The 249,478-nt window shown below is 35.4% G+C and overlaps 7 protein-coding genes across 40 annotated transcripts; 3 read left to right on the forward strand and 4 right to left on the reverse strand.

Annotated features, from left to right (window-relative positions):
- The first annotated feature begins 7,918 nt into the window (after positions 1–7,918).
- Positions 7,919–74,943, forward strand: LOC106668557 (brain tumor protein-like). 4 transcript variants are annotated; one of them, XM_014397424.2, is made up of 3 exons: positions 7,919–8,136; positions 46,194–46,269; positions 71,593–74,943. In XM_014397424.2, exon 3 carries the CDS (start codon positions 71,615–71,617, stop codon positions 74,129–74,131), a length of 2,517 nt encoding a protein of 838 aa, XP_014252910.1. In that variant the 5' UTR covers positions 7,919–8,136; positions 46,194–46,269; positions 71,593–71,614; the 3' UTR covers positions 74,132–74,943. The 4 variants fall into 4 exon arrangements, with proteins under 4 accessions (XP_014252910.1, XP_014252911.1, XP_014252912.1 ...); XM_014397423.2 differs by lacking the exon at positions 7,919–8,136 and adding an exon at positions 41,420–41,545; XM_014397425.2 differs by lacking the exon at positions 46,194–46,269.
- A 7,247-nt stretch (positions 74,944–82,190) lies between these two features.
- On the reverse strand, positions 82,191–108,478 carry LOC106668564 (CCR4-NOT transcription complex subunit 10). Of its 5 annotated transcripts, XM_024230173.1 has the most exons (17): positions 108,362–108,478; positions 104,985–105,032; positions 103,415–103,480; positions 97,362–97,441; positions 91,705–91,918; positions 91,464–91,614; positions 90,649–90,812; positions 90,449–90,577; positions 88,451–88,557; positions 88,231–88,382; positions 86,976–87,172; positions 86,792–86,913; positions 86,337–86,555; positions 86,033–86,267; positions 84,163–84,241; positions 83,748–83,863; positions 82,191–82,921 (listed from the first exon to the last, which is right to left on the reverse strand). In XM_024230173.1, exons 1-16 carry the CDS (start codon positions 108,473–108,475, stop codon positions 83,799–83,801), a joined length of 2,142 nt encoding a protein of 713 aa, XP_024085941.1. In that variant the 5' UTR covers positions 108,476–108,478; the 3' UTR covers positions 82,191–82,921; positions 83,748–83,798. The 5 variants fall into 5 exon arrangements, with proteins under 5 accessions (XP_024085941.1, XP_024085942.1, XP_024085943.1 ...); XM_024230174.1 differs by lacking the exons at positions 104,985–105,032; positions 108,362–108,478 and adding an exon at positions 104,095–104,118; XM_024230175.1 differs by lacking the exons at positions 97,362–97,441; positions 103,415–103,480; positions 104,985–105,032; positions 108,362–108,478 and adding an exon at positions 95,600–95,729.
- A 3,285-nt stretch (positions 108,479–111,763) lies between these two features.
- On the forward strand, positions 111,764–148,031 carry LOC106668551 (AN1-type zinc finger protein 2A-like). 4 transcript variants are annotated; one of them, XR_002910913.1, is made up of 8 exons: positions 111,764–111,927; positions 117,937–117,979; positions 118,048–118,231; positions 118,322–118,455; positions 119,805–119,883; positions 122,360–122,590; positions 146,057–147,124; positions 147,199–148,031. XR_002910913.1 is itself a non-coding variant. In XM_014397408.2 (7 exons), the coding sequence occupies exons 1-6, from the start codon at positions 111,873–111,875 to the stop codon at positions 122,543–122,545; spliced, it is 681 nt and encodes a 226-aa protein (XP_014252894.1). In that variant the 5' UTR covers positions 111,764–111,872; the 3' UTR covers positions 122,546–122,590; positions 146,057–148,031. The 4 variants fall into 4 exon arrangements, 3 of the variants coding, with proteins under 3 accessions (XP_014252894.1, XP_014252893.1, XP_014252892.1); XM_014397408.2 differs by having other exon boundaries at positions 146,057–148,031; XM_014397407.2 differs by lacking the exons at positions 146,057–147,124; positions 147,199–148,031 and adding an exon at positions 123,822–124,389.
- Positions 130,823–166,164, reverse strand: LOC106668550 (interferon-inducible double-stranded RNA-dependent protein kinase activator A-like). Of its 4 annotated transcripts, none has more exons than XM_024230177.1 (15): positions 166,078–166,164; positions 162,193–162,279; positions 161,444–161,500; positions 161,314–161,373; positions 161,109–161,171; positions 156,877–156,939; positions 156,674–156,736; positions 142,709–142,848; positions 142,473–142,596; positions 141,411–141,580; positions 141,127–141,233; positions 135,411–135,578; positions 135,174–135,286; positions 131,967–131,971; positions 130,823–131,328 (listed from the first exon to the last, which is right to left on the reverse strand). In XM_024230177.1, exons 2-15 carry the CDS (start codon positions 162,249–162,251, stop codon positions 131,192–131,194), a joined length of 1,329 nt encoding a protein of 442 aa, XP_024085945.1. In that variant the 5' UTR covers positions 162,252–162,279; positions 166,078–166,164; the 3' UTR covers positions 130,823–131,191. The 4 variants fall into 4 exon arrangements, 3 of the variants coding, with proteins under 3 accessions (XP_024085945.1, XP_024085947.1, XP_024085946.1); XM_024230179.1 differs by lacking the exon at positions 166,078–166,164 and adding an exon at positions 162,844–162,928; XR_002910912.1 differs by lacking the exons at positions 130,823–131,328; positions 131,967–131,971; positions 135,174–135,286; positions 166,078–166,164 and adding exons at positions 135,987–136,038; positions 137,293–137,399 and having other exon boundaries at positions 135,491–135,578.
- Positions 166,165–168,314: 2,150 nt separating this feature from the next.
- LOC106668554 (zinc finger protein 330 homolog) lies at positions 168,315–180,008 on the forward strand. 2 transcript variants are annotated; one of them, XM_014397414.2, is made up of 8 exons: positions 168,315–168,582; positions 170,873–170,892; positions 171,339–171,489; positions 173,993–174,224; positions 174,287–174,451; positions 177,533–177,616; positions 177,676–177,833; positions 179,833–180,008. In XM_014397414.2, the coding sequence occupies exons 1-7, from the start codon at positions 168,463–168,465 to the stop codon at positions 177,792–177,794; spliced, it is 891 nt and encodes a 296-aa protein (XP_014252900.1). In that variant the 5' UTR covers positions 168,315–168,462; the 3' UTR covers positions 177,795–177,833; positions 179,833–180,008. The 2 variants fall into 2 exon arrangements, with proteins under 2 accessions (XP_014252900.1, XP_014252901.1); XM_014397415.2 differs by having other exon boundaries at positions 177,676–177,808.
- Positions 180,009–190,678: 10,670 nt separating this feature from the next.
- On the reverse strand, positions 190,679–207,364 carry LOC106668562. Of its 20 annotated transcripts, none has more exons than XM_014397439.2 (10): positions 207,256–207,364; positions 205,040–205,242; positions 200,069–200,308; positions 199,908–199,967; positions 194,869–195,003; positions 192,584–192,790; positions 192,381–192,503; positions 192,264–192,317; positions 192,136–192,204; positions 190,679–191,953 (listed from the first exon to the last, which is right to left on the reverse strand). In XM_014397439.2, the coding sequence occupies exons 4-10, from the start codon at positions 199,956–199,958 to the stop codon at positions 191,936–191,938; spliced, it is 657 nt and encodes a 218-aa protein (XP_014252925.1). In that variant the 5' UTR covers positions 199,959–199,967; positions 200,069–200,308; positions 205,040–205,242; positions 207,256–207,364; the 3' UTR covers positions 190,679–191,935. The 20 variants fall into 20 exon arrangements, with proteins under 20 accessions (XP_014252925.1, XP_014252923.1, XP_014252924.1 ...); XM_014397437.2 differs by having other exon boundaries at positions 200,069–200,311; XM_014397438.2 differs by having other exon boundaries at positions 200,069–200,318.
- A 5,313-nt stretch (positions 207,365–212,677) lies between these two features.
- On the reverse strand, positions 212,678–215,565 carry LOC106668546 (phospholipase A2-like). Its single transcript, XM_014397402.2, has 4 exons — positions 215,450–215,565; positions 215,138–215,297; positions 213,071–213,223; positions 212,678–212,983 (listed from the first exon to the last, which is right to left on the reverse strand). The coding sequence occupies exons 1-4, from the start codon at positions 215,556–215,558 to the stop codon at positions 212,902–212,904; spliced, it is 504 nt and encodes a 167-aa protein (XP_014252888.1). The 5' UTR covers positions 215,559–215,565; the 3' UTR covers positions 212,678–212,901.
- Positions 215,566–249,478: the final 33,913 nt, after the last annotated feature.

Consider the following 249,478-nt stretch of genomic DNA (forward strand, 5'->3'; position numbering starts at 1 on the left):
TATGGGACAGGGTCAGAGCACTCCCTGGCCGATCCAGACCTCCGTCGGTAACGATATTGACCACCGATCGCAGGAGTGTGACGGAAGCCTAGAAGGTTGCCGAAGAACTGGCGCGGCATTTCGCCGCGGTGTCCAGTTCCGAAGCATATTCCGATACCTTCCGACAAAGGAAAACAGAGACGGAGGCGATCGATTACTGAGATCGATTTCGGCGGCGGCACCGGTGAAGCGTACAACATGCCTCTGACGATGGGAGAGTTCGAGTCCGCGTTGGGGCGCGCCCGAAATTCATGCCCCGGGTGTGACGGTATCCCAACCACGGCGACGACGGGTGGTATAGTGCGGTTGAGACTCGAGACCCCGAAACGGCTCACCTCGTGTTCTCTTCCGCGGCCCTGTTTCTCAATCCGAATTCCTTCATACTATCCTGTGACCCCTCCTAACCCTTGGTTACAAGGGGGGTATCCAGGCACAAAATAATGGTGTAGCCTTGAGGGCGTGGCAACCTCTCTAAAGCACAAGCTGTCTTATGTCGGTCTCAGGGTCGGCAGGGACGTCGGGTGCCTTAGCAGAGTCACACGAGGGCCAGTGCACCAGATCCTGTCTGCAAAGATGGGGGAGGGTTGTATGGCCATCTGTACCACGGGGTGACAGAAATGTTCCAGAATCCGGCCCTCTGTCACATCGGGAACGGATTCGTGGTGCCTTGTGGTGATGCCCCTGGCGGGAACTTAGACAGAGGCTGTCTTCTACCTGGGACCTTTCGTGAAGCTTGCGCATGGCCAATGTATTAAACCTGGTCCTCACGGGAGACGTTGCGACTGGACGACAGCATGTAAGCGTTGAGGACGTCATGATCATGCTACAGTCCCTCGAATGCGTGAGTAAGCGATTGGAAAAGGGTAGTGATATCGGCGGTTTCTGACGAGTATGCTTTGCATTGTTGTGCGTATGACCGGCGTGGTACCCTTGGGGAAGCGAAGGAACGGACCACCTAGGCTAGACCTATGGCGTCCCTCGATTACGTGCAGCAGGTGTAGGCTGAGCTCGGTAAGAGACCTTTGTCCGTAGGCAGTGCTCATCTAGGGGGTGGGTAGCAATCCCACTTTATAATCCGAAACCGCTGTCGGGGAGTTCCCGAAAGTTTCTACGCTAGGGGAGCCTCTACACTCAGAGAGATAGAGTCGCCTTCTCTATCTAGGGAGTACGCGAGGGGGGGACGGGCTGATGTATGTCGGCCCGTTAGCCCCTCGCGTGCGGCGTACGACCTGACGCATAATGCGGGCCCGACCATTCGGAGTGGACAAGCGGAGAGCGTGGCTACTGACCCTTAGGGGCCGGGACACCACTACACCAATGCTGCGGCGGTAACACTTTTCCGTCGTATGCAGAAGTGCGTCAGCTCTCATCTTGAGAATCAAAGCGTCCGATAAGGCCGAATAGACCAGGTGCGGACGTTAAAGATCCTCTTGTCTTGTTGACGATGAGTAAATCGGGAACGCATGTGACGGTATCCCATATGAGAGGCTTCGCCACCTTCCCCAGGGTGCGAAGCGTCGCTTGTTGGACTTGTTCAACAACATATGGGATTCGGGCTCTTACCCCCGATCGTTGGCGAGAAGCGCTTATCATACCTATCCTTAAAGAGGGTAGGGATCCAAGCCTGACTACGAGTTACAGACCGATTTCGTTGACAACCTGCTTGAGCAAAGTCCTGGAGTCTATGGTGAACCCTTGAACAAAGGGATTTTACAGCCAGTATCAGGCGGGATTCCGTAGGAATCGCTTTGCGGTGGATCATGCATGTCATCTCGAGGGCGACCTTCAGGACACGTTCTTGAACAGAGAGCACGCCCTGGCCGTGTTCTTCGACCTCGAGAAGGCGTATGATACGACGTGGAGATACGCGATACTACGGAAATGTCACGATTTCGGTCTAAGAGGCAAATTGCCACGGTTCATCTAGGGTTTCCTGGAGAACCGTAGGTTCCGAGTCAGGCTGGGAACCGTGCTCTCTAGGGAGCATGTTCAGGAGAACGGTATCCCTCAGGGTTCGGTGATGAGCGTTGAGCTTTTCTTGGTGTCGGTGAACGGTATCGCTGACGGTGTCCCCCCAGTCGGTCCTCTTATACGCAGCCCCCGCTTGGGTGCGAGGACTGAGGGCAGTTGACTGGGCCACACTCTTGAGTGCACAAAGAACAGCGTTGCTCGCCATAACTCAAGCATACCGAACGACCTCAACAGACGCCTTACAGATCATTGCAGGGAGGCCACCGCTGGACCTACAGGCAAGGGCAACAGCAGCTGCTTGGGACGTTGAAAACGGGCGACGACCTAAAATCCCCATAACGAATTCGTGTGAGGCATATAGATGGATGCATGAAGAATGGCAGCGCCGATGGGACGCATCACCCAAAGGGAGATACACATACCAAATCTTTCCTAGCGTGGACAACAGGATCGCAGCAAAGCATGTACAGGTGGATCACTATATGGCGCAGCTTCTGACGGGACATGGAGACTTCATGGCCAAGCTGCACAAATTCGGCCTGAGTACCACACCATTATGCTCATGCGGAGAGCAGGAAACGGTGGAGCATGTCGCTCTATCTTGTGAAATATATTGCACTCACCGGACGAGATGGTCATATGAAATAAATAAAGAAGTAGGAACAATGAGATCATTGCGAGCCATCATCGCTAGTCCAACTGATTATAAGGCAACTCAAAAGTACTGGAAGGCAGTAATGAAACAAAAAGGCTGGCCTGCCTAAAAAGAAGCAGCACCAAATAACCAGCATTGCCTAATAATAATGTTTATAGCTACATATTAGACACACATGCTCTTCCCCCACATCCCAGCCGGACGCCTCCGCGCGGCCCATCCCGGGGGCGCTATCATAGCGCCGCAAAGCTCCGGTGGGGGAATTTGAGCAACGACCACTAGGCAGAGGAAAGCAAAATGTCACCTGCAAAGCTCTTAAAGGGCCTAGAAGCGGGACAAGTAAAGGAAAGTCCTAGTGGTGTCCGCAGATAAAGAAAATGCTCTTTGTCGACGACCTCTGCTTCTACCATTCGGGTAAGGATCTGGCGGAGTTCGGCAGTAGTATGCAGTCGGCGATAAACGATGTGGCTGCGATAGCCGAGGAAACCGGGTTTACCTTTTCCACTTCGAAAACGGTGTGTGTTCACTTTTGCAGATTGAGGAGGGCCCATAACCCCCTTCAACTCTGCCTGAGGGGCACACCTGTGAGGTACGTGGAGAAGGTGCGGTTCCTCAGCCTCCTGTTCGATGAAAAGTTGAGATAGCAGGCACACATCGACGCCGTCGAGGTCCAAAGCAGGAAAACCCTCTCACTGTTGAGATTTGTTGGTCACTATAAGTGGAAAGCGGACAGGGAGACTCTGCTAAAAAATTTTGACTCGCTGCTTTGTTCGAGGATCTTTTATGGATGTATGGCTTATTCCTCGGCCCGAAAAACGCGCCTGAGAAAGCTCGATAGGCTCTATTACCCGGGTCTCAGAGCTACTCGGGGGCGTTCAGGACCAGCCCCTTGGCCAGTGTGCTGCGAGCTGGGGGTCTTGCCTCCCAAACTTCGGAGAGAGCAACTCACCCTCGGTTACGCGGCCGGGCGAAGACCTTGTTGACGCAGCGGTGGTGAAGAATTGCTGCGCCGTCGTGACCCCATACATCCACCAGCTCATGGCCGACTGCTTGCAATTGGGCTATTTCCCTGACGGGTGGAAGACAGCACGAGTCTGCGCCTTCCTAAAGCCGGGTAAACCAGCGGACCAGCCCTCATCCTATAGGCTTATCTCCCTCCTATCGGTACTCGGGAAGACGCTGGAGCAACTGATGTTAAACAGATTGCGTGCAGCAATTGACACGCGTCTTCACCCGGGACAATACGGCGGAATGCCCGGGCGTAGCACCACACATGCCATACGAAGCATCACGGAACTGACGGCGGCATCGCGGTACAAATACGTTGCCGGCGTCTTCTTTGATGTGAAAAAGGCGTTCGACCGCATGTGGTGGCCGGCCGTGCTCAGCTGCCTGACCCGTCGAGGGGTCGAGAATGACCTCTGCACCATGGTGGCTAGCTACCTGAGCGGACGCACGGTGACGCTTAGCGACTACAGCAGAGACTGCCAAAGATCGGTTCAAAAAGGAATCCCTCAAGGATCAGTGCTTGGCCCGTACCTGTGGGCGGTGCTATTCGACGACGCACTTGCTGACCTGAGTGGAGTAGGACTCACACCCGTTGCTTACGTTGACGACCTGGCAGTCATCATCCAGGCGGATACCAAGGCACAGCTAGAACAAATGGGCGCGCTCGCCGTGAACGTGCTCGAAAACTGGTGCAAGAAAAATAAATTGCACCTGGCCTCGGAGAAAACAGAGCTCATGCTACTGAAAGGCAAGCTCAATACACGGTCCCCGCCAGTGATTCGCATAGGTGGCGTGACCATAAAGAGCCCTCGGGCCCTGTCCTACCTCGGAGTGAGTATGACACCCGGCCTAAGGTTCAGCTCGAACGCCTTGAACACCAAAACTAGGGTGCCAACGAGGATAGCGGCTATCCGCTCCTTATCTGGCGCCACGTGGGGAGCCTCGTACAAAACGAGACAAGTGTACTACACGGCGCTGTGTGAGTCTGTTATACTGTACGCAGCGCCGGCGTGGACACGCGCACTTCGGGCGAACGATTGGGCCGTGCTAGAACAAGCCCAACGCGCAGCCCTGCTTTCCGTTACCCAGGCGTACAGGACGGTATCCACAATGGCCCTACAAGTCATCGCTGGACGACCGCCCATCGACCTAAAAGCAAAAGCCATCTGCGCCAAATGGGAGATAAAGAACGGACGCCCACCCTGCATACCAGTCGCGAGTACGGAAGAAGCCGAAGATTGGATGTTGAGGGAATGGCAGCTGAGATGGGACGGCTCTCCCAAGGGTCGTCACACGTACGAGCTATTCCCCAACATTAAAAGCCGACTGAAGATGAAACATCTCCAAATCGACCACTACACGTCGCAGCTATTAACGGGACATGGAGACTTCGCCGCAAAGCTCCATTCCTTCGGACTTAAACCTAGTCCGTTGTGCGACTGTGGCGAAGAAGAAACGGTAGAACATGTCCTCCTCAGTTGTCCAAAACACGTCGTTCCACGTGTACGCTGGCTCTTCGAAATAAATGAGCAGACGGCGACTATGGGTGCCATAGCAGCAGCGATCACCACACGAGCGAAATGTAACGCAACACAAAAGATGTGGAAAAGCGTTATGAGACAGAAAGGATGGCCGACATAAAGACAGCCGAATAACACAGCTACAGATAAAACATCAGAAAAGCCTATACCTCCTCCACCTGAATATCCCGAGCGAGCCGCCTCCGCGAGGCCCATCCCGGACGCAGTAAACTAAACTGTGACAAAGAGCTCGCCAGGTGGAGTAGAGATGCGATCGTCTAACAGACAAAGAAAGAACATAGCTTCCGTCTATAATTCAAAAAGCTATATAGCAGCGCAAGCCAAGAAGCTGCAAAGAGCCAGATATGGCTTAGGAGCGGCAAAACGCAAAGGCACAGACGGTTACGCGGCCGGGTTCTTAGCCAAGCCGGAGCACCCCCTCGCTATGATAATCCTCCACTGCCCGTACAGAGTAGTTTACGACAGGCTTCGCTCGCGGACGCGACCCCTCGGGATCCGCTTCGGTGAGTCCTTAGGGAGGGCCGGATTGGCGCTGGGGACGGTGCTTCGGGTGGGGCACCAGCCGACAACCCCCCCGACCCTTCCGGCCGTATTCGTCCGCGACGATCTGGCGAAATGCCTAAATCGTGTACACCTCTACAAGGCTAAGTTCCTTTACCTTAGAAATAGATACGCCGGTTTTCGTCTGATTTTTACAGACGGGTCCAAGACCGGCGATGGTGTGGCGTGTGCTGTGTATAGCGAGGGAGTAGCCATCTTCTGGTCGTTGCCCCCGCACTGCAGCGGATACACGGCAGAGCTGTATGCGATTTGGCACGCTCTCGAGGCGGTGCGAACCGGGGAGGGATCAGCCTTCCTCGTATGTACCGACTCTCTGAGCGCGGTCTGGGCTATACGCGACAGGTTCTCTGTGGACCCTCTCGTCGTGCTCTTGTTAGAGAAATACGCGGAGCTGGAGCCTCTCGGAANAAAAAAAAAAAAAAAAAAAAAAAAAAAAAAAAGATTGTTTAAAAAATGGAAAAACACAAGAAACACAAATTTATGTAAGTTTAATTTAAAAATATAGGGGGTGGTTAGGGATGGATACTTGTAGAAATTTACAAGTAAAAATTGAAAGTTTTAAACAATTAAAAAAAATAATCTAAAAATTTTCCTCTTCCTATTACCAAAATTTAACATCTATGTCCTTAAAATTAATTTGTTAGTCAGGTCTCATTTCAACCGGTTCCTCTGCTCCCTCAGGAGCAAACCTGCCTCAGAGAAATCCTTTCCGAAGGAATTGATGCTGTATGCACATACTGGAAAGCTATTTTGGAAACTGTTGGAAATGTTGCCTGCGTATGTTTCCAATATAGTATAACGTTCTGCTGGATCTTGCATGTGGTGCCCTTGGGCATAAGCTGAATTCCTCAGGGATGGTACTTGTGGCAGCGTCTGAACTGCAGCATTTCGGCCAAGCTTTCTGTATTTTTTATTGTGAATTTGGAATAGTGATGAAGGGCCATCCGGTGAGTCAGAGTCTGATAACGTTTCATTGAATGTAGGAGAAAAAGCTCGTTTTTTAAGTACTTTCGAAGCGGTGCTAATGACCTTAGCTGCACAGTTTGAATCTTCAAAATACATTTTCTTAAACCTGGGATCCAGGAGAGAAGATAATGTGTGAAGAGGAATTTGCTCTATCGTGCCAAAACTTTTCTTGTGCTAAGTTAACAGCGTGTGTCGCAAGCACTTTCCAATTTGTCGTCTGGGCTTCTGTTTCTCAATAGAATCCTTCAGAATGGCTGCAACCGGGACCGCCATACTGCTAGTCACATGTTTAGCGGAGCCGATGTCATTAGTATGTATACAGTGTTGCTGGTGCAGTGTTGTCAGATTCTCTCCACACCACATATTTTCCCAAATTTCCCTTTAAATATGCTAACTTTTGCCTTAAATTTTAATTTCTTTATTATAACTTAGTCTTTTTAAGAAAAGAACAGTGGAATCACTTATTCCAATCAAACTTTTCAAAATGCGATAAATCGTGACACAAACATCGATATTAGATTAATCGTAGCTCGTTGACATCAATAAAAAAAAGCGAAGTTTCCGATTATCAGTTAATAAATACCCATCTCTGCCCTCCGCACCTGCGTCCAGGTACGCAGACAACAACCACCGTTTATTTTTTCTTGTTTTTAAAGATAGAATTTTTATTTGTTTGTGGTTTTGAAATATTTAATATTTAAAATAAATTTAAGTCTATTAAAACTGACAGTTTTTCGCAATTCTTCCTTTTATTCACTGTTTCTTAAAATGTTTACAGTCAAGTTTAATATTCTTTTAATACTGTTACAGGCAGTTGTTTCTTATGTGTGGAGAAAGAGCAAGTTCGGCTCAAACTTAATAAACAAAGGGCGGGGACTTTCAACGTACAAGATTTTTTGTAATTACAATCGGTACCAAAATATTCCATCTTTTCCGACTATTCAAGTCTTGGTAGGAGCGCGCGGCGAAAAAGCAACGCGTACCCCTTGGGCAGAATTTCCTACTTCTTAAGTTCTTTCTTGACAGACAAAGCCGCATGACAAAGCGAACTGCACCCACGGATGGAAGGGGAGAAAAAGCGAAGCTTGGCTTGGGCTTCTCCCCCTTTCGAAAGCCACCCTTTTCGTCCCCACCACCGCGGACGAGTGGTGGGGTTCGTGGCCAAGCATCAGTTCGCTTTCAGTTTAGTCCCTGTCTAGAGTACGAAGGTAGCACAAGTTCTATACCGAACACCTTGGATCGTACAACTACCACCCCCCCCCTTTTCAAGAAAAACTAGCATCGATAGTGCACCTAATTTTTGTATGAGACCATAATTTTTATTTGAAGGGATTTCTTATTGCAGGATGGACTTGCACAATGTTGACCGCATCGTGTTGAAGACATCCTCTCTTGGTGAGTACTGTTTTTTTGTTGAAACGAATTTTAGTTTGTGTCATAAAACACGTTTTTTAAATTATTTTATTATTATTCAAAATTTTATTAATCGTTTTGCAGAAATACTGTACTGTTTTCTATATGAATTAAGTACTACTTGTCTTATTATATAAAGTTTCTTTGTCTTGAGTGTAGTGTTTGTGTTGAAGATGAAATATATTATGTATTTTGAGTGGGTCTGCGAGTGAAACTGTGTTGGTGATTTTTGTACGTACCTGTGGGCTCTTCTTCGGAACGTCCATCCTTGTCTTCGGGACTTAAGTTTGATGAGGGTCGACGTCGCAGGTCTAAAGGGGATCATCCCTCCGAACACCCGTTTAACCGTTTACAACTGGAATATTTTCCTGGCACGTGGCTTTTTGTCGCCGTGACGACGGTGAAGCCGCGGAATTGTTTTTATTTATTTTATTTTAATTCAGGTCGAACCGATCCCTTTGTGTTCGTCGGCCATAAAGGGAGAGTTCTTTTAAAAGCGGCATCGTTTGAACTCTTCAAAAAAATCGTATTAGCCGCCAATATTTCGCACGGTCGCCCTCCCTCATTTGGATATATTGGATTTACTAACTTATGTAAGTACAAAAAATATTTTTTATTATCCTTTCTGGCCCTTGATGTACATATCAAATTTGAAAACGCCCTCGAGCGTCATACGCTCGGCCTGCCGAGTCATTTCTAACAAAAGCTGCATGGCGTGGAAATTGAAAAATTATTTAGACCTCGCCATTAAGCATTCACGTCACATAAAAAGTTTTACGAGAATGCTTTTCCCCGGAGAAAAATTTGAAAAAATTAACCTCGACTGTAAATTAAAAAAAAAATAGGCCCATTAAAATTTGTAAAAAAAGTTTACAACTAAAAACCTTGCGTAATTTTCTTAAAATTCAACTTCGTCAATCGGCGGTCCGTTTCCATCCAATTCCAAAAATAATGATTCACGTTGTTACCATAAAACTCATTGTTTTCCTGCTTCCGATCAACGCATTAATTTTTTAAAGAGTTCAATTATGCCCCACGTATCTGTTCAAAATCCAACAGAACCGGAAAAACAAAAAATTTAATTTCTATACATTTTAATTAAATTGACTTAACACCTCTCCCCCATGTTTTGAAATAATTTATGGTAAAATTTCAATTAATTAATATTTATTAAAGGTATTGGTTGAGATATAAAAGTCAGCTTCAGGAGCGGGATTCGAACCCACGACGGCTAAATACGCCGCTACTCTACCACTTGAGCTATCGCGACTTCGATCCGCTCGGACGCTGAATTCCCACCTCAAACTGAAGTATATCTTCACGAAAGCTCTCCGTGGCCATTTCATTTGTCGCCAAGAATCAAATGGATTACACGACATTTGAAAAATGGCAAAAAGGAGGGAAAATTTTAGAGGTGAAGTTGAGGTGGGAAGTTAGCGTCCCAGCGGATCGAAATTTCGATAGCTGAAGTGGTAGAGTAGCGGCGTATTTAGCCGAAGGTCGTGGGTTCGAATCCCGCTCGTGACAATGACTTTTTTTATCTCGACCAATACCTTTCAAATATTAATCAATTGAAAAATGTTAATTGGTCAATCGGACCACGAACTGTAATGGATTTAATAACTTACATTAATAACTTGGTTCTTTTTTTTGTACGGTTTATACTATTCTACTTATTCCTAAAGTTCGTTTTAATAAATAAAAAAGAAGTTATTTTTAGACTTCTAGGGATGGTAAACTCCTTTAAAATATCCTTAAGAAACGCATATTTAATGCCGTATTTTTAACACTGCCCTGTTAGCTTACAAGGTATTAAAAGTTACCTTTTTCACAATCGTTCTATACGAAAAATGAGTTTTCGAATGATTTTAAAAACAATATTTTGCTACTTTGCCGTTGTTGTTAGGGTATTTTCAAACCTTTGATACGGTAGCATAGTTATGTGAATTCGGCATAATTTACGCCCACTAAATTCAAATTATTTATTAATTCAGGCTTGGATTTTATGGAACGTTGAAAATTGAAACTATGAACGGCACTTATACAAAGGTTGATGATTAGAACCCGGAGAATTTGTAATCATTTTTTCTACTTTAATTTTGTATTTTCTGTATTAAGCCGTCATATTTTACAAAGTTGCTTCTTAATATTAACTTGTGTCCTAGATAAAACGCATTTTAAAAAAATGCGACAAAAGTAGAAAAATTCCAGAAGGCGCAAAATAAACTTAAGTTCTAAAAAAATTTCTACTTTAGACTAGTATTTTCTGTATAAAAAGTCCTCTTGTAAAAGGTTACTTGTTAATTTTCAACTCAAGCCCTAAGATAAAAAGCATTAAAAAAGTGAGACACCAACTGAAAAATGCCAGGGGCGAAGGCGCAAAATAAAAACGCTCGGCCGTACGCTGTAACAATTTTTTTCTGCATTAGTCTTGTATTTTCTGCATCAAGTCATCGTTGAAAAAGGGCGCTTGTTAATTTTCAACTTAAGTCCTAGATAAAACGCATTTAAAAAATAAAAAAAAACGAAATGCGACAAAAGCCGAAAAAATGTTGATCAGGCATGAAGGCGCAAAGTCAAAACTTGCAGTCGTGCACACAAATCATTTCCCAGAAATCTTCTGATTCAATAGCCCGGCCACCGTGACAAATACCCATCCAACAGATCCCATTACCATTGTTTCCAATAAGCATTTTTCATTTTCATGTGTTCCAGTAGCACGCGAACGAACCGTGCAGGACGTATAAATAGTCCCGAGTCCACTTTCGGTTTTCCACTGGAATCCCGAGACAACAGACTCCAGGAAATCTTTTTTAGGCGGTTCCCTCGTTCCATTTAGGCGTTCTCATGAAAATTCAACCCGAATAGGGGGGGGGGGGTTCCTCTGTTTATTATTTACTTCCATGTCTCTCAATGTTTTGTCCTTCCTCGGTTCTAGACCTTCGGCCGGTTTTTATTATTTGAAGAAAGTTGCTTAGATATTTTTTGGACTTTATGGAATAACATCCCATAAAAAACGTAAGACTAAGTCTGAAAGCCAGCATAAACAGGATCACAGTTGGTACTTTTTATTGGAATCGAGCCATTAAGTTTTAAGACACAATATGTTTATTTATTTTTAAAATACTTACTAGATCGATAGAATAATTGCAATTAAATCTTATCCAATAATAATAATAATTATAAGTTTTAAAAAAGAGTCAGTTAATACTTTATTTTTACTTCTTGTGATATTTCCTCATGTGGTCTGTTGGATGATAAACCTATTGTTTGATAGTTACCTATCCTTGTCAGCCTATTTATTTATTTATTTATTTAAACGGGCTGATATCTAAATAACAATACATTTTGCAGTTAACACAAAAATACAAATTTTTCCATATGAAAAATTTAAAATTGAAATTATACGTTTGTAAAAGATTGAACAAAAATTTATTATTAAAAACCTATTTATAAAGTATAAACATTAATTTATTCTAATTATATACTAAAAAAGACAAAAGTATCAATCTAATTATTTTGAATAACTTGGAGATATTGGGTTGTCCGGAAAATAATGCAGGATTTTGGTATTAAACAAAAAAAAAGAAACTAGTTACTTTAAAGCAATGTTCTTTAATCAAAATAATTTCCCATACTCTCAATACATTTCTCCCAACGTGTTGGTAACTTATTAATTCCGTCTGAGTAGAATTCAGAATTTTTAGAATTGATAAAGTCAATAAATGCATTTTCCAGTTCCGTTTGATTTTTGAATATTATGTGTTGTAAGTAGTGGTCCAGGTGTCTAAAAAAATGGTAGTCAGTAGGCGAGAGGTCCGGAGAGTAGGGTGGGTGAGGCAAAGTTTCATAGCCAAGCTCCAATAATTTTTGTGACGTTACACGTGACACATGTGGTCGAGCGTTGTCATGCAACAAAATGGGCCCTTTCCGATTGACCAAAGAGGGCTTCATTACTGCCAATTTCTGATGCATGGTATTAATTTGGTTACAGTATGATTCAGCATTGATGGTTTCGCCAGGATTTAAGAAGCTGTAGTGTATTAAACCAAATGAAGCCCACCATACCGTAACCATTACCTTTTTTTGATGAGTTGGGGGCTTTGGAGCTTCTCCTTTGTCGAGCCACTGTCCAGAACGTCTAGTGTTATCGTAGAGAATCCACTTTTCGTCACATGTAACAATTCTGGCCAGAAATGGGTCATTTTTGTTTCGACAAAGAAGTGATGCACAAACATCAAAGCGCTGATTTTTTTGGCGATCGTTTAATGAGTGTGGAACCCAATTTTCGAGTTTTTTCACTTTTCCAATCGCCTTGAGGTGGTCAGCGACGGTCGTTTTACTGACTTTGAGTTGCTCTGCAAGTTCTCGAACAGTTGTTTTGGGGTTTTCTTCCACCACTGATCGCAGAACATCATCATTAAGAGAGGAAGGCCTTCCACGACCTTCTTCATCTTCAAGGCTGAAATCTCCCTCCCGAAATTTTTTAAACCACCTTTGCACAGTGCACTCATTAACACAACCCTCGCCCCAGACTTGGTTAATGTTTCTAGCCGTTTGGGCTCCGCTTCGGCCGAGTTTAAACTCGTAAAAGAAAATCGTACGAAATTCTCGCTTTGACATTATAAGGATGACTGAATTATTTCCAAGTAGCGGAATGCTACAGAGGTAAACAAACAATATCATTTGGAAGAGGATTAATAAGTGTTGACATTCATACAAATGAGTAATCCTGTAAACGTAAACAGAATATTTTATATAGATTTTTTTTAATGAAAACTTAAAATCCTGCATTATTTTCCGGACAACCCAATATAATTGTTAAGAAATACTGAATATATCTCTTTTAACCTTCTCTCGCTTATTTTTGCTGATTAAGGCGCGTTTCGGAATTTCGCCATCTTCTGAGTTTGGGTGCTTACTCCAGAAAACACATAAAATGGCTATATGCCAAAACGCGTCTGAACCAACAAAAATCAGCAAAGACAGTCAGACCGGGATGAGAGTATGTAACTATCAATCTATAACTTCGTCTCTTATTTTATGTTTTTTCACAACCTTCTAAATTCAGAAAACATCTAAAGCTATATTGACAAATCTTCCAGATAAGCGTAAAAATGGTATTACAGGAAATTTATAAAAATGAGTTCAAATTATATCGTTGTATTCAGTCTTTTGTTTGGAAAGATAGGTAAATATTAAATTTTCTAAAGGGAGGGCTGTAAGAAGAAGAAAAAAAATTGGCATTAGCATTTGGTTTTCTGTATGAAATAAAAACGTGAACGTCATAAAATATATAACATGAACTCTGGAGCTTTCTCTTGTGTAATCCCAACGTTGTTGAAATTACGAGGTGAAAGGTTGCAGTGTTGTAGGTGGAGTGTGGTGACCTTGCGGCAAAAGGAGCCTGGCCTGGGTTTCTTCACGGCCTTCCTCGAAACGCCCACTCCGGCGGGGTTAGGCCCCGGAGTCCTTTGTTCGGAATTATTACCCATTCTGCCCCCGCCACCACTACTCCTCGTGGTCTGGAACTGGAAGTTCCATCTTTTCCTTTCTGTATAGAGGTACGGATTCAGTGGGAAAAGGTCGGGGTTGTCCAGGAATTGCGTAGGAAAGCGAAACGTAACGATTTTTGTGAACGTTTGTACAAGCGAAACGAGAAATTGCGTCGTATCGTTGTCAACGCCTTTAATACTCTGTCCATTTTATGACTCAAAAATATACCTTAGAAACTTGGAAAAACAGTTTTACATAGTTTGTGTACTATATAAAGTTAAAAATATGTTGCCACCCTTTCCTAATTATCATAACTATTTTTTTTTATACCTTTCTAGAAACATTAAAAACATCCTATATGAAAATATGTAATTTAGTTTTAAACAAAAATACTCAATGTTGTACACAATTATTCAACCAAATAGTTGACCAAGAATTGGACGGAGTATCTATCAGAAATGTTCGAAACACGTACATGTTCAGTGAGGGAATTATAAATAAAATCTCAGGGTCGTTGGCCAAACGTCGCAACGGTTTAGGCGTTGACACGGCACTCTTCACTGTAAGGTAAAGGTCCCGGGTTCGAATCCAGGGGCTCTTTATTTGATCCCGACATCCTTGCAAATGGTTTTTTTTTTCAAAAACACCGGCACCCCCGAGGGAGTTCATATTTTAACCTCGTGGTTGAAATATCCTCGTTTAAAAAACAATAAATTTGTAAATATATTTTGTTTATTTATAATTTTGCTCTTATTTTATTTATTTTTTTTTTTTTGGGGGGGAGCTTTTTAACGTGTGATCACTTCTTCCTGATTAATCTTTTTACTAATTTCCTTCTTCTGGTCCAAATTAACTTAAACCATCCAATTAAGATTTATTAAGTTCAAAAATACACCGGGTACATAATTATCCAACCGCAAGATAGGCCAGAATTTCTATCAGAAAATATTCGATACGTGTTCAGTGAGGGAATTATAAAGAAAAACGTCTCATTTATCAATCAAAGCATAAAAAGTAAAATAATTTCTGTCATACAGGTGGGCATAATGTCCAACTACTCGTTGGGTGTCGGGGACTAGGGTCAAACCACTTTACTACATTTTTCATGCAATGATCAATAAAAAGCCATATGATCTGTTGGGATTCGAACCCAGAATCGCTAGTGTAGCGAAGAAGAGTCGGACACCCTAACCACCGCGGCCGCTAAAATCAAAATATACTTATATAATGAAAACACTCATTATGTTGATGATGATGATAGAGATGGATGCTAGGAAGCGGCGTTTGTGCTCTCCATGCACTGCAGCCTTATGGCTTTTTGTCCCTTTCTAGTTCTTCCCTAATTCAGTGCGATGACTCATTCTTCTTCTTCTTCTTCTCAGAAGTATTAGCTCATTGAAAGCCACTGCGACAATTGCATTTTTTTTCCTAAGTTATGTTTACATAGAGACGTTGTTTCTCATTCTAAGATATGGGTGGCTGTTTTTCCTCTTCATTGCATAATCTGCAGACGGTGGGATCATTAGTCTGGCCCTCTCCAATTGCAGCAGTCTTGGTGAGGGTTGTTTTAGCATACGTTTACGCTACCTAGCGCCCCTCGAGTTTATACACTTTTTTTAATCTTATCCACTTCTTCTTTTGTCTTTTTTGGATCCTGTGATGGAAGATACTGTTTGTTTTGCTATTGCAAGAATAGGTTCAGAGTCTATATTATATGGTCTTGCAGATCCTCCGCTGGCTAGTATGTATGCTTTTTCGTTACTCAAATCCTTTGTGTCCTGGTTGTTGTGTTTCACCAGGTTTTGGATGCATTCAATGATTCGTTTTGATGTGATTTTTTTACACGCTCTCCTATTCCTTTATGATGTTTATGACTAAAGGATGTTGTAAAGAATGCTTCCGGGATCGTGTAGTCAGTCCACATTTCTAAGAATTTCTTCATTGTTCAGTGAATCCTCTATTTGTATCGTTATTTGGTATAGTGCTGAATTACAGGAATTTCCTGTCTAGCAGACATGTTAATATTTATGAAGGGGTTTTCCTTTTAGAGAGCTGTTTTTCAAATAGCCTTTCAGGTGTTTTAAGTAGAAAGGATATCAGACTGATCGGTCTGTATGATTTTGCATCTGTGAAGTTTTTCCGTGCGGCCTTCAGAATGAAGACTACTTATACAGTTTTCCATGTGCTTGGGATGTATCCCATTTACAGGCAGCTTCTGCATATTTTTACAAATAGAGGGATTAGTTTTATTTTTCCGTATTGTAGGAGTAATGGTATTACCCGTCTGTATCTGGAGATTGAAGGGCTGAAGTTGTCAATGGCCCATTCATTTTTTCATAGGTGATTACTGTTTTGACAATTTGCCAATTTTCTCTGCTGGCTTTGTGGTTTTCGATGCGTTCTGTATTTCTTCCTTATGTTATTCCATCTGGTTATTTTCGAGTTTCAATTGGGTTTATAGCGTCTTTGGCAAAGATATGGTGTCTTAAGACTTCATTCAGTTGTTTCATTTTTCGTCTCAACAGCACACAATATTTAGTACTGTTCCTCTCACCCCTCTCACTCACTCACTCCCTTCCACTCACTCTCTCTCTCCTCTCTCACTCTCTCTCTCACACACACACACTCTCACACTCTCTCTCTCTCTCTCTCTCTCTCTCTCTCTCTCTCTCACTCTCACTCCCTCTTTCAACTAGTTTCATTGATAGCACTTTTGAAGGTTTTGGAAATATGGACAAATGGACAATCTCCAAGTTGTTATACAAATGTATTTACACGTGAAATACCATTCAAATTTACAATGTTCGGGAACCATTTTATGGTCGGCTGGGTTATTGTGTAAGTGCAGAAGAAAATTTGTTCGAACACCTCATAGTTCACCCTCACTTAAGTAACAGTTTAAGGGACTTAAAAGTATATTAACTCTCAGTTTAAAACCGTAAATTAACATTATTTTTGTTTTAATTTTCGTTATACGTGACTTTATATTAGTCTTTAATACACCATTGGCCTATTCTCTATGAATAATGGCAAAATAAAAATAATATAACAGGTTTCTCTTTTTTACGTTGCATTGAGCAATGAAACCTCTACATACATTGCTTGGTCGTATCAATAATCAACGCAACAGGTATATTTTGCTGTTGCGATGAAAAATGAAACACGTATATTTTATTTATTTATTTTTAATTTTGCATATTGGGGGATAGCTTTTTGACGTACGGTCACCTCTTCCAGAATAATGTTAATTTTAATTATATATTTTTTACTCTTCTTTTCCGGTTGGTGACTTGCTATATTTCTTAGGCTTCTTTAAGGGAAGTAGACAACAATCGTACTCATTTTCCTTTTGTTGATATTGATTTCAGGGGCATCAGTCTCGTTCTCTTTGGAAAAGAAAAGATTGTTTCCTGCAAAGAAACCCAAGAAATATTAATTTGAATTATTTGACAACTAAACATCCAATGAATGGTTTATTAAGTTATGATATTATATGTTGTAAGGATAGTAGACACTCTTCTGTTTATCCTATTGCTTGCCTCTCTGTACCACCTCAGCCTCGTCAATGGTGGATAAAATAGCACAAATAACAACACATACACAAAATATAATAGTCCAGTTAGCATTCTCACTTAACCACAGATTACTCGATATTCCGGGGGTAGTTGGGGTTATAAGCCCCCACGATTTACACTAATAACTTACTACAATTAATTAAGGTTTTCAGTTGAGATAAAAAGGTCAATGGCACGAGCGGGATTCGAACCCACGATCTTCGGCTTGATACGCTGCTGCTCTACCACTTCAGCTATCGTGACCTCGATCCACTCGGACATAAACTTCCCATCTCAACCACACCTTTTGAATTCCCTCCTTTTTGCCATTTTTCATTTTTTATCTCAACTGAAAACCTTAATTAATTGTAATATATTAATTGGTCAAGCGGACCACGAAACTTGAATTGAATAAGTTTAAAATGAAGTATCACTTCACTAAAGCTCTCCGTGGCTCATCTTCACTAAATCTCTCCGTGGCCATTTCATTTGCCGCCGAGAATCAAATTGATTACACGAAATTTGAAAAATGCCAAAAAGGAGGGAAAATTCAAAAGCTGTGGTTGAGATGGGAAGTTTATGTCCGAGTGGATCGAGGTCACGATAGCTGAAGTGGTAGAGCAGCAGCGTATCAAGCCGAAGATCGTGGGTTCGAATCCCGCTCGTGCCATTGACTTTTTATCTCAACTGAAAACCTTAATTAATTGTAATATATTAATTGGTCAAGCGGACCACAAAACTAGTGAACTAATAAATTACAATCGCACATTCATTCACTCTACTCCAAAGTACTTGATATTCCTTGGGATAAGCCCCTTCATTCACGCCCATAAAAACTTTCGTTCCAATATACAACATAAAAATATTTACGGCCATGAATTATTGGATCAGTAAGGGAATTAAACATAAAAACATGTCCCAATTATTAAATGAAAATATATTTCTGCATGTAGAAAACTTAAAAAACAACTGATTCTGTTGCATACATATTTTTTATTTATTTTCTGTTTGAGGGAGGTCCTTTTTTTATTAACTGACTGCTGTGTCATGCCGAGCCTTCAGATTCCTAGCTATCACGTAATTTTTTTAATTAACGTAACACAATTATATAATTGAAAAATTCAGGGCATTCCTGATGGTATATCGCTATAAGGGAGTAGGGCTTGTGTTCCATTTAAAATCGTATCTGCATTATTATCTATGATTATTTGGAGATGTGTTATGCGGTATTGAGTGATGTAGGTTTAGAAAAACCGTTTTGATCGTTAATTAACGGTCACTAAATACTACACATTATTATGTATGTTGACATTTTTCTCTTCGGGTCATCTTGACTCTTGAAATCTCAAAATTAAACAAATAATCCAAGTCAGATTGATTTATTTTAGGAGAGAAACATCAATTTTTGTACAGACCAACGTATTTTGTTCCCAATGTTTGTACTTTCTCTCCCGGCTAAGTTTTTCCATTTGATATTTTCTCACGAGGCAAACTCAACTGTAAACGGGGCTTTAAAGGAAAGAGAGAATAGATTTTTTCCCTCAATGCATCGTTCTTGTTTCGAGTCGAACTAAGAACTTTATCCTTTGAAACTTGAACTTTGAAAACTGGTGTTTTATCAATTGTCCTTGTTGAATCAAGACTCTATCTTTGACATTTCGCTCCGTTTAATATTAAAATTTTACAAATCAGATTAGATTCGTTGAATTGTGACAAATTCCCGTTAGCTACTTTTTGACGTGACAACGTCTTATAAATCGTAATTTTATTTCTTTAGTGTTCTTTGATAGAAATTTCAATTTTATTCGAGAGCAGATGAAAAATTAGTCCATTCGTTTAAATTCAATATATAGTAAAGAAATAATTTGTACGAACCGATTCAAGTATGGTATGGCATTATTGATCTAAAGCTCATATTGTCCTCAAAACCATATGTTCCTTGCGAAATTTCTTCCTCTTTTTGCAATGGTTAAATTACATGTTGGAAGTGAGTGAAAACGAAAGTGTGATTGTCAAATGACTGGGTTCTGTTCCAAGTTGGAATTTATCAGACGGCCGGCACAACTAATGCCCTTATCTAAAGCAATTTCCGCCTGGCATTATCCGGGTAGAGTTTTTCCCGGTATGTTTTGTTTAACAGTCTGTACCGTTTGTGGAATTTTATGTATTTCTTTCAATTTCAAGATTTTCACCAGCCTCATTGATCATAAGTGGGTAGCGGGACAGGAGTCACGTAGATCTAGGAAAGCTGGAGCTTTATTTATTTTATAACTTTTTGGGTCCGTTCTGGATGGTTTCTTGGATAATTTTTTTTCAATACATTTCGTATTCAAATAGATTTCAACTGTTTTATTATTTTTTATATGAGGTTATTTGCTAGTTCGAAACCCCGATATTTTAATAAGAGAGTGCCAAATTTGTAATTATACTTTAGGCCTAAGGAATATATTTTCATTGTACTTGTAATTTAATTTTTTTAATGCTCTGCTATATTAAACTGATTAAAAATTTTTCTTCTAAAAACGGCTCATCGAATGCAATGAAACAGAAATTTCTTCCATTTAAAAAAATCGATTATTTACATGTACGATAATCTGCTAATCCCTGGATTAATTCCAAGGGTGAATACTTCTCGAGCTTTTCCAAAGAAAACAGGATGTGGGTGTTGTTACGTCTTTCGAAAATGAGTTTTAATTGCGAATGAAGAATATGAACATAAATAAACAGTTATTCAGATATCGTGAGATGCGGTCGGGAGTGATGTAGGTTTCAGAAAAACATTTTCTTTATCGTGCCAACGTTTCGATCTTTTATTGAGATCATCTTCAGGGCCTGGGATTTACAAACAATGTTTACATTTAACAAATACATTTAGGATGTGGATAAGTGAATTTATACAATGCAAAATATATTTTATATTCAAACAAAGTATTTCTCAACACGACACGCAAGGATGGCACAATTACACAGAAGACAAACACTTTGAGTGAGTAGAAATACTTTGTTTGAATATAAAATATATTTTGCATTGTATAAATTCACTTTTCCACATCCTAAATGTATTTGTTAAATGTAAACATTGTTTGCAAATCCCAGGCCCTGAAGATGATCTCAATAAAAGATCGAAACGTTGGCACGATAAAGAAAATGTTTTTCTGAAACCTACATCACTCCCGACCGCATCTCACGATATCTGAATAACTATCGATTAACGGTCACTAATCTCTACATATAAATAAACAATTTTCCCCTCGGTCCAAAATGTAATGTAATGTAATTTTGCATTTTTCTTATTTTATTTAAATTTAATTGTTGTATTTATTTGTGCAAATGATAAAAGAAAGTTAATAAGTTAAGTCTGGGACAAGTAGCCGAGTGGTCGGGCGTCAAGACTCAGCGCGGGGACCCCGCGGTCTTGGGTTCGATTCCCGCCGTCGACCCAAATTCTTTTATTTATTTCTTAACCTCTCAGGTCAAAACTGGATCTTTTTTTTTTTTTGCAACATCAACCTATGATACCTACAACGCATAGAGCAAAGATATTTATAGCAACAATATTTATAGAGTAAACTGAATGGAACTTCTACACAACAAAAAACTTTGTACGTAAACAACCCCTGAAGCTAGCTTTACAGTAAAAAACCTGGCTACAGAATGCTGGAATACCACAGGTTTAAAAAGGTTACAGCACATCTAAAATAGTGAAATAGAGTTAATACTTTTACAGCCATATAGTCCTAATCTGAAACATCGAACGATTTGTGCATTCTATTGTTACTAATAACAGATTATACCCTGATTTAGCTTTCAGCGATAGATCTGCATACTAAAATCTTAAAGCTTGACAGACTGTATAGATGATTGAAGTCGAAACCCTTGTGTATTGTAACACCCCTTGTGGCCTAATGATTTCTTAGAACTTAGCTAATTTTATTAAAACCTTAGTGTGAAGTTCTGTGAGTTTAATGACAGAGAATTTAGATTGGCGCCAAATAAATCATTGTTGCCAATTCATGGGCAGAAACAGAGCAGGAACCAACACTTCGTCCTCCCTTAACACACAGGATTTCCTCTGCTAAAAAATTGCTAGTTGGCATTGCTCTATGCAACTTTGGGCAAGAAAGAGTTAAATTATAAACTAAATATGAAAATTTTTATATTTAATAAATATAACAATCGATACAAAATGCAGTGGTGGGGTGAAGAGCCGTGTTTGAGATTTTATCGGGTTGTCCGGAAAATAATGCAGGATTTTAAGTTTTCATTAAAAAAAATCTATATAAAATATTCTGTTTACGTTTACAGGATTACTCATTTGTATGAATGTCAACACTTATTAATCCTCTTCCAAATGATATTGTTTGTTTACCTCTGTAGCATTCCGCTACTTGGAAATAATTCAGTCATCCTTATAATGTCAAAGCGAGAATTTTCTTTTACGAGTTTAAACTCGGCCGAAGCGGAGCCCAAACGGCTAGAAACATTAACCAAGTCTGGGGCGAGGGTTGTGTTAATGAGTGCACTGTGCAAAGGTGGTTTAAAAAATTTCGGGAGGGAGATTTCAGCCTTGAAGATGAAGAAGGTCGTGGAAGGCCTTCCTCTCTTAATGATGATGTTCTGCGATCAGTGGTGGAAGAAAACCCCAAAACAACTGTTCGAGAACTTGCAGAGCAACTCAAAGTCAGTAAAACGACCGTCGCTGACCACCTCAAGGCGATTGGAAAAGTGAAAAAACTCGAAAATTGGGTTCCACACTCATTAAACGATCGCCAAAAAAATCAGCGCTTTGATGTTTGTGCATCACTTCTTTGTCGAAACAAAAATGACCCATTTCTGGCCAGAATTGTTACATGTGACGAAAAGTGGATTCTCTACGATAACACTAGACGTTCTGGACAGTGGCTCGACAAAGGAGAAGCTCCAATACATTTTCCAAAGCCCCCAACTCATCAAAAAAAGGTAATGGTTACGGTATGGTGGGCTTCATTTGGTTTAATACACTACAGCTTCTTAAATCCTGGCGAAACCATCAATGCTGAATCATACTGTAACCAAATTAATACCATGCATCAGAAATTGGCAGTAATGAAGCCCTCTTTGGTCAATCGGAAAGGGCCCATTTTGTTGCATGACAACGCTCGACCACATGTGTCACGTGTAACGTCACAAAAATTATTGGAGCTTGGCTATGAAACTTTGCCTCACCCACCCTACTCTCCGGACCTCTCGCCTACTGACTACCATTTTTTTAGACACCTGGACCACTACTTACAACACATAATATTCAAAAATCAAACGGAACTGGAAAATGCATTTATTGACTTTATCAATTCTAAAAATTCTGAATTCTACTTAGACGGAATTAATAAGTTACCAACACGTTGGGAGAAATGTATTGAGAGAATGGGAAATTATTTTGATTAAAGAACATTGCTTTAAAGTAACTAGTTTCTTTTTTTTTGTTTAATACCAAAATCCTGCATTATTTTCCGGACAACCCAATAGATTGGCGCAAAAAAAAAAAAAAAAATCAGTATTGCCAATACACGGGAGGAAGAAGGAAAAATCGCCATAAACTCATGGTATTAGCTAAGCTTTAACAAATTTGCTAAATTTGGGGCAAAAAGGGGGGGCAAGAAGGGTTAAACGTAATGTGCCTTTTTTGAGAACTCGAAAAATTTTGATTATTCTGCTTGTATCGAAAGTCTAAACTTTAAAATCGCTATCCTGGAAAGTTCGTTTTTATTTATCCCGCGTTTTATTTGAAGGGTAATCGACAACAAATAAGTAAAAGCATATGCTTTGTTTTAACAAAGGGATTTTCTGTTTTGTTTTTAACCCGCGTTACATTCAATTATTTCCATAGCCACGTGAACAGTTTCAAAAGGCTAATTCAATAAACCGTATTGGATTGTAAAAAAAATACCTTTTAATTTTTTTACAAGTGAATCTAATTAATTTCCTTATTATATAAAATCTTTTCCTTTGCTTTTAAAACTTTTGGTACTTGATGAGTCAACGGTTTTTGTTATATAGAACGCTTTTGTAGGTTATGACTCATCGCCTTATTAAAAAAAATGAATCACCCCCCCCAACCCCTTGATTGTTGGGGGAGGGTGAATCAAATGTTCAGCTAATTTTTATCCCATTTAGTTTTCAAATAGTACACGCGTATTTGGACGAACGTAAACAGGTATTTAACTCTTTGTATTTGTGTTAGACAAATAATTATTTATAAGAGCCCTTGTCTATTCGAGAGTAGTCTCGAGGTATTAAAGATGTGTAAACAATTACAAGAATTTGTAAAATATGATGGCGCCAAGGGTGAAAAAACGAATTTACCTCTATTGGCCCCGGCTTGTGCTGCGCATTGCTGGTCGTTCTAGTGCCCCCGAGTTTTTTTTTTTTTTTATTTATTCAGGTTTGCTGATTCTCCGTAGGTCCGACAGGTTGCACTACGCCGCAAGCACGTTTTATCCCCCCTTCCTTTCTTTAAATCCGAGGTGAGAAGCCAGAAATCTGTGATCGATTTTTTTTATTGTACCAAAATAACACAGGGGTAAACCCAGAGGACGGTAAAACGGTAGTTGTGATTTGATACTGTTCAATATCGCGATATTATCATAGGCGGGCACAGTGTTCCAATACTAAATCTCCCCACCGGTGTTTACTCAGTTGATATATTAATGATGGCATTGGATACAACAATGAATATAACTTATGTTAGTTGGCCTTGTCATTATAAACCATTTGTATCTTTATTAAATTTAACATGATATACTTGTTTTCTAGTCACCTGTAGGTTAAATTTTTGTCCAAAACAAGCAATTTCAGTATTTTGAGATACCTTGTCTTCTGGGTGACGGAAGTTATTCACTCTTAATCAGCCTATCCTCGCTGTGTTGGTCTGTCAGTCGCGTTTCGACTTTTCGCCATATTCAGTGTAGAGTCTGGATGATTTTATACCAGAACGGTGAATGGGCCAAAGGATCACGGCTAAAGGCAAACTCCTACTGGCGGCACACTGACGGCTCCAAAGCCACGGGGGCTCGAGTCATCTGGATGAACCCAAAAACTGAAATGGTGGTAAATACGTTACGGTTCTCCAGTATCGGATCATTAGCGATTGAACAATGCGTCAGGGCTTTATTATTGCTTTATTAACATCTTCAGGACTTGGGATTTATAAACATTCTTTAAAGTTAATCTTTAGGTAAGGGATTGGTTGAAATGAAAAAGTTAGTATCACGAGCGGGATTCGAACCCACGACCTTCGGCTAAATACGCCTCTGATCTACCACTTGAGCTATCGTGACTTCGATCCACTCGGACACTAACTTCCAATTTCAACCTACCTACCGAGTGGATCGAAGTCACGATAGCTCAACTGGTAGAGCAGCGGCGTATTTAGCCGAAGGTCGTGGGTTCGAATCCCGCTCGTGATACTAACTTTTTCATTTCAACCAATCCCTTACCTAAAGGTAAATTAATTGAAAGAAGTTATTTGGTCAATCGGACCATGAAATATAATGGATAAAAATACATATAACATATGAGTATTTGTATAATTTAAACAATGTTTATAAATCCCAGGCCCTGAAGATGATCTCAATAAAGATCGAAACATTGACACGATAAAGAAAGTGTTTTTCTAACCTACATTACAACAGACCGCATCTGACGATATTTAAATAATCAATAATTAAAGGTCACTAAATATTACACATAAATAAATCTCAATACAGTTTTAGTTTTAACTGTCCGTTTTCATTTTGACGTAAATTCTGAACGATTAATTGAAGTAACTGCACATTTCTTCCTCTCCGAGCACTCCCATCCATCCGGTTAACTGACAATTATCCCGTCAGTTCGATGTAAAATTTCCCGATTCCAAAATGGTTTCATTTAGCTGGGCAATTCTCAAAGCATGAAAAACCATTCTAATTTCATTCTGCTTTACATTTTTCTCCCTGCTGCTACCAAACGGGAAAATGCTTGTTTTCTTCATCACTCATCTAGCTTACGTTTGGTGACACCAACCAGTTAATAAACAATAAAAAAAACTGAAAGTAAAACCGGAGAAACTGACATCTGACTCGTATTTGCCACGCTCTCGGTTTGTTGGAAACCTTCCACTTGGAATTTTATTTGGGATTAAGTTGGAAAAAGTATTGATAATTGGTTCTGACACCTCGTCCCACAGAACGGTCAGTTGGACGTGACGTCTGATGACATGAATTATTATTATTATTATTATGATAAAAAGGATGCTAAGAAGAGTGGGTTCAATATTCTCCAACCACTACTGCTTCTGGTTTATTGTACTTTTCCTAATTATTCCTTAGTTTTAAGTAATAGGTCATATCACTGTCAATGCTCTTTCCCGGTTCTTCTTAGTACTTTGGTTATGTCTCAATTCAAGTAATCTTCGCATTCGATGATGATGTGGCTGTTTTTTTTCCTTCGCATCATTACCTACAAACGAGGTCATTGAATATTAGCCGTGTCACTCCCCTGAGTTTACCCTAGCTGTAGCAATTTTGCCTGTTTTGGTGAGGGTTATTGTCTGACATCTGAGTTCGTCCAGTTTTCACATTATTTTGTGTGGACCTATTCCGAGTCGGAGGAGTCGTTTTGATCTTATTATACCAAGGTTCTTAGCCTATAGTCTTTCTGATCTGGTTCCCAAGATATCTCGGGTTGCTTTTTTCATGGCAGGCTGTGGTTAATAGACACGGTTAGTTTTCAGTTAGTCCAACTGTCAGATGTATAGGCATGCATAGATGCGCATAGACTTATCGCTATCTTCTGTGACCAGGCATTTTCACAGAAAAATCATAGTTTGGGTACTGAAAATATTATGGCCCAATACTGAAAATGACGAGAGGCCGAAATATGACTGACAGACCAAATAAAAAATCTTATGGCGTGCATTTTTTAAATTTATTAACAGACATTGTAGTTAATTTAGATTTCCTTTTTCCTAACAGTTTTTATTCGTTTATTTAACATTTTATGAACTTAATATGAATGTTTGTTTATAAGAACAGGAGAAAAGGCAATGAATCCAATGAAGTGTGAACGTAAAAGTGGTTCAGTGACTGTAAAATATACCACGTATATATCTCGCCTTTGCAATGGTTTTAGCCGTAAATAAAACTTAAATTCACTAATTTCGTGGTCCGCTTGACCAATTGTTAAATTAAATTAATTAAGGTTTTTAGTTGAGATAAAAAAGTCAATGACGCGAGCGGGATTCGAACCCACGATCTTCGGCTAGATACGCCGCTGCTCTACCACATGAGCTATCGTGACCTCGATCCACGCGGGCACTAACTTCCCATTTCAACCCCACCTTTTTTTTAATTTTCCCTCCTTTTTGCCATTTTTCAAATGTGTAATCGGATTGGATTCTCGTCGACAAAGGAAATGGCCACGGAGAGATTTAGTGAAGTATACTTCATTTTAAATCATTAAATTCACTAATTTCGTGGTCCGCTTGACCAATTAATATATTACAATTAATTAAGGTTTTTAGTTGACATAAAAAAGGAGGGAAAATTCAGAAAAGGTGGGGTTGAAATGGGAAGTTAGTGTCCGAGTGGATCGTGGTCACGATAGCTCAAGTGGTAGAGCAGCGTCGTATCTAGCCGAAGATAGTGGGTTCGAATCCCGCTCGTGCCATTGACTTTTTTTATCTCAACTAAAAACCTTAATTAATCGTAAATAAAACTACGTTGTCAGAATGGTCAATAATTTTATTTTTTCCATATTATTTTATTGGAAATTTATTACATTTAAAAAAAATTCAATTGAAAGCGTTAGAATCCGGAATTCCCTTTTTATCCAAGAAGAAGCCTTTCATTGAGACACTAATCGGTCACACATCTTCAACATGGTGCCCATCTTCGCCTTGGCCTCCTTTCATTTTCCCCTCTTGCGTTATTCAGCAAGGGCGCGTTTTTCACTGGTCAATTTCAATTTTAATGTGTCCTTTAGACACAGCTCCGCGGGTCGCAACCTAAAACACATACATTATAGGAGAAAATAAGCTCCTTCTGACCTTTTTCACGTTATCGTGAATCATCAGATTATACTGCTGAAAACATCAGTGAGATGCGACGGTCCAAACGCGCATCAAAGCCAGCAGTATTTCAAGATTTTTCCATTGACTCATACCACCTCAAAATTTTCCTGTTTTGCTACACCACCAGATGATATTGTTCAAAACAATAAATAATGAAAACGGAATAAACTAGTTTACCGCTCGGGTCGTGGCAAATGTTGTACCTGTCGGTCTTAGGTTTTCCAACAAAAAAAAAAAAATTCAGTTGGGAAAATAAGCCAACACGAGGCACGATTATCGTATGACATCAGTTTGTGAAGAAACAATTGTTATATTAAAAAGGTCGCCCACACATACTTTGCATTTGTAAATTCATAAAATGAAGGGATTTTTTTTTAAAATAAAAAATATAATAATAAATGTGTGGTGATTAAATAAATAAATTGGTGGTGTGACCTTCTTCTGAAGTATTTAGCCGATTTTTTAGGGCCTGAATCGGTTTTTTATGTTGTCTGTTTTTATGATGACACATGAAACAAAGTTTTCTTTTATGGGCAGCTCGTTCGTAAATGTTATTAATAAAGGGCCAAGCACTGAGCTCTGAGGTAGACCCGCAGTCCTTTTTTCAGACGATGTATTTTCCACCTGGACCAGAAATGTTCGGTTTGTCATGTCTGGCCAACAGATTTTTAAATAACCTTTTCCTTTTTTAACTCCAAATTAACTTTTTTAGTTTTGATTACCCTTTTTTAATTTCAAATTAACCTTTACCTTCGCGATTTTTTTTTTAAATTTGATAATTGAATATATTAATTATTATTTTATAATCATTATAATTTTCATGTTAACCCTTCTGTACTAAAGCATTAAAAAGCTAAAAAGTTGGAATAAAATATGTAAAAATAATTAGTAAAAAAAATAATTGATATTTTCAAAGATTGCAATTAAAATTTAAAATTATATGAAATTAAATATATAAGCAAACGAATCTTTTTTTTTATTTTAGAATTTAAAAAAATATATGAAATTGGTTCTTACCTAAAATACCAATTCAATTATTCAAAATTAATTATAATTAAAATTGAAAGTTTAAAAATTAAATATACAAACAAATGCTTGTTTAATTAATTCAAGATTTTTTTGAAATATAAATGGGTACCTGTTGGTTGGCGGGAGTCGACCTAAGTGTCCAGCATGCCAAGTTGACAGACTCACGGTGTCGCAAGTGTTGGAGGGGTGTCGCAGCTTGGCCCCGTATAGGGACCGCAAATGGAATACCGCCGGATTATAGGAGAATGGTCCAGCATGGCAGCGAGTTTAAGAAAAAACTTTTTAGGTTTTTAAGAGATATTGGGATAATGGGTTGTATATAGTGAGGTATTTATTTCTTACGTTAAAGTTTAGATTTAGTTTATGTTAGAATAGGAGTATGCTGGGCGGCGGTGCAGCATATTATTTCAAGACTCCGCTGCTAATTTTGTATAATTAAAGTGGTATTTTAGATAAGAACCAATTTCATTTTTTTTTAAATTTTATATCACTATCTCAAATTAAAAGACGAATCCTTTATTTTTATTTTTTTTATTACATAATTTTCAATTTTAATCTAAATAATTTTCATATCTTAAAAGAGTCTTATTATTGTATATTTTAAAAAAGTCTTATTATTGTATATTTTAAAAAAACTCGTAAATATACAGGAATTTCACTTTACGTACATGCTTATATTTCATACCATCGTCTAAATTTTTTTAATGTTTTAAAAAAAGGGTTAATTTGAAATTTGAAATTAAAAAAGTTAATTTGAAGATAAAAAGGGTTAGTTTAAAGGTAAAATTGGTTAATTTGAAATTTAAAAAAAAAGTTCATTTCAAGTTAAAAAGGATTAATTTAAAGGTAAAAATGGTTAATTTAAAAAAATTTAAAATTAATTTGAAGTTAAAAAGGGTTAATTTAAAGATAAAAATGGTTAATTTGACTTTTTAAAAAAACGAAGTTGATAGTTTGACGGCAAAACGTCGCCATGTTCAAAAACAAAACGTTTTACCAAAATGTTTTTAGTCACTAAGTGTGAACTTATACGATTTAAAATTACTTTTTCCTAGGCTTAAAATAATAGTGCTTAGATGGCTTAGGAATAACTGAAATGTTAGGATTTTATTAATAGCCTACGTTAAAAATATACTAAGGCTTTTTAAAGAAAAATAAAGAAATTTTAAAGTAAATGTAATAGTTTTGCGACTTGTTTTTTTAGGCTGGTTTTTTTGAACAAAAATATAGAATATGATTTGTCGTCTATTTCGTAAAGTAGAGTAATAAAGCGTGGTAAGGTACCAAAACTGTAAGCTATTACTAAACTCTAGACGGTTTTTATTTATCATCTTGTGTGATATAGAAATTACTCGTCAAAACGATTTCTTATCCGATTAAACCACTGTACGAAAAAGTGTTTAAGATTAAGATATGTTTATTGTCCATCATTTGTTCAGTGTTTTAAATTCTAGATATGTTTTATTTTTTAATTTATTATATGTGTGTAGTGTATTGCGTAGTGATCTATCTGCCCCTCTCTGCCGTGCGGTTCCAATCGTTTCTCAAGTCAAGGAAGATACACCAATTAAGGAAGCAATTATCGTTTTTACGATTGTCTTATCTGCAATATTATTAGACACCTGCGCTCCGAGAATCCGGAAGGGAAAAGCCTCGGGCGTTTACCAATTCCTTGTAACCTTGCCACGGTGATAGTGGAAAAATCCAACTCAACAAGTAGGTCTGCGACGTCTTTGTCGAATAAACCCTTTTACACGCCGAAAGCCCCTAGGTTTTCTCCCATATGAAACTAGACTCCAAGGCGCAGAATGTAGAAACAGGAAGTGAATCGGTTACTGTTGAGAAGAGTAGTGAGGGGGGCCGATTTTCCTTCTTGAGTTATCCAAGTCCTTTTCTCCTACTCTTCGGTTTACACGGATTAATCCGGCTCTCTCAAAACAGTTGTTCTAAGTTCTTTCGGACACTCTTTAGTAAAAAAATTGCTCTATTTTGCAATTCTTCAATAATTATTCAAATTAAGAGTCAAAACGTTCGCCCTTCGCCTCACGCACATCACTTTCGCTCCCACCAGCACGATGGTGAGTCATCAGTTTGCAAGTCGATTAAAACCCAGTCGTTAAATGTGAATCATATCTCCACACATCGAGTTAACGAAACACTGATACTTTTTTCCCACAAATTAATATAACTTTCCGACCGGCTTGAAAGAGTTAGCACATTGTTGAAATAGGGTAACTTATGTAATATTGACCATAAAAGGATACCTCCCTATTTTATTACTATCTTTATATCTTTCCTTGTGTCATACAGCAAATAAAATATGTTCAATTTAATGATTATTATTTAGATACGATTTATATCCTAGTTTATTTATTGTTATGCCCGATTTTGTGTCCAACATATCGTATCCCGTCTGTGTACGATTGTGGGAGTTTATTCTGAAATTGGCCAGACCCCTCTAAAGAACGAACATATTCTGTATTTTTTAGTCTTAATTAGTGGTTTATGTAAACTAGGCTTGGGTTAATAAACTTACTTCGGGAGATTCTTGCCCTCCTTCAAACATAGAAATTCAAATATTTTCTTACTGTGTTGACAAATTGGATAAATTTCAACACGATTCCATCAATCCATATTTCCATTCTTACAAACTGTCCGGATATACTGGAGGGGAAAAAATGGGGGGGGGGTCGCGATAACAGAACTATCCACACAAATGAAAATGACTGAAATGAAAAAAGTAAATAATTTTTTCAGATAAAATAGTTGGTATTAACCTATGAACGATAAAAACAGGCATTCCCGTATTGAAGAAAGTGCGAAGAAATACACTGTATGAGCGGAGAAAACTTTTTTCATAATTTTATCTTATGATATATATTAATTTATTATTCATAATTTAACAGAAACATGTTTTAAAAGGCAGGTGGTAGCCCTAAAATAAATCGTTCCTGAAGTGTACTTATAGCAACGATAATAATGATGTACAGTTATTATAGTTCTATTAATACAGGGTGGCCCCAATCGATTCAGCCACACTTCCAGATCTTATAGGAAATTGAACGCTGAGTAAAAAAGGTCCTAATGAACCTGTGTCCGCAAACCCTTCAGTTCCGAGCTACAGTCAAAAAACCATTTTTTTTTACCTGATTCATGAAATTATTAATAAACCGTTAGCCTGACCGTAAAACATCTCTAAACAACATCTGTAGAGGATTAATTTCTGTATCAAATAAGATAAAACCAGCCTGTACGGCTGAAAATTTCATTTTTGGCGATTTATCGAAGTTAAGAGGTGAAGGGGTACACAAAATTCTCCATTTCTGACATTTTTATCGAAAATTCACAACTTGAACACCCTATCAAAAAATTCTCCGTTACAAAACTCCAAACTCCGCTCACTATCCCACTGGCAATGCAGAAAATTGTCGCTATTTTTCGCTCAAGCTGTTGTAATGGTTTTTTACAATAAATAAAATGTAATGTTCATTAAAAGATGCGTACACTTGTTCTATCCAAAATTGTTAGTAAGCCGTTCAGATTTTTCGTACATTATTTCATTCAGTAGGGGGTACCCATCAGAAAACAGTAACATTCCATTTGGGTGAAAAGCAGTAAATTAGCCAAAATTCGAATGTTTCATGAATCGGACTGGGGTTGTTCTAATGTGACAGAGAATTCGATCACCAAAAAACGAGGTTTGTAATGGAGAATTTTTTGATGGGTGTTCAAGTTGCGAATTTTGATAAAAATGTCAGAAATGGTGAATTTTGTGTACCCCTTCACCTCAAGCTAACGGTTTACTAACAATTTCACGAATAAGGTAAAAAAAACGTGGCTTTTCATGGTTTTTTGCCAGTAGCTCGGAACTGAAGGTTTTGCGGACACAGGTTCATAGGACCTTTTTTACTCAGCGTTCAATTTCCTATAAGATCTGGAAGTGTGGCTGAATCGATTGGGGCCACCCTGTATAGTATAATATTATGATATAATCTAACAATAAATAAAAGTTGGCAAAAACATCGCTCGGCTTCTTCAAACCGTGAATTTGTTGTAATGTGATTTCTTAATAAAACTCAAAACAAATAAAATTTACACTATTTTTTTTCTCCTTAGGACTTAGGACAGCTAGGTCATTTCAGCTTCCAACCCATGCAAAATGTGTAAAGGTGCCTAAAACTAACATCTACAATACAATAGCACAAAGAAATACATTCACACCTGTGTACATTGCACTCATTCTGACTAGTCAGTGGATATACATGTTCACACGATATCCTCCATCGACCGATACACACTAGTGATAAGCTAATTTAAATTAGTGTCGATGGAGTACTTTCATAAATATTCCGCTATCTATCCTAAATACACTACTGGAGGGGCGGTGGTGTCGCTATACCGTCAGCCCCTCACCACCAACACTAATAAACACACGCAAGTAGACAAAACACATGAAATATATTTATATAAAATAAAAAAACACGTTCTCTAAAAAGCGAAATAGGGAAGAAACTCGCTACTGTGCCCGAAAACAATTCTTAAATCCGCAGCATGCCTACACCCTCTCTGTAGAGAGCCAAGGCATGACAAGCTTCTATTGTGTGGGACTATTCTCTTCTTGCTCATTGTTTTGAATTGTTTACAATATAAGAATAATCGAAAAATTATTTCAATTGAGTGATTCATATAAAATCAATTTTTCTTTATAAGGAATAATCACGCGCCTTTTTGGATGAAATCGAGTTGACCATGAAAGAAGCATTGAAAATTCATTGCATCCGGGCGCGATAGTGATATAGAAAAAGCATTTAATGATTTCTTCGTAGGACGAACATTTGGCCGATTGTTTCCTTCTGATCAATAAATCTGTGCCTTTTATCTTGCCTTTTATCTCGCCTTTTTTTTTTATTTGTAAATGAACTCATCGATATATTGGGCTAGTTTTTTCCGTCTTATTTAACTGTATAATAAATTTAACACTTTCCTTAAAAAATTTTATCTACTTACTATATTTCAAAGAATTTTGATTGGCTTATAATAGTAAAAATATATAGTTCCTACATTTCTAGGACAATTCACTTAATAGTGGTAACTTAAAAAGTGTCATTAGGGGAAAAGTTTAGGGTATAAAGCATACACTTTTATGTATTTCATTGCTCGGAATGTTTGAACTGGGACTGAGTGGACAATATCTCTTTTCGGAGTTGTTGGATGGATGATATGAAAGGAAGTGTTTCCGTAGATTACGACGTTCCCAATCTCAGCGCGTTTCGTCTCTTTTCTCAATCTCCAGAGATTTTTTTCACGACCGAACCTCTGGAGATTTATTTTATTTTCCACTAGAGAAGAAAAAATGGGCAAACCGAAAGCTGGGATTTGGAGGAATCTATTGAGAAGATTTTCTTTTTCTTACAAGCAAGGGTCCTACAAAAGGAGCCAAATTTTAGGATATTCCTTCTTTTTTTATATACATTTATTCTACATGCTTCATACAAAATATTACATGTAATAGAATAACCATAAATATAAAATATATAAAAGGTATATGTATATATTGGGATATAAGATTCATATTATGGCGAAAAGACAATTACTGAAACTGTTAAATAATAATAAATAACGTTAATAAGTAGAAACTAATTAAAAACTAAATAAACAAATAACTTAACATTTAACTAAATTACATTTAAAGATATTCCATTTAAATTATATTTAGTTATTCTCGGACGGTTTCAAGAAAAAATAGTTTTGAAATGTCAGTCAGTCTTTGCTCTGCATTTTGAGAAAGTCTTACGATGAAATTCAAGTTGAATTTAAAATTTCTTTTTTTCCTTTGTAAGTAATAGTTTCAATTTTTGACAGAACTAGTGTCGTACGAAGTAAATGTCCATCGGTCGATGAGTGTGCAGAAATCTTTAAAAGAATTCATTTAAAAAACCAAGGTCACCGATTCGGATAGACACTTGAGGGCGTTTTCACCGCCTATGTCCATATTCAGGCGCCAATTGCCCCCCTTTCGTGCCACATAACGTCAAGTTTCAAGGAATAAATCAGAAACTCCCGGTTTTTAAATACAATTATTGTTTGTATTCCTCCGGGCGGACGAGGCCAGGCGCCCCTCGTCTTGCCATCCACCTCAGAAGGAAGGCAGACAGTCCAAAGGATAAAAAGGGAAGGGGAGAGGATCTCAAGGTCTCCTGGCTATCTGTTGTTGCCTAGCAGACTCCGACGTACACAATAAGAAGAAAGCACTGCCCATGGGAAAATCAGACCCGACGAGAATACAACCCCCACGCAACCAACGTGGCCTTAGGATTATATACAAAAGTTTCCTGACCAGGCTCTTTCTTGGGAATGGAGCCAATTAAAAAAGACGGTCGGCTCACTATGCTCGCCTTTCCATTCTAATTACTCCATTCTTCAAATTTGGTTAATTTGAAATGTAAAAGTATCAAATTTACCTCCTCCATAAGTGCACAAGTACGTAACACCTGTGGACATAGAAATGAAAATCATTTGTAAGATTTAAAGAGAAACAAAAACTGATCCTTCTAGAGAATGGCTAGACGACCAAGATCGACAAACTGCAAGAAATAAAACCGTCGGTTGAATCGAGACCTTGTAAGAATCAGGAAAAAAGAAAGAAACACATTGACAAGTCTGCGGATAGGCCACACCAGGCTGATACATGCTCACCTCCTCGCCAAAGAAAGACCACCGAGTTTCTCTTTCTGCGGCGCACAAGTATCTGTCTTAAAGTACATATTAATAGAATGCGATGAATTAACCCCGCAAAGAATAAGATATTGCCTGCCTGCAGATTTTCGACAACTTCTAAGGCACAAGAGTGATAAAATTAATATTGGGCGTCGGTGGCAACAACGGTTTAGGCGTTGACACGGCGCTCATGACTGTCAGGTCCCGGGTTCGAATGCAACGACATATTTACAAATGGGCTGTTTTTCAAAAACAGCAAAAAAAAACCCAGATGGTTGATAAGTCCTCTTCGTTGGAAACCCTCGTAAAAAAAGAAGAAATTTGATACCTGAAGCGGATAAATGTATATATTATCGCATACAGTGAGCCCTTTCAATGAGTGCCTGCATTTATTAACCGTGAAAGTTACAGTATGTTTGGGTGTGTTGGTGATGAAGTATCGAATACCCACAAACACACCAAAAGTAGTATAGGTCGTTATTCTATAAAAATTATCACTTCTATGAACTAGCAATCCTGTTGATATCTTCTGTATTTGTATATTTAAAGAAAGGGATTTTGATTATTTATATTCAGTGTGTTTCTTCAATAAAGCCATTGATAAATTAATATTTTACTTCAAATAAAAAAACTCAGCCCGTAATTTTACCTTACAAATTTCATCTGAAATTCACAAGATCGTATGTGAATGTTATTTTTATTTTTCGAGAAGGGAAGTACTTGAGAGAGAGGGAGAGGGAGAGATGTAATTTGAACGGAACTTGCTGCACGTTTATAGAATTTATACGACGAATTCGTAATAGGAAAGATGTGCTATATAGGGCCATAGTTTAAATACTTTTTCTGTATATATTAACAACGATAAAGCCTTTTATCAAATGGCTGCGTAAAATTTGATACATGTATATCTTTATGTTAAGCGCGATTGGAAACTGATTTTTTATACAAAAAAAAAACCTACCTTGAATCAAAATATATTGTGGTGATGAATCAATCAATGAAGAATTATAATTTATAATTAACGTTGACGTTTTTATGTTCCTTGGCATTTGTCACGCTAGTTAAACCTAGTTAAAGAAATTTAAAAAAAAAAAAAAAAAAAAAAAAAAAAAACAATCAACGGATGTGAGATTTTTTAAATCTAATACTCTATATTTTTGTCTGCTCATAAAAAAACTTAAAAGTGTACAACGATTATCTATTGATTAAGTTTTCTTATGCTCTATTTGCCCTCTTTGTGCGTCCGGTATTAATTAGATTTCAAGTTTTGTAAAAATTTCCCCCCGGCATGACTAAATAATGATAAATATATATGGAAACAGATCTTTCAATTGAACCCCCCCCCCCACATAAAATAAAAATTCTATTTGGTACTAGCTAAAAGGTAAATTATTATGCCTAGTATTATTTACTGCAGGCATATTTTAATTTTGAAATAATGCTTGAAATGGATAAATTTAATACCTTTTTTACTTCATTTATTTTCATCTACAACTGTATATTTACTTTATACAACTCGGTGACAACAATGACCTGACCTTGGATAAATTTAATACTTTTTTTTTACATCCTTTATTTTCATCTACAACTGTATATGTATTTTATACTTATTATAACTCGGTGACATGTGTCCGTGGGCATTCGGACATAGGAATGAGAAAGTGGACATGTTAGCCGAAAAAAAAAGAGCCCATATAAATGCCCGATTGTAGCCTTGCATCTTGCCACAAAAAATCATACATCCAAAAATGGATCCTTAATGAGTCCAAAACCTGGTGGAACAATACACCAGGCACGCTAAGTTTTTCATGGAAGGGCCATCCGCAAGTCTTACAAAGGAACTACTGGAGGGTAACAGCAGCAGAACCAGGATTCTGGGTGCACATGCAGTGGATAGGTGTAGCAACACTGTTCAGATAGATATTGATTGCTAGGAAGAAGAGGAGACAGCAGAACACGTTCTATGTTTCTGTGAGGCAAGACCCAACACTAAGGAGCTGCTGACAAGGCTGTAAGGTTGATTAACGACCTAAAGCTGGTCAAGGAGTTAGTAAAATAGAGGAGCTCAACAGATCTACTCAGGTCGAGGTGCAGAGAACGCCTTGTTAATTTGTGAGTGTTACATTACTGGTGTTATAGAGAAAGTGTATGCCCTGTATTGGCAGGAATTCTGGAATGACATAAATTCTTCAAGAGGTCTCAGATCCATATTCTTTTCAATCGTCTACAGGATAATTGTGGTGAATGGAGTAATCACAATAGTGATTTACTGTGAAAACTTCTGCAATAGGTTTTGATGGATGAAAAAATGTTAGGCATGTGTAGATCTCTGTGAAGTTTGTAGTTGTTTTGGATTGTTGATTGTTATGAAGGGGCAGAAACAATAAGTGGTAAAATCTTTGATTGAAAACTTTATAATATTTGAATATTATAAAGGTATGTGGGAAGTTGTGTATTATTGGTAATTTTGATCGTCGTTTCAGTGAGCAGTGAATCGTTTGTTGTCTTTTTTTTTAATCGTGTGTGTGAATTCCAAGTTAGACTTCTGTCAAATGTATGCTCTAAATAAGTCAAAATTTGTCAGATTGAGGAACGGGTTCGTCATATAAGCATATACTTGTTGTATATACGACAACTCAGAGTCAGTTAAGGTGTGTATAGTTAGGTATGGTTAAGATGATAACTTTGAGGGGTTACATTTTCCAAAGATTGCTCTATTTTCCAATTGTTGACATGTGGTTTTGTAACATAAGGGGAGCCTGTGTAGAAGAGAGGGACTTGTTAATTAGCGAGTCACCTACGTGGTCGTAAGTGCATTCTCATTAGGGTACAGAAGTAAACATTTTGTCTAGCAGCCGAATATTGACTCCTTGTGGCACACCTGCAAAATATTTATTTCATCTCAGAAGTCTCCCCTATTATTGCGAAAATTCTCACTCAAGTTATGTATGGAGGTATATCAGGCCTATCAGATAATAGGCCTGGGGTAATAATAGTTTTAATTTGTATAACAGTCCCTCATAATTTGTCAGAACCCTGATCAACATGACCAAGTGATTTTTTTTATTGTTTGTATTGTTGAGTTATGAGTCAGATTACGGAGTTATAGATTTAGGTAGCAGATATGAGGTATAGGTGCCTAAGTAAATCCGATATAAATTTACCGTGTTGAACATGTTAACCTTTGTTGTTTAGGTTATGTATGTTATAGAGTTATGTATACAGCTTGCAAAATACATATGTATTTTTTAACTTAGGTCATAAAGGATTTTCGTTAATTTATTTCTAATTATTAAGTAATGAATATATATGTTTAAATAAACGCCATCGCTCATCTTATTTTACAATAATAATAAAATGTCAATATTGCCTCCAGGTATGAATGATACGCTCGATGTTGACTTTAATGGTTGAAATAGTTTGGTTACACGTTGACTGAATGATTCGAGAGAAATAATTTTCGGTAGAGCCAAAAGGACAGGAAAACCAGATGCGTTGCTCGTGGAACGTTTGGGGGAGGGGCGAGGGACCCTTCCTTCTGCATCTCCACCCCTAGATTTTCAATGGCAGACACCCTCCTTGAACAGAACTTTCCCTCTCGTTCACTCACCCTTCTCGCGCTTACGCCGGCTGCTGGTGAGGGTTTATCCAAAACCCCATTCTCTACTTTAAAATAAATATAAAAAAAAGAAGGAAATTCCTCAAAATATCTACGGTCCAGGCTACATCGTTTTTCTTCGCCATCGCGAAGATACCTGTGTAATTTTCCTATATAAATTCCGGCCCGATGGTGGACGGTCGACTCCTAATGGTTGGGGTAAAGCGGGGGTTGTCGGAGAAACAGGGGTCGATAATATGCCTACCCTGTCTGTTTCATCCTTAAGCTCCAAAATGTTGATCCTTCTCAATATATTCCTCATCCTTCTAATTACATACTTTGTTGAAAATTTGTTTCCTTCCTCAAGAAATTTTTTATTTATCAGTTTTATTGCTCAACACAACAATGGTGGTTTTATTTATTTGTTTTAACTATATCCTTGCTCATTAGCTACGATTGTATCATCTTTGAGGCCTTTCTAAGTCCCTTGAAAGAAATGCTCCGCCAACACGAAAACCATTTAACAGAATAATTTTATTTATACAGGCAACTGGTTTATTTTAAAAAATTGATCTTGATCCAGCCAATGACGTTGTTAAAATTTCCTTTCTCACTTTTATAAAGTAAATACGTCATTTGTTTAATAATTATATTAATTTCTGTTGAAGTTAAAAGGGAAATTACCGACGTTCTTATCGTCTTTCTCGAAATTAATAAGATAAAATACTGTAGGAAAACTTTTGAACACTTTTCAACGGGATTTCTAAAACCGGCCACCCAATTGGTTATCCGTTCATAAATTCATTTGAGTTAAGGGCGTAGATAATCATCAAGGACTTATCTTTAAACTAACTTTAAACATACTACTTACAAGAATAAAGTGAGTTAACGATTAAATATAATCTTGTCATTTTTCAATCATAGGGCAACCAATATCGTCGAACCCAGTCGCCATGTTAAGTTTAAGTAATAAAGTTTTTTTTAAATATATTTCAAGCCTTCCTGGAAGTCTTTATTTCGCGCTTCTAATAAATATATTTTAACAGCAATAATTGAATAATATTTGGTAGGAAAATGCGAGAGGCTGTATGGCGGATAAAAGCGATGGCCGCAGGGGTGGCAGTATCCCCCAAAGACAAGTTCAAGGGTTGGGCGAAACGGCTTCTCTAAGCCGGACGAAAAGTTCTCAAATTTTAAGCTTAATGTTTTATTTTCAAGGAGTAATACCTCTTTTAAAGAGGGAACGGCTGTAATGTAGTCGTTAAACTAACTTTAGCGACTCAGGAAAAGAGAAGTATAAACACATTCGTACCCGTGGGCTTTAATTGAAACACCTCGTTTCGAAAATAGTCTTGACCACATGCATGGAATTGAATTACGGCCAGAACAAATTTTTCAACATGGTTTGGGGATTCGAAATGTTGAACATAGGTATCCACCCCAGCTGGCGTATTATTTATAAAATATTCCAAAACCGAATAGTGAACTGATGAACGTATTCAGACGAGAAAACTCAAAAAAACGATCAAACACCAATAATTTTCGTTTACCCTAATTTCCACAAACTTCAGATCATTTTTATAACTTTGCCTCTGTTAAATTCTTTTGAATTTTATGTTCATTAAAATAATGACCTGTTTAATTTTTTTAAATCAAGAATTACACGAAAAATATTGTTTATTAAGAAAGAAAATAAATTATGTAATAATGTAAAATAAATTATGTAATATTTCATGTTTTTTGTTTTTCATATCTGCCCCTGCTGGGTGAGGCCCAGAGGACAAACCTTGGGTCTTAGGTGACAAGCCTTGATTTGCTTTACGGCGTTTACTTCTTCTCATATTTCTTCCCGTAGACTTTCATTTTTTTAAATTTTTTTCGGTGAAGTTTACGTATTCTTTTCAAGTTTTTCTTGCCGCTTAAATTTAGGCTTTCCATGAACCCAGCTTGTAATCTACGAAGCTATCTGCCATCTCCTCACTGTCTCGCTCAATTTAAGTCTTTTTTTCATTGTTTTTAAAAGATAGAAGTGTTTTTAGTTGTTTACCTTTGCTCTTAAAATAATTAAAAAAATATTTTGAAAAATTGTGGTGTAAAAGCTCTTCTATCAAAATAGTCAATATCTCATACTTATGGGGACGTCGGTGGCCGCAACGGTTTAGGCGTTGACACGGCGCTCATGACTGTAAGGTGAAGGTCCCGGGTTCGAATCCAGCAGCCTTGCATTCGAACCCGACATACTTACAAATGGGCTTTTTTTCAAAAACACCAGCAACCTGAGGATTTGAATGACCTCTGTTGTTGCGAACCCTCTTAAAAAAATAAAATAAAAATTTCTCATAATTCTTCAAATAGTAAAATTACGTCTTAATAAAAAATTGTTGTGCAAAAGCTCCTCTATTAAAAAAAGTCAAGGTCTCAAAATTCTCATATAATTTAATTAGATCATCATAAAAAATCCTGTCCAAAAGCTCCTCTAGTCAATTCCTCATAAGTCAAATTACGTCTTCATAAAAAAAATTGAAAGCTCCTGTATCAAAAGAGTCAAGTCCTCAAAATTCCTCATATAGTCAAATTATGCCTTGATAATCGCAAATGTCGTTTTGAAAATTGTCAAATCGACCGAGTATGTATAAATACTTATAACCATGTAAATCTAATTCCATTGAAAAACAAACACTTCTTCCTCCTCACAGCCCTTCATAAAACCATCGGATCCACCTTTGTTTACAAAATTCACCTGTCCGATTTGAAAACGTCGGTGTCGTAAATAATGTTATCGACACGGCAGTCGAAGCGTATTTACACCACTTGTACTATGGACCTTGATGCAAAATAATATTCCCAGATGGAAAGCAAAATGTCCGGGGCACTAACCGATTCCTTACAATGAACGTGAAGCTATGACGCGTGAGTTTTTTCTATTTATTTTAATTTATACTAAATAGATTACTTAAAAGGTGCAGGACTAGAAGAACATATTAGAACACAATCGTTCTATAAGAACGAAAAGTGTAACTTATTATTTGTAACGATCGCTCGTTTGGAATCCAGTCAGAAAATCCTAGCGAAAAGATCGATGATCTGCACTGCAGTTGAATTTTTTTCCCCATTTATGAATTGCCCAGAGAAGAGTTCGGATTTAATCTTTTGTGATCTATTGCCCATTCATTAAATAATAAAAATTCATTGGAATAGGGAAACATCCTTAATTTTTATTCAACAACCAAACTCTCAATTGTTATGCTTCACGGATAACATAAGAAAATAGCTGTATAACAGTTTTATTGATTTTTAAAACTATTTATTATTTAAAAAACCTAAATGCCTTTTATTTATTAGTGGGAAATTAATTCATGATGATAGAACGAAGGGGGATACTGAGGAGGAAAGCCCCCCCCCAACGAGAAAACAGTTTTCTCATTTTCAAACGATTTCTCTCAAATTCCCGGAGTCTTTCAATGAATAAATGTTGAATTTTTTCTCTCGAGAAAAATAACGAAATTAAAAACGAGATGTCTTCTTTAAGTCGGACCAGATTAATGTTTTTCCCTGTATTTCTGGGGTGGGGGAAGTATCAAAATGATGAAAAAGGTGAACATTTACGGTTTAATCAATCAAAAATTTATTTTTAAATAATGATAAAGCCAGTTTTCAAGAAACTATCACCCTAATTTTCCTGATGACCCTTGAATCAACTTACTAGTGTCACCCTTGGATGTCTCTAAAATTATTCAACTTAAAAAATGTATTTGTATTTTGTTTTAAGATAAAAAAGAGTTATCTCTAAAACTTTTCATCTTAAAAAAATCTATTTGTATCTTCCTTTGAGAAAAAAAGAGGAAACGAGAGAGAAAGAAGGATCAATAATTATTGTCAGCTTAGTAGTAGTATTCTCCAGTTTTCTCTATAACTATTCAACTTAAAAAATTCTCTTTCAATTTGATTTTGAATAAAAAAACAGTTATGAATAGGGGAGATGAGAGAGAGAGAGAGAGAGAGAGAGAGAGAGAGAGAGAGAGAGAGATAGAAAGAGAATATAGAGTATTAACTTACTAGTGTCATCCCTGGTATTCTGTAAAACTACTTGCCAAGAAAAAAAATTATATTTTTATTTTCCTTTCGAATCAAAAAAGTTATGAAAAGCGGTGTTTGAGAGAGAGAAAGGGAGAGAGACAGCGTGAATATGTGTGTGAGTGAGATACAATCAACTTAACAGTGTGACTCCTGCTTTTCATGTAACCAAATAAATATTTAAAACATAAATTATAAATCATTTACATTTTTTGCTGAAACAAAGCATGATTTATAATACCGAAACACCGAAAAAAAATTAAATACCCAATTGGGAAGTTTTATATTAAAAGTACAACCAGACACAGCCTATTGATAGGACAATGACATTTTTTTCATATGGGTATTTCAATACTAAACCAGATTTACTACTAGTACTTTGGATGTTGATAAGCGAATAGTAAGAAGAGGAGTTTGTATTCCCCAAAGAGCTGATTATTGAACTTTCCCTAGTTCCTTAGCTCAGTTCAGTTGACTCGATCTTAACTTTAAGAAGTACTAATTTTTTTCCCCGTCTCTTCTTGGTACCATAGGTTATGTCTGAACTGAGCGGTTGCTTGGTATGCGAAGAAAATATAGATTCCTTCTCGTTGCATAACCTACAAATGAGGTGAGGTCATTATTGAATATTCCCATAGTAGGTGCTTTCTCCTCCGATATTTAACCCTATTACTGACTTTTACCCTGTTTAACTGTAGCATTGAGTTTGTCGGTTTTGATGAGGGCCCTTTTTATCATGAGTTGAGGTCCTTGAGTTAACTATATCCGACAGCTCTTAATTTGGTTTTTGTGAACCCGTTCTGAGATGGAGGAGTCCATCTTTTGATGTTGTTATCCGAAGAGGTTTTGCAGTTCCACTGACTAGTTTGTCTGCTTGTTCATTATACAGAATTGCTTTGTGCCATTGCCCAAGGTAATAATTCCATAGATTGATTTCCCAGATTTTGTAATGGGTGGAGGCCATTATTAAGTTTCATCTGCACTGTACGATAGATGACGGATTTAAAATCATTCTCAGTTTCTTTCTCGTGTTGCTCTTGTCCATAGTGACCACGCGATGCGAACTATTATTGACTTAAACTTCTTTTTCTGTATATAATTAGTCAGGTACTCGTTGTACAGCATGTTGGTGGGATTGATTTTCCACTGATGGTTGGCAAAACATTGTACTTGTATAAGAGTGAGGCAGTTGTTGGTTGGTGTGTGTGTGTGTGTCTGTGTGTGTGTGTGTGTGTGTGTGTGTGTGTGTGTGTGTGNTTCACTAAAGCTCTCCGTGGCCATTTCATTTGTTGCCGAGAATGAAATTGATTACACGACATTTGAAAAATGGCAAAAAGGAGGGAAAATTCGAAAGGTGGGGTTGAGATGGGAAGTTCGTGTCCGAGTGGATAGAGGTCACGATAGCTCAAGTGGTAGAGTAGCGGCGTATCCAGCCGAAGGTCGTGGGTTCGAATCCCCCTCGTAATACTAGCTTTTTTATTTCAACCAATACCTTCCATAAAGATTAATTAATTGAATCCCTCTCGTGACTCTGACTTTTTTATCTCAACTAAAAACCTTAATTAATTGAAAGATATTAACTACACAAAAACATTATTAACATGCGGACCACGAAAACTAGTGAATTTATATAGGCAGTTAAATCATCCGAGTAAAGCACAATTATTGACTTTTTATGTTGCTATCAAGAAGAAAGACTTTGTTAGCTAAGTAAAATCATAAATCGGATTACTTTTGGTTTGTGTGTGTGTGTGTGTGTGTGTGTGTGTGTGTGTGTGTGTGTGTGTGTGTGTGCGCGCGTGTGTGTGTGTGTGCGCGCGTGCGTGCGTGTGGTTCCTGTGTGCTCATGCTTATTGTATTTTTTCGCCCTCCCCCTCATAAACCTGTATAAATATTGTTCCGCCTTTATATTCCACCAGTGGGTGTTAATTTAAATAATAATAATAATGATTTTTAGTATTGGGTCGTTGAAGTGAGCTCAGTGACTGAGCCGCACTTGTGAATAAAGGATATAACTTGAACTAACGAAATTCCATTGGCCGCATTCGAACTTCCGACCTTGGTGGCAGAACTCCAAGGACTCGTGACTCCCGCCAAAATCCTCAATAGCGTTCTTAACCGATCGTCTTCGTGGAATTAATATATCCTTTATAATTTTATTATTAAATGGCGAAACAGGGTGGTTTTTAGATATTTTTAAAAAAAATCTTTCTATTCGGCCCGAGATGATGGCTTACCGAGGTGGGGAAGGTATCGTTAAACGTTTATTTAATTTAGAACTTATTCTCTCGAATTGTCAAATAATTATCTAGCTAATAAAAAGCTACCGTTCAGTATTAATTTCCATTGCAAACTCGAAAGTTTAAAAAGTTGTAGGAGACAATAAATAGTGCCATTTTCAAGCTAGAAATTTTATTTTTTCGCCATCTTCAGTCTGTGAAGTTTTTTTATATAACAATTTATAAAAGTAGTCCGTAAAAAATAAAAATTTCGCAAATATTACCTCGTCCCAAAACTGAATCGAAATGATGAAACACTTCTGGCAGACCCGGCATTGGGCAGGCCAAAATGTTAGCCAAATTACAGTTCGTCATCCCGCTGCCACAGGAGGAAATCTCACAATGTATAGATTATAGATATTAAAAAATCACAAATCCTCTTGTAATAGCTTTCATTAAAATACAAAGTATGGTTGAGTTGAAAATTTTGTATCACAAGCGGGACTCGATCTCACTACCTCGTGGAGGTCGGTACCCCAGCGCTTCTACCAATTGAGCTGTCGTTACAAATGTCAACCGTAACGATTTAAGTAATTACTTTTGTTAATTGGACCAACTAAAAACATATAAATTAATCTTGTAATAGTTTAATGTTTGAAACGGCAATCTCTGATCTGGCTTTATTGTCCGTCTGTTCGCGCTGCTTCTATTACTCTTTCGGCATTTCAAAGATTTACGATTGTTGCATTGCGTTGATAAATATTTTAGCTTAACAAGACTTTATTATTATAATTTTCATAACAGCTCGCGGTTCTCGTATACTAGCGAGAATGATTTTTCTTGTCACTATTATTACATTTCTGCTGTTTTCTTTTAGAACACTAATTTTTTTCTCCCTCATTTCGTGTTACAGAATATCCTGGAAATGCTTAGAAAACTATTTTCAGTCTGTTTAAACAGCCTGTAAAAACAACATTCAGATATCCCACGTGCCATTATTTTATAAACAATGTTTACTTTATTTCAGTATTCTAGGCAAATATAAACATTAAATTGTGTATTTATGGTTTAATTAATTGTCCAATGTTTGTGCTGTACATTGGTTAATTTAGTAAAAAATTTATTTTTTAATTATAAGTCCAGTTAGGATAAAGAAACCAAGTTCGATTTTTTATTTTGTTTTATTGATTTTTATTTTCACAATTTTTTTTTGTGAAATTAATTTTCACTTTTTAATTTTTATTTTTGTTTCAACTTGGTTTCAGGTCTGAAAATATTATACACCGGCATCTATTAAACGAAAAATACCCAGGCTGTCCACAGATTCATATTTATACAAACGTAATTATCAATTATTATTTTATTTTATGCAACTAATAACTAAAAATTTAATGGGGGAAAATTAGTTGGTTTAATGATTTACATTAACGGTCGGGGGGTTTGTGGATATTTTTTATGTCTGATTAGATTGTATTACAATTTTCAATGGTGTTGGTTTGTTTTCCTCACTATAAAAAGATCGCATGGTACTTCGCATGATCCTGTAAAGCTCTACACAATTTACTGTACTAATAATGTATTAAAAAAGAGGTTAATTTGAAAAAAAAAAAAAAAAAAAAAGATTTCTTCGTCAAGCTTTGTAGTAATATATTTACTTCATCAGGACTTTAAAAACTATTCTTGATAATTCACCTTATTACCATATCTTGAAATCCGATTTAACTTACCGCTGTTTCGCTGCTAATACAAGCCGGCGTCCTACGAGGCAGCATTCTTGGTCCCATCCTTTCTATCATTTATACTGCTGACCTACCTATCTATATACGCTAATACCATCATCACCACCTACACGTATGATAGCTTATTGAAGACTGGTTTAAAAAGTGGAGGACAAGACTGAATGAATAGAAAGGTATTCAGTGAGGTGTTAAAAGTTGAGGACAAGACTATGAATAAAAAGGTACTCAGTATACGTTCACACTGTAAGGAAAAAACCTACACTTGTACATAACCAACAAAGAGATACCGGTTTTCATTAAAGTCAAATACTCGAAACTACACCTAGACGTGGAATACTCACTTAGACTTAAGAAACAGCAATTTAACAGAAGACTTTGACAACTACGAATACGACTTCTATGACATAAACCCGTTTTAACCGTCAACATTAAACTAACCTTATACTTTACTGCGACCCCTCTGGACATACGTGGTGGAACTATGTGGTTCTGCCAAGCCATCCAACATCCAGCGCCTTCAATGCTTCCAATCAAAAGTACTCAAATAGTCAAAACTCGCCACTAACCTCACTATCCACAACGACCTCAACATTCCTTTTGTCACCGATCTGATTCGTTCCCGATTCCAAAACACCAACCTCTCGATACATCATAATCCTACTGCCCGAGCCCTCTCTAATCATTCCCCATCCATGTGTGCTGGACCGTGTGAAAATGAATTGTGATCACATTTGTAATACATATGTGTCCTAAACGTATAGGGTACAAATAAAAGAATTAATTTTTTTGTTTTAAATAATTCACAAGTATGACAAATAACTGCTTACAGTACTGAAACTTTGACTTCATAATGAATTTCTGAGTTGATGGAACGTTCTGTATCGGAAAAGTAAGCTTGAAGGGAATTATTCTTTTCAAATTGGCCTTATCCCTTACTTTTTAATTGAAAAAAAAAAAAAAAAAAAAAAAAATACAGCTAAAAATAGTTTAGGGGCCCGACAAACAGCTGAGGTCATCGCCGGCCCTCTGCGCGTTTGTACTTCTTCCATGCGTATTTTTCGACCAGCAGCTATTTGAGCTTCTTGATCTGTTACAGACTCTCTATTTTGGGAGAAATTTAAGTCGACATCCTAACGTGCAAGCCTCTCATTTGTAACCGCAGGTTGTCGAGTGCAAAATAGAGTATACATACACATAAACATCATCACCCAATGCGAATATAGAAATTGGGTCGCATTCACTCCCCCAGAGTACAATATATTCCTCGAGGTGCTAAAACTGTAATAATCCATATTGATTAACAATTATTTTAATTGAGATTATTAGGCTTTCATTTTTTATTATTATTTTAGTTTAATTGCGTTTTTGAAATAGAAATATTTTATTCTGTAATTAAGTGCGGTGTAAAAAAATTTCCATGGTAGGTAGGGTGTTCGACTAATCAGCAAAACATGAATATTGGACAATTATTCTTAGAAGTATATTCATTCCGAGACATAAAATATTCCCATGGCGCAGTTATGTCAATCAACAAGTGCTGCCTAGAGGGAAACTTGCTCGTGGTTGTTTTCGTAAAAAAATGCAGGGCTACATTTTAAATAGGCCATTATACAAACGTTTCATTTATTCATCGTAATAACGATTGTTATATTGTGCTAAAGGTTTTTTTTTTTAATTTCTTCTTATGATAGTTGTTTAAACGGAATTTCCATGTTTCGCCAAAATTGGTGCAGAATTGGTCTTTTTTTCTTCATTTAAAAAATGTTTTCAGTTCACCGCAGTGGATAAAGTAAATCGATGAGAGTTCGGTTAGGGATCTGTTCTCTTCTCCCCTCGGTCTATTTTCGTATCTCTTGTTTATGTAACTTTTGTGGACGGTTCACAGTCCTCTTCGTAGATAGTCTCGTAAACTAATTCCCGTAGGGAATTATTATTGCTTTTCAACGTCATCTGACCCTATTTTGCCCTTTGAACGGTGGAATTCACTCTGAATAACCAATTTGACACGGTTATGATAAACATACTGTTAATGAGATTCGAAGGTTCTTAAAATAGAAAACTATGCATAGATTTTTTTTTCTTGTTTAAATTTGCAAAATCCCGCTTTGTTCAAGGGGAAATATCTTGTTTACTTACCTTTCAATTAATTATCTTCTTAACTTACCTTCCACAAAAGAGCCCTTATCCCAGGAAAAAAGAACCAGTAAACAACATTTGATTTACCAAAGAATATCTCTTCAAAACGATCTTCTAGAACATTTTTATTAAGCAAGACCGTTCATATTTCCAGCAAAATCTTTCAAATATGTATTTAAAAGTCCATCTTTGAAATTTAACTAAAACGAGAAGAGAAAATATTCATAAATAAAGTCTTAATCGATTATTTAAAAAAATTAAAAAAAAAAAAAGATTCCCTGCATTGACAACTACCTATCTCCTTTTATCCATTTGTTAAAAAACCTAAGGATGGATCGGCCTTGATAAATTCCTGGAAACCCCACATTTCCCAAATCTTGTATAAATAAATACCTAGGGATAATCTTGGATAAGAAATTAACCTGGAACTCTCACCTGCAAAACAATATAACAAAAAAATAATATATCACTTATGACCAAAAGGACTAAAGGCAAATCTTGGTGACTAAAACCGAAAATGACCCATTGGCTATGTACGGTAGTAGTAAGACCCATATTAACAATATGGCTCACTATTAAAGTAGACCAAAGCTCAACAAAACAAGCTAAGCTACCCACACATTTGGCAGCATACAAAGACTGGCAAACTTATGTATCACAGGGGCAACAAAAACAACCATGTAAATTACATTAAAAAAGTCTCTAATAAAGCTACTTTCATTTGAAATATGTATACAAGGAGAATTGAGGAAAAGCTCATTTAGACTCCAGAAACAATCAAATTGGGTGCAAACTCAACACTTTGGGGTCACAACAAGCAATCAAACTCATTAGGGAAGTTACACCTCGGTCTTTAAATTTAAGATACATGCCATAATGATGTGTTTCTGTGCCCCAGAAAATGTTAGAAGCGATCACTGGCAAAAGAAATCCTTGTAAGATCGAATAACCAAGCAGCTAAAAAAAATAACTCAAAGAAGTGTTTGGACTATTTACCGGTCGCTGGCGTCTTGAGAAAACTCTACCCAACAAGGGCATATTCAGTGTGGACCTCATTTGTAGATTATTTAATGAAGACGAAGAAACAGCCATTTACCTTCGAATGCGAAGCAATCGCTTAATGGAGACATAACCTGGGATCCAAAGAAAACCCAAGGAAAGGAAATGTAGCATCGACAGTCGTCCTTAAAAGAAGGATCGAATGGACAGACTGAACTAAAGAACTAGGAAAGTACAATAACCCAGATGCATTGCTTGGGGAACATAATAAACCCCCACTTCCTACTGTCCTTTCATCGTTATCATCCCAAATCTCCCGTCGCTGCTTCTCCACCCTCCGTCAATTATGGCCATTTGGTCTACGGTGTACACCCCAGCGAACTTATTAACTCAAGAGAATGACGAACTGTTTCTTCGGTTCATATTTAGCTCTCCAGAGAGATCTCATGTGTCTAATATATATGGTGGTTTGAAATGACTGTACAATCGCAGGCTTTATTTTCTTGGCTCTTTCCTCTATCAAACAGTGTCTTCCTATATTTATAAACTGTTAAATTTAAGTCATATATACTCGTCCCCGCCCTTTGATCTCTATATCCCTCGTACAAATCCACCGCTAATCGACCTTCCTACAATCTCTATAAGCTCACTCCATTCACCATGCCATCAACTCTTATAAGACCTTAAAAACGAGAAGAGAAAGAAAATATTCATAAGTAAAGTAAACAATTAATTTAAAAAAATCTGTGGACAATCAACACAGTAACCATGTTTTATTTAACCACGTTTTGCTTCAGTTGACCTATCCATAGGTTAATACGGAAATCCAATAGCAGGTTACAATCTGCTTTCCCTGGGATTTGTGTACAGGCTGACAAATTCACAAAGGGTGGATTTACGATTATCCACCCGTTCGGCCTCTTCGATGGACGAGCCAACGCGGGTTTTATTATTTTAATCGTTTCCGTCCCCACATTTGTTCTCCGGGGAGGGGGGTTATTTTAAAAAATGTAAAAAAAATAAAAATTGACCTTATAATGTTAATTTAATTTTCTGAACCATAATAAAATCGACTACAACTGCATAGTTCATACGGCTGGTGAAAAAATAAGCTAGATTTTTTTTTCATATTTTCCCTCTGTAAATATTAGGAAAGATCGACTTTTTAATCGGTTCATTTCGTGTCTGGGACTTGTTTAAATCTAAATCCCAACAATTAAACCGATCACAATAAGCCGCTTCCAAAAAGAAGAACAATTAATGTGAAATTATTCAAGTAAAAACAAATCACTTTTTGAAGGAGTGGAGTAATAAAAAGGAAAACTCTTTGTTGATGATTTTATCAATATGATAAGATGGTCAATTTTGTTGATGATTTTATCAATATGATAAGATGGTCAAGGATAAGGTAAAGGGGGCGTCGGTCGCCGCAACGGTTAGGCGTTGACACGGCGCTCATCACTGTAAGGTAGAGGTCCCGGGTTCGATTCCAACAACCCTGCACGCGAACCCGACATACTTACAAATACTTTTTTTTCCAGAAACAACATCCCGCGGGTTGATATGACGAAAAAGGAAACTGACTTTGAAACAATCAGCCTTGTAAATGATAGTCAATTTTCTTTCTATCCGGTTAGGGAATTTTTTTCGGCCGGATGGATGATCGTTCAGGAGGTTGTGGAGAGAGTCCTTGGAATAGCTGTTATTTCGCTCCTATTTACCAGTGTATCCATAATATTGTGGCCAGTTGGAGGCAGAGGAATAATTTAATTTTTTAATAATGGAATTTGAAAAAAAATAATTGGTTGTAGTTCTTTATTTTGTTTATTAATGATCCGTAGGTTGTAATAAGGAATCTTGGAAATCTGATGTATATAAATTTCACATGTATTTTTCTTTCTGTTCGAATTTCGTCCCTTGTGCCCTTTTTCACTTCTTATGGGGTATAACTTTCACGTTCCAGCTTGAAGCACGATTACGTTCGATTTTAACGACCCAAAGGCGATTCTTACTATTATTGTAACCGACCCTCTTATCTTGTTCTCCTTTATTTCTTCGGATTAATTATTAAACCGCATTTCCCATATCCTTATTTTGCCAGAGGAAGCTCAATTTATTTTTTATTTTCCACCCCGTTCTTTTATAATAGAAATAAAATTCTATTTGTCTAGGGCCGTTTTGGAGATGTTATTGGGTTGTCCGGAAAATAATGCAGGATTTTGGTATTAAACAAAAAAAAAGAAACTAGTTACTTTAAAGCAATGTTCTTTAATCAAAATAATTTCCCATACTCTCAATACATTTCTCCCAACGTGTTGGTAACTTATTAATTCCGTCTGAGTAGAATTCAGAATTTTTAGAATTGATAAAGTCAATAAATGCATTTTCCAGTTCCGTTTGATTTTTGAATATTATGTGTTGTAAGTAGTGGTCCAGGTGTCTAAAAAAATGGTAGTCAGTAGGCGAGAGGTCCGGAGAGTAGGGTGGGTGAGGCAAAGTTTCATAGCCAAGCTCCAATAATTTTTGTGACGTTACACGTGACACATGTGGTCGAGCGTTGTCATGCAACAAAATGGGCCCTTTCCGATTGACCAAAGAGGGCTTCATTACTGCCAATTTCTGATGCATGGTATTAATTTGGTTACAGTATGATTCAGCATTGATGGTTTCGCCAGGATTTAAGAAGCTGTAGTGTATTAAACCAAATGAAGCCCACCATACCGTAACCATTACCTTTTTTTGATGAGTTGGGGGCTTTGGAAAATGTATTGGAGCTTCTCCTTTGTCGAGCCACTGTCCAGAATCCACTTTTCGTCACATGTAACAATTCTGGCCAGAAATGGGTCATTTTTGTTTCGACAAAGAAGTGATGCACAAACATCAAAGCGCTGATTTTTTTGGCGATCGTTTAATGAGTGTGGAACCCAATTTTCGAGTTTTTTCACTTTTCCAATCGCCTTGAGGTGGTCAGCGACGGTCGTTTTACTGACTTTGAGTTGCTCTGCAAGTTCTCGAACAGTTGTTTTGGGGTTTTCTTCCACCACTGATCGCAGAACATCATCATTAAGAGAGGAAGGCCTTCCACGACCTTCTTCATCTTCAAGGCTGAAATCTCCCTCCCGAAATTTTTTAAACCACCTTTGCACAGTGCACTCATTAACACAACCCTCGCCCCAGACTTGGTTAATGTTTCTAGCCGTTTGGGCTCCGCTTCGGCCGAGTTTAAACTCGTAAAAGAAAATCGTACGAAATTCTCGCTTTGACATTATAAGGATGACTGAATTATTTCCAAGTAGCGGAATGCTACAGAGGTAAACAAACAATATCATTTGGAAGAGGATTAATAAGTGTTGACATTCATACAAATGAGTAATCCTGTAAACGTAAACAGAATATTTTATATAGATTTTTTTTAATGAAAACTTAAAATCCTGCATTATTTTCCGGACAACCCAATATTTGGTGAGATAGGTCAAATGCATTTGGAAAAGACACGATACAGAATTAATACAAATTCTTAAACAAAGAATAGGAAAACATCAAAACAATCAAACAAACAAAAGGAAAAATTGAACAAAGGAGACACGCTACAATGCAGTTACGGAAATGCCAAGCCGCTGATGTGGGGGTTATATATGATGTTACTGTAATACTGTTTCTAATTCACGATTAAGAAGGTTCATATACCTTCCAAGATCCTCGATACGTCCTACGTGTTCTTAATTACAACGGATGAATTTCATTGTCGGTTAACTAGACAAAAATATTACGTCAGCAAAATAAATAGCGATAGTGGATGGACTTTTTCAAAACAGAGTATGTACCAGTTCCTTCCAAGAAATCCAGAAATATCGCCTTAGTTAATTTGCGCGTAAATGCTTCAATTTACCGAGGGTAATTGTGTTTTTTCAAACCACAATTTCTAACTATAAAACAATTTTTAAAGGACATTTACCACTTCCTCTCAAGAGATCCAGAAATATCTCCTTAGATAACTGATAGATTATTCTCAACTTTAGATAACTTGATCATAACGTAATTTTTAGTATTATTTAGTAGTATTTTTTCAGACGAGGGTATATTTATTCCACATTTTCTGTCAATAAAACGATATTTAAATTTCCTTTCACCTATATCATCGAATTGTTTTTACTGATCCCATTGGTATTGTTCGGTCATCAACATGGGATTTAAGAACGATCGGTTGTATTCCTGGCAGTTGGCTTGGGATTCGTTCCTTTACAATTAAGTCGGGTTCACCTCTTAGAAGGAGTGAGTACGAAGTTAAAACGGGAGGGATAAAACCCCATCACACCACACATTGCCTCTCCCTTACAATTTCCAACCCTCCGCATCGAGCCCGGCCTTTGTGCTCGCCTCTTAACCTCCCCCTCATAGTTAATTACGGAGAAAAGCCAGCGGGGCCGTGGAGTAAACAAACTTAATCAATCACAAATTTATTAAATGGTGGCTCCCTTTTCAACACGTTAGATGTTGAGATCTTGAAAAGTGTAGAAAAAGGCGAAACTGTGCTGTCGACGTTTACTTGTCAACGTGTTTTACAGGGTAGTCGGAAGGAGCGCCTGCTGACATCACAGGGTAGTCGGAAGGAGCGCCTGCTGACATCAGTTGCTTATTGTTGCTTCTACTGTTTGCCATATTCAGTGAGCGGATTAAGGAATTTTCAATATAGAAACCAGAAAGAAACTTATCAACAAAAATCTCACGTTTGTTGATAGGACTCGGTTCTATTCGGGAAAAAATAACTACAAAGTAATGTCTGTCTTACAGGAGAGCTTAACGTCCAATTACATTTTTGTAACTATTTTCAATTAAGAAACCGTGACCTACGCCGGGATTCGCACCCATGACCACAAGCGTGGCAGATACAAGTCGGCCACCAAAACCACTCGGTAACCGCTGCCCCCGGTAAAAATAACTATTTCTTGTGCATCTTTTTGGGCACTTTTTAAAGAACATAACAAACTCCAAAAATTAATAATTCTGGGTCGAAAGGTTTTTTTAATTTTCAGCAACAAACACCACACGTTGGTCTTCCTCTGCAAGATCGATATAATTTCATGCCGTCGCAAACATCCTGTTTCTGGATGCACAATGCAATTAATCGCGGGGAGCTAGCTATAAACCTTTAAAAATAATTAATGGTCTATGCAAGCGTTCCCTCCGAAATTCAACGATGATTGGTTAAAGCTCATTTTTCAATTTCTAGTGATAGAAGTGAATAACAACTAATAGTTTTTCTTACATTTACTTTTTTCTTTTGTAATTCATATTGTTACATTTATTTTATCTTAAATTGACCTGCAGTGTTGATTTTCTGTATAACATAACTTAGTCCAGTAGGAATACACTTGCTCTCAAAAGGTTGTTTCAGGTTTCGGAAATCCTTTTGAGACCCGGTAGGAGGAAAAGGTGAACCCGGGGTGTAATATTGCACGGCTCTTATTTTCCTGCCTTTTTGCAAATCGGCTTTGTCTCGACGAGGGCTCAAACCTTTGTTTCCTATCAATTTGTATTCATTTTTTCCCGGATTATATTAAAAGAAAGAATTCCGATGTTCTGAAATGACCCCAGGAACATTGCTTTTTGCCCCAAACGAATCCCAAGAAATTAACTTTAATGTTAACATGATGTTTAAATTTTTCTATTTAAATTTTTACTTCAGGGCAGTTTACTCGGACCATTCCTGTGCCTCTTCTACACCTCACACATCTCAACCACACCCTCTACCATCCTAGCATCGTTTGCATACGACACAGTCGTGTTTCCCTCTGATCCCGATCCTGCAAGTGCCTGGGAGGAGCTGCAGGCACAGGTCCAACGAATAGCCGACTGGAGGGAGCTAACATTGGAGGAAAAAAATAAACTAAAACAAATGCCCGCACCAATGTTAGTTACATTTACCCTCCGAAGCAAAACCCCTCACATAATATTACTTAACAACATAGTTATCCCTCAAACCGACTGCTTAAGTCACCTTGGGTTCTATCTTCGCTCACGTTTAACCTGGATCCGACGCGGACAAATAAAAAGCCCGGAACTGAACAAACGCTTCGGACTTCTGTATAAACTCGGACACAAATCTAACATGTCGACAAAAAAAAAAAAAAAAAACTGACACTACTCAAACCGGACCATATGAATTAGAACTACGGGCACCGCCAAACCTTCCAACATCCAAATAAGTCAGTCTATCCAATCCAAAGTCCTCCGAATCATAGTCAATACCACCCTCCACAATGACCTCAAAAACCCTTTGTAAGTTAATCACCATCAAATTTTCTAAGTTCACAATAAACTCTACACTCACCCAAATCCATGTCCAACATAATCCATCCTTATCAGTCAAACGATCAAAACTAAAACTAAGATGCCCCCCTCCCAGGACCTCCTCCCCGAGGACCAGCCGTTGAGTAAATTGGGATAATAAAAATGGTTTCCGTCCCCCTTCAAGGCATAGTGTATTGTAAATAGGTATAAAATAAAATTTAAAAAAATTAAATTTTTGAAACAAATGTTCTTCTGAACTGTCTGCCCCTAAAACATGCCAAACAACACCGTTAATCATTTTAAAAAAATAACGTTAATTAAAAACCAAAATAACGGTTCTCTGTACAATTGTATCGTATATTTATTAGAATCTTTCATTCTTGGTTTTCATTTCAAAAATCTGAGCTCTGTGTGCACTTATTGTAATTTAATTGTTAAAAGACTTTTCATCCAAAAAATAATTTTACGTACCCAGAAAACATAGGTTATATATTTTATAACGAAGCGTTTTATTTCATACCAGCATATTGTAACTTAATTTGGAATAAGCAATATTAGTAGTGCGTTAATCTATATTTGTATATATGAGCATAGATGGATGGTTAGAATCTGATGAGAAACCAAATATTTTATAATATATATTATTATAACTAAATATTTATTGTTCGGTGGATTTTATAAGTTTCACCTTGATAGAGATTTGTCCTTGGTTGAAGATAGACAAAAAAATATACAAGGGAAGCAGGAAAAGTGTCTGCTAATTTACAACGCGTTTTTCCAGTGGTGGGAATATATTTAAATGTGGGAAGGCGTCCGTCCCCCCTTCTCTCGATTGTTCAATGGAGACATTGACCGTCGAAAAAAGACGAATATGCCCCGCGCACTTTATAGCCGACGTTTTAGTGTAGACGTGAGTCACCTCCGTTCTGGTCTTTGGGGTTAGGTTCGCATGGGTTTTCATACCTTCCCAGACTCCTCCACCATGCGAAGAAAAAGGTACGGGGTACGTATAAACGTCGTGTTGCGTGGAGTGAATGGCGTTTAGTAGGCTCTCGTGCTATGACACAACCGAGAATCGGAGCGGAACGCTCAGCCGGTGCTTCCTACAAGAACTCCTCAAGGTGAATCTTCCCATGTCCAATTCCCGGTGCATGTTTCGATTCGGTTTTTGAAAGCTTTATAATATTATTTACTTCAATGTAGAATCAGAGGCCTGGTGGGTTTGTTTTTCTCAGAATCCAACCCTTATACAATAACACCCTCATACCCTTACATAAACGATAATCGATTCCCTGTCGGACCTTAATTTGACAGGCAGCTCAGAATTACCGACAGTTTCATAATTCTGTTATAAAATTGTTAGAGTGATAAAAAAAAATCCTAATACTATCTGTAGCTATGGCGAATTTCTTATAATCTTAATTTTTTTCTAATTCTCGTCCCACATTTGTATATTCTTTTAAATTTTGTGCATTGGTTTAAATTATGTGCCCCTCCTCCAGCCAATTTGGTGCACCTATTAAGCTTTCCTCATCTCTAATCTGGGTCAGTAGTTACAGATACACTTCGAAGATTAATTTAGCATATTTTAACATCTCTACTTAAGGGGGAGGAGACCGTACCTGAAAAATTTAAAAAAATCTGACTCCTGGTCATTTTGATATAAATATTATATGGGTTATAATATAGGAATTGCTTTTTAAAAAATATTTTATGAAGACAAACCAATTACAAACTGCTCACATGTGAGACTAGTGCATATTAACAACTAACTTTTGGCCCAATAGGTATCACAAACGGGTATAATATAACAATAATATTAAAAATATAATTATATATATCCTAGAATGCACTCACACAATATATATGTAAATAATATTTACAATAAAGACTAATAACCCCTCCTTGAGTTTTCTCGAAGTGACTTCACAAAAAGCGATCTGAAAGGTAGGGCTTTTGCTCTTTTATGTACACTTATCTTCTATCCTGTTCACTCTATTCACATACTTTTTTTTTTAATTTTTCTTTATCAAAGAATGAACATATTTATGAAATATAAAAAGTGCGAGTATACTGCAACTCATGAAAAAAAATTGTGGGCTGTTTTAATGGCGGTTTAATGTTTTACCGAAATTTCACCGTTGTTAAAATTTTTCTGTTAGGCATTTTTTAATCAAATTTTTTCAAGATATTAAAACAGCTATTGGAAAAGAAACGAATAAATGATTTTTTTTTAAATATTTTATTTATAAACTCTTTGGAAAATGTACTTGAAAAGAGCCGTAATTTTAACTATCTTGAACCTAATTTTCGAAACTCCTAAAACTATAATTTTTATTTTTTCGAAATGGAAGTAAAAAATAAAACATCAGTAATAAATACGGAATAAAATTTTAAAAAATCAAATGAATATCTTGTATCATTGTTGAGAAAAAAAATTAATGAAACAAGTGATTTTCGCAAAACCCGGGGTAAGGTCTTCCCTTAATGGACAAGGGCTCTGTCCCATAGCCTCTAACAGTACAAGATTCCCCTCCGAGTAGAAAGCCAGTTTTCATTTTTCTTAGGTAGCATCTCAGTGTGTCAAAAGTCCTAATTATGTTTAAAATTATTGGATACCTCCCAGAAGAGGACAACCAACCCCGTGTCTGTCCCTTTGCAAGAGGTTTGAAGTATCCAACACGACATTTTCCTTAATATTTAATATATTGTTATTACTAAATGGAAAGGAACCTGCGATAAATTAAAGCGTCGATGTTCACTTTTGAAATTACCTTAATGGTTTAACAATTGGATTCGAGCGTACAACGCACGCGAGCAATGATTAATTAAAAAATACTTAAAATGGCCTCACAAGATCGTACCTTGATATTTTTTAATCCGAATATGTTTGTTTTCGTCGTAGTCATAAATTTTGGAGGCTTACTTTGTACTAATGAACCGAAATTAGTGGCCCACGATGGGAGAATATTTTGCGTTTTTGTCTTGTTGAATGCAATTTTACTTCCTGCTTCAATCTAAGCCCGATTAATTTTTTTAAAAGTTGTATGGAAAAATTGGCGCATATTCTAATTCTGGGGGGATAGAACCTGTTTGTCTCCTTTTATGTAAATTTAAAAAAGAAATATTGCTGGAAGGAAACAATAACCCTGATGGATCGGTTTTATCAGTAGTGCAATAAAGTGACATGGCGTTATATTGAACTAATTAATAATTGGCTTTATAACGCCCGATGTTACATAATAATTTGGACTTAGAAAGAGATTTGTGTCCAGATATTTAAAGGAGTGTTACGGATTTTAAAGGCAAATTAAAATTTATTGTGTTGTGCTTGATAGTCCTGAGGTTTTGTCACAAGGCCTAAATCTGTAGAGCATAACGACCTTGCTTTTTCTCTTGAGCCCCCTTGCATAACGTCCTCCTCCACCTTCTAACCACCGTATTGCAAACACTATATACACTTGCTTCACCTTTACCCAATACGCCGACGACCTTTCATTACGTTATTAAATTGTGCAACTGGATTATGGGCATAGCCTTGTTGCATCCCTGGATTCTTTCCCCTCTCTGACCGGCCCGTTTCCCGTTTTCAAAAACAATTCCCGTGGATCCGGTGACCTCACCGTGAATGACCTTGATTGATCAAATTGTGCTCGCTTTATCTAATTAGAAACAGACGTGTGAGCAGGAGGTAACTGACCGGCGTTTCCATGGAAATCAATAACCCCTGGACTCCTCCCCTTGCGGGACAATAATTTATTGCGGCGAATAAAAATCCCCTTGTTCAAGAGAGGACTCTCCTACACGTGCCGCATTGGCACTACAACAACGGCATGTCGTCTGTTATTACCCTCCAGTATTATTAAAAGCGAAAGCTCTATATTACTCGTATGAAGTAGGTAGTACAACCAGTCCACTCTGTTATGCACGTCCGAAATCATGGGAAGAGCCTTTTGGTCCGCTTTAAAAAGAAATTCGTAAAAAGTAAGGAATGGATTACAAATGGAATTGTTACTTCTATCAAAAAACGGACTCATTCCATCGAAAAATAGTGAAACACCCTAACAATAAAAACTAAACTTATTTTAATCGAAATATAGAAATACCTTAAATAAAATAATAAAAAAAGGCAAAGTTGAATCAAATAACCTTGATGTCTTAATCCTAAAAATGTCTGGGAATTAATTATAAAAGTAGCTAATGACAAAAGAAATTTGAATGAGCAAACTACTTTAATAATTTTTTGACTATCTTGTTCAACCTCTTCCATATTAAATTTTTCTTGGCTAAAACGAAAATACTATGAAGAACTTCGACCTATCTTAAATGGGCTAAATGATAAAAACACCTTTTTTGAGTACAATTTATCAAATTTTGTATTAAAAAATACCTTCTTACTGTCTTCCATCTTTTTAAAAAGATAGTTCCTACTCTTTAAAAACTTTATACTTTATTGGATCAGCATTATTAACAGTTTGCTCATTGAAATTTCTTTTGTCATTAGCTACTTTTCTAATTAATTCCCATACATTTTTAGGATTAAGGCTTTTGATTCAATTTTGCCTTTATAGTAGTTATAATTTGCCTTTCTTATTATTTTATTTAAAGTGTTTCTATATTTCGATTAAAATAAGTTTAGTTTTTATTGTTAGGCTGTTTCACTATTTTGACTTGACAACTCTTTAAAAAGTTTGAACAACATACTCCACCATTTATCGTTTCTGTTAATAAGTCTTCCTTTTATCTATATTTACAATTTATCTTTTAAACTTGGACTTATCCCCATTGAATTTTAAAAAAATCTATATTAATCCCGTTACATAAATCGGGCCCAAAAAAACAACAATTAGCAATTACAGGCCTATTTCTTTTACACTATTACTAAGTAAAATTTTGGAAAAATGTTTTAAAAAAAGAATTGTCACTCTGCAGAAGATTCACTATTTGAGGCTTCTGATTTTATATAAAATGCTCTTGACAATAATAAAATTGAATAATAAATTAACCTTTAAGTTTCATATTGATATAAAGGTAACTTTCATATTAGTAGCTTGGTTGCTTTGGTAGAAAGGTTTAGAAAGTTAGTTTATACATTTAAAATCTTAAGAACTATTCTTCTGCCAGATTTAATGAGGTCGGTTTATTTTGCTTTAGTCCAATCCTTGATAACATATGGGATCTTAGTTTGGAATAGTACCACAAAATCTACAATTTCTCCAATAATTATTGCTCAAAATTCTTTAATAAAAACATTGCTAAATAAACACGAAAGTACAACACAAAACAACTCTACATAGATTTTAAATGGTTATAAGTCAATAATTTCTTCGTATTTATAAGCATAAACTTTTACCCATTATGGACTTTGAACTGCCTGAACAAATGCGTTAATAAAATGTGTTGTTCCTAAAGTAAACACTTTCATGTATTATAACAATGTGTATAATGTAGGATTAAGATTCAAATATCTGAACAAATTTGGTATGAATTCCTTCCCCCCTCTTATGATCAATTTAATTTTTTAAACGTATGTAATTAAAAGAGAGAACGTTTTAAAAGTAGTATACTAATAAAATAATTATTAGTCAAATAAATTGAATGAGTACTGCGAACACTAATTTGTATAAATATGATTTTCGTTTATTTATTTATTTATTTATTTATTTTTTTGTAGTGTACGAAACTATTTGTGAGCTCACAACTCCTGCTCTCAAGCAAAAGTTAAACTTACTGTCAAAAGTTAAACTAATAATTATTAGTCAAATAAATTGAATGAGTACTGCGAACACTAATTTGTATAAATATGATTTTCGTTTATTTTTTTATTTTTTTTTTTTTTTTGTAATGTACGAAACTATTTGTGAGCTCACAACTCCTGCTCTCAAGCAAAAGTTAAACTTATTGTCAAAAGTTAAACTTAAGGTCTGAAAGCAGGCTGTTCATTTTACATTACTTTGTTCTATATTATCGTTAATATTTTTTCTCAGAATAATGTATTCAATGTATAGCAAATAAATTCAACTTTATCTTAGTCTTTGTTTTTAATTTCAAGACTCTTCTCATTAAATCCTACTGCAGACAGAGCAATATGCATTTAAACAGTCCCAGGTCTGAGAGGTTACGTTATGCTTGTTTTAATGATTCAGGCTCCCATCTTCGTAGATTAGCATAGAACGGTGGCGATATCTTTACGTGTTTCGAGTTTATGTTGTATTCACAGACTCTTCTACTTCCAAAGCAAAGAAAAACGTTAATGTTTTTCCGGGAGATAATCGACTGCTGTTGAGTCAGGTTACGCGTACGGTTTGTCAGGACGTTGGATGTTTTCCTCGTATCCGTGAAAAATTATGGCCATACGTGGATGTTTATTCGACCATTTCTACTAGGAAATATTATATTCATTAATGTTCCGAACCGGCGGCCTGCGTTTGAAGAAAAAGAGGAAGAACCTCTCGGGCCATATTCTCAAAGGGTTAATCCTCTTGTATGAAAGCCTTGAAAGGAGATTTCCTGTTATTGAGACCGTTCTCTCTTCCACTCTCGCATTAAATGTAGCAGAAAGTGAGACAGATCAAAGTGTATCAATGATAAGAGTCCCAGAATGTTTAAGCTTTAGATTTCTTACCGCACACGTAACATGTTTCAGAACAATGAATTGTTTCATAATGTGTAAATTACTTTTGGCAAGACGGAAGAGGCTTTCTAATTTTGCGTCTGCGAACGTGAGAAACTCGAGAAAGGAGGAATCATAAATAAACATTCCAGAAATTTGAATCTTCTTCTAGGAAAGTTCCCTGCTACAGAATACAATTTTGTAGTGACTTAATAGAATATACAATAATAATTGATTAAAAATCCTCCTAATACTTGAACTTGTAATATTTGAAATATTCCTTTGATATACTACTCAAATGGTTCATGACGTTCGTCCCCCCCATTCCCGACCCTTCAAGCAATAATTAGTGGCTCGTACGTTCTTACTTATTTGTACTTCTTCTTCACATTTTTCTTTTCCGTTTTAGATACACATCATCACAACTTTTTGTGCCTTAGACCCTTCTTAAGAATTTTTTTTCTGCTACTTCGAGTCGTTGCTCTCGGTGAACGGTGCCACACAGGGTTTGGAACCGTCCAATCTTTGTGGATACGTCATTGTCCTGCCCATAGGTTGCAGTAAGGGATGGTAAATGGGCACCCTCAAAGACTATATTTTAGTTTTGCTGGATATTTTAAAGTGCCCTTCCCAGATATGCAGGCAAAAAGAAACGAATTGAAAGTGGGTCTTGGATGCAGATGCCAGTTCACACTTCGGACCGATTCGCAGTAAATGTTCAAGAACAGGTGATAAATAACATCCTTGTCAGACAGATTTAATATCCATCGGCCTAATTCCTTCCCAGTATCGATGAAGTTGCATGCAAATTTTTATCATTCTTATGTGTATGGTCTCTCCATGATACTCCGAGGATTTAAGGTTAACCTGACTTTTTTCGATCACATTGCTCTTCAGCCAAAAGCGCTTCAGATGACTTAAGTCGATTGCTTATATGGACCTACAGCCAGCTCTCAAGACTTCTCCAGGCCCTGGGAATCTCCTCAGATTGTCTGGGACTGCCTAGATACCCTTTTAAAAAAAATTTCAATACTAACGCTAAAGGGTCCCAACTCATGAAACTATATTCAATCAACGAGGTAGCATGCTTACTTAAAAAATCAATTAACCTCGGAACAACATAAGTTTGTAATAAACTGAGACACATTAAAAACAGAAAATTTGACTAATTAAAGAACACAACAATGGAAACATAAACCAGGCAAGCAGAAAGACTCGATTACGATTATTACTAAGTTGAGCGAGTTCACTAGCTACTAGCCGGTGAGTCAGCTTGTGCGATACTGGTGATAACACCCCAAACTTTCCACTTACTCCGTAGGCATCTAGCTAACGAGTCAAACCATGTGTTTGAATACGTTGTTCTTGTTATTTCTTACATTTGCTGAACCTTTCTGGAGACACTGAAACCAGAACCTCCGGGATACTGGGCAGCAATGATGATGCCACACGGCTAGTTTACTATAAACATGCCCACACGCCAGCGAGTAGCGAATAAAGTATCCCGGCGTTCAACTTTCTCGCAGATTGTTTATAACCTGGTAGTTAGCTAAGCCGGGCGAGTTGACTAGCAGCTGGTGAATTCGCCGGATAGTAGCTACTAAACTCGCTCCAAGTAATCGAGCCTTAGGAAAAATTTATTCACAGGAGGACATGCTCCAGTTAAGTACCACCTTGAAAAACATGGGATATAATAATCATATGACCAATGTCGATTATGTCTGCAGACAGACATAGCTGGATCTTACCCTAGCTACTACCTTTACAATAGCTAGGAAAAGTATTGTATTATTATTATTATTACCTGGGAAGCCCATTTTGAACCGCAATATTACCCCCTGAGAAGAATTCTTGACTTCATTAATGAAAAAATCTTTCAGGAAACACTTATTTTAGAACCTGTGATATATTTGGTTACATTTAATCTATCGATGGCTTTTCGATTAGATTTGTCACTCAACTTAATGATGACACTTTCTTATTTCCATTCCGTCTTTTTTTTTTTTTTATGTATACATAATAAACTGGGTAGAAAATACTGAATCCGAGAGAAAACTTGTAAACGTAATTTTGTAGTCATCCGGTTTCAAAGATTATGTAAATCACCCCTCTTTCAATGGTTACTTTTACCCAGTGTGCCGCTGTATAGGGCAAACATGTTACGAGGATCCTTGCCGATGGCAGGCACGTGATATCACGGGGGTGTTGGAGGGAGGGAGGGAGAAAGATACAGAGAGAGAGAGAGAGAGAGAGAGAGAGTGTGTGAGAGAGAGAGAGAGAGAGAGAGAGAGAGAGAGAGGAGAGTATTGCCCCCGTAGAACGAGTTTCGAGTTAAGTATGTAATTGAGTTTAATTACCCCTTTACAAGGCCAGCAGTCGGACCTTCATCCCACAAAGGTCAGCAGACCGGCTCGTCCGCCGACCGTCGACCACAGAAAAACAAAAAAAGCACCCGGCGGAAACAGACGGCGACCGTCCTCTCCCTTCTCCGTCATAATTGCCTTCCTATTGTCAAAACAGTAGAGTATTTTTGTCAAAATTAATTGTCCTATCGGAACCATTAAAGCGGCACTACATCCTAATGACAGGAATGTTTGGTCGGATCGGTCTTGGAGTGGACGAACTTTTGTCAGCGGTTTAATCCATTAGTAATTGAACCGTGAGATCTGTTTGCTATTTGTCAAAATTGTTTCCATATTTCACGCTGTCATCACTCAAATTTTAGAGGTACCTAGTTGAAATTGTACTAATGAGTTAAGTTTATTTGTCGGTTTTTCAAAATTTTATCGTGCTCTTTCGATCTTATGGTTCCAAATCAATAACACAGAATGATTTTTAAAAAAAGAACGAAAGTGTTTAGGAATAAATAAAACAAAACATTTTCAAGAGAGGCCATTTGTCAGTTTTTACTTTTTACAAGGTGCAGTTGTTAGCAACTCTTTATCACCAAGAGTTATGACTCTTATGAAGATTTTACTTTTCATTTCCTCTTTGTACAGATGTTCTTTGTGTATATCATTTCCCTGAAACGACCATGACGTGCTAAACTGTGTGCATGCAAAATGCCACCGTGTAACTGGGCTCCGTTTGCACGTAATCGTGCCTACCTTCCTTAGGCATTCTCACGGCAACGCAAATTGCTGTAGGTCAAATATTGCAACAGCCCCCGACAACTCCTTTTTCAGATCATCGGCGTTATTAGCTGGAAGAGGGATTCGCCACAGACCAACTTCACCGAGAGAGGGAGATTATGAAAACGCTGATAGAGATAGATAGTAAGTGATAGGTTGTGGAAGAGAGGGAAGGCAGTGAAAGTGAAGCCAAGGTTAGAGCGAAGTAGGGGTACGGCAACCTCAAAAAAGCACGGGGCGTGGGAGTGGTGTAATATGTTGCACAACTGGCAATCTCTCTTCTTCCCGACTTTGATTCCAGCTATTAAATTTACATGTACTTACGTACACGGTCATGACAAAAATGTAGCATAATTTTTTAAAATATAATGGTCACCTTGTTTGTCCCACGATGGCCATAACCAGGTAACTAGTGCTTTTCCTCAAGAGGAAGAACAAATCAATCATGCACTTGATTTTTTTTATATTACTATAAAACATCTGCATTTTTCCTTAAATATACAAAAATTGCCCAATAAGAAATTGTGAAGAATGGCTAATAAGGTCAGACAGACCATCGGCCCATTGCATAAGCAAACCTTTCTCTTTCACATATAACCCAGTTCGAGCGAGTCCGGATAAGAAATTTTTGAACACATAAGACGTAATTTTACTCTTCTAGCAGAGTCAAGAAATCCCTACATATTATGAAATCAAGAATAAACAATGGATTTACTTAATAGTTCTAGCGAGTTCCATGGTTCTTTAAAGAAAGATTAACGTTTATAAATAGAGGTAGTTACTTAACCCTTCCAGTTATCCTCTGACTTACAATCTTACTTTTGAGGGTTTCGATGATATCCCAGCACCTTTTTGCTCGCATCTCTTATAATCTCTTAATATATTGTTTACTTTATCGCAGTGTTCATCGACATTCTCTTTTAGGTCCTGGTCCTGAAGAGCTTGAAAGCGGTTATGTAGCTCTTCTACTTCGAACTTTCCGTATGTTTCTTGGGACCTGACTTTATTTACATCGAAGCGTTTCGATTTGCATTATTAAGTTATAAACGTTTTGGAGTAAATGGTACTTCAAACTGGTTGGATTTTCAGGAGTTCTTCTCAACGGAATATACCGGGTAGATCCAAAAAGAAGGATCCAAAGCTACCTCCTGAGTAGAGTATCGATATTTACTTTCCCTCTTAGTGCGGTTTGGTAGTGTAGGGTAAGGTAAGGTAATGTAATGTAATGGAATGGAATGGAATGGAATGGGAGAATCTCAATGCCCAAAATGCGGCTCTGAGGCTTGTCCATTCCGTAGCATAGTGCCACGATTAAATACCCTTTCAGCCTCATAAAAAAAATAAATAAAGATTTCGATAATTCACTGAATTTCTCTTAGAAAGTAATAAATAGTAAATAAACTATCGTTTTGATTAGCATAATTGGTGGTGTTTTATTTTTCATCTGCCCCCTTCACCCAAATGAGATGTTCGTTTTAATTTTTTTATGTATTTATTTTTTAATTTAAATGCGTTTTCCTTGAGATCGGTCGGTATCATGGAATGATAATTACTCTAGAACGAATAGAAGCTTCGTGCCTTTAAAAATATCCTCTAGTATTCATTATTTTATTTATTCTTATAGATCTTGTATATTTTAGTAATCAATAATTTTGCGAGTAATTCTATCTATAAACTCTTTTTTTTTTGCCTTATGATCTTTGCATATTAGCCATGACGAATTCTTATATATGTTGTACAAATTTGGGGTTATCGGGAAAAAAGGGCCAGAGGCGACGGTGGGAATCGAACCCACGACCGCGGCGTGAGAGTCTCTCATGCTCTCTCAACCACTCGGCTACCGCGGTCTCCCAGTTCTAGTCGTTAGCATGCATTTTAAAAATTTATTTGACGGATTAGACTATAAGCTCTCACGTGAGCTTCCGGGTGGTTTGTACAAGCTTACGCCCCCCACAGATTCGTACACCGTTTCACCAATTTGACTTATTTTCAAGACGTTGATTATTTTGCTGGAAATTAACGTTCGATACTGAGGAAGTCGTAAAAAGCCTAGAAGTAGGAAATGTACTGATGAATCAAGGTAAATGCAATACTGACCCAGGAGGAAGTGCAGTCCGAGGTTACTTTGCCATTTCTGCACTATAACCTTGCATATTCTTTATTTCATTCACTTAGTCTTTTTTAATATTAATTTTCCAACTATTACCAGTAAGTTCATTCATGTAAAATGGTTAAAAATAAAATAGCTCGAACAGTTGGGTCAAGTTAAGGGTAAATAAAATTAGCAACAATCCTGAAGTACCGAAAGAAAAGGAATTAAACGATAAAGCTAAACGTAAAGTTTGATATCGTACAAGTTATTATTTGCCCGACTATTAAACCACAGATGCAGGCAGATAATAAATATTAAAATGAATATTTTGGAAGCACACTAAAAAACTAAAAATTCTTGAAAGATTTTTTATTGACTTTGTAAAAATAATAATAATAATAACCTGTAAATATAATAAAGTAAGTCTTTGCCTTTCATTGTTTAACTAATTTAATCTAAAAGGTATATTAGCGTTAAGGATTTATTAGTGTTATTTTTTGAGTTCTTACGATCAGTATGTACCTGAAATTTGGTCGTTACTGATCGTTTTGGTCTCCCTATCCTCTCTAGGTTGATCAAACAACATTTTTTTAAATTTCGATTCAGTGTTGGGTGTGGGTGATATTCGGCCGAGTCTAGTTTCTTTTATAAATAATTTGCAAGTCCAGATTCTTTTATATAGGCGACTTAATAAAAGAAATCTCATAAAAACCACCTAGAACAAAGAGATGACGTCTGTTATACCAACCAAGGACAAGCGGGCAAATATGCTCGGTAACGACCAAATTTCAGGTTCATCACCTTGCGGACAATAAAAATCTTAATTTGTAATGGTTGTTTAATAAAATAAACTTCAGCTAGAAGGTATCGGATTTTATGAACTTTCCTGGGCTTTTCCCCCTCACAAAGTAAGTAAAACCCGAACGGCACGAATAAAAATAAAAATTAAAAAAACACGTAATTTGTATTTGTCTGTATTTTCTATTTAATATATACATATATAATTTTAAATTTAAATTAAGTAGGATATTGGCCAAGAATTAAAGTACTATTACTTAAGGCGGCGACAACGAAATATATTCTTGAGGCTCAATCAAACATCCAATTTAAATATTTTCATAGTACCGAAACTCTTTTTTTGTTCCCTAAATTATTATTAGTGTACATCAAAACTCCGACTGTGTTTAAATTTTGAGATTTAAGCCCGGCTTATAGGAGGGGGATGCCGCGTTTGAAATTTTAGACGTTCGTACAGATTGGATCGTTCTGTTCCAAAGTTGAACTTTCTCCTTCATACATGTATTTTATAGAAATTAGTTTTATTTTTATTAACGTCGCTACTTATAATTGTATTGGGTAAATATTTTATCAACATTTTTGCCGCATTATTACAAGAATCTATAGTCCGTTTTGGGTTTTTTTCCCACAGAAAATTATGAAATGTCATCCTGCATCAGGAATTGTCCAATTTTGACCACTTATCCTCACGCAAATAAACCGTTTTAATTAACATCATCATATTAAATTTCGAAAGTTAACAGTTTTAGTTTTCATATACTAAAAAGATTGATATGACAGTTTAAAAAAAAAAAGAAAAGTTGACAGTAGATTGCCACGTACTATGTTCTTGAGGTTATAGGGCTTTCTTTTTAAAAATGGCGAATCTCGATCAATTTTTTTCTAATTTTTTCGTATATTTTCCATAATCTGATTTCAAATGTTCCTATTCAAATCAAAATATCGACGCTAATTTTCAAATAATCGTATTTTCTGTTCTCCTTAATCAGATATTCCTGTTTATTCAGAGAGTTAAGAAAAATTGACCATCCCTAAATACGTAAATTTAAATTGTGTGGTTTTTTCCTGAAATCTGCCTCTGACCTGAATTTTTTGGTCTGCCTTCTTCACGGGTTGGTCACTTAGACGTCATTTCTTCGTCTTCATGTTGGGTCTGGGCGATTTTTGTGAAATTAAATCTATTTTATAAAATTAATTTGACAAATATCATCCAGACCCATTTGATGATGGATCCTAGGAAGTCAGTTTTTTTGTTCCCCAAGTTATGGCAACAATGAGCGGTTGTTTCGCATTCTAAGATGATATGAGTGGCTGTTTCTTCCTCCTTCCTTAACCAACAAATGGAGTCATCATTGAATATGTTTTCTCAGATACCTGACCAGTATATATCCAATCCTGAGTTTAGCCCTCTCTAACTATAACAGTGTTTGCCAGTCTTGGTGAGGGTTGTTTTAGCATAAGCTTACTATGTCTAGCACCACTATAGTGTCTAGAGTACCACTTCCCCTTTTGTCTTTTTTGGATCCATTGTGTGTTGGAGGATTCTAGGTTTGTTTTTTGTTATCCCAAGAATAGGTTCAAGGCCTATATATGGTATTTCAGATATTTCTCTGGCCAGTGTGTCTGCCTTTTAGTTACCCAAAATTCCTTTGTCCTGATATCCAAGGTACAATCAATCAAGTTGTTTCCCAAGGTTTTGGAGATTTGGGATGCATTTTACTAATTTTGATGTGATTTTTTAAAATCCTAAAGCTTTAATAGCTGCTTGGCTATCCAATCTTACAAAAATATTTTTTTTAATTTTCTAAGGCACAAGTGTTGATGGCATGTATTTTACCTTGAAATACCGTCATGTTCTTCCTTAATGAGTTTGATTTCTCATATTTTTTGGCTTGTACAGAAAATGCCTGATCTGATTCCTTCACATGTTATGGAGCCATCTGTGTTCCATATCATTGTATCTGATTTCCTCCTGAATTTTTCTTCTCTGAATAGGATGTTGTAAAGGGGATCATGTAGTCAGTTCTCATTTCTAAGAATGAGCGTCTGATTTAATTATTGTTGTGACCCCAAAGTGTTGAGTTTCCATCCAATTTGATTGTTTCTGGAGTCTAAATGAGCTTTTCCTCATTTCTCCCGTATAAATATTTCAAATGGAGGTAGCTTTAGTAGAGTCTTTTCTAGTTAATTTACAGGGTTGTTTTTGTTGACCCTGTGATACATAAGTTTGCCAGTCTTGATACGCTGCCTTATGTGTGGGTAGCTTGTATTTGTTGAGTTTTGGTCTACTAGATTAGTGAGACATAGGAGATTGAGGTCTTATTACTGCCGAATATAGCCAGTGGGCCATTTTTGGCCACCCAGACCCATTACTGAGGCAAAATCCATACAATAGACCAACCCAGGGAGGATAGGCAGACCAAAATGATCAGTAATAGTCAACTTACAAAAAAATTATATTAATTAAAATAATTCATATTTGTTTAGTGGTCATAATTGACCATATTAATTATTCCAATTAAATTTTCTTTTTTATCTAAGATCCGGTTGAGATGAAAAATTAGTGACACATGCGGGATTCGAACCCACGACCTTCTACTCAATGTGCCGCTGCTCTAACCACTTGAGATATCATGACAAAGTGGTTAGAGCAGCAGCGTATTGAGCCGAAGGTCGTGGGTTCAAATCCCATTTATATCACTAATTTTTCATTGCAACCAAATACCTGAGATAAAAAGAATAATAAATTGGAATCATTAATTAAAATGTTTTTACTAATATGATGATTAGTATAATTTGATTTACATCATGTAAATGATATAATGATTTACATTAGTATAATTTGTATTTTTTATTTTGTTCCAGGTATTCTCCTTACGATGTGATCATGGAATCTCCTACTCCTTCCATAGATTCTTTAGCTGGAATCAACTGTGTTGGCTCACAACTAGATCAAGAATTCACATCGTCATCTTACACAACTAGTAGCGATTCTCCTGTCACAGTATCGCCTACAACATCAGTCATCAGTAGTAGCAGCATTGGAAGTAGCGTACAGTTCAACACTAGATGTGGTCTATGTCATGAGACATTTGTCAATCCCAAAGTATTACCTTGTCTCCATACATACTGCCAAGCCTGCCTTGAAAGAAATCAAGAACATCCAGATAAGCTTACGTGCCCTCGTTGCCAACAAGAGTGTCCCTTGACATCAAAAGGAATATCAGCATTACTGCCAGACTTTGCAATTCGAACTGTAATTGACTCGTCCGACGAACCTAAGGTATTTTGTACTAGTTGCAAAAGTAAAACTACTGACGCAGTTGCAAGGTGCTACGATTGTAAAAATTTTCTGTGTCCTAATTGCGTAATGGCTCATCAATTTATGCATTGCTTCGAAGGACATCGGGTGATGACTTTGTCAAATGACGCTGTCAAAGATGACTCTAAAAATGGCCTTATTTCACCATCGGAAAAAGTAATATCCTGCCCAAGACATAAAATGGAAGTTTTGAAATATTTTTGCAGATCATGCAACATACCTGTGTGCAAAGAGTGCACACTAATTGACCATCCTGCGGGGATTCATGAGTGTGAGCATTTGACTGATGTAGGAGCAAAGCATGTCGATCTCCTAAATCAGACAGTTCAAGAAAGCAAATCAAAAGCGACTGATATTCGAAATATGTTAAAAACTCTAGAGCATTCATCAGGGAGGCTACAAGTTCAATATCATAAGGCTCAGAATGAAATCAATGATACATTCCAGTTTTATAGGTCTATGCTAGAAGAAAGAAAGCAGGAACTACTTAAAGAATTAGAAAGTGTGTTCTCTGCTAAACAGATGTCTTTAAGTGTGTTTGGACAGAAGGCGCAAGACACAGTCGATAGAATTTATCAAGCTTGTGAATTTTATGACAGACTGACAAAACATGGAAGCATTGCTGAGTGTCTTATGTTCAAAAAGTTGATAGAATCAAAACTGCAGGGATTAACATCTTTCAATGTGGATGCAAATATTCAGACCGCTTATGATTTAGAATTTGTTTCCAATTATCAGGCTATTCAAGTAGGAGTAAGGAATACTTTTGGGTACGTTAGATCTAGTAGTGAAGTAAACCTTGGTCCGAGTAAACAGCCCCCAATAGCGAGACCTATTAATGGGATACACCTAAATGGAAACAGTTCATCGATAAATGGCACTGTAACATCGTCTTCGACAATTCACAATTCTGGTAATGGAAATATGAGCATTAATACTTTAAATGGAGTTCTTGACCGCCCTTATACCAACGGAATCACAAGTGGAAACACCCAATTTGAATCTAACATTATATCAAAAAGATTTAGTACAGCGAATTCATTGGGGCCTTTTTCGACTTCAGTTAGCGATTTGAATCTTAATGGTGTTAACTCTTATGAAAAGTGGTCAAATGGTGGTGCTGATATTTTCCAAAACGGCTCTTCTGACCATTATCCACTTTCACTATCAAGTCATGGAGATTCTGTTATTGATATTAGTTCCAAACTTCTATCAACATCTATATTTCCACCCAAATCACAGATTAAAAGACAAAAAATGATTTATCATTGCAAATTTGGTGAATTTGGCGTTTTGGAGGGGCAATTTACAGAGCCAAGTGGTGTTGCTGTCAATGCTCAAAATGATATAATTGTTGCAGACACTAATAATCACCGTATACAAATATTTGATAAGGAAGGACGATTCAAATTTCAGTTTGGTGAATGTGGAAAACGGGATGGACAGTTGCTTTACCCAAATAGAGTAGCAGTTGTAAAAACATCTGGAGATATAATTGTTACAGAAAGATCACCAACACACCAAATTCAGATATACAACCAATACGGACAGTTTGTCAGAAAATTTGGGGCCAATATTCTACAACATCCAAGAGGTGTAACTGTGGACAGCAAGGGAAGGATTGTCGTTGTCGAATGTAAAGTTATGAGAGTTATTATATTTGACCAATCAGGAAATGTGCTACAAAAATTTGGTTGTTCAAAACATCTTGAATTTCCAAATGGTGTTGTTGTAAATGACAAACAAGAAATATTCATAAGTGATAATAGAGCACATTGTGTAAAAGTATTCAATTATGAAGGGGTATTTTTGAGACAAATTGGAAGTGAAGGCGTCACAAACTACCCTATTGGGGTTGGGATCAACTCAGCGGGTGAAATTCTGATTGCTGACAATCACAATAACTTCAATTTAACAATATTCACTCAAGATGGACAGTTGGTATCTGCATTAGAAAGTAAGGTAAAGCATGCTCAATGCTTTGATGTCGCCTTGATGGATGATGGGTCTGTCGTACTTGCAAGTAAAGATTACAGGTTATACATTTACAGATACGTTCAGATTCCTCCGATAGGACTATAAAATCCTAAACATATCCATGGTATTTTTAAAATTAAGATTGTGTTAACAATATTAAAACCATTCCTGACACTTTGTTGGTGCATTTATTTAAAATTAGGAATGGTGTGTGTTCATTTCAGTTTTACTTCCTGGATAAAATATTTATTTTTACAAGTAATTGTCCAATTGTTAAAAGATAAACAAGTGTTGATAAACTGTCATTTTATTTATATAAATATCAAACAAATTAGAATTAGTATTTGTTTATATGTCAGACTTAGGATATAGGCACCTATCATTGAATTGGATTTTTTTATATATATTGTGACAAACATAAATGATTTATGTGTGACCACTTTTAAAATGTCACAAATTTGTTGTGCGAAAAAAGATTTATAAGATTTATGTGTGTTATTCATATACAGCTGGATGGTAGTCAAAAGACAACTATTTATGGAAAGGGCAGAAAAATCATTAGCTTACATCTCACTAATTGTTATTTGGATATCTCAGTCTAAACATAATTTTTAAAAGTTTCATTAGTGATCAGTCTAAGACTTTTAGCAACCTATGGACTGCACTTAAAATTCACTAAGTATTATGGTAGAATATAATTAGGGAATTTCAAGTAACAATCAATTATTACATCACACCTTATCTGGTTTGTGATTGGGATGACCCTAAAAATGGGGCAATATTTTTGTATTTTAGTAGTATTTACTATCCTTTGTTAAGATATCATAACTTTGTTACAAAAAATGAAATAAAATGAAAACTGGCGACACCAACATTGTTGAGCGATGTAAGAAATGCGCACCCTAGTCACAGTTAGTTGCGTTGTCTGCTGGTGCATTTCCTTTTAATGTAAAAGAGGATAAATTTTATATATGTTTAACTCTCTTGAATTATTTTATGTTTAGTTCATTTATTTCCTTTGTTGTTATTCTATTTATCTTTAGTTAGGACATTTATAAACAAAATCAGTTTTAGATGACAATAGATTGCTACAAGTAATTAAGTCTTGTGTTTTTATTATTATTATTATTATTACTTTTATTTGTTGTTAATTGCTGCATTATGTGGTATGTGTTCTGTGAATAAATTTAGTATCATAATCACATTACATTTCAGTATTTTAGAGCTGTAGTTTTGAGTTAGCATGTGTACTCCTAAATTATTTAATTTTGGGATGTATTTTGTTTTCTTCCGTTTTTCCACTTTATTTTTATTATTTTTTTACTTTTATTATTATTTGATTATTTTTATTTCATTTTACTCTTAGTAGTAAATCTTTTGGCTGTTCCTAAAACTGACTGTACATTTTTGTGTTTTCTGATAATTGAGGAGCAATGAGAACTAGTTTTTGATATGTGTATTGTTTTATGTGTTTAAACGCCTGTATTCCTTGACACCAACCATTTTAAAAAATTAGTTGTCATTTTGTATGAATATATATATATTTTTTTTTAATTAGAAGCAAAGAACTGTTCAGTGCAATAATATTAAGTAAATTTATTAAATTTAAAAATTCCCTTTTTAATCATTATTGTAAATCAAAATTTAGTTCTCTATACTCCTTAGTATTATAAACACATTTACCAAAACTTACAGATCAGTTTTAATTCTTTTGTTGGTTAGGTAATTTATACATTTTATAAAATACATCTTTTAGATAAAATTGTTAAAACCTGGATGAAGAAAAATTTATTTTACTGAAAATAATGGATTAAAATTCAACAATGATTGTTATCTAAACTTTAAAAAAATCTATAACACCAATAGTTGCATATACTTGGTAAATGTTGCATTTAACTAATTTAATATGTTTGACATTTTAAAATATGCGAGCATTTTAAATTATTTTAAGTTTATTATATTATTTCATAAATTTGTTTTCCTATTATTTTGTTGTAAATGTTCAGTTTTTTTAATATATGGAAGAAAAACGTTTTTTATTTATTTTATTTCATTTATTTTATTTCACTTTTTATGCATTGAAGGACTTGCATCACCTTGCTTATTCCTTATTTCCTACATTACATCTAGTCATAAATCTTTTACTTTTTAAATTATAACTAATATACAAATATATATTTTTACAAATCATTCCATTTAAACATTAATGATCTTTAAGATCACAGATAATACTGGGGTGCCTACTTAAATTGGAAAATTGTATATATAATTTTTTTAAATAAAAAAGTACCAGTAAATTTAAATGATACTAAATACGCATATGACATGTGTTTATATACATATGTTTATATTTATGAGGGTAAATACGACTAAGGGCCCAAAAAACCTTAACATGTTTATTTATTGGCAAGTTTTATACTTTTTTTTTTTTTGTGGTGTGTGCTTTTAGTAAATTTACAAAATTTTTATTCAATTTTACGTAAAATCATGAGTATGTCGTTTACAAGCAATTTTTATTTGAACTTCTTATATTTTAATAATTAGTATTTTAATTAATAGATTAAAATACATTTTATTAAGTTGTAAAACATTAAACCTGATTTGCCCTTTTCAGAAAAGGCAAAACATTGACTTAATGTGCATCTTCAATTTGCATGTGTTTTGATTTTGTTTTGAACTAGAGAAAATGCTCTTTCATGTCAATTAATATAGGGAACATTAGACTTTTTAGGAAGTTTTCTCCTGAAATTGTGTATTTTGTAGATATCTTACACTATTACATTAGCTTCGCTTTTAAAAATAGTTTTTGATGCCTAAATGCGACTTTGACTGTACTTTTCTGGTAAGAAATCCCTTGTCTTAAAAGCTGAGAATGGTCCAATAATATTATGGATATTTAAGTGGATATAAGTTAGCTAATCAGATTTTCATTTTCATTTCTGTACATATTAGCAGTTAAGTTGTGTTTAAATTAAGATATTTTTTAATAAGGTAAAGGAATCCTATATTTGTTGAGGTTATAAATGTGACATTGTTAGTATCATTATACTTACATTAACTTTAAAATGTATTTTTAAAAAAATTGTTTCATGTTTGCACTAAAACTTAAATATTAAGCTGTTGCAAGTGTTTCTCCATAAGGGATGATAATTTCAGTTTTCTCATCTTAACATTCAGTTATGCCTATATCGTACCATAGTTGTAAGAGCCCTTCTAGGGGAAATTGTCATGGTACTTTGCTACAACATGATGTTGTTCCCCCTAGTTAAAGACTGTTTTCAATTTGTTGAAGAATTCAATAAAAACATGTTGAAAACCTCAAATAATATAAGTTTGTTGGTAGTTTATAGTCCCAGTTTAAGGGGATTTAGAATTTTAATGTCAAAAAGTCTGAGATTGTGAAGTTTGAAAATTTATAATTTTAATTTTTTAACTGAATAAACTCTGTATAAGAGCTAAATTGAATGTATATATTTCCATACTGTCCATAGTTTATAGTAACTATTGTTTAAAAATATTTTCTGAACAACAATTAACAAATTATTGCAACCTACCCTATTATTAAGGATCAAAATTAGGATGATAAATGTTTTCTACTTAAAAAAGTAACATTATTATTAATTTGGAGAGAGTTGATTATTTACAAGTGTATTAAAGAGAATATTTTACCATTTTTGTACTATTTGACATCTCCCAATAATTGTGACCAACCACGAACAACGCGTTTGTCCCATATTTCTTAATTACAACTATTAGTGCTATATTACCCTATTTCTGAACTTTGATGATAACAAGTCTGTGATTATTGAAATTGCCTTCCCCAACTTTTTTCAATTCGAAAATGTTAATCTTCACTTGTTAGATAGCACTGATACCCTTAATTCTGAAAAAAATTCTGATCATAGCAAACTAATAGAACTATTACAATTCTGTGCATGTTCCTGCATTATTTCTCACAAGGTTACAAATTGTCTTAATATTGGTATAGTTCTCGTAGGGCTCAGAAAATCTGTCAAGCATTATAATAACAAATTAGTTTTTTTTTTTTTTAATTTTCTAGTGGGTTTGTTGATATAGTTATTTAAAGAGAATAATTTGCATTCATTGATTGCTAACAATCAGTACCCTTACGGATTGGATTGCTCCTAGTCTTATTTATGCAAAAGTAAAAATGTGAAACGTTAACGTTTTGTTATGCACTAATTGTTGTAATGTAATAAATGTCAGTTTTAAATTGATTACGTTCTTCAAATGCCAGTTTTATTCTTTTTATTACCCAAAGGATGTAAGCAGGGTAGCGAAAATTAATCTCAATTCTTAATATTCTTTAATGTGAACTCATTCTCATTGAAATGATTAAATAATGTGGTGACATTTTATCATTATTGAGAATGAATGACAGCTACGCGCTTGTGCCTAAGAGTAGTAGTGCGAGAGGAATAATAGATAATGAAAGGTTATATTTTTTAATTGTACCAATTTTTGTGTAGTTGTTGGACAGATTTTCATTTCTTAAGAGCTAAGTCTATGTGTTAAACAAATCTTCCATTCAGGCCTTTCTTTGGAAGTTATTATCCTACATAACGTCAATTGTCATTCTGAATCAGTTGACTTTGCTTTTAATTATAAATATTGTACTTAATATTACATTAATAATTATGCGGTTGTGCTATCAGGGGTGCTCAAATATGTTTGTGCTGTTTATTTTAATAAGTATTGGCACAAGCATTGTTGTAATTCAGCTGAAGTGCTCATATTGTAGACACAAAATTTTGTACCGTTATTGGTTGTAAAGAAGTTGGATTTTTGATAGTGATTTTTCTTTGTAATTAGGACTGTTTATATGGTTTAAACATTTGGATTCATTTGATTGATTCTATGTAGTTTGCTATTATGGTGATAAAACAACTTACCAAAAGAAGCAACTAGTCAGTTCAAAAATTGTTGATAACTTCCTTATAACANAAAGTAAAGCAAATGGGGACCATCAGAAGGAAGATGGTATTGATCCTTGCCTCAGTTGTGAGAAAGGATTATTGTTTCCAAATAATTGTTATTTAACGTTTGATCTCTGTGTATGTTTGTGAGTATGATCAAATATCAAAAGAATTGAAAAAAAGTTGAATTTGTCGACATTAATAATGTTATACCGTGTGACCAGCCAATAAATTGTACTGCAAGTTGCTGTCCTGCTGAATATTTTTGTCAAGTTATAGATTGTGTGGTGTAATGTTTAAGAATTGTTACTAAGTAGTTTGTAGTAAGTTGTCAGCGACATATCCTATACAAAGCATTTAATATTATATATTATTGAATGTGTTTTTTCTGGAAAATGTTTTTGGATGTTTGTAATTTCGTTAATGTGTCTGAATAATGTTGTACATGAAAAACAAATAAATATTGATAAGTTGATTATTCCTTTGTATTGATAATTATGCAATCAGTAAATCAGCTTATCATGGTGCACAAAGTCGCCTTACGATTAATACAAAAATACTTTTGTTAATTGACACCTAATTTCCTACAACAGTATTCAGGAACAACTTTTACATTGTTATAATTATATAATAAAGTTTAATATTTTTACATACCATTTTTTCTTCCTGATTAATTGAATTTGAGTAATAAATTGCCATAGAATATTGTTGTATATAAAATGTTTTCTATTTTTCAAAATATTTGTTTTAGAATTGGTTTATTCACTCAGTAAAATGTTAATATTTTGGCCTATATGTTCAATAACATCAAGACTGAGATTTGTATTGATATTATATTTTTCGGGCTAAAAATGATTACATTATTACATGATGTATATTATTTTTACTACTTTGTTAGTCAAATTATGGTTTAACGCAATGTTTGAAACCCTCGGAAAATTAAATTAAGTACTTTACTTTAGGTCCAAAGTTCAGTCATAACTTAAAGGCCTAAAAGAATTGAATGTTTGTGTTTTTCACTCAGAAAAAAGTAATAATAAATATTTTATCAATCTTTTATTATTTTAACTGGCACCTTTTTAATTTTTGTACTCAAATCTATTGTATTTTAGTGACAAGAAAAGCCTACGACATTCCGAATGCAAATATTTCAAACATATCAACACTAAATTTTTTATACTACTTTGAGTTTCCACATTTATATTTTTCAGAAATGTATTGAATTCAGTACAATAGGTTATATTTAATGTTGTTAGTATTTGGTAAAATTTATCCACTTTTTAACTTTTCAATGCGACCATTTTTGTATTAGTATGCAAATAATTATATGTATGATTAAACAATATGGATTACATTTCAAAATTACGTGATTGCTCATATATAATGTATGTATTTATTTAATAATAATAATTGTTTGTTGGAATAAAAGTAGCTGTTGTTAATAACAAAATTTTATTGATGGCTGTTAGTAACACAGTTTTGAATGCAGTTGTGCATCATTAAGTGTTATTATATATATTACATTTGTTAGAGGGTAAAATGTAATCTATATGTTTTACTAATATTATGAAAATATGTCGCTGATGTTTCTAGTAGTGATAAGGAATGACAAAATGTTTATAAATCGTTTCATTGCTTCAATTATACTGCGTTGACATAAATAAAATTAATATAAACATATTGGTTTTATTTAAAAGATAACCCAAACTGATGCCTTTGAAACACCTGCCTAATAAATATGATTTGCATATCATTAAAAAAAGGTTAAATATTTGTGACAAAAAAAATGACACTAAGTATGTTGTAAAGTAACAATCAACTTGGTTGAACTTATTCTCACTGGATTAGTCTTTCACACAGGCACACTGAAGATGTGGCAAAATGTGCCTGAAATACCAACACTGAGAATAGGCAAATCAAGATGATCGTTCTTTACCGCTGGAAAAAATCTCACAAAATAATTCCTTGCAAGTGGGCTGAACGTCCAACTACCCGTTGGGTATCACAGACGAGGGGTCAAACCACTTAACAATACTTTTTTCATACTATTCACAATAAAAACAGCTGGGATTTGAACCATAATTTCCAGTATGGCAGTATGGGTCTCATGCCCTAACCACTTGACTACTACATTATAATACATATTCTGTATGGATTTTAGAAAGAAATAAGATATTCATTCATTAATATAGTAGTAGATATTCATATATTATTCTCATAATCTTAATCTCACAATTTAATATTAGCCCTACAATTCTTATTAATTTAAGGGCTTTACATCCAACTGCCTTTCCTGTTCATTCCATGTTGCATGTGAAGTCAGAAAATTCTATAGCAATCACTTTGAAATAGAATCATTACAATCTACGTAACTCAAATTAAAGGAGTTAGAAATACAATTTATTTGCACTTTAGTGTGCTCTGAATTTGTTGAGTCACTGAAGAAGAATTAACTCAAGAAATTGATTATGACAATATTTTAATGTGAAAAGAAAAAGTAGGTATTTGTCTATTACGTACGAGTGGCAGACTGGTTGGTATGAAATGAATGAGAAATAAAAAATATATAAAGAAACTGAGCCTGTGTCCTGTTAATTCGGAGAAGCCAGATAAAATGATATTGACAAGTATTAATCCATATGGAAGTGATGGAGTGAGTGTGGTGTTCAATCCTTTTTAAAAAAAGGATTAATCCATATGTCTTGGCCTTCATTGTTACACTGTTCCTGAAGCCGTCACCGGCTCTTTACAGTAGATTAATCCATATGTGTTTAACATAATATATTATATTCATAATCAACCATATTAATTGAGATATTGACAATAGGTCAGACACGTCTCACACAAACCCCCAGGTGGTGGCAGTGAGACAAATGAAAAAAAAATGGAAACAAGTAATGATTATAAACTTATGTTTTATTGAACAATCTGCATGTTATCAGGACATCCAATGGAATTGGGAAAATGAAGAAATATCAACCTAAACAGCGAGAATGAAGATGAACATAAAGAGCCTTTAATTTCAATATTAATATTGAAATGAAAGATAAAGTGATATTTATTGATGTACTAATTTTTTTGTTATAGCTTCTATTTAATAATGTATTAAGTATATTTCACTATTATTGTATTGAGAAAGATGTGGTTGTGTTAAAAACATCAAATATTTTGTCACCCAGGTAGATAAAAACTAGTTTTTAGTTTGTTGAGGTAATAAATAATATAAAAACTTTATATATGTGTATATTCTCATCTTTCTTGTTTTAAGTTTTCATTTGCGCACACTGGGTTGAACTGTTTTTGAGAAACTAGGAAAGAGGTTAACAAAAGAAGGAAGAAAACAAAAAAAACTATTTTTAAGCAGACGAGGACGACACTTACAGAGGTGTCGAAACATATGAATAAAAAAAATACTCTGAGAGTAGTTTTAAATAAATAAAAATACAAATATCCCCCAATATTGATTTTCTCTGTGTGGTCTGCAGGGTGAATCTGTAAAATGGTGAATGTGTGACAAAGGGTGAAGAAAAAACATTAACCATTCAAAAGTATATAGTTACATTTGTTAAATTAAAACATGATTAGAAATTTCAAACAATGATTAAAAAAATATCAATCTTTGACTTACAGTTTAAACTATAGGTATTGACAGAAATGAAAGATTTTAAAATTTTCAATTTAAATAAAATTAATATTTACACAAAAATATGAAAAACCTCATTGTCCTGTTACTCTAGAACCATGTAGCATAACATTAAAATTTAAACGATTCAGTTAGTTATTGCTTAACATAGATTTTGATTTATGTTGTGAATTTATGCTTTTAATGATTGTTTTGAATAATATCATTATACTACAGGATCCTTTTAAAAAAATTACAATAATCAAAGTATAATAATCTCTTCTCAGCCTTCTTGTTCATACAAACATATAGAATTCATGGTTGTGAGAAAAAGTCCTGAAACAGAAAGTAAAACATTTGGATAATCAATACAAATGATGAAGAAGGTGAAGAAATGATTTAAATCTGTGAGCAGTACCATTATTTACGAAAAGTGAAAAAAAAATATTAAAATTTTTCCCCATAATAGTTTTTGATCATTGCAAAATGCATTTCTCTCGATGATAAATCTTTTTCTTTCTCTAAAATACTTTGAAGGTATAATCAAAGGCAGCACAACAAAAAAATTTCTTTTTGACCTTTCACTACTTCGCAGTTTTTGTTTGCTATATTTTTTATTAATCGTAAATAATTAGTAAATATGGAAATAATTAACCAAATTTGTAAATAATTATAATTTTTTAAGACACATTCTGATTTTATTTATTTCAATAATATGCTTTAAAAACGTATTTCATATATAAATATATATGAAATAATTGTTTTACAATTGTATTTAATTGTTTGTAATTATCACAAAAATAAATTTGATACGTAAGTAAAACATTTCAAGTAAATACAATGTAACTTTCATTTATATACTTCTCTAAAATATTTTTTTAAATTTATTAAGTTTATTAGGTAGAAATTAGATAATTTGGACAATTTAGAATTAGAAATTAGAAAAATTAGACAATTTTTTTCATAACATACAGACAAGCGTACGTAAATTTGAGTGCGTAAGCAGAGATATTGCTGTACCCAAAAATAAAAATAAAAAAGGCTATCTTTTAAGCAAAATTTTAATTAACGGTTATTTAAAACCACCTAAATAGATTTCCAAACCAGAAAAAAAATTGAAACAAATTTTTAACATAAATGTTCATAAAAATAGTTGACTTACCTAATAAAACACAATTTTAAATCCCATCTAGGTAATTTGATTTTTTTAAATTTACTTCATTAAAAAGGCATGTGGACAGTTCTGTTTAATCATCGTTTGAGCAACACCATTATGACCTGAAAGAATGGGCAAATTTCTTTGCAATAAGAGTGCAATATTGAAAATTTTAAAATATTTACACTATCCATATAAAACAACAAATCAAATCTTTATATCTTCTAAGTTAGAAAATCATTAACGTAATAGCAGGCAGAACGCAAGAACAAAAAAAACCTTTTTTAAGGATTGATGAGAATGAAAGTGATTTGCTGCCTGCGATTTTATAATAATGATAGCAAGTAAACCTAGACAGTATGGTCGTAAGTAGTACTAAGTATACAGCAGAGAATGAGACGGTGAAAAAATAAAAACTTACCTAAGACCAGTTCTATATATAATGCAAGTGCAATAACATGGATGGGAATTTCAGCCTTTTGTCCTTTATTAATCCATACCTACAATAATAGATATTATATAGGCATTTGATGAATATTCGCTGTTTCCGCACAAACTGGGTGGTTATAAAAACCTCTTGGAGCACACACACACACACACACGCACGCACGCACGCACGCACGCACGCGCGCACACACACACACACACACACACACACACACACACACACACACACACACACACACACACACACACACACAGAGTTTATATATACATAAACATTATCAAAAATACAAAAAATAAGAAAACTATATTAAAATAATTCAATCAACATATTTAATTAGAAAATAATTATGTAAAATGTTAAAAACCATTTGCATTCTAGTAAATTAGGTCTATTGTAGAACCCTTATGATTAAGACCATTCCTTGGAAAGTGCGCTTTTTCTTACAAAAATGAGCACTTTCTTTGGTGCTTCTTTGTGCACTTCACATGGTGCAAGAAATTACCTTATTGAGGTAGCTATACAGGCTAGTGCATATTTGCAAAGAATAAGTGATGATATCTCCAGTTTCTCTTGACAGTCAGCATGCTTCTGTCTCCATTCTGGTGTGGTTGGTAGAGGTCTACAATTTTCCTCAAATCTTGTCTGTCCAAAAGGTCTTCCTTTTGGGCAGATTCATGAATTTCTTGGCTTGCCTCGAACTGATTTGTCCAGTGCTTGGGTTTTTCTTACTTAAGCCACTTTTCTAATTAGAACTTTCAGCCCACTCTCCAGTGTGCCTAGTTCTCCTAGGACCATGAGGCAATTTATGCACTCCCAGACTAGTTTGGACCACACATATTTAGTGCTTTAATGGCTGCCTGACTCTCTGAAAGTATGTAGATCCACGCACCTTTCATTTTCTCTCTATCAACTCCTGTGCACAGTTGGATTGGCAACTCAGCTTGGAAGGTAGTTGGAACCAATCCAAGGGGTTCTGCTAGGGTTTAAGATGTCTTGCAATCTTACAAGAAGTCTTTGCAAGCTATTCAATTTATTTTGTGTCACCTTATGCAATTTTTTTTGGCCACAATACAAGTACTCCAAATGTGACGGCAGTTTGACCATTGTAACCATCATGGGGTTTATTTCCAAGTTTTTGCTCCCTCGGAATTATGCAATTCTTAGATCCTGGATTTTTAAGGATAATTACCCAGTTAAAGAATAATTTTGAGTAGATCCCATTAGGTTAGGTTAGGGTTAAGAACTGGTTGTGTTAGGTTAGGTTAGGTACGGTTCGGATTAGTGTTAGGAATAAATTAGATTACATATTCATTGTTGTGAGGAGAGGTTTCATAAAAAAAATTGAAATAACTAACCTCCTCACTCGTATTCTACTGATTCAAAGGTGGGTTTGATCATTTACCGGACACTCAATAAATGAAATATCAGAAGTATAAGTAGAAATATCTGACTTTCCAGAAAATTAACTCTCTTTTCTTTCCCTCCCTCTTTTCCCTTTATTAGCAAATCTCCTGTAGGGGATTAAGAAGCCCATATAAAAATAAAAACCATTTGCTACATCATAAATTGTAAACAAACTTATATTTGAATTTTGAGTATGAAGAGCATGCACATGTATGAGGTGAAAAAATGACCATTCAGTTTTTTTAAAGAAAAAGGGAGGGAGAGAGAGAGTGAGAGAAGGATAAAAAGATAGGAGGAGTTTATATGGAAAAAAGTCACCTTAACATCCATGTTTCAAAGTTTTTCTGAGAAGTGGAGAATTCACACAAGTATGAAGTGCAAGTTTTAAACGTATGTATATCTATCTGATAAAAATATGTATTTGAAATATATCACTTACATGCTTAAGGATTTCAGATGACTTTTTGAGATCTCCACGAATTGCAAGTACCACAGCTAAATTATATATAAGCACAGTCTGAGCAGTAGTTTGTGTCTTGGGTATCCATGAATACTTGTTTACCTCAGGAGCAAGATCTAAATCTTTATAATTCTTAGGATTCAGTATCTCAATAGCTTCAGGAAGGCGGTTCAACATAACTAAGGCTTCAGACAAATACAATCTTGACAAATATCTATAAAAAAATAAATAAATTATATACATATTAGATATTAATACATAAAATAGTTTAAAACTGCTTTACTTGTATATTACTGATATTGTCTGATCTTCAAATAACATCATTGAGTATTTATGAGCCTTTATAGGATCACCTATTGTTAAATGTATGTACGACAGGGCTGCAAGCACAGCATGTTTTAGCTTAGTGTCTGATTCTGACAGCAAGATAAAAGCATTGTTAGCACAAATGGTGGCAAATTCCATTGTTGGTAAAGGAACTGCATAAGACTGAGGCTCTGAACTGTAATTAAATTATTTTATTATTTTACTTTATTTAAGATTAGTTACTTGTACAAATAAAAGTGAGAAAACTTATATGTCTCAAAACTTAATAGATAAAAGAAAAGAAAGGATTTTCAATAAATTAAAGCTTCGAAGTTTGTGAATTAAGAAAAAGGAACAAGGAAAAATAGAACTCATAAAAGAAGAATAGACTTGAAATGTCTTTTTCATTAAATATCAATATTATATAATTACCTGTATGCAGAATCTTTATAAAGAGATGAATTAAGAACAATTCTCTTCAAATCACCTGCTGTTGCTATACTAGCAACAATATCTTTTCTTTTGTCCATGAAATTAAATATGTCCTCATTGCCCTTTAGACAAATAATGTGATAAATAAATTGTGTACAGTTATATAAACAAGTCAGTTGCTTACCGATTTATAAAGTGAAATACAACACTCTGCCAACCTCAACCAAACCAGAGGCGATTTATGCATGACTTGAACCGCTTCTGTTAAACAATCAAAAGCCTGGATTGGCTTTTTTGCAAAAAGTAAAGCCAGGCCGCTATTATACATTATCTTTGGGAAAACATTTGGCTGGAAGAGATCTCTTGGTCCAATTTTTTCTTCTATAAAAATATGTTTAAGTGAAAAGTGGAATATTAATAAAAAAAATCCACAAATTATTATTAATTAATTAAACATTTGCAATGGACAATAACTCCAATAGAGTTATGTTGAGTAAGGTTAGGTAGGGTTAGGAACGAGCTGAATTGCTGCCTCTTTGCCTGACATTCCTTCATGACCTGGACCTACCACAGCGTTAGGCTATTTGTACATTTTGGAGTTTTAAAGGTATTTAAGCAGTTCCAGAATAGGTTTCAGTTTGGTGGACCCTTGATATGTTTTAGATTTAAAATGGTTTTAGGGGAGCTGAGGGCCATGTGGTGCTCATAGTTGGTCTACTTTATGTCCATGCTATTTCCAATATTTGAGCTCATACCAATGCCACAGAAGTACTCTAGGTTTTTCTTTTAACATGGAAATATTTTTGGGATGGATAAATATTTTTTCCACAATTATTTTCTCAGAGGGTTCCCTTGGATTGAGTTATGTTAGGTTAGGTAGAGTCAGAGTTGGGTTATGTTAGGTTGGGTTGGGTTGAGCTGAGTTGAGTTGGGTTAGGTTAGGTAGGGTTAGGGTTTTCTGCTTCTCTTTTTGTAGTATATTTTTCATCTGGATTATAAAAACTTTGTAAGCTTTTGCAACATTTATAACCTAAAAATAAGAATTAAAATAAAATAAAAAAAATATGGGAAAAGCTTATTGTTTTTATAATCCAAGTTTTGGTTAGGCTAGATAGGGTTAAGGTTAGCGTTAGGGGCATGTTATGTTATGTATCCAAGATTCAATGTTTTCCATGAAGCAAAGAAAATATGCGTGCTTTAATTCACATAAACTGCTGTTTGAATAAAGAATACATGTGCTCCCTTCGATTACTCACACATACACACTTGAAATAATTTTTTAAACACATTTTACTATGACAATAAACATGCATGAGAGTTATATTTACTTATTAAATACTAGTGGACATGAACAAAAAGTCCATCTGCAAAGCTTGTCACAAAAACACAGTAAGCATCACATATTTTGTTTCATATTAAACCAGTTGTCTTCTACTTACTTTTAGTTGATTTCTGATTTTCTTCAATAGTTGTCTTAAACAGTCGAAATGCCTTCTGCATGAAAAAGCAAGAAAGGTAAGGTTTTCCCGAGTAGTGATATATCGAAGCTATATTGTTATAAAACACTAACGTCCGAGAGTTACCAAGTTTCCTAAATTTTTTGTACAGAAATATATTTTAATCATTACCTATAAAATTAGTACAAATGTGTATACTTACTGGAAATTATCAACATCCTCTTGGATTACAATGATCGTTTTCAAAGCATCTTCATATTCCAAATTTAAAAAATGTACTTGTGCCTTTGTCATTATTGTAAAGAAATTCTAAAAAAATATAACATGTTTTCATTTATCTATACTATTAAAGAGAAGATGTTCACTAATGTAAAATATCACCTTTCATTTTTATTATTTGTAAAAAAAAATTGTACCAAATGATTTTTGGCCTCTACTATTTTTACATTTGGTAATTATGATTTACATGTAAACACAAACTGTAAATGACCTTAGTTTATTTTTTCCCTAATATGTTCATCTCTTTTTCACAAACAGAAACATTTTGTAAAAATGTATTTTCATTTTTTTGTGGTAGTGTTTGTGCCATTTTACACTTAAACTGTCATATGTTGTGTCTAAATCCTGTTTCTTTAATAAAGTACAGTATTCTTTTCATGAGTATCATATTGAGGTCTATATATACATCTCAAGAATAACTTTACTAGGCACCATAGCATTTTCCTTGCTATTGCAGTATGGATCCATAGGATTCTGTTGTCTCTTTCTCTAGACATAGTCAACATTGGTCATCCATTAATTAATCCTTTTTTTTAAATACCCTTGTTGGCTAGGCTGACTGTCAAAAATAACAGTAATAGAGTTGTGTTGGGTTAGATTAGATTAGGTTAGTTAGGTAGAATTAGGTTTAGGTTAGGTAGGGTTAGGGACAAGCTGGGTTGCTGCCTTTTTGCCTGAAATTACTTCATGACCTGGAACCTACCACAGCATTAGGCTGTTTGTACATTTTGGAGTTTTAAAGGTATTTAAGCAGTTCCAGAATACTCAGGCTGGGTTTTTGTAGTCCAGTTTTCCAATATTTAAGTTTTAAAATTGTATATATTCTTTATTTATTTAAGTGGAGAGGTAAAGTATTATTACTGGTACTCTTGTTTCTAACTTCTAAATATGTATGTACATGTATGTGGACAGTAAATTATTAATAAATAATTAAATTCACTAATTTCATGGTCCGCTTGACCAATTAATATATTACAATTAAGGTTTTTAGTTGAGATAAAAAAGTCAATGGCACGAGCGGGATTCGAACCCACGATCTTCGGCTTGATATGCCGCTGCTCTACCAGTTGAGCTATCGTGACCTCGATCCACACGGACACTAACTTCCATGAAAAATGGCAAAAAGGAGGGAAAATTTAAAAGGTGGGGTTGAGATGGGAAATTAGTGTCCGAGTGGATCGTTATACGACGTTATACTTAAGTTGGCCATGGTCAAATTGGTATTTTAAGTCCGACAGTTATCCGTAAATATCGCATGTAACAAAAACCAGATATTTTTTAATTTTAGTTCTAAACATTATTATTATTATTATTATTAATTTTTAAGGGCGTTTTAACGGCTAAGGTCATTTCACGCCCTAACATCCAAACCTTCTATCTTAGGTTAGCTATATCTCTTCTGAGTGCTATAAAGCTCTGACTCCAAACATTCACTCGTAATCTTATTTATCCTATTGNTGGGAAATTATTTTGATTAAAGAACATTGCTTTAAAGTAACTAGTTTCTTTTTTTTTGTTTAATACCAAAATCCTGCATTATTTTCCGGACAACCCAATAGTTAATTGTCCCAATTGGTTTAAAGTGGTATTTTACTGTAACAAATGTAAATATACCTGTAAGGATTTTTAGTTTCTTTCTGTTGAGTTGAGACTGTATTAATCTAATTACAGTTGAACTTGAGTGCATAGTGTGGCCATCATACAAGTTCAGATTTGATTCTGATTTAACATGTTAGGGACTAACTTTAGCAACATATTGGACATCGAAACATGGGAAGAATTCACTAAAGATTTTTAGGTGGTGAGATAATTTTTTTAAAATAATATTTAGATTTTCAAGTCCACATTTTAAACAGTTTACCAATTCACTACTTAAACAGTAAGGAAATGTGTTCTAAAATATCTTAACTAGATTACTCACTTGGGCATTGCCTGCGTAAAGAATGTCAAGAGCTTTGTTACATTCTACATAGTTTTTTTCAACCAACAAACATTTTGCCTTGTAGTTGAGCAGCCTCGATTTGAATTCTTCTATTGAAATTACAGCACTCTAACAAAGAAAAATAAGAAAAAACAAATGATAAACTATTAGTTTAAATTTTATCAATAAGAAAAGCATACTTGAAAAGTAAAATCTGTATCGGGTTTCACCAATTTTCCCGAAAATCCAGTCGAAAGAAATTGGTTTTCGATATACGATAAATTGGTTAGGGCCTTTTCAATTTGTGCACAATATAGATTTAATTCCAATAATAATAAACAAACTTTAAAGGCTAATACTGAGTCTGAAAAAGTTTAATGTTACATAAAAAATATTATACAACATAAAAAGACAAAATTAAAACAATGAGTTCATATCCCAGGGGATTGAAGTGATGATATCTCAAATGATTGGGCAGTGGCGTATTGAGCCAAAGGTCGTGAGTTCAAGTCCCGCTCTAGACACTAATTTTTCATGTCAACCACAATTTACATAAAAATTAAAAATCAATTTGAATAAATTAGGTTTTTGGTTAAATAGGACCAACTAAAATACATATGGATTAATATAATAATTATTGAAGTAATTGCAATTCGCTAACAGCTCCCCATGGCCACTTCATGAGTCGCCGAGAATCGAATCTGATAACATGATGTTTGAATATACGGCAAATAGAAGGAAATTTCAAAAAGTTGTAAATTGAGATGAGTTGGTGTCCCGGGGGATTGAAGTCACGATAGCTCAATTGGTTAGAGCACCCGCTCATTGAACCGAAGGTCGTGGTTTTGAGTCCCACTAGTTACACTAATTTTTCATCTCCACCACACTTTCCATAAAAAGTATATTTATAATTAAATAATTACTTTGGTTAAATAGGACCAACTAAAATACATATGTATTAATAAAAAGGCAAAATTAAAACAAAACAAGATTACACTGATAAACTGAGACTTACCCATAGGCTGAATAAGCGAAAAGACTTTAGTAATGATTCCAAGTGCGATGTCATACTCTTTTTGATAGAAATACACCACAGCTTGATTGTAGTATAATACACAGTGATCCAGATCATCAGGAACTTCTGATTCGAGAGTGTTAATGTTCATCTATGGCAGAATAAAAACTATATTCATACAAGTTCATAATCTAATATTAAAATATAAATAAAATAAGAGTTAAAGTAAAGACATTCTTACATGAAAACATATCTGTTGCAGTGCTTGCTGATATTTGTCGATATTGCGATGATTTGAAATGAATAGTTCAAGGACAGCTTTGTTATGTACAACTTTGGCTTCATTAGGCTTTAATAACAGAAGATTGTTCAAAGATGACAGACTAGCAGCAAATTTCTTATTTATAAATTCATTGTACGCTGAGGATATTAGCTTCTGCTCATCAATCATTATTCTAAAAAAAATAAGTAAAAAATTGTGCATTTTGAATTAAATTTTTGTTAAACTTATTTGTACACACTCAATTTATTGTAAATTATATTATACATATGTTATAAAAATGGTAATGTTTGTTAATATAAATTAGTATGGATTAATATTTTTTAAACAAACAACTAATCTATTAAAATGTATATTCGCCTCTTTCTTGGTTTTCGCTGAGTCCTTATCAATCAATAAGTAGTATGTGTATTTTATTATTTGAAACTACTTTCAACTGTTTAGTTTTTATTTTTATGTTGGACTCTTCACCAAGTGTCCTCTTTAGCTCAAAAGCCTTGTATAAACTACCATATATAAGCTACAAGCTCAGTGAGTTTACATGCAAAGTTATTTATAGTTTTCATAAATAGTGCCAGTATTTTAAGTAGTTAAATGGCTAGTATTCTTAATATGGACAAACCAAACTTTTGTTTTTACCCTCAGGGTGTAAGTGTTTTTGGGAAAAAAAGCACATTTGTAACTATGTCGGGTTCGAATCCAGCGGTCCTGCATTCTCTCCCAGGACCTTTACCTTACAGTGATGAGCTCCGTGTCAATTAAGGTAACAGTTGCAACCACTGGCACCCCACTTGTTGGATAACCAAATGGTCAACATGACATTTAATTATACATATCACAGACAATCTCCCGATGCCAAACCCGGTTAATAGATATACGTGTTTGAACCTTTTATGCTTGAATTTCCAATAAATAAGGTTATCCCTAAGACAATTTAAAATATTACAAGTACTGGGTGTATGCATTTTTTTTTTTTTTAATTGACTTTCACTCTTATAAAGGCATTCCTTTCTTACCTGCTAGCCCGGTTAGCTGTAGGGAGGGAAAAGACCTATTGAAAAAGATTGTCAAGAAATAGGTAGTTGTTCCAAAAAGTCAGCCTAAAATTAACATTTATGGGTATGACAACGAAACATAAAATTCATTTAAAGCTTGCTATATGAGTTCGATCTCGGGCATAGAGCCATCAAAATTTACAGAGAATTTGTGGTGATAGCATAAGAACTGAACATGTGAGTAAACTGTTTCAGACTTTTCATAATGGAGTCTACATAAATCAGGTCTTTGTAATCACTAAGGACCCAGAATTAATATTTAAAAATGAAAAAAGTGAGACGTAGTAAGTGTAAGTTTCCTCATAGGGCTCAGTCATTCCTAGCAAGATTTGAAAATAAATTGCAGAATATTTAAGAAAATGTAGTAAAAAAACTGAATATTTTCCTGGCAAAGGGCATTCATAACAGAATCATTGCGCACTTTTACTAGCATATAGTGTTCCTACAATGTTTCACATGAGAAAATATCTCAACTTCGACCGAAACGAGAGACACCAGTTTATTGTAAGTACAGAATGTGAAATAAATGCAAAACTATTAGTTAAATATGTTGTTGTTTTTGTTTGTTTTTACTTTAAACTTATTAATAATTTTTCTATCTATAAGTCAAGGTTAAATATATTTTTTTACCCCTGTACATCCTAACCATTGTGAATTATCATGCTACAATCAAAAATAAAGAATGAAACACCTTTTACAGCAAGACTGGTTGTTATCAATTTGTTTAAGGTGATGAATTAGAAAGGTTGCAAACAAATGTGGTTATAGATTAAAAACCTATGTTGGAATTTCTTATTCGTTCAATCTGTGTCCTCTGATGTTGTGATGTTAACGTGACATCATTGGTGTAATGAATACAATTTTTTATAATTAACTAACTCGTTTTACAATTTGATAGCCTTAATTGATAATATTTTTTCAAATATCCAAAGAAGACATAATATTCTAACTTTTGTATAACTGTTTTGATGTTACATCATAGGTCACTAGTCGGTGCACTCAAACTGTTAAGTGTACTGTAGAAATAAAGTATAAACCTACCAACTGTGAACCACGTTTTACTCGTTTTTACCATTCCTAACCGTTTATAGAAAGCATACTCACTTGTGCTCTTTCTCTCCTCACTCATTCTCCCTTTTCTTTTTCTCTCTCATACACTCTCTCACAGGCACTTTCCCACTCTCTCTCTCTCTCTCTCTCTCTCTCTCTCTCTCTCTCTCTCTCTCTCTCTCTCTCTCTCTCTCTCTCTCTCTCTTATTTTTCTCTCACACACGACCACATAATAAGTTTTTCTTTCTTTCCCATCTTTTTCTCTCTCACTCACACACTCAACCACATGCACTCTCTCTTTTCTTTTTACCTCACACACACTCACCCCCACTAACTCATACTCTCCCTGTCTCTTTTCTTTTTCTCTCTCACACTCTTCCCCACCCATTCATACTATCTCTCTCTCTCTCTCTTTTCTTTTTCTCTCACACACTCTCCTACTCTCTCAATACTTTTTCTTCTTCACACAATCCCCCACATAATAAAGTTTTTCTTTCTCACATGTGCTCTCTCTCTTTTATTTCTCTCTCACCCACTCACACATTCTCTCTCTTTTATTTTTTCTCTCACACTCTCTCGCACATGCGTTCTCTCTCTTTTCTTTTTCTCTCCCACACTCTTTCCCACTCACTCATACTCACTTTCTCTCTCTTTTCTTTTTCTCTTTCACACACTCTCCCACTCACTCAATCCTTTGAGCAACGTTTCCCAATCTCACACAAGCTCCCACATAATAAACGCATAATAAAGTTTTTCTTTCTTTCCCACATGCTCTCTCTCTTTTATTTTTTCTCTCACACACTCTCCCACATGCGTTCTCTCTTTTCTTTTTTTCTCCTCCATCACTCATACTTTCTCTCTTTTGTTTTGTCTCTCACACTCTACCACATGCACATAGTCTCTCTTTTCTTTTTCTATGTCACACACTCCTACATGCATTCTCTCTCACACACTCTCCTACATGCACTCGTTTTTCTTTTCTATTTCTCTCTACTCTCTCTCTCTCTTTTCTTTTTACCTCTCACACTCTCAAATTTAACTTCTTTTGTTGTTTTTGTTTTTTGTTTATATTACTATTTAGTGAGTAAAGTTTTATTTGTAGATTTATATTGGTGATTTACAATTCATTATTTGTACTGCATTGTATTGAAAATTATGTTTGTTCACTTATTTTATTTTATTAGTAATTTCCTTTTGATTGCTCAATTATTATGTAAATTGGGATATCTATTTCAATGAGCAAATTTAAGTAAAGTTCAATGTAAAACAAATAGATGGAACATATTGACCGCTAAAATAAAGTTATTCGATGACACCCACATGTGCTCTCTCTTTCTCACTGTTTCTTTTTCTCTCTCACACTCTCCTACATTCACTCTCTTTCTCTCTCTTTTCTTTTTCTCTCCCACATTCTCTCTCACTCTCTCTCTCTCTCTCCCTCACACACACATACTTTTCCCCTTCTTCAGAATTTTCAGAGTACAGAAGTTCGCTTTATATAAAAATATATAAATTGCACTGTGGTTTTAATTATTTATTTCCAGGCAATTTTTCATTTTAAGCCAATTCTTAACTTCAGAACATTTAAAATTCCAATTTGAAATCACACTAATAACATTATTACTTGGCTTATACAGGGCAATTATCAAGCAGCCCTGACATGAAATAAATATTAGTTTATTTACATTAGGGATTTAGATTACTTGAAGGTTTAGTTTCTTGCTGTTAAAATAAAAATAAAAATTGTGTACCTTATTGAATAGTTTCCATGATGATCACTTTGCCATCTATCAAAAGAAGCAAATATCCCAAATTTATACAATTCCTTATACAGTGACAGGCAAAAAATTCCACACAACTTATTTTTTTCATTTTCTCGATAAAGGGAAATTCTGCCCTTAATTTGTCTCATTGTTTTTATCAATAAATATTTGTTTATGCTATGTTTTAAATTGGGAATATCACATTAGACGTAAACACACTTAATCCTTAAGCCAAAACAAGGATAAAGGATTTTTCAATATTTTCTTTGGTGATTGATCAGCCTTCTCAGTTTAAATATTTTTCTTTCAGTAGATTGGGGATGAGGCCAGGAAGACAGAAACAACATTTATTTTCTTGTCGAGCTATCGGCAGAATATATCGCCTTCATCAGGATTTTGAAAAAATCGTTATACTATATGAACAGGTACATGTGTGAATAATGGATAGTCGGTAGAAACATTCTCTTTGATGAGAAATATTAATTATCATCTCAACTTCACTTAACATAAAATAATTAATTAAAAGATATATAGATAGGATAAATAAGATTATTAAATTTACTCTCATCATCCATGATTCTCAATTGGCAGAGAATTTTGGGTGCTAATTTGAACCATAGTTTGAGCACCTACTAGTCAGAATTTTTTACTTATAATACCATACTAATTGAGTAATAACAGCTAAAATGTCCTGTGGCTCATTAATCTGCTGGACCAAAGCTCAACAAAAACAAGTTAGTCAAAAATTAGGATAGAATTAGCAAATCTATGCATCCAGTCCTGATCAGCTTCCTTAAAAACACCGTAAAATCTACCAAGGAGAGGCTACATTACATTCGACGACTTAGGACCTCCAAAAGAAGAGGCTAGGAAAAGCTCATACAGACTCCAAAAACAAATTAATTTGGGTGGGGGACTAAACAGTTCGGGCGTACATCAAAAACAAATAAAACCAGAACCCCATTACTGGAAATAGGGCTGATTATATGATCCTGGAAACATCCTATAAAGTTTTAACATACTGTAAATGGGGAAGAACAAATCAGGAGAAAAATAAGAATTATGCGGTATTCAGATGGCTCCAAAACCAGTGGAAGAACCAGGTCAAGTATATTCCTAAGGAAGCCCAAAACATGAGCATTCAAACTCATTAGAAAAATAGGCCTTGGCATTTCAAGCTGAAATAATGCTATTAGGGCATAAAAAATCGTAAAAGTGGTTACACTGATAAAAAAAATCGCCATCGAATCAGACAGCCAAGCCGAAGTAAAAGCAAGCAAATCACATTCAAAAGAGAAGGTGATTGCATCCAAAACCTGGGGAAACATTACATCCTGACAATATCTTGGGGGCCAGGTCACAAAGGAATTGTGGCAACAAGCAGACAAACTGGGCAGAGGTCTGCAAGACCACTTGAGTTACAAAAACAAAGGATATCTAAAAATTTATGAAAGCATCATAAAGTGCTAGGTGGATTGTTAGAAGTACCCAACTACATAGAGAATTAGAGATTAAAACAACAAGACATATTTTAACTAACTTGTGCAACTTAAAACCAGTGACAAACTACATGTTGGAAAACAAAAAACCAAGCACACAAGACTGTAGCCACAGGACATGCTTGAGAGCATTATGCTACCTATGATGATTAATTTAAAATAATAATAATGTCTCGTGTATTCAATTCCTACTAAATATATTATTCCTATTAAATATTCAATGTTTTAAATTGATGTAAATCAAGTCTTACCTCACACCATCTTTTATTGCAATCAGATAATTTTGTGGTTTGTTTTCCTCTTCTTTCTGTGGTTTTTGATTTGAAGATTTCTGAAATTTAAATATATATAAATAAGTATTGAAAAATTTTAATCCTAAAGTTTACAAATTTAGTAAAAGTAAAACGTTACAGCTCATAAAGAAAGTGGCTCTCAATATTTTACTTAGTCTTTAAAGACTGCTGACTGAACACAGCCTATGTCAGAGAGAAGAAGAAACAGTGGAACATATCCTCTTGGTGCAAAGGTGAGATTCCTACTTTTCTTTTGCACTACAGTCTTTGAAGGACCCCAGGTTAGTAATTTGCCTCCATTCATCCCTTTCACCTGTTTCATTCTCCATCTTCTTATCCCTACCTTCCTGAAATCTTCCACCATATCCTATAGCCATCTTCTCCTCAGTCCATATTCATTCTTCCAATATGACCCAACCAAACGAGCCTTTTCCCCTTATTTTTTTGCACAAAGTCTGGCGATGAGCACAACTCACTAACCTCCCTATTTGCATTTATTTTCCAGAACCCCGTTTTCCAGTTTAGGACCAAATATTCTTCTTAATACTTTTCTCTCCCAAATTTTAATCATGTCGCAGTCACAGTTGCTCTAGCTAAGTGACCATTTATTACAAATTGTTTAACATGGGAGTTTCTACAATAATGGTGGAATTAATTGAGCAATATTATAAGAACACAGAATCTGCAGTTTGGACAAAGGAAGGGACAATTTTTTTCTTGCCAACAAAAACGGTGTAAAACACGGATGCCCATTATCTTCTCTTCTCTTTGCATTTTTTTTTCTTTTTTCCATGAATATATAGGAGGTGGTACATGGATTAGCAATCTGAATATAAGATGCCTGCTTTATGCAGATGATATAGCCATTTATGCAAGTGATACAGTTATATTACAAAGGATGATAGATAGTGTTAACACCATAGCTGTCCTTATTTTTTTTTCGTTTACTTCCCTATTAATTTTAATCCTTTTTTTTTCTCTTTTTTAATTGAGAAAATCTTCGAAGTAAAAGAAGAAAGGATCCATAATTTAGTTTTAATGTTTTTTTGCAATAAGCATTGGAGAGTCTCTCAATTGTTATTGTTTTTACCTTGGGTACTGGCCCTGAGGGTCAAAGGGCCGCCGCCGGCTCAGTCCATGATCGTTCACGTTTGAAGATGATCATTTCTCTAGAATTTTGTCGATCGGGGATTTTCATCCCTCGCACAAAATGATCCATCAATTATCATCATCATCATCATTATCAACGGGATCGGGGTAGCGGATTTTTTCAACCGAAAAACGGTTGGCAGACTCTTCTGGAGACTGAATTTAGTCATCAGCTTCGTTCATCGTGCGCCCCTTCAGTTCTCATAGGAGACGGTGGTTGAGGAATTCACGACCGTCTCGTCAGGATATCGCAGTGAGTCGTTCCAGTCTGAGTAGTGAAAATCCGGCCAAAAAAGGACATTTCGCCTACCTCGTGGAAATTTCATCGTACTCAGGTGGATTCATATTTAACATGGATCTGATTTTCTAGGACATATATTATAATTTGATTTATTTCATAAAAGAAATCAAGTTATTTTAAGGAATTTAAGTTAACTTTAACCTGCAGGTACATATATTTGTTTGCATGCTAGAGAACACGAAAAAAATTTTTTATTATTTTTTTGTATTGTACAGGGAGAGATTTGTATGGTACAGAGTTTCTCCATTCAATTTCCCTTTTCTCTTTGTTGATTGCTTCTTGTCAAGATCATTTCTTCAATAAATTCGTAGTTTTTCCTAATATTTAAATTTACATCGTTTCTATAATCTTTACTGCTTTCCTTTCCCCCCTTTTCTCCAGCAACGGTGAACGGCATTGTTGAAACGGAGGGGTGGCTGTGTAAGAAAGAGCACCCCCTCTCCAACATAAAGTGGTCCTCCGGGCCGGATCTACTGTCATTTCTTGAGGAGGAGGAGGAGGTAAGAAAAAAATTTTTTTTTGTCGAATCCATTTCCTTTCTTTTTACCCATATTTGTTCGAACATGGATGCTGAATTTGAAGCCCAGGAGAAGATGGAGGGCGAGTTAGACGCCCTTAAGGATGAGCTGGCGGATCTGGCCGTCAATATTCTGGAGACAAACCTCTTGGGAGTTCAAACCCGATCGGATATCAGGCAATCCCCCTTGTTTATTGCCCGCTTATCTCGCTTGGATTCCACACAAGACAAATTTTTAGCGGTTTTTAATCGAATTCAGCGGTATTCCAAATCCTTGAATATGCTTTTATTGGATTCAGAATGGCTCAAGGCTAGGGTGAGATCTGCCTTTTATGAAGCCTTGTCATTGGGTAATACCACCCAGTTCTGACCAGGAGAGAAAGATTTCCAATGGAAATACCAATGAAAATCACAATAATTTACGACTCCCAATTATCAATATCCCCTCCTTCTCATGGCATATTTGCGATTGACCCTCGTTGTTCCGTGACACTTTTCTGTTGCTTTTCATGAGAATGAGAGTTTAAGCGATATAGAGCGATTCCACTACCTTAAGTCATCGTTGGAGGGGACCCGCCGTGCAAATTATTGCGACCATTGGACTGTCAGCTCAGAGTTATAGATAGACAAGCTTGGGAGGCACTCAATAAGAAATACGAGAATAAGAAGTTACAAGCGACATTTCACTTGATGAATATCTTTACTTTCACACCAGTCTCCAAAAATTCCCTCTCATCTCTTGAGTTATTTGCCTCTCAAGTGATGGAAAACGCAACCTCATTTTTTAAGCTCTATTTGACCGATCCTGCTGGTTTCATTTTATTTTTAACCACATTCACTATGAGATTATTGGATACTCAGACCCGTGAACGATTCGAATCAGAATTTGGGTCTCATTCTGAACCTCCCACTTGGGCTGACTTCTCCGACTTCGTTCATAAACAAATCATCCAACTCCAATCTTCTTCATTGACTACCACCGTTAAACCCCAATCGAGTTCATTAGATGCGAGATATAATAAAGGACCCAAACAGATTTCATTGTCAGTTAATGACTTGTCGGATGCTATGACGTGTCCTATATGTAAAAATCCTCTTCGAGTATTTGATTGTCCTAATTTTCGTCCCCTATCCCCATCTGCTAGATTTGAAAAAATTAAACTTCTGAAGCGCTTGAATTGCCTCGCTTCTGCTCATTCCGTGAAAGACATCATACCCTACTTCACTTTCCATTTAAATCAGACATTCCCAATACTTCCAGTCGAACAGAAAAACGGATTCTACAATACTGAACACACAGTCGAATTGCCCCCGGGATTCTTTTACTTCTCAAACCACTCAAGACATAACCAACCCATTCGAAGATCATTCCTCTAAATCAATTCAGCTGGATTTTGATTGGTCCCATTTCTCCGAAACCATTGCAAACTTGTTCCACTCCATCAGACAATCGGATCTAACACAATTAATATCCAAATTTTGGGAGATAGAAGAGATCTCACATGTATCACCACCCAATAGTCCCGCCCAATAGTCAATGCGAATCTTATTTTCATGAAACCCACTCCCGAGATTTGTTGGGTCGTTACTGCGTACAACTACCGTATAAAAAAGAACTCCTAGGTCTAGAAGATCTCAAGCCCGTAGCGTTACATCGCTTTCGAAAGTTAGAGCTACACCTAGCGAAGGAACCTGAATTGAAATCCAAATATTCCTAAGTTTTTCTTGATTATCTTGCAAAAGGTTATCTCTCTCCAGCAACCCAACCAGGGCATTGTTATTTGCCATATCATGGAGTAATCAAGGAGAGTTTTACCACTAGTTTACGTGTAGTGTTTGATGCTTCGGCTTCAGGAGGTCGAGGCTATTTAAATGATTATTTGCACACGGTCCCAAAACTGCAGCAGGATATCAGGGAGGTCTTGTTAAAGTTCAGGATCCCAAGAACTGCAATGACCGCTGGTATCCATCAAATGTATTTACAGATTTGGGTTGCCCCCAAACATCGGATTTACTAACATCTCTTCTCTTGATTTTAGGAAAACGATGCCGTCCAGGAATATCAATTTGATCGACTCCCCTTTGGTCTATCGTGCTCACCTTTCTTAGCCCTTCGAGTGATTCAACAGCTGGTTTCGGATGAAGGAAAAGATTTTCCACTCACACCGAAGGCCATCCTCCACCATATGTACATAGATGATACACTTACAGGGGCAGAGACTTTGGATGAAGCTCTGGAATTACAACGCGAGTTGATAGCTCTTGTATTAAAGGCAGGTTTTGAGCGGAAGAAATGGAATACTAATAGGAAAGAATTATTGGAAGATATCCCAGAGAACGCGATCTAAAGGGACCGTGTCCCTATCAAATTTGGAGGACCCTATAATTAAAATTCTCGGGATGGAATTGGATCCACAGAGAGACATCCTGTCATACCGGGTTCACACTAAACCAATAGTCAGCACGAAGAGAGGTATAATGTCTACCATAGCCCGAATGTATGATCCATTGGGATATCTAGCCCCAGTTATTTTCTGGGCAAAAACTATTTTGCAACGACTCTGGGAAAGTCATTTGGACTGGGACGAACCGATACCACCCTCCCTTTCTCAACAATGGGAAAATTATTTCTCCGCTCTTACAACACTACGGGAGATCAAAATACCTCGTTGTCCCTTTCTTAAGCCCCCTTCGGATGTCACAATCATAGGATTCGGTGGGATATGGGAGGCATGAAATCGCTAAAGTATCATTTGGTCCGAATATTAGAATCTCAACCACTAACGTTTGAAGAATTAACTACCATTGCCAGTCGAGTGAAAGCTATGTTAAATTCGCGACCCCTCTGCCCCATGTCTGATTCTGTAGAGGGTCATGACATCCTGATCACAGGCCATTTTCTAATTGGTGCCCCCTTAGCCACTGCTCCTGAACCCCCCCTCTCTCGATGGCAATTCCTACAGAAATGTAGCTCCTACGAGTTCTTTATACGGTAGTTGTACGCAGTAACGACTCAACGAATCTCGGGAGTGGGTTTCACGAAAATGAGATTCGCAATGACTATCAGAACTATTGGGTGGGGATACTTGTGAGATCTCTTCTATTTCCCAAAATTTGGATATTAATTGTGTTAGATCGCTGAACTTGAATAAATTAATGACAAAAAAAACACTTGTGACTGAAACTCTGATCAAGCCCCAACTAATAAAATTCAAGTATTTTTCATATTAAGAGGATAAATTCCCAAAAGTTTGTTGACAGAGGAACTAAAGTTTTTTTATTTATTCTAATTGCTCTAATCCCTGATTATATTTTAGTAAAAAATAATAACTTCAAAATATTGGATTATATGTTATTAGATGTTTTAAAGTAAACTACATCAATGCAAATAAATTTGTAGGTTGGTCGTTTCAAAAGAAGATGAAACAATGTATAAGATGAAACAATTCTGATTTCCTTCCCATCATACCTCCATTGTTCATGCTGAGACAATTTGAGGACCATAACATTTGATTTGTCTAAATTAACTGTGAGGTCCACAATTAGCAAAACTTGTATATTCTATCTGTTGGAGAGGGGGGTGCTCATCTTTCTCGCACTCCAACTCTAGACAATGATGGAGATTGAACAATAGACTGATATTGGTTGCTAGGTCATAAGAGGCAAGCCCTAGTAACCTAAACATAGTACAAAGACATGTTTTAAGCATACAATCTGAATATTAATAATCAATAATTATATAAATTAATAATATAAAACAGTTAATATTAAGCTCTGATGGCCCTAGTGTAGTATCAATAAAAAGTAGTAAGTTGGGTTATTATTCTGGATACTTGGACTATCTGTGTGTATATATATTGTATGACTTCAACTTTTTTCCTTTATCAATAAAATCCATCCTACTATTCAAATCATAGCATAAATTATAATTACAATTATGAAAAACCGAAGGCACAACACATTTGCTTTTGTAAGTGATTTTGTTGCAATGTACTAAAATTATCTATAGAATTCTACTAGTTACATAACAAAGTAATTATTTACCTTAGGCTTTTCAATTATCTGTTGTCGTGGCATGACTTTTGTGGTGGAATCATCAACAGGAGTTGTCTAAAAACAAATAAATAAATAAATAACTATAATAATTATTAAATAACTCTTCACATGTATACACTATACAACAGGGCAAAAGCATACCAATACATCAAAGCCAAACAAAGACAATATTCCCTATGTTAGTGATGACACCAATAAATCTACCAATAGCATAACTACTACATTTACTCCAAAACAAACCCCTAAGCCCACTGGAAGCAGATCCCAATCCCAATCAAAATGACAGCAAATCAAGCCTTCACACTTGTACAGTGGAACATAAATGTCTTCCATACGCGTCAAGATGATTTGAAGAAAAATTTTGCTTAGAGATTTTCAACCTAAAATTTTTTGCCTTCAAGAAACACATTTTAAAGAGAATCACAGAATCACCTTTAAAAATTTTGATGTATTTAGAAAAGATAACATTTCAAACTCTATGGCATTGGGGGGGGGGAGCAATATTTGTGGACTCGTCCCTCAACTATAAATGATTCAATTAAATACAAATTTACCGGCCGTTGCTATTTCACTTCAGACCCCATTCAAATGCACAATCTCCTCAATATATTTACCCCCTAATCAGCATTTAGCCTCACAAGATATTGAAGACTTATTTTCGCAATTACCACAGCCTGCAATAATTGTCGGAGATTTTAATGCCCGTAACATGGCATGAGGATCGTCAACAACTAACTCACTTGGAAAAAATACTCAAACGAATCAGAAGTGATTATAACCTAATTCTGATAAACGATTTAACCCCCACACATATATGTGGCGTGACCGGCACTTTTCAAATTTAGACAATTTTTTTTTTAATTTTTTTTTTTTTTATACCAGTGACTGGAGGAGTTCCCTCCTGAGCACTGCAGCTGAGCTGTACAGCTTATTGTACTTTATCCATGGCTCCATATTTTGGGGGAGGGCTTGCATCACAAATGTGAACTTGAGCCCCCATTGTACCGGTGTTCTTCCATCAAAGAAACTCATTTTTGAAGGGGGTTGGGACCAAATTCAGGGTCGCTGAGATCCAATCCCGCCCCTTCCATTGATGAGTGGTTGGGCGCGGGCGTTTTCTCCAGCCTGGGACGTGGTCTCGGGCCCTGGGCGTCCCTTGTCACGGAATGCACAAAAAGAAAAAATAAATAAAATAAAAAGCCTAAAGGGCGACGGCTCGGAGGATCTGGCTGGTGACAGTGCAGGCAGATCCTCGTCCCACGAGCTGTGTAAAATTCAAAACTGGAACTCGCCTCGCATGGCCCCTTTTCCCGGACCATTTTTGGGACTCCCCTGCGTACTGCTTCTTTGGGGTGCAGCACCACTCTCTCCATAACACGAATCTATGTATATTGATTAGGATGTTTAAAAAAAGGAAAAATAGAAATAAAAATAAATAAATAAATAAAATGAACTAAAAGTAAATAAAAATAAATATATTAATATATCTAACTTAACTTACAAATTAAGACATGCAATAAGTTTTTTTATTAACATATATATTTTTTTAATTACTTACATCTATTGGTTGTTTTCGCCTTGATCTTCTGCTACTACTCTGTCTTAGCTAATAATAATAGAAAATAAAACAAAATTAGACCATGATGATTGACAGTGTAAAAAACTAGATGTAAGATATTAGCAATTGTTGTTTTGTTGAAAAACATTAGTAAGTGTGAAAGCTTTGTACTTCCTCTTCATTGGTTCACTTTAGAGAGCACATAGGAATGCCACCTGATATGAGAATTGTGCTTGAGCTGGGTCCTCTGATCTGATTCTGGTTGGAAACAGTAGGTTTTATTGTGTACAGTACAGCAGCATGTATTGAGAGTGAATGCATTTATTGGCATAAATGTGTTGTGGAGAGGGCCAATGGCAGAATATTCAGTACCCCCATTGACCCTCAAGTTAAATATGTATAGAGGATGATGGAGTACTCCACCACCCTAACTGAGAGAATGATATTTGAATTTAAGAGTGAGTGAGAGTGTGAATGGGAGACTGATTATGTTGGGGGCTGAAATTACCTAGCTGTTGATAGCCCCTGAAGCCCAAGCTCGGTGGCTGAAAGGATGAGACAAGACTGAGGTCTGACCCCGGACTGCCAACACCCGAGGTGGGTGAGTCTTGTGGCCTGCCGGTAATTTACTTTAAATTACAAAAGCTGGAATTGCCAGTGAACTGGGAGAAGTGATAGGCTCAACTCTTACTTGCTTACATAAAACAGTAATCAGTAATATAAGATATTACATGTATGTACATGCATGTGTACAGAACTGAACTTACGACTTTTCTGGGTTTTGGCAGTCCACGGTCAAGCCTTGATCTTATCCATCCCACCACCCAAGTCATGCTTGAGGGGCTATCAAAAGTTAGGTCATTTCAGCCCCAACAAATCCAGTTTTTAAATTTAAACACACATTCTCACTTATTCTTACATACATTCTTTGTTATTTACACATAATTCCCTCAATAATGGTGGTGGAGTACTCAATATTCCTCCATTTACCATTTATAAATAATATCATATGGAATCATCACATAATCACCCGAACAAATACACTCTCATTCAACACTGACAAAAAATTAACACAAGTAAACTCTGTCAAATCAGTGGAAACTGCTTTGCATTCACTGATAGGCAGGATTGAGAAATCATTACTTAATAATGAATATACGCTAGGCTGCTTCTTCGATATCCAAGGGACGTTTGATAATGCTGATACTTCTTGCACTATATCAGCACTAGATAAATACAATGTTGACCATCACCTTACTAGATGGGTGAAGACCTACTTGGAGGGAAGAATGGTCAATATGTGCTTAGGTAGAAGTACTCTCAGAATTAATGTCCAAGGAGGCTGTCCACAGGGAGGTTGCTTGTCACCTCTTTTATGGTTAATTACAGTAAACAGTTTAATAGAACTTTGAATAATTCAGGTTTCTACAGTCAATTATTTTCAGATGATGGTACCATAATGATCACCGGTAAGGATTCCCTGGCTCTTTCACTACTGATGAAGGATGCCATGGGATTGCTAGCTGAGTGGTATTGTGATAAAGGTTTATCAATTAATCCAGCTAAACTGGAATTGATAATGTTTAGTAGGAGAAGAACATTAGATAATTTTAAAAACCCTAAATTTCAGGGCATAGAATTAAAATTAGTGGATTCAATCAAATTCCTTGGTGTGACGCTTGACAGGAAACTTGATTGGAAAGGTCATATTAATAATATATACAGGAAAGGCACAATATCTATGGTACAATGTAGGAGGATTGTTGGTAAAACATGGGGTCTCAAATCATGGATGACAGGAGCATTTTCAGCTACACCCACCCTAGCACTTGAAATCATAACCAATACCACACCACTTCACATTGAGGTTAAGGTCAGAGCACTAATCAGCTGCTACAGATTAATTAGCGAGGGCAGCTGGAATCATAAGTGCAATAACATAGGTCACTCGAAAATCTCTCAACTATTGAGTAAGGTTAACGGTCAATTATTAAGTGTTAGTGATAAAAAGATTAAATCCCCTTCGGGGAAAAAGCACTTTCAGGTAGTCACCCCTTGTGATTATAATTATAGTCTGGATGATGACCATCGTAACATAGACTGCTACACAGATGGATCACTTATCAAAGGTAGAGGGAGTGGTGCAGGAATATACATACCAAAATTAGGAATCAGCATCTCCTCCCATCTTGGCAATAACACCTCCGTTTTTCATGCGGAAATCTGGGCCATCAATGTGTGTTGTAGAACACTTATGGAAAATAAAATTATCGGAAAAGATATTAAAATCTTTTCTGACAGTCAGGCTAGTCTTAGAGCATTACAAAAAGATTTGTCAACCTCACGACTGGTGGAGGAAACTATAGATCTTATCAATAGGATCTCTTTCATCCCTTGTTTGTATCCCTTGTTTGGATACCAGCACATAAGGGACACCATGGCAATGAAAAGGCAGATGGCCTAGCCAAAGAAGGTTCTAATACTGCATTTGTCGGGCCACAACCGGTGTTACCTAACTCTATGAGCACAGCGAAAGAGAGTATCAGTAACTGGGGCATGAAACAATTCCTTAGGGAGTGGAATTTATCCCCCGGACACAGGCAATCGAAAGAGTTTGTTAAGGCGATCAAACCAGCTGAATCGGAATACTATATAATAAATCAGCCATATAGTGTACTCAATTACTTGCTGTTGCACTCAAGCACAATTCTCATATCAGGTGGCCTATACGCTCTCTATTTGGAGCCAAGAAATGACAACCTTCGATTATCACGCATGCACGCACGTTCTCACACGCGCGCGCCAAACAACCTTTCCCTACATTCCGGAGGTCAGATATTGATTTTGGTTGTTTCCTCTTGTAATTTTTATAAATAAGACAAGCAAATATTTCATTCAATTAGTGGATTGAGTGGTTAGAGCTTTCAACTCTTATTTGCCACACTATTTTAATTGCTTAGAGTATGAAAACTATATTGTAATGTGGTTTGGCCCCTCATCTGCAACACACCATGGGTAGTTAGACATTAAGCCCTCCTTTATCATAGGAATTATTTTACTTTATTGCATTTAATTTTTGAAATTTTAGATTTATTTAATGATTCTGAACTAAAATCGGATTGGAATTTGAAGATTTCGCTTTTTGTCGAGTCTTACTAGTTTCTTTGTTTGTTTATTGGGATATATATAAAAAAAACATAGATATATAAAAAAAAAAAAAAAAAAAAATAAAATAAAAAATAAAAAAATTAAAAAAAAAAAAAGCGCAAGAGCACATCATATTTTACTATAGTTTCTTTATTTTTGAAAAACAGCTTTATAAAGTAATAAAGGTTTACTATTAATGTACAGCAATGGAAATAAACGATTTTACTTACACGCTCATTTTCTGCAATTTTTTGTTCCGATTTCTCCTTTTTGCTCTGTTTGTTTTGTTGTTTTTTTGTCAGGGTTTCAAAGCCCATTGCCTTTGACCTCTTCTTCTTTGCCATGTTCTAAGAGTGAGAGAGAGAGAGAGAAAAAAAATCAACTGTTTAAAATATAGAATTATTGTATACTAGAATGAACTAATGGCCTGTAATATTTCGCTGAATAGATTTGATTTTACTAAAATATAATCAGGGATTAGAGCAATTAGAAATAAATAAAAAACTTTAGTTCCTCTGTCAACAAGCTTTTGGGGAATATACCTTTTAATATGAAAAATACTTGAATTTTATTAGTTGGGGCTTGATCAGAGTTTCAGTCACAAGTGTTTTTTTGTTTTGTCCTCAATTTATTTCGAGGAATATATAAGAAGGAAGCTCAGTGTAGGTACTGATCCTCATCCTGATCATTATTGAATTTAAAATAATTTTGAAGGCTGATTTTACATTGTTCCTATTAACCAAGCTTTTTTGCTTTTAAAGCGAGGCCCTATGCAATGGAGAAAAAGATGCTGCTTAATTTCTTAATGTGGGAAATTTGGCTTTTTTTTTTTAATTCCTGTTAGTTGAATTTATACAGGCTATTTTTGTTGAATTTTTTTGTTGAATTTGTTTAGAGGGAAGTAATATGTTTCTTGGGTATATAAAATCAAATCTAAAGGAAGATTTTCAACAGGGAAGTCGACCAGAAATAAAAGAAACACTCTGACCAAAATTAGGCCTAATAAAACGTAAGCAGAAAATTTGCATTTTACTGGTCTGGTCTTATTTCTGGTCGACTTCCTTGTCAGAAAATCTTCCTTTGCGTTTGATTTTATCTATCAAAAAATATAACTTCCCTTTAAACAAATTCAACAAAAATAAGCTGTGTGCAAGTTCAACTTAATTAGGAATCAAACACAAGATGTTCTGACAAGGAAGTCGACCAGAAATAAGCCCAGACCGGTAAAATGCAAATTTTCTGCTTGATTCCTAATTAGTTGAACTTGCACAGCTTATTTTTGTTGAATTTGTTTAAAGGGAAGTTATATTTTTTGATAGATAAAATTAAACGCAAAGGAAGATTTTCTGACAAGGAAGTCGACCAGAAATGAACAAAACGCTGACCAAAAGTAGGCCCAAACCAATAAAACGTATTTTCCACAGTGATTGACCAAAAAGAATCAATTATATTTTCAATTTTAATGAGGCAAATAAAAATTACGTTTTAAGTATGTAAGACCTTTGTTTAGTTATAGTTGTTAAGAAAAAGTAGCTAACTAAAATTAATCTTGACCTTTTAAGTAATTTTTTTTAAATATTGAATTAGTTTATGTAAAGATGTATAAAAACTTAATTATCTTAAATAAATTAAAATATACTTACGATTCAGTCAAAGATAAATGTTCTTCAGATCAAACGTCTGCAGCTTTTTTAGCTACTTTATAAAAATATTAAAGATAAAGCAGCGAATAGACTTTAAAATTTCAAAGTTTTTAAATTTGTTATTACTATTTCTTAATTTTTAAATTATAAGAATAAAGAACCTGAAGGTTAGAACGGACGCCATTGAACTTTTGAACGAGAATAGGCCGTTAAAAAGGACGCAAAAAAAAACACGGCAAAAGCAGCGACTCCTAGATATCTCTTTCCTGTTAATCTATTTAAGAAATGGTTATTATTTCTGAGGGTATAAAAAGTCAGAAAGAAAATAAATAAAATTTTCTAACCGATAATAATTGTATGAGATAATTTTTTATTTTTTAAAAAACTAACTTGACAGAGTCGTAACAGATCGATGAACCTCTTTGTAAAACACCAAGCATTACACGCGGGAGGCCTCCATTTTACAAAATTTATTCATATTTGTAATATTTTACCACTCCTAATTTTGTGAATATGGAAAGCTTTTCAAATTCTACTTGCATCAAGCTACCAGCTTAATTTTATAAAAATCTATAAAAATTATATGTTCAAACTATATTTGGAAAGACGTTAGATAAAAGTTTTGGTTGAAATGAAAAGATTAATTAATTGAAAGAAGTAATTTGGTCAATCAGACCACTAAATATAATCGGGTTAGATAAAAGATTATTCTTTTCGTCTCGTTGTCAAGATGTCCTTAAATTGTTGCAAATCAAATCATTTCCAAAATGTTAAGGACAGAGTTGTTTGTATAAGCGTATTAACTACTAAGGATACGGTTGTTTAAGAACGTGGCGACGTAGATGTATAATTATTCAGAAATCGTGAGTTAACAAATACTTGTACATTGATAAATGTAAACAATGTTTGTAAATCCTGAAGATGATCTCAATAAAGATCGAAAAGTTGGCACGATAAAGAAAATGTTTTTCTGAAACTTGAACACCAGACCGCATCTCACGATTTCTGAATAATTATCGATTAACGGTCACAATCACCACACATTTCTACACGTAGTTATATAAGTTTTGAGGATTAAAGCTTTTGAAATTCAAAGGTGTGTGAAGTGTCGAAGTAGATGGGCAAGGGAAGAAGTTGAAGTAAGACTTTCCCTCATCATCGTGGCTTAAGGACAGAGTTGTTTCCTTGACATAACACAAAACAAAGCTTTAACAATTCTTTTTTATCTTTTTGTTTTGTTCTTGTCCTTCATTTTCCTTTGTTTATTGTTTTTACATCCAATGTAATGTTCCAATAAATATACTGGACTTCCATACGCCAGAGAAAATGTCAGTTGGACAGTAGAAGATAGTGATTTATAAGATAAGTCAATATTTTATTCTTCAGATAGATGAGTCTGTCCGATATTGTGAAAAACAGAAAAATCGCCCTGGTTTAGTGGTTACAAAAAGCTGAACCAAGTGAATTCCAAGACCGGAAGAGGTAATCCGTTGGAGTAAGGTCTGGAGAAAATGGTGGAAGAGCACCTCCCATCCAAGGTGCAGAATTTTTTTGCCAAATAGGGCTTCTTTCCCAATAACCTCGAGGAAAATCAAGTATTCTGGGGCATATGTGGAATAGAAAAACGAGATAGTTGGTTAGCATAAATGCACATTTTAATAGAAGGAAAAGAGAATCATAGAAAATACTGAGAGTTTATTTAAACTATCCACAATAGCTTTAGCCCTAAAGCAATGCCCCAAAAGTGTGTCAACCGTGTATGGTCCATCTCCAATCGGTCATCTAGGAAAGTTCCTGATACTTATAAGCGCTGATAATGATTAATCAATAACTGAAATAACCACTTTATTGTCGTTTTGGTTGTGAAGTAAAGAGTGAAAACCAGCCGGTTATCCATTCGTGAATGAATCTTCACTCGTGTGACACGCGTTAGTGAGGGGGGGGGGTGCACGATTACAAGGTAGGATGACTGGTGGAAGGAGGTAGCATAGCTGTTCCTTGCTGGTTTCCTTTCAAGTCATGATTGAATTCCCCATTCTCATTCACTATCCGCAATCGGCCTACTTCTATTTGAGGAACCAGCCAATAACACCGTCTCATGGAATTTCCGGAGTTGGGCCAGCATTGCTCCGCAGCATATTGCCGCAAACTCGGTAATAAATTTCTTTGAAGATAAAATATTTTGTACACTTTATTTATTTATATATGTCAATTGACAAAAGGAACCTTAAAAAACAACTTTCTTTACACAGTAAGACAAAGTAAATTATTTATCTATAAAAAAATTAAATAAGATATAGTATAATGAGACAAAAACAAAACATTCAATGTTAACAAAAAGCCAATTATTGTTTAGTTATAAGCAACTTTGTTGGTCAATAAAAATTAAACAAAATTGGAAATCTCCAAATATAATAAATTATACAACAATATAAATACATTTAATCTGTTTAAATAGTGTAGCCTTGAATTGAACCTCTGTGAAATATGGTCAGACTATTTGTGCAGGAAAGTTTTTTTTCCTGAGAACTAGAGATCAAAGTCTCCCTTTCTGTTACTACACAACCAAAAGGACAATAAAGTAGTATTATCAGATATTGATTGATTATCATCAATACGTATATGAATCAGGAACAGTGCTAGAAACACGGTTGACACACTTTTGGGACAAAGTTTTAGGGCTGGCATTCTCATTCCTTGCTCGCTTGTATTTTCCTTCTCGCATTTTCTTTTTTTTCTAATTGATTTTTCTGACGGTGCAGAAAGTTCTCATGTCTATTAAGCTTTGCGTTTTGAGGGAAATGATTATCTCGTTTTCCTATCACACTCACTACACCAAAAAACTTGATATTCCTTGAGGTAATTGAGATAGAAGCCTCTCCATTTACATTAATAAATTGCATTTACATTACACAATTCGCTCACAGTTACTTGATATTCCTCCTAGTAATTGGGAAAAAAAGCCCCTCCATTCGTGCTAATAAATTACATTCACACTGTCCCTGAATACTCGATATTTCTCATGGTTATTGTGAAAAAGACTCTCCATTCACACTAAAACATTACATCCACACTGTCCCTAAGCACTCGATATATGTCGGTGTAATCAGGGAAGAAGCCTCGGTTCACGTTAATAAATTATATTCACACAACACTTCTTTTACACGAACACTCCATAAATTGCCACACGAACACTCCATAAATTGTCACTTGCCTTTTTTTTCTTGAGAACTTACCTTTTTTAAAATGTTTTTGCATTTAGAAAGTATGATTTTCTTCACTGTAAGAGCTTTTAGGTTTTAAACAGTTACTCCTGAAGACTAGTTACGGTTGTCATAGAACCCCATAATCCATGATAATTGGGAAGAGACCTCCATTTACACTAATAAATTACATTCACACTGTCCTAGAATATTAGGTATTCCTCATGGTAATTGGAAAAGAAGCCCCTCTGTTCCTCTGGATTATTTGGAGGAGGAGATAATAAATTACATTGACACTGTCCTAGAATATTAGGTATTCCTCATGGTAATTGGAAAAGAAGCCCCTCTGTTCCTCTGGATTATTTGGAGGAGGAGATAATAAATTACATTGACACTTCCCATAGTACACAATATTTATCGTGGTAATTGGGAGGAAGCCCCTTCTTTCATGCTAATAAATCACATTTACTCATCAGATTTCATTCACATTGACCCATATTATACAATATTCCTCCAGATAATTTGGAGGAGGAGGAGGTCCACTATGCTTGGTAATAATTTACATTGACACACCAGACGTCAGTCACACTGCCTTTGAGTACTCAATTTTTCATGGAGTGATTGGGGAAGAAGATCCTCCATTCACGCTAACGAATTACATTCACACTGTCCCAGAGTACTCAATATTCTTCGCATTAATTGTAAAGAAGCCCCTATATTTATGCTAATAAATTACATTCACGCACCAGACTGTATTCATACTGTCCAAGAGTACTCGATATTCCTCGAGTCCTAAAGTCTCCCTTTCCTCCACTGTGACCTAAAAGGTCTATTGTGGAATTTACCCTTCTTTATTTTCAAACCTCAAAAAGTGCACTACCCTTAAAGGTAGTTTTAGCACTTTCTGGGGTTCCTCTTCACTTATTTCTTTCAACTTCATCATCATCATCACCATCCTTAGTGCTTCAACCCATTTCTGGTCATGGCTACCTCTTTACTTAAAATTATGCCAGTTCCAAGGATATGTTGCTTTTTGTGACAACTAAAATAGAAAGTTTCTACATTTTTTATATCTGTTCTTAACCATTTCACTTCTTGAATAGCTGTTATTTCAGTCCGATATTTTCTAATTTGCTCAAGGAGCACATTCTTTGAGTTTGTATAGTGATAAAATTTTCTGAGTCTTAATCATTAGTCGGTAGACGTAGGTCATAACCGTTTAGACAGTCCAGCTTTCTTTAGTTCATCTTTGGGTTTTCTAATCAGATAGGATAGGGCTTTGAGCATCAGGATGTGCTCCTCTGGCTTCTTCAAGGGGAAATGTTAACACTCCTCTACTTCCTGAGACGTTGTAAGGTTGTAGCCAGGGATCCCTCCTCATTTATCTAAGTTGGGACCAACAACTGATAGACTCAAGGCTGAATTTACTTATTTCTTTAGACATTAATATTGCCTTTTGGAAGAGGCGGTACTATTTCCATGCTAATGATTTACATTCGCAAAGGACATGTTTTGATTTTTCAGACTCTTTATGACAGAGTTGGCAGGTTTCATCCTATGGATATATGCATGCAACAGTGGCAATCTCAGTACCACCTCTGTTATGTTAAGTTTTGCCTATGTTTGTAATTCTTTTTAATTGAAGTTCATTCTAATTAATTGAAGCTGAGTCTTCTTTTCTAAAGTTTTTTGCCACCAGAGTAGGACTACATGAGTCCAGAGATCAAATTGTTGTATATAGCCAGTAGGCTATTTTTGATTTATACCCCACGTTATATTACAAAATCATTGACCCACACATGTAACAACCTTTGCATTTTGTACAGTTTTGCCTATATATTTCTTCCTTCTATATGGTAAGGTATCCTAGCCTATATAGCTCAACAAGCATTAACACCAACAATCACAAGAGTTACAATAATACACTCCCTTGGGGGCATCTTTGTTCTGGTATTATTATCATTGATCGTTGACCCAATTTGGCTTATATTTTTGACTTTTTAACATTAATATTACCCAGTTAACACTCAATGTTTCGTTGAGTGGTCTGCTATTCATCATCACTAGTCTGTAAGTAAAGTAATGATAAATTATTGCACAAAAGACCAATATTGGTCATGGTGCATATGGTCATAAAGAGCTCCTTTTAACCTTTTCAATGGTAAAATTGTCAAACAAGGAGGGCTTAATAAAAAAAAATTGAGGTCAGGTGAGTATATCAATTCACTTTTTTGGAAAGGATGGTTCTATGCACATACTAGGTTTTTCCAGTTTGTGAGTAGAACCATCGTTTCTAAAAAGTGAGGAAGGCTTAATGTCCAATTACCCAATTGGGTTTAGTGAGCAAAGGTCCAGAACCACTTTACAATACTTTTTACAAAATTCTTCTCAAATATAAGTTCAAGGGCAATGCTGCAATTCGAACGCAGAGCCACTAGCATGGAAAATAGGAGTCAGACACCCAGAACATTGGCAGATCAAGCCACTGTAGCCTGCTACACTGTTCTACATTTTCACTGTCAGTTTTAATACAATCTATTTAAATATTACAAAATATTGTTTATTTGAAAAAGAAGTGAAAAAGTGTGAAAACTATGATGTTCAGGTGAGTGGTCTGCAAGGTGAATATTTCAATCACGTTTCATTGATTCTCATTATCTCCACATGTCAATTGTTGATATTAGTTTAGGTCAGATATATTTAATCACTAGCTTTATAACTCGAAATTGTCCAAGTGGATAATAAAAGAGTTATTTAACACATTGTTTTGAGTATACATATTGCTATTGCTAGGTAGAGCATATATATAAATGAAACGAACACAATTGAATGTTGGCTATCAATGATTGTATTTAGTTATGATATAGGATATGTACATATGCAATATTATTTTTGTTTCGGATTGCATTGCATTAAATTGTAATTACTGTGGTATTCAGCGTTAAATTTATTGCAATGCTCTTGGATGTACAATGTTTTTGGTGATTCCATTTGGCATATATACAAACATCAAATCCCTTGGTTTCTTGGAGCATGCAACATTGTTCATGAGAAAACCATGGATTATTCAAATTCAGTACACATAATAGCAATGATTGACCTTGTGATTTGTTTATCGTTACTGCAAAAGTCAGTTTAATTGGAAATTGCAATCGTTTGAATTGAAAAGGTACTTCCGTTAGTATCATTGGTATATGTTGAATTAGCACATCCTCTCCTTTGAATTTTAGTAAGAATATTAATATATATTGAACAATATGTTGTCACATTGGTGTCACTTAAAACAACAGTACAAAATGCGATTCTAAAACAAACCCCTTACAAAACTTCACTTCATAATACAAAATCATCTGTATTAATATTGAAAAGTAAGAAACTACCAAAACATTTAAAACTAAACATAGGGAACTTCACAATTTTTTACTTTATAAAAGTCAGAATATTAAAAAAATCTAATAGCCAAAACAATAGCACTATCGCATTTCATTTTAATTACTGAGTTCTGTAAAACAATGTTTATTATTATTTTACATAATTTATAATTGTTCATTGTTATAATTGTTTGAATTAAAATTATTGCTTCGATGACATTGTTTTATAAACTTACAATTTTTGTATCTTTTATAAATTCTGGAGATGCCCATGAAGTTTTACTGATGGTTTCCATGTTTCATCACCCCTAAACTCTTATCTTCTGTCTTTTTACTGACTTGATATACAGGGTGAATTGCTACTCGTGCTACAAACTTCTCCAGTAGATTCTTCACCCTAAAATGAACAAAAAAGTTCATATTGTCCATGGTCCGATTCTCAACCATTTCAGAGTAATTTCGCTTTTTATCGATTTTGAAAGATATCACGTCCTGGCGTCGGAAAATCGTGATATCTTTTAATCTAAACATTTCTCTGAAAATCTAATAGCACCGTTGAAATTCCCGTTAATTTTTCAATAAGAAGATGACGGTGGCAAAATGTTTGGGCTAATTTTTTGTGTTTTATTTCAGCCAGAACTACAAAAAGAGTGGAAAATTGTGTAAATCGGAAAGTGTATAAAGTAATCCAGAGTTTCTAATTTTAGTCTCAGAAGGCAGCAAATTTGAGGAAAACTACCTGATTTAATAACGCTTCCAACGCACTCGTCATTTTCTTATTTAGTGGTTGTGAGACCAAGATGTTGATGACAAAAAGAGAAAAAATGGTGGTTCAAGGATTGCTAATGTTTGAGAGTGACTTGCTACTCGTGCTACAAACTTCACCAGTAGATTCTTGACCCTAAAATGAACAAAAAAGTTCATATTGACCATGGTCCGATTCTCAACCATTTCAGAGTAATTTCGCTTTTTATCGATTTTGAAAGATATCACGTCCTGGCGTCGGAAAATCGTGATATCTTTTAATCTAAACATTTCTCTTAAAATCTATAAGCACCGTTGAAATCCCCGTTAATTTTTCAATAAGAAGATGAAGGTGGCAAAACGTTTGGGTCTTTCTTCCTTGACCTTCTAGCTGTTTGTAAACTTCTTAAGCATTACATACTAAATGGGCATTAAATTAAATTAAAAAATTTCAATGGAATTATGATTTTGATTCTCTCTAAAAATTAACGGGGATTTCAACGGTGCTTATAGATTTTAAGAGAAATGTTTAGATTAAAAGATATCACGATTTTCCGACGCCAGGACGTGATATCTTTCAAAATCGATAAAAAGCGAAATTACTCTGAAATGGTTGAGAATCGGACCATGGACAATATGAACTTTTTTGTTCATTTTAGGGTGAAGAATCTACTGGAGAAGTTTGTAGCATGAGTAGCAATTCACCCTGTATAATTAACAGTAACTGTCTTTCCAGTTTTTTAATTAAATTTTTAATTTGTTAACAACTTAATTGGTCAAGCAGACCATGTAATTAGTGAATTTTTAATTTGTTTTTAATTATACAATTGTTTTTGTTAAATAGACTTTTTGCCGGTGAAATGTGATGCATGTACAGAACTTTTTTGGTAAGTACTGTTAAGTTAAGTAATCACATTAATTTTTATAAATAAACAATAATGTTAAATCATTTTAGTCATGAGCATATGTCATATTTGAAGCATAATTGCCCAAAATCGGATGCTAGAAATGTCCAGGTACCCGTATGCCCATTGTGCAATGCTCCCGTCCCGTCTAAAAGAGGTGAAATGCCTGATATAGCAGTCGGTGCTCATATTGACCGGGATTGTCAGTCAGATCCAGCCAAAAACCGGAGAAAGGTTAGTTTCTTTTTTCACAACTAATTATTGCACAAAATAACATAGTTATGAAATCAGTGTAGCATTGTAACATTATAAATTTCATTTCAGGTTTTCAGCAATAAGTGCAACCTGAAAGGGTGTAAAAAGAAGGAACTGTTTCCTGTCATTTGCAAGGATTGCCACTTAAATTTCTGCATTAGTCATAGGCATCCAACTGATCATAATTGCAACATGATAAAAAAGTAAGAATTATTTTTGTTTTTACTATAAATCTTCCTTGTCAGGAGTGGAGTCACAAGGCAGCATCCTTGTCTTCTACTATATTCAATATATATGCGCCCTGAATACCAACATTCCTTGCTATATTCAATCCTTTCCTTGCATCTCAAATTGCACAGCTGCCTCAAAAATCCAGGCAGTATTTTTTTTTGGGGGGGGGGATGCAGACACACAACTTTTACCTTGTGTCATGCAATGTCCGACACTATTTTGTCATCATCTCTATCCCTACCAAAAACATAATACATTATCGAGGCTAGTTTTAAGATAAACGTGACCTGTCCTCCACACTAGACATACAAGATGAGAATTATTTAAAAAAATCTTGTTACTACGGTCTAAAATCCTTCATAAGATGCTCCCTATTATGTATCCAAGCTCCACACCAATGAACAAAATTCCATAACTCCATAAACACGCACACTTTATTCCATGAAATGGGAATTAAACAAATTCTGCTGTTTATGTAACTGTTACCTTAAAAACGACAATAGTTCTTAAAGGGCACTGTAAACATAATCTCTGAAAAACCTTAAACAAATAGATTGTTCTTGCAGATGATAAATGTTTTTAGCCAAGAAAGTATAACAAAACAAAATCCACAGACAATAAAGGGGTGACAAATAATACAAATAAAGCCAACAAAATAAAATATATACGGTGAAACTTCCGTTCACAGACACAGCTCAAACGGACAAATCTTGCCATTAGTTTCTTCACATTGAAATCTCTTTTAAAGTGGACATTCCTAACATACATACAACAGACATACTAAATTTTTATTTTTCACCCTTCACTTCACTTTCACCATTCGCTTCCCAAGAGTAGAATATTGAATATTTCATTCTCCAAGAGTGCATGGGGTGGTTAGGGATCAGTCCTCATCACCATCACCATCAGCTACTGGCAAGGCTATGGAGTTTGATTAACAACCTGATGCTGGCTAGTGAGGAAAAAAAGAGGGAGTACAATGGATCTACTCAGGTCGAGGTGCAGAAGGCCTTGTGGAACCACCTCTTCTCCCTATCCCTACCCTTAAGAGTGTCCATTATGGGAAAGTTTACACTAAATTAATGATAAATTTAATAAAAATACTTTCTCATATAACTTCGCTGTTTAATACAATAAACAATTTCAATTAATTATACTTTTATTTAAGGTCTTGGTTGAGATGACACTAACTTTTTCATCTCAACCAAGACCTTATATAAAAAGAATAATAAATTGAAATGATTAATATGGACAATTATGACCACTAAACATGTATGGAACAATAAAAATTTTTGTAATTAACCCTCACTATTTTTTTCAGAGTAATTAGAACAAATGGACCAAAACAGAAGCATTCAAGCAATGTTACAAATTATGTCGATGTGGTTCAAGGCCAAATGGTAATGTCCAATTAATATATATATATATATATATATATATATATAAAGTTTGTCACAAGTAAAAACATTTATTTTCTAAATTTTGCATATGTACCTTATGCTTACATTTATTTTTTATTTTATTTTATTTTATTTTTTTTTATGAGGGTTTGCAATAGCAGAGGTCATATCAACCCTCGGGGTGCTAATGTTTTTGAAAAAAAAGCCCATGTATAAGTATGTCGGGTTCAAATGCAGGGCCGCTGGATTAGAACCCGGGAATTTTACCTTACAGTCAACAACTAAACCATTGCAGCCATTGTTCATTATCTATAGTTGATACTCAATACTGATCAGAATTCACTAAAATTCTACAGTTCACTAAACTAATTAGAGTTCCTGTCTCTGGTACTTAACTCCGTTCAGTCGTGGCCCGAGGTTCTGTCGGCTCCCGTAGAAGTATGCCTTCTTCTGGGCCTTCGTCCTGTATTTACACCATTACTAATACCTTTTCAGAGTGGGTATATGATTAAATAACTAAATTTTGCTTCAAAACACAAGAGGGGATATCATTCGAGATCTGGTATTTTGTTTATTTAAAATGGTGGAAAAAATAATGCGTTTTTGATAATTAATAGACTTTTTTGCCGCAAAGGGAAAGTTGCAGCTCAGACTGCTAAGAAAATTTGTGATGTGTACAATGTATGTAAGTTGTTTGCTCAGTTCAAAAGAAGAAATTTTTATTTGGAAGACACAAAACATTCTGGTCATTCTTCTTCTTCTTCATTTGATAGTTGCTAGATATGCTTGGCAGAGTAACATATGGATTCTTCACATTTTGACTGACACCAATTTCAATAAAACTTTTTTTAGTGATATTCCGATATGGGTTCTGCCCAATGTACCTCATGAGCCAAGAAAAACAATTTTAGATGTAAAAATGACAAAAAATTGCTTTAACAAAGCTACCACTCACAGCTCTTTCAATAAATTTGAATAAAATTTTAAGGAATGCAATTTCCTCCTAAAAGACAGTATAAATGACCCATTTTTAAAAAGATTGATAAGTGAGGATAAAATGAGGGTCATTTACAACCATCTTAAGAGAGGGAAATCCTGGGGAAAACAGCAACCTTGTCAACCTAGCATTTTGTGGGATTGGAAGGAGTGCTGTATGATCTTCCGCCCAACCAAATTGTCCTACACACTATTGGTGAAATTCAAATCAGCACTTGACCAAAAGCAACCAGCATTGGGGCTAATCATGAGGGGATTGTTTTCCACCAGGATAACGCTCACCCTGATGTGTCTTTGCAGATACATCAGAAATTGTTGGAGCTTAACTAAGATGTACTGACCCTACCCATTGTATTTGCCTGACATTGCACCTTTAGATTTTCAATTACTCCTACTCTGCAAGTTTCTATTAATGTAACTTTACTACACTTGAGGAATGCTGAAACCCATGTCACTCAAACATGAGAAATTCTGGTTGGACGGAAGTACAAAATTACATGGATGATGACAAGTTGTAGAATAAAATGGTACATTGTTGATTATATTTGTTTACAAGTAGCTGAAAAAAAATTATGACTTACTACCTAGAGGAAAGAAGTGTCCCCCTTACCCAGTTTGATAAGAATATTACCTTTGCTCTTAGCTTATTCCCCCACCTTTGTTCCCTGCTTCTCTCAATGTCCTTACATGGTGCAGTTACCACCACCTTGTCGTTAAAAGATTTGGAATGCTGACCATTCAATCCAAGTCTGTAGAAGTCCTTTGCCTGATTTGCACATTGTTTTGCCAATTGGGTGTACTTTAGAACTTCGTTTAACTATTGTACATGAGGTTTTCTTTATGATGTAAAGATTGTGATAATACTATAGGAACCTACAGTTATATATTTATAATTTATTATGTGAAATGAAGTTGTTTAACCCTGCCTCAAGGAATATCGAGTACTCTGGGGTGAGTGAGTGCTGTCTGGAGAGTAAAAGTATGTTATTAGCGAGAATGGAGTGGGTTTGACCCTGCCCCAAGGAATATCGAGTACTCTGGGGGAGTGAACGTGACCTGATTTTTATTTATCAGGTGTACATACATGTACATATATGTATTGTATGTTTTATGTCTATTCTGTAGATGACAACCTGGGGTATAAACGAGAGGGGCAGCATTTTAAGATATCGACTTAGTTTTTATACCAAAGCAGAGAGTCAGTAACAGAGTAGTAAGTAAGGCTAAAATGGCTGCAGGCTGAAAAATACATGTGAAAGACCGAAAAAGAAATAAAAACATGTAGAGGCCTGGTAATGACCTTAGTGGTTTGTCACCACTTCTTAAATTATTATTATTACTACTCGGTTTGTATAGTGAAGGTTGTATTCTTACCTCACATGTATGATTATGTTTTTGTGAAAATACAAATTTTATTAAGATATGTATAGTGTATTAACTGTATGTATATATTTTATTTTATTTATATATTCGATTTCAGAGTGAAGATGAAGCTCTTGCTCATGCTTTGGCTTTGTCTCTTGAAGAAAATAACCATCAGTCTTCTTCAAATAATAGTGAACAAAGTACATTAAGAAATGGTGGTAATTCATTGACTGAATGGAAGAAAAAACAAATCACCAAACCTTCAACATCCACTCATTCCGAATCGTGTTCAATTTCCTAATAATACTCTGATAAAAGCAATCTGTGATGCAGAAAGTGGTAATAAGTAAGTCATTTTTATTTATCAATCTGGTGTTTTAAATCTGTTTAGTACAAAAATATTCATAATTACTAATTATATTAGTTTTATTTATGAGAGGGAAAATCCTGTCCAACTATTTTTGTCTTAGGCTTAGAGTGAATTAATTGTATCAGTATGAATGTGTGTTTTCTTGTACATGCTTGTGCTGTTTTATTTTTTATTAACATAAAACATTTTTGTATTATAATTATTATGAGTAAGAAAAATATGATTCAGGTTTTACTGTATATATTTTTCTTCACAATTGTATTATTTATTTTACTAAGGTAGTTGGACTTCTAATAAATATTTGCCATAAGGAGTATCTTTTTATAGCAGTGATTGTGCAGTTTTGTCAATATTCAATTATCAAAGTGCTGAATATTTTTTGTACAAAAATTAAATTAATATTGTTACAAACCTAAAGTTATTTCAAGTGTTCTTAGGTTGAAGGAGTATGTAAGTGAAAGTATTTTTTTAATATATCATAAGAAATAATTCACTAGTTTTCGTGGTCCACTTGACGAATTAATATCTTTCAATTAATTTAGGTTTTTAGTCGAGATAAAAAAGCCAGTGTCCCGAGCGGGATTCGAACCCACGATCTTCGGCTAGATACACCACTGCTCTACCACTTGAGCTATCGTGACCTTGATCCACTCGGACACTACCTTCCTATCTCAACCCCACCTTTTGAATTTTCCTTCCTTTTTGCCATTTTTCAAATGTCGTCTAATCTATTTGATTCTTGGCGACAAATGAAATGGCCACGGAGAGCTTTAGTGAAGGTATACTTCATTTTAACTTTTTAAATTCGCTAGTTTTCGTGGTCCACTTGACCAATTTATATCTTTCAATTAATTAAGGTTTTTAGTTGAGATAAAAAGGTTGAGATAGGAAGTTAGTGTCCGAGTGGATCGAGGTCACGATAGCTCAAGTGGTAGAGCATCGGCGTATCTAGCCGAAGATCGTGGGTTCGAATCCCGCTCGGGACACTGGCTTTTTTATCTCAACTAAAAACCTTAATTAATTGATAAGAAATATTTTTATCAAATTGTTATTTTACATGCACGTAATTTCTGCTCTGGTTTAATTAAGTTTAAGCACAGTTAAAAAGTGAATTTACTACAGCTTTATTGTGTGTAACTTGTGTGAGTTAATTGAACTTTTCAAATTAGTATATATTTTTTTTAATATTTCTCTTTTTAAAAACTAGCTAAGCCTGATTTTTATGTCAAAGTGTGTTGAAGACTTTAATGGGACCACATAAGGTTTAAGGATATTCAAAATTGGAAGAAAACATTGCCACAGGATGCATTAGTCCAATTTTCAAGGTTTATATTCATCTGAGTACAGTTTTAAACAAATCCTTGGTTTGTAAGAAGTTATATTTGACTTGGACAACCCATTTTTGTTTTAAGTGCTTTATATGATGCAAATACTTTGATCGTTCATTGTTTCATATTACTCATGTTGTTAAAGCTTCAAATCAAGACAATAATATCATTGTACCTTACTTATTCAGCCCGTCTAAAAAGTTACGCTTTCTTATCACAAATTTTTACAGCATGTATAATAATCTAATTTAGTTTCTTCTTTATCAAATTAATCTTATATCTTATTTTAAATGAATATTCCCAGTTTAAATTAAAATTATTGTATGCTTTTCTCATTTAAAGACAGTGTTAGTAATATACATAGTTACCATTTTGTTATTGTTTATGGTGATATTTATTTTTATATTAAAATTATTGTGTAATAAAAACTAAATGTCTATTTTCTAATGACTATTTTGGTTACAACTATGTATTTCTATGTTTACGAATTCACTCTACTGTTACATGGTTCATTGATTATTTTCCCTTCTTTTTTTTCTTTGTAAAAACCATTTTGGATTGAAATTAGTTTTAATTATTATAACACGGTTTTAAAATAAATGTGTTGGCAAAATTTTGTATGTTTCTGGAAGGAACATTTTTATTTTATTTTTTTAGGTTTATTCATATTATTTAGAGAAAAGGTAGCATATTATTTACTACATAATAAACCCTAAAGAATGGACATTAGTCCGTCTGTTTGGTTGGTCTTTTTGTAATGATAGACAAGAAATCATTTAATCAGCAACACTTCATACATATTTCTTAGGCTATAAAAATTCATAAATAATCAATATACAATTAAATAATTTAAAGTATAAATAAAAATACCTTAAATTACAAATATTTTAAAAGAATTTTAAATTAGTGATTTTAGATTAGATTTTAAATTAGTGCTGACTCGCTAAGGGAGACCATCATCCCAGCTCTGAAACCAGGGAAGGATGCAGTCCTCGAGACTTTGGTGGAGAATAACATACTCAGACCAATTGCCTGCACAACCTATATACTGGACCCCAAAACCGGGAGACTGACAGCGGAAAGGATTTTGGCTAGGCTAAAATCCTCAATCTTTAAGTTAAACACTTAAACCTACCCAACAGGAGAAGGGTACCGTGTGGACCTTCTCCATAGACAACGACTCCTTCCAGGAACTCCAGAAAGTGGATATCTACCCCCTCCTCAGAATGGGAAGAACATATTTTAATCCAAGTCAGAGCAGCCCACAAGCTCATAAATGGACAATGAAAATTGAGGGAGAAGATACAGGCAGATGCCATATTAGGCATGCCAATCGATGCCACTACTCCAAAATACGTTTTACTGAAAAGTAGAAGGTACTGAAGAACGAAAAGAATGGGCTAAAGGAACATCGCTAGAGGCAAACTCCTACTGGTATTCTGACGGCTCCAATGCCGACAAGGGCACGTGAGCTGGAGTCTTTAGGATGAATCCAAAGACTGAGCTCATGGTAAACCTAGGTTAATATGCTACAGTTTTCCAGTCTGAAATCATAGCAATTGAACATGCACCAGGTAAATAAAAAGGCTAGGACAGATAGATGTTGAGGATTCGGTTCGGTTCGGATTCCTAACGGGGTTTAATTAACTAAAGTGGACTGTACTTTTAAGAACATTATTATTAATCAACAGAGAGAAAACAGCAATTAGGTTTAGGCTTTTTTTTTTATATAAAAAAAATTAGTCAAAAAATGACAAGAAATGGTGTCACAGCCTGGCGGTAGCAATTTGAAGTAAAACTTTAATCTTCTTCAGCTTCAACATCCCGCCCACCTTGAAGCACAGTCTTCAATCCATCCTGCGGTTGCTCCTCAAGCTGGTCAACTGGTAGAGGAGCCAACTTGGAGATAGGCCTTTTGTAGTAGCCATCAATGGTCCCGACAGTAGGTACTCTGAGTAGGACTGCCCATCTGGTCCAGGATGAACTTCGATGATCCTGCCCATCTTCCACACCAAAGGGGGAGAGTTGTCAACTATTAACACCAGTTATCCGAGTTGCAGATGCAGGTCGGCTGCGTCCACTTTCTTTGCATCTGAAGGGATGAAAGATACTCGCGTTTCCAGTGTTTCCAAAAATTGTCTCGCATTAGCTGCAGCATCTTCCATCGGGCTTGGTGATTTTTACGGATATCGGAAGTATTGGTTTCTGGCAATGCAGTCGCTGAATCACCAATCAGAAAGTGGCCAGGGGATAGATAGGTTAGAAGGATAAGAGGAGACAGGGGTCGAAGGTCTGGAATTAATGCAAGCCTCTATTTGGACAACGATGGTGTACAGTTCTTCAAATGTTAAAGCCGAGTTACTTACTATCCTTTTGAAGTGAAATTTAAAAATCTTAATATGAGACTCCCATAGCCCACCAAAATTGGGAGCATTAAGTGGAATAAAGCTCCATTTAATGTGCTCTGCAGACAAAGTATTAGTAATAGTTGTGTTTGCTAGAAGAGATCGTATAAGTTTGGCCAATTCATTTTTGGCACCAACAAAGTTAGTTCCATTATCGGAATAAATTTCTGAGCATTTGCCTCTTCTGGCCATAAATCTTTTGAGCGCAGCTATGAAACTCTCAGTAGTGAAATCTCCTACTACTTCCAAATGGACAGCAGTAGATGCTATGCATATGAACAAGGCTACATAAGCTTTAGTGACAATTGCCTTCCTGGGTTTTAAACATCGGAGAAAGAATGGACCGCAGTAGTCAACTCCCGTTTTGTAAAATGGACGACACACCTCCACTCTAGCCTTAGGTAAGGAACCCATTAATGGTATAAACGTCCTTGGTTTTACTTTGAAGCAAATTATGCAGTGACGGGTTATTTTTCTGGCTAAGTTTCGGCCATTCAGAGGCCAGTATCATTGTCTAATGGAGGCCATCTATGCTTGTGGTCTCAAGTATAAATTATTTTATTATTGAACCATTAACTCAACTATCCTGTTCTTGTCAGGCAGAAGTATCGAGTGCTTAATGTATGAATAATCAGAGTTGCCAAGCCTTCCGCCTGCTCGCACCAAACCATTCTCATCAACAAAGGGGTTTAAAGGTCGAAGCCGACTGCGTTAATGAAACCTTAGTTATTCAAATCGTACCACTCATGAGAAAAATGTACTATTGGGTTGTCCGGAAAATAATGCAGGATTTTGGTATTAAACAAAAAAAAAGAAACTAGTTACTTTAAAGCAATGTTCTTTAATCAAAATAATTTCCCATACTCTCAATACATTTCTCCCAACGTGTTGGTAACTTATTAATTCCGTCTGAGTAGAATTCAGAATTTTTAGAATTGATAAAGTCAATAAATGCATTTTCCAGTTCCGTTTGATTTTTGAATATTATGTGTTGTAAGTAGTGGTCCAGGTGTCTAAAAAAATGGTAGTCAGTAGGCGAGAGGTCCGGAGAGTAGGGTGGGTGAGGCAAAGTTTCATAGCCAAGCTCCAATAATTTTTGTGACGTTACACGTGACACATGTGGTCGAGCGTTGTCATGCAACAAAATGGGCCCTTTCCGATTGACCAAAGAGGGCTTCATTACTGCCAATTTCTGATGCATGGTATTAATTTGGTTACAGTATGATTCAGCATTGATGGTTTCGCCAGGATTTAAGAAGCTGTAGTGTATTAAACCAAATGAAGCCCACCATACCGTAACCATTACCTTTTTTTGATGAGTTGGGGGCTTTGGAAAATGTATTGGAGCTTCTCCTTTGTCGAGCCACTGTCCAGAACGTCTAGTGTTATCGTAGAGAATCCACTTTTCGTCACATGTAACAATTCTGGCCAGAAATGGGTCATTTTTGTTTCGACAAAGAAGTGATGCACAAACATCAAAGCGCTGATTTTTTTGGCGATCGTTTAATGAGTGTGGAACCCAATTTTCGAGTTTTTTCACTTTTCCAATCGCCTTGAGGTGGTCAGCGACGGTCGTTTTACTGACTTTGAGTTGCTCTGCAAGTTCTCGAACAGTTGTTTTGGGGTTTTCTTCCACCACTGATCGCAGAACATCATCATTAAGAGAGGAAGGCCTTCCACGACCTTCTTCATCTTCAAGGCTGAAATCTCCCTCCCGAAATTTTTTAAACCACCTTTGCACAGTGCACTCATTAACACAACCCTCGCCCCAGACTTGGTTAATGTTTCTAGCCGTTTGGGCTCCGCTTCGGCCGAGTTTAAACTCGTAAAAGAAAATCGTACGAAATTCTCGCTTTGACATTATAAGGATGACTGAATTATTTCCAAGTAGCGGAATGCTACAGAGGTAAACAAACAATATCATTTGGAAGAGGATTAATAAGTGTTGACATTCATACAAATGAGTAATCCTGTAAACGTAAACAGAATATTTTATATAGATTTTTTTTAATGAAAACTTAAAATCCTGCATTATTTTCCGGACAACCCAATATTTGCACCAATTTTACGATGAGAAGTTCAGACTTGTGCATCTCTTCAGCTGATATGGATTTCCACATTTGGAAATTTTTTCTTTCTTTTCTACATGGTTTGATAAACCTACACATAAAGGCGATAACCCGTTTTAGCTTGAGGAAACTACTAAACTTATAGAATGCCTCTAAGTTCAAATTACAAGAAGTGGCTAAACAGGAAATGGTGGTCTTTTGATAGGGTAAAGTTGTTGGCCTGTAGAATTCTGTAGGTGTTAACCAACTTTCTTTAGGATTTATCAACCAGTCAGGTCCATGCCATCAAGATTATGTCTGGATAGCAGTTTTAGTGTGATTCCTCTTGTAATCAAATCTGCTGGATTTTCACTTCTCCTAACATGTCTCCAGCATTCAGGATGTATCTGCGATATACGATTGGCAACAAATGTTTTCCAGTGGCTGCTGGCTAAGTTGATCCATCCTAAGACAACAGCAGAATCAGTCCAGCAGATGGTGTGGTTTATCTTGATTCAGAGAGCTTGGATTACCTGCTGTGTTAAGTTAGCGGCCAATGTGGTCCCACACAGTTCCAGTCTTGGAAGTAATATTTTTTTTAGCGAAGCCACTCGGCTCTTGGATGTCAAAAGATTCGAAGTGACCTTGCCACCATAATTGACTCTTATATAAACTCAGCACCCATAGGCAAGCTCCAAGGCTTCAGCAAATGTATGGATTTCTATATGAAAAGGCTCATAGTCATCTAGAAACTTAACGTGACGCACCTGGGTATTTGCAGGGTGGGCATTTCAGCAAGACTAGAGCTATATGCATTTCATTCTCTCTGAAAATCATTAGGGAGTTGTTTGTCCCAATCCAATTCTAATTGCCAAAGTTTCTGGATAAGCTTTGCCGTTATGACAATAGGAGAAATTAACCCTAGTGGATTTGTAGAAGTAGGGTTGGCAAGAGAAGGCTCAGCAGCCTGATTCATATTGGCAAGGGAGGGAAACATGTTGCTCGGATAGATATCTTTCAGCCTTTCCGACGCACTCATAGTACATACTTTCAAAATTATCCTTTTCCAATTGTTGGGCTTCCTGGAATTCCGCGGTTTGGTCCAGCATGTCTAATTTTAAGCTGTTTACTCAAATTCAGACCAAGACTCCTTAATTTTACCAAGTCTAGCTTTTAATTGAAAAGCATCTTCATTATCGTAATAATATGTTTTACATTTTGTTAATCTTGATTTGATGTAACCTTTTTGAACATTTAACTCTTTTAAAATAGTCATTGTGAACTTTACTAAATTTAATGGTTAACAAGTAAACAAATAACGAATTAATAAACTATTTAAGCGATTAAGCTTAATTAATTAAATATGAAATAGCTTAATAAACCTTTGTATATTATGTTATTATTAATCAACAGAGAGAAAACAGCAATTAGGTTTAGGCTTTTTTACATAAAAAATTAGTCAAAAAAGGTTAACAAGACCAAGAGGAAGTAATGGTAGCAATTTGAAGTAAAACTTTAATCTTCTTCAGCTTCAACAATAGCCACTTCTCTGGCAGTCAGGCAGCACTAAAGGCCCTAACCTCATGCGAAGTGAAGGCAGAGTGTTTGGAACTGCATGCAGGCCCTGACAGAAGTCAGTGACACTAATGAACTGACCCTGGCATGGGTCCCAGGGCGCTCAGGGCATAGAGGCAATGAAAAGGTTGACATGTTGGCCAAAGAGGGGGCCGACATGGACTCTGGGTCCTGAATCCTACTGTGGCTTAGCATCCTGCCACAAAAGAGGATACATGTTAAAATGAGTCCAAAGCATGGTGGAACAATACCTCAGGTATGAGGCACATGAAGAGATTCATTCATAGAAGGACCAAGGTCAAAACTTACAAAAGAAATACTGGAAGGCGACCACAACGAACCAGGATTCTGGTTGACTCCTGACAGGACATTGCCACTTAAGAAAGCACATGCACCGGATAGGAGTACAGATAGAAGAAACACTGTGAAAATACTCCCAGGAAGAGGACCGCAAAACATATTTTATGTTTCTGTGAAGTTGGTCTATGTAGGTGCAGCTTCTTGCAACTAGGACGGGAAAAACCGCAAGCAAAATCTTACACTAAGGAACCACTGGCAAAGCTATGGAGGCTGATTAACAACCTAAAGCCGTCCAGTGAGTTATAAAAAAACAGGGGAGCACATTAGATCTATTCAGGTTGAGGTGTAGAAGGCCTAGTGGTTGCCCTTTTATTCCGATCCCCTACACTAAAATATATTTTGTATGTTTGAAGACAAGGCATTAAAACAAACATATTTTTAAAAATAACATTCCCTTACAACATAAGCAACAAATTAACAAAATAAATAACATGATGCCATATAAATCCAACAGATAGGGTAGGAGGATAAATATACAAAATTAAAACTAGGTCAAGGCAAATTTAAAAAAATATATTTGTATAACAAAACTAACTAAACAATTCTGTGTTTACATGCAATTTTATTTTTCTGGAATTTGTAATACAAAATGCAAATGCAAAAAATTTTGTTATCTACAAATGTGTCAAACTGCAGCTGACAAAGAATCCATAATATTATCATTATGTATTTAAACAACAATAACTATTTCAATAATAAAACTAGCACACAATTATTATTAAAAATATTTAAGGAAAAACAAACAGAAACTATAAGTTGATAAACATTTTTTTATAAATGACTGCTTAACAAAATAATGACTTAATAATTATTATATGTAAGAGTAAAACTTACAAAAATTTTAAATCGAAATTCAAATAATCAACACGACATCACAGACAAAAAATAAAGTCCCCTTACACAAGCTTCACGTAATGCAGATTCTTTGTCTTTTTGTAAGCCTAAAAATGTCCATGTTGATGATGATGTTCCAACAATCTGGATAGACACCATATATTCTGCAAAAAAAAAATCAAATAGCATGAATACATTACATTCACAAACTGGTACAGAAACGACAATATAATAGGTTATTAGAAAAGATAAATGGTGGAGTGAGTATTTTGTTCAATATATATAAAAAGATAGTTCCTACTCACAGTTAGTAACCGACTGAACTGTGACTGAAATTTTTCTGTTCTATTTACTTTCAAAATAAATATGTTCTAGACTGGAACAATGTATATATTTAAAAAAATTCAATTATTAGTCGGGTGATGTAATATTATATATTATGCAGGGTGGGTAACCAAGATTTGAGGGGTTAAATGCCTGGGTAGACTTGTACCCCATACCTAAAAGGTCCGGGACTTGGTCAGTTTACGTGTCCTGCATAAATCTCTTGGACCTGTTCACAAACCCCAAGATTTTGGACCATTTAATCTTGGGGATGTCCTCTCCTTCAAAGATTTCAAATCTAGACCTAGCATACCTATCACACTCTGCGAGGTAGTGCCTTGCCATTTCTTCTTTTATTTCGCAAAAGGGGTCTGGTAGAATACCCCAAACTAGAATAGAGAGGTGTCTTCTCAGTGGGCAGTGGCCCGTCAGAATACCTATCAGCCTCCTAATTCCCTTCCTTGAGTTATAGAATAGCCAGTTCGATTCTGCTGGTTTAATCACCTTAACAAACTCTTTCCATTGCCTGTGTCCGGGGGATAAATTCCACTCCCTAAGGAATTGTTTCATGACCCAGTTATTGATACTCTCTTTCGCTGTGCTCATAGAGTGAGGTAATACCGGTTGTGACCCGACGCAGTATTAGAGACTTCTTTGGCTAGGCTATCCGCCTCTTCATTGCCATGGTGTCCTTTATGTGCTAGTATCCAAATAAGGGTCACCTTGTTCTCAAACCTGGAAGAGATCCTATTGATAAGATCTATAGTTTCCTCTACCAGTCTAGATGTTGTAAAATCTTTTTGGAATGACCTAAGACTAGCCTGACTGTCAGAAAAAATTCTAATATCTTTTCCCTTAATTTTATTTTCTATAAGTTATTCTACAACACACATTAATGGCCCAGATTTCCGCCTGAAAAACGGAGGTGTTATTGCCAAGAGGGGAGGAGATTCCTAATTTAGGTATGTAGATTCCTGCACCACTCCCTTTACCTTTGATAAGTGAACCATCTGTACAGCAGTCTATGATGCGATGGTCATCATCCACTCTATAATTATATTCACAAGGGGTGACTACCTGAAAGTACTTTTTCCCCTAAGGGGTTTTACCCTTTTTATCACTAACGCTTAATAATTGGCCGTTAACCTTACTCAATAGTTGTAAGATTTTCGAGTAGCCTATGTTATTGCTCTTATGATTCCAGCTGCCTTCGCTAATTAATCTGCAGCAGCTGATTAGTGCTCTGACCTTAGCCTCAATGTGTAGAGGTGTGGTATTGGTTAAGATTTCAAGTCCTAGGGTGGGTGTAGTTGAAAATGCTCCTGTCATCATCAAACAGCCTAGTCTTTGAAATGACTTTAATTTATTACTATTCCCTTTATTTTCTAGACCTTTCCACCATATTAAAGTTGTGAACAATAATCTAGGTAGAATAATTGCAGTATATAGCCTTTGGCTACCCGTGGTTTGAGACCCCATGTTTTACCGACAATTCTCCTACATTGTACCATAGATATTGTGCCTTTCCTGTATATGTTATTAATGTGACCTTTCCAATCAAGTTTCCGTCAAATGTCACACCAAGGAATTTGATTGAATCCCTGAAATTGAGGGTTTTTAAAATTACCTAATGTTCTTCTCCTACTAAACATTATCAATTCCAGTTTAGCTGTATTAATTGATAAACCTTTATCACAACACCACTCATATAGCAATCCCATGGCATTTTCCATCAGTAGTGAAAGAGTCAGGGGATCCTTACCTGTGAGCATTATAGTACCATCATCTGAAAATAATTGACTGTAGAAACCTGAATTATTCAGAAGTTCTATTAAATTGTTTACTGTAATTAACCGTAAAAGAGGTGACAAGCAGCCTCCCTGTGGACAGCCTCCTTTGACATTAATTCTAAGAGTGCTACCACCTAAACACATATTGACTATCCTTCCCTCCAAGTAGGTCTTCACCCATCTAGTAAGGTGATGATCAACATTTTAATTATCTAGTGCTGATGTAATGCAAGAAGTATCAGCATTATCAAATGCCCCTTGGATATCGAAGAAGCAGCCTAGTGTATATTCATTATTACATAATGATTTCTCAATCCTGCTTATCAATGAATGCAAAGCAGTTTCCACTGATTTTCCTGGTAAATAGGCATGCTGATTGGGATGTATCATTGTATTAATTCCACAATCATGTCTAATGTATTTATCTAAAATTTTCTCTATTATTTTTATGAAAATATAAGATATACTTATAGGTCTATACGATTTAGGTAATTGATATGAGGCCTTACCTGGTTTGGGTAAGAAAATTACCCTTATTCCCTTCCTGCATTTTGGTATATGTCCCAATGCCAGATTACTCCTTAGGAGATCCCACATTACACTCAAACGAACTAGGTAAACTAACTGTTATTCTCAACTCATCCAAGTTCATCAAGTCAAAGCTAAAAGGGTAGGTTAGGTAGTGAAATATACTTATTTCACTACCTAACCTACCCTTTGACTTTGGTGATTTGGCAGTCCAGGGTCAGACTAACACAAAATCCATCCTACTGCTAAGTTAAAACTCCTGGGGCTGTCGACTGCAGTTTTTAACCTAAACACATCCATCGTGCCATAGTCTCATTCATTCTTAAATATATCATTTCATATTAAAAAATTAAATACCATTCACTCAAGTAGTGATTTTTTTGTTTTTGTTTGGGTATTCCCATTACCCAGATTGCTAGATAACTTCTAGATGCTTGATGGAGTCAGCTACTGAGGAACGGCCACGAGCAACACACTGCATGCAATGCCAGAGTGCGATGCCACCACACACACCCCCGATTACTAGACCCTGCACAGACCTACTCTTTTTCAAATCTCAATTTCGGCATCTCTGACATGCTCAAACTTTGGTATGCATCTTGTCTACCCTCTACTGTAAGAGATTCCAGATTAGTATGCCCAGCAATTCCCAGCAAAGAGTAAACTCTATCTATCCAGTCCTTCCTTCTATCTTCATATTCAGGACATTCCAATCAGCACATGTATCAAATCATCCTTACACAGTTTGGGGACTCTTTCATACCTATCCTTTGAGCACCCCATAATCCATGATCCATCCGGATGCGAACTAAGGTCATATAATTTTTTTTTAGAGGCCCTACACCCTTGAAACCATGGCATCCTTGGTACTCTAGGGAATCTTGTTTGGTACGTCAGTCCTCGTGTGGGTGTAAAGCCTCTTTTGTTTTTGAGCTAAGTTTTCACTGGGGGGAGGTAGTTCTTCTCTTTTGGGACAAATTGATAGGGGTTTTCAGCGAGGACGCAGGTTGGGGGTTGGGTAGTTCAGGGAACAAAGGAGTAGTTTTAAGGGAAGTAGAGTGTTGCAGTGCTCGATATTTGACCTTCATTCTTTACATATATTTTGAGACCTCTAATAATTATCATCCAACATAAACCAAAAACTAGCATGTACATCACAAAAAATGGTTAAATTTGTTTTAGTTACCTAACAATAGTAATTAATTAAAAATGTCAGGTATATTTTAGGCCTCAACTTCAATACCCTAACCTAGAAAGAATTTACACATTATAACTAGTCTAACTGCGATGCAATATCTAACATTGGGTACATAATTTATATAGTGTATAATAGTATAGGGTTACATATATAGTATATAGTATAGGGNTTGTGGGATGTTTCAATCCAAGTAATATTTTCCTGAAGGCCAAGTTCATTTACTATTTCGTTGAAAAGCTCTGATGGTTTTTCTACATTCCAAAAAAATTCTTCTGGCAAATTCTGATAAAGAATAATACATAATTGTTACTGGTAACTAACAAATATAGGAATAAGATATTTAATTTATTAGATTAAAATAATTACATTTATATTTTTGATACAATATCAATCATTGTAAAATTACCTTTACTTTATCTAATGCAGGAGATGGTTTAGTTTCTGTATATTGAATTAAGGAGTTATACAAATCACCTAGTTGAAGGCCTACTTGGCCTGTATTTGTACATCGGTGGTGTGTTTTTTCTTTCAACTTCTCAATTACAAGCGCATTCAATTTATTGATATTCTCTAGCTGGAAAAGTAAAATGTCTTTTATTAATAAACAACTATTAATAAAATAATTATTAAATTTTATTAATAATATTATATAATATGCTTCCTGTTCGCTGGCCCCCGGGCCACCGCTGCTCCCTTTTTTTCATTGCCTTTTCATCCCCTCGTGCAAAAGCTAGCAGGTGCTAGCTGCCGTGGGGCAGCCCTGGGGTTAGCAAACAGAGGGAGTCCCCGCTAGTTTCATATTATATTTTTTTAAATAAGTCAAAAAGAGCAACTCCAAATATTGGGTTGTAAGGAAAATAATGCAGGTTTTCATATTGTATTTCCCCCCTCTATATAATAAACTATTTACATTTGATGGATTATTGTTTTGTACAAATGTCATCACTTTTTAATCATCTTTCAAACAAGAACGTTTGTTTACCTCAGTAGCATTTCATTACTTTGGAATAATTCAGCCTGTTTCGGCAGCTTGCCTGAATGAAAGAAAATAAAATAAATTATTTAATTGAATAAATAAAATTAGAAAAATACAAGATAAAAGTTACGTCTACTGCAGAAAATGTGAACTGAAAATAAAATAAAGAAAGAGTAAATGAAACCTAATGAAAAAAAAAAAAATTAATTGTGGGGAATCGACTTATGGAGGAAAGCAGAGAAGGAAAAAATCGCATGCGGGACACTCACCTTCTGGCTACTGCTCGATGGCAATGGGCTGGATGTTGGAGTTCGGGCCCGAATCCACACCTGCTCCTGTTGGTAAATTGTCGTTGAAGCCAAGGGACAAGTGTCGAGGGATGACGATGAGAGAAATAGCAAGAGTTGAGAGAAAGAGAAAAAAAAAGGTGCAGAGATATTGGCATGGTCAAGCCCTGAATGCCTACTACCTTGCCTGCGGCCCCTCTCCAGCCCCAAAAAATGCCCGACCCAGCCAAGCCAAAACACCCCTCCCCCACGAGATAGGCCATAAGCACAAGCCTTCAAAAGCCACAAGAATTATGAAAATGTAGAAATTATTAATTTTCCTGGCGTAAACACAGACTTTACTAAGATGTCAACGTATGATTTTCATGTAATTTTGTTTTACGAGTTTAAACTCTGTCAGAACGATGTCTAAATGGCCAGAAACATTAATGAAGTCTGGGGAGATGGCAGTGTAAGTGAGAGCACCATTCCGAGATGTTTTATAAAATTTTGAGAGGAAGACTTTAGCCTTGAAGATAAAAAAGTTTGTGGAGAAAATTTCTTCCCTAGATGATCATGTTCTACGAACTTTAGTCAATAAAAATTCCAGAACAACTATTCTTGACCACGCAGAGAATCTTTCAGTTAGCAAATCTACTGTCGCTGACAACCTTAAGACAATTGGAAAAGTTAAAAAGCTTCAATGTATGATTTTCATGTAATTTTGTTTTACAAGTTTAAACTCGTCAGAACGATGCCCAAATGACCAGAAACATTAATGAAGTCTGGGGGTAATGGCAGTGATTTCGAGAGGGAGACTTTAGCCTTGAAGACAAAGTTTGTGGAAGGATTTCTTCCCTTGATAATCATGTTCTACAACCATCACTGACAATCTTAAGACAATAGGACATGCCGTCTCAGGTTAACCATTTCCACGAGGTGAAACAAGGTGAGGCAAGTATGCAGTTTATAACTGTTAATGTTAAATAAAAAAAGGGGGGAAGAAAACACTGTTGGGAGATCAAAGAATTATTTAGTTGACAAACCCCCTTAGAGTTTTTTCATTTTCGCTTCAAGAGTTCCAACAGTCCCATTCTGGTGCTAATTTCCTTCCACGCATCCTTTCTGTTATTCTTGTTCTGATGAGTTTTATCTGTAACATCCCGCAAAAATCAGTAGCTGTGGTACATTGGGAAAAGTTGAATGCACTACTAGAGGGTGTAGGGAAGTTGCCATCACATTGGGAAAAGTGACAGAGTGATGGAGGGTATTTTAATTAATAAAAAATGTTTCCAATAATTTATTTAATTGTTTTGATTTTATAACCATAAACCTGCATTATTTTCCAGACAACCCAATAAATAAGCTTAAACTAAAAACTTCTGCACATCTCGATTTTTGGCAGGCCTGTTTCATTTTACATGCAGTCTTCAACTAAATTTTACAGTAACCTGAATGTTTAATGTCCTGTTGGTCCATATGGCAGCAACCAATTCGACGAGGCCACCATGGTTACTGTTAACTTTCATTCACTTGAAATATTCATACTCACATTTAATGATCTTAGATTTAAGCCTACAATGAAATTTAATAACATTTCCACTCGGAAACAATATCGCCAGCGATTCATAGCCTAACGCTTTCATAAAATAATCTTCCCCTATGTAAATGCACAACAATGCACTAAATAGACAGTTGCCATCAACAGGTTACTTCAATTTTAGTCAGGCTTAGCCCTGAGAAGGGCTGATTTTTTAATAGCTAATAAATAATAATAAAAGGTTGATTAAAGCAGCTTAAGTTTAGCCCTGGGGGACCGCGGTAGCCGAGTGGTTAGCATGAGAGACTCTCACGCCGCGGTCGTGGGTTCGATTCCTACCGTCGCCTCTGGCCCTTTTTTCACGATAACCCCCCCCCCCAATTTGAACACATATATAAGAATTCGTCACCATGGCTAATATGCATAGATCATAAGGCAAAAAAAAAAGTTTATAGATAGAATTACTCGTAAAATTATTGATTACTAAGCCCTGAAAAAGGCTGATTGGAATTTGATTTCGATATGTTGTCAGTCAAATCCGTAATGAAATACTGAATATCTGTTCTTTCGAAAAAAAGAGAGAGAAAAAGATGGAAACATCCTTAACTTCATGAGTTGTAATACATTTTTAGCCAATTTTTTGTTATCTATATATTTTTTATTCTACTGTTCTTAAATAGCTGTTTAATACTATGTAAACAATTTTATGTTATGTTGTTTTCAAATAAGGCTTATTTTGTAGAAAAAAAGTTCCTCTTTTCAACAATATATAATGTGACTTCTCAACTCAGACCCCCCCCCTCTTTGACTTTCAAACCATATTTGGCATTCTATTATTTTCAAACGCCCAGTAATATTTAATTTAAATAATTAATGATAATTAATATTTATAAATTGATAAAACTTCATTAATAAATCATAATAAAATAAGGGGGTGCAGTAATTTTGACATTAAAAAGTCACTTAACATTTTTTTATTGAACTAGAATTTTCGTTTTAAGGATATGGAATTTTGAGAAAAAAAATATCAGTTATCCACCGCTTTTCCTAACCGAACTAGATGGAAATTTCCTGAATTACCCATTGCTTTTCCTCTTATATCTTGTGTATGGCTCGGTCGATTTTCTTACGTCCAACGTTTTTACGTCCGTTTTGAACCGAATTCGATGGGAAAGAAGTCAAAACAATTTTCTGAGTTACCCATCGCTTTTCCTCCTATATCCCATGGACGGCTCGGTCGATTTTCTTGCTTCCATACTTTTTACGCCAGTTTTCAACTGAACCAGATGGGTAAGTAGACAAAAAAATATCCTGAGTTACTCTACCCTTTTCCTCTTATATCTCGTTGATGGCTCGGTCGATTTTGTTACTTCAAACGTTTTTACGTCCGTCGAACCGAATTAGATGGGAAAGTAGTAAACAAATTTCTGAGTTACCCATCACTTTTCGTCTTATACCTCGTGGACGGCTCGGTCGATTTTCATATGTCCAACATTTTTACATCCGTTTTGAACAGAATTAGATGGGAAAGTAGTCAAAAAAAATTTCTGAGCTACCCGTCGCTTTTCGTCTTATACCTCGTGGACAGCTCGGTCGATTTTCTTACGTCCAACATTTGTACATCCGTTTTGACCTAAACTAGATGGGAAAGTCGACAATACAAATTCTTGAGTTACCCATCGCCTTTCGTCTTCTATCTCGTGGATGGCTCGGTCGATTTTCTTACTTAAAACGTTTTTATGTCCGTTTTGAACCGAATTAGATGGGAAAGTAGTCAAAAAATTTCTTGAGTTACCCATCACTTTTCGTCTTATACCTCGTGGACATCTCGTCGATTTTCTTACTTCAAACGTTTTTACTTCTGTTTGTGAAAAAATGTGAATTTATAAAGGAAAAAGGGGAGGATAAGTCAGAAAACATTTTCGACCAGTTTCACATATAGTATGGTTCAAAACCGACGTAACAACGTTGGATATATATAATAAAAACGACCTAGCCTTCTATGAGATGTAAGAGAAAAACCAGAGGATAATTGATAATGTGTGGTAATTAGTGACTGTTAATCGATTTCTAAATAAATAATTGATAATAATTTTTTTTACCACTTACTAGAGATATAAGGGGAAAATGGGAGAGTAACTCAGGAAATTATTTTGACTACTTATCCATCTAGATCGGTTCAAAACGGACATAAAAACGTTAGATGTAAGAAAATCGACCGAGCCGTCGACAAGATATAAGAGGAAAAGCGATGGGTAACTCAGAAATTTTTTTGACTACTTTCCCATCTATTTCGGTTCAAAACGGACGTAAAAACGTTTGAAGTAAGAAAATCTACCCACCCCCACAACGAAATAAACAGGAATATGTTGCTTTACTCTCTTGTCCACATATGTATGATTCCAAAAAACCCAAGCATAATCCTACAGCACTCGCTACCCATCATTTTGAACACCAACACAATTTCGACTTCAAAAATCCCAAAATATTACATACAGAACAAAACAAACATAAACGTAATTTTTTAGAAATGGTTTATATCAACCGAGATAAACACAGCATCAATTACAGAACAGATACATGTAAACTCAGTCGCAGCTATGCCAATATCATTAATCAAATTCAATATAGATAACATACATACATCATTACATTACATTCCACACATCAAATACTTTTCATAGTCTAATTGTCCAACTATTTAGCTTTCCTTTTCCTATTTATCCCTTTCTATGTAATCCTGAAAGGATAATCTGGCCGAACCATTACCAACACATTGTTTCCCTTCGTCGGCTCTTTTAACCTCAAAGAAGCCGACGCCTTATACAAAAATGTCTTTTTTTCTATACCGACTTCCTTCCCCACCCCTTCAAAATCCAACGTATATAAACATAAAACAGCAAAATTTCATTGGCACTCTCAACTGAATATAAAAAATATATTTTGCATTGTATAAATTCAATTTTCCACATCCTAAATGTACTTGTTAAATGTAAACAATGTTTGTAAATCCCAGGCCCTGAAGATGATCTCAATAAAGATCGAATGTTAGCACGATAAAAAAAATGTTTTTCTGAAACCTACATCACACCAGACCGCATCTCACGATTTCTGGATAATTATCGATTAACGGTCACTAATCACCACACATTTTTTTTAAGTTAGGCTATTACGTAAATTAGGTTATTAGGTAGATTAGTTAGTGAGGTAGTAAAAAACAGGCACTTTGAGCTATGGACATATTTACTGAAAGCTACTTTCTACTACTCAGATATATCCTATTCTTAAACTGAAAACTATTGCACATAAAACTAGTATCAGAAGGATTTTTTATATATACCTCATTATTTTTTTCCAAGGCAGGAACTTCTTGTAGGCAATCTTTCAATTTTTCAAGCATGGCTTGAGCAGCCAACTGCTTTGCTTGCTTTTTGGTCTTAGCTAGTCCTAAAAATATCATCATTTAAAATACCTGAACATGTGAATGACTGAAAATACTGAATTACTTGTGTCGATAAGATTTTGACTAAATACACAACTGTATTATGGTCATTTATCCTATTCTGTTAATTTTTAAAAGAAAAAAAGGAGTATTGTATGTGCAATAATGAAACTACAACATACCTTCAGTTTTGAAGGAAGAAACAGAACAAGATATGCAAAATATCTTATCATGAGGTAATCCTTCATCTCGTGTTAGTGCGTACACTGGCATGCGCAACAATTTGTCTGAACAAAATTCCTGCAGACTTCCAACAGCATTATCTTTGATTATTTCTGCATATGGATGCCGCCTAACACAAATAAATATTTGTATACCATTCTAATAATTTTATTTTTACAACAGGAAAACAGTACCAAAAAAAAAGTTTTACATATTATAAGAATATACAAATGTGTTTTAACTTGTTTAACATATAAATGTAAAAGCCATTTTATCATAGTTTGAAGACTACATTTTAAAAAAAAACACTTTATAGTGTAAAAAATTACCTGTGCATGCTTTATTCATAAGTAAATTAATAATTTTTTTACTACTAAAAAATTATAATTAATTATTTTTGTCATGTACATATTTATATATTTTTTATATGGAAAACTGAAAGAATTCTAAAAATTACTAACAAGGGGAGGCTGCGGTTTTGGGATTTCACTGATAACATATTATGACATTATTAAGAAATTTTTGAGTGTTATGTCAATTATTTCAGCTCTTAGAAAGCATAATTTCTCTTTTTTCAGCCCTAGTCAACAAGGTTTATATTTTATGTATGTGAGAAAAATAAGGTTAAAAAAAACCAAAAATTCCCCAAACTGTTATTTTATACCATCCATTATAATTTATTTCAGAGGCCAAATTTATGCCAGTACAGGTAGTTTTTAGAGTTCTAAAACTCTATAAAATTTTCCTTATCAGTGGAGTAAGTATAGAAATTCATTATTGATTTTCACAAAAATTTCTACCTAGTTTTTTGGACTACAATATATTTTTTTTTTCTCAGCGCTTAGGGCCAATTGGGGCTTGGACATGTGGATAATATTTTTGACCTATCACAAAAAAGTTTTATTTAAATCAGTCATCCCACATCCGTAGCCTCGCCTTATAAGTATTATTTCTCTAGACTATCTTTAAAATAAAAGTATTTTCAATACTTCAAAACAGAAAGTATTCCAAAATATACTTACACTTCATCCACGACACTTTCTTCCACTAGATGTTGTAATTCTGAATCCTCTGATTTAAGTATTAGAAGGAAATTACGAGCAGCATCATGTTTAGCTTCTTTTTTTGATTTTCCATTTCCAAATGCTATGGGAAATCATTTCATTTACAATGATTTGTATTCACAATTTTTATTAATGAATTAGTTGATTAAATATTAGACAAATTGTGAGATGAGGCAAACTAAGATAAACATTACCTATTTTTCCGATTGCACTGACTTGAAATTTAAATGTAGGCTGGTGCGTACCAACACCGTTGTGAATCAATTCAAAATTTGGTACAACATGCCTTTTTAAAAGAAGTTCCTGAAGCAAAGTCACAGGTGTTTTACTGTTCCTAAAATAAAAACAATTATTAAAACAAAAAAATTATTTATTTGTACAGCTTTACTTTTGTTAGTTTTAAGTAAAAGGATAACATATAGCTACAGAAAGTACTGGCAAATAAATGTTCTTAATATAAATAATAATAATATCAATATTATTTATATATATTTTAATGTACTACCCATTTGGAGGGCGTCCAGGAGTGTTAAGTGGGTGAAGTGATGGCCTGAAATAAAAATAACTTCAAAAGAAGTCGTTAACTCACATTATTACATAAAGCCTAATTATTTCAACTTTCAATTAAATCAACCCTAGAAAGTAAAAGTAATAACAAGAATTGAAACAATCCATTTTAACTACTAGGACTGAACATCCTTTTTAACTTTTAGGATTGAACACCGCACACACTCCACCATTCATCATTTCTAGAATTAAAGCATACAATTTTTTTGGACACAAGAAATCAAGAAAGAAAATGTGTTTGCTATTTTGCAAGTCAATTGGACTTAGTAAAATTGTGATCAATAAAGTCTAGATTTTGTACTTCTTCAGCATTGGTGGCAACAACAGTTGAATACATGTTGAACTGGCACAGGATCACTTACTGGGTCTATTTCCATTCGCTGGTTTTTCAGTTATTCAAACGCATTTTGGCATTGTGCCTTTTCAGTGCGGAAGAGTTCTCACGCGCAAAGCCAAAATGCATTTGAATAACAAAAAACCAGCAAGTGGAGACAGACCCAATAGTAACCCTGTGCCAGTTCAACATAAATTCACCTTCAGACCAAAATCTATCATCAACTCTAACAGCTGAATGGTCAACACAGCGACTCATTACAAGAAAGTCCCAGTTTTGAATTTCGGAGACCCTGGAGTTGATTAAAATGTACTTTCAAAAGGGCTTTTTCAATGTGAAAACACTGGAACCCCAGGTCGATATGACCTAACGACAATGGACACCCCAGCCTGAATGAAACACACTTGTCGTTTTTATGCTAATGAAAACAATGTTTAATTTATACAATTTTTACATTTTACTAGACTCATAAACAACCTTACCTTGAATGTATTCCAACCATAGTTATACTCATTTCCTACGGAATCAATGCTTTTCAGGTAATTAGCACAAGAATTAAGCTAGTAAAACTTAAAATAAACAAGACAACCACAAAATCAAACTAAAACAATTTTTTGAATGTATTTAATACTCATTTTCCTATGGATCGATTCTCTTGAGTTGATTAGTGAAAGAATTAAGATTATAAATCAAAAAATAAGCTAGACAAACAAAAACAAACTAAAACAATTTTTTAAATGTATTAATACATTAAAACATACTATGGATTGAATCTAATGAGTTGATTGGAGCAAGAGTTAAGTTCATAATCCTTAACAAAGCTAGACGACCACAATATCAAACTAAAACATTTTTTTTTTAATTTTTATTGTTTAAGGGATGTATTTATACTAGTTTCCGTTAGAATCAACTTTCTTGAGTCAAATGAGCTTGAATCTTTCCTTAAGCCAAATGTCATAAGTAACAAAAAGCAAATCCTTTTGTCATAGAATGCTTTACCCCACAGAAGAATCCAGCAGACTTGATATTCCATGCCACAGTGAAGAACAAGCACAGTTAAAATATTTACAGAACGTTCACTATTTTTCGTGATCCGCTTGACCAATTAATATCATACAATTAATCAAGGTTTTAGGTTGAGATAAAAAAGTGGTAGAGTAGCGACGTATCAAGCTGAAGGTCGTGGGTTCGACTGACTTTTTTATCTCAACTTGAAACTTTGATTAATTGTATTTACAGAACAATTTAATAAACTTTATTTTATCAATGCAAGTTTTCCTTTGCATTTCTAAGTTGCTTATCATTTTTTTCCCTCACATTTCCATCGGTGTACTGCTTATTGGCCGAAAGTTGGAGTTGCAGATCCTCCTGAGAGGAATCTCTGGGAACTTCATAGTTAAAATTACTAGGGACCTACATATCGCAATGGGACAACAAAAAATAGCATACTAATTCTCCTTGATTTTACCAAAGCCTTTAATTCCATCAATCATTCATCAATCCTGTTCAAACTGGAATCCTTTTCCTATAATACCATCCTGCCTTCGAGCATGTACCATTCCTAATGGACACACACATCCTCCTTTCTCCCCTAAACTTCCCATTGAACATGTAATGAATACCCCCAATTCTAAAGATAATGTCACTTGAAAACAGAAGAATGTACCTAGATATGTTATTTTTGCATAAATTAGTGAATGGTTAATAGTCCTTAATAGTTAGAATGTATAAACTTTAATGTTCCTAGGCTCAATATGAGCAACTGTATTCATTGTATACAAATATGGCTATAACAAACTATATGAAACATAGCCCTTGTAACTGTTTAATGACAGAAGGGAATTTGTTACGTTTTGACTGTTCTTTTGACAGCATATCAGACCTAAAAAAAGTTATTGTAAATTACATTAAGGTAAATCACTGTAATGATTAAAAGTATAAAATGTATAATTGTGGAAATTTCCTGTAAATTGTGGAAAAATTGTATGCATGTTACTGTACATTGTATTTTTCTTATTGGGGGAAAAAAGGATTTGTACGAATGTGTATGAATTTATATTCATAAATTGACAATAGGCACATGCAATACAGAGTGTCTGACTGGTATGCAAATAGAAGAAAATGCTTGGTATGTATCTATCCCCTACAGATAACAAGAATCTTCTGTTATATGGTTTTTGTTGTTGACTAAAGTTTACAGCTGCAAGACATTGTGCTGTTAACCCATTTTTTCAGGGTGGTGCAAAATTGCACCATAAGAAATGTTTACTTTCGAACACTGGTTTCCCCCTTTTATTTCCTGGAAAAATAATGTTTAGTGTTGATAATTCTAGTTACTACAAAGGGGGGCGGACCTTAAACATTAGACCTCTAATGTTATGATTCCTTTTAGTCTAAACTCTAGTCATCTTTCAATTTCTCAATTTCTTAATATTATTATTTTTCTTGAGCAAAGTATGGGGAAAAAAAGGAAGTAACTTTTGAATTAAAATTTATAATTCATTTTTAACTGTTCTAATGTACTGCTAATAGATCAATAAGATAATATGATCTCCATTAGTTTTAGTTAAGAATTTTTTCAAATGAATTGCATTTTATGCACCACCGGGCACTTGCAGATACATATTTTTTTCTTTCATAGGATCTACCGAACTATGGACGAAATCTTGAATGCACTTCAAGAATTAGAAGAAAAAGAAAATTTAAAGTTTAAAGAAGCAAATGAAATCAACGTTTACATTGCCCCTCTCCCTAACAAGTTACGACACCGATGAAGATAATGCCGATGAAGATGAGGGAGGTACTGTAAATAATTTGAATGGGCATCAGTTGTTAGCAGATGGTGAATTTGTTTTGAGCAGCAAAGAGGGAGATTTATTAAGGTTGGTTGAGAAACATAACACCCTTTTAGAGTATAGTTCCGCAAGTCCCACAGCAATTCATTCTCCCAACATAACTTCCACATCACAATGTCCACAGAAGAAACTGAAGCTAACACAGAAGCATCTAACCTCCAAGATAGTAATGGAAAATTCTAGAAGAAAAGAGTGAAATCTTACAATTTTTGGGTAAAAGATGATCTACCTTTCTATAATATTGGTTGCAAATTTTTGAAATTCCGAACTCACCTTTGAACCAATCATGTAGACCGATGACTCCACTAAAACTGTTCAAGCTATTTTTCAATGATAACTTCTAGAAAGAAATCGTGAAACAATCCGTGATATATGCGGTACAAAAAGGAAAATGGAATTACCAATTTTCGGTTTAAGAAATTAAGGCTTTCTTGGGAATTTTGATTTTGAGTGGATACTGCATTGTCCCACGAAGGCGGATGTACTAGGACGAGAAACCTGATGTGCATAATGCCGCATTTTCTTCAACTCTTTATAGAAACAGGTTTGAATAAATTATGAGATATATCCATTCAAAGAATATTAACAGACTCAAGAAGAACAATAAACTTTCAAAAGTGAGACCTTACTTGGAGCACTTGAAACTTTCTCTCAAGAAATTTGCAGTTTGGTAGTCAAGAGTTCAGTATAGATGAAGCGATGATTCCATACTTTGGTCATCATGGTCTAAAACAATGTATTAGGGGAAAGCCAATATGTTTTTACTACAAGGCAAGGTGTCATAACTTCAAACAAGGCTATCTGGTGAACTTCTAAATTTACCAAGGTGCTAAGGGTGCTGAAAATGTTTACAAGTAAGATTTTGGATTGGGTAGTAGTGTTTTATTAATTTTTCTGATAGTTTGTTGAAATCATGATGAATTTTCAGCCTCACCATGTATTTACTGACAATTATTTCACATCCTTGAGTGCTGCAAAGGAATTCACTAAGAGATCAACTGCATTGACTGGAACAAATAGGACTGACAGTATTGGAAATAGCAATCTAATGGATGTATCTATTATGGAAAAAAAGCCAGGGGATTTTATGATGTGTACTATGAAAAGAAGCATAGCAACATTTTGCTCTGCCGATGGAATGGCAACTCCATGGTTTCCTTATTGTCTAATTGTTTAGCAGTGAGCCCCACCAATTTTGCAACAAGATATTCAGCCACAGAAAAATAAGAAAATTCAAGTGAGCCAACCCCATGTGGTTAGGTCCTATAACAAAAACATGGGAGAAACTGATCGCATGAATCAAAATGTATCAACATACCGAATATCTCTAAGATCTAAACAATGGTGTTAGTCAATATTTCTATGGGGAATCGACATTTCTTTACAAAATGCATGGATCTTACACCAAAAATCAGTAAGAGCAAGATGTAAGCAGTCATTAGATTTCTTGGAATTCAAAAGAAGTGTGGCAAGAGAGTTAATGGAAAAAACACAACTCCAAGGATCAGAACAGGGAACATTTCATCAACCGTGGCTAGTTGGACTTCAAGCGGAATCAGGTATGACAGCTTAGGACATTTTTGGACTCACAAACAATCTGCTGTGAATTTTGCCACTACCATACTATGATGAAATGTGAAAAATGTTCATTGGCCTTGCAACAAAAATGTTTTGCAAATTTTCAGTCGAATAGTTACTAGTTACCTATCATATAATATTTTTGTAATCACCTAACAAAAGAAATAAAAATTTTATAAAACAGTGAGTTATTTTTGTCCAACCTAAGGGCTGAATACATTTTCATGAACTTTTTGAAGCAGGTTATAACTATAAAAGCAAACAGTACTGTTCAAAACCACAATTTTTTAAATACTACAAGGACACTAAAGAAGCTATATATATATGTTTTTACCAAAACATTGGTGGGCATATATGGGTTAATTAATTTAGCCCATTATTATTTTAATTTTAAGGTTTGCTTCTATTTCACTGAAGACATTCAGAGACTTTACTGAGTGTATGTTCCACAGTGAAAATTCCAGAAACAAGTTACTACAAATAAACACTGTGCCATTGAAATAAAAAGGCTAGGAACACATTCCACGAAGATAGCCATTTTTTCCAATAGACTTAAGGCCTTAGCCTCCCTGGCAGAAATCGGTTACACCAATGAACTGGCATGGACCCCTGGTTATTCGGGAAATAGAGGCAATGAAAAAATGGACATGGTGGCTAAAAAAAAAGAAGCCAATATGAATTCTCTAGGCCCCAAACCCTAGTGTCTTACCATCTAGCCAACAAAAAAAGGACACATCCAACAATGGGTCCTTGAGTCCAAAACCTGGTAGGAAAAAAACAGGCATGAGACACACAAAGAGATTCATAGAAGGGCTGTCTTTAAGATTCACAAAGAAACTACTGGAGGGTACTGGTTGGACTCCTGACAGGCACTGCCGCCTAAGGAGGCACATGCACAAGATAGGAAGTACTGACAGAAAAAACAGTGCAGATACTGCGAGGAAGAAGAAGAGATTGCACAAAATGTTTTATGCTTCTGTGAGGGTCTATGTAGGTGCTGCGACTAGGATCCTACACTAAGGAACTGGTGGCAAGGCTATGGATGTTGATTAACAGCCTGAAGCTAGCCAGTGATTTATAAAATTAGAAAAGCACAATAGTTCTACTACTCAGGTGCCTTACATCCACCTCTTTTCTAATCCTACTACCAATAAAGTTGTAAAAAAAATGGCATTAAGTCAAAAAGATGGACTTGGCCGTGAACCACACAGGAAGTTACACATCTGTAAACCGCGTGTCTACGGCAAATGTTGTTTTCTGCTGTTGACGAGTGTCTTTTCCACTCGAATGGGTGGAAAAGTATCAGAAGCAATAGTTAGAGACAACACAGACATGGAGAGCAATCCTTCCTTACCGGCAGCACCAATTTGGAGCGCTGTGAAAGAGAGACAAGGTTGCTCCCCCTAAGGTACAGGGTGATAAGACGAGGGATTCACCCTGGTTAAAACTTAAAAGCAAAAGAGGTAAGAGAGGAGGGCGATCCAGGCTTGAGCACAATAAGGATCGCTCCAATTCTCGAAAGGTTGGGTCCACATCCGTGTTTCAACCTGTCTTCAGGGACAGGTTCAAACCAAGACGAAACCCTCAGGTAAGTACCATGGATTATTCATGAGACCTCTCAGGGTGTCACAAAGTAATATGCAGCACAGTAAGATTGTCACGGCCGAAATCGGTAGGGACATGACTGTGCTGCAAACGTTGATTAGGGATGGTTAGGGATTTCTGCCAATAGTTAATTGGGTAACAGAGTGGAGGGTGACACCAGGTAAGATCTCCTCAGATCATTGTATCATTGATTTTAAAATCTCAGGAGAAGGTAACAAAATAAGGTTTAGGAATCCAAAACTAACCAACTGGGAAACCTATACTAATATTATTAATAATATTACAGGTTGCATACCTACTCCTTCTAATGTAACAGAGCTGGAGCAGGTTGCTAATATCATTATACAGTTCATAAACTCTGCATATGTAGAAGCGTGTCCTGAAAAAATACTACGCCAGAATTGACATCACTGGTGGAACAAAGATCTGGCTAGTTTAAGGAAAAGGGTCAAAGCATTACACAAAAAAGCCCTGCAGTGGAACTCTGAACTGTACTGGAGGGATTATCTCTCCACGAAGAAAGATTATAAAAAAGAGTTAAGGAAAACTAAGCGTAAAGCCTGGAGGAACTTGTTTAGAAACAGAAACAATTAAGGAAAGTTCTCGTATTTTTAAACTTCTGGAAAAGGATTATATTAATCCTTTAGGTTTATTACAGGATGATAATGGGGTGTACACCACATCCTGTAAGGAGACCCTGAACCTGATGGCTAGAATTCATTTCCCCAGGTCAGACTCTTCCACTATCCCAGCCGAGGTTGAACTACCAACACCAAACTGGGATAAGGCTAATGAGGTAATTTCCTGGGAGGCCTACAAATGGGCGGCACATTCCTTCAAGAAATACAAGGCAGCCGGGGTGGATGGAATATTCCCTGCCCTCCTTCAACAGGATACACCATTGGAACATATACCAAAATGCTGGAAGGAAATAAGGGTAATTTTCTTACCCAAACCAGGTAAGGCCTCATATCAATTACCTAAATCGTATAGACCTATAAGTAATCTTCTATTTTCATAAAAATTATAGAGAAAATTTTAGATAGATATATTAGGCATGATTTGAAATTAATACAATGATACATCCCAATCAGCATGCCTATTTACCAGGAAAATCAGTGGAAACTGCTTTGCATTCATTGATAAGCAGGATTGAGAAATCATTATTTAATAATGAATATACACTAGATTGCTTCTTCGATATCCAAGGGGCATTTGATTATGCTGAAACTTCTTGCATTGCATCAGCACTAGATAATTAAAATGTTGATCATCACCTTACTAGATGGGTGAAGACCTACTTGGAGGGAAGGATGGTCAATATGTGCTTAGGTGGTAGCACTCTTAGAATTAATAATTATTCAGAAATCGTGAGATGCGGTCTGGTGTGATGTAGGTTTCAGAAAAACATTTTCTTTATCGTGCCAACGTTTCGATCTTTATTGAGATCATCTTCAAGATGATCTCAATAAAGACTGCATCTCACGATTTCTGAATAATTATCGATTAACGGTCATTAATCACCACACACTTAGAATTAATATCAAAGGAGGCTGTCCACAGGGAGGCTGTTGTCACCTCTTTTATGGCTAATTACAGTAAACAGCTTAATAGAATTTCTGAATAATTCAGGTTTCTACAGTCAATTATTTTCAGATGATGGTACCATAATGCTCACAGGTAGGGATCCCCTGACTCTTTCACTACTGATGGAAAACGCCATGGGATTGCATTATGGTTGGTGTTGTGACAAAGGTTTATCAATTAATCCTGCTAAACTAGAAATGATAATGTTTAGCAGAAGAAGAACATTAGGTAATTTTAAAAACCCTCAATTTCAGGGCATAGAATTAAAGTTAGTGGATTCCATCAAATTCCTTGGTGTGACACTTAACAGGAAACTTGATTGGAAAGGTCATAGTAATAACATATACAGGAAAGGCACTATATCAATGGTACAATGTAGGAGAATTGTCGGTAAAACATGGGGAATCAAACCATGGGTAGCCAAATGGTTATATACTGCAATTATTCTACCTAGATTCTTTATCGCAGCTTTAGTATGGTGGAAAGGTCTAGAAAATAAAGGGAATAGTAATAAATTAAAGTTATTTAAAAGACTAGGCTGTTTGATGATGATAGGAGCATTTTCAACTACACCCACCCCCCATCATAACCAACACCACACCTCTTCACATTGAGGTTAAGGCCAGAGCACTAATCAGCTGTTACAGATTAATTAGCGAGGGCAGCTGGAATCATAAGTGCAATAACATAGGTCACTCAACAATCTCACAACTATTGAGTAAGGTTAAGGGTCAATTATTAAGTGTTAGTGATAAAAAGATTAAAACCCCTTCTGGGAAAAACCACTTTCAGGTAGTCACTTCTTGTGATTATAATAATAGTCTGGATGTTGACCATTGTAACATAGACTGCTACACAGATGGATCACTTATCAAAGGTAGAGGGAGTGGTGCAGGAATCTACATACCAAAATTAGGAATCAGCATCTCCTCCTATCTTGGCAATAACACCTCCGTTTTTCAGGCAGAAATCTGGGCCATCAATGTGTGTTGTAGAACACTTATGGAAAATAAAATTAAGGGAAAAGATATTAGAATTTTTTCTGACAGTCAGGCTAGTCTTAGGGCATTACAAAAAGATTTGTCAACCTCACGACTGGTGGAGGAAACTATAGATCTATCAATAGGCCCTTGTTTGGATACCAGCACATAAAGGACACCATGGCAATGAAAAGCAATGCCTAGCCAAAGAAGGTTCTAATACTGCGTTTGTCTGGCCACAACCGGCATTACCTCTCTCTATGAGTACAGTGAAAGAGAGTATTAATAACTGGGGCATGAAACAATTCCTTAGGGAGTGGAATTTATCCCCCGGACACAGGCAATCGAAAGAGATTGTTAAGGTGATTAAACCAGCAGAATCGAAATGGCTATTCTCTAACTCAAGGAAGGGAATTAGGAGGCTGATAGGTATTCTGACGGGCCACTGCCCACTGAGACGACACCTCTCTATTCTAGTTTGGGGTATTCTACCAGACCCCTTTTGCGAAATAAAAGAAGAAACAGCAAGGCACTACCTCGCAGAGTGTGATAGGTATGCTAGGTCTAGACTTGAAATCTTTGAAGGAGAGGACATCACCAAATCACTCCCCGAGATTAAATGGTCCAAAATCTTGATGTTTGTGAACAGGTCCAAGAGATTTATGGATGACACGTGAGTCGACCAAGTCCTGACCTTTTAGGGATGGGGCACGAGTCTATCCAGGCATTAACCCGTCGGGTCTTGGTCGCCCACCCTGCATAATATATATATAAGTCAAAAAGATATTTTTCTTTTTTAATTGTGAGCCATTAGTTACAATGGCAAGGGGAAGTCTGGCACTTAGATAGCACAAGCATAAATAATAATTATGTTGATAGTAGAAAAGTTCACTTACATTTTCATGCTACTATTAATTTTAAAAAAATCGTTACACCAATACACGAAATCGTCTGAAGCCGTACGTTCTCAAAAGAAGCCAGATGAATCATAACAAATGGAAGTGATAACGATAAAATACAAAGTTAACGACTTTCGATGGTTCGAACGAGTCGATGGTTGAAACGGGACGTTGAAACAGTTTGAAAGGACGTCAAACTGGTGGAAGCCCGCCGGATTTTCAAATTTTGGTGTTTCCACGTTCCTAGTATTTAAAGTCGTATACGTAAATAAATAAAAAAAACTGGCGTATTTGAAGTTGTACGGTTGAATTGTATTGGAACTGGTTCTAGTTGAAATGACGAAAGTCGAACAAATCCGGCATGCTTTAAAGTGAACGATATACACTTCCAAATGTATAATAAATAAACAAAATTACCATAAAAAATTAATTGGATTGAAAATTCTGAATTTTTTATGGACCGGCAAACTACTCGGTTATCGCCAGCACTGGCTTTAAAGGATTTTTTCGCTAAAAACGATGGCGCAACCAATTTTAAATCGATTTTAAAGAATAGCAAAGTTACGGCACAGAATGGCACAGAACTTGTTGATGACATGGTTACTTGATTCCGGGATTTTCCTGAGAATACTATTTGACAAACCCAAAAGAAAAGAAAATTGTTTTCTTGTCGTCTTTATACTCGATTTATAAGGACGGACCTCAGTCAACTAGTGCAGCAATTAAGCTCATAAACTCTAAAATAAGTTAGATTGGCGCAAGAATTAAGCTTGTAAACTCCAAAATAAACTAGATTGGTGTAAAGATTAAACTAGAAAAACATTAAAATAAGCGAGACAAACCTAAAAGAAACTAAAACTATTTCATTTTTATTTATTTGTTTATTTTGTATTTTTTTTATATTTTTTTTGTCGTCTTTATACTAGATTCGTATAGGACGCACCTCAGTCAACTAGTGGTATTATTAAGCTCATAAACTCTAAAACAAGCCATATTGGCGCAAGAATTAAGCTTGTAAACTCCAAAATAAGCAAGATTGGTGCAAGGATTAAACTATAAAAACATCAAATAAGCGAGACAAATCTAAAAGAAACTAAAACTATCTTTTTTTTGTCTTTATGCTCAATTCATATAGGATCGACGCACATCCTTCGGCTAGCACTAGAATTAAGCACATAAACATAAAAATAAGAGATTGGCGCGATAGTTAAGCTCGAAAAACATCAAAATTGGTAAGACACACCTAAAAGAAATTAAAACAATTTTTTGTCGTCCTTATACTTTATTCTTATAGAATTGACTCCCTCGAGTCAATTGATACTGTATTTGAGCTCATCAACATAAAAACAAGCGGAATGGGTGCAAGAATTAAACATGAAAAAACATCAAAACAAGGAGAGAAACCCAAAAGGAAGGAAAATATTTGTTGACGTCTTTTTACTTGTTCCCTATTCAATCGACGCACCTCAGTCGACTAGTGCTAGAATTAAGCTCATAAACTCTAAAATAAGCCGGATTGGCGCAAGAATTAGAATTAAGCTGCGAATACGTGACAAGACAAACAGGTTGGAATCACATGGTTAACCAATTATGAAGCAGGGTGGCAGAATATTTATGGTTTAACTACATATTTAACTACTTATGTATTTGGAATAGACTAAATATAGCCATATGGCTGAATATTTGGTAGAATTCACTAATTTCGTGGTCCGCTTGACCAATTAATATATTACAATTAATTAAGGTGAATCTAACAAGTTAAACAATCGATCCACTCGGACGCCAACTTCCCATCTCAAGCTCACGATAGCTCAAGTGGTAGAGCAGCGCGTATCAAGCCGAAGATCGTGGGTTCGAATCCCGCTCATGCCATTGACTTTTTTATCTCAACTAAAAACCTTAATTAATTTGGTAGAATTTTCAAAAAGATTATTTTCTGTCATAATAAAAAGAGGAAACTTTTGCCTACTTGTTAGATTTCATGGGTTTAAAAGACCTTTTACTTAGCAACACTTTTACGTCCCTATCCAAATCCAAAAAAATAATTGAATTAAGAAATTCTTAAGATTAATTAAGATTCTGAACTACCCTACAGCACTGAAAGTAACAGACCGAGATTGCTAAATGCTAAAGCATTATCAGATCGTGGAATGGAGGGGCTTATCCCCAATTGCCCCGAAGAATATCGAGTACTCTGGGTAGTGTGAATGAATGTGTGTGTAATTTATTAGCGTGAATGATAGCTTATCTCCAATTAACCCGAGGAATATCAAGTACTCTGGGGTAAAGTTAATGAATGTGTGAATGAAGCGATTTATCCCCAATCAACCGAGAAATATCGAGTACTCTGGGGTAGTGAGAATGTAGTCTGGTGTGTGAATGTAATTTGCTAGCGTGAATGGAAGGGTTTATCCCCAATTACCCCGAGAAACATCGAGTACTCTTGGGTAGTGTGGTTTGCTAACCAGATGTACAAGTTGTTACTTTGTTTCTGTGTAATTTGTGTTTGTTATTTGTCTTTTTTATTCACAAATGACAGCCTGAGGACCAGAGAGGGTAGCAGTAGCAAGACACAGAAAAGAGTGAGTTGGCTACCTTATAAAATATCGAAACTCAGCTGGAGAAACAGAAAAAGAAATTAGTAGGATTAATACGCGAGAAAGATAAGAAAGGAAATGTAAAGCCAATGAAGAAAGGACTAGCGATGGCCAATGTAATTTGCCGGCCCTAAAACTTAAAAAAAGAGATTATCAGGTGAACATCCTGTAGTGATTAAACAAAAGAGTTCTGACTGATCTTCAGGCACCTTTTCCCGATGATGATGATAAGTGGAATTCTAGTAAATGAGGGTTTTGCATTTGTCAAGCACTACATCCAACTAGATTATACTTTTCATAGTTCCTTACTGTTCAACTAGGAATTGACTGTCATTGCTGCGGGTCTTCTTGGTACGCTAGGTTAGAGCAGTTTCGCATTCAAAGATACGGGTGGCAGTTTCTTCATCCTCATTGCAAAACCAACAAATTGGGTTATTAAATATACCCTAATGTTTTCTAAGATGCCGGTGACTGGTCCCTCATCACTGCATTGAGTTTTACCCTTCTAACTGTAAAATTTGTAAGTTTTGGTAAGGGTTCTTTGATCCTAAGTTTACTATGTCTGACGGCTATAAAGGATCCCGGTTTGAAGATTACAGGATCTGCTGTTGTCTGTTGATTTCGAGTTACCTATACAGTTTCAACCAGTCCATTTTTGTTCTAGTTTCACTGCTGAACTCCTAGCTATACTCAAAACCATTAACATCGTTTATGTCATCTCAATATGTTCCGACTCTCAGTACTCACCATACTAAAGAACATACTAAATCCAGACATCCAGGGTATTTCTGGCAACGTTGGCATAATTGAGAACGAAAAGACAGACAGAATGGCAAGAGCCTCATCTGGAACTCCCCAGGATGGGTTTCAATTCAGTGACTTGTGCCTTCACTTAAGGTAGTTCTTCTGGGAAGCTTGCAAGCGTGAATGCCTGCACAGGACTCAAGCTACTTACAATAAAAATGAGAAATCCATCACTAGACCCCCGAAAAGATCTTCTAACCCGGCTTCGATTCGGCCACACCAAAGAATAAAATGTGTTACATATTATTACATGATTGTAATTTTTTTATGACATTTAAAAAACAAAAAGAGTTGCTGTGAAGATGAATATGTACAGAAAGTAAATTTCCAACTATATCTAAATGACAACTTACCTTCTTAAATTATACGCCGCACCATATGACACCCTTAAGTCAGGTTTTTCCGACGTTATTGAACTAGAAAAGGTAGACATAAGAGCTGATGTATATGCGTGTAATATGAACAATAATTTGATCTTATTCAAAAATTTATCCAAATTTAAAAAAATAATGTGAGCCCATTTTAAATCTATTTAGTATCTTAAAATATTACTTACGGTTGTGAATGTATAACCGCATCTTTTGCTATCCCTGAGTCACTGCTTATCGATGATGGTAAACTGAAAATCGAATTTTTATATCATTTTTACGGCTATCAACTATAAAGAAATATCTAAACGTTAAAATTGAATTGATTATCGTATTTAAAATACTATTTACGGTTGTAAACATTGAAGCGCATCGTTTGTATATACCTGACTCAGTCCTTTCCCTTGGCGTTTGAACTGAGATACGTACATATTTTAAAATTGCGCGTTTTACGTCATAACAAATCTCAATTTTTATCCCACAATTGAAAACCTAACCTAAACCTAACCCAAACTCACCCTCCATGTCGCGAAAATGGTCATAAAAAGAAAAATTGTGTACTAGGTCTAAAAACAGAATCATGTTAAAAAGACATGATCGACAAATAACACATAGCCCATCCATGCCATGTCAGATGGCGGACAAACCATGCGAGAAAAGGTGGAACAAAAGTGAGGACGCTTTGAAGTTCGAACGTTTTGCCATCTTCCTTCCGAGCCCTTCGCAATAAAACCCAATCCTATATCCGTCGGGCCAAAGCACTCTCCACCAGTCCTGATCCTAGAGCAAAATGGAAGCTCCTTCGTAACATTGGCTTATGTCGCCCACCCAACTCACCATCTTCCTATCCTGTCTCCCCTGAAGAATTAAACTCCCTCTTTGTCTCGCCCAACTCTTCTTCATCAATGCCTGTCCCCATACCCGCTCCCTCTGGACCCTCATTCAGTCCGTCTAACTTCTATTTCTCCTATCTAACCCCAGCCGAAGTCCTTGAGGCCATAACCAAATCCCACTCCAATGCCATTGGAGTTGATGGCATCCCTATCCATTTTCTTAAACTTTGCCTCCCAATATTACTACCTGTTCTACTTCACATCTATAACTACTCACTCCAAAACTCCGTTTTTCCGACAGCCTGGCAAAAAGCCCTTGTCCACCCTGTCAATAAAACCCCCAACCCATCCTCCCCTACAGACTACCGTCCCATTTCCATCCTCTCAAACCTGTCCAAGCCCCTAGAGAGATTAGTCCAAGCACAAGTCTCCAGGCACCTTGAACAGTCCCATCTTCTCAACCCCCACCAATCTGCCTTCCGCCAAGGATATTCCACCCAATCAGCACTAATAAAAATTACCAGTGACCTCCACTTAGCAATGGACAAACGGAAAGTTACTATACTTGTCCTTCTTGATTTTTCTAAAGCCTTCGATTCTGTCCCTCACTCTTCTCTCCTGTCTAAACTCGAATCTTTTTCCTTCTCCGCAAGCACCATCCGTTGGTACCACTCCTACCTTACCAATCGCCACCAAGCTGTTTCCCTTCCCAATGGTCTTACCTCCTCCTTCCTCCCTCTAAAATCTGGGGTGCCCCAAGGTTCTAGCATCTCTCCTATCCTTTTTTCCATTTATATCAATGATCTGCCCGACTCCATCCAGTCCTGTAACTATCACCTATATGCCGATGACTCCCAAATATACATATCCTTTCACCCTTCCGATCTTCACTAGGCCATTCTCAAGATCCAAAAAGACCTAAACTCAATCAACGAATGGGCCCATAAAAATTCCCTAGTCCTCAACCCCTCCAAATCCACCGCCATAATTATCGGGTCCAGGCAACTCCTCAATTCCCTCCCCAGCATCCCACCTCTCATGCTAAATAACCACCCCATCCCCTTCTTCTCCTCGGTTAAAAACCTAGGAATAGTCTTTGACCAAAACCTTTCCTGGCATTCACACATTTCCCGTCATTCCATCGCCTCCCTCAGCCTGTTCCGTCGGTCCTGGCTTCTCTTACCTTTCTCCACCCGCAAACTCCTTGTATCTTCCCTTATACTTCCCTTCTTCGATTATAGCTGTTTGGCATACGGTGGTCTCTCGGAGAGGGAGAACGCGCGTTTGAAGCGTATTTTGAATTGTTGCGTAAGATTTGTGTACGGCACCCCACGGGGATCCCGGGTGTCGGGGTTGTATTTCCAACTTTCCTGGATATTCCCCTCCTTCCGTGCACAGTATTTCCTAGGTTGCTTTCTTTTCCAGTCCATCCACACTCATCGTCCTCCTTACATCATCCAATCCCTCCAATTCAACTCCTCACATCACACTCGTAAGACCCGCTCATCCCCGATCGACCTTGTCCTTCCGCAACATACAACCCATACCTTCGAAAGATCCTTTCTGATCCGAGCCCCTAAACTCTGGAACTCCCTTCCCCTTTCTATTCGTCACGCTGCCTCCTTTTCCTCCTTTAAATCCCATCTTTATAATCACCTCCTCTCCCTCCAAGAAGAGACCTCACGATTACATTTATTATTTTTGTTTAATATTCTCGTAATTTTCTCTTCTGGTCTGCCTTACTGGCATACATTGTGCAAAGATTTCTATCTTTTTTTTTTCTTTTTTTTAAATTTGTAACTTCATAGGAGGTACTTCCTTTATTTTATCTCTTGTAAATTATTCTTAGGGGACACCAGTCCCAGAATAAAGTTATTTTTCTTCTTCTTCATCTTTCTGTTAGTAAGACCAGAACAGGTAATAATCCTGGAGAATATTTCCAGCGATTTTTCTCACTTTGTTTACATCATTAAATTATTTCAACCCACCAGTGCGCAATTTTCATCTTAAGATTAGTTGTTCTAGTTAACAATTATTTCATTATCTTTCATTATCGAAAGACTCACGTAGAAAAACTTACACTGCTAAAAGAAAACTTAAGCAATAACAGACAAGGGTTGCACAAAGAGGCTGCCACAGTCAAACGTTTATCTCTCACGGTAGATTTTACTTCACAACAACAATTCTGAACATGGCGAGAGCACACGACAGCGAGACTAGGCAGATGAAATCTGGATTCCGGAGACATTTGCATTGGAAGAAAATAAAATTGCAAAGTACAAGTACGATTTAGGGGCAAAAACAGAAAACTAAACTAAACTACTCAACCGAGTACTCAAAATCTCAAAAGTAACTCAAAATTAAACAAAACGACGACCTACAAACCTCAACAATACAGGCAAGTATGAAACTACTCCACGGCCTATAAAAAAGGACAAAAAATGAACTGAAAAATTAAAAATATACAAACATAACAAATTCAGTACTAAAAAAAAACAGATCAAATTATTTCATAACGTTACAAAAATTAAAAACGAAAACCGATGATCACAAAGTATAGAGGGAACAATAAGAAAACCAAGACTAAATCGATTCAAAAGTTCGATACACACTTACCACCTCTCTTTTCAAAATGAGGACATAAGGGAGACTTGACATCACAAAAATTACCCAGACCCAACACTGAAGATGGCGAAATAGAAGATGCCTCACCAAAATGGCATACGTACGTCACAATCTGTGGGTTGCGTGAAATGTACATGGAACTCGACGAAAAAAAAAATTCAAAACTACCACAACCCTCAGCAATACAAGCATAAAACGACTCTACGACGTAAAAAAAGGACAAAAATTAATCTGAAAACGTTGCAAATGCAAACATAACACATTTAAAAATAAAAAGTCATAACGGCCATACACATAGTTTGTATCATTTAAAACAGTATAGAAACTAAAGAGGAAAACAGACGGAAAAAATAAAAAAGCCCAGACCTTATTCACTAAGACACCTCCCACCGACTCATAAAATAGTCTAGACTTCACAAAAATCACTCTGATCCAACACTGATAAAGGCGAGGCGAAACCAAGGATGCTTTTACAAAAATAGCATATACCTACGTTACCTGTAGATTGCGTGGAAATGTACATCTGAAAGGACGAGAAGAAACTCATAGAAAACTACCACAAACCCTCACCAATTCCGTCAAACATGAAACTACTCCACATTACGTACAAAAAGGCCGAAAAATCAACCTCAAAATTTGGACATATTCAAACATAAGACACCGACCCACGATTTTATAAAAGGAACTCGTCTTCACAAAAGTCACCCTGACAACACTGAACATGGCGAGAAGCCGAAACACGCCTGATAAGCTGATACTCAGACCAAATCATTGATAACAACCAGATTTTAAAAAAATCCAAAATAAACTTTGTGACAATCCTAGACCGTCTTCATTTTTCGACGGTGCATCTTACTCAACTGATCTCAAACAGTTTCAACTGTCCTCTTGTACAGTATTAATTTTATTATATCGAAAGTTATATTGAATTGAATTCTTATCATGTTTAAAATATTACTTACGATTGTGAAAATAGAAGCGCATCTTTGGATGTATCGGAGAGAGTCTTTTCCGATGACGTTGAACTGGAAAAACAATACTAGTATGGTTTAAAAACATTTTTTGTTTAACACTTTTTTTTAACAATTTTAATGTTTAACAATTTTATCTGACTAGAAATTGTTAATGACTTCTTGCGTTCATATCATAATCTAAAATGCTACTTACCAATTTAAATCCGGATGCGATTCATTGGATATGCCGGAGTCGTTTTTCAATGGCGTTGAACTGGAAAATGAATAGCAATAAATCTTCCAAATACAATATTTAAATTCGATGCCTAAAAATTGCTACTTACCATAGTGAAAGTTGAAGACCATCGTGGGATAAACTAGAGTTTGCCGATGGCGTAAAACTGAAAAAACACCATGCCATAAAAGCTAAAGTTATACGTATTGTTTATATTAGAAATACATTTGTTATTTGAAATGATTATGTCCATTATTTATGATACAGGTTGTCAAATGCAAGAAATATCAAATGAAAACCGTCGGAAAATTTTGATTGTAATAAACTAAATGGATTATGATAAAAATGGTACCGAATAATGGCAACACTTCGACCTCCCTTGGACAAACTAAATGAGAGACTAAAAGCTAAATGAATTTAGAGTAGCTCTTTTTAAAAAAAAATGAAATGCTTATCAAATTTACAATCCATGAAAAACCAGCTGTTTGTCCGAAAAACAGTCGCTACCTCCTTTATGAAAATTTACGCTCATAACATAAAATGGTACTGCATCGAAAAAGGAAGATAGAAAATATCGAACAGTTATTGTAAATAAAGTTTATCAATTTTTTAATTGTTTTTTCTTCATCAGTTAGCAAATAAAAAAAATCCGAAAATTGTGGAATAACATTTCTAAAGTCGTCACTTTTCATTCGGAAAACTTGTTTGTTCTAAAATAAACTTAAGACACTGATAATTAAAAATTATATATGTATAGAAAAGAAAATGTTCATCAATTTGTAACAAGTAGTGTGTGTGAAGATTCTTTCTTAAATGAAATACAAAACGAAAGATTGTATTAAATAAATAAGCAAATACCTCTTTTCCTCTTCAGCTCCTTGGCTATTTGCGCTAGAAGTCCCTTCCAGTTTTGTCATCTTACCCTTACGTCTACAACCACTTTTCCTAAGGTAATCAAATAAATAAGTTCCAGGTCGTTTATTTTCTCGTTGAAATACAGGTTCCAAATTCCACCAATAACAATTAGTTATGGCAGTCTGTGTTTGTCCTTTGACCGGTAAATATCGGATTGTATTATCTCTTCCATCTTTATTAACTCAGGGAGTATGATATAGTTTTTTTTCATACCCAAATAATTTTCTTTTTATAATTACTTTTAAATTATTTAGAAGTGTTTTACTTTATTATTTCAAACTTTGTTTTATTATTACTATTGTGATGGAAATCGACGAATCCATCATAAGAACTGATCCCCCGGACAAAGGTCTATTTATAAAATGAAATGGTGCAGAAAATTTGTACTCATGTCCTTAGAGTCTTATCAAGAAAACATTTCGTTAAACAACGTCAGTCCTTTTAAGGTCTGTCGGTTTGTCAGAAGTTATGCCCCGGCAATAAATATGAAGTTTTTAAGGAATGGATCTGTCCTCGACATAAACAATGAAAAATATTATTTCAATCTCCAAACCATCAACATCTATGAAAACTTAATAGTAAAGTTTACTTTACATCGTTCGGTTGAATTTTTCTAGAGGGGTTGCGTTTGCTCCTGAGTTGCTAAATTGTCCTGAAGCTGAGATTTTATCAGAGCTAGAATCTCAAGGAGTTACTAAAGTACGAAGAGCGATGAAGACTGAAAATGGTAAATTTTCCTCCCAAGCCTGAAATTCCTGAGAAAATTATCTTAGCTTTTGTTCAAATCAAATTGCGCCTGTTTAGACCCAACCCAATGCTATGTTACTCTTGTTTTCGATATAGGTACTGAAGAATGTGTTTGAAGTCTCAGCAAGCGACCAAAAATAGGAACAAATGCCTTAAAGTATTTTCCTAAGACAACCTTCCAGTGAAAATTTAGAAAATATAATTCGGCAAAAAATCATGCTCGATATGAAAATAAGTTAAAAAATTCCTGGAAGAGGTTTTTGGAACTTACTAGTTCTAATACCCTATATTTGTTTATTGGGACAAGAAAAAAAAAAAAATAAATAAATAAAGGACGCGGTTACAGCCCACTCGTTACCTCCCTTAAAGGTGATAACGATTGGTTCCTAACTGAATCTAAAGAAATTGCTGATGCTTTTTCAAAACATCTTTACAAAATTTCGGCTACTTCAAATTATTTCACTATATTTAAAGAAATAAAGGCACGACATGTGCCTATCCTTTTGTAGTGCCTCATGCAACAAGCAACCAACCCGATCCTTTGAGCAAACCATTCTCTGAATTGCATTTCATTACAGCATTAAATTCGCGCAAAGATACATTGCCGGGACCCGATAACGCGTGTATTTCCTTCATTAAAAATCTGTCCAACAGCAATAAACAAACCGTGCTAAACGCAATAAACAGAATTTTTGTCTCAGGTATATCTCCTAAAATCTGGTCTACAGCTATCGCTATTCCTATTAAAAAAAAAAAAATAAAAATCTTAATACTCCATGTGTAAACTGGTAGAAAAACTTATTTCTAACAGGATTTTAAGTGTACCATGGTCTATTACCAGCAAGCAAAGCAAAGTGGATTTAGAAGGGGGAGAAGTACGAAGGATAATCTTACAAAGTTAAAAAATGCTATTTGCGAATCATTCAATAAGAAGAAAAGCTGCTAGCAGTGTGGAAAATGCAATTGATTGTACCTGGAGAAGGCTAATTTTAGATAACCTTTTAAGTTTCGGTATTACTGGGAATATTATGAAATTTATTTAAGAAAATTTCTTGACAAATATTTAGAGTCAGGTTCAGTGGTACTCTCTCAGGCGAGTTTGCCCAAGAAAACGGGGTGTCCGAAGGTTGTGTATTAAGTGATATGCTATTTTGCGTTGCCATTAATAAAGTGTGTCAATTTCCCAGTTGACGTAATGTTGAATGCCGACGGCATAGTTTTATTTTGTACCAGTAAAAATATTGAAACCCTTCAACACTTTATGCAAAATGCATTAAATGATGCAAGTAAATGATTATTAGGAAATGGCTATAAGATTTCGACGTTGAAAACCGTAGCTGTCCTTTTTCTCAAAGACGACCTACTACATTACCGGCCCTGCATATTCTCGGAAACAAAGTTAATTTTGCCGACACTGTTCAATATCTCGGTCACACTTTTGATAGGACTCTAAATTTGATGGCTTACCTTAAAAGGCTTAGAGCAAATTGCCTTCAAAATATGATTTTGCTAAAGACTGTAACTTCAACTTCATGGGGAGCTGACCGTGCGAGCCTTTTAAGATTATATAAAAGTATAATAATACTTTTACGATTATATATAAGTATAATTATGGCTGCAATGCATATGGTTCAGCATCAGAAAGAAAGCACAATTGTTTAAACCCAATTCAGAACACTTGTTTACGACTGGCTACAGGGGCTTCGATCAAGCCCGTTAAATAGCCTACTGGTTGAAGCTGGAGAATTGCCATTAACGTACAGGCGACAGTTTCTTGACATTAAATTTTTGGTTAAAATCATCTCATCCCTGCTATATCCTTTGAATGATTTATTTCTAAATAAAAACATCATCTCTCTTGAAAACTGTAACAATAGTAAAAAGAAACATTTCGCTGTACTTGTTTCTTTCGTACTTCTTTATTTTTACACAGCCAAACCAACAACAGCATTACAAACTATCTTTACATTTCCTCTCTGGCTCTCATCAAAAGCTAATTATCAGCTACAACTTGCTAAACTCAAAAAAAGGAAACACCCCACCATTTGTACACAAACAAAACATTTGTAGAAATCCTGGCGAACCTTCCGCATGATACCGTAGCATTTACTGATAGGTCTAAAAGTACAATATATTTCAATTAATTAAGGTTTTTAGTTGAGATAAAACAATCAGTGTCACAAGCGGGATTCGAACCCACGACCTTCGGCTAGATACGCCGCTGCTCTACCACTTGCAACAGGAAATGTTAAATGAGGTGGTAAGTCACCTTCCAAAAAATACAGTAGCAAGAAGAAATAATAAAATCGGAGTCAAGATGCATTTACTCCGCTATTGTCGGTTTCGTTGATAGAACTGGATGGAAAATTTAAATAATAGTATAATAAAACAAATAGAAATAATAAAATAAAAGACGGTGGCTCTGGCCTATGAGCTGATAAAAAAAAAATTCTTGCCATGGGGAATCTACTCAGAACAAGAAATTGAAATTAAAACCAAACTCGCTAAGCAGTCAACGATTCTCAACGGACAAAGGAACAAATTTCACACTGAATATTAATTTTTACAAATATTAAAAAACCAAAATGCCTTTCAAGTTTATGTGATTTCCTCGCAGTAAAATGGCCCAACATGCTTTTCATACTTTCGACATGGACAAATTGGAGGGCATTTTGAGGCAAGTAGCATTATCAAAAACCCTCCAAATTTCGGATGAGCAACAAGCTTAAAAGTTAAATTAACCAATGTACTTGTAGTTTTTAAAAAATCTTTCTTTTGATCAAGCCGTTACCTGCTCCTACTCCCATTTTCTGCAGCCTTAACCCTCCATAGTACAGGTTAACCCTTAACAATCGACTATCTCACTGTTTATCTACCCCATCAAAGTGTAGCAAATAATATAATAATAAATAAGCGAGTACAATATCGCGCAATTCCTTGCAAAAAAATTGCCCAGGAAATAGATTTTCTTCGAATTCTTTTCCACGTCAAGGATAGTAGAAAATAAACAAATAAGATTTACATCAGAGGATAACAATAATTCAAGTATAAATAAAATAAAATAAATTGACAGACAAATACCCAGGAGTGTTTATCGGTGAAGGATGGCACGCTTCAAATCAGATTTCAACCTGTCCAGTACTGAAAACAACGGAAACGAACGCACTGGCAAAAGTAACAGCCAAAAGTGAGCAGCTGACAACTCCCCGCCTCTTAAATAATTCAATTTGTATTATATATGTATATCATTTGTTGTATTCTAAACTTCAATTTTAAAAATAAATAAGCATTACTCTAAAAGTCAGTGGGAATAAAAAATACCCTATCGGGAAAATTGCACTATTATTAGAAAATATGCATAAATATACCGGGTGCCATTTTCAAAAGTGCCTTTTATGAATTGTTACCCTAGATCTTGTTTTGAAACTATGCCGACGCGCTTTTATGTGAATGTTTACTGACAAGGAAAGGGTACGGAAGTGGGATCACCGATTTTAATGAAAATTTTTTTGGTGATACTAAAGGTACTAGGTCGGAAAATTTAAGTGCCCGAGACTCGAGGGTAAGAAAAAAAGTGTAAGGGATTAGATATAAACGGTACAAAAATCAAAAGACGTATCCAGTAAAGTAAGCCAAAAAACAATTTTTTTTAAATCGGCATTGTTTTAAGTACAACTTTCATAATAAACAAAAAATAGATATTTTTGGGCTGGATTTGAGGCAATTTTGATGCGATTGTTTTCCGGTGTTCCGGACTTAAAAATTCATAACTCCTCTGGATGTTAACCAAATTCAACGTTATTATAACCATTAATTAAGGTTTTTAGTTGAGATAAAAAAGTCAATGGCACGAGCGGGATTCGAACCCACGATCTTCGGCTAGATACGCCGCTGCTCTCCCACTTGAGCTATNTGAGATGGGAAGTTAGTGTCCGAGTGGATCGAGGTCACGATAGCTCAAGTGGTAGAGCAGCGGCGTATCTAGCCGAAGATCGTAGGTTCGAATCCCGCTCGTGCCATTGACTTTTTTATCTCAACTATATTAATTGGTCAAGCGGACCACGAGATTAGTGAATTAAGTTATTATAACCGTTGGAAATAAGAACATTTCTTCATTTAGGCTGTGCCAACATTATTAAAATTTTATAGCATTAGAAGTGAGAAAAATAAGAATGAAATCAACAAAAACTACAGGAATGTAGTTTGAAGTTCCCTGTGGATCGGTGGAGTGGTTTCAAAGTTGTCATCATTGGGATTTTCGGAAACGGGAGCGCAGTTAATTAATTTATTTTTTCCATTATTATTTTAAAAAGTTTATATCTGTAAAATGAAGTTTCTACATGTATAACTGCATAAGTATTTGTACAATAATCGAGAAGTAACCTCAAATTGTGTTAAAAAACTAAGATAAGTGTCGGTGCATAATGTGCACTCTCAACACGACACACAGGAATGACACATCTACACAGAAAACAAACACTTTGAGCCCTGAAGATCATCTTAATAAAGGTCGAAACGTTGGCACGATAAAGAAAATGTTTTTCTAAAACCCACGTCACACCAGACCGCATCTCACGATCTCCAAATTACTATTTAACAAGATTGAATTTGATGAAATGTGAGGGCAATAAAAAAAGTTAATACCAAAATAAAATTTGTACGAAAGGTCTAAACTCCAAAGTCGCAATCCTGAAATGTTGTGTTTTTGGATTTCCCGTTTTACCCGCAGACATTTCTGCCATTTCGTGATGTTTATTGAGTTCTAAACCCCTTGTAAAGTTTCCCGCAGATCGGTGGAGTCTTAATATATATAAAAAAATAAAATAAAATAAAAATAAAAACTTCCGATTTATCTAAAATTTGGATTCAGAGGTTTTTTGGATAGAGATAAACGAATGTTGAGATCTAATTTGCACGCCCACGAACCGTTTCTTGTTCCAATGAGAAATTATTTCGATAAATGCTAAAACTAACATTTTTAATTTTAAAAAAAGTTATAGCATTTGCTGGCTTAAGTTGTAACGCTTATTACTTCATTGAATAATAAAAACACAAAATAAAAATTATTTTATAAAAAAAAAATAAAAAAATGAAAACAATTAATTTTATAATAAAAAATTATTTTTACCTAAGGTTTTATTAATCTTTGTACATTGTCCTACGGTAAAAATAAATATTAAAATAATTAAAAACAGCCATTTTCATATATGGTAGAGAGGCTGTACGTATGATGTAGAACTGTTCAGGAACGATGAACAGTGCGCGCAATGAGCTGTTCAGTTGATCCGGTTCACATCGGAACGTAGGTCTTTTGCAAACACGTTCTGGAGTCTGGAGGTTTCAATTTCAAGTTTCAACCTCTAATCCAATCAAAACGTCACGTGTTGTCCACGCTTCCTGGCATTTTATCTTGACCCCTCATACGATTCTTTTATACTTTTGGCATAGAAGTTCTACCTGGGAAAGATGCCGAACAAAAAGACTGGGCAGAGAAAGAAGGCTGAGAAGCAGAAACAGAGGCAGAAAGGAATCAGGACTGCAAGGGAGAATTTGGATTTTGGAAAGTTTCCCTGCAATGCAACAATGGTATATATTTTTTAAAATATAAACCGGCCAAATCAAGCCACTTGATTTTTAATATAATTATATTGTAAGAAAAGTGTTTTCTAGGTATTTATTTAAATGATTGTATTCACAATTGCTGAAATTCCTAGAAGTAAGATTACACGGAGATGCAACATTCATTCCCTCTCTGGGCTTTTGTAGACAAAAACATTTATTTTATTAAATATTTGGTATAGAAAGAAGTGAATTTTGGTTGTCAAAAAGACCATACACATTTACCTGTACTGATAAACAGGAATGTGACTTCTGGTGAAACTGTGCAGGTATTGAGACCTGTTCAGGTAATGTAGAACGGATCAAATTCAATTCTTTCTACCTGCACAGTTGTCATAGAGTGTGCGTAAGGGACCCATCTGTCGCCTGCACAGGTTTCAATAGTCAGCTTGATTGTCATCTTGTCGTGAGAAGCCATGACCAATAAGCTAAACATGTGGTTTACTTCCAGATTTACTATACCATGTATGAGCTCGTTACCTGTGTAGGTACTGTACCACTTGCCCACAGGTTCAACGTCCAGTCAAACTGTAACATATATGGCCAGCCTTAGACATTCACATTGAACATTCTTGCCTTAGTAGGATAAGTTACCCAGTTAATACATTGTTTAGCAGGCAGGATTATTGAAATAGATCTACTCTTTATTTCCAGAAAATGAACTAAAAAAAAAAAAAAAATCGCCAAGATCAGCCGTTGATTTTTTTTTTAATATATGTTTTTTATTTCTACAAATACAACAATGGTTATTAGCAACGCGTAATACAGGCATGGATCACAATCCGTCTGCCAGTTGTGATTTATTTATTGCTTTTACCTATTGTTGCCAGTTTTCACTTTCTATGATGTATAGAGTTCATCCAAAAAAGGTTGAATGGTCTTATATGACAAAAGGGCTTATTTGAATTAATGTTCTAGTTTAAAAGGTTACCCACGGTTAACAATCAGTTTTATTGTTCAGCGTACAGTCTGCAAGGGAGGAACGTTGCTGGATGAGGCTGGGTCATAGTTGCTGAAGGCGGAGGATCGCTGGAGGCACTTTTCGAGAAGACCTAACCTCCGAACTCAGGTGATGGTTGATCTAATTCTCCATCTATCTGACACTAACTCCGGTTCTGACTTTGAATCTTACACTGAATCTTGCTCTGATGGTCTCTTGTACGGGCCCTTCTTATACCGTGGGCTCAACCAGGTTGATTAGTTGGATTCACAGTTTGTGATGCCTTGGATGAGGGCGTTGACTCCTGCCCAAGGGCTTGGGTGCGGTGTGACATTTTGCATTTCGGCCTGTTCCACAGGTCCCTCTTCAAGAGGGAAGGCTGATCTTGGTAATCATTTCTTCACCAACCCTGGACATAAAAAGGAAAGGAAAAATCTTAGCAAGAAGAAATTTACCTACTTTTCATTGTTTGTGATGATTTTTATGTTTGAACAGAAATCAGCTTAGTATTTAAAATAGGTTTTACATGATTTTATGCTCTGATATTAAAAGCTTCTTCATTGTAAAGTTGTGGAAGAAACTAATAAGTCGTCTGAAAAACAATTTATTTATATTTACCATTTATTTATTCAATTACAATTTATTTACATTTGAATCTTACTATCTATAATGAAAAGCAGAAATACAGACTACAAAATAGCAAGAATAAGAAGACTGGGATGATCAAAATTGGTATACTTGCTGGCTGTTGTTCAAAACATTGCAGACCACCCAACAATAATGGTTTCCAATCACTTTTTGTCAGATTATCTTAGCTGTGTTGGTCTGTACGATGCAATCTTCAGTGTTGGGTCTGATTTCAGTTTATTTAAATTTATTTTAAATAATTAAATTTCAGACCCTACTGCGAGGATAGGCAGACAAAAATGATCGGTAAACCAACTTGCAGGTTTATCACCATGCAAACCACACGGAGAAATCTCACATCAAAAGTCTTTACTTCCTCTGCGAAATGTTCAAATTTTGTTTTAAAAAAAAAATATTGAATAACTTTGAAGAGTATATGGAATGTGTAAATGAATTATATTTGTTACAAACATATCAGTGGAACACCATTATTTTCAGCAGCACTAAAATTAAAAGTTGCAATTGTACTCATTTTGCAATACTTCAAAACCACATATTGAAATATAGTTGGAAAAAAAGATCATTACAAAGAATGGACTATTGTTTAATATTATAAAATTTATTTTAATATTAAAATTAATTTTGCACTTTAACACTAGCAAAATAAAATATTATTTTCTTTTGTTCCAGGAATGTGACAAATGCAAAAGGTGATTACTATATGTAATTATAGTGCTAATATGTAGCCATAATTTTTCTATATTGAATAAAATATTGAAACATTGATGAAATATGTAAGCATCTACATTTAAATATTAAAAAAGGGGGGATAAGTTCAATTAGTTTGGTGAAAATATTTGTCATTTCGAAGATAATCAATAGCAATGTATGTATGATTATTTATTTTACTTACTACTGATAGAGAATTTGTCATAAACTTTTTGCAGTTTAGGGTACTAAGAAAGAGGAAATGTTTTGCAAACTTTGTTGCTGTTATTTTTAATTGATTATAAACAATAACAATCTTGTCTAATAAATTAAAGATATTTAATGAACTTAGTTATTTTCTTCTTAGATCAGTGTTTTCAAAAACAATATTCCTCTGACATTTATTTTCTCTTTGCAACAATACCAAATTATTCTATATAAATTGCAGGAAACAAAAAAACAGAGCATTCTGCTACTTCTGTAGTAGTGTTCAAAGACTACCGTTATGCGCACACTGCGGAAAAGTGAAGTGCTTATTAAAAACAGGCGACTGTGTTGTCAAACATCCTGGAGTTTTTACTACAGGAATGCGAATGGTGGTATGTATTTATTTTGTACTGTTTTTATTAGATTTTAGTATATAATTTAAGCTTTTAGTTAGTACATGTGTTCTATCGGAAATACAGTGAAATAAGGAATTGATTTGGTAATTTTTTTAAACAATTTTGAGAGATTTAACAAAATAGCTTTGCATGTGAGGTCCTACAGTAAAATATTCCTAACCATGCAGGAGATGGTTGACTTTATAAAAGACTTGAAATATTGTAGGCAACATCTGTTATCCTGAGATGCTCCACCAGAGACACTGAGTGCTTTAACAAAGACTTTCCTATTATCTTTTTAAAACTTTTTCAGGGTATTTATTCTTCTTTTCTTCGTTGTCCTTTTTTCTGTTTATAGATTTAAAAAAAATTTAGGCCCTTGTGTTGAAGGTGTTTTTAAATAAAATTATAGTTTTTCAGTGTTTTGGCATCCTGTGCTATTTTCAATTTTTTAATTCATTGTTTTCAATTTTTGTTGAAACCCTCCTTAATTTTTCAAAAATTTATATAATTTTAAGAAATAAAATAGTTCTTGAAATGGCACAGGATGCTGAAACGTCGGATTACTATAATTTCATTTAACACACCTTCGACACAAAGGCTTAAAAGAAAGAAGAAATTTTTCATCTATTTCCAGGGTGGTCTAAACTCTTCCATTGCCCCCGCTTCAGCCAACCTAATGCTCAAGTTATCCCTTGCCAGAGTACAGTCTCTAATTTCAAGCCTAACAGCATATGACAGAGTAGCAACTTTTTAGCACGTAAAGCACCAACAGTCTGAAGTCTGTGGGCATTGTGGCCATAGTACCACTTTCCCCTTGTTTCAATGCATGTTTTGGACTGTTCTGGCCTCGAACAAAATCCCGAACACATTAGCCGATTAGATTTCTTCTAGGATGTATTTTTTCAAAATTATTTTTTGATTTTAATGCTACTTTTTCTCATTCCAGAACCTTTTTTGTAATTAATACAACTAGTTATGTGCACATAGCCAAGTACTAGGTTTTCTATAAGATTTCAGTATCTTATTCTTAATTATTTCATATTGTATGTTCTTGAAAAAGTCTCCTATTTTCCCTTTTACTAGTTATACACCTATTTTTTTGTGAATCTTAAAAATTTATTTATTAGCATTTTTTTCTTGTAATATTTTTTTCTATTTTTTTAGTTTTAGCATTTCTTTTTGCCACTAAATAAATAATTAAAATTAAATATTCTTTTTGCCAGGTGGACCGCCGAGGTGGGTCTGCTTGGCGCTAGGGGAAGGAACATTAAAAAACCGGCCTCTCATGCCATGGATGGTTAATGTTTTTTGAAAAATTGGTGCATTTGTTGTTGAAGAAACAAGGAAAGATCAATGCTTTAACAAAAGTATTGATAATTTAGAATAGAATTTAAAAAGTTATTTATCCCCTAAGGGAACCAAAAACCAAAAATATCATTTTGGCCTGAGGGTGAGGTATGCAGGGAGTCCATGGCGCTTTAGGTGTTAAAATAATCATCCTGTAGTATAATGTAAACCCTGAATAGTGGCTCCAAACATTAAAACATTTTTGAGCAAAGCCCTAGATTATCTGAACTCCTCAAGATCTCATTTTACATCTACTGAAAAGAGCCAATGCTGAACTGGCTGCCATATTTGTTTTAATGATTGCATGATTGACTGCATGTGACAATAAACCGTTGTTGGAAATAGGTATGCCTGGGTAAATGTAATTGTTAAAATACTCTACAATTTGGCTACAAAGGCTTAATTCCCTGACCAGGGTTCCTACAAGTCTGGAATTAATACATGTTTAGCAGTCAAAGCATTTAAATATTTACCCAGTACATGAAGTTTATTCCGTAAATGGGCGCAAAAGTTTGCTAAGCATGACAAGATCATCGGCATATAATGAGATAAGCTTTCTCTCAAAAACGTCATGTCTATCTGTTATGATAAATGAAAACAACATAGGACAAAGGGGCTCCCCTTGCAAAAACCCCTCAGTAATGTTGATGCTTTTTGAGAGCTTGTTAACTTATGTTTATTTGTGCTGAATCATACGTTTTAGATAAAATTCTAATTATTTTCCCCGTAATTATATATTAAGAGAATACAATAATAAGATAAGGGATAATATTTTTTGTCAACAAAAGAATAAAATGAGCAAAAATAGACTGCAATCAGTTTTGTGGGTAATTAGTTAATTTATGTATGTTTACTTTGAAGTATGTGTAGTATTTAATGACAGTTAATTAATGATTATTTAGAGAACGCGGTCTGGTGTGATGTAGATGTAGAAAAATATTTTCTTTTTCGTGCCAACGTTTCGATCTTTAGTGAGATCATTCATCTTCATGGCCAGGGGATTTATAAACATTGTTTAAATTATAGGATATGAATATGATTTTATACAATAATGTACACAATAAAGAAATGAGTTTTATTAATGAAAATGTGCAGAAAATTATTAGGATAAATTGTTTTAAACATATTGTTAATCAGTTTTCAATTTCAGGGTGCAATATGTGATTTTTGTGAGGCCTGGATTTGCCATGGTCGAAAATGTCTCACCTCACATGCTTGCACATGTCCTTTACAAGAAGCTATCTGTATTGAGTGTGAAAGAGGTGTCTGGGATCATGGCGGTAGAATATTTAAATGTTCATTTTGTTCATCGTTTCTTTGCGAGGATGATCAATTTGAACATCAAGCATCATGCCAAGTTTTAGAATCTGAAAATTATAAATGTCCGTATTCTTTTTAAACAAAATGAAATTATTTTATAAAATCACTGTTTGGTATTTTTCAGGCCAGTCTTGTAACAAATTAGGACAGTATTCTTGTCTGAGGTGTAAGACATGTTATTGCGATGATCATGCTCGTAGGAAAGGTTTTAAATATGATAAAAATAAACCAATTCCTTGTCCTAAGTGTGGCTTTGAAACATCACAAACCAAAGACCTGAGCATGTCAAGTATGTATTTGCATAAAACAATTATTGTATTATGAAACTATTATTCACTGTATTTATTATGTTAAATGTAGTAAAATCTGCATGTTGAGTGTAAAACAACTGATTTTATTTATTTATTATTATTATTTTTTTTTTACGTGGGCATTTCAACTATAAGGTTATATTAACACTCGGGGTGCCGGTGTTTTTGAAAAAAAAACAAAAAAAACTGTAAGTATGTCTGGTTTGAATGCAGCAGGGCGCTGCTGGATTTGAACCCTGGTCCTTTACATTTCAGTTATTGGTGCCATGTTAACACCTAAATCGTGATGCCAAAAAATAAATAAATAAATAAATAAAAATAATAATAATAAAAAAACTATAATAATAATAATAATATGGATTCTCTTGTATATTAATTCTCCACCGTTGGGCAAAACTGAATAAGCCAAATTTTAAAAACTAAATAAGTGTTGGTATCTAATGAGATGTCACCAAAAAGTGAATGTATAATTACATAAATTAAAAAACTTAAGTACTAGGACAGCTATATTGAATTTGATGCAAAAAATGTTATTACAAAAATTGAATTTGTACCAAAGATCTAATCCTTAAAATCTCAATTCTGAAAAGCAATTTTGCCCCAAGGGTGCAGAATCATGTGAAATAGTTTGTATTAATTCAGTTTTCATACTAAATTGATTTTAAAAACAGGAGATGGCTTATATATGTGGGGGGTAGTAACTGAATTAAATAAAAATTATGAAGGTGGGGTGAGTATGTAGATTCACTTTTTGTAAGTGCTTTGTTTGTTCAAGTACCACTCTTAACATGAATTGTAAGAGTGAACCCTCTAACAGTTATAATTCACGTTGAGAGATGTGTTTATAACTTCTTCAACCTAATGTTGAATGTATAATGCTTGAAATCCGGATCATTTAAATAACTATCTGTGAGTAGAACCATCATTTACAAAAACTGAATTGGATAGGTACATAAAACATTTTATTGTTGCAAAACAAGAACAAAAACTGTGTGTCTTTGCACAAAAATTGTCGTTGTCTTTAGAATCCTTTGACAACATTTCCTCCTCTACGGCTAGCCTGGTAGGCACACCCGCTGGTGATGTTCTCTCCCCACAACCCGGCCATCCTGGAAATCCATTCTTGTTCTTGAGAAGTTTGTTGCTCATGTAGGCAACTGGATGAAGTTTCTGGTTGTTTTGGTCAATCTGCATTAACACGGCTCCATAACCAAATGAACTCCCATTGGTATATAATTCTATCTGGGCATTTGAATCAAATATTTTTAACACTGGGTCGCAAATTAATTTTGTCTTTAATTGTTCAAAGGCGAGACTCTGTCCATCTCCAAAAACAAATGTGTGATCTTTTCAATTTTGATTACAGCCTAGCTGTAAGGGCATAACTCTTAATAAACTAACCAAGGAAACTGTGTACTTGTTTCTTTGTATGTGGAATTAGATTCATTTTAGCCACAACTATTTTATCATCTGAGGGTGAAATGTGGTTGAAACAATTCTATGTCCCAGGATTACTGCCGATAATTTGAAGAAAGAACATTTTTTCCAATTTATCTTCAAACCATATTCTTCACATCTTTGCAGAACCAACTTCAACTTCTTTACAGCTTCATTCTCATCTTGTGCTGGGATAATCAAGCCGTCTATATAGAGAAGAAGCCCCCCCCCTTTTTGTATCATATCATATAAAAACTATTTACAGATCACACAAATGCCAAAGGCGAGTTGCTGAGTTCGAATGGTGTTCTCAAAAATTACTCTTATTGTCCGTTATGTGTCACAAACAAGGTGTATTCACGACTATTTTCATCCACAGGTACATGGAAGTAGCCATTTTTTAGATCAAGTATTGAAAATAGTTTCTTTTCTGGACATATTCGAGATTCATGAGTCTTTGCCCCACAATAACATATTTTGGTCTTGTCGCCTATCGGGAAATCTTGGGGCTTTACCTGGCCGTTGTCTCATCTAGTTTCATGCTTCTTTTATTTTTTTTGTGCCTTTGTCAAACTTTTGTACATGTTAAGTTTCTCCTGAAATTCTCTTATGGTCAATGCACCCCATAACACAGCCTTGCGGGTTGTTGCCAATATTTTCTATAACGTACTTGAAGATACATTTTAACTCGACTTTTCCCTGCTTGGCAATGGCCAATGTTTTATACAGAAATTCAGTTTCATCATGTCCAGGGTGTCGAAAGTCAACACTTCGTTTATCTTCTTAGAATCTAATTTAGGATACATACAATTCACCCAATAAAGATGTTCTCAACTTTTCCCAGGATTGAGTATCATTTATACACTTGACATACCAACTGGCTGATCCAGTGAGCAATGTTTTGTGTAGATGATTTTCTAAATGTTGTCTTATCTGCATCATTTACAATTTTACAACTCCTAAATCCATTACATCACGTTCTTGGTTTTGTTGACTCTGGAAAAAGAGTCCAGGGGGTTTCCACATCCTTTAAGTAATTAAACAGAGAAAACCAACCATTTTGGGTGATAAGTCTTGTCATTTCCTTGCCTTCAATGACTATTTACAAAATTGGTGAGTATGACAGTTTTCTCTCCAGCTCTGGGTTTGCCTCCTCATCTAATACTTGCAAAGAAAGGCGAGCCTCCCTAGGCCACTCGATTTCAATTTGTCGTCTTCGTTGTGTGCATTTTTCTTCGGTGTTCTCCGTTCTGCGCACTTTCAACCCTTAATTGACATGGGGTGGCCCCCAAATTTAAGGGAGTAATAACAGAATTGAATAGGTACGCAAAAATACTTAAAAGACTATTTTTGCAAAACAAGAACAAATACTACGCGTCTTCCGCCTTGCAGTGCCTCTCTAACTGTTGCCATCATTAGAGCCTAAATAATATGATTTCCTCAGTTGACTTTTTCTTTTTAAATATTAAAAAAATGTCATTAAATTTGTATACTTACAGTAGTAATTGTAATTTTTTAAAAGTTTGAAAAATCCCTTCCCCTTATCAAAGATTTGCGTTGAATTATTTTCACCTTTCCTAAATTTTTTGTTTTGTGTAAATTACTTATAACAATTTTTTCAGCCCGTTCCCATAAATTTGGACGTCAGGGCAACCGTTACGATGATGATGACGACGATGATTATGATTACGATATATCTTATTCTAGTAAGATTTGAAATAATCTTTGTAAATTTCTTTTATTTTTATAATTTTATGATTTTAAGGAAGCCATCAGTTCAACGGTGGCGATGACGATGACGACGACGACGATGATGATGATGAAGATGCTGATTATGAATTTGGTGGTGGCAATGAATCTTCAGAAGAGAGTGAAGAGGATTAATTTGTTTAAAAAAAGTATTAATGCCAAATGATGAAATAAGTAATTAATTTAATAATAATTGTTAGACATTTATTTTTTTTGCATGTGTTATCACATTTTAATTTTTAATGGTTCATGTGCAATAGTAACTTTTTTCCATGCATAGTATCTCTACATAATTTATATCAGTCTTTAATGTTATAATTTTGTATTAAAGATTTTTGGGTAAGGTTTGAAAAGAAAGAAAACAGTCAGTTCCTATGTCAACTTATAATTGAGGAATATATGATGCTTCATTAGGACTTACGTATATATACCTTAAAAACTTGAAAAAAGAACTGGTTTTCTTTTAAATTGACCTTATCTGTGATTTTTTAAAATATAAAATCATGTTTATTAATATTTAAAGCAATATGAATATTTCGGTCGTACCAATTTATTTTGTTATTGAACAGTTTATATTGAAATGTGCTTGCCTGTTAGGTTCTGTTGTTAAAAAGATTAGTTACAGTTTAATTATTAAATGGCCTAATACTTCAAAAAATTATGAATTGTTACATAAGACAAAATAAACAGTTTATTAAAAAGTATATTTTGTACAATACTGTATGAATTACATTTCTTTAAACATATTTATAACTTTTAAAACATTTACAAATACAGAAAATAAAAACTTGCTTTACAATCCTTAAAATGATCTTGGTTCAAGTAAATATTAAACTTTTATTACAAAACCTGCACCTTACTGTAAATAGCCAAATCTGGAATTGTCAGGGGACTATGAGAAGTGAATAGGCTCAACACTGCACATGTTTGTATTTTGTATGTGCAGACTTGAGCCTATATAAATTCAAATCCAAATCTCACATTACTTTCACAGTAGACAATTTTAAACCTTTCAACAAAATTAAATATTATAGTATATGATTTATGTTAACAACTAATAATTTCATTTTTCATGATCAAGCTACTGTAGTTTCTGGAAAAAGCATAATAATGACAGTTTGTAAAATAGCTGAGGAAAACTAATCAAAAAAATAAAATTTAGTGATGTCTATAACAAGATGGGTGAATTATACAGAAAGGATTTTGGCTTATTTTTAAGTGATTAAAGAAAGCAGAATGAGGTGTTAAAACACATAGCTTGCAATTTACTTTACATTAGCCACAGCCATTCAAAAATAAAGTTTAACAATTAAAAATTGTTATTCAACCTATTGCATGTCTAAAATGTGATGCTCATGCATACAAGTTTTAACATTTTACTTGATTGGAAAAATTCTCAACTGTCTTTTTCACGTGGATTCGGTTAAATGTTTACTATCAAGCTGTGACATTGTGATCATTATGTTTATCTCCACTTAATGTTTGATGAGGTTACAAGCGATATTCTTACTGCAGGGCAGTTTCATAATTTCTTGGCCAGTGAGAGTTTGTGGACTAACAGGACATTCTTCAACCTAGAAAAAACAATTATCACTTTAAAACTCAGAATTTCTTTAATTGAAAATAAATAGAAGTGTTTTAAATAATTACTTTTATTCTGTCTTATTTACTGGATATCCTCTTCACACCCTTGTCCAAATTTATAAGTTGTTTTTCAGAATTACTTTGGGTTGAAATAGTCTTATTAACAATCTAAAATTATAAAACCAAAGTTTGTATAATAGATGTTATTCAATGTTTTCTTCATTTGTCTAAGGAAGTTGTTACATATTGCATTTTCAGTCATTTTGAAGTCCTAGGCAGTACCTATTTTTAAGATTTTTCGATATCAAAAGGGATCAACGGAAATAAAAATACTCTCTTATCAAATATGCCTAGCTGAAATTTAAGATTTAGTAGAGTGTGCTGGATATTTTATGCTGGGATAAAAGGGACAAACCAAACTAAAATACAATAAAAGGATAGTCTTCTGGTGATATTGTAAATTTTTTGATATAAAAGAGAAACAAATAAAACCTGAAAGAAAATGAATTTATTTATGCTTTGTATATTATTTGCTAATTACTTACTACTAAAAACAACAAGAAATTAAAATACGTATTTACTTTTCTAGGTTTTCCAATTTCATCAATGTCAACAACAGTTTCTGCACAGACTCTTAATTTATGTTCGAGAAAGCCAGAAGCTGAAAATAGTATCTCATTACACACTTTGCACTGAAGAAAAGAGTTCACCTTCAGCTGAAAAATTATAAAAAATAACTGTACATATATAATATATACTTTTGCATATGAGTAAAAAAAAAAACAATAAAAAACGTCAGGGCACATGTGTTAATTTAAAACAACAGTATCATTTAAAGCACTTTGAGATGATTTTTACTGATCATTGTTAGATCATTGCTTACCAACTGCAGCTTTGGGGGTATTACTCAACCTTCTACGACTGGTATTACTCATTCAAGGAGAAGCTACAGCAACTGATTACAGGCTCAACCGTTGACAAGGCTGGGCCATGTTAATCAACAGCTAGAGCTGAGGGAAGAGTTACAGGGTGACAATATATTAGGTCAACTGATTTTTTCTGGTACACTGGCGCCTCACAAACCAGGAAGAATTTTTATTCAGTCCGAGTCCTAGGAATGAATCCAAAGACTGAACAGAAATGTGTGGTGATTAGTGACTGTTAATTGATAATTCTTCAGAAATCGTGAGATGCAGTCTGGTGTGATGTAGGTTTCAGAAAAACATTTTCTTTATCGTGCCAACGTTTCGATCTTTATTGAGATCATCTTCAGGGCCTGGGATTTACAAACAATGTTTAAATTTAACAAATACATGCAGGATGTGGAAAAAAGTGAATTTATACAATGCAAAAAATATTTTTTATATTCAATCAAAGGATTTCTACTCACTCAAAGTGTTTGTTTTATGACTTTTTTTACTTTAAAAATTTTGAAGTGTTTCTTTGAATTGAGTTAGGGCGTGATTATTGCTATAATTTATTTTTTATTTATATTATTATAAACATTACTATTAACAAGAAATGTGTGGTGATTAATCGATGATTATTTGGAAATCGTGAGGTGCAGTCTGGTGTGATGTGGGTTTCAGAAAGACATTTTTTTTTATTGTGCACATCTTTCACGCATAAAACAAACACTTTGAGTGAGTAGAAATCCTTTGATTGAATATAAAAAATATTTTTTGTATTGTATAAATTCACTTTTTTCCATATCCTGCATGTATTTGTTAAATTTAAACAATGTTTGTAAATCCCAAGACCTGAAGATGATCTCAATAAAGATCGAAACGTTAGCACGATAAAGAAAATGTTTTTCTGAAACCTACATCACACCAGACCGCATCTCACGATTTCTGAGTAAAGACTGAACAGATTATAAACCTTGGAAGATATGGTATGGTTTTTGCATTTGAACATTGTGCCAGAGAAATGAAAAGGATTAGAATCCACTAAACCAAGTTAGCTATAATATCTAATAGTCAGACAGCATTAAAAACTTTAAAAACATGTGAGGTGAAGTCAAAATTTGTTTGGAGTTGCATGGAATATTTGGCTCGAGTCAGTGGTGATGTCCTGGGGTTCCCGAGCACTCAGTACACCAATGGAGTTGATATGAATACTTCTAACCCTGAACCATATTGTGGCCTAGAAATTTGATACAAAAAGAGACACATTGAAGAGAGGATCTTTAATGAGTCCAAATCCTGTTGGATCAACATGCCAGGGATGACAGAAAAAACATTGTGCAGATTTTGCCAACAAGAGGAAGAGACCGAGGAACACATTTTGTACTACTGTGATGGTCTATCCAGGGGCATAGGTTTCTGCTAAAAGGTGAGGCAAAAGCTCAAGCAGTCTCCTTCACAAATGAACCACTAGCTTAAGAAGGTATCAGAGGGCAGAAAAATTTGCAAATTTTGCTAATAAGGGGAAGAGACCGAGGAACATATTCTGTGCTACTGTGATGATCTGTCCAGGCGTAGGGTCTGCTACTAGGTGAGGCAAAACCTCATGTATTCTACTAACAAGTGAACTATTAGCCTAGGAAGCTACCATATGACTAAAACAATATGCAAATTTTGCTAATAAGAGGAACAGACTGAGGAACACATTCTGTGCTACTGTTTTGGTATATCCAAGTGTAGGTGAGGCAAAACCACAAGCAGTCTTCTATACAAATGAGCCACTAGCCTAAGAAGGTACCAGATGATAGAAGAAACAATGTGTAGATTTTGCCAACAAGAGGAAGAGATGGAGGAACACATTAAGTGCTACAGTGTTGATCTATCCACGCCGAGGCGTAGGGTTCTGCAACTAGGTGAGGAAAAATCAAGTGATCTCCTACACAAAAGACAATGGTACCTGATTACTAGAACAAAGCTGACAAGTGAGCTCTAAGAAAAATAGAAAGGTCACAATCTATCTAGGCTGAGTTGCAAGAGGCTTTGTGTCTGACTGCCCACTCTTCTTTCCTTGAAATCACCGAAATCACACAGACCAACAATGTAGATGTGAAAAATGCTGAAGTGTGTCTAATAGACCAACTCAGTGAGAATATGCAGACCAAAATGATTGGTAATGACTAAATTACAAGCTTATCAACTCATGACCTGAGGAATTTCTCAATAGCTGCAAATGCTTTAAAAGTTGGTAACCAGTAGAAAATCCCAAAATGTTTAAGTAAGGCATTAGACTTTAGAAAAAAAAGAAGATATATAAAACTAACCAGTCTTGTTATTCCCAATGCAGTCTTATATTGTTCTTGTGTCAGTGCCATAATAACATCTGCAATAAAAATGAATGTTACTTACACAATAGACAGTTTGTATGTGTCAAAATATGGATGGTGTGATGACATTATATACTTGTTATTTTATTTTTTTAATTTTTTTGATTGATGACAATTGATTTTTAATAGTCATAAAAAAAGGCTTCATCTTTGCTCTGTGTATAACTTATAAAGAATTTTTTTGAAGGGGGTGTCCAAATGGATGTCTTGTGTTGCCACCCAATTAAGGTCAATAAAATATTACACACTGCAAAAATCTGTATATTTTGTATATAGAGTTTTAAGAAAATTGATTAACAGAGAGGAGAATGAAATAGACACTGCTGTGCTGGAAGTCTCCAATAGCCTACCCTTATAAACAGGAGCAATTAAAGCTTCAGACAGGGTTCTGGGGATGCTTGTCAACAGCACAATTCAAAAATTCAGATTTGATAAGAGATTTCAATTCAAAATACCTAATAGAGCAGACTGGGAGAAAAGGATCCCGGTTAGTGCTGACTTAGCTTCAAGACCGAGTATAGGCCAGAAGCTGGTACCAATGTAAATATAATCAAGGATTAGAATTCATATAAGCCTTGGGAAATAGGCCACTGTATTTCAGGCAAAGAAATTATTAAATACTGTGTCAGGGAGATCAAAATGCTGTGGGATATTACCAACAAAAGAATAGCCATCAACGCAGACAGCCAAGTAAAGGCAACTACTTCATCGGTAGTAAAGTTCAGAGCTATTTGGGATTGCATCTTGGCCTTGCCAGACATTAGACAGAAAACAACAACAAAAACATTTTTTGGGTACCAGGGTATACAAAGCAGGTGGCAATGAGAAAGGCTGATAAATTGGCTACTCAGCATTGCACCAATTCACCAGACAATGGGGGTAAAAAAAGTTCTTGGTTCAATATTTTAGGACATTCAATCAAAAAGTTCATCAAAAGATCATAACAGAAAGTAAAAATAGATCTACTAAACCTAAAACATAATAGTAGGACTGCTGACGAGACACTGCAGACTCTGGAGGCATGTATGTATAAACTCAGAGCAAACAAAATTTTGCAGAAATTGTCATGAATGAAGGGAAAAGGCCAGCCCTGGAGGATACACATAGGACCCTTAGAAAAGCTTAGGTATCTGGTAAAAAGCTGCTTAACGAAAAACTAGACAGTAATGGAGATTACACAATAGACCAATATTAGTCGTAGTTAATCAATATTAACCTTAATAATCAATATTAAACCTTAATTAACTTAACCTTAATAATATTAGACTAAAAAGCCTAACTTCTCAAATAAAAATGTCTACTTTTTAAAGAATGCATTATGTATAACCCAAAAAATAAACTAAAAATCTATCAGATTCCCATGTCTGTTTTTTCTCTCATAATTTAATGAAATTGGACAGATAGTCTTAAAGGGTAACTTTAGCAGCAATTTTAATTTCTAATTTACAATTATTTCAGTTCAAATTTATGTATAATGTTATAATGTAATCAAAAAATGAATGTTTTTATAACATCAATAAACTTGGTAGCAATAAGAGTGGGTTAATTGTATACCAAAATTTTACAGCGATGAATTGATTAAACACACAGATAAATTTTTAATCAAAAACATATTTTATATCATGAAGTATATTTAATAACATAAACCTGAATGTTTTAAGAGACTTATTTAAGTCTCTCTAAGTTCATTTAAGGGTATTAGAATGTACAGATGTTCATTGAGAATTATCCAATCCTATAATTATACTAAAATTCCATTGAAAGTTGGCTAATTTGGTAGGATACTTGTTATTTTACCCTAACACCCTTGTCACAATGTCCCCAACAAAAACTGTGACATATTAGGTGATAGATCTTCACAAGTAGACCAAACACTATTAGATGTATTTTATTTATTATCATAGTAACAATTTTATGGATTTTATTGCAAAATGCATAGTACATTGTAGTTTGGCATCTGCCCGTTTAAATAAATAAGTCGTCTCCCGCACTCATCCCTTTTTTGAACATCAGTGTCTATTAAAACTTTAAATTAAGAACCCTAGAAAGATCAGACAACAAACCATGCGCATGTTCGGAAAATATAAACATATATTGAAAACTTTTACGCAAACTAGGAATACTATGGTGATGATGAAAGGAGACTAAGGGAGTGGGGATTTATGTTCCCTAAGCAATGCAGCCTTCTGGTTTATTTTATTTTCCAAGTTCCTTAGATCTTTCTTTTAAGGAGTACTAGGTCATTGGCTGTCATTGCTACATTTCTTTTCCCTGAGTTTTCTTTGTATCCCAGGTTATGTCTTGATTGAGAGGTGGCTTCACATTTGAAGTGATGTGGGTAGCTGTTTTTTATCCTCATTGCATAATCTGCAAATGGGAGCTTCATTAAATATCCCTGTGTTGTGTAGATGTTTTCTCAGATACCTGTGACCGGTAAACAGTCCTATCACTCTTCTTAGTTTAGCCTTCTCTAACTGTAGCAGTGAGTTTGCTAATCTTGGTGAGGGTTGTTTTAACATAAGCTGTCTAGTACTTCTGAGCTTATCCACTTCTCCTTTTATCTTTTGTATTGTATAATTATATAAACAGCACATCGAAAATTTGATGTTTATGTATCGCCTTAGAACTGAATAAGTTCAATGTGCACTTAGAATTGATAAATTTTTTTGAATGCCAAATGATTGTTTTATATTCTAATTTTGTGTTATTAAATGCCTCATTAAAATTTGTATACATTAAAAAAAATAAGGATGCTTTTGAGGATGATACAATTCGTTTCTAACAAATCAAATTCCTATATATTTTAGAGAAAAAATATGCAACTGGAAAACGTTTAATGTAGTTTCTACCTTTTATAAATTGATCAATTTAAATGCCAGTGATGATTGTGCTACATAGAGAAATGCTATTTAAAAAATAACTTGGAAAAAAATTGTACAAAAGGTAAAAAGTATATTACCAAAAATGTCTTATTTGAGTGCAGGCCGAAGCAGGTTTCACAAAAGCTACAAAAATATGACAAAATAGGCACTTTTTCAAGCTTTAAAACAAAATCATAATGTAGAATCGTACAGATTTTTAGCAGAAAACGACGTAACGACATTAAATCCGCGGAGAAGTTACTTTGTCGTACACCGGAAAGAAAATGGTAAAATTTTTAACGCTTTAATTGAAGATAAAATGCAAAACAACAAACACTAATAATATTACGATCCTGGGTTTACTCCATGACCGCAAAGAGACGATCAAGGCAGCATATAGTTGTAGCACAGGGGTACGGCTCGAAGGGTAGATAAATATTTTTTTTAATAAATAAAATCTATATTATATCCAACTGAAAATTGATCAAACTCTACTAAAATGCCTTAAGGGAAAATATCCTTCAAAAATAGAATAATAAATTTTGACACGTCTTTATTACAAAATTTGGTCTCAAATCATTAGTTCTTTAGTTATTTAGCACTATTCAATGACGATCTCCATTAAATTCGTTTAAAATTGATTGCCATTTGTATAAAATTTATATTCTATTTTTATGTTACTACACTAATTTACATCTCTCTAAATTTTATAACGTAAATATGCTTGTACATCCATAGACTATTTTCTATTCTATACCTATCACATACGCACACGCAAACACTCAACATACAAAATTTAAGGCAACTCTCATTTTATTTAGTTTAAAATCAAATCCATCCACCTCACAGTCATTTTAAATAAGTGTAAGATCATAGTGTTCAGAAAATGAGGTCTCTTGCTGCTAATGAGAAATGTAAATATAAAGGCCTTTTGAAGTCGTTAACCATTACAAATATAAAGGTCTGCGCATAGTTAAGAGTTGATGATTGCCCCAGCTGACTCTGCACTACGACTTCATATAAAGTATAAACCCGGCGTTTATCTTACACAGCGCGTATTTCTCCCCTATCTTCGTGCGTACGACATCCTTCTGACGAATCCCTCGCCTTTTCTGTTCTGTAATCTTCTCTATATGTTTTAAAGCAAATAAATCTTTTTTTAAAAACGGCCTTTGGTGTTCCGAACTTTTAACTCATGACTCGGCATTTTACGGAGAGGATATCATAGGCTAAATTTGGGAAATGTCCCTCCCATGGGGGAAAATGTTGCCTCGCCTTATTCAAAGCGGTTTGCCGTTCAATTGTGTGCTATGGTGCCCAGTGTTTCGGGGTTTTAATGACAGGAATTGGTGGAAAAATTTCAACATTTCTTTATCAAAGAAGTTGTTTGGTTCCCCTCATAATACCAAATTACATGGTTTCTATTGAGACTTCAACCTCCCTGGTTCATGTTTTCACGTTCGGTCTCCATGTTAGATACTGCATCAAGACTTAGAATCTGCCTGCTCACTGCCTGTCTCGTTCTCTAGTCTGAGGTTATCGAGCACTTGGTTAATTTGGCGGAAAAATACTTATGCCCTTTTGATTCTAACTTCCAGGATCGGGATAAATGGTGTGCCTAGTTGATGGTCATACGTCAAAGGATGGATGAATGTTACTGGGAAGAGTGTGTGCGGTCGGCTGAACAGTCCTACCGTTTTCTTTTATATAAAGATCTGCAGTACCACCCTACCTTAATTCAAGAAATACAGAACTTTCACCCACGGAACTGACCTGGTTGTTTAAATTAAGAGGGGAGTTGGTCTTTCTTAACTATACTCCGTGGTGAGAAAGCGAGATCCCTCTGTGCTCTTTGTAACCTCAGAGAAAGGAGGATGTGATCCATTTCTTGGGTGTATGTCCCATCCTCTCAGAATTTAGATATCCCCGTACAGAACCCAGATAAATGAATTCCTTAATGACATGAACAGTTTGCAATTGATCAGATTTGCATGACAGGCTTGGTTGTATCGTCATGATCTAATTATGGAATTCAATTATGATCAATAGTCCTTTTCCTTTTTAAATTACTATTATTGTATTATTATTATTTTATTTTTGTATGTTTGATGGTTATGGCTTCAACCTCCGGCAGACGGTTTTTATCCATGCCGTTATTTTATGTTATGGCATATATTTTTGTTTTGTAAACATTTTGTATTAATAAAGCATTATTATTATACGTGTGGTGTTTAGTGATCGTTACTTGATGATTATTTAGAGGTCGTGAGATGCGGTCTGATGTGACGTAGGTTTTAGAAAAACATTCTTTACCATGCCAACGTTCGATCTTTATTGACATCATCTTCAGGGCCTGGGATTTATAAACGTTGATTAAATTTTACAAAAATTTCAATTTGATTCAATCAAAGTATTTGTACTCACTCAGTGTTTGTTTCCTGTGTGGATGTGTCATTCTTGTCTGTCATGTTGAGACGTATATAAACATAAAACATCAATATCTCACTGGTACTCAACACGACAGACAAGAATGACACATTTACACAGAAAACAAACACTGACTGAGTGTAAATACTTCGAGTGAGTCTAAAATTTCAATCATTGAATCTAAAATTTTCTAGCATTATATAAATTCATTTTTTTAATCTAAAATGTTCTAGCATTGTATAAATTCATTCTTTTTTGTTAATATAAAATTTTCTAGCATTGTATAAATTCATTTTTTTTTCACATCCTACATGTATTTGTAAAATTTAAACAATGTTTATAAATACCAGGCCCTGAAGAAGAACTCAATAAAGATCGAAACGTTGGTACAATAAAGAAAATGTTTTTCTAAAAACTATGTCACACTAGATTGCAACTCACTACCTCCAAATAATCTTTTTATAGTTGTAGCAAAGAGGTATGGCTTGAAGGGTAGATAAATTTTTTTTATAAATAAAATATATATTATATCCAACTGAAAATTTATCAAACTCTACTAAAACACTTTAAGGAAAAATCTCCTTCAAAAATAGAATAATAAATTTTGACAGACTTTCTATTCTATCACATACGCACACGCAAACACTCACACATACAAAATTTAAAGCAACTCATTTTATTTAGTTTAAAATTACATCCATTATCTTTCCACATTAGTTAAAGGCAGTTGGGAGCTATCATTGTCAAAATAAACAGGAAATAATGCTTTATTTACTTTTGTGCCAATTTATCCCATTCGCACAAATAGTAGCATTATGCTATTCCATCTGCTACGCCTAAAGATCGCTTTCAGTTAATCTTTTTATTTCGTAGATTTCATTTGATATTATTAATATTCCTACACCTTTTTCAAGGGGTCCAGTCAGGAATTTGAGTATGACAGTGTCAGGTTCATAACATTGTTACAAGAAGGATACAGCCAGCGCAAAGTCGCCCAGGTTGGTGTGTCACCGATTTGGACCAAAATTTTTTTGGTGATTTCACACTCCAAAATATCGGACATGTATCCGCCACTTCTTGTAAATAGGCCCTGGTTTCGCCAAAAAAATATTTGTAAGGAAATTTTCCGTTTTTTATTTTGCCATTCTACTTCTTCAAATCATTTTACAGCATTTTTTATGTAGATTACACTAAAAATATAGTATAAAAGCTATCAAAGTTTATCAATAACCAAATTTTCTTCAAGTAAAGTAGGCCATAATTTTTTTCTTAAAACTAATGTATTTCTTTTAGCTCCTCATTGACACCCAAGTATCAATTTTTTGATCCCTAAAATTTTTCCAATTTTTAAAAGTCATCGGAATTTCTGATTGAAAGTGCTATAATTCAAAAACGGCTAAAAGGAGCTTAACGCCAAGCATCCATTTGATAGAAGAGGAATGTAGCTTTTTAACATCATTTATGACATTTTATACATTTATCATAAAAATGTATAAAAGATTTCTATAAGACAATTCTTAAAATAGGAAAATTATTTGTCAAAAATTAACTTAGTTTTTAAATGGAAATAATAGTCTGATTTTAGTGTTTGATTCAGTTGTAAAATGCACTTAACAATTTCTTTAAAAGAATTATCAACCATGAAAATCGGTCTCCTAGGTTTTGAGAAAAATGATGTTAGAGCTTGCACTAGGAGTGTTAGTCACGCAGAAGTCGTGGAAATTATCAGGCAAAAAATTAATTTACACTGTACTTTATACTTATAATTTTTATTAATGTTTTAATTTATGCAATGTAAATAAACTGATTCAACCAGAATTATATTTGGTCCTTCATGTTTCAAAATTAATGAATTTGATTTTTGTTGAGAATTTGCTGGAGTTTTGCTGATCTACGTCCTTTATATGTACCCTACACTATATGGTGGGGTTCTTTATTTCCCTACCAAAGAAAGTACATTACCCTTGCATTTAATAGCTATTACAGGCCCATTTCACATTATCGAAACTTCTTGAAAATAATGTGTTTACAATTGCTCTATAGCTTTTTTTTGTTCAAAAAATATAATTAAATATTGGATAGATAAGATGGCATCCAAAGAGATAAATCCCAAAAATGCACTTTTTTGGTGTTTCGAGGCATATTTGTAGAAACTGTGACTTTGTTTTGGATATTCCGAAGGCACATGCTATTTGTCATGTCTTGTTAATAATAATAATAAAAAATAAAAATAAATAGATAAAAAATATGGAATTTGGGGCAAATTAATGAAATTAATTACCTCTTAAATTGTGAAGACTGATGAACTGTGAGTTGGTTGAAGTAAAATGTGGTCTTCCCTCAGGGATCGATTCTTGGAACATTGCTTTTTATGGTTGTTTTTACTAGTAGAAACAATTTTGATCAACTTATAGAAGTAGATTCAAATGTCTTTTACAGAATAAGGGAATGGCTTAGATCTAACTGCGAATTTTTTGTGCATTGCCAATATTTTTTCTAACCCAGAAACCTATCAGTTTTGTTCATTTGTCCGTGAAGTTTCAATTTTTAAATATAAGTATACAACAAAAGTTGTTTCTTTAGTATTGGATTAAGTTTTTGCTGCCCCCATAAAATTTGTTTTGAGGTTTTGGTTTAGCAGCTTTCAATTAGCTATTAAATACATATGTATAAATTTTCTGCATTTCATAGTCTTAAAACATCTCAAATTGTTTTTAACTGGTGCAAATTTTTCTACTTTATTTTATTTGATACTGTAATACAGTTGAATTATGGTTTATTACAAATGAATTATCATGCAATGGTGTACAATTAAAAATCAATTACTTAAAAAATAAGTATTTTATTTGGGTTCAAGAAACAAATAAAGTCTACAAATATATCAACCAGATCGTACATTAAACATAAACATTCCTTAAAATATGTTTCTTAACCCTCCGAATACCAGGTGGGGTCTGTCACTAACACCATGCTGTTGTTTTTCAAATGTAAAATTATTTAAAAAAACAATTTTTCCTCACCAAACTGGAGGACAATTATCCTCCAGCCGTCTGTATTGCTTGCAGCAGAATATATATATAATTACAACTTAACAATAAATTTATTACAATGTTTTGTTGTTTAAATAACATGCTTGGTTCTCTCTGGGACCACAACTGGTACTTCTAATTTAGGAAGTGATGCTTCTCGGGTTCAACTGAGTAAACATTACCAGGAAGTAGTAGTAAAATTAAAAAAAAAAAATTAATTGATTTTGTTGTGATACATGCATTCATCCTCTGGAATGAACTGCACCCACATTGGAAAAAGGCTACAATCACTGATGATGCTTTTTGATACTGGAAATCGACAAAATACTGTATGTGCCCATGATCCAGAAACAACTGAGTAATCCTAGCAATGGAAACAGGCGTCCAATGGAACTATGGCAGTCAATGGAGCATTATGTACAAACTGTTCAGAACAATGCAGAGGAACAAATGGAAAAACGAGTGAAAGAAGAACAAAGGGAAGATGTCTCGTCTCATGTGAGCAACTAACATATTAATGACAACTACCTCCAGCCAATCAGCAAAGGAGGAAGAGATTGAGGTGTAACTTCCGCCCCAGGAACATTGATGCCGAAGTATAAGCAAGTGCCATAGGAGCAAGAAATTCATCTGCAAAGTACAACGAAGCACCCCCATATGAAGAGTGTAATTAAAAAATATTTTTCTTATATTTTTTTAGGATTTCAAATGTGAAGTTTTTTAATGCATGAAGTTTTAAAATATCTTAGAATTTAACTTGCTTTCCTTTATTCAAGGCATTCATTTATTAAACTTATTATCAAAAATTGAGGAATAAAGAGAGGGGGAACTTGAGGGACAGCACTTTGTGTCAAATTTTTCATCTGGTATTGGGAGGGTTAAACATGTAATTTTAAAGTATTATGGACCATTTTTTATATCACATTTCCTCTGTGACAATAACAAAATGGTGCAAATAATATGTAATATATTGAAAATTAACTAGTAAAAACAGATAGAACAGAAATTTATTTCTAAAAAAATATTAGCCTGGAAGCGGTGAAGCGATCGCTTTCCAATATGTCCAGTTTTTTATATTACATATTTTCAGTTAAGTTTTTCTATCTGCAACAAAATAAAACTCAAGTATAGAATAATAATAATAAAAAATATTAAACAATTGTCTACTCTAGTCAGAGTATTGCACTCTGAAAAGAGTTTATATAAAAAATGAAATATGCTTGCAATATGGCCAGTTTAATCATAAACATCAAAGTGTACAAATTCAAAGTGAAAATAAAGTTTACCTTGACAAATTCATCATCTAATGGTTCACTGACATAACACGTAGTGCCGTCAAAGTAATCACAGTTATTCTGGAATCATTAAAAAAAGTTCAATTGTGAGGTACACGAGACAGGATAAAACTACTAACCCAATCAAACTCATCATATATGCCCTGGTTGTTGTCAACGATCACTGTCTTTGCCTAGAACATTTTGTATTAGCAATATATTACACAAACACAATGTTTTCAATATTAATCACTAACCATAGAAACTGGTTTGTCATCATTGCTAGGAATTTCACAATTACATTTTGCTGAAGTTGCATTACATTCACATTTCGTAATTTTGAGGTTTTCCTTTGCTGAAGGAATAACATCTTCATCTTGCTATAAAAAGAAATTTAACAAACTTTTGATTTCCATTTTATAGTGTAACAAATGTAAAAAATTGAAGAGTTAAATCAAACCTTTTCAAATAAAATTTTGTTTGTTTGTTTTTCATCGACACGTGGGGACGTCTTGGCATCGACATCTGTTTTTCTTCTATTTACATTTTTATTGCTTTCAGTGCTAACACCTTCATTTTTTGATTTATCACTTTTCTTTTCGTTAAAAGAATTTTTAGTACTATTGGTCACAACCAAAGTGGATATTTTTTCATTTAAACCACTATTCTACAAATTTAATCAATACGCTGTCGTAAAATTGCTTTTGTTTCAATCAGCCAAATAACATGCCAGGACAGTATGTATATAAAAGAACCAAAATCAGAAAACTGAACCCTATCTATTTGTAGTTGTTTTCTAGGCAAAATCTTTATTTTTTTTTTTAAAGATGATTTAGGGTGTGGCTAAATTAGAAGGGCCTCTCTTTACAAATAAAACTGGATTAACCAGTATTAACATTTTAGCACGAAAATTACGCAATAAACACAAACACAGAGAAAGAAATTACTGAACAGAAACGAACATGTTAAAATGAATTTAGTCTAATGACGCACTCTTTTGCTAATTATACAAGAATACTAACTGTAGCCGTTTAACTATATTTAATATGTATTATTACAGGATATCATTTAATTTTAGAAGTGCCTACAAAGAAAGTTATGAAACAAAAATATCCGATAGTCAGCAAGCCAGAAAGTACACCTCTTATTTGAAACAATGGACCTGGACAAGTCTGGTTTGTGTATGTAATCTATTAGCGAGAATGGATGGGTGTTTTTCCCTAGTACTTTGAGAAATATTGAGTACTATGGGGCAGTAGGAATACTTACAAAAGTACCATGTTTTTAAAGTATTTTGTATTTTTTTTATCTATGACTGATGAGGCCCTGAAATGGAGATAGGGTTGGGTTAGAAATTGTAGAATTAGGATTCTACAATCCTAGAAGGACCTAGGTTAGGTTAAATTAGGTAGGTTTTTTAATGTATTATTACAATGACCTCATCCCAAAAAGTACATATCTTACTTGAAACAATGGAGCTGGACAATATATAAAAGTTCTCTGAGGCAGTTTAAATGAAGTCTGGTGTGTGAATGCCATTTATTAATTTCAATTAATTATTCTTTTTATGTAAGGTCTCGGTTGGGATGAAAAAGTTAGTGTCACGAGTCGGATTTGACTCCATTACACCACTAAAACATAATGGATTTAGTAATTTATTAGTATGAATGGATGGGCTTCTTTCCCTATTACTGCAAGGAATTTGGAGTATTATGAGGTAGTGTGAATGCTAGTCTGACTAACATGTTTTTAAAGTATTTTGTATTTATTTTATATATGACTGATGACGCCCTGAAGTTAAGAGCTTGGATTGAGTTAGGAATGATAGGATTAGGGTTGGTTATGGTTAGGTTAGATTAGGTAGTTTTTTAAATGTATTATCACAAAGAATCTCATTCACTTTTACCAGCACTTACAAAGAAAAATGTGCAACAGAAGTATCTACTGTCGATAGTGAAAAATCAAAAAGTACATATCTATTTGAAACAATAGACCAGGACAATAGATAGAGGAAAAATTGGATTAAATCATCTAGTATGGCTATCAATATTTCCAATTTCATCTCTTCAAGTTCATCGGGGCAGCATTGGTGGAGTGGACAGGCTGTCAGCCTCTCGGTTTGTAATAGACCCTGCTTGTTTAAATTCCAACCGTACTAGCAACACAAAGACTAGCTTTGCTTATTTGGTAGACGTGGAGCCATTATAATAAATCAATAAAATATATGAACTTAAGTTTGAATAAATAGTAATATATATTTGCTGAAGAATGTTTAGCAAATGAAAAATCATGCTTAGTCATTTAATATTGAGGTTATTCGAGAGGGTATAACGGTACATGAAAAAAATGGGAGAAAAACTCAACTTTGACAGGCCCTTCCAAGTGGTCATAGACAACAGAAATCTTTGGAAGAAAGGCAACCCAATATTTAGGAAGAAGCCCTAATATGGTACAATGACAAATATCAAACAGGGAGTAGGTGTAGGAGTACTGGAACCTTATTTCTAACTGATATCTATGCAATCCAACTTTCAAACAGTTAGGCATTTGTAGAAACTGTTATAGGTATGCCCCAATAACTTTTACACACAACAAATAATTTATCTGAATTTTCAAATAACATGTTTATTTGACTAGAATAATTGCTAATAATTAATAATTTTTGGTTCCTTTATCATACATAGTAAAATTTAATTTTATCAGAAAGAGTCAGTTAAAATATGTTTGTATCAAATAGATATTTACTGGTTTAATGTATCCAGTATCATCTACATCGACCACAGTGTCTTCACAGAATTTTGTTTTGTGTTCAATAAAATCAGACACAGTGAATAGTAGCTCGTTGCACATTTTACACTGAAGAAAAGTGTTAAACTTCATCTGCAAAATAACAAAACAAAAACTCATCATTCGTTATCAGTCCTTGGCAATGTTGGGACTGAGTCTATCTTCAAAGAAAATTGAAACCCTTTGTTATAAAACTAATTATGTCAATTTGAAGACATCTTTAAGATTGTTTTGCCCTGATGACTTTAAAATAACAAAAACTTGGCCGATAACAATTGAATTTGTTTTTTAATTCACACTATACCAAGATACAGATTATTTCTGAGTAAAACAGTGGCTGATACATATAACACTTTAAACAGTATCCTTGCTGGATCAGTCTGTCAGACGCATTTAGGCATTTCACCATATTCAGTGGTGGGACTGGGTTATTAGACACTGATGATACAAAATTACACTTTTTTCGAGGTTTGTTGTACTTTTATGGTGGAACTCCATTATCAAAGGTCGAAAATAAAATAAATCAGCAGTTAACTTGAGGATGTACTCTGTTTTTTGTCAGCCTGTATATAATAACAAAAAAAAGGTTTACATTATTTTCGATACCTCAAAGAACATAATGCAGATTACCACACGTTACAGCTCCAATAGGAAAAAGAACACAGAGTAGTAATTTGGAACTTAATCAGAGCATCCCACCCGAATTAATCAGGGAGGATCAAACCGAACAGAGGCAGTGTGTGGCTAGTGTGTGCAATGTTGCACTTGTACAACACTCAGCCACTAAACAGACTCGACTGGTATTCTTTTTGAAAGTAGATACAAATCCAAACAATAAAGACATTTTCAGCATAATTACTCTTTGCTACTCAAGGGTAAAAGTCGAAGAGCCCCACAAACAATGTACATTAGTACAATGCAAACGTTGCCAATAATATTGCCTATTGCCAGCAGCTGTGTACGTCTGTAAGTACGTAAAATGTGCTGGTGAGCACATGACACAAGCCTGCAAGAAACAACGTACCTCTGGTCACTTGATCCATTAGCTCTGCAGAAAATTCTACAACCAGCCAGCCAACCTCAGGACTTCTCTCTTTTAAGGCCCATCACCAAATCTGCTCATCTCAACAAAAATGTCTTTTTTGCACAGACGGACACAGGCACTCTGCCACCTTCAGCCTCTCGTCCTTCCTACACTCGTCCCTCACCTATTTCTCAACCTCAATCGAACACCCACCCTACAGGAGATAACACCATTTTGTTAAGTTCCTTCCTCCACAACTTCAAATCACGGATCTTTCAGCACTCCTAACCACAGTTGTAAACAGTCTCCTCTCCAAACATGCCCCTTACTGGTCCTAACCCAACACTCCCTTCTTATCCTCCTCTGGAACGTGAATGGACAGACTAACTTAAGACAGGGACTTGAGATACTCCTCCACGAAAAATAAATTGACATCATCTTTATTCCCAAAATCCACTTCACTGACAGATTGCGATTCTACATACCAGGGTACATAATGTATGCGACAAACCACCCCACTGGGGCTGCCCACGGGAAATAGCCCTATTGGTTCGCAATTCCTTACCCCACTTCCAAATACCATTTACTGCAACTCTCTTTCTCCAGGTTAATGAAATCTCTCTAATGACAGAGCTGATTTTCCTACACCATCGCATCCGTGTACTGTCCCCCTAATCACATCATAAGAGAAAGCCATTTTCTGTCCCTCTTTTCCATCCTTGGAAATCAGTTCATCTGTGGTGACATCTTGACCCAAACTTGTATTGGGGCAGCTGTGTTGCGAACCTGAGAGGCTGGCTCCTTCGCAATGTCATTTCACAAACTAGTTTCTCCTTCCTAGCACTGTCCCACCCTACCTACTGGCCAACATCCACACAAAAAAGACCAGACTTGCTGGGCTTCTTTGTTTGCTCCAACATCTCATCTCTCTACTCTGACACCTACACCTTAGACAACCTCTCCTCAGACCATAGCTCCATTGTCCTCACATCCGTCCAAAACTAATCCTACCTCGACCAACACTAATTAAGAAACAGTTGACTGGAACTTTTGGCAAACACTTGAACAAAACCTAGACTTAAACGTTTCTTTGAAAACATCTCAGCAACTGGACGATAAAGTACATCACTTGACTTACTCCATACAGCAAAGAATCTGGCACTCTACACTACCCGACATACCAAGAAATACTACATCTTTATCTTAATGTTTACCCCTCTGACTAAGACAACTAATTACCCTTTGTGTCGAGCAAGAGTGCTCGATACCCCTCTGACAAAAGATTATCCAATCATATTACTAGAGTTATCTTACAAACTTCGAAATTACACCGACAATAAGTCCACTTATACAGAATCACTTAATACTGACAACAATTCACTATGGACCGCTACTAAAAAAATCCTTCATAATCAAAATACATCTCGTCCACTTCAATGGGGTCAAATCCAATGAGGAGAACTCCTAGCTCAACACCTCTCTACAGTTTTTATTCCCCTCTCTGACATCCAAGACCTTCATCATTCTGAAAAAATCCACTATACCTCAATAATACTCCCATCCATGTAACCATGTACAGTACCTCGGACAAGCTGGACAAATGACTGACATGAAACCCTCATATGCGACTCAAAAAAACTGAATGTAAATTACAATTTACCATGCTAAAACGACTATTTGACAGATGATCAAAACTTGACAACTTGAGACAAACAAAATATACTATACATCGCCCTGCTGGCCCCTATTTGGGCATACAGACTCGAACTCTATGGATCTGCAAAGTGTTCTAACCTCAATTGTATCCAATCCTTCAATCCCAAATTCTCAAAACAATTGTCAATACTCCCTTCTATGTTTCCAACCACACCATCCATACCGACCTAAATGTTCCACTTGCTCTCATCTGGCCCAATACTGTTACAAAAAGTTCTATTATAAACTACCTTATCATCCTAATCCCCTTGTCAAAAATCTGTCATCTACTACCTTACCAAATAATCCCCGCATACATCAGGAGACTGAAGCGTCAGTGGCCTCGTGACAACCTTTTTTCGTCTTCATAGGATGAACCAAGATCATTTTGACATACAAATGGCTTTCATCATGGGATGATTGCCGCTCCTGTGTACATGCTAATGACTTGTAATATTTTGCTTATAGCATCAAAGAATGCAGATGTAAAAATCAATAAAAAATTTAAAAAAATATTTTCTTTTCATTAAATGTAATTATTTCATTCAATTCATTAGATGTAAAATATAAGATTAGGATAAGGGCTGAAGATGCTTGCAATGTAAGTGAAAAGCTTTCTGAATAAGCTACTAACAGTTGGAACTAAAGGATTTATTGATATTCAACCTTTGATGATGGCGAAATGTCGTACACGTTTGATGGACAGACTCAGCGAGGATAGGCAGAGCAAAAGATCCTTAATGACAATTGCAACTAAAATAAACTGTTTAATATCTATTCGTTATCTAATAACATTACAAAATATTATTTAATAAAGGAAGTGACATAAATTGTCTCTCTAACTACAGACCCATCTCCATATTACCCGTTTTTTTTCTTCAAAAGTTACAGAAAATGTGGTTAAAAAAATAAATTGTTAACCCTTTTTAAAAACATTTAATATTTTTATAATAATTTGGATATAAAATGCAATTAAGTATAACAGAAGGAATTTGTGTTTGAAAATTTTGAAGAGAATAAATTTTCCATGTTTCCTATGTTAGACCTAGGCAAAGCATTTGATTAGGTAAAAAAAAATTAAATTACAAAAATTGAAAATAAATAAAAATAAAAATTTGGTGAGAATGCCATAAAAATTATAAGTACCTATTTAAATGAAAGGAAATGAATCTGTGAAACGTAGGGTTAAAATGTCAGAATTCCAGAAAGTAGAAATCAGACTGCCATACGGTTCAGTTCAATTTTGTACATAATTTTTACAAATGACTTGTATAGAAATTTTGAATATGTGCACATTTTGGCTTTTGCAGTTGTTTTAACAAAAGGCTGTAAAAAAGATGATACAGTGTGTTCTTAAGTTAAAATTACAAATTGCAATATGATTGTGAAAATTGGTTTTCATCAAATGAACTGTGCTTAAATAAAGAAAAATCACAGACACGGTGTGTGGTCTGAAGGACCTGTCTGTAGTATGTGATAACCCAGAAAATGTAAAACTGCTGGGAGTTTTAATAGAACCTCGCATGAGCTGAGAAAATCATTGTTTGTACATATGTAAAAAGTTAAATAGTTGTTTGTTTAAGTTTAGAAATTTAGTAAATGATGCATCTCTTAATATTTTAATTATATCTTAACATGTCTTATTTGAAAGTCTCATAAGGTATGCAATATTGGTTTGGGTACATTCTCACCACGTATACACATTATGTTTAGGCGACTATATCCTTTTTATTGTACATCTTGAGAAGCAAGAGAATTACTGAGCTCAAAGCATGGCATATGCTTTCTTCTTGCTTACTGCACTGTGAAATATCTTTATAATTTTTTTATTTTTTTTTAGTTTGTTTTTAATCCAACGAGCTTAGAAGAGGGGAGCCAGATTTGTCCCGAAATGCATCGGCATCAATAAATGAATTTGTTGAAGCCATGAACTATTTATCTGTACTAATCTATTACCAAAGAAAAGACAATCAACCGAAAAGGATTAGGAAGAAGAGTAGAAAAGTTAGTCTGTTAAATTTTCCCTTTTCCTCTTGTTTTATATATTTAGACAGTTTTATCGCATTAAATATTTTGTTGATTTGTAGGGCAGGTTAATAACAACTAATTGCCAAAACAGGCTTCTACACAGTGAGTGTGTTGATCTTTTAAACAAGCTACATAAAAAATTGGAATAGTCATTTAAGTTTAATAACAATAATTTATTCGGTATTACAAGCGGCGAAGGAAAGAAGAAAGGGAAAACAAAACAAAACAATGGAAAATGTGCTTTTAATACCTGTTTCGTTATTTCAAGAGCAGTCAAATATTGTTCTGCAGTCAATGGCATCGTGTTTTTCTGTAAGAACAACAGAAATGTATTTGATCAACTTGTGTATTTATCGCACAAATATATAAATTGTTAATTTGTTATTATTTCCCTGAGAAGAAATTGTTTACCTTAGGTTTACGCCCCGTAATTTGGATGTTTTGTAGGGTCTGTTGAATATTACCCAGTAGATTTATCGTCCCTAATCAACCTGGTCTGCCTATTCTGGCTGCTTTTTTTGTTTTCTTTAGCATGACGAATTGCGACATCGCAGTGGGTACCGCGCTCATCCTTTTCGCAGGTCCTGACTAAGAGAATGGCCGGGGTCCAGGCAGAAAATGGCCGCACCAGGATAAACAGTGACGATCAATCTACTGAACACTGTTTAATTTTATTCTTGGGTTTGTAATTGTTAAATTTTCTACTATTTTTTGACGTAATATAAAATAAGATCCTTAAAAAAAATAAATAAAAAACCATAACGTGAAAAAATGATGATTTTCAAGGTAAACTTTGTAAACTCTATACTGTGTAAATAAAAATAAAGTTTTATTGTTGTATTTTTTGTTTAAATCTATTAAATAATTTGTAAATATAAGACAAAACAAAATAAGTCATGGTGTTCTTTCAGTATTACCTTAGCTTATTTAACCCGTGAAAATTGAGTCAGTAGCCTAGAGAAAATAAATGTACTTAAAACGAAATCTGTTTTTGCATAGATAAGCAGACTAATCATACTACCATAGGGTTCACGTAACAAATGCTAGGGAAGAAGGGGGGGAATGATCTTTCATACTGCGATACGACTCAGTTTAAAGGCCTTGTTTCTGCTCTGCAGTAAAAATATTCCAGGATTCCTCTAGGAAAATGACCGTATTGAATCTGTGTATATGTTTTATAAATAAAAGGTACAATTTTTGACCGTGTTTTCTAGAGAGGAACGAAACTAACTGTCTAGCAACGACCCGCATTTTGTTCAACGAAGGTTTTGAGACACAAAACTAGTAACGTAACGACTTAAAACCGCTATTGAAAAACATAACATAAGTTTAACCTAAGAAACTTGTTATCTCTAAGCCAATTAATACAACTGGAAATCCTGCTGTCCTCTCGGATTAAAGGATCAATTAGTGGGAGTTGAGACCTCGTCAGGGGGGTCTGAAATAAGCATAATACAAATAAGATTGTGCCCGTGATTATATATCGAGGTGATGCAAGCTAACTGCCTGCAGCGTGGAAGGTATCTCCTAGTTCCCCCAATGGTTGAGCCTCTCCAAGCGGCAGGCCAATGATGAAGAGTGGCGTGTTCTGTGCAGCACGTTCCTCCCAGTCACTAAAAATGGTCACAGGGACATCATCACGTCGTGGGCACCAGTTTAGCGACCGGGGTTTTTGGCCACCACAACATTAACCAACAGGCTTCAGCACACATTTTAGCACTAAAAGAGAATTGATTCAGCTGATGACTTTCGTATGCTGTTACTAATCTTTTTTAGCAAGGCCTTCGATACAGTCGACCATGTCACCATTCTTCAACAGGCTTGGTTTCTCAAGCTCAGTGCTAAATTAGTTTTAAAATGGAACCTGGGGTTAATGGTAAAACAAAATGAGATTTCGTAGTTGCCAGTAATAAGGGGGGGGGGTCCTCAGGGCTCCTTTCTAAGCCCCTTTCTTTTCTATCTTCATGATTTATCACACAAAATATGTTCCTGAATTCACAGACTCTTTGCTGATGACCTCAAAATCATGCAGTGATCAAAAAAAGTTTTAAGTGGAACACAGCAGAAACTGTATTTACAGGAAGAATTCGAAACAAAATCTTTGCGACATAAAAATATAAAACAACTAGCGTATAATTCACACACGTTATATTTTTCTCTAAGTTGGCCTGCAACTTCTACATACTCAATGTTAGACAAGCAATTTTGTTAATTTAGAATTAAGAGCATTGTAAGAACAAGTGTAATTTTGTCAATAATCTCTGAGAATCTTAGCGTATATGAAGTAAGAAAGTAACCAAATAATAATATTTATTACTTATACATTTTTTATCATAAGTATACATATTAATTTCCCATCTAGAATAAATTGAAAGAACGTTGAAGGAATTATATTTTTTTCCAAACTTTGGATAAAAGTCCAATAGCCATTTTCCATATTTGCGTTTAGGGGATGATGCATCCCCTATACTCGAGTATACCTAGGGTTGAACAATTTTCAGACCCTGCTGAACATGTCCTGCGAATATTACTCCTTCTAAATAATTAAAGATTTAATATACATTTTCTATTTATCCCTGCAGAGACATAAGAGACCAAAGGGTAATTCAGAAGTGATTGTTGTTTGATGTTCTTTTCTCCGTACCACTTGTTTTCTGGAAAATACGTATATAGGATGTTTATATAAACGAAAACAGTATTAAATTCCTTTCGTTAATGTACAGCCTTTTGTCTTGTTCTTTTAATTAAAAACCAAGTAAGTATAAATCAAAAAAATAAAAATCTAACTCTTCTATAGTATACAGATGTCTCAAAGGATGGAAATGGTACAAGAATAGGCGTAAAATATGAGCATCACATGACCCTCGTCTCCATAACCACTACCTTTCGATCAGAATTGCTAGCCATAGAAACATGTTCGCTATATATGCTAGCCAAAAGAACAAAGAAAGGCATAGAAACTGCTAAAAAAGTCCGAAGAATAGCAAGCCTTACAGCTCTAAACTCACAGCCACAAAAGCAATGAAACATTTAACAAACTGCATTTAATATGGGAGTACAATGGAAAGGAAAAACAAAAAAAGAAAAACCTGGAGCTCTTCTATTGTGTACACATGGCTCAAAGAGGGGAAATTGTTCGAAAATGAGCATAAAGGAGCCCTACCTACGAGCACCACATGGCCCTGAGCCCTACATCTTTCTCTACCACGCACGTGATGTTCTAAAAGCTCTTCAAGCTTCTAGATCAACTCAAAAATAGTCTGGCACCAACTAAATACCATATAACTGGGATCTATAAACAGCCTAACGCTAAGGTATGTTCCAGGTCATTAAGGAATTTTAGGCAACGAGGCATCAGACACCCTAGTCAAATCAGGAACCTTGGAACAACCTTAGCACTTACAGATTGGCACAAATGGCTTTCACGACATAAAAAAGAGCCACATTAATAAAGAACTGGACTCTTGGCTTACTAGAGAACAACACAAATATTAGGAAACGCATGCAAGGAATGCGGCAAGCAACACTACACGCAAAATCAACCGATTGGTAATCCTTATGTTCCATTAAAATACCACTTAAAAATGGTACTATTAACAGATGACCATTGTCGGCTATGTCAAAAGGAGCCAGAGCCAACACAGCATATTCTATGCACCTGCCCTGCAATAGGAAAAGGCTATCTATGTACCTACTAAAGCCATTCATGGGCAATGTAGGGAAAAATAATTCTGTGCGTTATTAAAGAACAAAGATCTTCCAGATAAACCGTTAGAACAGCTCGGACAAAACAGACGAAAGTTTAAGTGCAAAAGGGACTCCAGAAAAGAAAAACAAATAACCATGTTATAAACATTAGTTATTTTCGTATGATTGTACTCTATAATTTAAAACTCGTTCGCTGTGCAGCTAAGGCTATCTATGTATATAAAAACCTACCTCCATTGGAAATATTTATACAAAGTGAAGTGAGAAAAAGCTCATAAGGCTCCAGGCTAGATTTTTTAAATAATGAATTAATTACGAGAAAGAGAGGCTTACCGTTGCTCTATTACGACTTTCTCCAAAATACTACTTTGTTTATTGAACCTCGTAGCGAAAATTCGTAGTATCAAATATAAAAAATATTAAAAACGGGACAGGAATAGTTCCGTATACAAAAGTACTAGGAGCAGAAATACCCGTCAGCCTAGTAGCAATACAAAATCATAAAGCAATTTGCACAATTTTAAACCCCACTAATAAACCATTATATATTAATAGACAACCATTACATTTAGAAGAAACTGATGAAAATTATATGCAATACAATGTTAAGGTGGATAACCCCATCCAATTGAATGCGATGGAAACAGAAAATTTAAAATTTGACCTATTTAAAATTCGTACTGGCCACATGAACGCTGAAGAAAAAGATGCACTACTCCGTTTAGTAAAGAAATAATATACAAAGATAGTTTTCGTCTTGATAATTAACCACTAACATTCTCTAATAACGTAAAACATTTTATCCGCACACATGACGAACTCCCTATCCTCACAAGGTCATATATATACCCAACCATCTACCGTAATGAAGTCAAAAGACAAATTAAACAAATACTAGACCAGAAAATTATTAGATCTCCCCACTCACGTGGAATTCTCCCTATTTTGGTGTACCACAAAATTTAGATGTTTCAGGCAAACAAAATTTTGAATGATTTTAGACTACTTGAAAATTAATAAAACAAACTTAAATAAACTTAATAAAAAAAATGACCGCCTACCTTTCAGAGAGTGATGGACAATATATTGCGAGGGATCCAAAATGATGTGCGGTATATTTAGATGATATTATATGTACAGTGTTAGTTTGCAAGAACATGTAACTAGTTTAGAATTAGTATTTAAGAGGCTAAAATAATCTAATTTTAAAGTTCAATTGGATAAAATGGAATTTTTGAGAAAAATACGAGGCTATTTAGGCCATATTGTGACCCCCTACGAAGTAGAACCAAATCATGAAAAAATTGCAACAATTCAAAATTATCCAATTCCTAAAACAGGAAAGCAAATAAAATCATTTCTCGGATTACTTGTTTATTAAAGTAAATTTATCAAAGATTTTGCCGCATTAACTAAAGGATTAAAGAAAGGAGCTAAGGGTCCGAATGCAGTAACCGTTACGCTCGCCGACGCCCCCAAACACCTGATAAAGTAGCATTTCAGAAATAGGTTCTTGAGTCTTGTGTAAATTTAAATTATCGAGTCGCTTTTCAAATCAGTATTGACATGAGGGTGTGATGAAATAAAATATATTATTTATTGTGCTGTTAGGAGCAATTGATAAAAAAAAAAAAGATTTTACTTACACGGTCCTTTTTGAACGTCTGTCCTCACCTGAGTCCGAGGGACGTCTGACTTCCGAGAACATGACTTTCTGAGGACAGAAGAGATTGCTTGACTCTCCCCTCCAGAATTTCATATATTGCACTTGTTTATTAAAGGGTCGACTTCTCAAGAGTTTTATTGCGTAGGAGCGGGTCAAAGTATCCAACTGACGCGCAAGCAGTACTCTACCTGGGCCACCTCACTAAAACACACTTTTACCAAATGGTCTAAAAAAACAATCTAATTTTGAGAATATCGTGAACCATTAAAATCTTCTATGAGGAAAGGTTGTTTAACAATGGTTATTTACGTTGAACCATCAACAAGTGAAAGCATGTGGTTTCCTTCAAGCAAATGATATTTTAATATGTGACATTCTCCATATAACAACAGGTGTTCCTGTTAACTATATATGCTAAATATATGCCGCTGAGAAGTTATTAATGTACATGTAAATTATGTACATATTTTGCCTCTTTTAAATATGTAATGGCTTTTATCTTGGAATTAAAGATCTGATCCGCTTTGAAAATTTCGTATGTTATGGTTCTATAACACAAGTGTTAAAAACGAAGCTCTCATCAACAAACTCGACTCACTTTAAACATGATTGCGTAGTAAAGTAAAAAGTAAAAAAGTAAAGTAATTACTTTCGTACAGAAAAGTTTAACATCCAACTACTTGTCATGGATGAGGGATCAAACAACTTTACAATACATTTTTCTAACTAGTTTAAATTGAAAAGTCATAAGCTATGGCGGATTCGAACCCAAAACCGCTAGCGTGGCCGTACGAATCGGACGCCATAACCACTCAGCCGTGGTCACCTTAATCTGTGCAGTTAACACCGTCCTTAACCCAAACCTAACCTAAAAAAACCATTAAAACATAATATTACACGTAGATAAGAAAGGATGGTTCTGGGCCAATTTAAAATCCACAGCCCACCAACCTCGCTCTTACCTCTAGGTTGTCGATCTGATGAGCCATTTGATATGACGTCACAGTTTTTTCTTTCTGGAATATAATATAACCAGACCTAAGAGTAAGCCATCATAAAACTAAAAAAAAGATAAAAATAAATGAAATTTTGATAGAGCCTTCCAAATGAAATTAAATATCAGGAAGAATAAAACCCTAAAACTAATGTGTAGAGATTAATGACCGTTTATCGATAGTTATTCAGATATCGTGAGATGCGGTCGGGTGTGATGTAGGTTTCAGAAAAACATTTTCTTTGTCGTGCCATCATTTCGATCTTTTGTTGAGATCATCTTCAGGGCTCAAAGTGTTTGTCTTCTGTGTAATTGTGCCATCCTTGCGTGTCGTGTTGAGAGTTTTGACCTGGCATAACCCCTAAGTCCCAAACTATCAACATTCTAAGCTGAGATCTATACCATCTCTGTGTAAAAGAAATAATTAAAAAAAGAATTAAAAGTTGCACGTATATACACATTTTAGAAATAAAAAAGGGTCAATTCTTTTAGGTCGAAGTGTAAGAAAAGGATACTTTGGTCACTAGTAACCACGAAGAAGGAAAAAAGGAAATAATAGGATAGTTAGAATGGCTTATATACCACCGAAGATACAATAAAAAACATTGAAATCGATTTATAAGACATTGAATCATGGGATATGCAACCTAGCACCAAACTAACCTAACCCAAAATTGTGTATTCAACCCAAATTCATCATCCCTGATAAATCGACATAAATTAAACTAGTTACAAGCTTCAGAGCAGAAAACCTATCAACAAATAAACTGCAGTATATCATTTACTCAAGCAATTCTGCTCAAACCTGAACAAAATAATTGAAACAAATAACAACACAAAGTACTTTTTGCAACTTAATCCATATCCTCTTGAGTTTATAAATCCGTTGAAAGGACAGACGCATGAAATAACGGCCAGGCTTTAACCACGATCTGACTGCAATGCCATCAAGATTATCTAGGACGATCAAGCTGCGGACAAATTGTCTGCGGTGTTTCCACACTCTTGTTAACGGCCCCAGTCCCAAAACTACACCCGATTCTTCTCTTAGAATTTCAACGCGATCAGCATACCATGAAGCTGACTCTCTTCCCGTAGTAAGAGAACTAAAGCTAAACTTTTAAAAGTTTTTCCTTTTGTTTCAAACCCTTTCAAAGTGATACACGTTATTGGTAAAATTACCGTACAAATTGAGACATTTTTTAGCCAAGTGAGACATCAATACAGTACCTTTTAAATGTTGTCGACAAATTTCAGTCTTGTAATCCCGACGAATAACAAGAATATGATGGGGGAGAGGTAGCACCGCTAAATCATACCGAACTGATAGACCTTACGTAAACATTTTTCGGATTTAAAGATTAATGCAACTCCTCTTATCAAAAACTAAGTTTAAGCCACAACTGTTCGACGTTATGTCATTATTTACAAACAATGGCTATTTTATGTGTTAGAAGGGTGTACCAGACACACGCAAAATTTCCATTTCATTTCTTATTGAAAAAAAATTATTCCGAGACTGGATGCGAAAGGTAACATAAACCGAAAAAACACTTATCGAAGCGACAGGCCGAGGTCAGCATCTTTTCAGTGTTGACAAAGCAGACAAAAAAAAAGAAAAAAAAATGAATTTTTGGACAGTTTGCATTTATTGAACGATATTTGTGGAATTTGTGGATTCAGAACAAAACATTGATAGGGATAAAAGAAACGATTACAATTCAGGGGAAGCTATACTGCACTTAAATGCTAATTAATTAACTTAAAGCCATTAATCTCGTTTTCAAATTACTAAAATTTCACCAACTCCTTTGCAACTTTTGAATTAAATTTGTAAATATTTGTACATGGCAAAAATTTATTAAATCCAAATCCTTTATTGCTTTTTGATTATTTGTGTATAGACTAGGGCTGAGTATAAATGCACCGAGTTATTTTTTGATTGTTGCTCAGGAGATCGTACTGAACGGGAGAATGCTGCCAGTCGAAAATTGGTGCTTGTGGTCTGGGCAGAGCGTAAATTTGAGGGTGGCGCGCATCGTAGTACTCAAGCAGTAGGGTAGTAATAATAGTAGGTACTCAAAACGTTGGGTTTCAGTTTTTCTACAAATTTAAATCTTACAATTTTTTTGTAAAGCCGTTTTTGTTAAGAAAATATCACTATGAAAAATGGTGCTACTAGTAGGGGGCGAGGAGATACTTTCTTCCTACAAATTAACCTTTTTTTAAATTTCAAATTAACTTTTCATAATTTGGAATTAATCTTTTTTGAATACGAAAATAACCCTTTTTTTAACTAAATCATAACGTAAAATTAACGTTTTTGACTTGAAATGAACCTTATTTAAAATTTGCAATGAACCGTTTTAACTTCAAATTAACCCTTTTTGAATTTCAAATGAACCTTTCTTAATTTCAAATTAACCTTTTTAAAATTTCAAATTAACCCTTTCTATCTTCAAATTAACCTTTTTTTTAAATTTCAAATTAACCCCTTTTTAATTTCAAATCAGCCCTTTTCAACATCAAATTAACGTTTTTAACTTCAAATTAACCTTTTTTAAATTGTAAATAAAATTTTCTTAATTTCAAATTAATCCTTTTTAACTTCAAATTAACCTTTTTTAAATTTAACTTTAACCCTTTTAAATTTCAAATTACCCTTTTTAATTTCAAATTAACCCTTTTAACTTGAAATTAACCTTTTTAAATTTCAAATGAACCTTTCTTAATTTCAAAAATAAAATAATAATAATTAATAATAATGATTGTAGAGTAGAGTTGTAGAGCCAAGCCGTACAGCTCCATTTGGAGTGCCTGAAATTTGAGGGGGCATTCACGACCGCTCCACAGCCAATCGCTCCGAACGTCAACCAGTGAAATTGAAATTCTCAAAATGGATGACGATCTGTGCTACTCTTCTGTTTATTTACATATTAAAAGCAAAAAATCGAAGATAAAATGGTGTAAGAAGTGGCTCCTGAACAGAAGCCGTAATACCCATATCAATTTGATGAAAGATCTTTCCCTTGAACCCGCTGATTGGAGGAATTATTTAAGGATGGATGAAACGTCTTATTTAGTGGCGCGGTTCCATTTGGAGTGATCGCGAATGGCCACCTTAAGGCAACTTTCAATCTAAACGTTCTAGCTAATCGTTCTATGAAACTGAAGACCTTATACACCAACCATATATCTAAGAAAATACTCAGGATACAGAGTTAATGAATCATTTCCATCTTATGTCCACGACGTGAAAAAATTTGCAAGAATTTAGTGAAATTATTCAGATTCAGAATTATTCGATATCTTACTTTCTGGGGTAAACTTAGGTACCCGCGCGAGATTCCAGTTTACAGATCGATCTCGGTGTTTGGAAGACCTGGAAGGCTTAATATTGAAAGTCGAAGAGTTGGAAGTCTCGTTTAAAGCAAATAATTTCAGAATCGGTATAGGTTCAACTCAAATGGTTATAAAACTCATGAAATTAAAAAGAGATATTACCCCCAGAATTACAAAAAAATTCACCACGACCGTAAAAGTGACAAGTGTAGACTATAAGAAGAGAACTTAGACGAATATTTACAAAAAACATATCCTCATGTATTGACTTCGAAGTTGGGGTGTACCTCCAAAATCGTGTACGATGTCACTCTTAGAGAGGGCCCAGCATTATTAATATGCAAAATAAAAACGGGAGGCATGAGCGATTTGCCTTGCGAATAATGTACTGTTCTAGAAACCCAGTTGAAGGCAAAAACGAAACAAACGTTTTTATTCTTAAGACAATCCCTGAAGTCTTTAAAAATATAATAATAGGGCAGAATGAAGACCCGGAATTAAAAAACTTAATTATTCAGTTGAAAAACGGTATTAACCAGGGCCACATTACATTAAAGAATGACACTTTGTACTATAAAGTTAATAAAAATAAATTTAGAATTGTGATACGGGAATCTTTAAAAGCAATGGTGCTCAAATATTTTCATACTTCCAATTTAGGAGCACACGGTGGACTTTCACGCACCATAAATAAAATAAGAGAGATCTCCTATTTTAAAGGGCTAAAACCATTCGTCGTAAAATATGTCAACAATTGTATGAGTTGCGCACGTACAAATGTCAACACACCAAACATTGCAACACGGAAAAATGTCTAGCTATGGTTCAAAATAGCCAGGGGAACGCCTTTTCATAGATCTGGCAGGCCCGCTGCCGAATAGCAATGGGTATCCATATATGTATATTAGAAGCGATAAACGATTTTACCCGATTTTCCATCCTGACCCCGTTACGAAAGCCCACCGCCGAGACAATCATTTTAAAGTTACGCGACAAAGTCTTCGGCACCTTCGGATTTTGGAGAAGCATTGTGTCGGATAATGCGACCGTGTTTCATTCAAGGAAGTATTTACATTTTTGATGATGCCCGGCATGATACCGCAGTAACTGGTTCCATTCTACTCAAAATCCCAGTAAAGCAGAAAGAATTTTGCGTGACATTAAAGCAGCTCTAACAGCCTTTTATGGAGAAAATCAGTCTAAATGGTAGTTCGAACTGAACTACTTGCAACTCGCGCTAAACGGAGCAAGAAATTCCTCTACTGGGTTTACTCCATCCCAATTACTCCTCGGGACACATATCAACACTCCATTAATTTGGAATGGGATATCCAGTACGACACTAATGAACAACCTACTGCGAAAATATCGGAAATCGCAATCAGTAACATCCAAAAGGCCGCCATCGCATCAAAACGATACTATGACAAGAGACATACGGCTGTGACATTTGAAGTAGGACAACGTGTTTTCCTAAAAGCATATAGTCTGTCCGACGCTGATAAAAAGTTTCAAGGGAAAATTGCATACAAATTTAACGGTCCTTATAGAATAATAAAAAAATTATAAGACGTGACTTATTTATTACAGCATGAAAAAGATAAGTTTCGTTAAAGCTTCATATATTAACAATTAGGACAATCATAGAACAACAACTAATTCCCTAATATTGAAATCCTTTTGGAATCTACCTATTTTAAAAGAAAAAACGTTTATTAAAAAAAAGAAAAAAAGTGTCTCGAATACATCACACCATATAGGTACTCAAGGCTTTTGCTTCAATGGCGAGCAACCTATTTAACAAAGTGTGATAGTAAATTTACCAGAGTATAGTGAAACTCTCCCATTTCCTTCCGGGTGATATTAATATAACTTAACATTTAATAAATAACATTTATTTTTTATTTGGTTATATGTTTCGTCTATTCCTCTATGATTTGTCTTTCCGATATGATAACTCTCAGTTATTCCCAGCATCTCGTTTTGTTCGGTTACGTCCAGTAGTTTTGCACAGTAACGGAATAGTATTAACTCAATTCCTTAAAGAATTGTTTCGGCATTTTTTTTACGGCATTTAAGTGTTCTGTTCTAATTTTATTGGGGTCAAATTTTGCTTTGTTTTGAGTCATCAAGTTGAAGTTGTTAGTCCCTTTTGGTACAATGAACTCATTGATGTTTTCAACCCTAATCGGGTGCTCAACGTTTTTGCTTTTTTATGTTTATCAAACCCTCAGGGATTTATTTTAATATTTCTAAATAATATTAATTTATTTACTTTAATATTTCTCAATAATGCTTGTTCGTTACAGACATTTTTTATTTAAATGGGGATGATTTTTTTAATTTCAAGTCCAAACACCTCCTAGATATAATAGTTTTGCTGTTGATATAATAGTTTTGCTGTTAGTTTCTGCGAAGGACCTTTGATGAACTTTTTCACAATCCTGCGTTCCTCGAATCCCATTGAACTGAGGATTTGTTCTGATGGATCCAGGTATTTTGCAGTTTGGTATGACACAAACGGGTTCATTGGTGTCCTCATCGACTTTCCATGGTCCATTTATCGGCCCTAAGATCAGTGTTCCCTGGTACCAAAACAAGGATAATTTTTGTTGTTGTCCACAATGTCGGTCAGGGCCTTGATACAGGCTCAAACGATCCTGTACTTTACCACCGATGAGGTAATTCCCCCTCAATGACGCCTGGCAGTCGGAGTGGATGACTATTCTTGTTACCGATACATAGCCTTTTAATCCCTTGGCACTGTATTCAATCGCCACAGTCTCCGCTTGAAAGACGGTGGCATATTGCCCAAGGCATATATGAATTTTAGTCCTTGGTTTATCTCCATAAATACCAACTCCTTGACATATACTCGGTTTCGGAGCTTTCTGGGTACCAGTTATGGTCACGATTAACTGAGATCCCTTTCTCCCCTGAGTTAAAGTAAGAAAAAAAGTAACTCTGGTAACGTTTGCACTGGTTTGGTTACATTAGTTTGGAATTTCCCCTGCAAGGGATTAAAACTCGGACTTGAGACTTGCGTATAGGTTAAATAGGCCTTTCTGGGGCTTGATGTAGTCCCAAACAACTGTGGACTTAACTACCGATGAGGTAGTTGCCTTCAATATCGCCTGGCTGTCCGAGTAGATGGGTATTGTTGGGGGTAAATCTCGCATCAGTTCAACAGACCTCCTAATGAGCACTGTTAAGAATTAAAAGTGGGAGGACAGTTCAATGTCAGATTGCAATTAATGTTTAATTATATTTTATGTAATAACATTACATAATTATTATTAGTGATTGCACAATGCTGGGAATGTAAGTAACAGTGAAGCTTTATTAGCTTTTTTATGTATTATTTAATCTATTAATCTAATATCACTTGTCACAAAAACTCACTTCCTTTGTGTTAACATTATGTTTTAATTATTCAGAACACAATTTCATTTAAAAAAATATGAAATGTGTTTGTAATTGGTACAGGGAGCCATACAGAAATACAAGATGCAGGTTAAGAGTGATATCCATCTTCTAAAACAAGGGGACATCGAACCACTGCCAACTTTTGTCTGCTGTTGTGTTATATTCGTATTCTAAACATCGTTTTAGAACGCTGAAATAAAAATATTTTGGTTATTTTTTCCACTGAAAAATAAAGGGTTTGAACATGCAAAATTTAATGTTTAATCATGGCACTTACTTTTGTGTACATTTTACAACTGGGTACTCGTATTTATAGCATTGCGTCTGAAGTACGTCAAAATAAATGACTCCTACTAGTTTTGCCGTCTCTTCCTGGTTTTCTTCATTTCTCAAGCAATTGAAAAACTCAATGTCACACTTGCAATTAAGCCTGTAAAATTCCAAAATGTAGTTTTACTATTGTGAATGAATTAAAACTGATTACACGTTGAATTAGACTACAAATGCTAAGCATGGATAGATCTATTAAATATTTTGATTGGTAGAGATATTTTTTTCAATTTGTACCAGGCGTTTTTCTTTATCTCTTTCAAGTATCAAGTATAAAATTCATTCTTATTTCAGCATTTTTAAAATTACTATTGACTCTAACATTTTAACGTTTAGAACTGTTTTTAAAATAAATGAGTGTGTTATTTGATTTGATAAATTGAAAACAAAAGTTACACGATTGTTTTGAATATACAGGCACACAAGTGAATAATTGATGTGATGTGACCTTTCAATGTTATTTTGCTCTCAAAAATAAAAGAATTACGTTGTTGTAATTATTGAATATTATTATATTTTACACAAAAAGAGTGCATCGTGTTTTGAAATTGGATAGGAAATTTTTAAGACTATTTTTTGTGCTAGTGAGCTAGTGTTAGTGTTACAGTTGGGTTAGGCTACTCAGGCGGTCCCGTGTACGGACATCAATCCTTCAGGAAATTATACTACATGTCAAATTGGACAAAAAAGCCCCTATTGTTCAAAGCCTGTTTCTCAATTTTATTCGAGAATTTCAGCTTTCATGTTACTTCCACCTTTCACAACTTTTCCCCCATACAGACCCCTATCTGTTAATATATTAATCCTTCTGTAAATTTGATTACATCAATGGAAAGGCCATTAAAAATCAAATAAGATTAATTTTTTATTGTAAACTAACCCAACAAATTACAAAATATAAACTTTTACGTTTTTCCAAAGATATTGTCTAAATTTTAAGTAAGATTTTCTTGGTTCTGTAAATACTGACAGATTTGGCGCTTACAGAAAAGTTGCCCCTACTGATGAGCTGTAAACCCACTTACATAATTTCTCATATGTCAGTTATTAACAATGTAAAATTAACGTTTAATTGATAAAAACTTTATTTTTCGGGGAAACTTTCTATTAAAAAATAATGAAAGTAATACAAAGCAAACAAAAAAGACTCTTTGGTGCAAAATTAAACAAGAAAAAATAAAAAGCTTCAAAAAAATTAAATTAAATATTCAAAATGTCCACCTTCTTGAAGAATCCGAGCCTGACATCGTTTTCTGACAAATTTTACAGCAGTGAAAAATTTTTCTTTTTTTTCTTATGTCAATTTTGGACCAAAGAGTCTTTTGTTTAGTTAAGAAAAACAAACCGCTTCTAAAAAAATATTAAATATTCAAAATGTCCACTTTCTTAAAGAATCCAAGGCTGATATCGTTTTCTGACAGATTTTATAGCTCTGAAGATTTTTGTTTTATATTGTATTTGTAAATTAATTAGAAAAGATGAAAAATCGTTTTGGGTTTAAAAATGGTAAACAATTTTCAACTTTAATATTTTTTTGAGACATTTATAAATATTTTAGGCTCATAACGAACATGGAGGAAATAACATGGAATAACATGTGAGACAAATGCTAGCTCACAACTAGATCCTTGAAATATTTGGTCATCAATGAAGGATAAATTTCTAAACATCAGGCCATTGTATCGCAAATGAAAAACCCAAAACCTCAAAAGGTTATGTAAATAAGGCTATTTCATTTTTTATCAGTTCTCCAAATTTACCTTAGGCACCTAAATAATTTTTAAATTTCCTAAAAATGTTTTTAGACCAATTTGTTGAACCAAAGAGAAAAATAAAACAGGTACAATGTCAACTCTACTTAGTAATGTAAAATAAATGTTAAACTTATCGTCTTCAACCAGTAATTTTTTGAATTCTGCATATTTTCTTGATTTTGTTTGACTTATTCCTTGTTTATACTAGCTGGAAACTAATCAAAGAACTAAACAAAAGGAAATTGAGGTATCATTTGTACCGCGTGTAAGGAGCTTTGTTTTTAAGTCCATGAGCAGTCCCACCACCTTCCACTTGGTCCGAACATAAATCATGGGCCCTGCAACATGCGTCGGTTCCACTGCTTTTTCCAAGATCATCGTAATTGGTCGCAATATTACCCGAACCGCACCATTTTGTACCTGCAACGTAAATCGAGTCTTCTTTCAAATTCGTAAGAATTATAAAACAAAGACATCCAAGGATTTCCCCGTCGTAATAAAGACAGAGAGCAATTAATGGCCGGTTCCGTTACTTTAGACAAAATTAGCACCACGATATTCGACCGGCATACCTGGAAATATAACGTTGAGAGACTTCTTCTGGTCGTCCTGCGATATGAAATTGGACAATTCCTCGTCGTTCGTCATCTTGATGGACCAAGCAGAGGCCGATGATGCCATAGCAGCGACAAATACGACAACGTAGAAGATTTTCTCCATCGCAAAAACACCGAAGAATAAAAAACACGATTCCCTATTTATACTTGTTGGCTACTTGATATTCAACAATTAACAACCGTCAGTATCACCCAAAGGAATTATCCTCTGTCTCGTTTGTCCTAAATGCATGTTTTGCCAAGATATGTAAGGGACCAGGTAAGGAATGTTAAGCACGTGAGACTAGAGAGATAATACTTCTATCTACTAAACAGTTGTCACTATTATTGTCGTAATTAGAGTGCAGCAGTCATGACAATAGATATAAAACAATTATAGCCGACTAAAGCCTCATGCTGTCCGATAAATACGAAATCAGCTACCAAGACCGGCTGGTAAGTAGCAGGTAATTAACTCCCTGGTATCATTGTCTTTCTAATATATTCCCTCTCTTGCGGTTCGTTGGGGCAGTTACAGAAATTTAATTTCAAATGTGTGAACATTATTATTTAATTAATTTTTTACGTAATCACTGCTCTTAATCAATTATCATTTCATTTGAACAAATATTTTATTTAAATAAATAAACATAATTTTGAATAAACAATCGCACTGATAATGTAACTGAAGAGCCATTTTACGAATAAAAATATACTATAAAATATTATAACACACTCTGTATTGGCCCTCACATATTACAAGGGATGTTGTGTAATAGTTTTTAATTTTACTTTTACGTACATCGTCAGAAACCGAACAACGCCTGGAATAAAATGCAAATGGAATGAAAAGTTAATTTTTGCACAATTCCTCGAACGACAGAGAGTGAGAGTTAGATAGATAGATGGAGATATATAGATATAATTAAAGGAGAGAAAGAAAAGAAAAGAGAGAAAAACTTTATTGTGTCTTGGCAACAGGTTCTCTTAAGGTCAACAACAACGAAAAATACAAATGTATAAAACAGTTCTCTGAGCGATAGCACAATAATTCAAAATGGAAAGCAAAACAATGTAATCCTAAGAATATAACAATATAATAATAATATGCAGTATGCTGGGAAAAACACACCAAAACAATTCCTCTCCCAAAGGCTGCAAGTATGTTTACCGCAGAGTTGACCGCCATGTCATCCGCGCTGAGTGAAACTGAACACATTGGGTGCAACCAATATGTCATATGCACCGACTCACTCAGTGCGGTCTTAGNAAATTTTATATATGTAAGTTATATCGCCCTATTAAAAATAAGTCTTCATCTATTAGTTATGAATGAGAGTTTATAATATTATCAATTGTGGGTATTAATTTATATTAAATGATGAAACCCAGAACCACATACTCATTAGCCTCAAAACTAACGAAACTTTAAGCACAATTTTCCACAAAATACTAATCAATATAAACATCTACACAAAACAAATTTTAAACAAAATTTTACACAAAACACTAACCATTATAAAAATTTCCCACAATTAAAACAGTCCTCTTTTTCGACAACACATTATCCAGCACTCACACACATGAGTATTTCAACAGGAAATACAAACCAACAACCTCATGTTTTCCCAATGGAAACACAAGAACAGGAACCTTAAGATTCTAAAATCCCCAATGAACTTCATTGCCAAACAAAATCCGCTAATAATCATTTTTTATGTATGTATGTATGTTTTTATGTATTTTTTACATTAGGAACAACAAATTTCGCATAATGAATTTACAGTCTAACTTTTCCGATAATATCCCTCTCTCTTTATCCATATCTTTATCTTCGCCTATCATGGTAACTTTTATTCCCTTAACACATCGGCTTCCCTGGCATCACAAGCTCTCAGAAGTCTACACATTTATTTTAGAAAGGCACTCATGGGCGCCCTGACTTTTCATCCAACAACGAAGACTATTTGAAGAGTTTACTCCAGCTGATCGTATCTTCTTGCCCTGGTGCTATGAACTCGCCATCGGTTGTACATTTAACTCGCAAATCCCTCTGGTTTGACATTCAGTGCTTGAAGTCCCGTAAGAGAGTTTTCCTTGCTAAATTTGCAGAACAGATTCGAATTTGGCAAGGCAGGATTACCTACAAGCTAACTTTTCATATAAGTCTTTGTCTCAAGAAGAAGAAAGAGTATAAGTATGCTTGCCTTAATGCTCGATTCAATTTAATTAATAACGCTACAGAATTTTGGATGTTGGTGTCACACTTAAGTGTAGGGTGTTTTCTTGCGGCTCTTCTATTACATTAAGAGATTACATGCATTCTCTTTGCCGAACCTTTTATTCCTTCGACGGAGTTTGACTCTCCGTTTACAATCAAAGAATTGAATGCAATATTGGTTTCATTAAGATGCAACAAGACTCCAGGCTTTGACCGAATAGGATATAAATTTTTAAAATTTTCCCCAGATAATTTTCGTCTTAAGTTGTTAGATTTATTTAATAAGATTTACGATTCAGAAAATACTCCCTTATCTTTTGCTTTATCTATTATTCTTCCTTTACTAAAGAAAGGCAATGTTAATGATGTGTCAAACTATAGAGGTATCTCTTGTTTGAATTGGGTGACAAAGATTTTTACTGCTCTCCTACTTCGCCGCCTGGAGTCCTTTATATACAATGCTTTCCTTAGTGAGTACCAGTCGAGTTTTCGTAAAGTTTATTCAACTTTTGATAATTTGTTCATTCTAATGAATGTTAAATTCACTAATTTCGTGGTCCGCTTGACCAATTAATATATTACAATTAATTAAGGTTTTAGTTGAGATAAAAAAATGACATTTGAAAAATGGCAAAACGGAGGGAAAATTCAAAAGGTGGGGTTAAGATAGGAAATTGATGTCCGAGTGGATCGAGGTCACGATAGCTCAAGTGGTAGAGCAGCGGCGTATTTAGCCGAAGATCGTGGGTTCGAATCCCGCTCATGCCATTAATTTTTTACCTCAACTAAAAACCTTAATTAATTCTAATGAATGTTATCAAGTTAAAATTTCTCAGCAAGGCAAGGAATGTTTATTGTTTTTTTGTCGACTTCAAAGCGACTCAGTCGATCGGAAGCCTCTAATTCTCAAATTTTTAACTTGGGGATCTCTTATAAATTCATTAATACCTTGAAGAGCCTTTATCGTGATCCTTTGTCGGCAGTAAGGGGCAGGCAGGGTGTGTCTGAATTTTTCAGCGTTAGTTCGGGCGTTTATCAGGGTTGTTTGCTCATTCTCTTATTATTTTCACTCTTTCTTGACGACCTTCCTGCAACACTTGAGGGAAGTGTCAGAGTGGCGGGAACAGTTGTGAAGATCCTGATGCAAGCAGATTATGTGCTTCTTCTAGCTTAAGACCCGCTTAATCTTCAGAACAAGAAATAAATCTCCTAGAACGTTATTGTGATCTATGGAACCTCACAGTCAATTTAAATAAGTCTAAGATCGTGGTGTTCAGGAAAGGAGGTTGTCTTGCTGCTAATGAGAAATGGAAATATAAAGGCAATCCTATTTAAGTCGTTAACCAGTACAAATATAAAGGTCTGTCAATGAGTCGGTATTTTACGGAGAGGATATCATCGGCTAAATTTGGGATAAATCGTTTTTGGAAGGCCCTCATTATTAACAGTAAAGTCTTTCCTTCCACCAAATATAGCTTATTCAAAGCGGTTTGTCGTTCAATTGTGTGCTATAGTGCCCAGTGTTCGGGGTTTCAACGACAGGAGTTGGTGGACACATTTCAACGTTTCTTTATCAAAAAGTTGTTTGGGAACCCCCCCCCCTCATAACACCAAATTACATGATTTCTATTGAGACTCTCTGGTTCATGTTTTCACCTTCGGTATCCATGTTAGATATTGCATTAGAATCTGGCCTGCTCACCGTCTTTCTCGTTCTCTAGCCATTTAGGTTATCAAGAAAAAAACATTCTGGTTTAAGCACTGGGTTAATTTGGCGGAAACGTACTCGTGCCTTTTTGACTCTAACTTCCAGGATCGGGATAAATGGTGTGCCCAGTTGGTGGTCATACGTCAAAGGATAGATGAATGTTACTGGGAAGTGTGTGCGGTCGGCTCGACAGTCTAACCGTTTTCTTTTATATAAATGTCTGCAGTACCCTTAATTGCTGTCTCTTAATTCAAAAAATGCAGAACTTTCGCCCGCGGAGCTGAGCTGGTTTTTTAAATTAAAAGGCGAATTGCTCTTTCTTAACTACACTCCGTGGCGAGAAAGAGAGTTATCCCTCTGTGCTTTTTGTAATCTCAGGTAAAGAGAGGATGTGATCCATTTCTTGGGTTTAGTCCCGTCCTCTTGGAATTTAGATATCCCCATACAGGTCACAGCAGGCTCCCAGATAATTGAATTTCTATATGACAGGAACAGTTTGCGATTGATCAGATTCGCTCGACAGGCCTGGTCGTATCGTCATGATCTAATTAGGGAATTCAATTGTGATCAATAGTTCTTTTTCTTTGTAAATTAGTATGATTGTATAGTTATTAGGGTTTATTATTATATTATTGGGTTGTCCGGAAAATAATGCAGGATTTTAAGTTTTCATTAAAAAAAATCTATATAAAATATTCTGTTTACGTTTACAGGATTACTCATTTGTATGAATGTCAACACTTATTAATCCTCTTCCAAATGATATTGTTTGTTTANTTTATATATTAATCAAAGTTTCACGTTTTTTAACAAATTGAGTCTTTGTCTAAAAAAGTGAAAAAGAAATGTAAATTTCTAAGGAAAATGAAAAATAAAATTAAAAAATTTGAACAGACGGAAAGATGACATTTGTTTTAATTATTCAGAAATCGTGAGATGCGGTCTGGAGTCACGATTTCAGAATAATTATCGATTAACGGTAACTAATCACTACACATTCGTTTTAATTTTGTTGTAGATTTTTAATTAACATTTCAATATCGCGTCCTCCTTTTGCCTTAATTACATCTCGAAGACGCCTCGGCATACTTTCTACCAGTCTGGAAATTTCTCTTTTCTAGAGGTTAGCCCATTCTTCACGAAAAGTCTTTTCAAGATCGTGGAGTGTATCAGCAAGTGATGGACGTGCTCTTATTCGTCTTTTGAGATTATCCCATAAATGTTCGAATGTTGGTTCAAATCTGGAGAACGGGTTGGCCAGGCTCAGACCCTGGTGTTATGCTGTTGAAGGTACGTTTGTACTATGCGAGCGACATGTGTACGGTCATTATCATGCATTAGACTAGGATTGTCGCTGATGTCATCACGCATGGCAGCGCGTGATGTTTAAATATTTTGTCCTCATAGCGCATCAGTCATATTCATCATCATGGAATTCACCTATCTGGCTGGCACGTAACAAATTAGACATGTCTGAAAAACAAAAATGGCAAATAGTAAGCGACTACCGAAAGTCAAATGATACGACTGTCAAACGAATGCAGTACTTCTAGATTTAGCTTCCGGATTCCACCAAATAGAACTAGACAATAATAGCGTACAAAAAAGGGCGTTCTAAACCGATCAAGGACATTTTGAATTTCTCCGTATGCCCTTTGGTTTGAAAAATAGTCCACCCACTTTTCAAAGAGTAATGGACAACATAATTCAAAGGTACAAAAAATGCTATTGTTTATTTGATTATATATTGATCTTTAGCACTAGTTTACAGGAACCAATAGAAACACTAAAAGAAGTATTCGAAAAACCTAGAGGGGCAAATTTTAAAATACAATCAGACAAAACTGAATTTTTAAAGCATGAAATAGATTATTTAGGTTATGTTGTCACACCAGAAGAAGTGAAACCAAACCCAAATAAACTAAGAGCTATTAAATAATACCCCCTTCCTAAAACGGTCAAAGATATTAAATTATTTCTTTGTCTAGTAGGTTACTGTAGAAAATTTATTCCAGATTTTGCTAAAATTACTAAACCGCTAACATATTGTATGAAAAAAAGGAGTCAAAATTAATATTACTGATCAAGCTTATATAAATAGTTTTTATTTATGTAAAAAATTATTAATAAATGGCACAATTTTAAAATAGCCTGATTTTTCTCGTCAATTCATATTAACGACCGACGCAAGCAAGTTTGCATTATTTGCTGATTTTCCACAAAATTTTAATGAAAAGGAATTAAGGGCTAGGGGGGGGCGTCAGTGGCCGCAAGGTTTAGTCTTTGATACGGCGCTCATCACTGTAAGGTAAAGGTCCCGGGTTCGAATCCAGCGGCCCTGCATTCGAACCCGACATACTTACAAATGGGCTTTTTTTCAAAAACACCGGCACCCTGAGGGTTTATATGACCTCTGCTGTTGCGAACCCTCGTAAAAAAAAAAAAAAAAAAAAAATTAAGGGCTAGTAGGACCCTATGCGAATCCGAAACAAAATTATCTACAAAAAAAGGAACTACTTGCAATTGTTTGGTCAACATTTTATTTAATTTATTTGGGAAGGAAATTTATTATACAATACAATCACAGACCATTACAATGGGTATTTTCTATGAAAGAACCCCATTCCAAACTATTACGTTGGAGACAAACTAGAGGAATTTAATTATGAAATCAAATACAAAGCAGGGAAAGAAAATAAAGTAGCAGATGTTCTTTCAAGAATAGAATTAAACATAAATAAAACTGGAGACAAAGTTTTAGATAAATTAATTAGGGATTTTTATTTAAAAAATCCAGATCTTGATAGATTCAATTATGAAAATGAACCTAATACAGATTTATAAATTGAATCTATTATCTTCAATATAGATGAACAGAAGTAAATATCGAGGAATACATTGAAGAAGATATGACGGTATATTCAAACGCAATAGGAAATACAATGACTAACATATCGATTATTTAGGCCCAGTTAACTTTGGAAAAAATTAAGTTATAATTTCAGAAGCCGAATTTAATCCGGCAAACGAAAATTATTTGGAAACTCGAAAACAAGATTAAGAATCCAATTTCCAAAAAAGGATTTTGCTAATGACGTTATTAAATTTATAAAAGAATTCAGTATGCCCACAACAGCATATCACTTGTATTTTGAATCCGACGTGTAGGAAAAATTTGCAAGAGTAGTCATGGAGATATTCACTCATTCAGAATTAAAGTTATTCAAATGTACGGAAAAACGTAATGATGTTTTAGAAGAATCTGACATCAATGAAATCATAGAAAAGTATCGTATTTCAAAAACTAATCAGAAAGAGAAAATAGAATTAAGCGTGTTTATTATCGACCTAATTTGATTGAAGATAGGTAAATCTGTACAAGAATTTATCAATACATGTGAAATATGTCTATTAATGAAATATGATGGGAAACCGTCGAATCTACAGTACGATTTGACCCCAACCACGAGAAAACCATTAGAAATAATCCATATCGACACAAATACGCCAGAGAACAAAAAAATCTAAAAATTACAGATACCTTTCTAACTTTGCACAAGCTTACAAAATAGAGTCAAATGAAGCAATTGAAATAGCAAATAAATTAATTAAATTCTTTGCATCTTATAATGTAACATCTACTATTATATCAGATAACGGATTACATTTTAATAATAATTAAGTAAAAGAATTGTTATCACTGCATATAGTCGAGTTGCATTTCATATCAACTCAACATACAGAATCAAACGGCTCTATAGAAAGATTTCATTCCACGTTAATCGAACACATGACTTTTTAATAACCAACAACAATTTATGAACGAAGGTATTGAAAACGAAGTAAATTATACTTTTCTGGCATATAATCACTCTCTTCATTTAGTAACAAAATTGAAATTATCAGTGGACATTTACAAAATGAGCCAGTTTTTAATATAAATTTAGAAAATCAAATATTAAACGAGTATGTGAGTAACCATAAAAGAAAAATAGAACTTTTATGTAAAACTATGAACGAAAATTCTTTAGCCCATAAAGACCAAATATCAGAAAAACGAAACGAAAACCGCATGGAAGTACTATAAATAGATACGCCAAATGAAGTATTTGTAAGGATTAAACAACAGTAAAATAAAACAAACATAAATAAATAAAATCCATAAATAAAAATTTAAAAACTGCCGAAATAATCCCAAATCACCACAACACAATAGAAAAAATTCATTTATCTAACATTAAGAGACCCCATAAAGCAAATATAATGGATGGTTATTTTTAAACCTAATCCATTTTACTATATTACGTGGATATTTTAAATACTGTGATAAGTTCTATGAACAGTTAGATGGTGTTGCGGTGAGAGGGAGCCTCTCATTGCCGACTTGATCATGAATGATCTTCTGGATTGGATCCACCTAAGTTTTGATTTTGATGTTAAATTAGTTAAGAAATATGAGGATGATCTATCCCTCATTATTAAGAGCTCTCAATTGGTAGATATTCTTCAAGATTTTAATTCATATCACCAATCATTGCAGTTTACGCATGAACCGGAGAGTGATGGTGTCCTTCATTTTTGGACATTTTGGTGATTAGAAAGGATGACGGATCTATATCACGAATTGGTATCAGAAACCATCTGGTACCGATAGTGTTCTACATTTTTTGTTCCACCATTCATTCCAAATTGAAATTAATGTGGCTCTTAATCTCATTGACAGGGCATTTAGATTGAGTGATATCTCTTTTCATAGGGATAATGAGCTGAAGATCATATCCATGTTGAAAAATAATGGTTATCCAGCATCCCTGATTAAGAAGCTTATCTCACAAAGAAAGTATTAGCGGGGATAAAGAGATTTTCTCCTTTGTTATACATCTAAAAAGATAAGTTTCTGCTGGAAAGCCATCTAAATAATTCAAAAGACGTTTTTAAATATAGCAGGTGAGTAAGAACATTTTTCACAAAAATAAAGTGTGTTGATCCGTCTTTAAGATGGTCTAAAGTGGTTTACTCTATCCCGTGTAAATATTGCCCCTTGGTTTACTATGGTCAGACCAAACAATACCTGGATACCAGGTTGACACAGCACAGGTATGATTGTTTTGACAACAGTAGGCCAGGAACAGCTTTGTCAAGGTATCATCTTGAAACCAATCATGAAATAAACATTGATGATGTGGTTGAGGTTGACAAAGAGAAAATCTTGGACAGAAGATTATTAAATGAAATGTTACACATTATATCTGATGGTAATTCAATAATTTGAGAAGTGATATCAATAATCTTAGTTCCCTCTACAGTTGCCTAATCTAGTCCTTTCTGTTTGCGTTGCGTCATTCTGTGCCTATAACGACAATTGGTTACCTCTCATTGGGTTACATATATATACTGTTCTTTTTGACCGCTATCATTATAATATTTTTCTTTTAATATTGTGACGATATTACATTTATTGATGCTAATTAAAATTTTAAAAGTAAACTTTGCAGACGCAAGATCTTTCGAAATTCTAAAGCTGGACGCACACTAGGCCGGTAGGGCGGCGCGAAACCGACTTCAAGAAAAATGCATTGAAACGAATGTAACCCCCACACTAGGCTGGTAGGTCGGCGCGGCGCCGGCTTCCAGAAGTCTGGCAACTTCTCGAAGTTCGGCTCCGCGCCGCGCCGACCTACCGGCCTAGTATGCGCCGGAGAGGTCGGAAATCGTTGAGTGCGGGAATATTCGGGTGCCCTCGGTCGCCATATTTGTAAAGAAGAAGCGAACGTGTTGCTTTGTTTATCCTGCTTTTTGGATTAGTAGAAGCATTGTTTCAAGATAAGTTTGAAAACAAGATCATTTCCATAAAATAATGGGGATATTCTTCAAACGTAAGGCGTTTGGTGTTTATTTCATGTACCCATGCTTTTCGTTGTCGTTTCTGCCTTTCTTCCTCCTCCTCCAACTCTGCGACCGCGGCCAGAAAAATAATTTTCACGCCACTAATATTCATTATGAATACAATTATTGTAACGGGGGACTCCTGCAAATGCAAAATCAACACTAAACCGCAACGCTAGTGAGATGGAGGGAGAAAATAGGACCAACCCGGCCGAGCGCGGTTCCTACATAGTGTGCGGATCTTCACAATTCCGACCCGCGCCTCGTCGCGCCGAACCACCGGCCTAGTGTGCGCCCAGCTTTAAAGAGTAAAGGTTATATGTACTAGATTAAATCTAAAAGAATCCCCTATAGAATTTGTGAATAAAGTCCAGCGATTGCGAAATCTAGTCTACATCCGACTTAAGTTGGACGGATTAAGCTCAGAAGTCCTTAAAGAACTAATGATCAGAATAGACAAAGAAATAATACTTCACATATACAAATGTTTACCCCTGCCCTAAGCAACCATATGATTTTTAACCCAGAGACTTTGGATGATGTTAGAAGCACAATGTATAACAAATGTTCTTTGTTACTCTCGAACGTACAACTTTCTCTAATGATCATAATAGTCCTAAACATTTTCATTACAACAACAATCAATCCAAATACATTAACACTACGTTTGACAACAGATACAAATTCCACTCCAATAATTATAACGGCCAATACTTCAAAAAACCAGACAGTTTCAACGAACCTAATCATCCTTTTACTATGCCAAGACCATTCATTAAATGCGACTCTCAGAACACGGTCTTTATGCGATCAGTGGGAAAACCTCGAATATCAGAGTTGAGGTCCCCCTACGAACTTATAACACACTGCCTAAAGGCAAAAACAAACCATACCCTGAGGACAGAATGAACAAATTGGAACACAGCATCCAAACATTGACAGAAAATTCTGACCATTTTTTAGAACTCGGCAAAGAATCGAAAGGAACCCCCGAATATCAAATAAACTCCATCTCTCAGTCCCTACCATATTTTGTTGATTGGTTTGGATTCAAATGGTTAATCGACACTGGATCGTTCGAAAATTATATTACCCCTCACGCTGTACCCGAAAACATAATCCTAGACAATGATATAATTTCAACCCGCACAGGAAAGAAAAACGGAGAAAAATCTTGCAATTTAGATCTTTTAAACATTTTCAAAAAGCCAGAGATTGCAAAATTTCATCTCGTCCCATTTTCAGATAAAAACCCTGTTTTTTAGGATATAAGGCAGATGCTAGGCGTAAAAATAGATCTTAACAATAAAATTTTTTCCTATGACGGTGGCACGATTCCATAGAGATTCTCTTTCGCCTCTAGAAGTAAATAATAAATATTTTAAAAGTAAGAAAAAATGTAAATGAAGTCATGAAGAACGTAGGTAATGGCTATTTACCCCCATCCTATGGACATCGAACTCCTATGAGGTATGCTGACTGAGTAGTGGCCAATTGCCCCGAAAGGTGGAAAGTTATGGCTTCGGAAGAAATAAGGGAGGAATAATTAGAACGGAGCATATGAACTCTGAAGAAAAATGTAAAATAATGAAATTATTAAAGGAATATCCTGAAATAATAAAAAGGGAAAATGATAGACTAAGTTCTACTAATTTACTAAAGCATAACATATTAACCATTGATGAGAAACCAGTGTATTCTAGAAATTATAGGTATCCTCAAGTGTACAGCAAAGATGTTCAAGTAGACGTTAATAAATTGCTTGAAAATAATCCAACATTCCAATTCGCCTTTCAATAGCCCGATTTGGGTAGTATCTAAGAAAGTCGATTCTTCCGGAAAAAGAAAAATTAGAATGGTAATGGACTACAGAAAATTAAATAATAAAACTGTAGAAGACAAATTTCCATTACCAAACAATGACATCAAATACGTCGAAGGCAAAACAAATTTTGTAGCAGACGCTCTTTCCCGTAATCACCCAGCAACACCGCTCATAAACGCAATTGAAAATCCTACCCAGGATCCTGACACTAAAATCGAGGAATTCCTATCCGCTCCCTCGCCATCAGATATCGGAGTAGTAGCGGAAGACCCGATAAGATATTCAATGAACGACATAAAGACGTCGCAAACAGTTTACAAACACAGCATTCGCCAGAATCCTCGAACGACCAAACATTCATCATTGACGACCAGACTAAATGCGTGAACGTGGAAAAACACCAAATCATTATAACAAGGGGAAGACTGGACAATAACATGACATTACAGAAACCTTTTAATAAAAACAGATATCTTTGGTCTACTCAATATCCACATTCTAATGGCTTATAAGAAAATTGTATGGAATTCTTGCAGCCAGGAAAAACGTATGTATATTGTTTTTCTGCAATAGAAAGGGCTGTAGATGAAAAAATCTACGATCAAATTTTTAATAAACTGTCCCGTATTATTAAGGAGAATTATCATAAGGTAAAAATCAAAAGATACTTCACAAAAAGGTTAGACGTTATAGACTCCTCTGAGGGAGAAGACATAATCCTAAATTATCTTATAGGAAAAACCGCTCATAGAGGAAAACAGACAATACAATCCTATTTGTTTTACGAGAAGTTTGATCACGTAAACTTTCCTCTATTGTGTCAGAACCTCTGTTCATGATTTTGCAGGAAGATTTTCTTTTCTTTAATAGAGTAAAGAATTCTTCTCAGAGGTGTACATTCCTCAGCATGACCTTCCTAGGTAGACAACCTTTTCTTATTTCAGGGCAGTTGAGTAGGATATCCTACAAATGATAAATGGTGGCGTAAGCGGACGACGGCGCGGCGGCCGAATAATCTCTCAATATTCGCTTGCTTTTCTCTAAGCGACAAGAGATGAGTCGGCGTATGCGCGTCGCTATTATTCTTGTATAGGGGAAGGTAAGGTTCCAGAATTCAATAAACCAGAGAGCATATTCAGTAACATTTATTCCGTCTCTTAACGGTACTCAAACCACAGAATCTTAATCTACAAGTCAGCCACAACTCTAAATCTGGGATGAGTCTATCAACAAAGGGACTTACCCCAAACGACGCTCGCCACGATAAGTGCCCAGCATCTGGTCTTTTCTCTCGACCGTCGACTTGGCTCGATGGGTCGCAACGGCTGGTCCTCGCTGGCTCTGGCTGGCTGAGTTCCCTTGTTGAATCCCAGACGGAGTGTAGCTGCTTCTCTTCCGTATCAACTCCTGGAGTCGACCGTCCGTGGTCTTGACTCAAGAAAGTCTTCCGAGGTGACTGCCTGAAGTGAGTCTTTGATTTTGACAGACTTTTGATTTCCCAGTCATCCCTTTTATACCGGGTTCTCTACCGGAGTAGGGAGGAAAGGAAACTCAAAAGTCGGGGGAGTTCCCACGCCGCGAGTGGGCCGGCGAAGACGGGTGTCGAGCACAGGGTTGACGCGACCCCAATTTACGATGTTCCTCGTGGCTACATATTTTTGACCGTGTGACAACCCTTAGCATTAAATAACTAGACGATAGTTATTTATTTGTTCGGTTGTCCAGCTATTGCTACTTTATGTTCTGCGGGTTCGTGGGAAACAAGACGTGGGTCCAGCCTGGGTCTGCCACACACTTCGACGTCCTTATCTATCTGTCTACCTGGGTAATTATTTCCAAGTTATGTTTGACAGATTTGAGGGGGACGTCACGTCGCCCCTTCAGATTTGCAATCTTTGTTCCCTTCCATAGTTTACCCTAATTTGTTCTTATTTTAACAACTAAAACATCGCTAAGACGGGGACCGGCTTACAGTGGAGTGAGTAGGTTGTTCAATCTTTGTAAAAAAATAGTTCCTACTCACAGTTAGTTGTTTTCATAGTTCCGGAATTCAAGCGTCATCAGGTTGAAGGAATTTACAACCACGTCTCTCGACATGAATTGTAAAAGTAACGCGACGTTCCAATGAGAAGCTGGTTTTTAATTCTGCTTGCTCAATTTTGAACACAACTAAATATTACGTTAATAAATACTGTAAGAAAATAATTATAAATTAGTGATGAATTCATATAGCTTTTATTAATTAATTAATAAAAATAAAATGAATTCATTAATAGTAGATTCTTTTTTCAATTAATTAAGGTTTTTAGTTGAGATAAAAAAGTCAATGTCACGAGCGGGATTCGAACCCACGATCTTCGGNAATACGCCGCTGCTCTACCACTTGAGCTATCGTGACTTCGATCCACTCGGACACTAACTTCCCATCTCAACCGCATCTCTCTTAATTAATTGAAAAAAAGAATTTATTTGGTCAAGTGGGTCATGTAACGCCATGTTTTACCACAGTCTGCCATTTCAGTAGGTTAACATGAGGTGTACATTCCATGTTAACCTTTGGCCAAGAAGTACTCCTAGGTATGTAAGTTTTTTGGAATGTTTTATTTTTTGTTTTCGCAAGGTTGTAAGATTTAGCTTTTTTCATGGTGAATGGCGAGATTTTTGCCTTGGAGGGGTTTATAATACTAGACCGTTATTCAGCCATTAAGTACAAGTGAACAAATCTAACTATCAAGTTCTAATAGCCTTTAATATTGAAATCTTTGCTAGAGAAAAAAACTTATTGAAAGTTATGAAAAATTACAACAATGAATAACACATAGGGAAAATAATAGGTTTTTCGACTAAAATTCTCCAAAATTTAAAATTCTCAAAAACAAATATGCTAATAAAATCGCAGTTTTCATATAGATGAAATTTGATCAGGACATAAACCAAAGCAAATCAATAAAGACAATGGATTTTTCTTATCGGCTAAATTTTTCAATCAAATGTAAATTTTACAGACATAAAATACAACCAAATAGTTGTTTTTTAGCCAACTGAGTTATTAGTGGGGGAAGGGTGACAAATGTTGGAGGAAGTTATTTGTTTAACGAGATTGGTAGTCCTCCGGCTTCGGAAATGCTTCAAAGTCTTATATTATCAAAAGTCCCTAAGTCTTATTGGACGTATCATCAATTCTAGAGAAAACGAATAACAACATTTATTTATTTACTTTACAGTTTCCCAATTACAAATGTAAACAATAAAAGTATAAAGGTAATAACTAAAGGCATAATTTTAGGCATAAATTTAGAAATGTTTATCATAAAAAAACCAATTACAAACAGACAATTTAAAACGAATTGAAACAATTTGAAATATGAATTAAAATTATGTAATTATCAACGATTAATTATAACCAAAACCAGTATTAATTAAAGATATTAATGATACAATATTTAATTTTCTAATGATAAAATAAATGATATAATGATAAACTGACATTAAATATATCTGTATTTTTGAACCAGTTTAACGTATTTGTTGTTCTTGGTATACAATTAAATCTGCCAATCTATGAACCGAACTACGTGGCAGTAATCATATAAATCCATTATCCACTTTTGCGCCACCTCGAATTACTGTAGTCAAAAACAAAGATCGGATTAGGTGTAATTCCTGGGCTTTTGGCAAAGCCCAATTTCGTAACCGTAAGTGAGGTCTGGTCTAATTAGTGTCTCGCAGGGACGTAGTTCGGAAGCACGGGATAGGACATGATTTGAGTCAAATTTTTTCAGTATAATAAATTAAATTCTCGTTTTTTTTGCAAATTCACCGCTAACTTGTCTATGCTTAAAGTTTATTTATTAAGATGGTTGATAGAAATTTAACAATTTTCAAGTCGAGGAGGAGGGAATTCATTGTATTTCAGTTACGACCGGGGTCAGAATGAGGGTTTTCTGATCCAAATATAGAAGAAGAAGAAGAAAAATAACTTTATTCTGGGACTGGTGTCCCCTTAGAATAATTTACATGAGACAAAATATAATAACCTTCTATGAAGTCACATAATTTAAAAAAAAAGGAAAAAAAAGATAGATAGAAATCGTGGCACAATGTATGCCAGTAAGGCGGGCCAGAAGAGAAAATTACGAGGTATATTAAACAAAGACAAAAATAATAAATGTTATCGTGAGGTCTCTGCTTGGAGGGAGAGGAGGTGATTATAAAGATGGGATTTAAATGAGGAGAAGGAGGCAGCGTGACGAATAGATAGGGGAAGGGAGTTCCAGAGTTTAGGGGCTCGGATCAGAAAGGATCTTTCGAAGGTATGGGTTGTATGTTGCGGAAGGATAAGGTCGATTGGGGATGAGCGGGTTTTACGGGTGTGATGTGAGGAGTTGAATTGGAGGGATTGGATGATATAAGGAGGACGACGAGTGTGGATGGACTGGAAAAGAAAGCAACCTAGGAAATACTGGGCACGGAAGGAGGGGAATAGCCAGGAAAGTTGGAAATACAACCCCGACACCCGGGATCCCCGAGGGGTGCCGTACACAAATCTTACGCAACAATTGAAAATACGCTTCAATCGCGCGTTCTCCCTCTCCGAGAGACCACCGTATGCCACACAGCTGTAATCGAAGAAGGGAAGTATAAGGGAAGATACAAGGAGTTTGCGGGTGGAGAAAGGTAAGAGAAGCCAGGACCGACGGAACAGGCAGAGGGAGGCGATGGAATGGCGAGAAATTTGGGAAATGTGAGAATGCCAGGAAAGGTTTTGATCAAAGACTACTCCTAGGTTTTTAACCGAGGAGCAGAAGGGGATGGGGTGGTTATTTAGCATGAGAGGTGGGATGCTGGGGAGGGAATTGAGGAGTTGCTTGGACCCGATAATTATGGCGGTGGATTTGGACGGGTTGAGGACTAAGGAATTTTTATGGGCCCATTCATTGATGGAGTTTAGATCTTTTTGGATCTTGAGAATGGCCGAGTGAAGATCAGAAGGGTGAAAGGATAAGTATATTTGGGAGTCATCGGCATACAGGTGATAGTTACATGACTGGATGGAGTCGGGCAGATCATTGATATAAATGGAAAAAAGGATAGGAGAAATGCTAGAGCCTTGGGGCACCCCAGATTTTAGAGGGAGGAAGGAAGAGGTAAGGCCATTGGGAAGGGAAACAGCTTGGTGGCGATTAGTAAGGTAGGAGTGGAACCAACGGATGGTGCTGGCGGAGAAGGAAAATATAAAAATGTTTTGGCGAAACTAAAGGGAAAGGTCAGTTTTGAGAGGTCGCTGGGACTGACGACCAAGTAATTTGAATATTTGAACGTTTGGAACTAAACTAAGACAGAGGATAACAATAAACTCCAACCGGTTTTATATGACACCTGAAAATGTATCTGAATTTCTCTTTTAAAAAATTATTTCACTGGGATAAAAGAAAATAAGAGAGAAAATTTCAATAAATATGATGGTATTTTACCTGAAGAAAAATCTGTTATGTTGATAGGAAGGGCGCGGGAGGGAGGAAATGAGTAGGTGCGGGTTGACCCGAAGTCACGTAGGGTCCAATGTCTGCCCTGGGAGTAGAAGCCACGAGACAAAACTCTACACGCACACATCTCTTCCCAACTTCCCGCATCGCCGCAACACGCAGTTTTCCCGCTTACATTTATCTAAAAACCCCGTCGCTATAAGCATTTTTTTCGCATGGTCACGGCCGGGAGAACAGCCCTTCCACTCCCTGGGGCCTTTTTTTTCATTTGCTAAAGCGCGTCAATACGCTATTGTTTGATGTGTGGATGGTTGGAGTATTTATTGAACTTTTTTATTATATTTGCTTCGACCGTACACTCAAATATGAGCATTGATTTTTTTTTGTTCCAAACATATGTTCTGCCATTGTTAAACATATTAAAGATCTTGGTAGCAGTTGCGAAATATATTGTTGAAACAGATCCGGAATATTCACATTTGTTATACATTTACGACTTAAATATATGGCCCTCCTGTTATCACTTGTCTAAAACATGCTTGGACTTTCAATATTCATGTGACCGTTCAACCATGTTACTGAACTTAAAAAGTCTGTTACGCTTTTGTTTATTATTTAATTCAGTAATGAACTAGTACCAAATCGATAAATTCTCAAATAGGCCATTCACTTATAAAAAATAATATAAAATTTTTTTTTGACTGCGGCTTCCGACATCTAGGTCATTTCAGCCCCCAACTAAGTTTATATTCTATTTACCCTTGCAAACACTACATTCATACAAATAAATACATTCATACACATAAATACATCCATACAGTACACTTATTCCGTTTGGTCGGTGGAGTACTTGATATTCCTCCCCCGACCTGTACTCAAACTAATCTAGATTGGGGTCGATGGAGTACTTTTATAAATATTCCTTCATCGACCCCGAACACACACTTATACGCTCTCAACGTTCGAGGGGCAATGATGAAGATATATTTCACCCTCACCCCTCGCCATTCACGCTAATAAATACATGCACTCAGACAAAACATATACACACAACACAAAAGACATAGTTTATACAATAAAAAACCCTAATTTTCCCCTAATAAGCGGAACAACTGTAGTCCTCCCCCGCTGTAGTGCTCGAGTACCATTTTCAGATTGGATGGCATGCCTACACGCTCCCTTTAGAGAGTCAAGGCATGACATGTTTCCAGTGTGTGGGACACATCGAGCAACCTTTCTCTGCATAAGGGGCACCTGCGCGGACTTTGGCCCAAGATTAGGTGCCCCTGTGCCAACCGGAATCTAGAAGGCTACAGTGAGAAAGAACTTAAAAAGCAAAAATTTGTTAGTTAATGGCTCATTTTATGATTTTGTAATTACTGAATTACAATACCTTTCTTTAATGGCTTTATGAATTTTACATACTAACCAAGGAACATGATCATACGCGATGCGATTTTTTTGTTGGGGGGGGGGTTGCGTGAAAAAAAGGGCCGAGATGGGAATAAAACAAACAACTACTCGGAATGCTGTGATTCCTTAGTTAGTCACCCAGGAAATTAAATTATGTTAATTGTAACAATGTATGATAATAACCATTATATAATAAAATGTAATAAACCGTATGGCAGCTAGAATGTGTTATGAGGTTTAAAAGGCATGTCGTTCTAGAGTGCACCGGTGAAAAAATTAGAAGGCTTTAATCATTAATCTGTTAGGTACTGACAGGAAGTGTATTAAACTGTAATAATTGGATTAATGTTTATTTATTAACTTTATTAATATTAATGAATAAACATTGCATATTAAGGAGTAATAAACAACCTTATTGATCGTCGTGTGATAGCTAGAATGTATCGTGAGGTCTAGAACGAATGTCGATCAAGACGCTAGAGGGTTCTAGTGTAAAACAACTTAGAAGATTATAATCATAGTAGTGCTACGGTACAGGGTCTTCTTTTTAGATGGCCCGGCTAAATTTCCCTTGAAACAATGCCGCTGTATAAATAAAAAAAAGTGTTTAATATTTTTTAGTCTAGTTTTAAATTTTTACCCTTTTTTTGGAGAAAATTATTACAGGGTATGTCAAATCCTTCAAAGGTCTAAGGCTGCCTGTCCCTATGTCCGTTTCTGGACTTACACAGGATGGGTATCTCAGGCCCAGTTCAACTTCAAAGTTTCAAATACGACTCTATACATCCTGATATCATTTTAAAGGATTTATCTTTACGCAAGGCCTGAGGTACTCTATGTAATTTTTCTCTAAAAAAAGTAAAAATTTGTAACTAGATTAAAAAAGTATATTTTTTATGTCATCTAAAGATTACATCATCAATCATCACCCTGCATTGTAATAATTGTATTAATGTGTATTAATTAACATTGTGTATTAAAGTGAAATAAATAACCTTATTTGAATGAAAACTGTAACAAATCGTATGAAACTGCAATAATTTATTTATGTGTGTTAACATTGTGTATTAAAATGGAATAAACAGCCTTAGAAATTAATAACACTTGGAATACATAGAGTGAATAAGAAGACCTTTAAATGCACGTATATCTTGTTGATTAATTTGTAAATAAAACATATCCATCCAACAACAAATAGTAAAATCAAGCTGTGTCATTCTTCGTTATTTTATTTTTGACGACCTAATTATAACCTGACAATCTTAACTCAACATGTAATAAATCACAATGTACAAAAGGAACTGTCATGGACTTCAGGGGGGCGGGTGAAAGTTAAAAACTGAACAAGTGATCAGATTTCAAGGTCCGCAAACTTCAAAATAATTCCCGTTAATGGCTTTCAGAAACATTAAAATCCACTTTTTAAAGTTTAACTTGAACAGTTTAACAGTACATATTTTGGTTCATCTGACTGTGAGTGAATTAATTTCAACTAGATGGAATTTTTTTAGTATAAAAACGAAAAAATTAACATGGATGGGCAGCAATATATTTGGTAGGATCGGGGATGTGGTACAAAGAATGTTCTGGTGATGATATTACGCCTGATGAAATCTAGCCCTGAGGAAGGTGAAATAAAACACCGAAAGCGTGGCGTAGTTTCAACACCAGAACATTCTTTGGACCAAATCTCTTCCTGCCAAATATATTGTTGAATCGATCACCTTTACATCATGTATGAGCAGGATACACATTTTTTAACGTGCGCATCGGTTGACTTACGTTTTATTACGTGTAATTTTTGTGGCTATTTTCGTATGGATTGGGTTAAGTTAGATTAGTTTTAGGGTTAGGTAGGTTAGGGTTGGGGTTATGGTTAGTTTAGTTTAGGAAGTGTTGTGTTTAGGGTTAGAGACAGGTTTAGTTAAGTTATTATATCTTTATTCTTCTGAGAGATTGAGGATTACAAAATTTCAGCGTGTCACCTTCTCTCATTCAAAGAACACCAAACAATCCATCTGGACTCAGAAAACGCAAAAATGCCAACCACACGCAGAACCCAAGCCAGCGACGTCGGAAGTACCGACAGACTAGAGGTAGAGGAGGCCCGGCCACCTATTGCCGGACAGTGTACTAAAGCACTCGAAGCCTCATTCTCGGCGGAAGACCAAGAGGAATGTGTTCGACCTCCCCCCGCCTCAGACGCCGTCGACACACCCGGCATTTACAGTGCCGACATCGCCGCCGTCCATTCAGCCTTTTTCATTGAGGGAAACCACAATACACGCGTTGGGAAAAGTAGAGAAGCTGCCCTAGTCAGTCCGCGAATTGGTTGAGAAGATGCCCCCACTGAACACTGGTGACCCGTTTAGGATTTTTATTTCCTAACGGGGATGTGGGAAATCAAGAGATCGCAATATAACAGACCTATTCCACATAGCGGTAAAGTCAGGCGGTTCGGAAAGCCATATCCTAGGAGGGATAGCCGGAAGCCACCACCTCAGTTGGGACACCCTTTGAAGAGGCCTTGTCGAGACCTATTATCCGCACTAGCGAGAATGGCCCTAACGAAAAAAAACCCGAGTGCAGTCGGAGAACGAACGGTTCAACGACTACGTCGACGTCTTAGTGAGGGCTGCGTACATATTGAAGTGTGTATTCCCTGCGGATGCGATTGAGCCGAAACAAGCGTGTCGGTCGAGACTACTACCTCCTTGCACCCATGTCCGGGTTTCGTTCCGTATCAGGGTGTTAGGTAGCCATACACCTACGCCTGTGCGTATGACCTTCGTTGTCACTCTCGGCCTCGCGGGAAACGAAGGATCGTACCACGAATGCGTATAGCGACGAGGACGCTGAGACTACGCCTACGGGAGTCACTCGAATACGCACAGCAGGTGGATGGGGAACGGTGAAGTGCAACGAACAACCTATCCCGTTCCCGCGACCTCTTGCCTACTCGTGGCGCCACTGTTAGGGTCTCTTCGGAGGCTGAACAAAAAGAGGATCGCAACTGCTTATTCAGTGAAGTAGCAAATACAGACTGGAGCGGATGCATCGTGGGGGTGGAGTGGGTGCGACCTGAAAAGGTCCGCCTGCAAAGCCCCCTGGCGTAGCCGTTGCCCGACCAGAAGTAGCAAATACCATTTGTCGCGGGATGATCTCCGGAGTAGTAGTCTCAGGCACCCGAAAGGGCTTGCCTGCGAAATCCGGGGCGCACCCGCTACCCACTGGGGAGAGACTGACTTCCTCTCCCCCTGAATGCTCAAGTGTGTGATAGTCGGCCTTTGGGGAGTAGCGAGCACCGTAGTGGGCGGGCCTGCAAAATCCTGGAGATACCTGGGCGAGCCAATGTGGAGAATGAAAACTGAGAATGAACAGTTCCAATCCGACCTGTGAGCCGAGAGGCCGCACAGTCTCGGATTCGTCCCCTCGAGATGATTGGTCGGGACGGTGCCAATTCGGACGGCACTTGAACGGCCATCTCGTCTCTTCATCCACCCGGGAAGTCATAGCCCACTCAATGTGGAACGACAATGGGTGGTACAGTGAGGACAAGGCTCGGGGCTCTGAGAAGGTGTATCTCGTGTCCTCGTTCACGTCCCTTTCTCACTACAGGTTCCTTCTCTCTTCCTTGCGACCTCTCCCAATCCTTGGTTATAAGGGGGGTATCCAGGCGTAAAATGGTGTAACCTTGAGGGCGTGGCAACCCCTCTAAAGCACAAGCTGTACTCGTGTCGACCTCCGGGTCAGCAGGGGGCCGCGGGTGCCTTATCAGAGAGGCACACATGGGTTAGGGCACCAGATCCTGTCTGCACAGACGGGGAAGGGTGCATAACCATCTGTACTGCAGGGTAGCAGAAATGTTCGTGGTGACGCCCCTGGCGGGAACTCAGAGAAGAGGCTGTTCTTCTATCTGTGAACTTCGCTCGAGCACTTGCGTATGACCATCGAAGCGTATAGAGTTGAGGACGCCCTCGAATATGTAAGAAGTAGCGGACGGGAATGGGTAGTGGATCGGTTGTGCCTACTCGAAGTATGTAATGTACGACGACTGGCACACTTTACCGTAGGCAGTCTCTTCGAGGGTGTGGTTAGCAATTCCACTTTAAACAAAACCGCGGCCGGAGCGGATCTGGAAGTTTCTATAGGGAGAGATAGAGTGGCCTTCTCTATCTAGGGGAGTGCGCGGGAAACCAAGCTGATGTATTTTGGTGTAGGTAGCCCTTTGCGCGGCTTACGGTTCGATGCTGAATGCGGACCCGACCACTCGGAATGAATAAGCGGGGAGCGAGGTTTATCTTGGCCCCTCGGGGCCGGAACAGCCTCTACACCAATGCTGCGGCTGTAGAGAAGATCCATGTGTCATATGCGGAGGTGCGTCAGCTCTCATCTTGAGACCAAAACGTCCGATAAGGCCTCAACGGCTAGGTGCGGACGTTAAATATCCTCATTGTCCTTTTCAGGACGTCCGAGTAGCATGCGGGAACCTAATGTCAGGGTGTTAGAAGAAAGAATTTTCGCACCCCACGTTTATTTCTCGGCCGTATGCTCTGATATGGCAAGGATTTCCTGTAGCTCAAAATTTCGCCAGTTTCTATTCAGGCTAGGATGCCAGCATGTTTTGCTCCACCCGTGGTACCCGAACCCCAATCAAGCAGAGAGAGCGATTCGATGAGGGTTCATACAGATTTGGCGAATAGCTTATACTTCATTCAACTGAGTTTAAACATGTCTGTCAAGTAGAAAAATATGTACCTATTAATCAATTTTATTTATTTTTACTTACTTATTTATGTTTTAAAATCTAGCATTAACATACACTTTTTAATAATTGAAATTTGCTATCATATATTTTCTATTCCAGAGCTCGTGCGAGAAATTTTATTGTACGAACCCCATCAATTCCGCCGTTAACGATATTTACTACCTCGGTTGTATCTAATTGCGCTTCCCTAAATATATTTTCCTGAACTCGCCTCACAGTGGATATTTACCCAGAAAGTGCGCAATGTCCTCTGGAACATTGAGATTTCACATCGAGCAAGTAAAATTCAAATGGCTCCTCCAAGCTGGCAGAGGTCGGGACTGTGTGTGTGTGTGTGTGCCGTTGGTAGAAGTCCGTGACTGAGAGAAACGTTGGCTGAGGTCCGGGGACCATGAGTTGTTGACTCTGAAACGGTTGAAGGGACTCTGGTGCAGCAGGTAGCAGAGTAAAGCGGTTGGCCAGTAGACATGTCGGCTGTGTTGAGAAGGCGAGTTCGAGGCTAATGCTGCGGGTATACTTGCCGTCGTCGTCAGTGCTCCATTAATGCTTTAATTATTGGCGAGAACTCGTCAGGGAGATGAGTCTCGAGGTGTGACGTGAGCTATCGTCGGAGAGACGAGTATGAAGTGGACCAATCCCCCTGATTATATACGAAATGGCTATGATTGGCAGCGGTGTGGAGAGCGAGACCATCCCAGTAGCGATGGTGACACCTAGTGTGTACCGTGGTAACTGCTGATAACCGCCACACTCCTTTATTTAAAATCTAACCTTTTGAGCGACCGTTATCCAGCATCCTGATTAAGAAGCTTATCTCACAAAGAAAGCTACCTCATTTTGACAACAGTATTAGCGGGGATGGGATAAAGATATTTTATCCTTTATACATTGAAGATGCTTCTAAAAAGAAAGATCAGTTTCCCGTTTTCCTCTCTCTTCCGCCGCAAACACTGGATTCTTCCCTTGGAGTAGATCCGCCACAATATTTCCTATCCTCACTCCAGTTATCTTCACTAGTATAGCTTCTTTATATATTTCGGACCCCTTCGGACTTATTTCGGATAAGACCCTTTTCCTCAGCCCATTGAAAAATATAGCCACCAATTTTAATCTTATCCTCCCTGACTTTCCTATTTAGTAGAAATTTTCTTAACACCAGAAGACATTGCTGACGTTTTCGTATAACTAAAGGAAAATCTCTTTGCACAACGATACCAGTGTTTCCCAATTTATTCGTGTTCCTAAGGATTTTCTCAATTTGATGTCCAAGTACGAACTCAACTATAGCAGTGCTTGTGGATCATTGTGCTTACCGATTTTGAAAGCCTTGCTAATGAGAATAGATCACCCTATCTCTTACATTTTGTTACACAGCTCCTCCACACTGTCTTCTGCCGACATCCCCGAAATCGTTCCTTTAAATATTAGTTTCTTAGATCTGCTTCTCTTTTCTATTTCAATGATTATCTCTCTCAGCTCTTTATTCTCCTTTTTCAGGGACTTTTCTTCTTCCTTAACACAGATAATGTCTTTCAGGATTTCGCGCAAAAATTATTATTGATACTTTCAATATCTTTCTTGGTTACCAGTGAATTCAACTTGCTTTCAAATCTCATATTTTGATTGTTCAATTTCTTTATTGCGTCAAATATTTCTTTATTTGTTGGTTTATCGCCCATATTTTCAAACTTTTCCTTCTTTGTTTTGACCGTATTTTCCTTTAGCCCGGTGAGGATTGGTTTTTTCTCGCTGTCTTTCTCCTTGTGTAAAATAATTTGACAGTTTACTTTCTACAATAATAATAATTTATTTTTGTACTCATACATACATGATTTATGAATTTTACAATTTTTCTTAAGTATATTTCTTGAGTTTGCTTGTGATTACAATTTTTTTTGGACCATGCAAGATAGCGTTAGGCACCCACTCCAGGTCGGCAAAAGACACGTGCCACATCTTGCTAACCTTTCTTTCAGTCACCAAAACAATTTTTCAAATTACTCCAAAACCGTTCCACAGAAATGTCTGAAACTTCACAAATGTATTGCTCTCACTTTAAATGTACACCTCGCCAATTTTCTAGGCGATTTCGTTAATGTTTCGCAGATAGGAAGTGCACAGTATCAGAGCTCACCAGCAACTCTACGTCATATTTATCAAAATCATTGTATGTACGAGCATAACACTAATTATTGCCATATTGGTTTATAAACTTTTTAATAAATTTAATTGCTTATGGCAAAAAGATGGCCGGCTAGATTGTTAATGATGGTCAAAACTCAGCTGTGTAATACAGTGCATCTTAAACATGAATTGACATCCTGTGTTTGTTGTCAATTAAATAAAGATCAGGATATCAATAGTAATTTTGAGTTTGATACCGCATCCCTGATATCGAACTTACAATTTTTGTGAATATATTATCATTTTTAGGAAGGCTTTTAGCAGCAATATTGTTATTAGATTTAGAGGGGAATTTGTTCGTTTAAGTGGCACCTTATGGATAAATTAATTAACTACTAATCCAAGCCTTTTTTTATGTCGGGGCATAAGAATAGAAAGCACGTTTCGATTTTCTTATAAATTTCTTGTGCAATTGTTGTTTTTAATCTGCAAAATGCGGGTGTAATAGAGTGCATATTTTATGACAGAAGTTTTGACTCACTTAGCCCTTCTTGTTCCCTTCCTAAAATTAGTATGTGATTTGTGTAACGTCTGTTTAAAAAGTCAATTTGAGACTTTGAACGTTCAGACGGAGGAAAATATGAATATACCATGAAATAGGAGGAAGGAACGATACTCCTCCCTCAGCCGATTTATGCCAACAATTAACAGTAATCAGCTTTACGTGTAATCTTTAAAATCGGGAAATTTCTGCGCGAGGAGGATCTTTTCTCTTAACTTTACCTCATCAACAGAAGGTAAACGTTTAAAGTTCAATTTTAATCTTTAACTTTCAATGCATACGAGTTTGAATATATGGGGTTTATTATAACCTCCATTAGGTCACGGACTGGCTCATTCGAAATACAATTTTAGAGTGTTTTTAGTGATAAACACGTCACGAGCCAAATTTGAAACATTAAGTTAACCTGCTTCATTGGTTTTATGGCATATTAAACCCGCCTATATATTTAAAAAAAATTTTATTCTTACTTCATCAAATATCCTTTCTTTTTAACTTATTTTCTCTACTGGTATGTCTTTAACTTTTGCAATAATATAAAATGTAAAATACACTTTTCTTCCTGTTCTTTTTTTGTACAAAGTATAAATATTATTGTTTGGGGGGAGGTCTTGAGGGTGCGATGATGCGGTAAATGTTCTTGAAAATTTTCAACTGTTTTAACTTTTCCCACGTTCCCAATGCCACATGGAGCCTGGTATTGTCATGATGGAAGAGTACCGATTCCGGTTTCCGTGACTTTCTTGTCTGATGTGTTCCCTACGAATAAATTACCTCTGCCCACTGTTTACGACAATAAAATTATGAGGCAACGTGTTCATTTCAACTAGCACTCAATTCTGCACACAAATTTCACCATGATAATCTTATAGAATTAAAATAATATAGTCTTAACGGGTCTGAAGATTGGAATGAAATGTAGAAATAAATAATAGAAAATGTAAAAAAAATACAAATTCCTATTCAATTTTCATCCGGGATTATTTTTGAATCACACCTTCTTATATATTCACAATTGAATATATAAATTTAAAAAAATCTCTATCAAGCCTGTAGAAAAACAAAAAACGTTTGACTGTTGATATATACATTTGTAATACAGATTTTCAAAGATAATTAAATAATTTAAACGTAACGTGGAAAATAGCTTTTTTCCGTCAAAATCACCATTTCCCTGTCAAAATAACCCTTTTTAATTCCACATTAACCATCTTTCGCATCAAATTAACCCTTTTTTAATTTTAAATTAACCATTTTTACTCCCAAATTAACCCCTTTAATTTCAAATTAGCCTTTTTAATTTCAAATTAACCTTTTCTTTGCAACATTCGACACCGTTGATAAGCTCGGAGACATGGATATCGACGTTAACCCCGATTTATTTTTGAGTTTCGAAAATTTTAGATGCACTACCGAAACACGGGACGATTTACCTACATCGGAAGGCCCCGAAATAAAAATTCTGGAAGAAAACGATGCTCGAAGAAGCCATCTAAGCGACTTTTCCGATGACGTTGTAAGCTCATATGTCTTGTTTACACAAATCGGGCGATCGTTTATAAGGAACATAAAGATGTGAAATTGATTGTCGATCGTGTCGAAGATTTGTACTTTGTATGTGAAACCAAGAACTCAAGTATGCTGCAAAACCGGGAAATTATGACATTATGAAATTATGACATGAGAGATGCGGACAACCAAATGAGAGGGATCTAAAGGAAATGATAGTGACAAATTGCATACCCTACTTGCCTTAGTGAAAAGAGATTCTGCAAAACTTAACTTCTAGCACCCCACCAGTGAAAGCCGAGTGCCAAATGAAATACGATAATCTAAACGAGAAAAATTAGACTCACTTCCCTACAAACATGCGTATTTTCATTCCGAGGAAAACATATTCCTGAACGTGTCACCATATACGGCAGTTACTGCATCGTCCGACCCTTCATACCATCCGTAAGACAATGTAACTAGTGCCTTTGCTTTAATCATCCAGCCTCCCACTCTGGAGGTAAACAGAGATGCCTAAGGTGGCTAAGAACAGCTACTGAAAGACTATCCGCACTCGGTAGATGACCGCAAGTGCATACAATGCTCCCGAAACCAAAGAAAAAAACTGCGAAGTTTACAAATAGCAGGTGGCAGATAACAGAAAAAAGCATTCCGAACAATGTAGAAGCCGCAAAAAATATATAAACTGTTCCCAACAACATGACCGTGAAACTTGCCTAAAGCCAACTCAGTGTTTGCTTTGTTCGGGCAACCATAAGTCAAACGATAGAAAATGTCCAAAGTTCGTTCAAATAGCGCGTGCGAAAAAAATAAAAGCTCAGAATAATACCTTATATTCAAACCTATTTACGTCAAACCGTTTTAACTTATTACAACATCAAGGCGAATTCTCAGAACTAAGTAATAATAGTGCGATCAGTGAAAGTAAAAATATTAATGGTAACTTATACAAAAGACGTCCAATAAAAATTAAAAACCCAGGAACAAAAAGTTCGCGAAAAATTTCCCGTGAAGAAGTAAAACAGAGGGTTTCTGATTTGCAAGAAAAGAAAGAAATTTCAGAGGCAGCACAATTATCTACTTCAAATCCTGTTAAAAGACGTCGCAGGGATATCAGTCCCGACGATCATAATAAACAATCATTCGGAATCAGAATTCACACCAGTTCTCAAGCACACCAAGATAAAAACGAAAATCCTAAACAATACGATATAAAGGACCTCATCAGCCATTTAAACTGTATGATTGAGGGATTAAAGTCAGAATCTATTTCCAGTCCCGGGGATAAATTACTCTCAGTAATTAATAGTCTTTTGCAGTTGCTCAGCCAATTCAATAGTGCAAAAGACTTTTTGGAGTAATTAAAAAAAAAACAATCTAAATTTAAATAATGAATAGGATAATTAAAAAATATAAGCTTAGTTTTTACAATGGAATGCACACTCCGTTACCTAAAAAAGAAAACTTCGAAAAAATTATATGCGATTTAAGGATCGATATAGCTCTTATTTCTGAAACATAGTTACGACCTAATAAAACATGTAAATTTAGGGACTATCATTTTGTTAGGATAGAGAGGGATGACCAATATGGAGGTGTAGGAATATTAGTAAAGGACATTCAATTTGTTAAAATTAACACTAAAAATATTCTAAAAGACTCAGTAGTGGAGATTAAAATTTATGCGGGAAACCATCCTCCCATTAACGTCTTATCGTTATACTCAACTAACAGTATATCGGCCTTAGAATGGGATAACTTCTTTAAAGCGATCTCAAAACCATGCATTATAGGTGGAGATTTTAATGCCCACCACCTTGCCTTGGGATCGGAATGGACCGATAAAAAGGGAGCGGAGTTGATTGAAGCGTTGGAAAAACATAACTTGATTTTTTTTGAACGATGGTTCCCCCACAAAAGTAAAACTTCCGAACCATTTAAGACATTCTGCAGTGGACATAACTCTAGTTTCGTCGGACATAGCTTTAAAATCTGACTGCACGGTTTTAGAAAACCCGATAGGATCTGACCACCTGCCAGTCCTTATCCTATCAGAAATACTTCAGTTTCAAAAATTTTTAATAAACCGGGCAAGTGGGATATAAAAAAGGCCAATTGGTCCTTGTATAAAGAGAAGTGGGAAGTAAATGAAAACAAATATGCCATCGTGCTGGAACACAACGGGGATTATGATGTTTTTGTACGGATGATGAATACAGTGGGGAAAGAAAGCATACCCCTGAATCAGTCGTTTCCTCCCTCTTGCAGAAAACTAGACAAAACGTGGTGGAATGATGATCGTGAAAGAATTGTCGAAAAACTGGCTTTCAAAGCCTATAAGAAACTCCCCACAAGACCCAATTTCGAAATTTTGAAAGAATTGTCAGTTGAAGCCCACAGAGGGCAAAACATGAATCATGGAAATCCTTTTGCTCCACGATTTCTAGGTCCACGCCAATTAAAGTAATTTGGAACAAACTAAGGGTGATAAAAAATGTTTACACTCCTCAGCCGATGCCCCTAATGTATGGTCAATGGATAGAGGATGTTATATTGGCTCTTTGTCCCCAAGGTCCATCGAACGAAGTAAAAGAGATCTCGGGTGAAGAGCGAGCTTGTTGTGAAATGCTACTTCTCTTCTCTATGGCAGAACTAAATGTTTCTCTTAAAAATTCAAATAATACATGCCCAGGGATGGATGAAATACATTATAAGATGTACCTCCCTCAGTTCGCAAAAATAGCACTGTTAGAGATATACAACAAAATATGGCGGTCGTCAGAGGTCCCCGAATCGTGGAAAGAAACCCTAATAATTTTAATTAAAAGTAGGAAAACCAGATTATTCCCCTAATTCATATCGGCCAATAGCGTTGATGTCTTGCGTTGGAAAAAACATTTGAACGAATGGTTAAGTTAAGGCTGAAATGGTGGGCGGAGTGAAATAACGTACTTCCTCAAACGCAATTCGGTTTTCGAAAAAATAGATCGGTTGTGGATGCTCAACTGATGCTCGTAACGGACATACAGATAGCTCTATCTCATAACAAAACGGTCCTTGCGCTGTTTTTAGACGTATGTGGAGCATACGACAACGTAAATTTCACACGCTATACCTCAAACTAAAAAAGTTAGGCCTCCTCACTGCGTTCATTGTAAATATCATGAGCTTAATAACCAACAGAAAAATTTACTTTAAAATAAACAAAGATGATAAACTTATAGTACCAAGAACCTCCTTTAAAGGACTTCCTCAGGGAGGAATACTTAGTCCTATGTTGTATGCCCTGTATGTGTCAGACGTTACTACAACAATTCCCGAAGGAATTAAGGTAGTACAATACGCTGACGATATGTGTATCTATGTGGGATGTGATTCCACAACCTAATGTATGAACAAACTTGTTAATTTTATTCCTACTTTTAAGGACTGGTTGAGCAAGAATGGATTGGATATATCTGAAACAAAATCATTTTTATGTCCCTTCAATAGAAGAAGAAAAGTAGAGTTACTAAGTAGGGTAAAAATAGGTTCATATACATTCCCAGTGAAAGTCCAGGTAAAATTTTTAGGTTTAACTCTAAACCGCAAAATGTCTTGGAGTACACATATTAGGAATACTCTAACAAAATGTGAAAAATTGTACAATGTAATTTGCAGTTTCACTGGCGCGAGATGGGGAGCTGAGCCATCGATGGGGTTACTATTTTACAAATACTCGATTAGATCGATTTTGGATTTCGGTTCGATTTTTTATGGACAGGCGTCAGACACGGACTTAAAAAAAATTCACACCTTCAGTAATAAATGTATTAGGCGGATTTTGGGTGCGCTACCAAGCACACCTAAGGTAGTTAGTTCTTTCCGCGGAATCGGGGGAGCCTCCTCCAGCAATTAGACTTCAAAAATTAGCCATAAATAAACTACTAAATTTGCAAAGTTCTGAGATTGCTCTTTTACCAAAAATTTCAGCATTGATGGAATTGGTTCAGACCGAGAGTTATTGGATGAAAAAGAAACCCCCTCCAATAGTATGTGCCTTTCTGTCTACTATTCCTGATATATTTTCAATGTATAAACATCAGCTCCACCCGGTGTACCAACTTGAGCATCAAAAAGCTATTAGTACACCAAGTACAATTTATTTACAAGATTATGCAAAATTTCCCTCGGATATTGCAAATTCTCTATTTTTAGAGGAAGGGAATCAACGACTGCCCAATAACCACTCGATTTTTACGGATGGTTCGATAATAAGTGGTAAAGTCGGATGTGCCATTTACGACCCTACTAAGCAATTCTGTAGTAAAATAACGCTTCCCTCAATGATGTCTATATTTTCCGCAGAAATGTATGCTCTTATAAAAGCCTTGGATTATATTGCCACAATAGAAGGAACTGAGTTTTGTATATTGATAGCAAAAGCTCAGTTTCTCAAATCCATAATTTTTTCTAATCCTACCTAACACAAATGTGACCTGGTGACCGAAATAGTTGGCAAAACATATGACCTAAATTTAAAAAACAAGAAAGTAATATTCGGTTGGTGTCGCGGTCACTGTGGAGTGGTGCATAACGAATTTGTCGATAAGTTGGCAAAGGAAGCTACATCGGGTCCAGAAGTGCAGTACGTCAAAATTCCTAAAACTGATATAAAGAGGGTACTAACTAAAAAACTATCACAGGAATGGAAAAAGTGGTACGATAGGGATAAGGCAGGTTCTTTTTTTAAGGCTATCATTCCTGAACCCCGTCCCATTTCATGAATTTTTGCAATGAGAGGAAGAAGGCGTTTTTTTCTTCGATTGTCAGAATTAGGTCGAATCACTGCATATGTGAGGCTTATCTGAACAGGATTCGTATAGGACCCTCTCCAAATTGTGAAACATGCGATGAACCCGAGACAATGCAACATATTTTGTTTGATTGTCCGGAGTCTGAAGAAGCAAGAAATGCCATGTTCGAACAAATCTTTAGTTACAAAGAGAAGCCCTTCAACTTTAATAGCCTTATAGGCTCTGAAAATGAGATGGTATTTAAAACATTGTTTGAATTTTTAAATAAAACTAAACTGAAGGCTTAATTACCAATTAATTAATTGATTAATTAACGCAAAATCTGTTTAATTATTAAGTTATTAATAATTGACATTGTTATTTATGAAGTAGTATTTATATATTTATATTAGTAATTTATTATTTATTTATTTACCAATTGATTATTTATTACCGCTGTAAATACTGATTTATTTATTGACTATTTATATTGTTGTTTGTTAATATTGGTACATTTTTATAGATTATTTATTAATTGTATATTTATTAATTGATTGATTAAGAGGTGAAGAGCCTGGGTAGTTCCGGGGGTGCTGGGTTGGCTGACTCGGGTTTTCTCCGGAGGGTGCTCCACATGCAAAGGGCAAATGGTCCCCGGGAAGCGGGGAGGATGTGGACTTTTCCAGAGGCCCCTGTGGCCACGTACGGTTTTTATCCACATCCTCCTAATGCTGCCGAAATTAAGTGTATACCCGAATGAGAAGCGGGCGTATGTGGGGGTGCCCTTTGGGGGTGGCCCGGGTCGGGTGGCATAAAAAAAAAGGTTAGTTGAAATTAAAAAGTTAATTTGATATGAAAAAGTGTTATTTTCGAGCGAAAAAAGGCTAATTTGTCGGAAAAAGTTATATATTTAAACAAATGCTCAAATATAAAGGAGTTCTACTTTAAATACTTATGTATGTCATGGGTAATTACTCTTTTTACTGTTTTTGTATGTTTTTTGTGCTCATTTTGTTTTGCTTCACTCTCTAAGATGTTATAAAATTTACTTAAAATTAAATTTAAATTTATACAATAATTTTTGTTTACAGATAGTTCACACTTTTGAGCGGATTGCGTGAAGTTTAAATAAAATACTGGGTAGGACTGTAGACGAAAGTGTACTTGACCTCTTTAACTTAATTTATGAAGCAGGTGACGTTCCACCATCCTTTGGAAAGTCCCTAATCTTTCCACTTTTTAAAAATGGTGATTCAAACCTAGCCACCAACTACTGGGGCATCTCTTGCATTGACGCAATTGGTAAAATATTTTCTGGAATTTTATTAAAACGAGTGGAATCCTTGTGTCAACTAATAATTTACTAAGTGTGTCACAAGCAGACTTTCGTCGTGATTTTTCCAAGACAGATAATATGTTTGTTTTAGAAAATTTGACCAGATTGAGTTTTGATCGAGGCAAAAAATGTACTGTTTCTTTGTGGACTTTTAGGCATCATTTGATAGTATTGACACAAGAGCTCTCATACTAAAGCTTTATTACCTAGGTTTCTCTTATCGTTAAGGTTAATCATAGCTCTGCGGCAGTAAGAAGTAGAGAAAAGCGTTCTGATTTTTTTAAAACTGGCCGTGGGGTGAGGTGTAGGTGTATACTCAGCCCAATTTTGTTCGCATTCTTTTTGGATGATCTCCCATCAGTTCTAGAGTATAGTATACATATTGGTGG

Source organism: Cimex lectularius, unplaced genomic scaffold (genome assembly GCF_000648675.2).
Source record: "Cimex lectularius strain Harlan isolate CLEC.00 unplaced genomic scaffold, Clec_2.1 scaffold290, whole genome shotgun sequence".
In the NCBI taxonomy this organism is placed as follows: domain Eukaryota; kingdom Metazoa; phylum Arthropoda; class Insecta; order Hemiptera; family Cimicidae; genus Cimex; species Cimex lectularius.

Excerpts from the sequence above, each read along its gene's own strand:
- LOC106668557 (XM_014397424.2), top strand. The coding sequence starts at position 71,615 with ATGGAATCTCCTACTCCTTCCATAGATTCTTTAGCTGGAATCAACTGT.
- LOC106668564 (XM_024230173.1), bottom strand. The coding sequence starts at position 108,475 with ATGGCAAAGAAGAAGAGGTCAAAGGCAATGGGCTTTGAAACCCTGACA. Across the intron at positions 103,481-104,984 it reads GGCGAAAACAACCAATAGAT|ACAACTCCTGTTGATGATTC; the intron begins GTAAGTAATTAA and ends ATTTGTTTTTAG. Across the intron at positions 87,173-88,230 it reads AAATCAGAAATCAACTAAAA|AAGAAAAAATTGGACCAAGA; the intron begins GTAAGTAGAAGA and ends ATATTTTTATAG.
- LOC106668551 (XM_014397408.2), top strand. The coding sequence starts at position 111,873 with ATGGAATTTCCGGAGTTGGGCCAGCATTGCTCCGCAGCATATTGCCGC. Across the intron at positions 111,928-117,936 it reads AGCATATTGCCGCAAACTCG|ACTTTTTGCCGGTGAAATGT; the intron begins GTAATAAATTTC and ends TTTGTTAAATAG. Across the intron at positions 118,456-119,804 it reads AATTGCAACATGATAAAAAA|AGTAATTAGAACAAATGGAC; the intron begins GTAAGAATTATT and ends TATTTTTTTCAG.
- LOC106668550 (XM_024230179.1), bottom strand. Across the intron at positions 156,737-156,876 it reads GCGGTTATACATTCACAACC|TTCAATAACGTCGGAAAAAC; the intron begins GTAAGTAATATT and ends TACCTTTTCTAG. Across the intron at positions 142,597-142,708 it reads CAGTGCAATCGGAAAAATAG|CATTTGGAAATGGAAAATCA; the intron begins GTAATGTTTATC and ends GATTTCCCATAG.
- LOC106668554 (XM_014397414.2), top strand. The coding sequence starts at position 168,463 with ATGCCGAACAAAAAGACTGGGCAGAGAAAGAAGGCTGAGAAGCAGAAA. Across the intron at positions 171,490-173,992 it reads CTACAGGAATGCGAATGGTG|GGTGCAATATGTGATTTTTG; the intron begins GTATGTATTTAT and ends TTTCAATTTCAG. Across the intron at positions 177,617-177,675 it reads TTACGATATATCTTATTCTA|GAAGCCATCAGTTCAACGGT; the intron begins GTAAGATTTGAA and ends TATGATTTTAAG.
- LOC106668562 (XM_024230171.1), bottom strand. The coding sequence starts at position 199,958 with ATGCCATTGACTGCAGAACAATATTTGACTGCTCTTGAAATAACGAAA. Across the intron at positions 192,791-194,868 it reads ATACTGGATACATTAAACCA|AATAGTGGTTTAAATGAAAA; the intron begins GTAAATATCTAT and ends TTAAATTTGTAG. Across the intron at positions 192,318-192,380 it reads ATGACAAACCAGTTTCTATG|GCAAAGACAGTGATCGTTGA; the intron begins GTTAGTGATTAA and ends AAAATGTTCTAG.
- LOC106668546 (XM_014397402.2), bottom strand. The coding sequence starts at position 215,558 with ATGGCATCATCGGCCTCTGCTTGGTCCATCAAGATGACGAACGACGAG. Across the intron at positions 215,298-215,449 it reads TCTCAACGTTATATTTCCAG|GTACAAAATGGTGCGGTTCG; the intron begins GTATGCCGGTCG and ends TTTACGTTGCAG. Across the intron at positions 213,224-215,137 it reads AACAAAGCTCCTTACACGCG|GCTTAATTGCAAGTGTGACA; the intron begins GTACAAATGATA and ends GGAATTTTACAG.